The sequence below is a fragment of the Python bivittatus genome, unplaced genomic scaffold, assembly GCF_059951505.1.
Source record: "Python bivittatus isolate LINGU-HERP-01145 unplaced genomic scaffold, Pbiv_v1 ctg000850_np1212, whole genome shotgun sequence".
NCBI classification, from domain to species: domain Eukaryota; kingdom Metazoa; phylum Chordata; class Lepidosauria; order Squamata; family Pythonidae; genus Python; species Python bivittatus.
The window spans coordinates 36,103,599-36,391,956 of NW_028277112.1; the positions used below are offsets into that span (position 1 = coordinate 36,103,599).

A 288,358-nucleotide genomic window follows, 5' to 3' on the forward strand; every position below is an offset into this window, starting at 1 on the left:
TGTTAATGAGGTAATCTAATGTTAACAGGGAACCATTCAATGAAATAAGGAATAACTAGCAAACTGAATGACAACATTGATTAAGGATCACTCTGGACTCAACCAGCATTTTGGGTTCCATTGGAAGCATAGTTTCATGTGATTCAGTATTCAGAATTGGGATAGCCTAATAGGCAGAGAGAGCAGTAGGATGAGATGACACAGAGAAATGGGGAAAGAGAGCTACAGTATATCATCCTGCAGTCTTGCAAATCACACCTGCTTTTAGCTTTGATAGTTCCACTGTTCTATAATCCTGAAGTGAAAGCATAGCTTGACCTCTCTTGCAGCCCACTACTTTTTGAATGGGGTTTAAATACTTTCAGATCAGCCTTGGACCCTTTTGCCTGAGTAAAATCAGGTTCCAGTCTTGTCCAGGTGGGTCCACAAATTCTTCCTCCTTTGCTGACTAGACATTGCACTTCTAGGCTCGAGGGAGGCTCTGTGCAAGTGCTCTTTGAGGGATCCCCCCACCCAACACATTCCTTGGTGCTTCACTCCCAGTTCCTCTCTACTACCATTTTTTCTCTTTTTGTCTCTGCTCCCCAGTTCCCCATTTACCTGTAGTAAACAGTGACCCCTGTGAGATCATTTTGTCTAATTGAAAAGCCTGTAAAAGAGGGGAGTGGGCAGGTGGCAGGATCTGACTTACGTTCTGTGATGCTGAATTGGGGGAGGGATGTTTCCTGGCTCCAGGTTCCCTACTGTCTGTTTGCTTCTTAATCTTCCTTTGTTATTTGTACACTCATCTTTCTGCTCCCTTGTGGACAGATCCAGACAAGGATGCAAATCTAGTCATGGATCAATCTGACAGCTTCCACCATTCTGACCATCAAATATGCCAGTCCTGGCTTACTTTTTTTGTAATGTTATAGATATATGCAATGGGGAATTCCCATTTGTAAGCAAAAATCTTGCTGCAGAAGCAGTAGCATTTTCCCAGAATGAGATGCATTAGCAATTGGAAGAGATATCCTGTCTCACAGGTCCTATTTGTCTCTGCTTGGTGATTGGATATCAGGAGTGGGTAAAGAGGCCAAAATATAGCAGCATAATCAACTGGCTACAATCATAAGCACACAAAACACTTGTTTTTACTCTTTTTTTACAGCAGGACTTTTTTTCAGCACAAAACTAAGTAGATGGGAAGAAGAACTTCTTGCCAGCTGGCAGATGAGCATTGATTAGCTAAAATATCTTCATGCTCATCCATGATCAGGAAAGATAAGTTGCAATGGCTGTTGATTTCTTGCCAACACCAGACTCACAGATAAGGCAACATTCCCATTCCCATAACATCTTAGTATCCTAACATTGTCAAAACACTAGTGAAGCTCTCTTTCTTTCAATTCTGAATTCAAAAGAGTTGGGGGATGGAAAGGCTGCTCATATTTCAGTTCATTCAGACAAGCACTTCACCTTGAATCCTGATTTCTAATTATATGACATTTATATATGATGGTTTCTGAATTCTAATCCGTACTCCATTATAGAGTGATCTGTTCACTACATCCCAATTCTACTTGGATGAGATGTCCACCCAAACTACCCAACAGTACTCATCTGCTTCTGGCCAAGCCCTGATGGTAGGCTGGAGTGTGCAAAATTGGTTAACAGAATGGCTGGAAGAGTTTTATCCTCTTTGGAAAGGTGTTCACTGTTACTGTAATCAATGGCAGAGAATTGGTTCAGATTTCTGATTAGCTGAAGCTTTATGTTTCATCTCATGCCTAATAATAATTTGATGGATTATAAATCAAGAATATTGCTTTATAAAATGAGCTGGCTTTCATGCATTAAGCATTCATGCATGCAAACTCTTAGTTGCCATGCTGTTCTGCTTTGCTGCAAATAGTTCTAGTTCAGTAGGCATCCAGCAGGAATCTGAGGACATGATCCAAACATATGACCCAAATCAGATTCTTGCTAATTTCATGTTTTAAACCTCTGTCGCTGAAGTCAGTGAATCTTTAAATGTTCAGCTGGCATCATGACCTTAGATGCTGTTTTAAAGAATCATGTGAATATGGTTTTTCAACACTCTGTCTCTGATGAATTCTGCGTCATGTCTGAAACTAGCTCTGCTTCAATAGGAGTGAAATATTCAGGATGAATAACATGGAGTGCTCAGATCACGTGACTCCTTACATGTTTCACCATGGGAGAAAAGCACACATTACCTTCATCTTCATTGTAAGTTTATTTATTAATTTATCAAATTTGTAAAGCCGCCTGACTCTGGGTGTCACACACAAATAAAATCAGATTATAACTAGGAAAAGAAATAGAACCCCCCCCCCCCCCAACGTGTCGAGGAGAAGAAAAGCAGCACATTCTTTTACATAAAACTCCCCCAAGGAGCCTGCCACCCATCTGGACATATCCCGAGTTGGTCGTAACCCGAAGCAAATTTTCCCATAAGGTTCAGTGTAAATACGGTTAATCCGCTCCGCCCTCCGCCCGAATTTGGTCGCAACCCAAGGCAAATTTCCCCATAAGGTTCAATGTAAATATGGTTAATCCGCTCCGCCCTCCACCCGAATTTGGTCGCAACCTGAGGCAATTTCCCCATAAGGTTCAATGTAAAGTACAATCCGTTCTGAAACATATGCATTTTATTTTTACACCACAAAAACATGAAAAACAGTGCAACTGGCACAGCATGAAGAGGGAGAATGGGGTGGGGAGGCAGTTATTGGTTGGAGGGAGAGTCCCCTTCAGGGGTTTCCTCTCTTCTTTGCCTCTTAGCTGCTGGCTCAGTTCTGGGGAAAAACCTGTCTAAAGTCTGTTGTTTTTTCCTGCGCTGCATAACCCTCTGGAAATGAGAGAACACGTTATCGTTCATAAGATTCAGCACTCTGCTTGTCACAGTTCTGTTGGGGTGGTGCTTCTCAATGAAATCCTGGCACTCATTCCATTTCTCCATGATGGACTTTATCGCATCACAGCTCACCTCTTCCCCCTCCTCCTCTTCCTCAGTGGAATGCTCCTCGCCCAGCTCCTTCTGTTGCTCACTGTGGAGCTCAGCAAGTTCTTCTGTGGTCAGCTCCTCCTTATGGTCCTCAACAAGCTCCTCTATGTCCGCATCATCCACAACCAGACCCATGCTCTTGCCCATGGACACAATCTCCTCCACTGCCTCTGCATCAGACCCTTCACACTCATGTCCAGCAACACATTCTGGCCACAGTTTCCTCCAGGCTGAGTTTAAGGTCCGGCAGGTGACATCTTCCCAGGCTTTGTCAATGAGGCTGATGCAGTGGAGGACATTGAAATGTTTTTTCCAAAACTCTTTGAGAGTCAAGGATGTTTCTTCGGTGATATTGAAACACCTGGTGAAGAGCGCCTTTGTGTATAACTTCTTGAAGTTGCAGATCACTTGCTGATCCATGGGCTGCAGAAGAAGTGTCGTGTTGAGGGGGAGGAACCTGACCTTTATGAAGTCGTACTCAGCGTCCATGTCATCCACCAAGGCTGGAGGGTGTGCTGGGGCATTGTCCATTAGGAGAAGGCACCTTTCAGGCAGCTGGTTCTCAGACAGGTATTTTTTAACGCTGGGTGCGAACACCTCGTGCAGCCATTCCATGAACAACTGCCTTGTGACCCACACTCTCACATTGGCCCTCCACATGACAGGCAGTCTGGCCTTGTTCACATTGTGCTCCCTGAATGCACGAGGGGTCTGGGAATGGTACACGAGTAGCGGCTTAATCTTCAGGTCGCCGCTTGCGTTCGCACACAGCAAAAGGGTCAATCTGTCCTTCATGGGCTTGTGCCCTGGCAGTGCCTTTTCCTCCTGCGTGATGTAGGTTCTCTTTGGCATCTTCTTCCAGAAGATCCCTGTCTCGTCGCAGTTGAACACTTGCTCAGCGACATACTCTTCCGCCTTCATGAAGTCCTCAAATTCTTTCTTGTAGGCTTCTGGAGCAGCCTTGTCAGAACTGGAAGCCTCACCATGTCTTGCCACACTGTGGATGCCACTTCTTTTTCAGAATTTCTCAAACCAGCCTCTGCTGGCTTTAAATTCCTCACTTGCTGCGCTGGTAGAGGGGTTTGTCTGCAGCAAATCACTGTGCAGCTTCCTGGCTTTCTCGCAGATCATAGCCTCATTCACGCTATCACCTGCCAGCTGTTTCTCATTCAGCCACACCAACAACAGCTTTTCCACCTCTTCCAGCACTGGTGTCCTCTGCCTCATTAAGATCGACACTCCTTTTGCCACATCAGCTCCTCTGATGGCATCTTTATTCTTGAGAATAGTCGAGATGGTCGACTTTGCCATCTTGTACTCCGAGGCCAGATCAGTCACACAAATGCCACGATCGTGCTTTTCTATAATTTCCTTCTTCAGCTCGATCGTCACTTTTCTCTTCAGAGCCTTACTCCCGCCAAGCCTGCTCTGCATTTTCTTTGGAGCCATGCTAACACGCACACCAAAAACCTTCGCAAAACACCGCAAAACATACCACAAGCCTCACCGAACGTCTCCTTGCTATCGCGACCTCGCCCACAGGAAGCCGCGGCCACGTGGCAGCAGGGAAAATGGCTGCAGATCCGGTTCGTAACCCGAGGCAAATGTTTCCTGCCGAAGCTGGTTGTAACCCGAAATGCTCGTTAGTAGAGGTGTTCGTATCCCGAGGTACCACTGTAGATTGCTAGGGGGATGCTAACCCATATGGCAGGCACTGTGACAGAGAAGTCCTGCTTGGTGGATTCCATCCGATGACACTGTTTAATCAAAGGAACATGAGCATGCCAATTCTGTCTGATCAAACAGAATGGGCAGAAATTACAGGAGACAGACAGTTCTTCAGGTGGCCAGACCCTATGCCATGAAGAGCTTTGTAGGTGATAACCTGCATCTTGAATTGCATCTGGAAACCTACTGGCAACTAGTGCAGCTCATAAAAGCAGAGCTGCAACATAGGCATACCATAATTGCTGAGACAGCTACATTCTGGAACAGGTGTAGCTTCCGAGTGGTCTTCAAGGGAAGCCCCTACAGAGCTTGTTGTAATAGTCAGCACTTGAGGTGACTAAAACATGAATGACTGTCTGGAGGACTTCTTGGTCTAGAAATGGGTGCAATTGGTACACAAGATGAATATGGGTGAAAGTCTTCCCAAATTGCACAGATGGAAAGTCTCTAGTTTTGTGTGTACCAAACACCTACAGCTACTCAGTCTTACTAGGGTTCAGTCTGAGCCTGTTTCTCACATCCTCCAAACATTGGGACAAGGCCTGATCAGCTAGCATGGGGTCAAATGTTCAGGCATGGATATTGCCACATAGCAGGGAAGCTAGTACAGCAGCAACAAATATTTTGTTGATATTTCTTATTTATTTAGGTCTATTTTATACTGTATTTTTAACTGATTTTAGCTTCTCTGTAAACCACACAGAGTCTTTTTTTTTTTTTAATGAGATGGGCGGTGACAAATCTGATATATAAGTAAATGTAAATAAATAAAATACAACTTGCATGAGATATTCAGTGGCATCCAGAAAACAGAGGGAAATGGGTTGCCAGTGATCAAATATGGCCATATTAGGCTGGTATGACCAAATAAAAGGGTAGATAATTCAAATTAACTGCTTGTATAAGCAAGCCTTGGTAAAATCCAATATTTCATTGCATTCTCTAAACCTCCATGTTTTCAAATAGTATTCATTTTAATAATAATAATGTTCAAACTAAAGCAGGAAAAACCAAGAGGTCTTGGGTTACATTGACTGAAAATGCTCCAGTTTAGCCTGTTTGCGAGGCATTAAACTGTACTTTGGTGAGGCTGACCTGTGTTTTGTTGAATGTATTATATTAAGCTGCCATAAACTGATTTTAAGTAGATATTATGATATCATCATCATCATCATCATCATCATCATCAATCATGGTGTTCCACATCAGGTCAAGTTCAAGTACTGAATTGTTTTGAGAGAAATGGTCAAAAAGGTTATTAAAATAAAAAGTTTCAGCTATGTAACTTTAGGGGCAGAGTTGAATGATGTCACGGGGTGGGTAAGCTGTGAATGGAGTTTGAATGCTTAAAAATTCTTCAGTTGTACTTCTTTCCAGATTAATCATGATTACTTTATTAAATATTGCTCTCTGGTTTATTTATTTATTCATATATTCATGTTTTGCTTGCATTTTAGGGAAGACTGATTTCAATAAAGCTCTAAGTGATTTTTATAGCTCTCAGTTTGTTGTCAGTGTTCAGGACTACATTCAATTAAGCTGCTCAGCAGTATTTTTCAGTTGTCCCAAAGATATTGAGGAAATTCTCTTGGGTCTTTCCTTGGAACTATTTATTTTCTGCTAAGATAAGTTAGAGTGGAAAGGGACACAAAACCAGAGGTACTGGAAAATAAAGAACTATGTCTCCTGATAGACAACCTATTAGTGCTACTATAGACTTTTGTTTAGAGTTGGTAATGTCACTTATATTAAAAATGTTCAAGATGCTATACTTTTTTCACTTGCCTGTGAAACCTAATGTTTTTCCTGGTAAAGAGCCAACACTAGTGAGTTGAGAACGTTTTTTATTTTTTGTTTAAGATAGGAGGTATCATGATCAGTAGCACTATGGATGAAAAGGACTATGTTAAAGGAGTTTGACTGATTATGTGCCATCAAGTTTTTGTCGACTCTTGGTGACTACATAGATAGATTTTCCCCATGACGATCTGTCTCTAACCTGGTCTTTCAAGTCTCCCAACAGTGCATGTATTGCCACTGTAACTGAGTCCATCCACCTTCCTGCTGGTCATCCTCTTCTCCTCTTTCCTTCCACCTTTCTCAGCATTAGAGCCTTCTCCAGAGAGCTAGGTCTTCACATAATGTGTCTGAAACAGGATAATTTGAGCCTGGTCATATCTGCCTCAAATGAGAATTCTGGGTTGATTCGTTTGATGACCCATTCATTTGTTTTCTTGGCTGTCCACGGTATTCTCCAACACCAAAGTTCAGAAGTGTCAATACTCTTCCTATCCTGGTTCTTCAAAGTCCAATCAAGCATTAAATATGTTTGTTTATATCTGTGGGATAATTAGTATTGAACCTAACATATTTACTTTATTCCTACACATCTTTGCAAGTTACTTCTACCCTATTCTACTTAATTAACATGTTCATCCATCTGTTCTCCAACTTTCAGTGGTGAATTCTGCTGCAACCCTATATTGGTTCTTCTAAAATAGTCTTGATGGGAAGTAGTGAGCATGAAGTATTACAGGATACTTGCATTGTTAGCCTTGAAGGGACAATAACTGAATAAGTTCATATCAGCATAAGTAATCCTAATTAATTACTTTGTTAAAAGTGGGAGAAACATGAGAAGAAGAGGGCCTGCTTCTATATTCATTCTCTGTTCTCCAACATTGAAAACATACCATATGAGAAAACCAACATGATTACAGCTGTGTGTGGAGATCAGTACTGGCCTTGGAACAGTAATATACCTAAAGACAGGGAAGAGGTAAGCCATTCTCAGCAGGACATGGAAGAAAATGTTGTGCAGGATTAGAGTAAATCAATCTCCTCTGCATCCAGTGCTATTTGTCTAGTCCAAACCCCAACAAATCTTTGGAAGGGAAAATTCAGCAACCTTTGTGCTGGGTGATGGTGATGTGGTGTGTAGAAAAGATAAGCTAATGATAGATTTTCCTAAGAGTTCTGTTATTTTCATGAAATTCCATTAACACATGTTTAGAAAGCACCTTTGTTCATCTATGATAGAATTCAACAAGCAAAAAATTGTTATAGCCCAGTGCTATAATCCTGTACAGTGTAGAACACAGCAGCTTTCAACTATGAAGCTGCTATAAAATCAAAGGCCAGGAAAGCTATATTCAGGCATTAGGAAAATCTGGTGACAGCTTACATGGAAAGAGGAGACAAGCTCACTAGTCCTGTTTCTTGCCTTGCAAAGAGCCCATAGGCAATTATCATCTAGAGTAGAAGGCCTCTTTTATTTATGGAAATCCTTCATAGAACTCAGCACAATGGAAAATCAAATGCCCAATTGTATGGAGAGCCTCTATAGCCAGAGGAAGTTCTCTACTAAGATTGCTTGCCTTCTATGCATTGTCAGAGAAGCAAGAGAGAAGAACTACTGCATTCATCTTCATTCCTCTAAATGTGATTTCCTTAAAGCCTGAATAAGGTCTACAAAGGAGTATCTGAGGAGGCTAAGAGGGGAACAGATATTGAAGACAGTTGTTTAGCAAGGAGTCTCCTGAAGAAATGAAGCAAAGTAAAAGATAAAATGTAACCCTCAATAACTACTTGGGTTTACCCTGAAAAAGTGGTGTGTTTATTCAGGGGACATTAGGAAGCGAAGGATTGGTTTATTCTGTCAGCAACAAAATATGAATCATTATGGGTTCTTGTTACATTGTTCATACTTTAATTGCAATGGGGAACCAATTTTAGCATTTTTTTTAAGTTGTTATACTTGCACTGTTATTAAACAATAATGACTTTCAAGCAGTAGCTTATTAGTTGCCAGTTAAGGTGTTTTTCCTTTTGTTTATATCTAGAGTTGTCTGTAGAAGAATAATGGAATGACCACCATCTAATGAACCAAAGCAGCATGGCAAGTTGCATGTTTCTTTCTGGACAAAGAACAACCATTGGTTTGCATTGATTTGGATTCTGTTAGACAGTTAGTTTATTTAGGTCTATATTTGCTGTTATTGTTCTGTATTACATACTATGGTTCTCTACTAAACAACTTTTTTTTTCATTTTTCAGTAATTTTCTGAGTTTTTGTTCAACCTAGCTGCCTAAGATCCACTCACAGCAGGCAGAACTTAGTCAGACAAGAAGAAAGCAACAGTAGCCTTCTGCCATCCTAGCTAACAACATGCAGTTGTTCTGCCAGTCAATGACAGAGGCCTAATTGCTTCTAAACATAAGACTGCATTGCCAGAGACAGGTTTTAAGATATGGAGCCCATCTAATAATTGGATCTCATTGTCCTCTGTTAATTGTTTTCAGATTTATCTTAAATTGTGTATTCACACCCTCCCAAGTTTTATCAACATGGTTGATAATGGTTCTTCTTTTCTTCTTCTTTTTTTAATCCCAATTAATTTCTCACTAGTTTTTCCTCAACCTCTCTTTCAGACACTAGGAGCTATAATGAGCTGAACACCCTGAATATTAGTTTGGGTGGACCATTTCTTCCCTTTCTATCTCACTATTGTGACAAGGCAGCTTCTCACCATCACAAGGAGTTGCTGATAGGAAATGAGGCTACCGTTGCTTAAGGTCTGAGTTGTATAATGTAGCATTTTATAGATGGATAATTGTTCCCAACCATTGCAAGTTTGAAATTCTAATTTCCCTTTCATTATTCCACTGTGACAATGTTCTACCTGAAATCCCACAGTTACTGATACTTGTAATGGATAATTTCAGTTTTGTAATAGTAAACTGAGAATGCATAGTTTTTTCCAATTAATATTGCATCAATAAAAAATAGCTTAATTGCAATTACAGAATACATTATCCTTATAAAAGCAAAGTATTATATGATAGCATTTCATACCATTAAATAAAATTATAAAGATGTGTTTGCATATGGATACACACACCTGCTCATAAATATCCATACATTTGCCACCTTCAATTAACAGTTTTAAAATGGAAACATCACTATAGATCACTACTCCAAAGCGATTACACTATTCTGAGACAGCCATGCCTATTTCAAATAAGCAATATTTTGTGCAAAAAAGAAAACAAAAAATGTAGGGAGATTACTAATGCCATAAAATTCTAGAGTGCCTCTTACAGTACCTTCTATCTAGCTAAAGTTACTGCTTGATATTCATTGTGTTACTCTGCAATCAGGTACTTGTATATATGGCAGTGTACAATCTCTGCCTTCTAAATAGGAATATATCTAGTAATCAGAAATCAGATGAATAGATCTTAGAATTACATTGGCTATATATGCACTAGCTATTGCCAGCTTATAGTCTGAAGATCTGGTATAGCCCAGGAGCCCTTCCCAAGTCCTGCAATGCTGCCTCATTGTGTGTGTGGGAGGGGTCCTAGGGATGATGAGTGAAGAATACCAGGAGTATATGCCAGAAGTAGATACTCCCAGCAGGGTCACCTAAGGCATGAAAGTCATCTCTCTCAACTGTTCAAGGCAGGCCATATCAAGAAACAGACACTATATGTATTCTAGGAATGCTGCTTTATTGTTGTAGGGTATATTAACTCAATCTGGAAAGCCTCTCCAAGTTTCTCTGTATTTCATCTTATACTAAACAAAATCAAGATGTAGTTAATATGAGTTTCTTTCTCATACTTCTTTCTATCTCTCGATTTTATAATCTCTTCTCCAAGTCCCTCCTTAATGGCTTGCTTATTATTTCCCCAAGGTCAGCTCTAAATTCTTTTATATTGCTTAGTTAAGCCAAGGAGGCACATACATTGGGCAGCAATGCTATAAGAAGATGCTGGAGGTGAATAATCAGTGGCAGAGGCATCATTTCATACTGCACAGGAGAAGACAATGGTGAACCACTCCTGTATTTTACTAAGAAAACCACATGGATAGACAATATAAAGTTATTGATGAAATGCTGTCAGGCGACAGGCCCTTCAGGTCAGATGCTACTTAATATGCTAATGAAAGGATATTTCAGAGTACTGTTTATCATGTGACTAAACTAAAGCCTTTAGCATATTTAGCTGCTAATGTTTCAGGAAAATAAAATGTGAAGCTGCAAAGACAGAATTGCAGTGGGAACATGGAACATAAGAAGCATGAACATGAGAAAACTCAACACAGTAAAAGATGAATTGAATCAACTATGCATTGACATCTTAGGCATCAGCAAATTGAAGTGGACTAGAATTGGACACTTTAAATGAGAGGACCATACAGTACCATTTACTGTTCAGGACATGAAAGACAAAGAAGGAATGTAGCATTCAGAAAGGATGTAACAAAGACAGTACTTGGGTACAGTGCAGTCAATGACTGAATAATATCAATTCAACTTTGTGGACAAATCTTTAATATGATGGTTATCCAAGTTTATGCTCCAACCAATGAAGCAGAAGAGGAGGTTGATGAATTTCATGGTCAAGTTCAATCTGAAATCAACAGAACACGCAAGCAAGATGTGTTGCTTGTGGTTGGACATTAGAAAGACAAATTTGAAAATAGTAAAGAGGAAAATATAGTTGGAGTGTTTGGCCTAGGAAGCAGAAATGAAGCAGGATAATTACCTACTAGTTTCTGCCAATCCAATGATTCCTTTATTACTGACATTTTCTTCAAACAACCAAAACAATGCCTGTATATATGGACATCTCCAGACGGAGCACGTGGATATCAAATTAACTATATTATTGGAACAAGGAGGTGGAAGAGCTCTGTTATAACAGCAAAGATGTGGCCAGGGACTGACTGTGGAACAGATCATGAACTGCTCATATGCAAGTACCAAGATAAGCTAAAGTGGGAAAACAGAGGCAGGCAGTTTCTACATTATAAACTTCAGAATATGCCCACCATTTTCAAGGAGAACATCAGGAATTGCTTTGAAGTCCTGAACCTCATTGATAAGTAACTATATTTTTCCCCTTTCTCTTTCTTGAAAAATAACATTCTACAGGGATTTAGCATAAAAAGTTAGTTCAGGCTGCTCACATACCTAATTTGGATCTCAGGAAGAAACCTAAAACACTTTTTGAATAATGTTCTATCCAAAGATAGAATAAACATTACTTATATTAGGATTAGATAGAAATGTAGTTTCCTCCTAGTTTGCATTGGGATATACCATCATTCTTGTAACAGCAAACTCGGTTAAGTGATGAATAGAAATGGAGCTCCTGAGAAATAAGAGACATCAGTATTTTCATCAAATCATGAGTTTTGCCGTGGTATATTAAAAACAAAAACAAAAAAACCCTTAAAGAAGCAATCCCCTCCCCCACTGCAATAAAATAAAATTAAAATTAAAAGCGACTTTGGGCAGTGTACAATAAAATTATTATTAAAATAAAAGTAAAAACCCCAAACGACTAGAAGAAGAAACAGTCATTCTAAACTGTTACAATGCACAGGGTCTGCCACTCTATCCAACCCAAGGCCTGGGGGAAGAGCCATGTTTTCAGGGCTCTTTTAAGCATAGGAAGCGGGCCACACAATCTCAGGGGGAATGATGTTCTGAGAGCAAGTACTACAAGAGAGAAGGCATGCTTGCTATGTCTCATCAGATAACATTGTTTAATGTGGGGAGAACGTGAGGCTGCCGATCGGCCTGATCATAAAACAAACGAAAACAAAACTTGAAAAATCCTATGGAAACTCAGCATGTTCAGTAGCCTTAGAGTGGCTCTGCAAGTTGTAAAAGGGGGGGGGGGGTTGACTCAGAAAACTGGGATGTGTAGACAGAAGTGGAGTACGGTAAAGGAAGGTATGGCTGGCTAGCAACCTGAATAAGAGTTTGAGAGTGAGATATGTTATAACCCTTGCATGTGTTATTTCTGAATGAGCAAAGTTTTAAAAGTATCAGCTTTAAAATGCTATACCTTAAGAATGGTGGTCTTGTTAGAATAACAATGCTGTTCTTATCTCAAAAGAAAAATGCTTTGGGGCTCAATTCTTCCATTTTTTCTGGTATTTCTATTATCAGTAGTACACCAGGATGGTATCCTAATAGAATTCTGCCTCGCCATGACTTCCTAGATTCTATCAAATTAGATTAAAAGAGGATGGACTGCCCTAATCAACTGCATACCAATCATATCGCTATTTTTAAGGACCTACCTCATCCTCTTTTCTCCCCAGCTAAATTACAGTCTTGGCTTTTAAGGTTGTTCTTGAGAAGGAATACCTCCAGTCAAGCATGCCTTATGTTAACTACCAATCTCTCCAGTGATACTGTGCATTCCTTGTATATTTTGTCCATTGTATAGTAGCACAAAAGGGCTCTTATCCACATGCATATCACAAACAGAAAGATGATTTTCTTTGGTGTGGCAGGGAGCTGCCACTCAACGTGAAATGAAAAGTTCTCTGAAAAGCCTTAAAAAGAAAAAAACAATTGGGGACCCTGTCAGTGGACTTTCTTCTTTCAAACACAGACACACACACAAACCTGACACCCTACTGAAACACATTCTTATGATTCAGACTGTAACAACTATCCAGTCCGGCATTGTTGCCTCTGACTACAGTGGGTCTCCAAAGTCTCCGTTTTCTTGCTTTGCTATTAAAAATGGGATTGTTTTAGCTGAGGACTAAAGATGGGTCATTCCATGCAAAGTTCTTCCACTGAGCTACAGGTCTTTTCATTGGCATTTCGTGCTGCTGCATGGGTACCCCATCTGGATACTTTGCCCTCCGACATAAAGCAAATTGGGTGGCCTTGGGGGAAAAAAGCTTTTCATTCCAATCTGCTTCTTAGCAATTTGGAGATGACAAATAGTGTAAGAAGAATAGAGATATGTTATGGGCTGAAAAAATGTGAAGGAAATTAAAAATAATACAGTCTTGTAATGTTAATGTCATTTTGGCAATAATCTACCAGATTGCCATATGTTGCCAGTAAATAAAACTTCAGTGGATAGCCACTGTCCCGTACAATACATACAAACATTTATTAAATTATCTAATTAAGTCAGTAGTACACATATTGGGAAACATACTGGCCAATTAGCTAAGCAAAGTTGCCTTGGCCAAGTTGTCAGTATTTGGCAGGTTGTTGACATCTCAATCAACACATGCATCAGAAGAGGAGTAAAATGACAAGAAAAAACCCTCATACTTTTTATAAACAAAATGTGAATCACTGAAGCCTTGGGGGTTGCAGAATTAAGCCCTGATGTTACATTCCTTCAGCACTGGCAAAAGAGAAAGTTTCATTTGAGTCGAGCTCAATTCTTGCTAACTTCATGGCCTCATCTTTAGGTTTTCCTGCCAACAATATTGAAAAAGTTTGCCATTACCTTATTCTGGGATGTTTTTCCAACTTTTCAGTTTAGCTTATAGTGCCAGGATTTCCTGATGCTCACCATACAAGTACTACCCAATCTGACCCTAATTAGCTTTTTAAGGTAGCCAGGGTTATTTAGTACTGCCATCTGGGATGGGACTGGGATAAGTCCACCTTGCATTACCTTATTCCAGCATATTTGTCCAAATCACAATGAAGATAACTAGAAGTTCCTCCAATTGTCCTATGCTGCTGCCTTTTTAAAAAGTCATTGGTAAAGAATGCAGAATTGAGTACAAAATATCCCAAGTATGGTGATCATAGAGAAAAAAAGAGAGTCCCAGTTGCCAGTATAAATATGTAAAGTATAGAATAGTGTACCCTTTCCCATTCTGGGTGTCCTTCACATGTGTGGACTTCTAACTTCCAGAATACCTTAGCCAGCATGGCCATTACTGAGTCCAAAAATCTGGACAGTGCCCGAGTTGGAGAAGGCTGAAATAGAGATAATTAACCTGGTTCCTCTGGACATCATTGTGCTAGTAGTCACTTCCTTGTTTTTACATAATCAGAGATTCAGGCTACACAGAAATTTATGCAGTACCTGAACCAAAAGCTTTAAATCCCTTAATTTATGTATGCATCCATACACACCCAACTCAAAGTCTAGCTGGCAAAATGAAGTTTAAATTCTAGAAGAATTAAGATATGAAATCCACCATGCTGACTACCTCAGTGTATACGATGACTCATACTAGTATTCCCATCCATTTTTTTTTTTTAACTTCCAACAAAGTTTGACTAGTCCTCGCTTAGTACTTTTCTCATCCCTCTTGGTATTTTGTCATTGCCATACCCAATTCACTTGAGAACAATCTCTTGTTTTAAGAATCTTCTCTTGAGTCTTCTTAAACATCATCTTTATATACTACAGAAGCTGAGAACTGCCTGAACAAACTTTTCTGCCTCTATGGCCTGTTCTGTGTAGGTTTTGCCTACATCTTTTATCCATGTCCATTTGTATCTTTGCACAAATACATTTCACAAGGTATGCAACATTACACAAGGAAACAAGCAAATACAAATCAAATAATATTGGTAACCATATGATGATACTATCTGCCAGATGATAAAAACCCAGAAAAGGCACCATTTCTTTAACAAGCAGCTGACAGGTAGAAAGTTGTCTGTTTTGGTCCCAAATATTGCACACTTCTATAACTGTCGTGTATAATTTCTATGTTTTAGGAAGTAAATCTTGTAAAGTATCATGAAACTATCATGAAGCCTGCCATGAATATTATTTATCAAGTAGTAATTTTAAAAGTAATGATAAAATACTGTGATTTTTTTCAGTGTGGGAAAAAAATCTGGCTGAATTATACTCTTCTAGATGGATTTGGTCTTCCTAGACCCTGAAGAAAACTAATCAAAAGAACTGAAAACCAGGTGGCACATTTCCTGTTGCTAATATCATCACTGGCATTTTTTATGCTGTTGAAGTATAGTACAAAAAATCCTGTGCTGTTTTTATCCTAGCTCTTGAGACTTAAGAAATGCCCATCAGCAATTCATTTCTCCCCCTGTTACTAAGGAATCTGTGTCACTTCTGCCTCATTCAGCAGTCACATCTCAATACTTTGGTTGACCATGATATCCCTGTGTCCATCTAAAATTGTCCCCTGAAGCTTCTGTATCTTTGGATACAATCTTACCCAAATTGAAAAGAAAAGAATATTGTGCTATGGTTTCTAGCTCCAAGCAGAACTATTGGCAGAAAGTATAGTTTTCTATTTTTGTACCATCAGCTCTTCTACTATATACAAGTGCTGAATCATCTGACTGGATTTCTATTGTGAAGATATCACATTTAGTTTATTTGATCCCAGTTGAACTTCTGTCTGAGAAACAATTGTTAAATTAAACTGTCCCGCCATTAGAAAAAATTGGCATCTCAAGAGCAAATGAAGGTTTTGGAGAAAGATTGTGGAAACCTCATTAAAGGAAAGAATCATTCTTGTTTCCATATGCTGCAGGTACATAAGCTTTCATGGTTTCCATATAAAAATGAAAATATGATCAATTTTTTGGTCTTGAAAAAGAATAGCAGTAAATTTTTACCCAATGGTTGAGTTCACATCTCATGTAAGGCCACAGTGTAGTTTCTCTGACTTTCTTTTAGCTTATTGTGCGGACTTGGCTATTGAGGCTTGTAAATCATGGTTTATGACTTAGCTTATTTTGCAAACAATCCAGCCAACTTGATTGATTCAATATACTGCAGTTAATATAATATGCATGCAAGTCAGGGCAACATTTAGGACAACATCTGATTTTTATATTATTCATATGGACAATGTAATCTGTGAGCCAATCCTAAATACAATATGCTATAATTGCCAATCAGTAAATACACATCATGAATGCCAGTCAGTAAATACACAGTGCATACATTTTCATATTTAAATGCCCAGAAAACCACTAGTCTCCATGCGTTGCAATTCCCCACGCAGTCTAACTGAAACTTTTAAAACAGAATGGGGAATGACGAATGGCTAATAATGGTTATCAGTCTGCTGGCATGATTGTGTGTGTGAATAATTCTTTAACAGCACCTCCAGGATATGTTAACCTTTTCATAAATAAAGCAACAATTACACTCCATTGCTACGATCACAAAGCACACCTTAATGAGAGCATCTGCGGCCTGGCTTTCAAATAATACCGGGAATTTAATGAGGTGACCGCAAGCTGAACAAAAAAGGAACAAGGGACCTTTCTACTGACTTAGAAACATGTCATGTTAAGCTGAAAGTTGCTATAATGCAAATATAGTGCTCATAATTTAGAAACAATGTGCTCTGACACTAGGTCTGTAGCACTCTGCTGCACATTTGTACAATTACCTTCAGAAATCTGGGGAAAAATTGTGTTTTCCCTTACAATACTGACTGTGGAGACATTCTTCTATAGGCCATTCTTTTTTTCTTCCAAAAAAAAAAAAAGACATTCAACACACATCCTCAGACTGAGAAAGACTAGTTAACTTGTCAATGTTCACATTAGCAGTGGTTGAGGGCAACATTGGCAGCAGGCTAGACTATAAAAAAAAAGTCCCAGCACTGACATCTGTAGCTAGTAGAGGAGAACCTGGAAGAAGAATTGAGTGATAGCAGGGAGACCTGGAAGGACCTAGATGGTGGTGATAGAAGCCTTGCTGGCAATGGTAGCAGTGTCTCTGATGGGAAAGGAGGTCTCTCGGGTTCTAGGAGGCCATGTCAGCAGAGGAAGAAGAGGGCCCAGAGAGCTATAAAGGTGATAGTGAGGGATGGTATTCTGAGAAGGCCATCTGCACCATCAGCACAGCAGCAGCTAGCAAGTACAAGCACCAAGGCTAGTGGAGACCTCAACAGCAGCATAGGGATGGCCAGACAGTGCCAACAGCAGCCCTCCAGTGCCCAAAGCAGCAGTACCAGTGGTAGCACACCCTCCATCCTCCCCACCCCCAGCAGCCCATAGCACTACCAGCCATGGGAGGGAGAGGTGGCAGAAAGCTAAATCAGGATGGTGAGGAGATACCTGAATTATTAATATTAAATTGGTATAACAAGAGTATAAAACATACATACTTCAGTAATGATACTGCATAATTATCAAGGATAGCCATATATCATCATCATATAAGAACTATGTATATTCAGTCTTGAGTGCTACCACACCCGTAATATCTTGAGGCCATCTAACAGAAGAAGCCAATGGTTCAAGAACGAAACTGAAGACTAAAGGAGATAGGGGGCATCCTTGGTAAGTGCCACAATATGACTGGATAGAATGAAAGACAAATCCATTCATGATAACTCTAGCCACCGGGTGAAGATACCAAATTGTAATCAGTGAATAAAAGATGATGGAAACCCATATCTTCTTAGAACACACTTTATATATTCAGTTGAACTATATCAAATGCCTTTTCAATGTCCAACAAAATTAGAACAGCCAATTACAGTTTATCTGCCACAATATCCAAAGTATCAAACATCAGGTGGCCGTTGTCAGATGTTTGTCTGTTTTTATAAATCCATGCTGAGATGGGTTGATGATAGATGAAATAACTTTCTGGCTAGTGTTGCAATTAACACTTTAACATCCATATTAAGGTCTATAGTTTGCTTATGCAGTATGATCATTCTCAGGCTTTAATATTATTAGAATATAAGCCTCATAAAATGAGAAAGGAAATACAGAAAGATAAAATTATTGATTATGGATATCTAACAATACAGATGCCAATAAGTCTATGAAGGTGTCTCTGTAATTTCTTGTAATGTCAATAGTTGTGCCAATTTATTTTTATCTTCTGATCTCTTCCATTTCAATATTTCCCAGAAAACTGATAATTTGCTGTTTAGTTACAGAAGTCCCTAGCTGATTTAACTGAATATAAAAACCATAAACTGATAATTGATAGATTTTGTCTCAGTAAATAACTTCCATTTATTATTACATAATTATTATATTTCACAGTGATTTCAGAATCACTGGAACATGATCTGAGATTGAAATGGGGTCTCTTGGAACATACATAACTTGATCCAACAAGGCAGATGAACAAAAAGAATAATTTAGTTTAAAACGATGTTGATGTGCATGAATGGGAAAAAAGGATATTCTCTACATTTTAGATTTTAAAATGGCAAATATCTATTAACATACATTCCAATATATATGTTTAAAATACCTTTGAATTTTGAGAAAAAGTATTTTTTAAGTACTTCTGAGAATTTTTAATTAAATTAAAATCTTCAGCACAAATTATATATTGATGGTTTGCAAAATATAGTTTAGGGAAACAGCTATGAAATATTTCAGGAGTGTTCTGAATGAGGCCATAAAAATAATCAGAACAATAGTGACAGTAGCATAAGTATAGTAAGTATATAATAGTATAAGTAATTAAGTATTAATATGTATAGAGTAATAATGGGTATAGAAATAGGAATAAGAATAAATATAGGGAAGGATACTTTTGTAAAGCAAGCAATATTCTTGTAATACCTATGGGAAAGTCAGACTAACAGTTCTTTCACAAGATAAGCCTCACATCTGGCCTGTGATTTGTATCATCTTCCTGCAGACACTTCATTACTAGGCTAGGAAGCATCATCGGTGCATGCTTCCTAGCCTAGTAATGAAATATCTGTAGGAAGAGAAGCAAGCTTAGAGAACACCGAAACCCCAACAACTCAACCCTGAGCCACACATATTCTCCTTTATGACAACCTTTAGCTAGTAGTCTGTAGACCTGACATTTTATTACCACTACTTTGGGTGGAATCTACATTCCTTGGATGCTTGCTCAAGAAGGACCTCAACTTACACTTTGAGCAAAAAAGTGGCTGGGAATAATCATTTCATTAAAATATGCCACAGGAGATTGATTGATTGATTGATTGATTGATTGAGTAGAAGTGAGAGTTCAAGTAAGTTCAACATTTATCAGACTTGCCTGATGACACAGCTCAGCATTTATTTCACATTTCACTTTAGGCAGACTTTCAGTGGCAGTTGTAGCAGAAACCAAATGTCTATCCAGACCATAATCAAATTACAGCCACAGTAATAATTAAAAGTCTAACTGGAATAGTACTGATTATACTGGACTACATGCATGCATACATACATAGATATATACAGTACCCATTATAGGATTTGGGGATAAATAGTATTATACAAAGTGCAGAAAGTGTATAAAAATAGTAAGCCAAAGAAATTAAATGCAGGAGATAAGAAAGAAAAAGGAATATAGGTAATATAGTTTACATCAACAAGATTCCATATAGCTTTCTACTTTTCTAAATCAACCTTGTTTCCACCATACCCATAATCCACTTCATATATTGCAATTGCCTGTGTAAGCTCACTTTTCTCATTTTGAGGATCTCATTAACTTCAACCATGACTTTCTTGATCCCCCTCCTTTCAACCTATTTACTGTTCATATATTTGTTTTGCAAGTCATTCCTCATTCAGCCTTGCTGTACAACCAAACCACCACAGTGTACTTTTTTCATGCTGGTCACTTCTGTGTTCAATCTACATTCATTCAGCACTGATTCATTCATTCTTTACTCTATGTCTTCTTGTTGCCGCTGCTACTGCTACTGCTACTGCTACACACACACACACACACGTTTCTTAAGTACCCCATTCCAATTGAGGTCAATTTATTCTTATACTTTTCCTGATATATCTTAATCCCACCTTAAAAGTGATTTGTTTTGAGAAACATTCATTTCTCACAACAGACCACATTTCTATCCAATGTCTTTATACAGTATTTGCATGTCTTTCAGTGCAAATATTAAACTTGCATCTCTGTGTGTCAAATGTGGCTATTCTTTAATAAGCATGGTGCTTCCAAAAACATATTGACACAGATTTTAACAGTTGCTCTTCTAAGACTTTTTCCCTTCTACCTACACTATTGTTTCCTTTCTCTTACTTATTTTAGACAACATTTCAAGCTATCACCACAGATTTAAAAACAAAAAACAAAACCCTGTAAATCGGGGCAAAAGCTGTATCTGTCAGCCTTGATACTGCATAACAGTGCAATAAATTTCAAAGAAAACATTTTGCTTACTAATTGTAATATTTAAAAACCATCCTTAATTTTGTCCATTTTCAGTAACTTATTGATAAATGTTTCACAGTAAAGGTAGTAAAGGGCAGGAAGCCATGAATAAACAATGAACATTCTTAAGATGCTCTTTTAAGTTGACGGAACGATCCATCAACCCATTCAAAACCATCAGCCCATAAGAAACTGCAACCAGGAGCAATTCAGCGCTGATGTTAGCATTCTGCTTATGTATAGAAGAATAGCATTGCCAGTCTGCCCAGCTATAAAGAAAAATCTGGAGACACACATCTAGGTGTCCTTTCCATTCTGCTTATTCACCTCCACTTTTAAATTGGTTTTCAACTGGTAGAAGTAAAGAAAAAAAACTTCAGCTGAAATAGCAGAGGGCATGGTGTAATCACATATTTGTATTGCCTGTTTTGCTCCAGTTGTACTACATCCTGCAAGAGGGGAAAAAACACCCAAAACATCTGGACTGGAGTGCCAGAGGCCAATGACATCAGGGCAAGTGATACCAAGTAGCCAGAAAGTCAGAGCACCTCCACAGGAGTCTCAGGAATAGAGTGTGTCCCCTACTGTCTCCAGATTGATGTATCAAGGAGGGGAGGTCGGGCCAGCAAGCATTTAAGATATAGCTGGGCACAAGGAGCCAAACAGCATGCTCTGACATTTGGGTGGGTGTTCAAAGGTGTAGAGTTTTAAAACACTGGCTTGGTAGCCTAGACTTGTGATTTCAAGCCATTAACACTAGCTTAGTTGAAAGAGTTATAACTGGAAAAACACTGCTTTTAAGAGGAAGCCATAAATATTAGGTTAGAAGCTGAAGCTTGTGAGTTCACACTGGCCAACCCTTATTTAAATTGTGTAGACCTTTAGGTTCACACAGCAAACACTGGTTTAGCTCATGGGGACTTATGATTTCATATCACAAACACATGTTAACCCACAGGAGTGGAAATTTTGTAGAAGAGACATTGGTTAGTGGCAGTGTTCTGATTTCATACCATAAACATTGGTTTAGCTTACAGAGACTTTTGATTTCACATAGCTAAAATAGATGTAGTGGCAGAGATCTGTGATGTAATACCACAAATACTGTCTTAATTTATGTTTCATATATCAAGCACTGGTTTAGAACCAGAGGAATGTGATTTCTATTGAAAATGTCACTTCAGTTGTATTGTTTCTCAGAAACTCATAATCTACTGACAAGGGTCAATGAGGTATGTATGGTTAGGAATTCCCTCTGTGTTTCTCTTTATCTCTTAGTCTGCCTACTCTTTGTTTATGTGATTGCTAATCTCAGGATCTTTCTTCCTGTCTCTGTTCTCTAGACAGGCAGAAATGCAAAGGCGCACTGGTAGGATGTAGGATGTAGCTAGCTAGGGGCTAAACTTGCCTGGATACCTCAGATATTTCCTGTCAATAAATCTTCTTTCTATTAAAGTTATAAAACCTGCTTCAGTAGGCTTTGCATAGGTTGGAGTCTACTCTCCAATAACACAAAATGCTTCCTCCTCCTGTTTCATACCACAAACATTGCTTTAGCTTATAGTGACTAAACACTGGAAGAGTAACGGAGAGTTGTGATTTCAGACCACAGCGCCAGTTTAGTAATAGAGTTTCATGATTTCATGCAACAAGTACAGATTTAGGTGTCAAAGATTTAGGTTGTGAAAGAATACTTGAAGCATTTCAGCTGACTGAATGATTAATCTGTAGTTTTGCTATGATAAAGAAATAAAAATAAACAAATGATGTTTGTGTTGAACATAAGCTATGCCCTCCCTTCCAGATTTAAAATATAGTAACACTAGTGAGAAATCCCTAGGGTTTTTTTCCCTCAAGGAACAATCTTGTCTGGATTTACTGTAAAAGTCAACACAATGCCATTCTTAGCATTTTGAACTTTGGGATTCACAAGAAGGATTTACTGTAATCTCAAGTGGGTGTACCTGTGTTGATCCAACATGATTTTGTTTGGGCAACACTGGTTTATAGTCTACCAGACTTCAAGAAGTCATTGCCAACTCTTAAGACAATCACACAGAGGTCAAATACTTTGTTTGGAAGTACAGTTTGTCAAAAGAAGCACAGTTCATAAGTTCCCTAACTTTAGGCGTTTTCTTGCATCAAACATATTTTATATAAAAATGTACTCATAAAAGAAGTTGCTGAAAGTTATGGATGTACTATTGTTCATAAGGCACAGGATAAATTACTACCTTGTTGCCAAATGAGTATACATTTTGTACAAACTGTAAAAACAGAATAATATGTGGGGTGAAGTCCAAAAGTGGAATGATAAAAACATTATAGTGTTGTTTTTACAGCAGATTTAGGAAAGCATGTGACAGCAGAGCTGAGTGTTAGTATAAGACCTATAAAATATAATAATGTTTATAATGTATAAAGAGAAAATTTGAGGATTAAGAAGCATTACAGCACACCTGTCAACACAGGATTCCATCAGTACCAGCAAAAAGGAAGGAAGGAAGGAAGGAAGGAAGGAAGGAAGGAAGGAAGGAAGGAAGGAAGGAAGGAAGGAAGGAAGGAAGGAAGGAAGGAAGGAAGGAAGGGAGGTCTAAAGTTACCAGTGAATGCTATGGCATCTGTGAATACTACAAATAATTCTCATAATCCCCACAGTAATGCACAATTTTGAAAGGTCAAAATATCAAGAGAGGGTCAAGATATTCTAAGAGATCTCGTAAGATATGACATTTTATTTTTTAAAAAATTAAAAACTTTAAACAAATTTAAAATAATTTTTATTTGTAACCACGGCGTTGCACAAAATCATATAATGATGTCTGCATCTGAAAAGTTTTTTTTAAAATCCCAGATTTATGTATTATGATTAAAACCACAAATAGGGCAAAGCACAGAAGAGTTCTATCTCCTCCATTATTATTCCTATCTCTCTCAGGATAGGGAGGGTGGTTATTTGCTGGGAAGAAGTCTGTACTCCTTGAGAAAGCTCTCAGCATGGTTCAGAATAGTAGAATTAGTGTATAAAGATTTCCATGAGAGAAAGTCACCTTCAACTTGTATGGCAGTGATGGACAGCTGAAGTTAGTACACTTGCTCCCTTATTCCGTCACCTGAGAGACTTAGAATGCATGATTAGGTTTAAAATTAAGAGTGGAACTAGGTGCTGTTTCAGCAGATTTGTGGTCCATACATGGAGTGCTATGCAAGAGACCAGCAGAGGAAAGTTAACAGGCAGGCCAAGATTTTACAATCCTCACCTTACAAATTCCTCCTCATCTCCACATCAGCATTAGGGGGGTTGTGCAAGGTCAGGAACACAATACATCCTTTACATATAATTTACCAGTAAGAGACAGGGGGATGTTGACATTATTAAAATAGGATGATAATAATTGAACTCTCAAAAAAGAAGAGATTCTAGATTGGAGAGTTTATCTATGTCATTGCCTACCAACCCACAGTGTATTCATTTGATTGATACCTGTATATCTATCTATATAAAATCAGCCTGAATCAATTACAGCAGGATGAACACCTTTTCATTAAAGTTAGGGTTCATAATGTACCATATTGATCCAGTGCAGATTGTTAAATAGAAGTTTTTCAACTTCCCAGTCAAGAGCTGAGAGACAGATTGGCTGGCCCAAGTCATCCAGCTGACCTCTGTGCCAAAAAGAGGGCTGTTTAATCAGGAAATTGTTTAATCAGTATACTACCTGTGCTAACATATGGTTGGAAAATTTGGATGTTAAACACAAAAACATATCAAAGCAATTGGAAGCAGCTGAAGAGGCCTTCATCCTGCAATGGATTGATTTAGGCTAATGTTTCCCAAACCTATGCAACTTTAAGATGTGTGGACTTCAACTCCCAGAATTCCCTAGCCAGCATGGCCATTGCTCAGAATTCTAGAAGTTGAAGTCCACACATCTCAAAGTTGCTGAGGTTTGGGAACTACTTAGGCTGATAATGAATGAATGAACAAATTATCTATCTGTCATTATACATACTGTATATGAGGGGGGACCCAAAAAAACTGGAATTATCTTCTGGAGAGTGGGCCCCTTGTAGTACAGGCTTCCCCCGCTAGGTGAGTGTTCAAGGAACCCACCTGCATCAGAGTACCAGCTGGGTTGTTGTGAGAGGCTGCATTCGGCTTCAGTGAGTTTTTTTTTTTTTAGAGACTCTTTCAATGCATTTGCCTATTTTGTGATGGGTGATTCATGCCTTGCTTGCTCACGCCTGAACAAAGAGACAATCGCTTGACTGCATGCCATGCTTTGAAGGAGCAGTTGGAGGCTGACCCTGATTTTTCCCGAAAATCATAACCGGAGATGAATCTTGGTGCTACGCCTACGACCCCAAAATGAAACAGCAATCCAGCCAATGGAAAACTGCCACATCCCCATGACCCAAAAAAGCACAAGTGAAGTCGAACATGAAAACAATGATCATCTGCTTCTTTGATGTGAGAGGGATTGTGCACTCGGAATTTGTTCCTCCAGGTGAGACGGTCAACCAAAGTTTTTATCTGGAAGTTTTGAGAAGGTTGTGTCATGGTTTGCGGAAGAAGCGTCCCAAGTTGTGGCAAACAGGTGACTGGTTCTTCCACCATGACAACGCACCTGCACACACCGCACTGAGTGTTCAGCAGTTTTTGACCAAAAACGGCCTGACCCTTGTGCCCCACCCTCCCTATTCACCCGATCTTGCCCTGTGTGCTTTTCCTTGTTTCCCCGGATGAAAAAAGTCCTCAAAGGGAAATGTTTTGCTGATGTGGAGGAGGTGAAACAAAAAACGGCAGAAGCACTAAAAGGCATCAAAATCAATGAGTTCAAAACCTGTTTTGAGCAGCGGCAAAAATGTCTCAATAGCTGTATTGCATCAAACAGAGAGTACTTTGAAGGTGACTGAAGTTTGAACATGTAAAAATAAATACATGATTTTTTATAAATAAATTCTGGGGGTTTTTTTGGGTTCCCCCTCATATATTGATGCAGTGTAGCATACAGAATAAGTAACAGTAAATATACAGTGTAAAAAATATAAAAACATTTATGTGAGCTATAATTTATAATAGTGAAGATACATTACTTATATTTATATGTTTTGAACAGGCATTTGTATTTCAAACTAAGCATTATTAATAACCATCAGCTGTCGGTTAACTGGGGATATCTGGACCACTTTTAAGTTGGGAGAGCAGAACTTGGTGTCTCACTGAACAAGGGTCTGTGTGTGAGAGAGAGAATCTGAGAGTTGGCAGTTCTTAGGGCAGAGTTGCCAGTTAAGTCAACAACCAACAACAGCTCAGCTTCAAAGACAATAAATTCAGGCAAGAGTCCATTAAAGTATAGGAAAGGGGGAAAGAAGAAGCAAGGATTAGAACTTGCGTGGATATAAGAGGGGAATTCCCCTCTCAAGCTAATAGAGGGCAATCAACTGCTCTGTCTAGTTTCATTCTAATTAAGTCACACTGTGTCATGTGTCTGAGAGACTTCAGGTGAGTCCAAGCCTAGCAGCCAAGTTAGGTTGCATGAAGTCAGAAGACTAGGATTTACTGCCAAGTCCAGGCAATGGAAGCTTGACACTGTAGCAAGATAACAGAGTGCCACAGTTGTCTGTCTCCAGTTGGCTCATGGCAACAGAAAAGATTGGCACCTGTTGGCCTTCATTGAGAGACATAATTGTTTCTTGTTGGCTGGCAAGAAGTATCTGCCCTACCTTCTCCAGGAGTTCATTGTTAACTAATGAAAAGTCTAATGTCCACATCCAGTGGATTTTAAAAATGGCAAAATCCCAGACATATTTAGATATATTAAAACTCTGGCAAAATGGAAATTAAAGAGGATTTGTCCAGAAAAGAGGGAGGGAGGGAGAGAGACATGGTAAAATAAAGGTTTTGTATCATTTTCCACACAAAAGTGAAGTATACATTCTATATAAATAAATATGTCTCAATAGATACATTCTTCTGGAATTTTTTTCCTGTGGTACATGTACCTATAAAACTCAGGCCAAGTTCTACTATGAAATAAGATGAAGCAACCAATGATAGCCAAGAGATTAAGGCGAGATCTGCTGTTTGAATAGCACACCAAAGTCTCTCTCTCTCTCTCTCTCTCTCTCTCTCTCTCTCTCTCTCTCTCAGTATAATGACCTTATGGACATTAGAGTATCATTTCAGTTCTGTGTCAGGTAACAGAACATTTGGCATCAGCTCTGTGTATATAACCATAAGAATATCCAAATGAATCATAGTGATAGCAATAATCAACACTTCTCAGAATCCATATCATTAATTCGGATTCTAAGCAAGTTCTAGGAGAATAAGACAAAGCTAGCGGGCCTCAACCATCTCTTCCCTTCTCTTAAATTATGTAGCAGCCCACCTGCCGATTTTCCCTGCTCTTCCCACCTGCTTCTTTTCCATTCTTTCCAGAGCTTCCTTATCCTTATCCTTATCCTTATCCTTATCCTTATCCTTATCCTTATCCTTATCCTTATCCTTATCCTTATCCTTATCCTTATCCTTATCCTTACCCTTACCCTTACCCTTACCCTTACCCTTACCCTTACCCTTACCTTTATCCTTGTTGATTAAAGGTAATATATTTGTAATTAAAATAATTTCAATAAGCAGTAATAAACAAATCAGATGGTACAAAACAGGGTGCAAGAGTACCAATAGCAAAAAGTGAATTTGGAAAAAATAAAGTATTTCAAATATCTGAGAGAAACAAACAAAAATTTTATTGATAATGCACTGAGCACAGTCCTACCACAATAAAAACAAGTAAAACCTAATAACAATTAAAATTACATAAAAGCAATAAAATCAAAATACACTATGTATATTTACATTTACAGTAAAAATAATATAGATACAATTATAAAATCCTAAACCTTTAAACCTGACACTCCTGCTCTCTAACTTTCTTAAAAGATTTACAACAAACAGCCCTACCATTTAACTTTCATAACCACCATTCTCATTATATGCTCACATCTATTTCCACCGATCAGTCTACCTATTAAATAAGCTTTCAAATATTTCTTAAATGCATCTAAAGATGTGTGGAACTGCAGTAGGGGGGAAGAGAGTTTCATAACTGGAGGCCTAGGTCTGGAAATGCATGCAAGTAGAATGGAGTAACATGTGAAAGGGACTGAAAAGAAGTCCCTGTCCTGTTGATCAGGTTGTATAAACAAGATTATATCATGGCACATGAGGAACTTGGACAGGTCACAGAAAATGGCTAACCACAGAGCCTAAACATTAGCACTAAGAGATTAAATTGGGCTCTGACCAACATGGGGAAAATTGCACTGTGTATTGTTTTAGTCAGAGAAATGACAAAGGAAGACCCACACATAGACTGATTCAGTAGTCCAGGTGAGAGACTACCAGGGCCTGACCAAATCAATGCATAGGGTCAGTAGCCAGGAACCACTGAATTTGGTGGCTGTTCAGTAAGTGAAGACAACATGATCTTTATTTTGGCTATAAATGGCCAAAGGGGAGTGCATCACCTAGCAGAACTCCAAGCTTCCTGGTCCCTGGCACCACAACTAGTTCATAGTCCTGAAGGACGGTGGGAGGAAAGCTTTGGGGATGAAGGGGTGGTACAACTGAAATATTAGGATCTCAGTCTTATTCATATCCATATGCTCATTTATTTCCTATGAGAGAATAAAGAAACCTTCCCAGGTTATTAAATGGTAGTGCCAGTTAAGCTTTCTTGGAAAAGAAGGGTTACAAGTGAAAAGGCCATATTTCTGGTTTCCTATGGAAGCAAAAGAAAGCAACTGCAGTTGACCTCCTTATACTGAAATGACTGTGTAGGTTCTGATGTTCTTTTTAGTTGGTTGCACTTAACTTGGTCAGAGATGTTCCATATAGGCACTTGGAATTCTAGCTATAGTACCATCTTCTTAAAGGCTTCTGGGTTGCCTTTCAGGGCAGCTTCTTATACAGCCCACTTGTTACCAGAGTATGGAACACAATAGCTAAACCATGAGTGCCGATATGCGGTGAGATAAAGGGAAAAAATCCATTGAGTTGAGTTCAACTCCTGACGATTACATGGATACATCCATGTAGTTTTACTGGCAACAATATAAAAGTGGTTTGTCACTGCCTTCTGGAATGCTTTTTCTGACTTCCCAGTCCAGGCTATAGCCCTCAGATTTCCCGGTAGTCTCCTTTTTCGAATGCAGCTAAGGATAGCTAGGTGATTTCGATCCAGTTTGTTCAATCAACTCAGCACACACAGTGCACTCTGTTAGACACTAAAAGGGTCATGAGAAAAGGCTTTGACCATAAAGAAAAAACATGCACACAAATATTTTATCTCACTATGTTAAACAAGCTTTGAAGTTTTTCTTCTTTATTCAAGGATTTCCCCAAATTACATACAAATTTGCAAAACTCTATAAAATTATAATTAAAAATCAAAGGGTTAAGCCATGTGAGATAATCTTGAAATGGGTTGGAGCGTATAGTATATGTGGATTTCTTAAGAATTTTCCATGCCATTCAGTCTAATCTGAGACATGTTAGCTTTTTAAAACATTGCCCCTTCAATCAGCCTCATATAGTCTGTAACAATTCCACAGAATTAGAAAGAAAAAAAATGTGTTTTCTATTCTATTTTTCATCATCACATATTTATTAATTTTTTAAAAAATTCCAAAGCCTCAGAAAGAGGTTATTACAAAGTATATTATAACCAAATTATAAACTTGGTTTTCATATTCTTAGCTATTTAAAATATATTTTTGAAAATATATTTTAAAAACAGTATTCTATAGCTTGTATTATCTCATAGCAAAATCACATAAACTTACTTAGGGCACTTCCTGATGGTCAAGTTAAATTACTATCCTCCAATCCTTGCACTACCAGATTATTCTACTAGCAAATGCGTTGCTCCCATTTGTGATCCCTATCCTGCTATGGCATGAGGCTGGCAAATGGTATTATAATTAGTTATGGTACAAAGAGCATGATAAGGACATGGCTTTATTTATTTAATTTATAGTCACAGACCAAAAAACCAGTATAAACTTGGATAAATGTAATAAAGCTAATAGCAGTAGGTTAGTAAAGAGAAAATAAAAAAGATGATGACAATGATGATGATGATGATTACCTGACAATAGGAGGACACAACAGTGACATGGTGGTGGCCCAATAATTACACATTCTCACTCAGATAATTTTTTACAAGATGGAGAGATGGACTCCAAAAATATTTTGGTCCCAACTGGAACTCCATAGCAAAAGGCCAAATAAAATATAACTATTTGTTGAAGTTGTAGCTTTTGATATCAACACTGTGAGAATGAGTATGATGGGAAAGAGAAGAAGAAGAAGAAGAAGAAGAAGAAGAAGAAGAAGAAGAAGAAGAAGAAGAAGAAGAAGAAGAAGAAGAAGAAGAAGAAGAAGAAGAAGAAGAAGAAGAAGAAGATGATGATGATGAAAATTATGGACCCATCTAGTCAGACACAACAATTTCTGACTATGATTGCTGTGGCAAACATTTTGTAAGCTTCATAAAAATGACTCTAGACTAATCACTTAAAAGCACAACTTCTGATTGAGGCCAGCCTGAGCATCTGCCCATAACTGGGAAGATTGACACCAGGCATGAGGTGTGATCCAGAGGACACCTCAAAAGAACATCTGTGAATGACCCAACCTCTGTGTCTAAACATATGCAGAAGTGTGCTTGATTATGAATGTTGTGAAATCTCCTCTCCATCACCTTCAAGGACAGGCTATCAAATTTTGACAAAGTAAATGCCGTTTGGTGTGTGACTGAGAGAGTATTGTAAAAATATTTGGTAATAACATAAGGAGCACTGATAAGGACATGACAGTGATGAAATGATGGTTTGGCCCTAGCATTTTGTAGAACTAAATCAAATAACTCTGTTTATCTCAGCTGTAGGTTTTCTAAACCCAGCATGAGTAAGTCACGGGTTAAGAGTCTACAGAGTCTTTGTTTTTTTCCAGTCAGGGTAAGCTGACTAGGGACTCACCTTCAAATATTTGTTTAAGCCAATATTTCAGCCAGCTGCCTTATTCAGATCTCTAGCAAAAGGTTTGCCATGGGGAGGGAGGCATGCTGAATGGACCTCAGAAATTTAGACTATTCTAATGCAGATGGGTCCTTATAAGAGCAAAACCGTGTGCTGTACAAGAAAAACTCATCACTTTGGCTTTGAATAAATTACAGGGACTGATGGATTCTCCAAGCATTATTTCCTTCCCCTGCTTCCAAATATCAACCAGCAATCCTCTCTTTAAGGTAGATTGGCACTGAGACTGGGGGAGGAGGTGAGTTTTGGCAGATGGTTAGATCAGCAGGTTCAGCTATGTCAAAACTTGCTTTGGTTTAACACAGGTATTTAGCATAGCTTCATTGAAAAGGAGACTGATTGTCAGCTGATAACTGAACTGCTTTGTGACACGGGTTTAGTATTATTCCAAAAGAGCACTAGACCCACATGCAGCACCCTGTGAAGAAGCAAAAGAGAGGGCCTTCTCTCTCCTGCTTTGCTGTGTAGACCCATCCATTCTTCCCTGCTGAGATATGGCTAATGGTAAGGGGTGAGTGCACACAGCTAATCGTCTCACATTCTTTTCAATTAGTACATCCAGCATCAGTCCTGCTTAAGTTCCCCAGGCCAAAAAAAAAAAAAAAAATGCTTCCATTGCTTCTATCAGAGTTTCCTTTAAAGTTTTTTTTTAAGTTATTCTCTTTTCCAGCTGAAAAGTATGAGTGGTAAATAGCAGCCAGTATGGACTCCTCCCTCCCTGCTACTTTAATGACCCTGAGGTATAAAATATGTGACTAGGGAGCCATTGTTCCCTATGGCTGGAACACTTGAACTATTTTAAGTTTTATTCTACTAGAATGTTCCAGATTAAGCTTAACACAAAATATGTTTTCATTTTTTGTATACCTATTCTGTCAGACTGAAGGTACTTCAGCTAAAAAAAAAAAAATGTTTACCTCAATTCCTTCCTTTTCCTTCATAGAAAGAAAATCATTTCCTAACAGGGGCAAATTACAGGAAAAGAACTGCTTAGCCTCCTCTGTAGGTTTTTCAGGTATGAATTCTAATCTGTTCATTTTATCAAAGCACACCCCTTTCTAAATTCATAGACTGTTTAAAATGCAAATAAAAATGAGCTAGTATTTATTTTTCAAAGCACAAACAAAAAAAAGTTTAAAGTTTTATTTTTAAAATACATGTGTTTATAACTATGTTCCACTAGGCAATGTAAAAATCCTATATCTGTATTCCTAAGGTCCAGTTCTGACCTAAGGTCCAGTATTTCAAATGCAAGTATAGGAAACAATTACGGAAACATGTGATGTGCTTTTTCTGGTAGTCATAAAATACAAATAGCAGTGACATCTAAGGATGCATGAAATGTTCCATGCACAAAACATCCAATGGTCCAGGTCTGAGATATCTTTGTCCATACACAGAACAAAATGGGGATGTTCTGTGCTGAAATGGTGGTGGTTGTGGAAGAATAGGAAAAAGCCAATGACATTGGCAGCTGTGGGGAGGAAGAGGAGGAATGGGGGGAAGAAAAAGTCATGGGAAGATTGGGGGGCAAGCAAGACAGTGGAATGAACCATGCTGTAAGTTTGTTCCTTACTGGTGCATTGGGGGTAGGTGTGGGGGAGGTAGAATGGTATTTATACCATGCTGGAGTATCAGCAGCAGGGGCTATAGAAGGGCAGGGAAGGCAAAAAAAAAAAAAAGATTGAGGGCAGGCTGGCTAGTGAAATATGCTGTGCTGGGAATTGAGAAGGGGAGAAACATGCAGTGGGCTAGTTCTACATCTAGGCTTTCTTCCAACTGAAACCTCGGTTTTGTTTCTGCTGAACCATAGCTGATCCAAAATAGTCTGGCAGAACTTCCAGAATGTGATGGTTTGTTCTAGGTTCAAAAAAAAAAAAAAAGCTTTCTGCTTTGTGGAAACCCTTGGTAAACTCCTATGCAAAAATAGATTTTATGGTGCCTAGTGGATCTTACTCTAGAGTCTGTGTACTTTGAATTATAGTCTGAGCCTAATACAATTTTCAGAAGTGGTCTTTTTATTGAGAATATGTGAGATTACCAGCAAGAAACCCTTCCAATAGCCTTTGGTCATGCATAGCACACAGGCTCATAGATTTATCGATAAAAAACCAGCAACTCCTCATACTTACATTTCACACTCTTCCTATGCAGCTGAAAATTTAAATTAGACAATCCACAGAAGGCTTGCATATCTTTGATGTATTTCTAGTATTGCTGGGACAAAAGTGAGCATCTAACGCAGTTTAGTAACACAACATATACTTTTTCTATGCTCTTTCTACGACGTCTCCACTTAAAAAAAAAAGCAGGTAAATGATGGCAATCTAGGAAGCCACTGCCAGTATGAGTCAACGGGCTACACAAGGCCAGATGGATGCCTTACACTGGGAAGACAGTTTCCTATGTTCTAGGATAATGGTGGTTCTTCAATACACAAACAACATTTTTTTAAAAAATTATCTTTCCCATAACCTTAACCCCTTTGATCTCTAGACCTACCTGGTGGCTGAATTGTGATTCATTTTCCAAATTTGCTTCATAAAAGATGTGTGCTGACATCTGCAATGAGGGCAGTAAATGAACATTTCATCTTGTTTTGATCTGTACTATTCAGATTCTTGTACCACACCCATGGTAATTATATGTTGAGCGCTCATCAGCAGCATATTAAAATGTGACAACTTCTCCTCCATAAAGTAAATAGGTATGTAGGTATTTTTAAACATTATTGTTAATTTTGTTTGTATATAAAAGCATTACACTAATATACCCAGGGTGGAAGACACCAAGATATGCCAAATGAAGATGGTAATTGCCTTCTTCATTATTAAAGGCAGCAACAATAACCCTGGGCTGTAATATCTCAAGGTTTCTACACCATGAAAAAATGCAGAGCAGCTCAGGAATGTGAGAAGAAGAAAAGAAATTAAGTTCTGTTCAGACTTGGAGAACTGTACCTTATGTGGCTGATGGACTATAAGGAGAAGGTTAGGGACAAGGGAGGGGATCCTTTGCCACATTTAACTTTCAAATGACAAACAGAATGTACCAACTTAGGATGATGAGGCACAAAGTGTTCTTTTCCTTCAGTGTTTCACAAGGACCAAGTATGTCCACCCAGGCCATTAGGCAAGCTAGAGGGGTCTTGTGCCAACTGCCTCCAATCTGAAGCTAGCCTTTGTAGCTCTAAATAAATAAAATAAGCATAAGCATAACATTATATTTTGTCTCATCATTTATTCCTGATGGGCATGATGTAACAGAATGTTCAAAGGGCTGAAGCTTTTGTTATTAGTTGATTAGTATATACATCAGTGTCATTTTATGAATTAAATGTTTTGTTTTAAACTATTCAGTTGTATGTCTCTCAGAAAATTTGGGTTATTGGGCAACTAATAAATATATAAATAATGTTGCATAAACTGCTGGAAGTTCTAGAAAAACAGTTGTTTATTATATTTATATCTTCTCATCATGGCTAATATCTACAACTGAGAGCCAGTTTGGTAAAATAACATGATTAAAATGGATAACTTTTTGAAAAGGGAGTATTTTAAAGTTTGTTTTTTTTCTACCAGACTAAGCCACTATATATTTCATCCTTCAAAAAAAAATTACAAAAGAAATTTTGCAGTAGTATAGTACCATACCAGCTTTTTAAAGAACTGTTTTCTCTGTTATCATATAGCCATATTTGTAAAGTCCTCTGTATTGTTGAATGAGTCTTTGTTGGATGAATATTTGTACATATTATGTACTGAGTGGTCTGATGCCATCTTGTTTGTTTATATTATAGTGTGTTTTCATTTTGTTATCTGTTTGATACTGTGAACTGCTCAGTGTCATTTTGGAGTCAGGTAAAGCTAATAAAATATGTTTTTCATGTTACTTTGTGTCACATTGCTTTACAACCAGGAAACAATAATACTAACTTACCCCACAAACATGGTGTAAAGATTAATGGTAGCTTATATATATATATATATATGTATGTATGTATGTATGTATGTATGTATGTATAAATTGACATGTTTCAGTATACTTATTTTTAAGATGGCATTGAACAGTAACCTATTTCTGGGAGCAACAATTTGGCTGTGGTTGAGGTTAGAAAAACACGAGAGTAAAAATGTGATGTGGATGGTTGGAGGGAATTGTAGAATGGCTTTGTTGGAACAGGATCCAGTATGTTTTAGACTGGATGAAGCCAGGTAGAAGTCTGAGGAATGGATGGTGGCTGGGACCGTGATGGATTTAAGGAAGTGAAAGAGAACATTTTAAAGAGCTGGGCAGTGCAGGATTGCTGAGCTGAGGCATCAGTGAGGCATCCTGGTCTGATGGAGTGGACTTCATGATGCAGTAGCCCTACTGGGCAAACTGTTCCAGTAGCGATGGGGTGAGCAGCCAATAACTGTGAATCAGTGGAATCAGGGATGCAGGAGGGTACCAGAAAACATGACAGCTACCACTGTTACTAAAGACTGGAGCAGGTGGAGAATATGGCATGGAGACTCCTGCCAGGCTTATTCCTCAGATGAAGTGTTGGAGAAGTTGGAAAATTTTTGAAACCTACTGGGTTGCAGCAGCCTCAGCTGGACTAAACAATATCAGAAGAGCCAACACTGACAGTGATGTGTATCTGTCGGGCCTGGTGGAAGGCCAGGAGAGAGCTAGAAGTAGAGGTTGGTGGCATCTTTCTTGCCCAGGTAGTCTGGGAGGAATAAGACTGGACACTGGCATGCTGGATGTATGTTTTATGCTGGCTAAGCATGCTGGGAGATAGTCCATATTGTTGGTCCATGGCGCTCAGCATAGAGTAGGTTGGAGTGTTGAAGGCCTGCTATGTGATAGACTGGGGAGCCTGACAACATAGGATACCCCAAGTGCAGCTCTTCTAAAGGTATTTGCATGTCTGATGGAGCTTATAGGGAAGAATGGCAGGGAAAACCTGTGTGTTTTGTTGGACATAAACCACATGTGGGTGGTAGGTGTATCTCAATTATGACATACAACAGGAAGCACTGGGTTTACTCTTCCAGAGGAAGGAAGATTGATAATTTAGTTCCAGTCTCCACTTGTGGAGTCTTGTGACCTCAAATCATGGTCATGATGGTTTTGTCACTGGGGATCTTGGATCTGACATTTACCATCCATAACTTAAGACCATTTGTTATACCTCATTTATTCATGAGATGGATGAACCTGCATGTATTAACAAATTCTGATTGGGCAACTGTGAGGATGTCACTCTCTCAGAGATCTATCTTGCTAGGTTTGGGGTCCTTCAGCAGCTTGACCCCAAGGCCAGAGAAGGAGAGGAGGTTGCATTGATCCTGAAAGACACCTAATCTGTGATCAAGAAGATTGCTCCAGAGGTGGTGGGGAGTGAATGCTTGAGTGTTAAGTTGAGCCATAAGGACAAGCTAGCGATCCTGTGTATGTAATAGCCACCCTGATGCAAGACAGGATCTCTCCATGAGCTGCTAGATTTAGTCTCTGGGCTAGTGTTGAAATCCTTTGCCTGTTGGTGTTGTGTGACTCCTGAAGGCTAGATCAAGAAGAGTCTAGGAATTCATAGCCTCAACAGAGACCATGGGCTTATCCCAAGTTAACTCTGGTCCAACACACTCAAGTGGCCACATGTTGGACCTTGTTGAGTAGTAATCTGGATATGGAGGACATTTTTATCAGCTCTTTACCATGGTCACTTCCTTGTCCAGAGGAGATTGGCTGCCACTTGAGACCTCTGTGAAGCAAAAAAGCCCATTAGGATGATCCATCCAGACATCTCAGGGATCTGGATGGATTGCAGTGGAGATGCCACCAACCTTGGCACTGAGTTCCATTGAGTGGCTAGTTAGTTGCATTGAGTGTCTGGTTAGCAGGTCATGTTGAGTTTGTCAAGGCACAGCCTTGTCTTGTTACCCAGGAACTGTTTGATCCTGTGACTCCTGAGAAAGTGGGCAGGATTCTCTTGACCATCAGTCTAGCCACATATTAGTTTGAAGTTCCTTCTGGTTGGTTATGGCCACCTGAAAAGTGACATCTGGTTGGATCCTCATGATAGTAAATTCATCCAGGGGAAGGGGGTAGTTCTACGTGCTCAAGAAGCCATCACTGAATCCAATGGTTCTGGACAAATTTCAACCAATCTCTAACCTTCCCTTTTTGGGTAAGGTTATAGAGAAGGTAGTCTAGAGAAACCTGGAGGAAATGGATTATCTAGACCCATTTTAGTCAGGTTTCAGGCTGAGGCATAGTATGAAGACAGCATTGATCATATTTGTGGATGACTCTGGTAAGAGCCAGGAGGGTGTGGTGTGACTGTTCTAGTTCTTGATCTCTCAGCAGATTTGATATAATTGATCTTGGTATTTTTCTGGACCGTGGGAAACATGGTATTCTCCTTTCTCCATGGCCGGTTCCAATCAGTGTTGACAGGTGGTAGGCAGTCCAAGCCAAAGCTCCTGGTTTGCAAAGTGCTTCAGAACTTGATCTGCTTATCTCTCCTGTTTAAAATCTACTGAAACCACTAGATGAGGTCATCCTTTGACATGGGATCAGGTACAATAATGAAACTCAGCTGCATTTCTCAATTTCTGGTTAACAAGTGATAATGTTTGAGGTGATGTCCCACTGCCTGGAGGCTGTTCAGGTCTGGATGGAAAGGAACAAGCTTAACCCTGACAAGACTGAGTGGCTAGGGGTGCATAGTTCTGGCACTGGTGATTTTCCATCATTGGTTCTGAATGAGATAGCACTCCTCTAGACAGAACTGGTAAATGATTTGGGGTAATCCTGGTCTCATAGGCCCTGTAAGATAAGGAGGCAGCAACTGGGCCAGGAAGGTCTTTGCAGAGATTCATCTGATGTGCTAAATGAGCCCTTTCCTGGATCCAGTCCTTTCTCATAGTCATTTTACACATGTACTATTGCAATGGACCCAATGTGGAGTTGTCCCTAAAGATCATTTGGAAGCTACAGCAGTCCAGAAAGCAGTGATGCAGTTTTGGGCACAGGTCAGTACCTCTGCTACCCAAACTGCACTGGTTATCTGTAAGCTTCCTGGCTTAAGGCACTGGTTATCACCAATAAAAGCCTCTGTGGTACAAGGCCTGCCCATAAGATCAGAAAAAGCAAGCATGTTTTGTGTCTTGTGAACTGGATGGAGATACTGCTCCCCTTCTAGTCCTTTTAGATCTCTCAGAAGTCTTTGATACACCTGGCCATGATATAGTTTTGGACCACTTATGAGGATTGGAGACTGGAGTGACTGTTTTGCAATGGTTCTGCCCTTTCCTTAGTGGTTGTAGGGGAGTGGTTGTAGGGGAAGACAGATCTCTCCTGTGATTGTTCCCTCAGCATTTGATTCTCTCCCCAATGTTAAACTTTTTGATGAAGCCATTGTGGGAGACAGTCTTTTGATTTTGGATATAATGCTATCAGTATTTTGATGATACCCAGTTCTACCCTGGATCATACAAGATGTCTACTGTCGTTAATGGTCTTGATTAAATGAAACTGGCTGAAGTTGAATCCAAGCATGATTGTGGTACTGCACAAACTGGATAATTTGTTTTTCAAGAAAATTTGGGGCCATAATGTTAAGTATCACATGCTTTCTTCCCCCTCATGGAAAAACAGCTGTCTGTGGGTTTATATTTTTAGGTGGCAAGTGCATGATTTAGGACCTATGCTAACCTCAGGATTTGATATCACAAGTATAGACCCTAGAGCTTCTATAAGTTAGCCACCAAATTGTAACTGTGTGCATGTGCATCTGTGTGTGTGTGTGTGTGTGTGTGTGAAAGAGAGAGAGAGAGATTGGGGGGGTAGGATAATTAAATACATGGAAAGTAACCATAATCAATTCAAATGTACTCAGACTCAATGTTTGATCTAGTCCTGCCCACTTTTTAGCTGGTCCCATTACATACTATTCAAAGGCCAAGTGATGCCCTCAGTTCAAAAGAAGAATATTAGGAGGCTGGCCCCCCACATCTCCATGTATGTTCAAAAAAAACAGGCAAACAAAGAAAAGAGAAAGAACAGACTTCAGCAGGAGAGCATCAGCTGGTGAGATCTGGCAAATGCTCACTCATGTTCACCCTGATGCTGGGCCTGGATGGAATTATGGTCACTGGTTGTTCCTCATGAGCCTTCTGATGACTACATGAATCATAATATCCTAGAGTTGAAAGAGACAATTTAGATTATCAAGTCCAATTTCCTTGTGCAGAAAGCCAAATTAAACCACCCCAGAAGGTTGTCATCCTACATTTAAACACATTCAATGGTAACTGGTTCCAATGACAAACCACTCTTACTATCAGGAAGAGCATCATCATCACCTTTATGTATTATTTGGTGTTCCACACTCCAGTGAGTTAAAGAACAGGTGTTGACTTTCTTCTCCTATTTGATTTTTTCCCCCATGTATTTGAAAAATGCTATTGTAAGCCCCTCAGTCTTCTCTACTCAAGGCTAAACATTCCCCAAATCCTTCATTTTCAACTTCATGGAAATTAATTTCAAGGCCAGTGATCATCCTCAGGGTTCTTCTCTGAAACTGTTCCAGCTTCTTTGAATTTTACTTAAAGTGTGGTGCCCTAAAGTGGACATAGTACTTGAAATGGAGACTAATAAAGTGGAACTGAAGAAAGCTGAACTATTGTTTCCACATCACACTGTTGGATCCTCTCCATTCCATTATATATATATTTTGGAGCGGCTGGATAGTGTAGTGGTTAGAGCACTGCCCTTTGATGTGGGAGACCAGGGTTTGCATCCCGGCTGGTACCTATCTTACCAGTAGAGGTCCTTGGGTATTGAATCCCTAATACTTCAACTGCCTACCTCAAATAAGACAGTGACATAAATTAAGAGAGTCATGCTGGCTCAGACATTGCCCTAATTAACAAGGTCTGCGCCAGATGTTGGGGAACCAGGACAACCTGATGATAAGTGGACTACTGAAACAAACCATGAATGGACAAGACAAGAGAACCTGGAATTGATGGAATGCTACTACAACAGTAGACCTAATGAGAAGGGATATATGAAACATACGAGGGAACTATGGATGGACAGAAGACCTACATCCACACTAACTAGAAACAGCTAGTTACCCAATGCTTCAACATAGTGAAGAGGAAGCTGCTCTCACAATTTGAGATAGACCAGCTCCACATTACATCCTGGACTCAAGAAGACCTGGAAGAACAATTGGATGTGCAGCCAACACCTGAAGCTGGAATGTCACTGCACCCCCTCTATTACAGAGCACATCAGCTGATATGAGGCATAAGATCATGGATAAACTAGCTACAGTCAACCCTTGAGGCTGATTACCAAGGGTCAGTGAAGAAGTACCATCAGATTGTATGCTAGAAGATGCCAATAGAGCCATCATGACAATCTCTACTACCACCATAACTCAAACCAGTGAACTGGTATACGCTATAGCCACTGTAATCCTGGAAATGCTTGGCTACATGATCAAGAAGAACAGCCAGAAAATGAGACTGGAGATTAAGATCAAAGCAGAGAAGTTGGTCAGCTGGTGGAACTACAGAAGGGTATGGAGATTAAGGATAAGACTCGGCTATTAAAAAAATACAAGAGCATGACTCCATCTGAAGCCCTAGAGACTGCTAAACAAAGGTTCACAGCTTAGCTACCAGGCTAAGGAGATACACTAGAGAAGCAGAGGCCAAGAAGATAAATGCCCTATTCTCCAAAGAACCATCCAAGGTATTCTTCTAACTGCAGTGCAACAACACAGTAACAGCAGAGCCACCGACAGCAGAAACTGAACAGTACTGGAAGAACATATGGGAGACAGAGAAGATATATTACACCAGTGCAAAGTGGTTGCAGGATCTGACAGCAGACCACAGTAATCTCCCAGAACAGGGACCAGTCACCATCACAGTAACAGACATCCAACAGTGGGTCAACAACATGAAGACTTGGACAGCACCTGGCCCAGACATGATCCACACCTACTGGGTAAAGAAACTAACAGCAGTGCATGAAAGCCTAGCAGCACAGATGAACCAGCTGGTAGTGGCAGGCTCCCATCTAGACTGGCTAACACAACAAAGGACAGTGCTGATCATGAAAGACCCCCACAAGGGAACACACTGACCAATTACTGGCTAATAATCTGCCTCCACACAACATGGAAAGTCCTATCAGGCATCATAGCCACCAAGCTACAGGACCACATAGCAGACATAAAGACCAGCTACAAGTACCTTGGTATTTCACAGTCACATGGGAATCACGATGAGGAGGCAAGAAAGAAAGCAACATCCAAGTACCACCAACGGATAAGGCAGGTCCTGAAGAGCCAGCTCAATGGGAAGAACAAGATCCATGCCATCAACATGTATGCCCTGCCAGTCATCAGATACCCTGCCAGTGAGGTGAGATAGTGAGGTGGCCAAAGGAGGGCATGAAGGCTGCTGATGTGAAGACCTGGAAGCTCCTCACAATGTATGGGCGGTTCTACCCCAAGTCCAACACCCAGAGATTACAGCAGCCAGAAAGAGGGTGGGTGGGGTCTGGTGAGTGTCAAAGCCACTGTCCTGGATAAAACCCAGAGCACCCAGGAGTACATCAGTAAGATGACATCCAAAGATGAGCTGCTGAGAGAATGCCTGAGGCAGCAACAGGCATGGGAGGAAGTTCAAGCAGAGGAAGTGTCATGGCAAGACAAGACCCTGCATAGGATGACAGATTGACAGATAGCTGAGGTGGCTGATATTGGGAAATCCTACCACTGGCTGGAAAGGACTAGACTAAAAGACAGCACTGAGGCAATCATCATAGCAGCACAAGAACAGGCACTAAGCACCAGTTCCATAGAAGCAGGAGTCTACCACACTAGACAGGAACTAAGGTACAGACTGTGCAGAGAGGCCTCGGAGACAATCCAACACATAGTGCAGGGTGTAAGATGCAGGCAGGAACAGCATACACTGAACAGCACAACCGAGTAGCTGGCATTGTGTATAGGAATACACAGTGTATGGGCTAGACCTTCCCAAGTTCAGATGGGAGATGGAGGTCATGGAGAATAACAGGGCTGAGATCCTGTTAGACATCCAGATCCAGATGGGCGGGGAGGTATTGGCCAATCAGCCAGACACTGTGGCAATAGACAAGGACCAGAAGACAGCGGTGGTGATAGATGTAATGGTACCAAGTGACAGCAACGTCAGGAAGAAGTATGAGAAGTTGGAGAAGTACCAGGGTCTGAAGCAGGAACTAGAGAGGATGTGGCAAGTAAAGGCCAAAGTGGTCCCAGTGTGGTAGGAGCACTCAGGTCTGTGACTCCTAAGCTGGGAGAGTGGCTCCAACAGATCCCAACAACAACATAAGAGCTCTGTCCAGAAGAGTGCAGTGCTAGGAACAGCTAAGATACTGCACAGAACCCTCAAACAAAAGCAAGGTTCCATGACATTTTTCCAACTGTGTTTCCATCAATCGCAGAAGAAAAACCTCTGGTCTCAATTGTATATTAATCTTTAAAATCCTCTGAATCAATGTGTGCATTTGAATCCAAAACTTTCTAGGTTTTTTTACACATCCACCAAACACGATACAATGTCCCTTCTTGTTGTTCACATTTCCAACATAAGTTTGGAAATATAGCAACCTATTGTTGCTATATGTCACCAGAGAAATTGTCTAGAATGTGTAATTCCAGACAATTTCTCTGGTGACATATAGCGACAGTACACCATTTTATAAAAATTCCCTTTAAGATTATAACATAGTGTAAATTTCAGTCCTTTCAATCACATGTTTTCCCATTGTTCCATCTGTGCATTATAACCAACATTTTTAACTCACTTTATCATAGCCTCACTTCTTCTTCTTCAAATTTCAATAAAAGTTTATACATTCTAGCAATTACATGTTCATCATTTCTACACAATTTTATTTCAAACTCAGTCTTACAACATTCAAAACCTTAAACCCTTTTGTCTACTTTAAACCTTTCTAGTAACTATAAATAAGAAAACCATTGACAACTATATCCCTCTGCACCAGTTCCTCTCTTGGTTTTATTTTATATTTCCCTTGACAAAGTTCTAATATCTCATGATAAGTTAGCCATTTGTGTTTGCCTATTATTTCTCATTTATAAAATGTTTCTTGTGCTGAAAGCTACAAAGGTGTTTTCAGGCACAACCTGGGTTTGTATCTATTCCATATTTTCAATATGGCACATCTAACAATGATTTTTAAAATCCACATTAACTTTGACTTTATTGTACCACAAATATCCATGCCACCCAAATCTCAGGTCATGTCCTTCTAACTCCAAGAGCCTTCTATTTCTCAGCAGCATCCACTCTTTCATCCAAACCGAACAGCAAACTGCAAAATACAATTTCAAGTCAGGTAGACCCAATCGTCCTGTTTCCTTTGCATGTTGTAACACCTTATATTTAACTTGTGATTTTTTCCCCTGCCACACAAATTTAGATATATCCTTCTGCCACTGTTTAAATGGTGTATCAGTTGTCAGAACAGGTATTGTCTGAAACAAACAAACAAAAAAATCATTCTAAGCCAAATTCATTTTTATCACAGAAATTCTTCCCAGCAATGACAGTTGTAATTTCTCCCATCTTAACATGTCTTTTAAACTTCATTTCATGTCTTAACATAGTTATTTTGAAATAACATACAGTTCATATTTGTCATAGTGATACCCAGATATTTTACCTTTTTCTCAATCTTAAAATTCATTTTATTCATCAATTCTATTTGATCATCTATTTTCATATTTTTTGTTAACATCTTCATTTTCTGTTTATTAATCTTGAAACCTGCTAGTGCACCAAATTCTTCTAATTTGCCATTAATGTTTCAATTCCCTTTAAGGATCTTCCAAAAACCAACACCAAATAATCTGCAAAAGCCCTTAACTTGTAAGTTTCTTTTTTAATCTTTACTCCCACAATCCTCTTATCTTGTCTTACATCTCTATTCAGTACTTCCAGAACCAAAATAAACAAGGGAGGAGACAGTGGGCACCCCTGTCATATTCCTTTTTGTATCTCACAGGGGTTTTGTTAGATCTCCATTAACAATTATTTGTGCTTTCTGTGAAGTATGAATCGATCTTACCCATTTTATAAAGTTCTCTCCAAAATTAATATCTTCCAAAAGCTTGAACAAGAAAGCCCAGTTCAAATTTTCAAAGGCCTTCTCTGCATCTAAGAAAATCAATGCGGCTTGTTTTTCATTATGTTGCTCCAAATATTCCAAAATTTCCAAACATTTCTAACCTTGTCCTTTAACTGTCTTTTAGGGAAAAACCCACATTGGTCCTCATGAATAAATCCTTGCAAAATTATTTTCAGTCTATCATCTAAAATCATTATGAACAACTTGTAGTCATTAGTCAGTAATGATATTGGTCTATAGTTTCTTGTCAAAGTAAAATCTTGTCCCTCTTTAGATATTAGTGCTATATTGGCTTCTTTCCAACTCCCTGTAAGATAGAGTTCATCATGTTGGAAAGGCTGTAATAGTTCATCCTGAAAAAAAATAATAATAAAAACTTGATAATCCCTCTGATTCAGGCACCTTTCCTGGTTTAATCTTTTTTATAGCTTCAGAAACTTCCCTTATTGTTATAGATCCAGTCATAAACTGTTTCTGTTCCTCTGTAATATTCGGTAAATTTTGTTTCTTTAGATATTCATCTATTTTCTCTACAGAGATGTCACTTCTTTCATACAAGTTGGAATTATATTGATGAAATGCTTCTTGTATTGTCATACAATATGTTATCCATTAATACAGCATCTCCCTCTTGTAATTTCAATATCACTTTCTTTTTTCTTTTCGTAATTTATATGCCAGCCACCTCCCTGGTTTGTTTGCAAACTCAAAATTTTTTTGCTTTACATAATTCATTTTTATTTCCATTTCTCTTACTGTTAACATAGATAAGCATTGTTGTAAAAGCTTAATCTGTTAAGAAAAACTTACCTTCTCTGGAAATTTCTTTAATTCTTCTTCTTTTCTCTTTATCTCATCCAAAATAGCTTGTGCTTTCTCTTGACTCTTCTTTTTGAGCTCATTATTATGTTGTATAAAATAACCTCTAATAAAAACTTTACTTGCATCACAAACAATTCTTAAATCAGTGCCTTCACCTAAATTATTTAAAAAAAAAAAAATTCTTTTTACAATCCTCTACTATTGCTTCTTTCTGTAGCAACATTTCATTTAGTCTCCATCTAAAAGAACTAGATTTTCTTTTATAAACCAAACTCACAGGATCATGATACAAAAAAGTCTTTGGTAATATCTGTACTTTAGAAACCTTAGTAGCCAAGTACTTTGAAATCTAAGTCATATCTATTCTTGAAAAAGATCTATGTCTTTCAGAAAAGTAGGTGTACTCTCTTGAATTGCCATTTTTATGTCTCCCAATATCAACCAGCCCTAAATTGTCCATCAAATCAAAGAAAACTTTTGGTAATTTGCTTTGAGTAATTTTAATATTTTTCTCAGAAGTTCTGTCCAGTTTGGGGAGATCACTCCATTCCAATCCCCCATCAAACATCAATTTTCATAAGAGAAACCTATTAGTCTCTCCATAAGTCCCTTATAGAACAGTACTTTATCCTCAGTTGGGGCATAAATTCCCAATATCAAAGTCTTAGTCCCATGCAAATTAACTTCCACCCCAACAAATCTACCATGCTTATCAGTCAGTATAAGTTCTGGTTTTAGTTGGAGATTTATGTACAAAACAACTCCATTTCTTTTTTTCTTTTTTCTTTTGTTCCTCCTGAAATAAAGTCTTCACCCAAATTTTTATAAATCAAATATTTTATTTCCTTTTTTCTAATATGTGTCTCTTGTAGGCAAATTATATCTTGTTTTAATTTTTTAACATAATGAAATATTTTTTTTCTCATTTGAGGAGCATTTGCTCCATTTATATTCTATATTAAACATTTGTAATCCATAATCATGCAATTTTTTTTAAAAAAATTGATACCTGTAGCATGTAGTTCAGTATCATCCATTTAAGCTTCCTGTTGCACCTATTGAAGTTTTTATGTAGTCTCATCTTACACCTCCATTTGAATCTCCAATTCCTCTTTAAATCTTTTCTAGAAATTCCCTCACCTTCTAGACAGAATTTGTGACGGGATGTATCTATGAGGAGGAGAGTGATGTGGGAGATCAAGGCTATCAGGAAGGAGGCGGTGCATTCCTGCAGGGGAAAGGAGACAAAAGACAACACAGTTTGGTAAGAGTAAGAGGTTCAGGATAGTGACTCCCTAGAATCTCCAAGGGTATATCCACTAGTTGCTGTAGTATAGATTTAGTTTGGCAAGATTCTGTCTTTGAGGTGTAAGCAAATAAAGGAACTATACTCGACTGGACCATTTCATCATTGTTCTTTGGCTAGGCCTGACAGAATTCAATTGAAACCTCTGCTGTTTAAAAGTAAAAATCACACCTATCATACCTTCCAATTTGTCCTATCAAAATGGAATCTTTTTCTGCTTAAATATCTGTCAAAAGAGAATACTCGTTTCTCTTATGCAAGATTCTAATAGGGATTTCTTTAAAAACAATTACATCTGTACTATCAGTCTTCAGTCTTGTATTAAAATGCTGCTGCAAAACTGATCCCTCATCTTCTTCCTAACAAAGTGCACCAAAATATCCCTTGGAACATTTCTTATTCTCATATATCTTGTATTTATTCTATAAACTTTATTAATTTCTGCCTCTGTATCCTCCTCATCCCAATCCAAAAAATTTGCTAAAGTTTTAATAACACTTTCTCTAATATCTTCACCAAAACAATCTGGGATTGCTCTAAATCTCAATAAAATTCCTTCTCTCTCAATTCCAATACAGCCAGATTACCTAGTTCTCTTTCCAACTCTCTGTCTATAATGTCTGTCTTATTCTCCACTTTGTCATTAATTTGTTTTACATCTCCAGACACTTGTTTTACACAACTTTCCATTTTCTTAATTTATTCTTTCATCTCCTTTTTCATCTTTACAAATCTTTCATCCATTCTTTTTTCAAAAGCTATCAATTAACAAGTGATTTAGTCAATTTAGTATTAAGTGATTCATTTGACTTACTGCCCAGTTGCTCAAATATTCTCTGAAGCAAATCTGGTATAATTCCTCTCTCTGCATATTGCTCTAATGATTCTCTCCTCTCCTATGCTAATTTTGCCCCTTTTCTGGTGGTTGCCATTATGATATTATAATCCAAAAATGGAAGTGTCTCAAACAAACAAGGGAAAGAAAAAAGGCAAACTTTCCTCTACCTTTTTTTTCCTATTTTTTTCTTCTTGTGGCCTTAATACTTTCATCTCCATAGTTACAGTCAGTATCTTTATAGCTACAGTCAGCATCAGTCTAGCTCATATTACCTTTATCTTTTGTTTTATAAAATCCACCAATCGTCTGCACTTGCACAAAGGTCCAGTTCATTTGTTTATTTTATTCAAAAGCACTTTCATCAAAAAATAATCTTCCAAAATAACTATTCCCTTTATCCGTTTTAAACTTTCTTACATCCACTTCTTGTTAAGTGTTTTACCAAAAGTTTTTAAATCTTTAAAACATTTTTTTCCTTTGTAATCCAGAAAGAATGTTAACTCACCAAGTGGAATTTTCTTATCCTGCCCCTCAGAAAATCTCTCTTCAGCTGTAAATTAGTTACATGCAAGTGTTTAAGAAAATGAGGCTCATGTGAACCTTATGTTCATATAGTCTGCATTACAGCTGTGAGCTTGATTGAAATCCCTCAACTCACGAGCTGACCACAAAAACCTCAGTTCCTGTAGTCTACTCACAAGGAGCAGTTGTCCAGAGTGCAAGTGAGTAATCTCACAATCTCTTTTTCCAGAGAGAATGCACCAGTCAGAAATCACCATCTGGCTGCCAATCTCCACCGCAATGCCATCCCCGCTCCTTCGGGGACATCTAGTTCACCATGAATCCTCACCGGAAGCCTGGTTCTTCTCCAGTCAGTAATCAATTACTACTAGTACTACTACTACTGCTACTGCTACAAGCTCTATTGCCAAACCAAGTATTCTTGACTCTCTTCATTCTGATATTTTCAGACCATGTTTCTTCAAGAGGACAACATAAACCTCAAGTGTGAGGTTTGGGTTGGAGAGGCTCTTTGACTGCTTTGTGAAGATCCTTTCCAAATAGTTTACACAGCCCTATTAAACAATAGTAAAGAATGTGCCTGTTAAACATATTGCAAAATAATGAGCAAACTTTCCAATTGTGCAGATGTTTCTCCAGGCTAGATGTTAAGCAAAAAATCAGAATAAAAAAGGGAAGAGGATAAAAATGGGCACCATAGGAAAGTAAATGTTGTATGTTTGGTGTGAATAGGCAACCACTGAAAAAAGAAACCTGTATTGACAGGTGTCCTTTATTATACAAGTGATTTGTCAAGTCAAGCAGCCTAGAAAAGACACAATAAACCTAAAAGGTTATCAAGTTGGAGCCATGAAGTCTAAAATAATCTCTTTTATAAAACTATTATGTCTGTCAGCTTTCCCAATTTATTTTTATTTTCAAACACTGTATCTTGTTTTATTACAGCAAAAGTTTGTGTGGTATAATGCACTCTGAAAATAGTAACATTGATTTTATTTCTAGATTTTCTCTGTAAATCTCAGTTCTGCTTTTCTTTTACTTCTTCCATCTACAGTATAAAATCACTTCGAATAATAAATGTTTTTCTCTCTTCTAGGTACTCTGCAAAGGTACTAAAGTTTTAAAGGAGCTGGTTTAATTATAAGCACTACTGTAATGAAGTCAAGTGCACTAATTTATCTTAAATGACTTCCCCATCTGTCTCTAAAGTATGCTCCAAAAATTATGAGAGTGTGATAATATTATGGTTCAAAGTTTACCATATTTGCCACAATTTCTTTGCCAGGCACAGAGTATGTTAGCTTTTTATATTATTGCAGAACAGGTTGCCTTTCTCTCTCTCATCCTGTCTCTCTGTATGTGTGGTCTAATTTATTTGCACTTCAACCTATTAGGATCAAATATTAATCCCTGTAGGCAAAGGAAGACTGGAAAATATTTCCCTAGTCACAGAAAGGAAAGCAACTTCTCAAGCATTACAACTTCTTCCTTTAGTCCAGTGTATAACTTGTTCACTAGCATGGAGGGCTTACACATGCCTAATTAGCAACTCCTTGCAAACATTTTTTGTATTAGCTAACGATCCAGCTACACTTGTAAGTAAACAACAGCAACATACCTAATCAATGCAGAAGGAAAAGGGGGAAGGGAGGGAGTTAGGGAGGGAGAAAAAAGAAATAACCCCCCAACAGAATGCCTATTAAACATCTGGATGCAATTTTCCAGTTTGGCTTAGAACAAAATGAAAACATATGCAGGTTCTTTTGATCTATGCCTCAACAAAGAAATTATTGGCCTTAAAAAAAAAAAAATAGCACACTGGCCAGTGAATGTGTCATCTTCCTAAAACCTAGTCATTTTTCTTCAGTTGCTCCCAGTTTAATTCAGTTGGTTTCCTGCAATCTCTAATTTGACCATATTGTGTGAAACCATAAGACGTTCCTTGGAACTGATATTATTTATGTTTTAAGTACTCACAATTTCTGCTACTGATTTTTGTTTTTCTTTTCAGATTAAAACATTAGGTTGTATTTAGAAAGCATTTACCCCAGTGGATGACTTAACACAGTACTTTGTACTGTAATAAGAATGGAGAAAGAATCTTAAGAGAATGCTAGCATGTGGCTTTCCATAACAGTCATTCCTATGGACTGTGTTGCATTGCTTTATTCCTGCTTCATCCTGGTCCACTCTTCAGAATAGCCAAGATCATAAAAGAATCTAGAACCATTGTATATGGTTAAAACAAACAGTCAAGCAGGTAAGTAATAGTCACTACCACCACCAGTGGTCTGCTGGAACTGACTTGCACTGACTTGCCACAGCAGATTGTTAAATTTTCTAGAATTTTGCAAGCTGTGGCAATGGAGCCAGCACAGCTGGTTCTTAAACATTTAGCAGCACACTGCTGACCACTACCAATATCATAAAGAAAGACTGAACAAATGTCCTAGGGTTAGTCACACATTCCTGCGAGCAAGGCCAGCCTAATTTATAAAGCTGTTTGGTTCAGCGGATTATCTATCCACTCAACCTTGGTACACCAGATGATATTAGTGGGCGGGAACTTCAAAGACGAGGGGCCTTTCCATTCCTAAAGACGAGGGGCCTTTCCATTCCAACTTCTGAACTATATTATATCATACTCCATGGACTGCCATCTAGTCCAGATTAAGTGATGCAGGACCCTCATACCTAGAATGGTATTGGGATTTTGCATACGAACCTACAGAGGAGGACGTACAGGCCTTAAAATTGTTGTATGACCCTGGGCAGGCTAATCTACTTTACAGATTTGTGTAAGGATAAAATGGAAGGGAAATAATATGGATGAATGGGAGAGGGAGTGAAAGGGCCTGAGGAAAACCATCAAAAGTACCACTAGATCTGCAGGCACAATGATGTAAAGCATAATATTAAACCCTGTAACTTTTCACATTATGTTCTTTATTAGCTTACATCCAAGCACCACATACTCCTCAGGAGCAAGATGCAACCTTTGTGAAGCAACTTTGTATACAGTAGTACTAGCAACTTTTAATTTATGCCTAAAATGTCACTCTAGATGGAAGCAGAACAGTTGACCAATCATCAAAGAGCAAGCAATTTTAGATTAAGGGTGTTTTTGCTTATCTATGAATGCAGGATTTTTTTAATAAAAGAAACTGCATGTGAGGCCCTAGAAATGTAACTTTATTCATAATAAAGTAATGGATGCATATTTTGCTGTTGCTGGAAACAAATAATAGCCTAAAGATTCTTGAAGAAACTCAGAACTAAGATCAATAATCAAATATTTCTACAATAAGGAACTATATATAAGTTATATGAAATGCATGTTGCCTTAAAAAGTTGGTGCTATCTTTGCACTCTCAGAAGGTTTCAAGCACTTTTTCTGAAATATTTTCAAAGAATACATAACTCTGTTGTCCATATGTCAAAGCAACATGTTTGCTATTGGTCAAATAGTATATACTTTAAAGTTTAAATTACATTATTTAAATATGAAATTTTCATTGTCATTTTAATTAATAAGAAAGCTTAGTAACAATTAAGCACTAAGTGCATTTTAAGTGGAAAAGAGTGATGAAAATATGTTAATTAAATTAAATTACACACTAAATAAGCTGCTGCCTATAGAAATGTAGCTATAAATTTCAGCATGTGGGAAACAGATACAAACCTCATATAGTGTTATAATATAGTTAACATATATTGCTGTTCTTTGAAGATGCACCTATGAATAACTTTTGTTTAACTTCATGGAGCCTACTTCTCACTAGAACTACTTTGGATTATTAATACTGCAATATAAATAGGCAAGTTAATGAATTATGTTATGGTGGAATGGCAATCTTCAGTGGTAAAGCCTTGTTTCCATAATATTAAAGACAATATTAATTTAAGCTTTAATATTAGTATCATAATTGTTTAACCAACACAGCAGTGTTTGTGGGGGGATGGGAGTACAAATATGCAAGATGACAGGCATAGTGTCATTATGAAAGCCTCACTCCTTTTGTGCACAAAAAGACGTGTGGCTTTGATCATGACATTGTACCCCCACCTTGAAGATACTGCACACACATACATACCTTGTGGACATCCTAGAACCTGCAAAACACATGTAACTCCTATACTGTTGACCACACTTCAGTTGTTCTCCTATCCCCACCCCACCCAAGTTAGAAAGCAATAGAATTCTTTTAAAAGTGGGATGTTGAATGGACTTAGTTTGAAATAGACTCCATGGCCAGATGTGTGTTGAATAATATGAACAGTCTAGTTCCACAAGTTGTTCCATATTTGTGTGTAGGAAAATTGCATGCCACACAGAAAATTATTTAAATCCTCTCATAAAGAATATTTTTTAAAAGTCTCCAATATATGTATCTAAGCAATTGCATAGGCTACAATGATGCTGTCTTTAATTTAATTTGTAAATCTGCATACCAAAGAACAGATTTTTATCAACCAACCATCAAATGAACAAAAATAATTGTTAAATATGTAAACAAGCCAGCATTTATTTCCTTAAATAGCATTTACCAGCATCATTTCAACAGCAGAGATTAGGGGGAAAATGTTCCCTGGTATCAAAAGCAAAAACTAGGTGGCTTAAAGATAATTACTTCTTCAGCAAAATATAAATAACAGAATGTACCTTCAGCATATGTCAAAATATGCCTTCCAAAAATTAAGTTTGATCAATGTTCTGAGTAAGTGTCTATAGCAGGAAAGCAACAAGGCTCTTGCTCATTTTACAGAATATGTTGTTTCAGTTGGGTTGAGCTATATTACCAACTTGTATCAATGTGTTAATAATAAACTCTAATCTGGGGTTTCATAACTCCAGTGGTTCTAGTATCATGAATATATACTTATGCATGTCCTCTTAGAAGGAAGACCCATTGACTTCTATGATCTCAGGTAACCATAGAGAAACCTTCCCTAACCTAATGCCATGCTGATGTATTTGGACTGCAGCTCTTACAATCCTCAGGCAGAATGGAAATCATACTGCTACTCAAAGCTGTGGGATGAAGTGCAATAGAGACAAATTCTACAGGTTGTAGAGCTCTAGCCAAAATGTATCTCCCACAAAAAAAGATCACCAGCTGCTTCTACTTTGGCTAGAATATGACTGATAAGTTACTTAGCATGATCACCTTCTAATAATCTTATTCTTCATAGCTTTTACTGTAACAAAGGGTGAAAATAGTTTTTTTTTAAGGGGAAAGAGATCAAACCCAAGATACACTGGGTAAAGGATATTTAAAAGAAAAGGAAAGGCTTTCATGTGTTGGGTTATCCAAATTGGCATTTATAAAACAACATTGCATCTTACCACAAGTATTATTATAAAAAAAATAATGAAGAGGCACATCACTGAAGATTACAGAAATGTAATGTGTTCTGACATAGATACATATATGGTATGTATGGGCCATTAGCTTGGTTCTGGATATTTGGAATTCTTATAACCATTAGAAGCAGGTTGGAATAGCTGAAACGGAATTCCAACAAAATAGTTGAATTTGCCAGATGTTCCAAAGGACAATTGCTTGTCAAGATTTTATGGAACTGATATTAACACTGAGCTTCTTGTGTGCTTTAACATGGTATGGCACAACCATTGGATCCTTATGGCTGCTCTGGAGAAAGCAAGTTCCAAATTCACCTTGTTGCTTTTACAGCAAATATTAACCCACAGAGCTTTCTCTCTAGCACTGTCACTAACAAGATGTTTAGCCACAAGTTTTTGAAAGGGAAATGGATACCTCTATGAAAAATGAACAGAAAGAGGTTACCATTTCCATACCTACTCCCCACATGTTGCAACTGGGAGTCAACATCTAAGCAAAAAAATGTATATAAAGATTTAATATCAAGAAAGATTTTTGTATACACTATTCAGAGTGTCTAATTTCAGAACACAGCCCATTTCAAAGTAAATAGTAGTTGCATGTCAAAGCAATAAAGCTTTGGGTTCCAAAAATATATTGTCCAAAATGCCTGAAAAAGAGTAAAGGATTGCTAAAATTCCATTGCCAAACACTATCCCTAAATGTTTTTTTTCCCATATTAAATGAGATTCAGGAGTTGAGTCCAGCATATTTTGTGCTCCTAGAAAGAACAATCTTTGCAAACGTGATATTTCACTACTGTTCTTACCCATACTTCTGGAGGAAGAGTCTACAAATTCATTATGCTAATTCTTGACTCTAAGTGTGCAGAATCAGAAGAGACTAACTGGGATAAATCAGTACCTTCAGCTGAAGGATGAACTTGTTGGACTCTGGTCTTACTCAGCGGTCCTATTAGGGGTGCAATGGATTTTACTGAGAAGGCTCCATCTCACTTTTTCCTTCTCAGAGACTGGTATTGACTATCTACTGTTAGAGAATGAGGTTGAGCTTTTGTGACTGGGGGTTCTTGCCACTCTGGGTTAAAGGGAGTCAATGGAATGGCATCTGTAGGCATATCCTCTATGTGGATGAGGGTTAGCTAGAGGTTCAATTACATTTTTTTATCCCTGTTTCTGCTAGTATTTCTCCCTGGATACCAACTTGTTTCTTTAACTCCTGAATGCACATGGCTTCCTGATAACTTGACAGATTTGTGCTGACCTGCCAAAAATATAGCTGCCATTTGAGTCATCTAAACACATCCTCAGAGTAGCAAGCTCATTTTTTGCAGATTCGGCAGTTTGCCTAGTTTGATCTTTGGCTATTTAGGTTTCTTCTAACAAAGCTGTCCACCTGTGCTTTTCTGAAATAAGATCATCACTCTCTTGCTTCTACCATGCTTCTACTTCTGACATATGCAAATGTATTTTTTCCTATTCCTGCATTAATTGTTATATTTCTCTCATTTTCTTTAAGTTTGTTCACATACTCTTCCCTTCTAATTCTTTGTCCTTGACATGTAATAAATCTCTAGAGTCTACTAAAGCACACAGAGGTATCTATGAGGCACAATTTATTTTTTTATTCTTACCAAACTTAAACTTTTCAGAGTTTTGGATGTAGTGTTCCTTTGCAGTGGTTATACCATCTGAGTAATCCAGCCAGCCAGGGACAGTCTCCTTGTTTTCTTACAAATTTCTCAAGTTTGGGAAGTTTATCCTTTGGTTTTGAAGCAGATTCAGTTTAAACAATTTCAGAGAATGTTTGTATTCTTTTGAAATAAGGAAGTTAAATAAATCAACTTAAAGTGAAGCCTTGTTTTATAGTGGACCTTGATGCCATAGACTTTGTCTAAAATGGATCCAATTTCCATTGCAATTTACATCATCTGAGAAATATTATCATGAAAAATGTAATTTACTTCAATTTATGTCATTTCCAGTGATATTATTATGCACATAATATAAATTCCCTCCCCAATGCTCTATTCTATGATTCAATGGACTTTTGTCAATAATAGACATCCCCAATTAGCCTGTTAAAATCTGGTTTCACTGTGCTTAGCATTACTATCTTATCACAAGTAGAGTAGAAGTGCTAGATTTACTTAAAACAAATATGAGGGATGGTGCAGAAAATCTTTTAAGAGAAATCTTTTGCCTCTTACCAGATTTATTTGGGGAGGTGGAGAGATAGACAGTGAAAGCGATAACAAAAGTTCTCTCTTCAAAAAACGAAGTATAAATTCACATGAAACTCACATGCAAAAACAAAATAAATGTTGGCTCCCTGAAGGAACACCAACAAAGGAACAATATCAACAACTGAAAATACACTGTGAAGAATGAGATTACTTTAGTATATTAGTACTGTTTTTCCTATGCAACACCCAAATACCACTTATTCCAAAATATGCCCTGCTGGTCTGCTTTAAAGCAACCAAAACTGACCAGCAAAGCAGAAAAATCCTAAAGATGCTCTCTCAGTTTGCCTCCTTCAAAAACAAACTAAGCATAAATTCCTCTCCAAACAGGAAAGGGGAAGAGTGCTGCCCAGGAGGCCTATCACCAATCTGAGAACACCAAAGCCTATATGCAGCCACAATGTTCCAGATTCTTAACACTCAGAGCTGTCCAATATGGTTTAGCATTAAAGCCAGAACTTTGGAAGCCATCTGTGGGGGACAAAGAAGAGATTGCACTCTAGTTCTTTCCAGCTAAAATCTGGGGATACTAAACCAACCGTAGATCCAGATTCATGCCCTGGAATAACCTTTTAATGCTACCCAGTGCAGTTAAATTAGATTTCAGAACAACAGAAAGGGAGGAAGTGAGCAATACTCTCAGAAGGGAATAGCTTACAAAATTTCCCAAAGTCCAAAACAATGAGGAAGGGGAAGGTATGTTGCTTAAGGCGGCCTGCCGTGTTTCCAGATAAAGAGCACCTAACCCCTTTGCAGCTCCTCAATCTCTATCCCCCACATAATTAACCCACTTTTGGAGCTTCTGGCAATATAGGGGCACTTAAGCTCAGATTTCAAAATTCACAAAGGACTAAGATAAAAGACCTTCCCCCTCTCCCTGTCTAACCAATGCAAGACCAAGGGGTACTCTGCCCAATTGTTAATCCAACACAACTATGCTAAATTTGTCTCGTGCAGTTTAAATGAACCTCAGGAAAGTTAGAGGTAAGGTAAAAGGAGGGCATCATGTTCAGGGAATGCTGACAATATTTTCCGTCAAGCAAGTAGCAAGCAATGGAGCATTCTCTGTCAAACAAATACAATTCCCCAAATGCCCTGTCAGCCTCAAATACAAAATCACGTTCAGTAATATTTTCAATTATTAACATTTCAACCTCTCCTAACATAGAGCACAAACAACAAGACAAGAGCACCACAAAACATACAAAGCAAACATGCAAAGAACAAAAGAAAATGTAAGATATTGATTTTCCAGAGCTACTCAGGATTAATTACTCAGGTTTACCTTAATTTTTGAGTCATGTCTGCCTGGCATTCTCTATCAGTCTGTAAGTACTTTCATTTACATGCATGGATGCTTACTACGTATATGTAAATTGAACCCACAAATACAGGATCTTGTGACTTGTTGAACCTTGGTAAAAACTAAATGCATGGAAAAAAAAAACCATGAAGTTCAGAAAAAGTAAAATAAATTCAGGGGGATTAGAATTGAACATAAACTGAGAATGTTACTAAATCAGGGGATTTAGAATTATACAGTAAGTATAAAGAGTAGGATTTGTAAGTTTGATTAGGAAATATAGGAAAAAGGAAGCCTAGCACTGATCTAAACTCAGAAATGGAAATGACTCATACAGGAAGGAGTTAAGACATGTCAGTTGCAAACTTTAAAGAGAAAGTAAAGGTTAGGGTCATAGTGAAGATTTAAGAAAAGATTTAAGAAAAAGTGAAAGCAATTAGAACTTAATTGGCTCATGGAGCAAGGTGAAGAATGTATGAAAGTAAATTTACCCTTATCTGTTGATCTGGTTGAAATGGAGAGTTGGCTTGGCTGAGCTTCTTCTGAAGAAAGTAGGTGATTAAGAGAAAAGGGAGGGGGTTGTTCAGTAAATCTGATTTCTCCTGGATGGTAGAAGTCCTTGTTCTGCTCCTAATCTGGAACCAGTGAGGGCCTTTTCAACTCTTCAGTGGGGAATTTAGCAAATTAAAAGAAAACAAAATCAAATTCTCACTTCAGGATGTCCCATCTAGATTTGAGGAATCATCAGTTAGATATCAGAAGGAACATTCTGCTTCTTCCTTCTTCCCCAGCTGAGGGGAGAGGAATGAATAAGGAGATTCTTTAGCATAATAATCATGGGGTGAAGCATTAAAAGAAGACAACAGAGCCCACCAAAGATGTTTGCAAAAGCTCAAGTACTTTGCTGGAGACCTGTCTTGGCCTGAGTTTCAATAATGGAGGGACTTCTTTGCCATAATGGAATAGAGCCTCAGCCTCTTGTTACAGGCTATCTTTAACAAAATACATTGGAGTTTTCTAAGAGGAGTTATCACAATAGCTGTCACTTGGAAACTTTCAAAGAACTGGGCATCAGCCTGAACTGAAATAATAGTTTAAAATCACCTGATAAGCAGACCTCCAGCAGGCCCCTTGACCAGTTAAGAAACAAACCGACCACTTCACATCTGTGATATTCGCTGAATATATTTAAATCTATGGATACCAACGGTGCCTCTTAGTCTTTATGGGTACCTTGGGTACTTCAGCCAACACTTTCCCCGATCTGACAAATTAAAGAGAAAACTGTTGTGAGAAGAGGCTACATTTCCGGAAGCCCTAGAGAAGACTTGTTCCGAGGAAACTTTGATACAGATCGCTATGAACACTTCATCCTCCAAGGCGACACCATGCCCCTCGTTCCTCCATTAGCTTAAACAGGGAAGCATCCATCTGACTGTAGGTACTGCTTGTCCTGAACGAGGGATGCATTATTTATCTCTCTACATTATTTTCACAGATTTCTGGAGAGAGTGGGGCAAGGTAAAGGAAGAATAATAAAAGAGAGAGAGAGAGAGAGAGAGAAATGACTGCTAGGCGCTCGCTTTCTCTCTCTCTCTCTCGCATATTCTACCCCACGTTACTTTGATTGACAGCCCAGCCTCTCCACTCTCCTTCTCCCCGACCTTCCTATTCTCCCTGCCTGCCTGAACGTTCCACTGCCTCCCATTGGCTCGCTCGGAGGGGTCCTGCAGCTCAGCTAGAAAGGCTTCCTAGCAAAGGGGGAGGGAGAAGGGGAGGTGACGCTCACCAGAATCAGCTTCCATTGGCCTGATGTCACTGCCCCACGTTGGTTCTGAAGCAGACGATTGGCCACATGCCCTCCTCCCTATCTCTCGGGGCGGAGTCGAGAGGCTGGTTAGCTCGAGGAGTGTGAAACCGCGTGTTAATGTAACCAGCGCGGGCGGATACATTGTGTCCCGTTTATTGAGATCCTGCCGCCGCCGAGCTGGGTTGTGTGTCCTGCGGAGTTTTCTTATTACGTGCTGGTCTTGTCTCCATGGAAGAAAAATCCTTGTGATAATTTTGGAGAGGGGAAGGAGAAGGTGTCGCCTTCTCCCACCTCCGCCTGGATGTTTCCTCGAGAGATCCGGGAAAGAACTTTGGCCCGGGGTTGAGCAAGAGAGAAGAAAGGCAGCGGAAGGGAGACCAGAGGCCGCGAGATTGTCCGGGATGCTTCTGCTCGAAATGGGTGTTTTCGTTTCGGGTTTCTGACGTGGGGGTCCCGGTCGATGCGCTGCAGGCCTAGGAAGGCAGCCCCGGCACTACTCCGAGGGGGAACCGTCTCTTGATTTGGGTACCGACTGCGGTGGGGAGGGGTGGGTACCAGGAGGGAGAAGAGAGGCCGAAGGGGGGTGGGTGGTTTTCCTGTGTAACTCTCAGGACTCTATTTCTTAAGTCTGGCTGCTGCCTTGCTCGCCGAGCCAACCCTCCCTCTTCCCCCTCTGTTTCCTTCCTCGCGTCCCGTGCCTGACCTGGCCTTGAATCTTCTTCCCGACGCGGGGAGCAGCTCGGCCTTTCGCACTGGGACTCCTCGGCTCTAGCACCGAACCCGGTCGTCGGAAAGGGCGCTTGACTTGTTTGGATTTTCTCCTCCGATCGAGTTGAAAGCCACCGATTTTTCTAGGGGTTTTTTTGTTTGTTTGGTCTTTCATAAGTGCATTTTGCGTTCGAAAGCGGTCGAGGAAGGGAAGGTTATTTACTGCAAAAAAAAGGAAAAAAAGAAAGAAAACATTAGGAAGCCAAACGAGCGGCACCGGCGGCAACAACAACGGCGGCAAGGAAGGACCCATCCCGGACTGGACATCTCTTGCGCTTGCTCGGGCAGATCCCCGGTGACTTTTTCTTTCCTCCCTCTCTCAAGCTAGCAACAAAGGAAGCGGCTGGGCTCGGGCTGGAGGGAAGCTGTGTGGGGGGGAGGATGAGCCTGCAGCTGAGCCAAGAAGCGGAGTAGCACCCTCCCCACTTTTCGCCCACCTGGCGTTTGGTCTTTGGCTTTCTCGGAATCTAAAGTTCAGGGGTCGAGGCGAGGATAGAGCTGCGAAGGAGTAAAACAGCGGCCAGAGCCATGTTTCCTCAGAGCCGGCATCCTGTAAGTGGCCCTTTCCTTCCTTCTCTCCCCCCCCCCGCCCCCCTGCCCCCCCTCCCGCCGCACGGGCAAAAAGTATGTGCGGTCTCTTGGCTAATACAGGCACCGGGAAGTGGAACCGACTGCTTCTGTTTGCTTCTGCAAACTCTTCTTGGGCCGAAAACAGCATTTGGAACCGAGGTGTGGGCGGCCGAGGAAAGGCCTGGGAAACTTCTTGTTCGTCTGCTGGCGTGGCTGGGGCTGTTTGAAAAGCCTCGGTTGCCTGGGGGGGGGGGAGGGCGCGTGCGTCTACCCCTTTTGTTTACCCGCGGACGTGTTTGTCTGTCCGCTAGTCCCGATGGGGGAGGGCGCTTCGGTTCCTTTTCCCGGTGCAAGAGTGGAGGGTGCTTCCCCGCAGACGTCTCCTAGCTGAAAGTAAGGTACCGCTGCCATTTCCTGGAAGGACAAGGACGTTTGAGGGAGCGATCTCCTGACCATTCCTGGAGAGTGGCGTTATTGTTGTTTATAATTAATAATAACAGCAGCAGCAAGTCATGGATGGGGCATAACTGCAAAGGCTATTTCATGTGGATTCTGCCTTTTCCATGCCACGTGCTCTTGGCCAGGTTGTATTGTTCCCTCGGTAGGTGTAGATACAACTTTGCCTCTTGTCTCAACAGTTTCCTCACAACTCCCCTCCCTTTTCTTACTGTTCTCCCTCCCCCCCCTCCCCCCGTTTCCTTCCCTTCAGACGCCACACCAAGCTGCAGGACAGCCCTTTAAGTTCACAATCCCAGAGTCTCTAGACAGAATCAAAGAGGAGTTCCAGTTTCTCCAAGCTCAGTATCACAGGTGAGAGCAGCTCAGGTCAGCTTCTAATGCACTGCTTTTTCCTTGCTTGGGAAGATTTTTTCTGTGCTGAGATTTTCAAGGGACTCCATAATGTGCTTGTTCAATAGGGTGTGTTTTGCTTCTTCCAAATGTACTTAGTATTTATGCCCAGGTGGTGGCGTGAGGAGTCAGTTAAAGGCCTGTCACTCACTGAAGGTGAGTGTGCAGCAGGCTGGTGGATAGGCTATTGTTTTTATTTGTATAACTTAATACAGTTTAGGTGATAGTCTCTTCTCTCTCTTTCCCTCCCTCCTTCTCCCTATGTGCTTTCAGAGCTTTACAGGAACTGTCAATATTTGCTCTGGAAATTTTTAAGAGTCTGAGTTGACATTTGGTCAACCAGGGTTCCTGTCCTCATATTCCAGCATTCCATCATTAAATAAATAAATTTTAAAAAACCCCTTTTTAACTGTGTTCTGAAACCAGAGCTCCTGAGAGAGTAGAAATTATTTGCATGCTAAGTAAAAGGATTTTTTTTTTACATTTTTATAAAGAAAAGAAAAAGAAAAAAAAGTGTTTACATGCTTATTTTGGCCATTGTTTGATCCTGTGTGTGTCTAGTTAGAATTATGTCTAATTAAGTTCAGTGAAATATATTCCCAAGACAGTGTGCATAAAAGTTTAGCTAAGTTGTCAAATGCATAATTTGCAAACATAAAAAATGGGGTTATAGTTATTTACTGAAATACAAACCTGTATTTACATGTAAGTAAAATATATGTCTAATGAAAATCTGAGGAACACATCTTTAAAGTAAACATGTTTCAGGGCCAGATGGCTAATATATTATCTTGATTTGGTTTGTAGAAACAAACATACATATATAAAATTGAGCTCAACTGTTATTTAGCTCAAGCACACTGTGTACACAGTCTTAACTGCAAAGATCAAGCCTGTTCAGATAAGTAGTATTCAAACAGCAAAGTTTTTACGATAGTGTGAGAGTCTCAGGCATTATAGTACACACCTACAAATACCCTTTAATCATAGCAGCAAAACTGAAAGGCTTTAATTATCTAAAAGATTTGGCTTGATGACCTTCAGGCTTTTATTTTGAGTTAATACACTTATAATCCCAATCCTAGAAGTAAATTTCCATTGGACATGCAATTTGTAAATGAGTTTGAAGCTTGGCAGCCTGATTTAAGTTTTTTTTTTTTTTTTACTTCAGCTGAAAGGCATAAATTGTGTTTGAGTCTAATTAAAAGTATACGTGCTTTTAATAGTGTTGTTGCAGTAGCACTGAGTAGTCTGCATAATGGGCAAAAATTGTTTAGTTGGGTTATATCTGAAATTGATTTTGGGGAAAGACAAACTGAGGTGTTATTGTCTGCTTATAATTCAACATGGATTTGTATGGAAATATACTTTCTGAATCTTGCATTGGAATGCTGGAATTGTATGTTAATGCTTCTTTAACAACATATTTTCCCACTATATTAAATTATTTCTATATTTCATAGGAATGCTTTTGTCTGTTTTGATCTTATCTCCTCTGCATATTCAAATGTCATCTATATTAAAGCAAGTTGCTAAAGCATCTCTGTATTTCTACTCTGATATCCCAGGACAGTTTCCAAAACTACATATTTTCAGAATGTAAATAGAAGCATATCTTAAATTCATACATTAAAAAAAAACTACACAATTTTATTTTTGTAGCCTTAAGTTGGAATGTGAGAAGCTTGCAAGTGAAAAGACAGAAATGCAAAGGCACTATGTTATGGTAAGTACAATCTTTTTATCTATTTGCTTTGTTAAAATGTAAAATCAGAATTAGAAGAAACCAGGGAGATAGTCTGATCTAGTTCCCTGTTCGGTGCAGGATGTACCTGTAGTATCCCTGACAGATGGTGGTCCAGCTTCTGCTTAACTGCCTCCAGTAGAAGAAAACTCAACATCTCCCTTAGCAGCTTACTCTCTTGCTGAATACATTTTAGGACATTTTCTGGTATTCGTTAAAATCTGCTTGACCACAGTTTTAATATATTGGTTTACTTCTGCTTGTTTGGAACAACAGAAAATGAAATTCTGGGCTTGATAGAACTGCTATTTGTGTATTTGTATCTGTATTTTAAACAGACTTTTCTCCGCTTTGTTCACAGTACTATGAAATGTCATACGGATTAAATATTGAAATGCACAAACAGGTAAGATATTGTTATTCTGGAATTCTGTGTTATACAAAATAGAACATAATGCAAGAAATGTTATTTTACAACAGATGAGCATCAAAACAAAGGTTAGAGAAATGTAGGAAATAGTTTTCCTATAAATCTTCATTTAGTTTTATAAATACTACCCTGGTCCTCACCATTGTATGTCAGATGCTTAAAATTAAATGCTTTCAAGGAAATAGATTTCTAGAAGGAAATTTGGGGCTGGCACAACCTTGAATCTGCCTAACCAGTATTTTATGTTCAGGCAGCATATGTTGATGGTTGCTCAAATCCAAGCAATTTAAAAGCATGAAAAGATTAGTGACTTGGAAAGCATTCCTTATGACTGAGTTTGCAAGTTCCCATAAAATTCACACTTATGGCTACTATAATGGTGAATAAAAAGAGTATTGAACTGGAACAAGGCACTAAGGACCTCATAAGAGAAAGAAAGCTAAATGATTGCTCAGCCCAAAGGACCTTCAATTGAGTAGTTATTGTCTGCCAAAGAAAGCATTAATGGCAGGGTGTAAATATTCTGTAGATATGCTGACATCCACTTTTTCATCAAGATGCTGGTACAATAAGTCTTTCAGAAATCGATGGCCTCTTAAAAAAATTATCATTAGATGAAGTTGCACAGTTGGATACATTTCAAAGTGCAACAATACAATTCTTTCTTGATGTATATGTGCTATTTCATCTGAAACTCTTGTTTCATTAAATTAAAGAGCATGGCTGACCAGCTAAGGCAAAGCGAAGAAATTGATTAGTTCAGGTTTCACATCTTCAGTGTATTCAAAGGCTCCCATTAAGCAAGTGTGTTTGAATGGTGAATTATGCTTTTGTAATTCTGAACTCTTTGATTTTGGGGGAGTATGTGTAAAATCCATCAGATTCAAGAATATTTGGTAATTCAGAATTATGATTCTGTCAAAAGTTGATGCTTTTTAGTTATGGGTAGCACATTTGGTGTTTACATATTAAACATTTGGTCACATAAGTAATGGCAGCTTTCAGTCTTTAAATTGTTGAAATTTAGGTATTAAGAATTCTACTTTTTCCTTTCATAATTTTCTCTATTTGTTTTGAAAATCTGACCATTATATTGAAACAAATACTAATGTTTCTCTCAAGAAAAACAAAAATGTCTAGGCTGCTATTTGCTCACACCTTATTCAACTGAGATCTAAATGCAACAGCTTGTTACAGATCACAGGTTTTATGAGCTTAATTGGTCGTACTTTTGTCTAACATTGTGACTGGCTTTAAAATTTCTTCTTGTACAGCTAAAGTAAATCTGTAAATTGGAAACATGAATTGAGAATTGGATTTATTTATAAAGATTGAAGAAACAAAACTGAAAGAGCTTTGGAACTGAGAGTGTTATTTTAGCATTGCTGTACCAATTTTTATTTAGCCTGAGTATGAAACTTATAAATAACATATTTTAAGATACAATATGCATTGTCTATATTTCTATTGTCTATATAGAAGAAAATTGCCAAAATAATATTTATACCTGGTAGGAGCTTGCCATTTCTTTATATATAGTATACAACAGAGGATAGCATTGATTTTACCCTATACATTTCATTTGTACAACACAGAATTAACTATCTCTCTACCTTACCAATGTTGTTTCAAAAATGAAATGAAACCATCTTGAAAAAAAGTGTGTGTGTGTGTGTGTGAGAATTTCATGATTTAAACATGAACAGTATGTTCTTAGGCATTTGGTAGAGAGTAATCATAATTCTTATTAAAACTGTTGATGTGTATCCCCTAGGGAGTAGCTAGGCTCCAATTGATGCTTTTTGCTGGCTGATCACCAGCCTGGCCTAAGTGCTCATTATGTTGTAGAGAGGGTCTTCAGAGCTCTCATTACATTTGACAGGAATTCTCTCTGGGGGAAACTGGGCATTAGCTAGACTCCTGACAGGCTGAAATTATTCCTGTTTTATGGCTTATAACCAAATGCTTAGCAAGGCACCATCAGGAGACATAAAAGTTGTCATAACTGACAATATTTTTTTTACACAAAATGTAGTGTTGGGGATTTTTTTTTCATCAATGGCAATGTTACTGATGCCTGCATCTAATGTTATATATGTGTATAAATGCCTTCAGAGTTCTATACCCCTTAACTCTCCAAACTTGAACAAAGGAAACTGCAGTAGCATGGCAAAAAAAAAAAAAAAAGTCATGTTAATCTGGGAGATTATTTAGTACTTGTTTCCATAGCTGTTATTTCGTGTTGGCAGTATGTTCCTAAAGTGAAAATCAACGTTGCTTGAACAGGCTTCTACTTGCATGGTAGGGACTCAATTTAATGCAGGCAAGCTCTTTCTATTCCCACTTTGCATGTCTTTTGCCTTTAAGCAAAGTGGATGGCATCCAGGAAATTCTGTTTCAGGTTCTGGCCATCTTTTGTAAAATTAAGTTGATTCTCCATTCATATTACTTTGTTTAATATGCCATTAGTTATTTGCATTTATGTAGTGTAATGGACTGGGCAAGACCCCACTCAACCACAGAGTTACTGGATGACTTTGAATCAATCATTGTCTCTCATACCACCTCTCCAAGGATTGTTGTAGGAATAAAATTAGGTGCAATCCCCATGTTAGCAGCCTTTAATTTCCAGAGACATTGTGAATTTTTGTATTTAGAACTGTTATATAATGAGAAAGATGGTTTACATAGCTAAGGGCAAACCAACATCTCTGACAAAAAGCCACTACTTGTAAATGGGTTTCTACTGATCACAGTTATTTATTGGGTTGGCTAATGCACAGTTTTCTTTGGCCCTTGATACAGTAGAAATTCTGCTCGGAGAATCCATCAAGAAGAAGAGCAAAATTTACTGATCTTTCATGTAGTTACTCTATTATGTGTGGAAAAGTTCCTCCCCAATGTTTTGGAATGGATTATTAGGATATGAGACAAATGTGCCTGAACAGGTGGCATCATGTAACTAACCTTATCTGATCTCAAGCTAAACAGGGTCAGCCCTGGTTAGTACTTGGATGGGAGGGTGCTGTAATTCCAGAGCTGTTGGATAGATTGGGAAGTTAAAAAAGCATCCTACTGGCAAACCTCTTCTGTTGTGCTTCCAAGAGTACTGCATGAATATAGCCATCAAGAGCTGAGTGCCATGCAAGGGTATCTTTGCTTTGCTAAGAGTATGGGAGTAGGCAAAAATTGCCTCTGTACTTTGCAGTAATGGATTTGTCCTGGGAATGCTTCACTACTTGTGGGATCTCTGGACCCAATCACTTTTTTCCAGGACAAAAGTAGAGAAAATGGGGAAAGTGCAGGAAAGAAAATCTTGCTTTCACTTAACCAGCAGTAAGCTTAGTCCTTGATCTGACACACAGTTGAAGCAATAGTGTTTTTTCCCCTTTAGATTGCATATTTTGCTTATGTATACATGCTTTTAGATTAAACCATTTGCCAGGTTATGATCTTTCTTTCTTTCTTTCTTTCTTTCTTTCTTTCTTTCTTTCTTTCTTTCTTTCTTTCTTTCTTTCTTTCTTTCTTTCTTTCTTTCTTTCTTTCTTTCTTTCCTCTATTAGCATTTCAAAAGCTATGCTGGTACTCAATCTAGGGCTGATATAGATCTTTCTAGGGAATTGCTGTAAAGGTTATGAGTTTCATTTTTAAAAATACTTACTCATTGTGGCAGTTAGGGTTAGCAATGGTTACTGTGGTAAATTTGCTGCCAAGATACAGGGTTTCTTGGATATTAGTAGCTGCATGGGAAATGTTTTCTGTGTGTCATTCTCACCATTCTTGTTTGATGGCCTTCAGAGTAAACCAGAAGGTAAACCTTCTTGTGTGTTAAACCCCGAATTGTTTAGGGGTAAGATTAGCCTTAGTTCAGTGGCAGTCAGCCAAAGAAAGATTGATCACTGCTGAACCCACAGACAGACTATATAAACTACTACAGTGTTTTGAGTTCCTGCCATTCTAAAACTGACAGGTGGGCCTTTGTCTTCTCTGAGGGGACGGCTATGATCTTTCTGACCTGCCTTCAGGCAAGCTTGTCACTCTGCCCTGCTGTGTTTTTCTGTTTGGCTTGCTGCCTTCTCGCTTCCAAATAATTACAACTTCAAAAATGGAGCATGGTGCTAACAGTGCTAATCTTGTCTTTTAAGGAGCCACTCACAAAGCTGTCTGTGTTCAACAGCCGTATCTCCTGATGGTTGTTCATGACATCATCAGTAGTGGACGGCTGCAGACAATTCAGAGATTTTCTTGATTTCTCACAGTTCTTTAAAATAGAATGGTCATGCTTTTGGCCTAGTTTTCATCAATGTACCTTTGAATCTGGCTTCATTAATTTAGGTTGCAAGTGGGAATTCAAATGAGTTTGAGAAACTAGTAACTTCTTCATAGCAAGTTAATGTCAGACACATAGATTAAAATATTACATTTCTTAATGCAAGGAAATAGTTTTATGTGGAGTAGCATAAATTAAGAGTATCTTTCTGAATTTGTGATGCAGTATACCCTCAAACCCAGAATTACCTCCTCAGCAAAAGATTGGCTTTTTTTATAGATTTCCTTTTGCTTGGCTGCTTGCATTTTGCTTATTGACATAACTTGCTTTCTGACTTTCTTGGCATCTTGATTTTCTGTCATCAAGACATTAGATGAACATATTTTTAACATTTGAGTACTAATGAATTTTGTCTTTGTCCCACACCTCAAAGGTCATATCTAAGAAGCCTGGTGCTGGAGAAGAGGTTACAATAGATACGATCCTACCCCTTCAGTTTTCATTTTTCTTTCTATTTTGATCTTAACTCCTGTCTTTTAGATGTTTAATTCTTTACGGAATTTTCTACGAAGTTTTAGTACACAAGGAGATCCTAATAAGTGAATCTTTCCCACTATTAATCCATCATAGGCATTTGAAGTGTTATATTCATAGCAGAGGATTCTGTCAGTGCCCCTTGCAAAAGTTTAAATAAACTCTTGAACAAAATGAACTACATCTTTGTTTGAAAAGAGGAAATTGTTGTAGTTGGATATGCTTCTTGAAACCACAGGTCGAAGTATAGTGATCACATACTGCTCGGCATGTCTGTGGCATAGTTATCTCAGTCTTACCTTGGTTAATCAGAGTAGCCCCAAAATTAAGCTAATTAGAAGTGATTCCAGTTAGGATATGCCTGATCTATTGTGTGCCATGCTCCTTTTGGACTGGTGACCGAAATTATTGGATAGAAAATTAAGGAATGTCCCCTCCCTTGTTTTCAGCCTTTTGATATCTTGTGTAAACAGTTGGTCAAAGTAGCTTATGGAATAAGGTGACCAGTCAGTGTATTGACAAGAACAGACACAATAGAAAACTGCATTAAGAAGCAAGCCATTGGGATTTGCAGTAAATATATTACTGAACACAAGTGAATTGCCAATACTGCTTGTTTAGCAGTTTGCAAGGGCAATGGCAGTATGGATTTTTGAATTAGAAGGGAAGGGCTGTTCTTTCTCTGTGCTGGAACATCTAGTGGGTGGTTAAGAAGAGAATTGATTTAGGGAACAAACTGCTGCAACCTCTGTTTTGTGCTGTGTGAAAGGCTTCTTTGGATTAGTGAGTGAAAACAAAAGGTAGCTTTCCATCTTGTGAAGAACAAGGCAAAAAGGATTTTGTGTGCTGTCTGGTCAAGATGTTGGGCCTAAAAAATATGGAACCCCCCTCCCCATCCCAATCTCTTATAAGGGCTTCTTTGGTTTATTCTGCTTAGATTAAATAGAGGTAGCCTAAATAAACTGGGTTTGTTAATGTGCAGTGATGAGCACTATCAACAATTTATGTTTGCTTTGACAAATTCATTTTCACTTTGACAAAAAACCCCGCAAAGCTGCACATGATGCTGCTCCATCCATCCATAACATGCAGCTTGGTCCTCCGTGTATTCACTCAAAATTAAGTTCCCCTTAATTGAGTAGAGCTTACTATTTAACTCATTCATTCTGAAGGCATTTTCACAGATCTATATTTAATCTCCCATTGTGGAGAGATGGGCGGGGACAAGTCCATTAAATAAATAAATAAATAAATAAATAAATAAATAAATAAATAAATGACATCTTACAACATAAAAGATGTGGTTCATGTGTAGCCATAAAATGACCTGGCAATAAATGTGCTTTATTAGAACTGTAAATACAACAATTACCACCTCTGTGCAGCCAAAGTAACATGACCTAAAAACATAACATGGTTTTCAAACTTGTTTACACATGCAGGAAATGGATGTCCAAAAGCAGAATGATGATGATGATGATGATTTATTTGATTTTGATTCTCCAACCAACTCTGTAACTAATGCTACAGTTGGCTTAATTGAAAATCACAGTGTGTATCCATGGTTGTGACAGATCAGTTTAGGGTTAAGCTGTAATATACTTTATGTAGTGTCATCCTAAATTTGGATTCCCCACTTAACTGGTTTTCAAACCATAGTGATAACTTTTGAGCTACTCCGCTCTTGCTGTTAATGGGAGAAGACAGAAGTTGTGTGTGGGACTCTATAGTGGTGAGTTTACCATTTAACCATTTCATACTTAAGTGGATCTGCAAACACAATCAAAGAGATAGCCTGCTTTTATTGGTCTCAAGTGCTGCACCCTTCAGGGGGGGCAGTTCACACATTCTGCTATAAAAATGGATGATAAACTATTTTATATTTGTATATGAACATATCACCATTTAGATCATGCATAAAACAAGTGTTTATTTGTTTAGGCAGTTTTATATATTAGTCTACTTTCAAGAATGATATCAATAGAACAAAATATTTTAGCAATTTAGGGTTTTCTTTCCTTTTTTTGTTTTAATTCTTGTATAGCTTCTTTTATATACCCCAGAAGACAGCAGTGGCAAACCACTTCCATATATTTCCATGGATTTGCCCATGTAGACACCTGGAGTTGAGCTCAACTGAAGGGTATCTTTTATTACTTTTAATTATGCACATAATACTGAAATAGATGGATTCATAGAGTGGATCTGGGTAGAAATCCCAGCTTAGTTGTCTTTAACAGCAATAGCACTGTCTCATGGTAAAATACATAGCAACTTGCTTAGGGAAAAGATACCATTTACAATGTACTAAGAATAGAAAACCCAAATTTGTTCTCTTCATTATTCCATATGTTTGTCAAGATAAGAAACTCTATTTGGCCAGCATATATGCAGTTATTTATGATAAATGCAGAAATGTATGTGATCAAAACCAAAAATCTCATGTTCCTCTTACCATAGGGATTTGGAGGGTCTTGGCATTTATTATATGTGACTTGATCCACAATGTACTGAATCTGTGAAGCTGCTCTGACAAAGAGCAGAATGCAGCAGAGCTCCTAATATGGCATGAAATAAAAAGGTATCAATTAACAGTCTTATCCACTAACCAGTTAAGAGAATGAAATCTGCTACAGCCAAATTATATGTCAACTACTTGTGAATCAAAAATATGAATGAATTACTTAGAGGGGTAGAGAGAAAAATGTTTGATATGGCATTTTGAATTTAGCACCCACTTGCATCAGTGCTGCTCAAACCATGTAGGTTTTGTTTTTGACACATCAAGATCAGTAATGTCTGCATATCTGATTTTTTAATTTGGGGTCATGACAGATAATTATAATGTAGCAATCTTTTTTAAAGTGCATGCACAATTATATCAGATATATAAGGTTGCTAGAACTGAAGTGATGCACTGTTTTGCTAATATTTTTAGACAGTCACTGATCAAAGCTCATTTAGTGTATGTGTATGTGTACACACCCACCCACCTCTTTATCAATCTGAATTTAATCTATTTGATTATGGCTTCACATCCCTTTCTGTTGATTGCAATATTAATGGTGACAACACTGATAACTTGAAATATACTGGAGGCCACCTTCATGACTTCTTTGTGTAATGGTTAATATGGCTGTAAATAGGAGATGAATGTGGCTACTTTTCTAAGTCTATTACTCAGGAGGCCTGTAAACGTGATTGGCTGTTACAATTCTAGCAGAATCATTCGATTTGAGAGCAATAGAGAGATAAGGTATCCAATTACCCAAATGATTTGCAGGGCTAGTTGGTGTTGTCATGGAGATGTGAGTTGGAACAAATTAAATTTTAAGCAATAAAAATAATCTTAAAGCACGTCTGGGAACAAGAACATTTGGCAATGGCACTTACCTGAATTGAATCTTAGTTTGACATGCTGTTGTTTGACATTGATATACTGTGGGGGCTTAAACCTCCTGATATGGCACAGAGCCTCTTAATATGTTGCTGTCACTGCCAAAATAAGAAAATAGCATTGCCTTTCTCAAACTGGCACCTTCCAGATGTGATGGATTTCAGTTCCCATCATCTCTAGCCAACATATCTAGCTTTAAACAAATGGTGGTTAATAACGCATACTATTGTGAAGTAGGTGGCATTATATCTGAGTACAGTAACAGTTGTGTATCTCTGAATAATTGTAGTTGTAGTGACTTCATATGTCTGACTATTTAACATCTCCATTTTAAATGTATGACAACTTTTCTTACAGCTGTTTAAAGGCAAACAAGTTATGAGGGCCATTACCCTGACTACATCCTTTGCACTGTGTGTATGTTGACTTTTTCAGGTTGTCCTGAAGACATTTCTTTCTGAGCAAATAAAACCTTTTAAAAATGAAGGTATGCTGCGCAAAGTAAGGTGTTTCCACTTCCACTGTCAGTTCCACTTACTGTCTTTGTGGAAGACTCTTTTGTCCTGTGAGTCAGTCTTGTGGAAGGCTGCAAATTGGATGCCTTCTGCCCTTCCCAGCAAAGGGAAAGTATCTCTAAGCCATTTTGTTAACAATTTACAGATGTAAGGAAAGTAACTTCTGAGAGGAGGACATACTTCAGGTGATAAAGAATAACAATCTAAATGTGTTTCTGTGTCAGAAAAGCCTACTTCCCCCTTATTAACGCTATATCAAACCGATTCATGCCTTACAACATGGATTTAAAAAGAACCCTGTAAAAAGCTTTCATCCTCATATCTGTTAGACAGATGGAGACAAAAATTGGTCTGAGGTCAAGCCATTTGCAGCATACTCACAGCCTTCGATTTTCCTTACCACAGATCATCTCAAATGATTCGGTAATGACCAAAAGGGCAGCCTTGACCTTTACTCCCTGGTGGATTACTGTTACACAGTATAAATGGCAAGAACATTTTGCTCATTCAGATGGAGTTTTCAGCTCTATTTTGTTGAAACTTCTATAGCACAAATGCAGGGATTTGAACACAGTTGGTTGCTTGTTTTGTGGCAAAGCTAAATATATAGTTTCAGGCGATCATACTGTCATTTTTAAAGGTTTTTTTCCCTCCTCCTTGAGGAGCCATCTTGCTTTTTAAAAAAAAACTTTTAAAAAAAATACTGATAGAGAATGAACTTGGCAGAAGTTTGGATTTTAATTGCCACTATTAATGCTTAAATATTTCCTTTCTCATGTCTGCCTCATTTAATTTTTCCATAATAGTTTTTCTTCCCTTATTTTGGCAAAAGGTTTGCTTAGCATATGGATTTTTTTTTTAAAAAAAATATCATGACATATCATAGTGCCTGATTATAATATATAGGTTTCTAGAAGTTAAAAGACTTCATTTATTTTGTAAGTGTCTAGACTTCAGGGTGATTTTTAAATAAGATCTTCTGAAGTCCACAATGAGTAATAGCTGGATAACATCTTTAGTTAAGCGGGAGAGCTCCATAGATTGTTTTAGCCAATTTATATAATAAATAAGAGCTAATAGTTGCTCATCATAAATAATAATATATTAAGAACAATAACAGGGCCAGAATAGATTACAGCTGTGTCTACAGTTGAAATACTATTGCTCTGATAGTCAGAAGAAAGAGTGTAAAAAAAAAATCTAGGTTTGCTTTGAATTTGTACGAGACAGGAAGTGGAAGTAACAGATATGATTTGTGTGTTCCTTTTTGTGGTTGCTTCTTTGCAGCTCCAGTACCATGCAAAAGTCCACTCAAATATAGCAGCATATTAAGTAGGAATGTATTGAACTTACAGGCGTTTAGTACAAAATGTGTATTTTTTTTAGAACCTCAGTTAAAACAGTCTGTTGAAACATTGCAAGTTGGCTGTTGTTCCATTTGAACAAAATTATTAAATGTTCTGAGTGTTCCACCATAGGAACCAACTGAAAATTGTTGTTGCCTTGCTCTTTATCCCAGTTGTAGAATGGACATGGGTGCTTATCCATGATAAACACTATCTACCATTTGGATTGCTGGAAACTAAGGATATTATATTTAAAATAGTTTTGAAAACATAAAAATGAATTCTTCAGGAAAAGTGGGAACAACACTGTTGAAATACAAAAGTATATTTGAAAAATATATTCAAGTTAGTTGTTATAAAAAAGCTGCTCCCACAAAACTTTTCCCAGTTTCTTTAAATAAGCTTCTTCTGTCCTTTAGGCATGGGAGGTTGAGATCAACTAATTTCTGATGTTCTTTAAATTATCATCTCCTCGGACAATTTTCTTTAGGCACTGTTACTTGTTTTTATACAGCCTACCTGCCAGCTCTCAACCCAGCAAAAGCAACTTTATTGTTCTTTCCTGAATTTTTTGCTTGCACATAGGATGGATGCTAGCTGGGAGAAAAAAAGTTTACTGATACTGCTTAATTGTATGAATAACATTAACATTGCTGTAAGACATGAGGACATGTACAGAGTGAACACATACATCAAAGTTCAATGATCCAACCAAACCCACTTTGCACTAACAATCTTTACATTTATACAACCTCAGCATTATAAGCAACACTTGTATGTGAAGCAAATTAGTGCACAAAATGCACATAATGTATTACATTACTTGGTTGCAAAAACAAACCAACAAACCCACAGCACAACACTTGGAGAACCCATCCAACCATCCACATGAACTCTTAACTTCTCCATAGCATTAAAAAAAAAAAAAAAGCAATAACTTACTAGGCAGTCAAGCAGCTACAAGCAGTTTCCTCCTGTCTGACCATGTGTTTAATTGCTTTTCTCCACTCAACACTTCACTCCCACATCACCTTATTCAATCTAAAGCAATAGCAGCAAAGATATGACTGGTACCTGCTGTGGTATTGGCTATGCTGGAAGAAAGAAAGCAGTCATAAGTCACAAAACAACAGTCCAATTAAGGTGCTATGAGCAACTGGAACATTCAAAACTATGAATCTTGAAACAGTCAGGCTTATTATTATGTAAAAACTACTATTTGCATAAAATAGTATGGGAAAAAAAGAGCATGTTTTGTTTCATGCTTAGTGCCTGCTTTCCTACCCATAGAACACCCAAAGTGACAAATAGTTAAAAAAAAGTGGGAGTGCTGTTGTTGCTTTTAATCTTAGGCAGACTTGAATTTTCCGCTGGGGTTTCATGTCTAGGATACACAGTTCATGCCACTTCTAGACTGGATCTTCTGGAAGTGGCATAATAATGACAAGCATGTCATAAGGCTGTCAGGATTTTTCAGAGCTCCATAATCCAAATAGCTACAGGAACCACTTCAACTTAAGAGGACCCTGTCCTGTAGCTACATTAATCATAAGAAGGATGGTGTCAGTTTCAACCAAGTACGTGTTCTAACAATGGACATATTATTGCTGCATTGAATTTTCATGAGATTCATTATTTTTCTGTGAAAACCATCATTTTAGTAAATGCAACAAAGTTTACAATCTTGCCTTTCCTTCCACACTGTCCCCTACCTGTGTGTGGGATGTGGTGATGTTCTTGTTTCCTCAATTTGCTGCCACCTGGAGATGGTGGAGGACAGTTCTTGACAGCAGAAATATATATTCCCTTCTTGTGAGAGCTGCCTTCTATTTACAAAGTGAGGTAATGTTGAGGAATGACATCTGTAGCTGACTGACTTCAGTATGGATTCTTTGAACAGCATCATTGTCAGTGGGAGGCACCTTCTAGCACCTAGGAACATCTGCCTTGTTTGTCTCAACAGTGAGGATATATTCTCACTTTCCTGATAGTAGTTGTGCTGCAAGCAGTTTTGTGTCATTTTGCCAAAGGTTGTGGAAAGAAATCCTATCAAATGTTTACAGAATAACCCTACTGTATATACATGCCCTAATTCAACAGTAGTATATACATTTGTTAATTATTTGTACTCCACAAATTCAGTAGCTGTATATATTCTCTTTTCAAACTGGGGAAACAAAAGCATGAAGTATTTGGTTTACTGTACAGTAAGAGAAGGGGATGGTGGAAGTTACACATAATTAATAGTAAAAATAATTATTTATTAAATGTATTTGCCACCTGACTCCTAGCAACTCTACACATCTTTAGTTTAGTGGAGTTACAAATGTCATTTGTAATTACACAATGGAGAAATGTTTTTAATTTATTCTGAGATGTGTTAGAAATTAATATTCCAGACTACCACAGAAAGATTTCTTAAATAAGAACTAATTGGTGAGATTAACTTTTGAGGATTTGAATGGAATATTTAGTTTAATTTCTCCTGTCTAACAAAGGACGATGATGATGATGCCTTTTGAAGTCAGGAAACTGGATTGTCTTTCAAATAACAAAGTATTGCTTCTCAGAAAAACTAGCTGAAAGTAAAAGCTTTCAATGATATCCTGTTTAATTAACATGATGAAATTGCATTTTCTAAGGCATCTAGCTTTTTATACATCTCTACTTTGTATTTGGATTGTGGGAAACACTTGTTCCTTCTCCCTCACCCCAATATATATATATATCTCAATCAATCAATCAATCCAATCAGTCAATCAATCAATCATATCGGGGTGACCTCTGAAAAGGGTTGGTTGTGCTTCTGGACAAAAGATATTTAAAAATAGGAGTTTATAAACAAACTTGAAAATATCCTTTCAAATATTTTATCCTGGATTTATTGTTTTTGTTACTATGCTAAGGTAAAGGGATTTTTGATGAATACAAGTAGCTGTAATCCCTTTTTCAGTCATTTTTTAAAGTCAATTGAAGTCAGATGGGAATTGCAACTTTCCAGTTCTACATAGACTAAAGCCAATTGTTTTATTATAACCAGAATGAGGCTATAGAATGGAATTCTGAATATTCTTATGTAGAAATCTGGGAAAAAGTTGCCTAACTCTACCCACAAATAGTTAAAAAATGACTTTGAAAACTAAACTTCCTCATCCTCCTGATGCTGGCTCAGTCCTTTTGTTGTTAAGCCAGGGGATGAATAAGTATATACGCATGCTGCAATTTAGCAGCAATAGCAAAAGGGCAAGTTTATTCTTCCTCTTTGGTGATTTCTTACCACTGCCACTTGTCAGGCCAGGAACTAGATGGCATAGCGACAGGCACTGTGCATGCATTAAAAAAACAAAATAAAATGCAGGTGCAAAATAATACATTCTTAGAACGACAGTCCTCATGCTTGGAAAAATTTGGCCTAATTTGTGGATTTTTTTTACTTCTTCTTTAGTCCCTCTTTTTTATAACATTTTTGCTAATGGAGAACTCAGAAGCATTCACACTTTTTTTGGTCATTCTGACAAAGGCATCACTCAAATACGGGCTTGGAAACTTGTTAAAATTTCTGTGTTAAAAGACTGAGCAAACATTTCCTGCCATAGGTCATGGTGCATGGTGTTTATTGGTACACGGGCTCTCAATAGTGTGATTATTTACCTAAGCTTCCAGTTTGTACAAGGAAATACCTTAACTTTAATGTTATTTTTAAATTTGGAATGAGAATTTACTTTTAATGGGAAAAAATGACCCACGGAAATTGATATATTAGGAAACAATGTATTACATTCTTTCGGGGAAAAAAAGCTTGAGTATCATATATTTTAATCTCAGTTAAACATGTCTTGTTTCCTTCTGTAGAAAGCACAGAAAAAAAAAAGAAAAAATCTCTGAACAAACATTTACAGAATTTGAAGCAGGCATTTTTGAAACTGTTCAAGTATCTGCTTTTTTTCCCCTTAATCACTCAGTTCAATATGAAATGTTGACAAAATGACAAATAACAACGCTTGAAGGTACTATGTTTCAGATCAAAACACTTTAAGTTAATAAAAAGATACACATACCTCCCACAGAATGCAAACCATTTCACTCTCAACTTTATCTTGTGGAATTCCCCCATAGTGTTTATGATGCTTTAGAAAGGAGGGCACTGTTTGAGTCTGGAGCCCTAGCAAGCTTGTCATTTACAAATAAATCAAAAGGTCATCATTGAGATAGCAAAGGACTAATGACTGGGGTTGCTGTGTGCTGTTTGATAGGCCCCACACTCAAGCCTGCTATTAAAAATGAATGCGTTCAAGAGGCCTTACATTAAGAACATAAACAATTAAGGGTACTTGAGGGGCTTTCACATGAGGCACCAGCCCTGCAAATCTGCTTTCGTAGTGAGCAAAGAGAATATGGGCCATTAGTGTTGATGTATCTGCTGTCTGCAAGGGATGGTTTCTTTTATCCCACATTGTTTTAACTGTCCTCTATATTTGCAGATCAGAAATCTAACGATAAGCTGTGTCAAGCTAGTGACAGCTCAAAAATCATGAATATTACATGAACTGGAGGGGCTGTGTCAGGCATTTCAGAGATTTAATGCCATCTATATTGCATATTCCTAAAGCATAGCTTACAGTTTTGATTGATTGACTGGTTTGGGGCTGTTCATTCCCCCTCCCCCCCTTTTTAAGGTTGGATTCTGGCCTCATGAGTATTTCTGAGGCCTTTTTTTTTATGCTGTAAGCTTGTCTTCATTCTGTATCTGGAGCTCTCATTACTAGTTGTGGAATGTTTCGAAGTAGATTGAGTTCTTACCCCAAAAAGGATAGGATGGCTTGAATTAAAGTTGGGTGTAGATTTTTGTGGCTCGCAGGTGGTTTGATTGACAGACATGGTGTCATTGCTATACAACCATATATAGTACAACATTGACAAATAAATTCTGGTACAGTTTAAGAGACTAGTTAGGAGGTGTCAATTTTTTAAATTAATTTTTTTTGCTGAATTGTACTTTTTAACTAATGTCATGTCTGATACTGATGTGTAGGACAATGATGGGCCAGGTAATGACAGAAAAATAGGTTTTCACCCAACTGATATATAACCATGGCTTTCATTGAAGTAGTATTTATGGCATGGATGCAGGGTGCCCTTATCACCTTGTATTAGCACAAGAGCTAAGCATAGATTGTTATAAAGGTACCTACTTGGATATCAACTTGTGAGGATATCTAATACCTACTTGTGATTTATTTTTCCTTTTTCAGCACCAGAAAGGCCTCAAATCAAATAAAAATATGACCTAGATTATCTTAAGGTTACATAATATGTTACAAGGCCATTGGCATACTACACTATTACTCTGTTGGCATGCCTTCATAGGTGCTCTGAGTGGATTGCAGAATTCTGGTTTCACAAAACGGAATCTACTCTTTGAAGTAGGAATTTACTGGCTGTACTATTGCCCAAGTTTGCTTTGTCTTCTGTTTCTGTTCCTATCTATTAATGTTTATCAGAATGCAGCAAAGTAAGATTAACTCAGTGGATAAAGATTTAGTCTAAAAGCAGCCACTGAAAATGTGTGCCATTCCTTTTAATTGTGTTTGTTACTTAACTTTTTGTTTAATCAGTTGCAGTGTTACAAAGATGCTATTGTGCCAAATATTTTCATAAAATGATCTAGTAAAAAGGGGGCAAAACCCAATAGATTTAACAATCTCATGCTAGCTTTGAATCAATGCTTTATTTGCTAATGACCTATGTAATACAGAATACATTTGTTCAAATATATGTGGAGCTATAGCAGATGTTCTTCAGCAAGCTGAACTCTGCCTGCTTAACCACATATTTTAGATACTTGATGTAATATTGGGGTACTTCACATTTTTATAACATTTGTCTTTCACATGATCTTGTAAAGTAAAATATAATGTGTGTGTTTAATCCAAATATTTACTTTTCTGTTTAGACCGAAATTGCCAAGAGATTGAATACAATCTGTGCACAAGTCATCCCATTTTTGTCTCAAGAAGTAAGTACAAATGTTCAGCTGTTTAAAGTGAAATTATGTTGCATCTTTGTTTGTAAATTAGCTAGTTTTTAAGATGTTAATTTTATCAAAATTCAGAAGAATGAGGAACATCTGTTGTAGTTGAAGTATGCAGACCCCCTGTTAATTTGGTCTAGCAGATGAGATGATATGAAATACACCAAATGTATAACTGGTGAAATAGCTCAACCACAAAATTATTCTTTCCAACACAGGGGGAGGCAGACTAAAAAGATTATCAAGATTTTTTTTTAATGCCAGCATTAGCTTAGCAGCTGCTAGTCTACCCATTTGTTAAATCCTTTGTAAATAAAAATGATAGTGTTTAATAGCACACTAAACTTTTTGAGTGGCGCTTGCAACAGAGTTTTTTAAAAACTTCTAAGAACTGGCTGAAATTCTGAAATCATTGTTTTCTATGATTTGGGAGTCTAAGAAAAAGGACTGAGTTACAATGTGTGTTGTTTCCTGACAAACATTTATTAGCATTTACATACTCTAGGATTGTGCCATGAAACACTGTAAAGCGCAGGTGGGGATTTTGAGAGATAGGAGAACCTGGTTACTGGCATAGATGGAAATTGTATTGTGTGTGTGTGTGTGTGTGTGTGTGTGTGAGAGAGAGAGAGAGAGAGAACCTGGTGACTAAACTGATACCAGGAAATTAGAGAGTGCCTGTTTTAGTAGGTGTGATGATACAACATGAATGGGCCCATCATGCTGCCCAAGTGGCTTGTCACACACATTCCCCTAGCTCACAGTTGGCACCCAGGGATGCCTTGAATGATGACTCCCCAATGAGATAGTGTTAAGGCAAGGGCTGAGGTTGTGTACAACCTCAGCCAACAGTATGGTTTAGCGCAGTGTGTACAATCACAGTGTGTAAATGGAGGACTTACTTGGGAAGAAGGTTAACTTGTGAATAAACTGTAATAAAAGCTACGTATTTGTGCATGTTGAAAGGAAGTTGCATCTCAGTTTGCTAGTTTGAAATATTCCTACTTCTTGATTTAAAAAATGCCCTTCTCCCCCTGCTTAAATCTGAGGTAGTGGTTGTTCTGATAACAGAAATTTATTAAACCCTTCCAGCATCAACAACAAGTGGCTCAAGCAGTGGAACGTGCCAAACAAGTGACCATGGCTGAGCTGAATGCCATCATCGGGGTACGTGGCCTTCCAGGTCTACCTCCTACAGTGTGTATAACCAGCTTTCCTTTCTTATTGCTTTTGGCAGCTTTAATGTTTTAATGTTTGACATGTAATAATATCTTTGATAGTTAATGCTACCCTTTAAGCATTTATTTTCTTGGCACCTGTGCAATTTTAAACTGGTAGCATTGCTGAAAGCTTAATTTATCAAATGAAATTACTTTATCCTATGTATCATAAGAGATATCTTATGTGTGGTGTAAGTTCTGAATTGTAAGTTAATATTTGGAGTTGGTAGGTCATAGGTCAAAAAACGAAGCCAAACTGATTAGAACAGCAATATAGTGTTGGGATTAACAGAGTTTTTGTGATATCTGAGTCCTTTGATTACCTGAATGTCTACATTTGAAAAAAATAACCATGGCATGTTATGTAAGTAAATATATATTTTTTCACATATATAAGTGAAAAAAAATGACTGGGAGAAAAAGTTTAAAAACTTTCATTTCTGCTTTTGCTTAACCATGGTGTAGTGTATTGTCCCAATTAAGATACCATGGTAAGTTCAATACTAATGTCATGGTTGTGTCCCAAATCAACATGACAAGCTGTATTTAAACAAAAATAGAAATGAGTATATAATCTCTTCCTCCTGACCTCATAGAAAGAAATGGGTGGCAGACAATCTTTAGGTTTGCCAGAACTTCTGTATCTGTCACATGAATACAAAGTTGAGCATCATGTGCAAACTATCTGCTAATAAGTGAAAACAAGTAGCTAACTTGCTTTGCATTATAAGCATCATGCACCAGACATTTTACTTGTAATATAATTAGTTTTCAGTCCTTTTACCATGCTTAGAAATATCACTTGTATTTTTATCCTATTGCTTCTGTAGTAGGCAAAAGATCCTGAATCAAGAAATCCTCCTCCTTCTGATTTTTATTCATATGCAAGTACTATGAGAGATTCCAATTATTCATTTACTAGTTTATGTTAATTGCTTGTGAGAAGATGCCCTGCTGGTCTTTATAGTTCCCTCAGACACTTTGTAATGATAATTAGACATGCTGCTGTATGGATTAACAGTGCAATAGTCCAGTGAAGTTTTCAAACAATGGCACCAGTTAATCCATCTGCGCTTAAAATTACATCCCAACTGGAGATGGGGGGCGGGGGGGAAACAACCACCACAAGATGGAGGGAGGATTAAAAGAATGATCCTCTGCTTGAAAACTATCCTTTTATCAATTTCTGAATTGTAGATCTGTGATAGCGTTGCCTGTGGTAAACTATTGTTAGTCAATTAGGTGAAATAAACTGGGAGAGTGACCTTCATTTCCTTTTAATAGCTATTCCTCCCTGCAAGTGTCAGTAGATTTTCAGCTTAAATTTTATTCAAGCAGCTTTATTACACTCCACAGATTAGCTTTGCATAAACATACCTCCCCTTTTAAAGTAGGTCCTTGTTTCTCCCCCTTCTCCCATCCAGTCAACTATCTTTTTTTCTAAAGTCTTTATTTGTCTTCATGACCCCTAACTTGTCCCTATGATGTCTTAACTTAGAACTTAGTTCAGAAGTTGAACTGGGTATTTTCTATGTGTGTAAGTTTGTTTAGTTGACATAGCTAAAAATAGCTTTTAAAATAAATTGGAAATGTTGATATTGGACAATGAATATTTTGTGGAGTATCTGGCTTATATCTTTCTACAGAGTGCTACCTTTTCCTTAAGAGCACAGAACAGCCACAAGAACAGTACGGGTTTTTTTGCAGACTACTTCCAGATGAATGCGTATTGCACACTCAGCTGTAACCCAGCTTTTTTATTCTTCTTGTGTATTTTTAAAAGAACAAAACTATCATCCATTCATTTAATGTGCTGATTTCATTGTAAGTGAAACATCAGCATTTTTTAAAAAAAGACTCTGCAAATGGAGGTTTGCCTCATATACAGTGAACTCCTCCTGAGAAGTGACTACATACTCCCTAACAAGAACATAAAATTAGTCCTGTCAGATTGGGCCATAGCCCATTTTAGTCCCGAATTTTGTTGATCAGAGTAGGGCAATCACAGGCAGAAGACTGAAGTTTGCCCCTTTCTTGCAGTTGTTCCCCTGCAAATGATGTTTGGAGGCATGCTGCCTTAAATCCTAAGGTAACATTCAGTCTTCAAGCCTAATAGTTTTTGGTGAATCACTCCTCTGTGGATGTATTCCAACCCTCCCCCTGCTTTTTTTAAAGCATCACAACGTCTTGTGGAATGAATTCCATGGGTTAATTATGAGCTTGTGAAGATGGACTTTTCTTTAGTCTGTTCTAAATCTCTCATGATTTTATTTATTTATTTATTTATTTATTTATTTATTTACATGTGCGCCATGTTCCTCTCAATTGCAAGTATGCATAGGACACCAGCCCATAATAACTGAGGCATTAACGTGTCACCGCCAGCTAAAATGTTTCTTATTTTTCACTGCTTCTAAATGTTATGTTTTTTACCACAGCCCAACCTTTTCCTCCAATATAAGTATCTTGCACAGCTGATCCAACAATTTTATTATACTCCAAGAAGAGTTGTGCAACTGCAGCCTCACTATACACATAGATATTTCCCCAGATTGGTCCAGCAAGGGATCATCTCTTCCACTGCACATTTGTATACACAAATAATTATCCTGTGCTGCACAATAAGTTTCATGCTCTGACATATGCTTGATTTGTTTGAAAGGGATTGGGTGCACTCTGGAAAATTGGAGTAGCATAAAATTGGGCTGACAATTCACTGGACCTTTGCTCCTCTTCATTGAACATTCACTGTGTTGGCCTGTGTCCCTAGAGGGGAGGAAGCATCAGGAGTCGGTCTGTTCTTACAAGCAGCAGCTGCACTAAAGTAAACGCCAGCTCAGTTTGATAGCAGCTGTCAGTATTGTTCAGAGACCCAACTTAGTATAAAGAACAATAGTGGAGGCCATGCTCTTAAACTGCAGTGTCTTTCAGGCTAATAAAAGAAATAGTAATTTAACGGTTTAGACATCTATCGTGAGCCTGAAAAATCATGAGTGAGTCTTTTCAAAATGCAAATAGGCTGCTGAATTCTCCAACATTAGAAGCACAAATCAAGTAGCCAGTGGCTAAGAAGGGCCCAAGATATTTGAGTTGCATGAAAGTAGAAGCAGCTGAGAGGCAAAGAAATGACCACTTTGAAGGGAAAGTTAAGGATGTATTGAAATAGTTAAGATCTGTGTTTTTAGTAATGCTTAGTGAGATTTAGTTGTTTTTTTAAAGGACTTGGGAGATAATTGCTTCTAAATTATGCCCTTGCCTCTTCATTGAGAATGACCTACTAGTGGAAATCTAGATCCATATTCTCATTTGGCACAAGAATTAAGGCACAGGATGTGTGAGATGGGGTGCTTGAGAAACTTGCAGTTAGCAGAAATGGGGAAAAAAGATAAACTAGATCTGGAGCTATGCCTTTTTTAATCCAGGTAGAACAAATTCTAGCAACACTCTGCCAATGTAATGCTCATGAGAAGTGTCAAGGTTCCTGTTCCAAGACTCCTATCCAGTATGGACACCCATCTGGAAGGTTATGTAATTAGGTGAGGTTGTGTATTGTTTATTAAAACATATGGCAAAAGGCCAATGAGGCAGCATATGTTCACATACGTCACACACATTTATTTTTGAAGGATAATGGAATTGAAAAGTCTAATTTTAAATGTTACTAAGTGAATTAGTGAACTGGCAAGTGAAGCAATCCTCTTCCTTTTAAAAACTTCAACAGGGACGTTACATCTCAGAGTTCAAGTGTATGGTAAATATTTTCTTGGAATGGACATTTAAATGGATTTTTTTGCAAAATTTGAAGAGATTGGAGGAAGAGGAAGAAGGTAGTCAGCAGTCTGGAAAATTAAGGAAGTTTGAACTAGAATCATAATTAGGTCACACTGATAATAGCGTCACTTTAGAAGATTGATACAGATTGCAGATTTTTTTTAATGAACTGTAGAAATATATCTTAAGAGTATTTTTTGTGTTCATAAGACATAGGCAGATATTGTGGGTATTTTAGTTTAAGTGAGAAAGAATGTAATACTTTAATGATAGTAGGGTTTCCTCTTAGCCTTTTAAGGTGTGCTGCTCATGCTTCTCTGAAATGTATCAGTTGGATTGATGGTATTGGTGAGACAGATTGAGTTGTTGGCGTCTAAAGGGCTTTCTGTCATTGTATGAGGTGATTGACTAGAGGATTAGCAAACCACTGGATTATTTTTCCATTCCTTGGCTGTGGTATCTCTGAGACGGTAGTGTGTGAAGCTTAAGAGGATGAGGTTAACCTCTTGAAGGTTTATTATGAGTCCATAGTTAATCTTCAGAGGGCCTATAAATTACTAGAATGTATCTTTTCCTGTAAAATAGAAATATGGTTGCAAAAATTTGCTGCTTCAGCTTCTTATTGCAGAAGTTTTGGAATCATCATCTGCAATTCTGACTTTAGTGTCAAATATTTTGGGGTACATGGGGAGAAGGTATCACTGCAGTGATCAAATATTAAAAGCCTTTTAAAGGAGGTTGGAAAAAGGCTTAATAGTGTCTTCCCCAGCATTATGATGTCCAAATGTTTTAGGTTACATAATCCACAGCCAACCAAACCCCTAGCTGTTAAAATTAGAGCTGTCCAGGGGTGAAGTGATGGGAAAAAAATCAGCAGGATGGTGGATGGAGTATTGGAATGCATAGTCCATCCCTTTTATACATGTGTGACACATTCCAGCTGCCATCTTGCCATTTTCTATCCACCCCCCGGTGCTGCTGGTTAATACTGATTGAAAATTACAGGAATTGTTTACTCATCTGAGGAATATACTGCAGATTTAAACTCAAAACAAGATACTTAACAAATAGAGGGATTTATTTATCTATTTAGAGAGATCTACAATGCATTTGAAAGTATTCAGAACCCCTTCACTTTTTTCAATTTTGTTATGTTGCAGCCTGATACTACAATTGTTCAAATTCATTTTTTTTCTCATTAATCTACACTCAGTACCCCATAATGACAAAGTGAAAACAGAATTTTAGAAATGTCTGTAAATTTATTAAAAAGGAAAAACTGAAATATCACATTGGCATAAGTATTCAGACTCTTTGCAACAACACTTGAAATTTAGCTCAGGTGCCTCCCATTTCTCTTGATCATTGCTGAGCTGTTTCTACACCTTGATTGGAGTCCACCTCTGGTAAATTAAATTGATTGGACATGATTTGGAAAGGCACACACCTCTCTATAGAAGGCCTCACAGCTGACGGTGCATACTGAGCAAAAGCTATGAGGTTAAAGGAACTGCCTGCAGAGCTCAGAGACAGGATTATTACAAGGCACAGATCTGGGGAAGGCTACAAAAAAATGTCTGCTGCCCTGAAGGTCCCCAAGAGCACAGTGGCCTCCATAATTCTCAAATGGAAGAAGTTTGGCACAACCAGGACTCTTCCAAGAGCTGGTCGCCCGGCCAAACTGAGCAATTGGGGGAGAAAAGCCTTAGTAAGAGAGGTGACCAAGAACCCGATGATCACTCTGACTGAGCTCCAAAGATCCTGTGTGGAGATGGGACAAAGTTCCAGAAGGACAACCATCACTGCAGTCCTCCACCGATCTGGGCTTTCTGGCAGAGTGGCTAGACGGAAGCCTCTCCTCAGTGCAAAACACACGAAAGCCCGCTTGGAGTTTGTAGAAAAGCACCTGAAGGACTCTCAGACTGTGAGGAACAAGATTCTCTGATGAAACCAAGATTGAACTGTTTGGCCTCAATTCTAAATGTTATGTCTGGAGGAAACCAGGCACCGCTCATCACCTGCCCAATACCATCCCAACAGTGAAGCATGGTGGTGGCGGAATCATGCTGTGGGGGTGTTTTTCAGCAGCAGGGACTGGGAGACTAGTCAGGGTTGAGGGAAAGCTGAATGGAGCAAAGTACAGAGATATCAATGAAAACCTGTTCCACAGCGCTCAGGAACTCAGATTGGGCTGAAGGTTCACCTTCCAACATGACAACGATCCTAAGCACACAGCCAAGACAACACAGGAATGGCTTAGGGACAACTCTGTGAATGTCCTAGAGTGGCCCAGCCAGAGCCCTGACTTGAACCCTATTGAACATCTCTGGAGAGTCCTGAAAATGGCTGTCCACCGACGGTCCCCATCCAACCTGATTGAGTTTGAGAGGATTTGCGAAGAAGAATGGCAGGAAATCCCCCAATCCAGGTGTGCAAACTTGTCGCGTCATACCGAAAAAGACTCGAGGCTGTAATTGTTGCCAAAGGTGCTTCAACAAAGTACTGAGTAAAAGGTCTGAATACTTATGCCAATGTGATATTTCAGGGTTTTTTTTCCTTTCTAATAAATTTACAGACATTTCTAAAGTTCTGTTTTCACTTTGTCCTTATGGGGTACTGAGTGTAGATTAATGAGGAAAAAAAGATGAATTTGAACGATTGTAGTATCAGGCTGCAATGTAACAAAATTGAAAAAAGTAAAGGGGGTCTGAATACTTTCCGAATGCACTGTAAATTACAAAGTATGCAGAAGGCCAGAGTCTGGTATGTATTTGTTAAAACTCTGCTTTTTTTCCATGTACTTCACAGATTACATTTTAAATATGAAGCTGTGCTTGTGGAATAAGACATAAATCATAATCTCAGGTTTGCTGCTTGATGATGGGTGGTATGAATTAGAAATAAAAACTTGGCCGGATTATTTTAAAAAGTGCTGAAGTGCCATAACAGTCAGATATAGCAGATATAGTTGGAGAGACATAAAATAAATTTATTCAGACAACTATTAAATCTGCCACACACCAATTGCAGAATTCCCAGTCTTTATTTCCAAGATTTTCTGTTTTTTTTAAACACATGGTGCTGTGTTTTTATTTCCTATGCTAATAATTATTCCAGAAATGCAAGTTGAAATATATTACATATGATAAATTTTGATTTTCTATACATACTTTATTGTATGTAGGAAGGGCAGATTACCATCTTGAGTTTCCCATTTTTTTATTGTCTCTTTTCCATTGAATAAAAATCTCTGGAAAATCAAGATCTGATTTAAACTAGAAAATATTCTAAAGCATAAAAACAAACATCAAATTACTCAATTATAGTTATGTAACTGTGTTACAATTTTTAAATTCCTGTCCAAAGAACCAAACCTCTTTAGACAGCATATTTTTCTCCTTGACTACATCAGGTTTTGACCAATGTTGCTGCATTTCACCAGTCATCCTGGCTAAAAGTACAGTTGGTTAATAGTGATGTTTCTCTGAAGTGGGATTTAAAGGTCACCTAGCTGAATTAAATTTCCAGGCATAAAAATAAAGGAATATCTTAATTGAATTGTCTAACTTACTTTAAATATTATTTTTCTTCTTCTTTTACAGAAAATATCCTGCTTTCTTGGTCTAGGACATGCTTTTAAGTTCATTAATTAGTTACATTAAAGTTTTTGGGTACCAATATCATGATGTCCTTAAACTAGTTAAAAGTTATTCAAGGAAGCAAGTAATATAATAACTTGAGAAGTTTCCTAGTTGCATCCAATTTCCTGGTTTTCACACTAAAAAAACCTTTGTTGTAAGCATTGATTGGCCCCCTTTTTATTGGCATCCTTTTGTTTTATTCTAACTGTAAATACAGCATATTGCCAGAGGCACAGCATTTTGAATTCTAAATGGGGAAAACGTATTGCCTATTAACATCTTCCTTAAGGAGAAAAATTATACATGCACTTTACTAGGAGCAAGAAAGATACAGTTCATTGATCCACATGCTTTGTATACAGTAGGTTACAACTTCAATGTTAGTGATCTCAAAGTAAAAAGAATAATTGAATAGGTGATGGGGAGAAACAACTCCTCCACTTAAGTTATCACTTAACAGGAACTGCCAGCAGCAACAAACAATACTGCAGTGAGTGGGAAAAATAAATACTGAACTAGTATAAAACAACTTATATAGATTCCTGCATCATCTTCATGAAGATTTAAAAAAAACAAAAACAAAATTCTATAAATAGACATTTCTGTAATGCTCCTTGCTGAAGGTAGGGCTTAGAAATGTTTCTGACATTCATTGCAGTAACAGTTTAAATATTTGAAACTGATTTTAAGTTAGTTTGATTACTTCACATTCCTTGTGCATGGGGCAGAGAACACAAGTGCTTAGTATACATTTAGTTGTTGTAAACACAGTGGTCTGTTTCACATGATTAAAACTAAAGAACTCCTTTAACCACTTAAGCAACTGTACAAGATTTTGTGTACCATGTTAATCATTTAATGGGACACACGATTGATCTCACATCCTTTTCTTCATATCTGAATTAAAGATGCTATTGTGATTCTATCACCCCCAAATAAATGCTACTAGTTGCATGTAATGTTTTCATACTGAATCATTGCCCAATTTGACTTGTGAATATGAAGTTTAGAAGCCTGAAAAAAGGAAGTAACTCTTATTCTGTCTGATTTATAAAAAGATAACAAATCTCCTGCCTATGCATCCAACTCTCAGACATGTACTGTTTCTGGCAAAGACATCAGGAAGTCTTCCAATTAACTATACTTTTACATTTTTTTCTGAATTGGGAAACTATGCTTGACAGTGTTGGAATAAGCTAGGGTTAGAAACTATATTCAAGACATGGTCTAATATACTGGGTTGTTCTGATTCTGCTAAATATAGTTTCCTGGTTCATATGAAATTGCAACTCTAGTTGACTGGAAGACTTTTGGTTTGTCTGTTGCAGTATTCAAAGTGACTTCATATGCAACCAAAAGATGAATAAATATATAAGTTCAGTCTGATCATCTAAATGCAACCTCTCCGGCTGAGATGGGATCATCTAAATTCATCCACTATATCAATAAGTAAAACCTATTTACTGTAATACTGTTTCATTCTGTATATGCACAAATGTCCAAGCACCAGAATGCCAATTCTATTGACACTGCAGTTCATAGCAAGAGGGAGGGGAAAAAAAGTCACTTCTTTTTTTTAAAAAAGCTTCTCCAATATACAATAATGTTTTACTACCATGTTGTAATGTTGAATTCCTGTGTGTACGGTAATATTGAACTCCTGTTTGAATGCAGACTCCTATTCAATCTTTTTATAACACAAATTAAGAACCAAGGCTGGACTTTTCTGATGGCAAAATATTTTTTATTTTATAAATATAATTTTAATTTTAATATTTGAGTTCATTTCTGTGTGTTGAAAGTTGGATGCTCTTTTACAAATAACACTGTAAACACTAATGAACACACTTAAAATCATGTTACATTTCCGACATATTTTTTGTACAATATTTAAAGCACCTACCTTCAAGTTTGTAGTCTAAAAATTATGAATGATACAAAAAGAAAAAGAGAAAAGGAGGGAATAAAATTATTAATTATTGTAAGCTGGCTTGAGAATTCATACAGACCAAAAGATAGAATATAAACTCAGGAGAACCAGTTGGAATGGAAGCTATTGAGAGAAAGAAGACAAATATCCTAGTTCCTCAATAGAGCTGAGACAGTTTTCTTGTTTCCTTTTAAGTATGATATATTATGCAATTGCTCCCTTGGAATCTGCATGCTGGTTCAGTTTGCACAATAATATCTCAAGTTTACTAAATGAAGACAAAATGAGTCTTTTACATGTGCATTACTCCTTCGATGAGTTAGACTGTTTCCAGTTGATTGTAGTTTTTCGAAACCACAGATGTTTCATATTAGGTCCTGGCTTGTTCTGAAACTGGTAATGATAGTTTCTCACTTTTGAGAAAAATGAGAAATTATGGCTAGCTCACAGCCACCTGATGAAATATGCAGCCTTTTGTGCCACAATGAATTGGATTCTCAGCACTCTTTCATCCTTCAGCCATATCTTTTTGTTTGTTTGAGTCCACAAAAAGATTCAACTGGAAATTCCTTTTAAAAAGTAGAAAACAAAAGAGTGTTTTCAGCCTTGCTCACTAATAAATGAGATGGATGTGTGGAGCCATTGCAACCTATTTTCCATACTGCATAGTAAGTGAGGGTTACTGTATGTGTCCTGATCAGCAGAAAGCTCCTTTACACATTAATATGTGCACAGAATCCCCTCACATATTGTTCAAATGTCATGCGGGTGACAGACAGGAAGTGGAACCTGTGCATACTGTGGGAAATCCTTTCATATGCTCTTTCAACATATGTATTTGTGAGCTGCTTAGAGGTGAAATAATTGAAGTGACATAAAAGTATTCATAGTAAAAGTATTTCTTTGAGTTCTCACTTGCACGCAGAACGTTTCAAATAGGTAGCCCCTACATAAAAGAGGTCTATTATACGTGGTAAATGCTCCACATTAAATGCTAGATAGCCCTGCCCTGATGCTTATATCTATTAATTATAAGTCTACACTGATGCATCATAAAAAAGAGCAAAAAAAAAAAAAGCTGGCTCATGGGTAACCCCAGACACTCAGACTCTTTTTTGATTCTTTGTCTGCATAACCAGAAGGTCCATGTCTTATTTCCATGTTGCTCCTGTGTTTGTAAACTTTTTCTATAGAATGGTGCCCCTCTGCTTTTTGGGCATGTTCCTGGGGAGAAGCCCTAAATGCATCTTGGAGCCTTAAACAGCAGTTGTGTAAAACCATGTCTGAGATCTTTTGACTTTGAACTGAGGGTGACCTGGCAGAGCCCATAGACATGTTCGTTTTAAAATCTATTTTAATTATGGAAAAATAGAATTCCTGTACTTTATTTGCTAGATGCTAATTTGTTTATAAACTACATCATACCTATAGTTTGAAGAGCTGCTTCTGTTGAGAAAAGAGTATAAATTGTGCTGTCCTTTGTTTTGCATGGTACAGCTGTTACCTGTTGCTATCATTAAGAAGGGGAAAGTACAGAAGGGGTAGCAAGACAGTAGCTGACACGAAAAGCAGAAAAAAAAGCCTATATCTGAAGTCCTTTATTAGAATGTACAGAGTACATCTAGACATTGTAGAAATGTTGATGTAAATATAAATATATTTTTTAAAGTATGTATAATGTGAAAGTGTTTAATAATACATGTTCTCACAATGACTGCATGGATTGAGTTAGCTTTATGGTGATAGGAAGCACTGCTGAAATGATTAAATAGCCCAAAGCTTTCTAATGAATGTGGTTGACACAGATTTTAAATGTGTCTTCCCTGATTGCTACAGAAAATTTAACTGAATCCAATTTTAATAACTCAGAAAAGCAGGTGTTTCACCTAAAATGCTTGATCTAAGGTACACGCAGAGGAAACATGCACTTTCTTTTAAGTGCCTGTAACATTCTGTTAAATGTTATGCTGTTATTTATAAGGACAGTACTAATGATTTTCTTTTTCTTTTTTTAAAAAATCAGTAAGTACTAACCTATAGAGGTGATCAATGTAATTGATATGATTGTACCATGTGTCAAACACAGGACCTGGTAATGCTATCAGCTCTTGAGAGTTGCAGCTTGGCTGAAGTCATACTGCAGAGACCCATGCTTACAAATGTAAGCACTTTGAACAATTCTTTCAAAATTGGAAAGGGTTAAGTAGACCTTCTGGCTGCTAAGATACAAGGTGTGGGCTGCAATTCTGTGTACCAATCTTGTCTAACTTGGCACTAACTAGATATATTGGGAGTTCTAGAAACCCAGTCTCAGTCTATCTGGAAGGAGTGCCAGGTTAGGGAAGGGTGTAATATATGCTTATCTCGAAGTACATGTCATTGTTCACAGAAGGGCTTATTTCTGAGAAGATAAATAATAACTTGAAGCCTTGCAGCTTAAGTCAATCTTTTGCCTTCTGTTTGGAGCTCAGTCAAATTGGTTATATTATCCCTGGGGTTAACATTCAAACTGGGGGTAGACTGGAAGGGGAAAATGTAAATATTCTCTATGTATGTATAACTGCGAATACTAGCCTTCTCCAAACAAGGCACCTTCCAGATATGTGAGCTTCAGTCCCAGAATTCTCAGCAGTGATCATACTGGCTGGGGAATTCTGAGACATAAAGTCTGCACATCTGGAGGTCATCCAGGCTGGAAAAGGCTAGCATATATTGTGATCTGGCAGAGATCATTCTGATCTTCTGCTGAATTTGGGGATAGGTACATAGATTTGAAACTGTTGAAGTAAATCTCAAATATAGTGCCCTGAGGGTAAGACTAATCACATCAACACTCTGTTTGTATTCTGTCAGTCTTAATGTCCAGCATACACTGAAGATGAGAAAGAGGTGAAAAGAACACTTGTTTGGTCACTTTTCCAGCTGGTGATTCAGTATTGGAAATGTTCCCAGTAGAAGCTGCAACAGAGGCTTACTTCAGATAGGGCCCTTTTAAGTTGTTGGTTTTCATCTTTATTTGAAGCAGTTGTGAAAACAAGCTTTTGGGAACAGGAAGGTGAGAGCCAATGATATCTCTGTCTGCACTAATTCTTTTAATACAGAGATGGATTTTAAGAGGTGCCAGCTGTCTTCCAGACTAGACTACACAAATCTGTTAGTTGGGCTATAGATTAAATTGCATGGCTTAGTTCTGTAATACGAAAGAGAATAAATAGCCAGGGCAATATTCTCACAGTTATGAAACTTAGCACAGGGTGATTATCTAAACCAGGTTGAAGTAGGAGTAGGCTTTGTGACAAGAAGTAGTGTTGTGTTTAGCTGGCTAACCAGTCCTCCTTTTCTTTCCTTCCTTCCTTCCTTCAAATTGCCTGCTGTGTGTGCTGCTCCTGTCTGGAAATACCACAATAAATAACAGCAACAGCAGTTGCAGGCTCAGCATCTCTCTCACGGCCATGGACCTCCAGTGCCTCTTACTCCACACCCATCAGGACTTCAGCCTCCTGGGATCCCTCCGCTTGGAAGCAGTGCTGGCCTTCTTGCCCTCTCAAGTGCTCTGGGTGGGCAGTCTCACTTGGCAATAAAAGATGACAAGAAGCATCATGATGCAGACCACCACAGAGGTGAGAGGCATGGAAAGCCTGATTAGGACATTGTCAAATGAGTGTTCACACATTGCTGAAAATTGTGGGCATCTCTAAAGAAACTGAGCTATCTAGAATGAAAGCCAAGAACAATTATAATGCCAAACTTTAAATGTTCTGCATTTATACCACTGAAACAAAATTTAGCTTGAGGTTCTTAGCTTTTGAACCTGGAGTTCACTAGGGATCTCCTGCTTTGATGAGATGCAGGGCATTTTGACATACCTGCAGATGCTTAGTTGTGACCTCAGTGGCCAGCACAATATTGTGGATGATTATTAAACAGAATAAGTGGACAATATTTTTGTTTCTTTTTTTATTAAAGAAAGTAATCTTTAATGGAAAGGGGGCAAGGGGTGAAAGGGTGGGCAAATGAAGAGTAAAAATTTGAGCTGAATGAGTTGAAATGAAAGGTTTAAGCATTGCGCCTTTTTTGTAGTTTTGTTTAGGACACCTTTAAATATTGGGCAAATTGCACTTGAATAATTTTTGAAGAATAAAAATTAATTTATTCTGTCATGGAAAGAACTAGGCCTTGTGTATGGTTAAACTGTAAATCATGTTTACAAAATGTAATTTTCAGGAAATCACTGTATTAGGAATGTGCAATGACTTATATAAATAAAAGCCATTTTAAAACTGTTTGCGGCTTGTGTTCTAATTTCTCCCCCCTTTTTTATTTCTGTTCTTGCCTCTGTGTCTGAACGGGCATGTCTGTGCATTTCTTGGTTACTACGGGAACAGACAGAGATCCAGGCACAGTAAGTACCAATATTCCTGCTAATGTTAACGTTTTCATTATTACAGTAGTTGATAGCCTAGATATTCACATTTTCTTCCCTGTAGACTTACCTGCTGCTTCTCTCCTAGTTTAGATAATAGGTACAGTTTCTCCTATTTGGACACTTCAGTGCTTTGTTGGAAGAATTAAAATTTAATATTTATTTTGAATAGCCTTTGTGGCTATGGTGATAAAATCCCTGCAAATTAGTCTGGTTTCAGATAGCAGCTTTGCTAATTCCATAAGTTACATATAGCATGTGCTTGGAAAACAAGGTGAGCTATTATATGGTAGTCACCAGGAATGAGAAATTTTTATAATTTTATCTTCACAAACCTGGCACATAAGTATGTGATCGGATATTACACATCTAATTGGAGTTACCTTTTAAATTCAAAATGTATCATTAATTAAAAAATGTCTTGTTATGCATAATTTGTAATATCCTTTTGAAGAATCCTACTGATTCAAAATGTGTTTAAAACAATAATATATGCCGAGTTACTCACATGCTGTTTTGTAAAATTCATTAGCAACCTAGAACGATGCTATTTAAGGGATATTAGAAGTCATCCTTTTTTATATTTGACCTCATATAGATAACATATGTATGGTAGTTACACTGCCTGGGCAATTATTATATTGAATAGCATTTTATATAGTTTTTTAAAATTTGATTTTCTTATACCCCTTGCAATGGGATTCCTCAGAGCCTTTGCTCTGGCTTGAAAGTGGTTTGTGAGAGACAAAATTAATCTGTTTCTCTGCCTTCACATACTTTTTTCAGAGTAGAAACTGAATGCTGAATTCTAAAGTGTGGGATTTTAAAAAGCAAATCAAGGTTTTATGAGTACACATCCTATTAAAGCTGCTCTATAAGGTTTTTCTCCATCGTTGTCGTCATCGTCATCAATCAGACTAGGCCACTCTGATTCCATAGTGACTCTGGGCAGCTTACAAATAAAAATTAAAGCAAAAGATATAATAAGAAAAATAAGGTATCTATAAATGTTAGGAAATACTGTTTATGCTTCCTAAAGAAGTAACTGATTGGATGAGGCAGGAGAAAAAGGGAGGCAGTTTTGCATAACATCTTGCATGAGTAGGTAGGCTTCTCAAGTCTAGCCATATAGCCTGGATTCTGAGTTTGTTCCTGAAAGAGAAGTGAAGGTGGTAAGTTCTACTGATTGTCCCTTTCTTTTGCACCCTCCTGTATCTCAGAAAACCTGTTCAAGGTTTGAATAGATAGTGGGCCATTGCAGGGAAAGGGATTTCCAACCTTCTGGCAGTCTTGCCTTCCAAGCCAGTTGTTCCCATCCTGGGGGCCAGGTGACTGGATTATTGGATCTCTTGGTCTCAATTTAATGATGGTTAATGAAGTAAGATCATATGGGTGAAACGTTCATTACTGAAAGTTGGCAGGACAAGGGTGGCAGTGTTGCTCTGTCAGAAATTAGTCCAGCTGGGTTGCAGGTACTTCCATACCCTTAATGCCAAGACAGAGGTGAACAGGTTGGCATTTATACTTAGATATCTTACCTATGATAAGGGACTCTGATCCTGAGATATTCAGTGGTGAGTGCTTATCGGGCTGACAGACAAGCATGGGATGATGATGGGTGTACCAGCCACCCTGCTGCCCTGCAGAATTCCTCCCTAGGCTGCTGGAACTGGTCTCTGGGCTGGCGATAGAGATCCCCTGCCTTCTGGTGTTGAGAGACTTCATCATCCATGCCCTGGGGGCCAGCTCTGCTAAGGCTCAGGAGTTCACATAGGCAGTCATAATTAGGAGTTGGTCTTTGAGCAGATGTTTTGTGAACTGGATATGGAGAATTCCATCATCCCATTGCTGTAGTCAGGTAAAGCCTGATCCAGATGCAACTGATAGCTACCTATGATTTTTGTAGGTTGAGGTGACCTATTCAGATGATCTGCCCCAGGCATATAATGGGTACAAGTGGCTTCCAGAGGACTCATGGGGAGTTTTCCAGCTCTCTAGCAGGCAAATCAGTTTAGTGCTTGGTGAGCCACTGGTGATGGGATGCAAGCTGAGCACTACACCCATGGCCAAAAGTTTTGAGAATGACACAAAGATTAATTCTCACAAGGTCTGCTGCTCCAGTATGGAAGATGGCAATGTGCATATACTCCAGGATGTTATGAAGAGTGGTCAGATCAATTGCAATTAATTGCAAAGTCCCTCTTTGCCATGAAAATGAACTTAATCCCCAAAAAACATTTCCACTGCATTTCAGCCCTGCCACAACAGGAGGAGCTGACATCTTGTCAGTGATTCCCTCGTTAACACAGTTGTTGACCAGGACAAGGTTGGAGACCACTCTGTCATGCTGATTGAGTTAGAATAACAGCCTGGAAGCTTTAAAAGGAGGGTGGTGCTTGAAATCATTGTTCTTCCTCTGTTCACCATGGTTACCTGCAAGGAAACACATGCAGCCATCATTGCTTTGCACAAAAAGGGATTCACAGGCAAGGATATTGCTGCTACTAAGATTGCACCTACATCAGCCGTTTATCGGATCATCAAGAACGTCAAGGAGAGAGGTTCAACTGTTGTGAAGAAGGCTTCAGGGCGTCCAAGAAAGTCCAGTAAGTGCCAGGACCGTCTCCTAAAGGTGATTCAGCTCTGGGATCGGGGCACCACCAGCTTGCTCAAGAATGGCAGCAGGCAGGTGTGAGTGCATCTGCACGCACAGTGAGGTGAAGACTTTTTGGTTGCCTGTTGTCAAGAAGGGCAACAAAGAAGCCACTTCTCTCCAGGAAAACATCAGGGACAGACTGACATTCTGCAAAAGGTACAGGGCTTGGACTGCCGAGGATTGGGGTAAAGTCATTTTCTCTGATGAATCCCCTTTCCAATTGTTTGGGGCATCCTGAACAAACCTTGTCCATAGAAGAAAAGGTGAGCGCTACCATCGGTCCTGTGTCACGCCAACAGTAAAGCATCCTGAAACCATTCATGTGTGGGGTTGCTTCTCAGCCAAAGGAGTGGGCTCAGTCACAATTTTGCCTAGGAACACAGCCATGAATAAAGAATGGTACCAAGAGCACCTTCTCCCAACCATCGAAGAACAGTGTGGTGACGAACAATGCCTTTTCCAGCATGATGGAGCACCTTGCCATAAAGCAAAAGTGATAACTAAGTGGCTTAGGGATCACAACATCGAGATTTTGGGTCCATGGCCAGGAAATTCCCCAGACCTTAATCCCATTGAGAACTTGTGGTCAATCCTCAAGAGGCGGGTGAGCAAACAAAAGCCCACGAATTCTGACAAACTCCAAGCATTGATTATGCAAGAATGGGCTGCGAGTCAGGATGTGGCCAAGAAGTTGATTGACAGCATACCAGGGTGAATTGCAGAGGTCTTGAAAAAGAAGGGTCAACACTGCAAATATTGACTCTTTGCATAAACGTAATGTAACTGTCAATAAAAGCCTTTGACACTTATGCAAATGCTTGTACTTATACTTCAGTATACCATCGTAATATCTGCACAAAGATCTTTCAGCACTGGAGCAGCAGACCTTGTGAGAATTAATCTTGGTGTCATTCTCAAAACTTTTGGCCATGGGTGTAGACATGATTGCCCCCCAAGTGGCCTCTTTCTGATCCTGGGGGCCTCCTTGGTTTACTGAAGCCCTCTGGGAAATAAAGCACCAGAAATGATGCCTGGAACACTAGTGGAGAAGAACAAAAAGTGAATCCAACTGAGCATAGGTACATGCCCATGTTCAGCTTACATCATGGTGATAAGGGAAGTGAAGCTTCTTCTCTTCCCTCATTGTGTTAGCAGGTAGTCATCCAGTAGCCTTGTTTAGAGTGACAGCTCCTTTTGGAGAGGAGCTTATATCAAGCTTTCCTGACTAGCCCTTGTGACTAACTTGCATAGCACTTTGCTAATAATATCACTTAGCTTCACCAGGATCTTGATTGCTCATGGGCTGTTTATGGTGTGAGAAGGGCAGTACTTGCTTTATAATCTGGGACTCATTTTGGCCCGTGAACTCTGAGGAAGGGCCCTCTATGGCTTGGGTCCCTGCAAGTCTTGGCTCTTGTGAAGCATGTATGTGTGTTATATCACTTAGATTTGGGGGATTGTCAGTGCCTCTTTACAGAAGGGGAAACTACCAATAGCCTTGAAGGAGGCTGTGGTGAACCCTCTGATCACAAGGCCATCTCTGGATCTAGTGTTTTTAGATAATTAACACCCAGTCTCTAACCCCCCTTTCAATTAAATGGCACCCTAGAACAAACAGGCAATCTAGATCTTTTTCACTCAGGGTTTAGGCTGGGTACAGGATTGAGATGGCATTGCTTGCTCTCCTGGAAGTCCTTTGGGATCTGGAGTAGAATAATGTACTTCTTCCTGTCCTCTTAGACCTTTTGGCAGTTGTTTTATACTTTAGAACATAATGTCCTGCTGGACTGTCTGCAAAAATTGGGAATTGAAATACAGTTTCACAGTGGTTGTGCTCCTACCTCAGGGGGTGGTTTCACTCAGTGGGAAAGGAGAGGTGATCCCTATCTTATTGGGCATTACAGGAGTCAGTCCTTTCTCCCCTGCTCTTTAACATCTAATGAAACTGCTGGGAGATGTTATTTGATAGTGTAGGGTGCAGTATCTGTATTGCCATCCAAGGCTATAGGGAGGATGTTGATGTCTTATCCCAGAGCCTGGAAGTTGTAAGGGTGTGGGTGGGAGACCAGTGGCTGAAATTGAACCCAAGCAAGATGGTGGTGCTGTTTGTGTGTCAAGGTTCTCTCTCAGCATCAGCGGTTAGTTATCTCTGGATGAGTCAGTACTACCTTGGAAGGAACAAGTTTATGATTTGGGCATCCTTCTGGACTCATGGGTCCTGCTTGAGCAGCAGATGGAAGCCATGGGTAGAGGGGCCTCTGCCCAGCTTGGCTGGTGTGCCAATTGCAGCCATACTTGGTACAGAGGGACCTGGCTAAATTAACTGGTGCCCTCATTACCAACCAGGTAGACTATAGCAATATACATAGGGCTGCCTTTGGAGACTACTCAGAAATTATAGTTGGTCCAGAATGCAGGGGCCTATGTGGCAATTGGCATCAAATGCTGGGAGGATGTGATACCTGTATTATGGGCTCTGCACTAGCTACCAGTTGGTTTCCAGATGCAATTTAAAGTGCTTGGTTTGACTCATAGAGCCTTTTATGGCTTAGCATCTGAGTGCCTGCAAAACCACCTACTCCAACCTGAATTGGCCCAACCTGTTAGATCATGCAAAGGAAAACTCCTTGTAGTTCTCCAATTCCAAGAAATGAAGGGAGTTGCTTTTCAGTAGTCATGCTGATGCTTTGGGACAGCTTCCTGATAGAGATCAGAGCAACTTCCTTCCTAATGACTTTCAGGAGGATGTTAAAGACCAAACTGTTTCAAACACCTTTCTAGTGTGTAAACCAAACACTGACTTTATTTTTTATTTTTCTGTTAGTAGTTATTTTGGTTGGTTATATGATATACAGGTAGTCCTCAGCTTACAACGGCAATTGGAACCAGAATTGCCATCGCTAAGCATGATGTCATCTGAACACACCAAATTACAGGAGCAGTTCTGGCAGTCCCCAGTTACCATAATTAAGGACTGCGCAGGTAGTTAAGCAAGGGACTCACATGACCGTGACTTCTGACTTCCTGCTGGTTTCCCCATTGATTTTGCTTGTGGGAAGCCAGCAGGGAACTTCAGAAATTGTGATCACATGACCACAACTCGCTGTGATGTCATAATTGAGAGCCAGGTGCCAATCACCTGGGTCATGATCATGTGGCCATGGGGACACTGTGACAGCTGGAACTCCAAGGACTAGTTGTAACTACCCCTCGTTCAGCGCCATCATAAGTTTGAATGGTCACTGAACGAGTGTTCATAACCCGAGGTCAGTCTGCCTGCCTGCCTGGCTGCTTGCCTGCCTGCCTGCCTGCCTGCCTGCCTGCCTGCCTGCCTGCCTGCCTCATTGTGGTTGTTTTAATGCCTTCTGTCATATTAACAGGAACCAGTTTGGTGTAGTGTTTAAGGCATTAGGCTAGTAACTAGGAGACCGTGAGTTCTAGTTCCGCCTTGGGCACAAAGCCAGTTGGGTGACCTTGAGCCAGTCACTCTATCTCAACCCTAGGAAGCAGGCAGTGGCAAACCACTTCTGAAATCTTGCCAAGAAAACTACAGGGACTTGTCCAGGCAGTCTCCAGGAGTCAAGACTGACTTGAAGGCACAAAAAACAAAAACAAAAAAATACATGTTAGCTGCTTAGAGGCACCAGATTGCAGCAGGAGATAGGCAGTGCAGCTTTCCAAAGGCAGCGCAGCTTTCCGAAGGCTCAGGGAGCTGCATGTAGGAAACATTCACCAGAGAAGCTGGGTCCGAGAAGGAGACAGCAAAGGCAGTGAGGTGCTTTGGCTATGGTGGCTGGGCACAAAAAGCAAAGGTCAGTGTGGGGAACTGGGAGAGAAGGCAGTTGGGCAAATGAATGCTTGCTGGGGCTTCCCAGGAGCTGTGGCTTGCTGGGGCTTCCCAGGCGCTGTGGCTTGCTCGGACAGGCTGGGGAACCTGAGGCTTCCAGGGGCAGCTTTGGCTTTGCACTGTGCTGCAGCTCAGGGGCTTCTTGCAGCCCCAGAGCTTCAGCATGGCAAGCAACCCCAGAGCCGTGTGGTTCTGGGGCTGCTTGGTGCCCCACAGGACAGGGTAACCAAAAGGGCAGAGATGTGGGGGAAATAGGCAGGTGAGGGGAGTTGGAGATAGGCCCTTACCTTACTGAGGCTCGGGGCTGGGAGGGACCAAGCCTGGAATGGCTTGAATTGGGGTGGGTCCTCGGCTAATGACCGGTGAAATCCGCTTAATGATCACTTAGTGACAGAAACTCCAGTCCCAGTTGTAGTCATAAGTGAAGGACTACCTGTATGTTATTTTGATAGCTTTTGTAAAAGCTTCCTATCAATCTTTTTTCCCCTTAACTACCACCTTAGCATGAAAAAATTGTTTAGGCTAATGCTGTGCATAAGAATGATAGTTCCTTCTTAGATCAGATGTTTTTATCAGTGAAATAAAATCAAGTGAATTAAAATAAATAAATACAAATCACTGAGTTATCTTAAGAGATTCTCCATACTTACATATTGTGTTCATTTGTTCATTGCTTTTCAAGATCATGACTTACAATTAAATAGCTAACTATTCAAAGCATTCTAAGTCACTGCAGCAATTTTAAAATAAACATATTACTGGAAAAATTCAGTTTCCAATTTCTAAGGTATATGACCTTTTCAGTTAAAAGCAACAGAGGACAAGTATTTTTTAAAGACATTTTTATGAAGATCAAAATTGGAGACAGGTACCTTTCTCTTTCTCTCCAAGGGTTATTCATACATTGGGAGCCATTGCTAAGGCTACCACTTAAATATTTCCTATTTGGGATGACTTCTGTAAGTCTACAGACTGATCTTGAAAAGCTAAGCAAAGTAGGATGTACAGTAGTTAATATTTGGATAGGAGACCTCCAGAAATTCTAGGTTGTAGACTAGAATGGGAAATCAAAAAATATCTTGGAAGAAGTCTATATAGCTAGCTGACTGCCCGGTCCGTCCGTCTGTCTGTCTGTCTTTCTTTCTTTCTTTCTTTCTTTCTTTCTTTCTTTCTTTCTTTCTTTCTTTCTTTCTTTCTTTCTTTCTTTCTTTCTTTCTTCTTCTCTGGTGAGCACTCAAGGCAGCTGACCAATTTTTTAAAAAAAATGATATCAAAATATTGATTAAAATGAATAATAAATATTAAAATCATCAATTGGTCAAAAACTTTGGTGAAAGAGGTGCTTCTTTACACCCTTCCAAGAGAATGCATTCATAACCTGGGAAAGCCGCCTTCTGGGTTTCAGAAAGATGAAATTTTAATAGCAGGAACATCTGGTGGCTGCTCCCATTGATTTAAACTACAAGACAGATTTATAACAGGAGAGGTGGTCCATTAGGTAACCAGGCCTTAAGCCATTAAAGGTCAATACCAACACCATAAATAGTACATAGTTGACAACCAGTGCAGATCATTCAGTACAGGAGCCATATGATCCTGTTTCTAGTTATTACATTTTCACCAGCTGCACTACTAGACTCTTTTTAATGGTAGCTCCATGAAGAGCACATTGTAGCAGCCAAGACAGAATGTATCTAGGGCAAGGATAATCAGCATCAAATCTGATCAGCTCAGGAAGGATGGCTGGAACACTAGATGTAGTTCAAGGTATGCTTTGCCACACCTGTCTTCTCTGGATTTAAATTTCAAATTGTTCTTTCATATCCAATTATATGGTGAATCCATATAGTTGCCAGGTATCAAGCTTGACTCAAGGGAAACTTTCTCATAAACAAAGCTTCTCTCCCTTTTTCTTTTCTTATCTAGTTATTTCTTTCTCTTGCCTCAACCCCATCCCTAATCTTGATCCTTCTCCTCCTCCTCTTTTGCTGGAAGGTAGGACAGCAATATTTGTGTGTGTTGTGTATATGTGAGAATGGTTAGTATATGTAACCATGACTTTCATAAAGTTGCTTCCTTATATATAGGCAATTAATGTTAATTAGTTATTAATTCATTTAATACAGTGTTGTCCAAACTTGGCCACTTTAAGATGAGTGGACTTCAACTCCCAGAATTCCCCAGCCAGCATGGCTGGCTGGGGAATTCTGGGAGTTGAAGTCCACTCATCTTAAAGTGGCCAAGTTGGACAACACTGATTTAATATGTGCATGTTTGTAGGTATATACCTGCAAACGTGCAAATATATAAAGGTGTCACATGGACACATTCATTTAAGTGTGAGGTGAATCACAAGGATTGGTTTTAGGTGGAGATGGCAACCTAGACTAATAAGATGGGGAAGATGGGCACTGCACAGGAGCTAAGGTATTTCATTGGTTTTGTTTTGCTGTGTCATCTTAAATTCACAGTCATCTTCTTTTTGGATAAATATGCTATAAACTAACAAAATTAAGACTACCACCCCTGTTATAAGAATTTTAAAACTGCCTAGAAGGATTAAAATCAAGTTGACTAGTAAGTCAGCCTATGAAATTTTCTAGAGACTGTGAGTTCAGGCACTGGAAAGTCAGTTGAGACAAAAGTTTCCCCAAATAGAGAAAACTGACCGCCCTCAAGCCCAATGGAGCACTAGTGTCAGAAATTTTGCAAGTTGAACTGTACTGTAGCTAAGCTAGAAAGAAAATTGGCTCAGGTGTGCAAAGAAATTTCTTATTTCCAAGAGGATTTTTCCCCCAAAGGACAATATTCATTTTAATTTTAAAAAGCACTTTTTAGATTTTAAGTATACCAGTGTTGCTTTATTGCATATGTCATAACCATTGATATGAATCAGTTTCACACAACTTGATGATTTCCAGGTATTTGCGTTATAGAATTTTACCATATCTGGAGGACACAAATTAGGCAAGGTTTATATAGTTAGGCTTAAGCAGCTATATGGAATCAGTGGGTTCAAAGTTTGCCTGTCTTGATGTTAAAAGATCAGCTGCAGGAAGTAGATTGCATACTGGAGAATATTATCAATATTATGTCTTTATATTTGGACTTTCCATTTTTCCCAGGATGTCTGCCAAGGCATTAGTCATTATGGTTTCTTCACTAAGAAAACTGCATTTATATCTACTAGCATTTAAAGATCTTATCAGAGCTGTGTCCTTAAGGAAAATACATGTGGCTGTTATAAAAATGATGGAATTGTTCTAACACATAATTTCCTCTTCAGCTGGGGAAAATGATAATTAAACTGAAATAAAGCCTACAACTTCTGTGTATGATTTTGAGTGTAGGACACAATTTCTGATGCATAAGTAGAAAAAATAGGTTCCTGTCTCCCATAGATGAAGTCAGGACAGACAATCTGCCCGAATGAAGACATTGCTTAATCTACTAGGATGCAGTAGATTAATGCATTAAGTCATCCCATGGGAACCTGTGTATCCCTCAAATCTCTCTTTCAGTTCCTCACTGACAGAACATAATAGACAACATAACATGGAAAATGTATCTTTCTTAGAGCATGGAGTCTAGTCTGGTAGGAGGAGGCATTTGAGGACAAAATAAGATCATCTGAACTGTGGATTTTAATCTGAACTCAACAAACTAATTGGGTTTGGGGCAGGTTTTCACTAATTGCATATGTGTGTATAAGTGTGCATGGAAACCAATATCCCAGTACATTTGTTTAACATGACTACCATCACATCCATAAGCAAACAAATAGAAATAGATCACGGAACCCTAGCAATAATATGAGAATGCCAGTTCTGCCTATCTGAATGTTGTGATTCTCCAGGAACAAAGGCATAATGCTGAGAGAGAGCTAAATGAGATTGAGTTGCAGTGTTGTTACTCCTGGTGCCTGATCTTTTAGTGGAATTTTTAAAAAATTCAGCTGCAGATCTTCATTCCTGAAAATAATTTGTGATGCTACTGAATTAAAATGTGAAGCCAATGAATGGACATAAAGTTTGTGTGTGTGTGTGTGTGTGTGTGTGTGTGTGTATTGGAGGCGGGGATTTAGATGCATGAAATGAGGCAAATGAGCTCTTTTCATAATGAATAGTGAACAGCAGGGTAGTAGACCTAAAGTGTAATGCCATATGCAAATTCATGCTAGTATATTGCGGTGATAGCTTATATGCAACTTCAAATGGACATTACATATGGAGTGACTGTTTTTATGATAAGCAGATTGCACATTTAGGAAATGTTAAATGCTATCCATAGTGAAATATCAAACTTCTCCCTTCTGTCCTCTGCAAAAAAATCAAAATATCTAGTTAAAAAAAAAATTAGCACAGTCACTTAAAATAGGTGTAGCTTTTAACATCTTCCTGGCATACTTTTAGTATGGGTCATGGGCCATGCAGTGCCATGGAACAGGATGATTAGTGAAATAGGGTTTTTTTTTAGCATCCTGAAGATCTTTGTACCCTGATAAAGGAAGAGAACTTTCTGAAGTGACCTCTGATGTGAGCCTCTCAAGTGCCATTATAATTCTGATTTTGGGGGGAAAAGCAGTTTTATCTTGAATGTAGGCATGTTTAATCTGATGAAATTCTTGATGTATGATATTCTGCTGATATTTGTAAAAATGATCTGTAAAAATTGTTTAGACAAATAAAAAATGTATGTTTTTAAAGGATAACAGGAGCTTTTCTAAATTTATTACAGATTCATAGAGGTTCTAGGTGAAAACTACTTTTTACAAGATTGCTATTTGTGACATTAGAGAGAAACAGTCATTGTTTTAGTGTCCCATGTTAGAAGATTTAAGAATCTATCCAGCCAAGTAAATGTTTTTCTTTAACATTAGCAATAAAGATCTGCCTTAGCATATTATTGCTAATGATCAGCATTGTTGTTTATAGAATAAAGACTTGATTATAAAAAGGCTTGTCTGCTAATGGCATGTAATATTTTATAATTCTAGTTCAACTATATATTTCCATCTTTGGAAGAAGTGCCTAAAAATGATACATTTTTATATACTATGCAAAAATTATACTTTTTACATTACATATGGTTTGCAGTAGGTGGGGAGGCAGTTAAAAGTATTTGATAATATGTACAGTTTGCAAAGCAGTGTATATTTTGGCTTAAGTATAAAATAATCCCTTGTCGTTACTGACAAATTAACTGGCACTAATATAAAAGTATGCTAGATATATTAAAGCTATTTACTGTGATATCACTTTGGGCACTGACAAAAATGCATTACATGGTAATAGCAACCATGCAGGTAATTAAATAAATCCGCTAGTTATAATATAATGTAGTGGAAACACTTGCTCTTCAGTAGATTTTCTTTTTGAATTTTGCCACTATTCAGATTTTTGTATTATTGGAAGAGTGGCCCTGGCTTTCTGGTACCACAATCACTGTGGTGGGCCTTGGTACAAAATATTCATATTAAATTCTCATTCAGTTACAGAACTCATGGGAAACTTTGGGCAAGTATCAGTGGTGTATGGGTGGGGTGGGGTGGGGTTTCAAAATGGACAAGTTGATAGGCATGGCATAGTAATACCAGCCCTGCCCCTTTTGTACACATGTCAACGTAGCATGCATATACATAAGGGACAGAGCTCTGTCTGCAATCCTGCCCATTGTGACTCCCCCACCACTTGCCTGGACACCACTGGCTAGTATCATGCACGCATTCTCATCCTAGCATATCAAATATTTAAATACATTTTTGGAGGGATGAAGGATGTTACAGTAATTAAATTATGCATCCATTCAGTACAATGGGACAATTAAAGAAAAAAGTGATGCTGGAATATCTTGAATGACAGCAAAAGGAGATGCTTGAATAACAACAACAAAAATCTGGAGGGATATTTTTTGTAGCAAGAAATAACCAAATTATTTCAGAGGAATACAATCAAATTAACTTACAGTATTCAATGAATATTGTACTATTCAAAATATAGCATCCTATATTTGAAAATCAGTAATTCTAACCAACATCCCAAACCTGTTTATTGGGTGGCATTTACTTTAATTGACGTAAATGGATTACATTACTTTAATCTTTAACCCATACTTAAGAACGGAGCCTATTGTAGCAAAATTCGAGTTAAATACACAATGGTTCAAGTTAAACACACAATGGTTTGAGTTAATTACACAATACTACTTATACAATATTATACAATAATACTGTTCCAGTTTACATACAAATTTGACTTAAAGACAGACCTTGGGAACAGAACTCGTTCTTAAACTAGGGACTGCCTGTACAGTAAAGCAGGAGCATGCACCTTTTCAGATCAGTGGGTGGACTGAAATTTTGAGCGCATTTTGAACTGCTCTTGCACGTTGACTACCATTGTGTTATGGCCAGACACAATACACCCATTTATTAGAAGACAAACAGGTGTTTGTAAAAGAGCAGTGGGCAGCTGTGGCCACAGGACCTTTGCACAACTCCATTTGATGTGTCAGTTGCCCCGCTTCCTGAATTGGGAGACCCTTCAGACAGCCACTCCTGTCCTAATCATCTCACAGCTTGACTACTACAATGCACTCTACACAGGGCTGCTCTTGAAAACCACTTGGAAGCTTCAACTGATCCAGAATGCAGGCAGTGATAGGCATGCCTTGGTATACTCATGTGACACCTTTGCTTCATGAGCTGCACTGGTTGCCAGTGTGCTTCTGGCTGAGATTCAAGGTGCTGGTTATCAGCTATACAGCCCTACATGGTATAAGACCGGGTTATTTGAGGAACTGCCTATCTCCTATGATTTCTGCCCAAATGGTGTGTGCTGGCAGAGTTGGCACACTCCAGGTTTCCTTTGAATTAACAGTGCCATCTATCAGGACCCAGGAAGTGTGCCTTCTCTGTTGCTATAGAGAGTAATGAAGATGACCTTAACAGACATAGGCAAGATCCATTACCAAAGCAACAAGGGGGGAAAAAAAATATTAAATCACAACAAGCAGAAAATACATGGAAGAGGCTCAGACAGACACCTTCCTAATTCACATGAGTGTAAGAAGGGGAGAAAGTACAGCACAATCAATCTTGTGAAATTCTGTTATAACTATTCTCAGTAAAAATAATTTTAGCTTTCCTATGGAGTTGATTCCTGGTGGGGCTGACAGTTCCTGCCCTGCCTTCTGGAGCGAGATGCCTCCAGAGATCCATATGACAGTATTCTGGAAGGCCTTAAAGACCTGGCTGCTTTCCCAGGTTGGATGTCCCTCCTTGTTAATTGTGTTTTTATCTATATCGTTGTATAGAGGCACTGGATCCAATCTTGCTTCAACACTGTACTTTTATTGCTTATTCTATTGTAAGGCACCCAGAGCCAGTTTGGAATCAGACAGCACCTAAACTTACGTAAATAAATAGATAAACAAATCCCCGTGTGTATCATTCTTCTCTCCCCTTTGTTGTATTGGTATATTTGTGCATTGTGCACTGAGAAATGCAGGACAGACTCCATATGCTCCATACTAGGTCATGTGACCTGGATAGAAGAGGAAGAGGGGCTTAAAATGGAGGTCTCTGCAACATTCTGAGCAGCTGCCCAACTGCTTCTCCCTTAGAGATAGATTAGTGAAAAAAATCAGGATTTTTTTTTTCCTCTGCAATCTCTGGCTTTATCTGGCCCAATTTTGAACAGTCTTTCTTTTGCAGGCTTTTCCCCATACACCAGATTTGGTTCAATTCAGTTTACCTTTTGAAGCATTAAACTGCTGACAGAGAGGAACACCTTTACACAATTTCTTTCCAAGATTTCATTGGTTGGAGATCAAAACAACATCTAAAAAGTTCTGAAAGGCTCAAGATCTTTCAACCCTAGAGGAAGAGGAAGATTGGGCTTTTTAAAATGCAGATAAAACATACTGCTAATGATTCTGGCCAGAAAAAGGCAACAGCATCAACTTCTGTACTGTTGCCAAGAATTGACATTTCCATGTACTTACCAGGAGTTGAGCTCAATTTCTTCATTACGTAAGGACCCCAGGGTCATAGCACTGGATCAGTCTCAGCAGAAGGTCACAGAAACCCAAGTCTATAGCCTAGAGGGATATTAATTTTAATTCCAGATTGGGCAAAGGGCAACTTTCCTGACTATTCTTTGTTCTAAAATGGCAGTGAACAGTATCCAAGCATATGGGTGATTTAAATTCAAACAATGCCTTGACAAATCAACCCACACTTTTTTATGCCAGACTTGATGAAACAACTCTACCAAGGCTAATACTATGAATATAAATATTTATTCTGTTGTTATTTGTATGTTGAAGCAATTAAAATTGGTAAAAACATCCCTGTTCCCAGATACAGTTGATATACTTCAATTTCACCCTTCCCTTGAGGTCACTAATATGATTAGCTATGCATCTGATATACTGTAGTTTCACTACTATAAGAACAAAAAAAAGATGTTTGCATCTGAACTGCTCTTAGGTTTCAGCTTTCTTCCAGAATTATAATACTGGCTGGATATGCGTGTTTGTATAATAAGCATATTTTATGCTTATTATTTATAATTATAAATCTAAATTATAATTAATTAATTGTATAATAATGGTTGGTATAATAAACCATATACCATGGTTTGTAGAATGAGCTACAGTGACTCAGTTAGCACATCCTGCTAAACCAAAATCAAATATTTTATAGATTAGTGCAATATGACCACTCAACCCCCTTTTCATATACTGCTAACTTCCTGTAAAGTATCTGTATGTTTATGTTAGCACTGAAACCCATTTTCAAATCTGAAATGAGTATTTCTTTTCAAATTCTCTCCTGACGCCTTTGATTTTTCTTAGCCCATCAAGAGATTTAAAGTGGGGGGGGGGAAATCTAAACTCACATCTCAGACTAATGAGTTCAGTGATCCAGCAAACCCACCTTTTCAGCCAAGAAACACTGCAGTTAAAGAGATGAGCTGCTTTTTCAGCTAGTTTCATGAGGCCCTTCCCTGAACTTTGAAGAAGCCCTATGTATGTTGAGGTTGAGAAAGCAGAAATAAAAGAGTTTGGAGTTTGCCTTCAAAATGTAATATGTGGTGCCATGACAAACCATTCACGTTACTTTAGGCGGTACGGGTCCATGATTTCCTTTCTTTCATTACAGGATATAGCTAAGATGTCTATAATTCCTAGTGTAGTGACCCTTATTTTTTGGTTGGGGAGGGCAGCTCTTTAGCTGAATACTGCTTTGGATTTTGCTTCTTAATTATTTGAAAATACATAAATATATTCCATGAAATACAGTTGTGATGTGTATAGCAGATCTTTTGGTAAATTTCAGAAAGTGTGTTGGCATGATGCTTTCTTGTATGTATGACTTTTAGAAAGGAGGTTTGTAAGGCCTTTGTGAAAGGAGCTGTCTCCTACTCTACCCCACCCCCAGCCCTTCATTCAGCATTGTTCATGGCATTAACACACCACTGAACAAATTGCCCTTCTTGCATATGCTAATCCTGAACTTAAAAGAACCCATTGTGACATGTTTAATGCTTTAGCTGGAGGGAAGATGAGAATTGGAGGCATGTCAAATTATCATGTGACCCAGAAATATCTAAAATGCCTTTCTTCCCCTTTGGGTCAACAGTTTGTACTTAACATTATCTGAAGAAAGTAGCCTGGAGATTGTGGACAAGATTAGTCCTTGCTCTTGTTTTTTGGCCTTTCTTTCAGATTAAGAGTTTGATGTTGGAATTTAGAAGAAAAAAAAAGTGTTAGCAGTAAATTAGGTGAAATCAACAAACTAGTTAAAGCCATAGAGGATGCTTTGTATTTATTTAGGCTTCTTCATTTTATTCTAGATATATACATGCAAATGAATGCTTCAGTTTATTCCCTTATGAATCAATATACAGACCAATTTCTGACACTAAGAAATGTTACTCTTTGGTAATAAGAAATTCAAACAAGTTAAACTTTTATTGACCACTCCAGTAGTTCAATAGATGCGTAAACAGAGAAAAACAATGTAGAACTCAGCAACATGAGAAATCATTTTCCTTGCACAAATATGGGCCACTGATCTTTTATAACTGGCATGTCCTCAAGATCTTACTTTTGTCTCAACCCCAGCCACAGTGGATTCAGCTTCCAAGACACCTGGAGCTGTTTGAGTTTTAAAAGGATATTTTCCCAACACATTGTTTGTCATGGACATGATCTGGAGCATTTCATTGGCAATGTGCTGTCAATGGGAACAGGGACTAGGATCTGCCCAGCTCCTCTTAGCCACTTTAGGTTCCAGTAGATACCTCTTTGGATTTTGGGCAATGCCCTTCTTACCAATATTGGTTTGCACTGCAGGAGAGACTGGACACCTGGCTTCTGCAAAAGCACCTGCCGACATAATGCCTGATTGGCAGGCCTTGAAGTACATGTCAGATATTATGTGAACTCTTCATATGCATGGATTACTTTGAAAGAGCTTCAGATATACATCTTTTAAAAACATCAGAATTGGTGCTCTCTTGAGAGAACATAATCCTGTGATACACAGAATGTTGATTTAAAAAGGGAGCTGTCTTCTGTCACCTGTGAATGCACTACAGATTTTCTATTTCTTCTGCTGACATGACGTTCTGCATAGCCATATTTTTTAAAAATTATTTTTAGTACTCAAGGGGGCATACATTACTGATGACTCAAGAACTGACGACACCATGTTTATGTAGCTAAGAGGAAAAGCCCTCAAAGTCTTTTCTCCCTTTACTTTACATTTAAAATGAGTATTGTAAACATATTAATAGAGAGTCAGTTAGATGTAATGGTTAAGGCACTAGGTTAGAAACTAGGAGACTGTGAGTTCTAGTCCCACCTTGGGCACAAAGCCAGCTACGTGACCTTGGGCAAGTCACTCTCTCTCTCAACCCCAGGAAGCAGGCAATGGCAAACTACTTCTGAAATCTTGCCAAGAAAACTGGAGGGACTTGTCCAGGCAGTTATGAGGAGTCAGGAATGACTTGAAGGTGCACACACACTCACACACATTCACACATACAAAAAAGGATATTAATAATAAGACAAGACGTAGGGTAAACTGTGATATGCTTTCAGCAATTACTTTTCATAAATTCAGACATAAACATTTTTCATGAATAAATGACTCTGTTCTCACCATTACTTTGTTCCATAGAAGCTGTATGAAAAACACTATATAGAGTAGGTTGATTTACACAATCCTCTATACAGCAGATGTCTAAAACAAGTTTCTTGCAAGGCAAGCCGTGCATTCTGTTTTTAGTCTGTGTTGTGAATAAAAACATTGTGCTTGTTGGAAATATCCATTTCTGTCACAGGTTATGTCTACAAAGGGATTCTAAAGGTAAATTTGATGATCTTTATGTATTTGCAGAGTAATTCACTCTTGGTCCCAGACAGTCTGCGGAACACAGATAAACGCAGGAATGGACCAGAGTATTCCAATGACATGAAGAAAAGAAAAGTGGATGATAAGGACTCAAGCCACTATGTAAGAGACTTCATCTAAAATGTTGCCAGATTGCCAGTTTGACAACAGCCATCATCACTTTCAGGGCACTTCCATTGGGTTGCTATATATTTAATCTTTCTCCTCGATGCCTGATTTGCCATATTACCATATAACATAGCCATTGATTTCCTAGCTTTTTTTCACAAGAAGCTGAGAAATGGGGAGAAGGTGATGAAAGATATAGTATTTATATGTGAATTAATTTGCCATCTGCTGGTGGTAGAATAGAAACAGTTATTTATAAATCAGCTAATAGGATCATGTTTTGCCAAACTGGCATTTGGAGTTACATATATTTGCATGTATTGCATCATGTCTCACAGTCTTGTCTTTAATATAAATATTCTGAAATAGGAAGCATTCTTGCATAGAACAGGCAAGGAAAGCAATTTTCACTGGAAAAGGTCAACAGTATTGATCTTTATGTCCCTTTAACAGCAGCAGAAACTTGCCCTGGTAACAATTTTTAAATCATATGTCCTCATGACATTACCTTCGTCTCATTCTCAGCCCCTGAGTCATCTTTAGCTGTCCTAGTTTTGAAGCAATATTTTCTTCCACTTCCTCCCAACACAATTGTGGCTATGGACACAATTTAGGATGCTTTAATAATAGGGTGGGCGATGTGGTCAGAGGCTAAGTTCTGCCCAGCTCCTATTGGCCACTTTAGGCTGCAGTGGACGTGTCCTCCTCTGTGGTTGCTGGGCACTGTTCTCCATGGGATTTTGGCTTGGTCTACAGGAGAGAGTGGACCTTGTTTTCACAGAGACATCTTAACATACAGTACCTGATTGGTGCTTGTCAGATCTTATGCTTATATACTCTTTGTATTCGCAGGTTTAGCACTCTTTTAAAAGCACACTAGACTTGTATTCCAAAAGTAAGGCTAGCACTCTCTTGAGATATATAAGCAAGCAAGCAAGAATGTGAGAGAGAGACAGCGACAAAGGGCATGTGAACAAGAAACTGGTAGAGTGAGTATATGAGACAGATAGCAAGAGACAGAGTGAGAGTGAGTGAGAGAACAAGCATAAGAATGTGCAAGAGAGACAGACAGACCAATCCCCAGGAGGGCTTTCTCCCACTATATACTGTATCCCTTCTCTGTACCCATGACCTGGCTATTTTTAGACATGGGATTAGTGCTGTTTCAAAGAAAGAACATCTGACAGGTCCCAGGCATGGAGAACCTCCTGACCTACAACTTGTCATCCACAAAAAGTTGGTGAAGCCCTCTTGGGCACCCACCTACATTTACTCTGCCAACTTGTGAAGGTAGTATGTTAAAGCAGTTGTGAGGGGGTGCCCTTTATTTTTGTTTTGTTGTTAGTTATAGTAAGTAGACTGCTTAAGTCCAAAATGCTGACTGAACTAAGCATTGTTTTTAAATCTAGGACAGCGATGGAGACAAAAGTGATGACAACTTAGTTGTGGATGTATCTAATGAGGTAACTTGCTTAGTGTTTCTTTTATTGTAGCTGAAGCTGAAAGGAATATAAATATTTTAGATTATAGGTTGTACATCCCTTGGTAAAAGTCTGCATGAATCCATAACATGCTATTAGTAATATCTCTTCATTGGAGAAGCCAAACAGTAGGGAAGAGTTATAATATTACTAAATTCCTATTTGCCACAGACCCTAGAAACCAATGCGTCTGTCCCATGGCATATGGATGTTTTGGGAGTCCTTGATCTCTGTGTTTATTTTGTCAATATTGATTTGAGAGTAGGACTGAGCAGACTAAACACAAGGGAAGGAAAAAAATATCATAGAAACTATCACCATTGTTTTTGTGAGTCTGCAAATGGTGCAATGATGGTGTTTGCTTATTCAAATTTCTTATTGTGCATATGATCATAGATAAATGAACAGTGTTTATTCTGGATATATTAAGGGAGGGTGGGTATGCAGGAAATATGGTGGAAAGTAAGCCATTTAAAGAACAATTCTAGTAGCATCACAAGCTTTCATGGTGTGGTGCAATGTGGAAGCATATAAACATGTTTATTTATGAACAGTAGAAAGCTAAATACATAACTATATTACTTTTGCTTTTTTCCTCACAGTTCTTAGAAGATATCTTTTTAGAATTTTGTCTCTAACAATATGTAAAATTATCTATCCTGCTTATTGCCCCCTTTTATTTCTGGGAAATTGGTTTGAAATGCACCAAACATTTTTCTTTGTGGTTTGAAATAGTCCTGTTTTCCATTTAAAGCATAGATTATTTTTCCATGTGGTAGATGTATGTAACTGGTGTAAAGAGCTAAATTATAATACATTCATACATTTAACATAAGATACTACAAATTTCAAAGCTTTCCAACTTCTCAATTTACTGCACATTAGTTAATAATAACATATGCCTTTGTTACTACCCTCACCCATGAAGGACCCTTCATCTCCCCGAGCAAGTCCTGCTCATTCCCCACGAGAGAACGGCATAGACAAAGCCCGCATCTTGAAGAAAGATGCCTCTAGCAGCCCAGCATCCACTGCCTCATCAGGAAGTTCTGCTTCCATGAAATCCAAAGAAATAGGTTTGGTAAGTATTTTTCTCAATTGTATTATATTTTGACAACTGATCATTATTTATTACTGCACTGTGCACAAGCTTCATGACTTAAGTGCAGTTCTTGTGGTGAGATAGATCAAAACTGTAGTAGCAGTTAATTATTAATGGAAAAACTACCTGTTCATTCATTATATGATGATTTTCCTCTTTTTTTATTTTTGTTGGAGTAAGTACTGTCCACACCATGAAATCTGATCACAAAACCAGTGTTGGGATTTCAGCTTTGATTTGATTTGTGATTGTCTTTCGTGAACCCTATATTTTAAGTTCTCCTCATTCTCTTACTTATTGTGGAATTACCCATCAGTCAGAGGCTAAACAAGACATGATATCAGGTTCCTGAAACACAACTGTATAAAGCTCACTTAACGCCCAGAGTAATTTTACTTCAAAATCTGCTTTGGCTAAGAGTGCATTGCTTTGTATGTGGTTTATTTACAATTGTATTTATGTGGTATATTTATATCAAAGTAGGTTGATGTCATCACTACATGCAGAGAAAGTCCAAATTTGTCAGCATGGTCCCTGAACATTTTCTGTTGGAGTAATTACAGTTGTATATGCAGCTGTGGGTATTCCACTAAAAGATAAATATCAAATTCACTGAAGATACTACACTCAGAGAAAACTAGTACAAGATGTTTTTATTGCTATATTACTGCAGTGATGATTGCCAAAACTCATATTTAAAAAAAAAAAATTGCTGGAAATGCAATAATTAGGTTGGATCATTTTTGTACACTTGGTGGCAATGTCATAAAACTCAACAATTCTGGAAGATGATTCACTATAGAATGAATCTTAAATATAAACTTTTATTTCCTGCAAGCTGTTTTTCTGCTAAATGTATAGGTAGTTGGCTCCATATATTATATCAGCTGTCAGGATACTTTGTTTCTTACTGGAAATTACATGGAATTCCTTCCTTAGAAGAATGGGAGAGTAAGCTGTGGGAGTACGCAATAATGTCAAAAAATACTTTGCATTTAAAAAACAAGTCTGATACAGAAATTAATTTAATGTGGAAGCCATTTATGGAGTATAATTCTACCCATGTACTTGTGGCACATGCAAAGTTTGGATTTCTTTTTAAAATATTAGACTTTGCTGGATTCATTATAATAAGGATAGACTTTTTAAAATTAGTTGGAAAACTCTATTAATCATTTATACTGGCTGATCATTTTTATCATAGTGGTTGCCTTTGTTAATTATTTATTATTGATTTCCTTTTAATAATAGTCAAAATTGATAAAAGATTAACCTTACATGTAGTATTAATCTAGTGTTCCATTGAACACTCTTATTCAATTTTACACAGCTTGCAAATCTCTTTTTAATCTCTTTTTTGTTCTTTTTCTTTTTTTTTCCTGGTTGTATATCTGTTAAAATAAAAAATAAAATAAAAGGGTAAAAAATGCTCAGTCTCTATCCATTCTACAGGCTGGGCATGAGTATAATTTATTTTCTTGTAATCTGTAACAATTTCTTGAATCCTCTTCTTTATGAAGTTTCTGGCAGGGAAAACAACTCTTTTCTAGTAAATCACCATCACTTTGAGGTCTAGTTGGAACATAACATGTGCCTTTTGTCTCTTTTTTTTCCAACTGGCTTGTAAAATATATCTTCATAATCTGAATAACTCTGTCATTTGCTTCCTTCAAAGTCCTATATTTGAATTAGAATAGCTGAAATTTTTAAAATTGCAATTAACTAATCAGTTTCACTTCTTGCCAATAAAATACACAACTAAAGAATGTTGCATATCATTCTTTTTTTTTTTTTTTTTAGCGGAAATAAGGAGGGCAGACTCCATTAATATTGAATTTTAGGAAATTGTCCAGGGAAATTTAATTGTAAAAGTTCACAATTCCACATGCTGTTATGATAATTGGTGTAAGAATACTCAGTAATATCCTGGATTAATAACAGTACTTATTTGATTTGTTTAATGATACTAGCATGAAAAGGCTAGCACACCAGTCCTGAAATCCAGTACACCAACTCCACGAAGTGATGTACCAACCCCAGGAACTAGTGCTACACCAGGTCTTCGCCCAGGCCTTGCGAAACCTCCCACAATGGACCCTTTGGTCAACCAAGCTGGTAAAATAAAAAGCTTCTGTTGTGCACTGAATTATTACTACTCATATAATTTGATGTGGTCATCTGTTGACTTATAAGACTCTGGTGGGTTGAAAACTCCCATTCTTAGCAGATTTTTTGAGTATCTATTTTTTGTGATGCTTTTGCTACCTGAATAGCTTTTTATCTTCCGAAATAATAACAATAGTGGAAAGTCTCTAAATTTCTGTTCATTATATTTAAGGTTGTGACATGTAATATAGTATAAATATAGAATGACACCTTGGGCTATTGTCTGCTAAATTGCAATTACTAGGACATCAAACATACAAATCATCATAAGGGGAAGAAATGCAAAGGAAAAAATATACAGGTAGTCCTCAAGTTACGACCATTAGTTCAGCGACTGTTCGAAGTTATGGCAGTGCTGAATGAATGGTACTTATGCCTGGTCCCTGAAGTTATGGCCATTGCAGGGCCCCCATGGTCATGTGATCAAAATGTGGGCACTTGGCAGCCTACACACACTTATGATCGCAGGGCATTTCATCCCCACCCACCCACCTATCTCACTCTTATCTCTGCCCTTTTGGCCACCCTGCACAGCGGCACTCCTTGGCGGTGGTGGAGACACTGACACTGAACAAGAGGCCCAGGGCCTTCAGCAGTCTCAGCTGGCTGTCACTGCCCTGGGCCTCTAGTTCAGCTCTGGTGCTGCTGCTGCCAAGGAATGCTGCCTCAAGCAGGGCAAGCAGAGCTCAGGGTGACAGAGATGGCAGAGTGCAAGGCAGTGAAAAGGGCACAGATGGGGGAGAGGTAGGTGGGCATGGGGAGTTCAAGAGGAGGCAGTCTCTTACCGAGGCTCAGGGCTGGGAGGGACCAAGCTGGGAATGGCTTGGATTGGGTCCTCACCTAATGACCGGTGGGGTTCAGTTAACAATGGCAATGGGGAGTGCCGGGATTCCTGTCACTATGCGATGCAGTCACGTGTTGTTGTGCTTTACGGCCGCATTGCTTAGCAATGGAAATTCCGGTCCCAATTACAGTTGTAACTTGAGGTCTATCTGTACAGAGATTCTGAAAAGAGTTTTTAAGGGAGGAAAGATTGTGTTCAAGGCAGACAGGGCATGATGAATATTACTTTTCATTTGCATTTTGACCATGTTTATTTATGTAATAGTAACAATTAAACGTTAAAAATTATTACATTCCAGACTATTAAAAATGAGTTTATTATAGTCATTTGTATACTTTTATAATAACAAACTCTAAATAATAATTGATCAGAATAAAAAAAAATAGAAGAGTTATGGAGTTCAAATCTGGAAACATTTCTGTTAGAAATGCTTGTCCATGCTGTTTTCTTCAGAGAAAGAAGGGCTGCATTTCTAGAAGCTGCTAGAGTGAAAAATGGTGGCTGAGTTTATGGTAGGTAGGCCACTTCTTTAATCTTCATCTTTGGGAAGCCATGAACCTTTGAATAACAAAGGTTATTCTACTTCACACAGAGTTGCAATCAAATATAGTGTTAAGCAGAGTCTGCACTGCAGCTACAAGTTGTACTGATTGGTTAATATGAAAAAAATACAAAATAACTTGCATCAAGTATAAATATGTTGTCTCATTTTCTGCAGCAGCTGGCTTGAGAACACCTCTCGCTGTACCAGGTCCCTACCCTGCTCCGTTTGGAATGGTACCACATGCTGGCATGAATGGAGAGCTGACCAGCCCAGGAGCTGCCTATGCTAGTCTACACAACATGTCCCCCCAAATGAGTGCAGCTGCAGCTGCAGCCGCTGTAGTTGCCTATGGACGATCCCCTATGGTAGGCTTGCAGTCTGATTGGAATGGGGATGTAAGACACTGAAATACTTACAGGTAGTCCTTGACTTATGACCACAATAGGGACTGGAAAATTCATCGTTAAGTGGGACGGTTGTTAAGTGAAACATCACGTGACCGCACCCAATTTTACGACATTTTTTGTAGCAGTCGTTAAGAAAATCACCACAGCTGTTAAGTGAATCATGCAGTTCCCCATTGATCTTGCTTGCTGGAAGCTGGCTGGGAAGGTCGCAAATGGCAATCATGTGAACCTGGGATGCTGAAACTGTTGTAAGTGCGAGCTGGTTGCCAAATGCCTGGATCGCGATCACATGACCACAAAGATGCTGCAGTGGTTATAAATGTGAGGAATGATCGTAAGTCACTATTAGTGCCATCATAACTTCAAATGGTCACTAAACAAATGGTCGTTAAGTGAGGACTACCTGTACATACTTCTTTAAACATTAAAGAACATTAGGGATATAGCAGTTTTAGAGATTTGATTTTTTTTTTCCACCATGTGTACCTGTTCCTACATAAGAAATATATACATTTCCCCTTATTTGGAAAATAAGGTTCAGTTCCTTCATTTTGAAAATGTTACCCATTAGTAACATACAAAAACTCATTGCTTTATTGAATATTTGTTTTCTTAAGTGAACAGACTTTCTCCCTCCATTTAAAGATTAGGCAGGAAGTATATATTATGATGAGGGACATTGTTAGCAAATGAGAACACATGTATCCATCAAATTGATGGATATCTAATTTTTGTAGACCTGTATTTCCTGAAACCTTAGTATGGGGAAAGTTTAGTAGTCTTGTACTTTTTCTAACTGATCAGCATATTTTGATATTTATTTGTTCATTATCAGGTTGGGTTTGATCCTCCCCCTCATATGAGAGTCCCTGGAATCCCTCCCAATCTGGCTGGAATCCCTGGAGGAAAACCGTGAGTAATTTCTGATATCATAATGAATATTTAAATTAGCCAGAGCACACTGTTTTTTTATGGCAAAAGATGAGCATCCTAAAGGTGTAGGTATGTTAAATTTTCCCAGAAAGGCTACAATCTTACACTACTTTTTTTTTTTAAAGTATATTTGCCATTCTTGTAGAGAGCACTTCATACTATTTTTATTACTGGTACAAGCGATTTAGCTGGCAGAAGTTCTTGGCAAGATATGGTCTCTCTGTCCTAGAATTTTGGACCCCCAGAAGGCTGAAGGAAAGTGGATTTTAATATTATATTTAAATAAAATACATTCTTGTTTTAATTTGCATTTAAACTAAAAACTTCTCTGATTAAAAAAACTTGGAGATTCCTACTTCTAATTTTAGTATGACTTAAAGATCATTTCATTTTTAAGTTTCAGATAATTTCAGAATATTTGGATACATTATTACTTACTCATTTGTTCCTATGCTGTAAGATAATGGAATGGAACTGCAAGGCAAACATTCTGTTTCAGAGTTCAGAAATAAAGCTTGTCAGTCACATTTCAGTTCTCTACAAAATGTTTGCTCTGCATGTTTCATTCCTAGTGTTGTACATATTCGGTACCAAAATTCAAATGTCGCATTTGAAAAATGTAGTTCTGCAACCTCAGTAAATCTCTGCAAATAAAGTGTATTTATTAGAGCTGTGCCAAGCTTCACAAATGTTCAGTGTGAAAGAGGTTTGATAAAATCACATTACTAAAGCTAATTCACAAATCAAAGAAGGTACCTGCTTCAAATCTTTGGTTTTGAAATGCTTTGTAGTCTTTCAAAGCATTTTTCAGATTTGATGGCTTTTCTGCTGCTTCTGGGCTATTATGGACAACATAAAATGTTGCAACTTGATAGAAAGGGAGGCTGGGTGGATTGAGTGGCTGGCCTATGAGTTTTATTACCACGCTGTACTCCTTGTCAGAACTTGTAAGACAAGGCTAATATTAACTTGGGTGTCATTCATTTTCTCAACTCTCAGCTTCTTTGCTCAGGTTTATGAGAACAGAAGACTGATCAGTCCAATAAGCAATCTTGGGTCAAACTATACTTTTAAATTCTGCATGAGATGGTTTAAATCTCTCAACAATGAATAAATGAATGAGTGCTAGGCTAACACAAACACAAGGGGTGGCCTAAATGTTTACTATTTAAGAACAGGTTGTGGCAGGGCCATAACATGTGGATTAACCTCTTTATCTATGCTCTGCCTATCTCTGTGACATTGTACCTGATTGTGCTAGCTTGGTTTTTGCTGCTCTCTATTTAATATAAAGTAATGCCAGCAAGCATAATCCAGACACAGCTGAGTCCTGCCTCTAAAAAGTTCCTATGCCTCCAGTCTTGGGAAGAGCAGGCTGCTTGACAAAACTGCAGGCACCTGTGCTGCCTTCCTCCCCTCCCATCTGAGCTTTTCCCTGGCATCAGCCTATAAAGCTGTAACCTTGATACTGGTGAGGGAGGAGAGGTGTGTTTTTGGAGCTCTGCAGCCACCAGTAAACTGGGAAGGGCAGCAGCCAAAAGAAAGAAGGTGTTTTTCCTTCAGAGGGAGTGGATGGTCCAGAGAAAAAGAAGTATAGAAGCCCAGCCAGGGAAAGCACAGCTGGGAAAGGTGTAAGAGCTCTACATGCTGGCCATTAAAAAGCAACAGTAGAGAAGAAAGAAAAATAGAAGAAATTCCAGAGAATTAAGAAAGAACAAGGTCTGTAAGGAGAAACTAGAGCTATTTAATAGTAATAGTATAGGAGATAGTATAGAGGAAATGTTGTAATAGTAATAGAACAGAGTATAGGATAGAGGTAATAGGAAATATATATGTATATTATATACTGTAAACACATACATACTGCATATAACTTTTGTAGAATACCTTTGTTTTGCAAAATAAAAAATCTCCCCATTCCTTACAGGGGGATATAATGAAAGCCCCTGGTCCAGGGTCCAGTGCTTTTGTGTCTCTCCTGGGTCTGGGTCAGTCTAATTGGGTGTGGTTTAAAAAAGAACCTGTGACACTGTCACCACACACCAAAACAGTGAACATAGGCAGCAAAGCTATACTATCCCAGTCAATATCATTCTTCTGCTCTCTGCCCAGAAGAGGTCAAGTTTTTCCAGAGTTTGCTGCCCAGAGTGGCAACCCCCTGACGTCAGTGATGAGGGAGCTCTTCCCTTGAGAGGCCAAGCTTGCCAACCAGTTATACCAATCTTCCTGGTACTCCCAAAAGGAAGATGGAAAAGTGAGAGGCCACCATATTTGAAAATACTTACTTTAGAATTGACATATGATAGGGAGAGGACTGTGAGTTCTAGTTCTGCCTTAGGTACAAAGCCAGCTGGGTGACCTTGTGCCAGTTTACCTCTCTCAGTCCTAGGAAGGAGGCCATGGCAAACCATTTCTGAAAAATCTTGCCAAGAAAACTGCGGGGCCTAGTCCAGGTAGTCACCAGGAGTCAACACTGACTCAAAGGCACATGTGTCCAAGTATACACACACAGAGAATATAGGAGAGTTACCCCATTGGTTCTGTAACCTAGGCTCTGACATATATTTGAGGGCTAGTTTGCTAAATTTTCTTCCTCCTGGTGGTCAGTACCTTAGAAGAGATGCAGAGGGACTGTTTAAAAAAAAAATCTGTGAAACCCTGTAAAATACTCAACAAAAATTAGGCAGGATTAATGTTCTCTAGAGAATCTTATCATCCCTACCTTCTTACCCCATTTTGCCAAAAATAAAACAGCTGCAGGCTTTAAATGTTTTCCCTTTATAGCCTATGAATGATTTTTTTTCCCCAAATCAAATCTCAAAGTGTCTTGAATCAAAATCACTTTGCCATTAAATCTCAAATGTCCAAATCAAGCCAGAGCTGATCTGCAAAGGTCTCTTATTTATATCTTGTTAGTTATTTGATTCAGTTTGGTTCTAGTATCCCTGGAGAGCCCCCAGATATCTAGGCACTGAAGTTCTATTTTCTAGGATCCCTGAGATTTGATTGGGTGTAAATTCTAAAAATGCTGAGTATATGCATCTTATCAGTTCTGTTAGCTACAATAAACAAACAAACCTGAATCATTAAAACACAATTCTGTTTTGTTTTCTTTCCCCACTTGCACTGTATATCTCATCAGAAGGGAAGTTTCTATGTACCATGTACAGTTGCAAGAAAAAGTATGTGAACCTTTTGGAATTTCATGGTGTTCTGCATTAATTTGTCATAAAATGTGATCTGACTGTCACCTAAATCAAGAGTATCGACAAATATAATGTGCCTAAAATAATAACACAAACACAATTCTGATCCTTCATGTCTTCATTGAGAACAACCATAAAAACCTCACAGTGCTAGTGGAAAAAGTATGTGAACCCTTGAGTTGACCTCAAAAAAGCTAACTGGAGTCAGGTGTTAGCATACCTGGAGTCTTGTTAAGAAAATGAGTTTGGAGGTGTGGACTAGAGCTACGTTGACTGATAAAAACCACTCAAACGTTTTGAGTTTTCTCCGCACAAGAAGAATACACTTATGTGAGCCATGCCTCGCCAAAAAGAGCTTTCAGAGGATCTACAATCAAGAATTGTTGATTTACATAAAGCTGGAAAGGGTTACAAAGTGATTTCAAAGACCTTAGAAATTCACCAGTCTACAGTTAGGCAGACAATCTACAAATGGAGACACTTTGGGACTGTGGCTACTGTACCGAGAAGTGGGCACCCAGGCAAAATGACCCCAAGAGCACAACGAAGACTCATCAATGAGGTAAAAAAACAACCCCGAGTGACAGCCAAAGATTTGAAGGTATCATTGGAACTGGCTAACATCTGTGTTCATGAGTCTACCATACATAAAATGTTGAACAAGCAGGGTGCCTATGGCAGGACACCATGAAGGAAGCTGCTGCTTACTACAAAGAACATTGCTGCATGCCTGAAGTTTGCGAAAGAGCACATTGACATTCCACAGCGGTATTGGCAACATGTTTTGTGGACTGATGAAACAAAGACTGAACTATTTGGAAAGAACACGCAGCACTACATCTGGCGTAAAAAGGGCACTGCATATCATCATGAAAACATCATCCCAACCGTAAAGTATGGTGGAGGAAATATCATGATTTGGGGCTGCTTTGCTGCATCAGGGCCTGGCCAGCTTGCATTGAGGGGAAGATGAATTCCCAAGTGTATCAAAAAATGCTTCAGGATAATGTGAGAATGTCTGTATGTCAGCTGAAACTCTGTAGAAGTTGGGTGATGCAACAGGACAATGACCCAAAACACCAGAGCAAGTCCACAACAGAATGGCTTCAGGAAAACAAAATCCGCCTTTTGGAGTGGCCAAGTCAGAGCCCAGTCCTCAACCCAATAGAGGTGCTATGGAATGACTTGAAGAGAGCCATACACATGAGATGTCCAAAGAATATGACAGAGCTAAAGCAGTTCTGCCAGGAAGAATGAGCTAAAATCCCTCCTGAACGATGTGCAGGTCTGATCCACAGCTACAGGAAGTGCCCGGTTGAGGTTATTGCTCAAGGGGGGGGGGGTCAACCAGTTATTGATCCAAGGGTTCACTTACTTTTTCCACTAGCATTTTGAATGTTGAATGAGTGTGTTCAATAAAGACATGAAGGATCAGAATTGTTTTTGTGTTATTATTTTAGGCACATTATATTTGTCAATACTCTTGACTTAGGTGACGGTCAGATCACATTTTATGACAAATTAATGCAGAACACCATGAATGCAGAACTTTACGGTTGGGATGATGTTTTCATGATGATATGCAGTGCCCTTTTTACGCCAGATGTAGTGCTGCGTGTTCTTTCCAAATAGTTCAATCTTTGTTTCATCAGTCCACAAAAATGAAATTCCAAAAGGTTCACATACTTTTTCTTGCAACTGTATCAAGTACATATTGTGGATTTTGATGACATTTTGTACTTTTCTATTATTTTAAAATACTGATCTTCAGACAATTGATGGAGGATTTCTGTTTTTAATAGTGTGATTACAAAACACTCAGTTAAGTTAAAAAGTAGAATCTTCATGAATCAGGAGCTGGAAACTTCAGGGTCATAAAAGGCCCAGGTCCTTTCCCCTGGCTATTATTCCCCAGCCTTTGTTTCTTTGATTGAACTTAAAAAAAATACTACCTGGTTCCTTTTTCTGTCTCCTACACAACATATATCCACTGTATCTGCCTTAAAGAAGCTGCTTCTTTCATAGCCTATGTGTACTATATAAATAGACAAGATAAACTTTGAAAATCCCAGGTGCTCAGTTGATCTCATTTCATTATTTGCTTTTGAAACTAGATTGACGCTATGCCTGATCACCCCAAGGCACCAGGATGCCTTCAGTTACCCATAGCAACTTTCTGATGGTATATCCTTATCTGCAATAGATAAGTCTATTGAAAATTTCTGGTGTAGAAGTTCAAATAATGCCCTGTCTACTGCAAATTTATATTGACAGCAGGAGAGTTTTCAGCTCAGATTTGAAAGCTAGGTCCTTTCAGGCACACAAATCAGGATGTCACATTGAATTTATTTTGCAAATGAAATGCAGTATCCTTGCTATGCCTCTTCTTGACTGGAGGAGCTTCCTTCCCTTTCCTTCTCAACCAAATAATTGAAACTTCATTTCTTAATTGGCTACTGTTGTGTTATTTCATAGTTTAAGTAATCAATAGGTTGAAGTGTGTGTGTGTGAATTTGTATATACAGTGGTACCTCGGGTTACGAACGCCTCTGTTAACGAACTTTTTGGGTTACGACCAGCTCCGGCCGCAAAAATTTACCTCAGGTTGCGACCAAATTTGGAGGGCGGAACGGATTAACCGTATTTACATTGAACCTTATGGGGAAATTTGCCTAGGGTTGCGACCAACTCGAGTTGCGACCAGAGTCACGGAATGGATTAAGCTCGTAACCCGAGGTACCACTGTAATGTGTTTATTCTATATATACTAGTTCTTTTCTTTCTGGCAAAATGGATTTCCGAACTAACACATGACATTTAGGATAGAAGTAGGTGCTGGTTGCTCAAAACAACAGTAATGAAAACAATAATGCTTTTAGGAACACACTTTTTCCCATTCTGTTGCTCTGAAAGAACTCCCTCTGGACAACCTGTTCCAGTATCTTTACCAAAGCCTGACAAGATGCTAAGAGAAACTGAGGCACGTGACTTCTTTTTTAAAATCTAGCTCTTGTTAAATGTTTTCTATCTTTAAAATCCTGAATGTGTATTTGTATGTTAATGATACCATGCAAGTTACAAAAGCATGGAGAATGGGCTTCTGAATTTATTTATATAATTAATATTAAAAGTTTTTGGAAGCTATTCTTTATAGCATTCCAAAAATACACCTTGGTAATCACACACCCCCCACCGCCATTATTGCTTGTTTTTTACACAAGCTGTCTTGTGTATTTGGTATACACACCCTGCAATTTTGTATACATGGTATTTGTGGTAATTTCTGAATTTATTGAGAATTATAAGCAAACCTACCTGGGATCATATTTGTGATAGTAGCCTGGCCAAACTGATTAGGATCCCTCTTGCGTTCTTTCATATTCAACTTCCAGATTAGATGCTATTTATGTTTTTTTTCACAAAAGCCCCAAATTTCTTTTACTACTACTATTGCTACTACTAGTAGTATTTTCCTTTCCATATTTCCTTCTAAAATTTCATATTTATTTTCATCTTTCTGCTCTACTCAGAGATAAGACATTAATTTCAACTATCATTATCCCTGACCACTGAGTATGCTAGGGCAGGAGCTGGTGAAAGTTGGAGTCCAGCTGCATCTACAGAAGCAAAAATCTCATCCCCCTATAGCTTGTAGCTACTAGCGTATTCTAACATAGTCTTTTGTAATCTATTCCATATAGACTATGATCTCAAAATTTTCTAGTATGTACTTCATTGGATGAAGGAAATGGCATGCGGTGGTCATTGTTTTAGGATGAAGGACAGACATAACATCTTTATCTAATATATTTTTATGTTCTTGGATTGAGAATATGCTTTATGGATCTTTGCTCCATTACTGTCCTTTCCTTGTTCATGTCACATTTTGATATTTCAATTAAGATTAATTAAACTTTTCATCTGCATGGAGAAGGTGATTTAATTTATGCTTATAAACGAGAATGTGGAATCAGGATCAGATCCTGGTTACTAAGAAGATATAAGATAACAATTTCCCATTTGCTTTAATGGTAAATTTTGATTATACTAGCCCTGAAAAAATGGAATTATAGTATGCAAAATGAGGAGTCTTGTGTGGTAAGATCATGGATAATATTCAGATTTTATAGACAGGGCCAATGTGTCATGCTTGATCAGCTAATTAAAAATCTGCAAAATTTTTAGGCATATGTTTGGAAAGGAAATTTACTTTTATTTATATGTTGAAGTTGATAGTGATATGACTCTGTTATGATTTTTAAACTCAACAGAGGATCTAACAGATTAAAAACTAATGGTAAATGAAAATGTAATGTGGATGGAAAAGGCAAAGAGCTCTTTGTTTCCCATTTCTTTCTTTGGTTCATATCTGACATATCTGACAATCTGGCTTCTGATTGAATGACTGAATTAATTTCATCATCCTTTCTGCTGACTATCTTGGCCTTGAGATATGTCAGAAAGGACAGCCAAGGATAAGGAATGGGCAAGGGGAATATATGGGGCATGATAATTAATCTTTTAAGAACTTACTTTAGTAGCAGAATGTTTCATTAGGATATGATCAAATGTTATATTCCAGTGATCTTCATTGGAGAATAGGCAGACATTCCCTGAATAAATACAGGCATGCTTATACTCTATATATTTAGCATTTAGGAACTGGTTGATGAAACTCTGGAAAATTGGGGACAGGGGAAGAAAAGTATTTGAACTGAAAAGGCACATTAATTCAGAATTCACTTCATATAGTTATTCTTCATTAGTGTCATTTATGGAAAATAACTATGCTACTGATTATCTTGTTCAGATGGAAACAGCTATTCCATAGCATATCCCAGATTGTTGCAGATAGACTTACATTCACAGCTTGAAATGTGTCAGTTATCTGACCTTTGTTTTTCTTCCCCTATCCCTCTGCCCCTTTCTTCTCTTCCCCACCAGAGCATACTCATTTCATGTTACTGCAGATGGTCAGATGCAACCAGTTCCTTTTCCTCCAGATGCTCTCATTGGACCAGGAATACCTCGGCATGCTCGCCAGATCAATACCTTGAACCATGGGGAAGTGGTGTGTGCTGTTACTATAAGCAATCCAACAAGACATGTGTATACTGGTGGAAAAGGGTGTGTCAAAGTCTGGGATATCAGCCAACCTGGCAATAAGAGTCCTGTTTCTCAGCTGGACTGCCTGGTAAGTGAAATGATAATTCTGAATAAAGATGGTTTCATTGGTGTTCAGTACTGAAACCTAGATTCAGATGAGTTTAGTTTACTCTTGAGGTTATTTCTGGATCAATCACTCCTCTATGTATATATATAAAAAAAATCTAATAGCAAATGAATGACTCAGCAACAAATGAACACAATTTAAGAGCAAGAAGCATCTAGTCAGAAGAAATAATTCTGCTCTGTTAACCAACTTTACTGAGCAATAAATGGGATACATCAGACAAGCTTCTTGAGAGTACAGAATTTCAGAAGCTATTAAAAATGTTGATCTGCACCAATGGGCAAAAGAAGGGCCAGCTTTTTGCTCTCATTCCTTACAAGAGATTCTGCTCCTATCTCTTTTTTATTTTGCAAAACCTATGATAGGCATTTCTAGAGCCTTCAGTTTTCCCCTGAAGTAAAGGAGCAAAAGTATATTTACTGCAGAATACTGCAGTGGGCAATGTGGGGTTTAAATTTAGTTCTCTGAATAAACATGAAGATTGTACTTTAGATTTTTCTTTTTTAATCTTGTTTAACTATAGCTAGCATGAATTGTCATTTTTTAGTCTAATATGTATTGAGACATCTGTTTCCAATACCTAATCATATTATACCTAGATGAGACACAATTGAAAAATGGGAAAGCAAATCCAAGTTTTGATTTGTGTTAGGAACAGTTCATTTTTATTCTAATTATTTGAACTTAAATTTTTGGAAAACAGTTGTATAAAACTTGAGGAACTTTCATAATGAATTAGATACATTGCAGCAAGTTGTTATTTGCAAGACGCTTTATGGCATACTATTTTTTCAGTTTAAACAATCTATAGACTTGTGAGATAGAGACATACCATATTTTTCCGACAATAAGACGCCCCCATGTACAAGACGACCCCCACTTTTCCAGCCCAAAATTAAAAAATCAATATTTTAAAGAGAGTGCAGAACACATTTTTATTTAGTAATTAGTTAACATTGACCTGATACACTCGGTGGGAGGAGGTCCAAACCGTCTCTCTGCAGCTCTATTTCCAGGCTCTTTTGCATAACTGATTACATTCAAGCACGAGTGAAACTGCCGATAGCTTGTCTCTGCAATCAGCCTTCCTCTAATTGGTTTGTTCAGCATCAGCTGATGTCAGTTACATCAGGCTCGTGATTGGAGGAAGTCTGTTTGGGAGTCAAGCTATTTCACTCGGGATTGGAGGCTAGCAATAGGAGGAAGCCTCTCTGCAGAAACAAAGTATGGGCAGTTTGGAACCGTGTGATTCTCGGCTGACTTCCTTGAATAAGACGCCCTTCAGTTTTTAGGGTAAGGATTTTAGAAAAAACTATCGTCTTATAGTCGGAAAAATATGGTAACTAGTTGTTGCTTAAAAGTAAAAAGCTATATAAAAACAATAATCTTAATGAAATGTAGTTAGAAGCCAAGCTATACATTATCTCTGCTGCTGTATCTTTCTTTACTTCCACCATATTACAAGATACCAGTATTGCCAAAAATGTACTTTTTCAAGCTGCAGTGCTTCAAGTGACTTAACTTAAAATACAGTGCATCCACTCCAGAGAAGAAAAATCTTATTGCAGCTTGTAAGAAAATGGAATAATTGGTTGGTACATATTTTTTACTAGCATTGCATTTCTTAGCTGCTATAGAGGTTTTTTTATTCTAATGTGTTTATTAAAAGTGAAAAATTTGACAATTGTTTCATTTTATGGACTGAAAACTATAATAACCCCTTATTTTTCTTCTCTCTTGTTTTTTGAATTTTTGAATTATTGAACTGTAAGGGAGAGTTCCTATAACCTCTTGACAACTGCCATCTTTCTTGAAGTGTATTGCAATATGAAATGTGTCATTGCCCGTTATTGCAGAATATATATATATTTGAGGTGATGTGTTTTTCTCCAGAATAGAGATAACTACATTCGGTCTTGTAAGTTACTCCCCGATGGATGCACTCTGATCGTTGGTGGGGAAGCCAGCACGTTATCCATTTGGGATCTGGCAGCTCCAACTCCACGTATTAAAGCAGAGTTGACATCCTCAGCTCCTGCCTGCTATGCTCTAGCAATCAGCCCAGATTCCAAGGTGTGCTTCTCTTGCTGTAGTGATGGGAACATTGCAGTATGGGATCTGCACAATCAGACCTTGGTCAGGTGAGTTGCTGTATTTTATTCATTTTTGGCCAGATGAAACTACTCTGGAAGCTACTTTTAGGCGAACATCTTCCATCTTCCATTGATCTTTCAGAATTAAAAGTCTAAGTACAAAAAAGTTGAGTCTGAATACCTCTATTTTCAAATCTGCCTTTTCAGGATTGTGTGTATGTTTCAGTTGTACAAGAAAATCTGTAGCATTCAGTTGCCTGAATGTTTTTATTTGTTTGGAAAACAAAACCTTATGATTGGTAAGTTGTATTTTTGTGGATAATGCCTTCCAAAATCTCAGAAACCAGAGAGATGACTGAAAGAAGATTTCCAGCAATCAGGAATGGGGTTGATGTTTTCTAATGCTATCAAAATAAGCATTTGAAACAGAACAGAAAAATGAGTTGTGTCTTGCCTTTAGTTGGCATGATTTTATTAGAAGCTTAGATTTTCTTTGGGTAAAATCTGATTGTTGTAGCTTCAAATTGTACTGTGAAGCTGGAAGCACTATGCCCTATGTTTCTTTTTCCAAAACAGTGGTTTGAACATTTTGGAGGGTTCATGACAAGCTTCTTGTATTTAGTTGTCTATATTTACAACCTTTGTTATCTTGCATAGAATGAAAACTAATACCAGTTCTCAAATTCTGCAGTTGCTTTGAGCAAAGGTGCATTTGGTAGTGTTTGTTGTACATGACTGGCCAAGGCAGGGAGCAGGTTTTATTTTAGAGAATATTTATTTGTGACTACTTGTAAATAAATGACATTCCTGTTTAAAAAAAAGAAAGTTGGCTGTTAGCCATCTTGTCTTCCAGAAAACACCACAGGTGTCCTCTGCAAACACCTGAAAATGCTGAGTAGTAAGAATATTAATAGCTTATTTTCAGGTTATCTGATTGTCTTCAGTTGTACATGGCATACCTTGTATCAAGGAAAAGTATAAAACATAACAAAAATCTATTGGTACATAAGTGCAAATAGTAACTGACTGAAGAATTTCCCATTCAATTAGCTTCCACCAGGGATAGCTGATAACATTAAGAGTGAAATGATGGTAAACTTGTTACATAATTAACCTCTTTCATAATGTGCCCAATCAAGAGAAGATCCTCTATTGACATTCTTCATCCATTTTTCTATCATACTTTAATAGCTTTTCATTCTCTAGTGGGCTCTTTTAATTTGAGTTCCTACTCCACCTGACCTCTTAATTCCTCAATCATCTATCTTAATGTGGGCCTTCTGCTTATTTTGAAATGTTACTCTACTGATGCTTGCATCAGTCTCTTTCTTGGCTTTGTTTGTTGACATATGCCACTCCTGATTCCATATCCTTAAGAACAACGCATATTCTATTTGATTGATTGAGCCATATTTTTGCCCCAACATGTTGTGCTGTGTACAAAGTCAGTATAGGATTAAAATCAATACAGCATTCAAACACATCAAAAAACAGAAGAAAAAATTCCTCATTAAGGGCTAAAGACCAACTGGTTTTCAGTGTCCTTCAAAATGACAGAAGAGAAGGGGCCAGGCATACCTTTGAAGGCAGTAGACCTCTACTTCTTATGAAGTGAGGCCTTATGAAGACCCCCTTTAGTTGTCTGGACAGGATGAGCAGAGTCCTCTTTTTTAAAGTAGTCTGTAGCCTGGTGTCATGCCATGAAGGGCTTGATTGGCAATAATCAGCATTTTGAATTGGGCTCAGAAGCTTACTGGCAGCTAATCCAGAGACCACAGAATGGGAGTGACTCTACTGTAATGAGTCCTCCTTCACAAAATGCAGCTCCTGGGTCATTTACAGAGGCAGGCCCAAATAGACTGTGTTGGAGTAATAAAAATGTGTGGTGATGAGGTGGTGATTGCCAGACTTCCCTGGTCCAGGTGGAGCCATAACTGGCATATCCACAAAAGATGGGCACAGGACCCCTTGGCCACAGAGCTTCTACCTGCTGTCCAAACAGGAACCATGAATCTAAGTGGACCACCAAGTTATGGACCTGCTCTCTTATGGAAAGTATGACCCTTGGTGGGTAGATATTTCTAGATAGCCAAGATACTTATGAATGAGAAGCACCTCCATCTAGTTACAGACACTTTTTTGCTATCCAGTCCCTTACAGCTAATGATTCAAGACTTCCATAGCACCTCTGACTTAGCTAGCTGTGGCTTTGTATAACTGAGTATCAACATGTTGCTTTTTAAAAAACATTTGTAACAAATTAAAAAAAAATACACAAAAAGAGAAAGAGAAAAAGAAAAAGAAAAAAAAATGCTGCCTCCAAGGATTGGGGACTGAGAACAATATTTTAGAGTGGTTCTCCTACCTAAGTAGACAGTTCCAGTATAATTATAATGAAACAGCTACTGAGCCTGTAGTTATTCCAGTGTGAAAGGCTTGGTCCTTTCCCCCATGATATTTAACATCCATGCCACTAGGGGAGGAACGCATCAGTTTGGGGTAAAATATCAATATGCAATGAAATATTATCAATATCATTAAAAAAAAGCTGGGTTTTATAATTTCTACAGAATATATTATGTATCTAGGAGTTGTATTCCTAAAACCTTTTCTCAATATGTGGAAATAAACATGTTAAAAGGTTTTAAAGAAGTCCCCTGCTACACCTTCCTCTGCCCTTCACTGTTGCAATAAACTCCTAGCGTCCCTGCCCAGTCCTCTTCTCCAGCATCTCATTTAGCACTTACCACCCAGATATCCCATCTGGCCACAATATGCAAGGAACTTCTACAGACCTCACCAAACTCCACTCAGTCCTCCCCATTCAAACCATTGATTACCATCTACACACACTGTCTTCTGCCATACACTACCAATTTTAGGCACATCTCCCCCCCAACTGTCTCTGCCTACTTACAGCAATGCCAATTAAACCTTCCTCATAGTTCCCAGTGATGCCCATGCACTTCTGCCATCAGTGTCCTACAGGACAAGGGTTTCTACCCTACCCTGTTCTCTCTTTCCAGAGCATGGCCCTCTTCATTTCTCCCTGCCTCTCACCTAGGGACTGAATTCCAAAGTCCACAGCCAGTTTAGCCTGCTTTCCACCAGGCTTCCTGGCCATTTGAGGCTATTTCCATTCGCTGATTTTCAGCCAGTGTCAGCTCAGCTTGGGCTCTTGGCTTGGGCTTTCCACTGCTCCCACCACTTTTCTAGCCTCTGACCCTGGTCTGGGTCTCTCAGTGCCAGCTGTCCAATCCTCATCACAGCCTCCACCTCTTTTACCAACTTCCCAAAGCCAGGACATTGTTCACTTGGGGTGGGGGACTTATCTTCTATTGATTGGGACTCCTTGGTCTCTTTAGCAGCTGCTGAAATAATAATGGCAACTGCTGCATTTTCCGTTCATGACCTTAGTGGCTGAGGCCATCAGAAAACTGCTAACTTGAATTACTTCTAATTTCCTCACCACTGTCTGGGGACAAGAGCTCTCAAAATCTTATGCCCAAGTCTTATGCTTCAAGTCTTGTGTCTGTTTATCTCCAACACATCCTCTATTCATCACCTTTTGGCCTGACCTTCTGTCAGCAACATCTCATAACATTTAACATTTTCTCACTCTTCTACTCAAAATGCAATCTGTTCCATTGCTCATTCTCTCATATGCCCCCCCGCCCACCACTATCATCCTACAAATCCTCCTTGAAAATTAGATTGGATATCTAATTCTACCTAAACTCTTGCTGGCCAAAACAGTATTTAACTGATGCTATTTAACAAAAATTTTGTTTTTTGTTTTTATCTGCACTGTATTCCGGCATCACTCCCATTCTTTTGCAACGAAAGGCCCTGTTTCATGGAGATTACTGAAAATTTTAAAATTATACCTTATAGGACTTTCCAGAACTCTCTTCCTGTTGCTTTAGTGTGAAGTCAACAATATAACCTTTTTGTCATGATGCTTTGAATATTCCTGTTACAAATAAAAAGCAACTAATCTAATCTTGGTGGTCTGGGAGCTTTGGTCTCTTGGCATTAAATACTTTGTGTTGTGACAGGCTGTCTCTTTTTTTCGTGCTCTTCAGTTAGTTATAGTAACCATAAGACTATTCCAAAATAATTGGCAGCTTAAGTATAAATGAATGAAACAACTCTTAAACCGTTCACTTACCTAAAGAATAAATAAAAGTTGAAATTAGCTCACATAATGTTCTGCTTTTCTTAGTGCCTCTGTTGGCTGCTGGTCAGGGTTTCTTCCTTCTCCCCCTTCTAGGTGGTTAGGCGACTTTTCTTTTTGCAGACAACCTCTAATACTTCCACATTTGCAAGGCAGGGTGTGTAATTAGCATAATGCTCACATAAGTAATTTCCTTTCAAGCCTTCAAGATTAAAGAAAGAAGGTTTTGGTACACCTTGGTGGGAATGCTTTGGCAAGACAGCAACTTTCTAACAGCCCAAAATAGATTTGTAATATGATAGTGTTTGGTGGACCACAAAACCAACTTTTCATATATCACAACAAAACTGGCAGCGATGCACAATAAATTTCAGCAAGCACAGCTGACATTTGCACCTGCCTTCATAATGAGAGGCTATTTAAAGCATCGGCATTTGGCCATTTAAGCATTTCTGGACACTTGCAGACTGAATGAGTCATCTTAATTACAAGCAGGACTATGAACTCTACACTGATAGGCCAAAAAATCAAATTACTTGTGTTGTTTTTATAGAAAATGGACAGCTCTGTATTTAATTTATTCTTTTTTCTGCCCATAAAGCAGAAGAGCAAAAAATTAAGACATTGAAAACCCAGTCTCTAACTTATATTTATATTGAATTATATATTGAACTTATCCTTTGGTTACTTGCTGATACCCATATTCACAAAATTACTTGATATTATAGTATTGATGCTGTCAATTGATGCTATACATTTCTACTTTTGCAATGCCAAATTTTGCAAACACATGGGTGATACTTTGGTGCATGCTTATTTATAAGCTACAGCATCAATAGTTGTCTTTGGGAGTCCAAAACCTTTAGGTGTTTGGCTTGCCCAAGCACTATTGAAATCAGGTTAACTTGAAATGGTTGTCCAATTACCACCTTTAAGTATAATCTGTATGGCATGGTGCTTCATACAAGAAAGTTTTGGCCAGTATTTCAAGCAGAAATGATTATTTGTATCTGCCTTTACCTTCTGTATCATTTTTTCCCTTCATCTTTAATTACAAATGGGTTTGGGCTACTACACAATTAGCTGTGCAAGTGCTAATTGTGTAGTAGATCAGATCCCTTGAAAAGGAAGTGTTGTACTCAAAAATAAGATCTGTATATGGGAAGAAAGACAAAACAGCAATAAGCAGACATTTTTCAAATTCTTCCATGGCATTTCTTTTTGAATAATTGCTACTCTCCTTCAATAGTTCCTTGGAACTTTTTCACTACCTTAGAAAAACAACCTGCTTTAGCATTGACATCCTTAATTTGATCAGGCATGTGGCACTTGCTGTTTTTATTTTTAAAATGCAACTAAAAATAATATCTGAAATGGCTTCAAGTGATGGCTTTGTTATTTCCTCTGCTTGGAGCCCCTATTTTCAGTGGATTTTTAACCAAGCTCTTAATGAAACAATACATGTGCTCTCTCACATTGTGTGTAGGATCAGGGAAACTAACACTTACATAATACTAGCACAAAACATATGGAGCTTTCTTCTTGTTGGTGTTTACTACAAATAGGTGTTAATTGCATGACCAAGCCAATTAAGTGAATTAGTACAAAAGGAATGAACTTAGAAAAAATAATTCTGTCATGGAGTTTTCTCAAAACATGACCTGAAAAGTACAAGCAAGTAATAGTTGGATAAGGCTCTATTTAAATGACCATATATTAGACATATATGAAGTTTTGAAAAAATATTGCCTCCATTTTATTTATCTGGCCAATAGGAAAAACAAAATTAAATCCCCATGGCAAGCTTCTAGAAACAAAGGTCTCTGCTCAGTCTCATGCAACATATTTGAGTTGTGCTTTGGAAATAATTTGGGTAATATATTTTGAAATACAAACATAGTATTGTCTTCAACTCTTTAAAGCAACTGCATCTTTTCCAGAATTATAGAGCTGCACCTTTTCCAAATTATTTCTGAAGTGCTATCCAGCCCTACTGTTGAGCACCTGAGTTCTTGCCCATTTTTCTGAGCAATGAGTATTGGTTGACTTTGTTGTGGTTTATACAGCCTTATGTGTGTCAGTATAAGTTGTAGAAAATGAAAGGAATATATTGACTGATAACCCCTTTCACTTTCAGAGATATGACTCTAGGGCCTATCAAGCTGATTCATAACTTGTCCCAAGGTAGTGGTTCTTCCCCAGCTGCTGTCACGGCATGGAACTAAAGCTAATTGCTAATAGAAAAAAGGCAAGCCCTTCTGAACGTTCAAGTTTAGGGTTTAATTGTAGGGGAGATGGGTGGGAGAGAAATCCAATAAATCCAATAAATAATAATAATAATAATAATAATTCATACTTGAGCTAACTCTTTATTACTGAGAACAGGGGTTTCCCATGTAAAATGTAAAATTTATATTAAAAATGTAAAGTTAAAATGTAAAATGTTGAATAATGATGACAGACCTGTTTGCTATTAGGTCAGAGTTTTGCATGCTTAGCCAGGCAGTATTTTTGGATATCTTCCTTCATGCGTTTATGTAGCCAAATCTTTAAGCATTTAAAAAAATGTCCTTGATTCACAGCTCAACAAAGCCTATAAATACCTGGCTCCCTCTGTGAGCCAATTTGCCTTTTGTCTATTGAGTTTAGACAATCTGTTGGTAATCTGTTAATTTTTATTTCCAGGTGTTGCTGTAGTGAATTACAGCTTTTCAAAGAGTCTTCTACTTTTTACAGATCAATGCACACATATGTTTGGTTCTCATTACCTAAATTTGCGGTTCATTCCATGTGCTTTGGCACCTGCAAAAAAGCTTGCACACAGTGAGCACATTTCACAGTAGGGAAGGGGGCAAGATTGCTGCTTCATGCACATTAGCTAATGCAGAGAAGATGATACTCATACAGAATCCAAAACTAACAACACAACAGTGTTTACCTTGAGTTCTGGCAGGAAATCATTATTCAATCTGGTTTGTTTTATCAGGCAATTCCAAGGCCACACAGATGGAGCCAGCTGTATTGACATTTCTAATGATGGTACCAAGCTCTGGACGGGAGGCCTGGACAACACTGTAAGATCTTGGGACTTGAGAGAAGGGAGGCAGCTACAGCAGCATGACTTCACATCCCAGGTGTCTTTTATTTTCTTAAAGCATTTCTAAGACAGTGAATAATACAGCATTTAAAATCCATCTTGTACTGGGTACATTTAGTAACTCTGGGAGAAGACAAAACATTTGTAAGAGTAGTACTGCTGGTGTTAACAGTTTAATCTTATTATCTATATAAGTTGTTATAGCCTCAAGCTACTATCAGGTAAGCCATTTATTATGGGACAAAATCACTTGTAACAAGGATATATTTAGGAATTTATACCACCTGTTTGTGACAATTTCTTTTAAAAATAGAGTATTTTCTATGAATCGCTTAAAACTGTGAGTGCACCTGCAAATCTTATTTGGCATTTTCACTTAGGCTAGAGAGGTGAAAGCAAAGGAGGATGAAATGTGGCAACACATTGTCAGGGGACAAGCCTGTTTACCACTAGTCCACATATTCTGGAATTAATACATGCACATTATAAAAACTTATTGGTCCTGATTTCCAACTCTGAATCATCATCCTATGTTTCAGAAAATATGCAAAACATTTTATCTTATCTCCCTCTCTCTCTTTTTCATTGCTTGCTCTTCTGCTGGAATTGTAAATACCTTTCTCTTTTTATTTTAAAGATATTTTCCCTTGGCTATTGTCCCACTGGTGAATGGCTGGCTGTGGGAATGGAAAGCAGTAATGTGGAAGTACTGCATGTAAATAAGCCAGACAAATACCAGCTTCATCTGCATGAAAGCTGTGTGCTATCACTCAAGTTTGCATACTGTGGTAAGTTAGAAGAAGAGTATGTGCCATCCACATTTCTATAAATCAGCTTCAGCTGCCCTAAGAAGAAGGCAAGGCACTTGAATATTTTCATTCCACTTTGCTTTAACAACTGGAAAATAAAAGTTGCTCTTTTGGGGCTCTCCCTGCAAGGTTGTGAGAAAAGGACTCACAAAATAATAATATGGTGAATAGGATCTCTCTATGGTATCCTTAACCAACTGCAGGCAGGTCTGCAACTTTGGAGTCCTATCCAAAGACCTCCACCTAGATCAGCGGGTGGAGCCTGCGGTCCAGGGGACCTTTTCCAATTTCGGCTGGTGTGCCATTGCAGCCTTAAGGAGAGGGCCTTACTACAGTGGTTCATGCCCTCAACCAGTTAGACTATCTCAAATGCTCCACATGGGGCCACATTTTTTTTTCAGTGATGGGGCTGGCCATCTAGAATGACCTCTTGTGGAGATTTGTCTGTTTTTAACATTGCCTTTTTCTGAAGGACTTTTGGGGCCTTGATGTGTTTTGGTTTTACTGTCAAATTCCTACATTTCTATATTTTATTGTATTTTCTGACCTTTTGAGCCATTGAGAGTCCTCTGATTGTGGCAGGATACAAAGTTTATAATATATGATATGACATGATATAATACGTAATAATATAATATGATATAATATATAATAATATAATGTATAATATAATGAAAGCAGCATTCTAAAATAGCTGGTAGCGTATAGTTTTCTTTGCTTGTTAGGCTAAAACATGTTGAAGCTCCAAAATTTTAATACTTACTGGACCAGTTAGTTATGACATTTGAGTTAAGTCATATATTTCAATCACTTCATCAGGATGCATTTGGCCTGTATTAGAAAAGCCTGAGGTTGATTTCAGACACTGCATGGGTTACTCATGCCAGCAAGCATTTGTCAAAATGAAAAGTTATTAAATAACATGAACAACTATATTGGCTTTCGTGGAGTGTTCTTTGACACTTTTTCACACTTTCTGTTCCCCTTGTCCTCTTCTCTCCCCTTGTGATCTTTGAGTCACAAAATTCCCAATGTTAAGTAAACCTGGAAACAATTTAGTTGTAAAATAAAAGCTCCTGAAGAGAGCTTTTATGAATACGATGTATGTCTATGTAGTATGTTTAACTGTTCTCATTAATGGTCATTTTGCAGGCAAATGGTTTGTAAGTACTGGGAAAGATAATCTCCTAAATGCCTGGCGGACCCCATATGGTGCCAGTATATTCCAGGTAAGAATTATAGTTTGCACATAAAGTAAGTTTGAAAATCGGGGCTCTTTGAGATGGGAGGTATGGTACTGTATGTACCTCTTCTGTTGTGCCAGGAAGTTCAAGGAAGTGAGCATGGGATGGTCCTATCTTAAGAAATGATGTGTTACCCTCACATTATTAGAATTTAAACCCAAACCTTTATACATTGTGAGGAAGAGTAAGGAAAGGTTTGTCCATAGGTGTGCATATACACATAGACGCTTATACTTCTGTTCCTTCTCTCCTAGTCCAAAGAGTCATCTTCTGTTCTCAGCTGTGATATCTCCGTTGATGATAAATACATAGTTACTGGCTCTGGAGACAAGAAGGCTACTGTCTATGAAGTTATCTACTGAGAAATTGTGTTGGAAACTTAAAAGAGTTGAACTGGGCCAAAATGATTTTAAATTGTAGATGTAGAAAGACTCTACTTTTTTAAGAAGAAGAACTTGGTTCCCACATCTTCCCATGATGCTATTCAACATCTAGCAAGAAGGACTAATGTAGCATAGCTTTAATGGATTTTAAAAGCAGAGTCTGCTGAAGATTATTGCAGCCTTTTGGGCCCCTCCCTTATGACATCATAAAATCATGCTCATTGCCTGACAATGTGGGATTACGTTTCAGCACTTGCGATTCCACCTGCATTCTGTCTTGTGTAGAACAGTGGTATCTTGGATAAACTTGGTTCCTGGTTTTGCCTCTTGGGATATGGGTTTTTGTATTTTTTGTTGAAGATCAAACATTTGTATAAATTGTAAATATATTTGGTTTATTACAGTAAAGGCTTTAGTATCAATAAATGGTCTCCTTTTTTCCCCTGATGCCCCTTAAATAATAATTTTAAAAAATCAACTGTATGACTTAAAACTTGCAATAAGCTAGCCTAAAACTGGGAAGTATTTGCTAAGGTTTTCTATTTTGAGCACCTGTAAAGCTTATTTAGGGATGTTGCATTAAAATCCATAGTTTGAAACTATTTGTTCATGTTGACAAAAAAAATGAAAGTAATACAAATCTGTTCAGAAATATATACCTACATATTTATGGGGTGTGATACTCCTATTACTGACAGAGAACAGTTGTTCATCATGCTGCATCAGAAAATGAGTAGTTGAGAGCCTTCTTGCTTTTGAGCCATTCCACTGGTATATGAGTTTTGCTACATTCAAAGGACATAAATACCGCTAAAGGTTTTAAGAAGAATTTGGGGATAAAATTAACTATAGATGTACTGTGCTTCAGATCTGAAGCTGAGAAGGTGCTTTGCAGTGGACATGGACATGCATGTGGCACTTGTTATTACCTCCTGAACCAAAATGCATATTTGCTGGGACTGCATGGGGAGCTCAGGAAAAGACACAGCTCCTCTAAAGGAGTGCTGAGAGAGTATGTGCCTGTACCCACTTTGAACGACTTTTTTGAATCCAAAGTGCATCGTTTCCCTAATGTTAATGCACATTACTGTGTATTTTGTACAGGTAGTACACGGGATAAATTTGATCATGTTAGAATAAAAAGAAAAGCTTTGGGTTTTTACATTAATTTTATTTCTCAAGTATATTTGCCACAACTTGTGATAAGTAACCAGCTTATCTACACTGATTCAAAAGAATCAGTGTCATCTGAAAACTAAATTTAAGGGGGATCTGAGAGCAACTTTGGCTTAACTACAGACAAAATTTTCCATTTGGGAGCAAATTTTCTTTCTTGCATCTAGTGCCTGAAAAGACATTAGTTTTCTTTTCAATTTACATGCTCATTCTACTGAATCCATTTTATAGCAGCATGGAATGATAATAGTCCTAATATATATAACTTTGCATTTGGAATATAAAATATTAAGTATTCTTGATGGCCTAGTTTCATTGTCTTTAAAATGAGCACAGTTATCTATCTACATATCAACAGACACATATCTGATGTGCATCTATATGAAAATGGGTGACTGAGTTTTTCATTTGGTATGTCATTTCTGATGCATGGGGTTCCCACATTGTAGCCACTTTCAAATCCTGCCCTCTATCAGACTATAAAGAGCTAAATATTTCAAACTAGTCTTTTTTCCCCCTCAGCCCTACTGCTCCTGAATTGATGGTCTTCGAATCATTTATTTCTTTTTCAATGTGTTTTTACACAGCAGGATACTTAAAAGCTTGAAAAGAGTTTATGGTTTTTATTTTTTAAGTGTCGGTAGTTTTGGTTTTCTGGATAAACAAATATGAATATGATATCCACTAACTTAGGCAGTTTAAGTCAGCATGTAAGTGTTCAGCTTGCAGAAATTTTTCAGTTGCAGAAGTGGAGTTGCAGATTTGTTTGTTTTTACAGTAGCTTTTCTCTAGTGGACTGAGCTCCTAAATATACAAAAGCTTAGCATAATATGCAGCAATGGGGCAATCAGTCATCTGAAACTAATGTTACAAAATATGGCCCAATTTGGACAGCAGAGGGATAAATGGAAACAAAACAAAGGTGAGAGATGATACCCAAATTCCTTCTGAAATTCAGGGCTCAAGGCTCTTATTGGAGCACTGTTATGTGATCATCAAATCATGCGACAATACAACTCCAGTAAACAGAAGGAAAGAGATAGGTACTGGCCAGCAGTCCGTGTACATGCTAGCTTAGCAATGCAATGGCTCCCATTCATATCTTCTTTCTAACAACTTCAGTAATGACAACTATTCCTGCTGCTATTGAACAGCCACAAGGACTGCTTTTGTTTTTGAAATCAATGCAGCCAACAGGCACTCACTAGCAGCAGGAAGGGTCCCATTGTTTCTGCCACTACCAGTTTCTGCTACCAGAAAATAGCAGAACAGCAGCAGGAGACCTTATCCCACTATAAAGCATACACATAACTGGGTTGACTTCAAATGCTCATGTACTTCTGCTGATGATGCTATGAAGATGGTTACCAAAGGGTAAAGCAATGCCTTTCTCCCACCCACCCATACTCAAACTTCTAATGAACATTCTTTACTTTGGGGAGACCAACAACTGACCTTTCTGAAGCAAATAAAGCTCATTTGAATGTGAATTCTTCAGTACAGCTAAGTTTTATCTCTATAACCCATGTGAGCTTTTATACCTGTATAGTTCCAAGAAGCATTTCTGTACATGCCATCTGACTTTCTTGAAGCAGATTAAAGTTGACTCCAGGAGGCAGATCTTCCTCTCTAATTTTCAGGGTAAGCTTCAAACTTTTCCCATTTTTCTTTTCTGTAAAGGCTATAAAGTCTTTCATGTACTGAGGTCTGCTTAAATCAGATGCTGGTCTTGTGCTGTAAAGCTCTGAGTGACTTAGAACCAGATTGCAAGTGAGAAAGTCCTTTTTCTGGACCAATCTGCCTAGGTATTATGATCCATCACAGTTTCTTGATGATGATTTGCAGGTATGGATACATGAGGACATTTAATGTGGCAATGTCTAGAGTTTGGAAGAGACTTCTGTGATCACAGCATTTAATTTGCTACTCTTTCTCCTTTCTTGTGGTTTGTAGTTTAAATTTATTATTCTTTAATAGACACTTGCAGGTAATGAGAAAAGAGTGGAGTAGAAAGTCTAAAGATCAATAAAGTTGCTAAATAAAGCATTTTCTGATATCTGCCACTTCTTAAATAAACTCTGTTCCATGGGCATTCTTTTAACACATGATCATTATGGAATCTTCGAAGATACCTGTAGAAGTTGTATTCCCTAAATTGTAAGGAGCATCACATAGCACTACACATGGTCTATGTTTAGATGATCCAGTCTTGATCCAACTTTATATGAGGATTTGATAGGCATAAACCCATTGCCCTTGCTAGAGTCTGGTGTGATCATAGTTAGCTCTATGTTTTTGTCTAGAATACATGAAGATGAAAACCAATTCCACAATGTAATGGTTGAATTCGCTGCCTGTTTGAGCTTTCAGGGTGCTCTAGGGGCCAGTTCACACAAGATGGATTATCTACTCACAAATCAAATCCCATGCAGGAAATTATGCAATTTAGCATATGAGAACCAGCTCAGGCACATTCATTTTGCTGTAGGTAAAGTTTATCTTGTATGAAGTAGTCCTTATAGACCTGAAAGCTGAAGATGAGAGTTTTAGAACTGAACATAATAAGCCCTCATCTTCTTTCAATGATTGTGCTTAATGACAAGAAAAAAAAAAATTACCAAGCAGCATGAGAAGGTCACAGTGGGAAGTTAACCCATAACATGGAAAACTACAAAATCACTTGTTACATCCCAGGGAGTGGGCTTAATTTGTTTAAAATCAAATCCATCTGTTCATTTCACACGCTTTGTTCCACTTCCTTGCAGCAATCCACAGTGGAGTACTCTGTTACTTTAAAATTGGCTGCAATTATGATAAGCTAATAACTCTTTATTTTGTGGTTAACTGCATCAAGATATTTGGATCACTTCCAAGCTCTCAGTTCATTCTTCAGAATTATCCAAATCATCTATTGGGCCAAGTATTCGCTGAAAAACTAGGTTTAAAATTAATGTGCAATTTTAATATTTATAAATTCTATATTAACGCTGTCATTCAGTTACTTGCTCCTAATGAATCAACCATGTATTTCCACTTAATATGACAGTAACCTTAATGTCAGATTGGTGTTTGGAAATGTAGTTCATGTATTACTGGAGAAAATTGCACATTAAGATTTTACTCATCCATTTCAAATACATATTTCTCTTTAACATCACTTTCTTCTATTGTGCCCCTTCCTCCTGCAAAGTTAGTTCTTGCCAATGTAGTGCCTGTGGAAATGTTAGTTAGTTAAATGTATTAACTGAGAGCTAAACAATTCCTTCTCCTCTTACTCAATATTTAGTGGACTTGATCAGGAACCTAGCATGGCAGGTAGGAAGATTTAACTCTGGGCCACAGTGCTCCTAATTTGGTTCTTAAGATTTTTACTTGGAATGTACAAAAGTGAGAGTAGAGTTAGTTGTCATAATTCTGCCACTACCTTAGCTGAGGGGCATTGGTGTGCTCCTTGGAAGTCACAGCCATATCAGATCCACCCTATGAATGTTGCTGTATTCTGCATAGTAGTTAACAGGGATGCTTCAAGACTTGCTAATGTGAAGGACTTTCAGCTGCAGGTGGGCCAAAATGCAAATTAATCCAGATGTTTATTCCATTAACCCTGATCATTTAATTTCATTTCAGCTTCCAACTCAGGTTTCCTATAAGCTTCCCTGCAAGTGCAGCTGCTTGTGTGTTTTTTAATAATTCCATTTATTACAGATTGCCTCTTATTGATGTCTGAGTGCAAGTTACTAACTTTTCCATGCTTTGAAGGAACAGCACTTCATTAAAAAACAAAACAAAACAAAAACCCACACCCAAATACAAAACTGGTAATTAAGTGATATATGATTTAAAACAGAAGAACTGGAATGAAAAACTGTTTTGATGTCTTCATTATAACTTTATATTTTTTGCTCCCAATAGGAAATATTTATTTCATGGAAAAAAACTTACTTTGGCTCATTTACCCTTGTCTGAAGATCTGAGTAGTAGATTCTCATGTTTCTACTCACTTAGTTTACAACTACTGTTTTCTGCCAAAAAGGAGTAAGCTCTACTATATGCTTCTTTCCTTTTAAGCATGCATAGAATTGAACTTTAAAACTATAAATGTTTCTTTTGCAGACATTTACTGAACAGATTTAATGCATATAAATGCTGAAAACTGATATTCTTGTTAATGGCATAAGCTTTTATACAGTAGAGTCCACTGTGAGATACACAGAATGTTATTTTAAATTATCAGGTGTATTCACCTGAATAGAGGGAGGAAATAATGTTAGCAGTAAAACCAGAAAGTTTTCAACCCCATCCAATAAATGTTTCCAGTGTGGAACCTGGAATCCAGGTAGGCTCAGTGAATGGTGTTGAATGCTGTGCAAGAATTTCTTGATAAAACTGATCGATGTTCAGCCATTTCATACCAAAGTCTCCCCAGCCCACCCAGCATCACTTGTTCCTGAGCATCATCAATACTAATTATATAACTGGCTTCAATTTTGTTTTGTTTTTTTTAATTTGGGGACTTTTTTGATATTTTATGTAGCTCATAAAACAGAGTTAAACTTAAGAATTAATGCCATCCAGATTCTGAAGAACACAGATCCTTTGAAAAGTGTCAGATACTCCGCTCTTCTGTGCTCCTATGCAACTCTGTTTTATATAGCTCCCTGTCTTTTTGTCTGTGCCATAAGTTTTTAAAAATTCAGCGTTTACCATTAAATGGCAGTACAATTAATTTCTTCGTGGTTGCAAATCCCCCCAGGAGATGACTTGATGCCTCTTCTGAAAACTGATACCAAAGGACAATATGACTGACTGTGATATCTAGATGCCCAAACTATGCATTTCCCTATTTTGAATCTGAACAATGTCTAGGAAGCTATTTGAAAGGCCGTTAAACCACTAATCGCATGCAATCTATTTTGTAACTGTGGGTGATATGTGGTGATGGCAAATTCAGATGGAAGGAGAATATGAAATTCAGATAGCAGCTTGAGTGATTTGGTGTTAGCATGGGGCCCAATAACACTACAAAGCTATAAACTCTGTCGATCTAGATTGCCCAGTTAGGTGGCAGAGATGCAATTTGTCTTTTCTGAAGCCGCCTGCTGCTTGCTAGCTCCATCTCCTGTCACAGCCTATTAGCTCCCCAAGAAAATTGGTGGGAAATTGCCTGCAGATTGTAGGAAATTGCATCTCCAGGCCCTGGAAAAAAAATGTAGGATAGCAGAACAGTGACCCTCCCAGAGCAGCTATTAATACAGCAAAAGCTGACCTTTGGCTTGGTGTGAAACGGCTTTGCTATTTATTGAATAAAGGCTGTATTATGTGTGGTTTCAGGAAGGTACAAATTATTATCCCCACTACACGGGTAGCCATTCTGCTTTGGTGAGCTTTTAAGTGTTCCTCTTCTTTGGATCTTGGAAGTTGCAGAGAAGAACTGTTTAGGGCCTGGAGCATAAAACCTCTTGAAAGGAAAGCTAGAAGAATCCTTGGGTCTGTTCTAACTTTTAAAATTCAAAGTTGTACATATCAGGGCATAGTGAAGAGACTGATCCTTCTCTTTGCTTTCCCTCCTTCCTCCTGTGATCTGAATGATAAATGCTGCTGCTTCCTCCTTCTCCACCATCACCATCACCAGTATCATGCTCAGGATGGCACTGGCTGGTTGATACTAGTAGAACTAGGACATTCTTGAAGACAGATTTTATGGGATTTTTTTTTAAGTTTATATCAAATATCATTCCTTCTTTGAAAAAAAAAATTAGCAAGGAATCCTCTTCCATTTAACTGAAAATAAGCTGAAGCATCCTAAACCTAACTTAATTTCTAAATAAATCAGGATAACCACCATCTACCTATCTCTGCAGATAGAAAATGCCTGCTAACTTTCTGCCTTTTGTGGATCTCCTCAGTGTCTTAACATATACTGAGCTGAGTTCACCTGCTCCATCTTTATTTTCTCTATACCAAGAAACTGACTAGTAATATTCAGACTAGACTGGCACATAGGAAGAGACATCTGTCAAGAGCAGTGACATGTAGAATATAGAATGGAGTATTTTATAATGCATTCCTCTCATTTCCCTCTGTTGGATGGATAATTACTTCCTAGATGCCTAGCCGCTCAATACATAGGAAATAAAATAATACTTTAGTTGACTGACAGATTATACTTTTAATTTACCATTTTCCTTCTCCCCTCACCCCAACCTCAGGACCTCAAATGATGTCCAAGAACAATTTCTTTGTACTGAATATACACTTGTAATACAACTGACCATCCTGAAACTTGATCTGTTTGGGAGGGAAAAATGAGTATTGATTGTTGTCTGTAGGTTTTACAGTTCTTACTACTAAGCAAAGCATGCTTAAGGGCCATTTATAAAATTACACATGAGTGCCCTCAATTTGAGATGTATAGGGTTACCCATTTTTATCTTCAAATACTCCTGAGACAGGTTGGGTTCATACCTCTTTGGTATCCCATTGGCCTCTGGTTAGAACCAGAAAATTTTGATGCATATAGCTTGGCATTTTGTATGTTTTACCTAAAAGAACATCTGCTTCAAGGTCAATAGTTGGTTCCATATAAAAGTCTACTTGGATTTATTTATTTCACATTGTCACATTGGCTAAGTTAACCCAATAATCTCAAATATGTTAACTGTGGTTTGTTAAATAAGCCATAGTGGCCAAGTTCTCATATCATGCTAACCAAAAACCATGTTTTAAAAAACACAATGGCTAAGTTCACATAGAACACAAAGTGAGAACCAAACAAAAGGTGATATGGCTTCATGTTGAATATCCACAGAGTAGCTGTATGGACATCCATATGTCATCAGTGGTCTCTTCTTGACCAAGTGTCTTGTCTTCAGAGAATTAAGTTCAGAACAAACAGCCTTCCTAGTCTGAGCAGAAAAATACTGGGTCTTGTGATACTCAACACTCCTTCTTTTTTTTTTCTTGTAGAAAGGAGAAAACGATTTAAATCTCAATAAATTAGAACCCATGCCAATCCATGAAGAATAGAAGGAAACGTACTGATTTCAAAGCCTAGATACAGAACAGAAAACTAAAATAATGAAAAATAATTTTAAAAATGTACAAAGGCCCCTGTAGGGATATATAATTTGTGACCAGTCTAATTTTCTGCAATTCTGTGAACATATGGAGTTCACATCAATTCAATCATGTGGAGTTTCCAGATAATTACGTGCTGTGAATATTCATAGTGGCTTAGGTGGGCATGTTCCTTAATGATCCCAGACTTCCTAGAGCAACAAGGCTGGAGAAGAATGGAGAAAGGACCAGGTTTCCTTTTCTGGCAGGACCAGGGCAGTTATAGGGAGAAGTCACTGGGATCAGTCAGCAAATCTTCTTAGTTAGTAGTTATTGAACAAGAGAATGAATTATTATCAGATGCCCCTGAAGTGTCAGTGCAAGCTACATTAGGAAGATGGAAACAATATCAATGGAAGAAAAATAAATGCTTCTGGTATCCCGGTGCAGCAAAATTTAACCGGATATGTATTAATGAGATTTTAGTTTTATCAGAAACATACCTCTTTGAATAAACAATTGCAGAAATGTTTCTTTATGTTCAGTTTACATTGACTACTGTATATTCTCTCTTCTCACCTCCTAAATTGGTGCTCAGGATGATTAACTATATTCAGAGCACAATAAAAGAATTAACAAGTGAAGGCTAAAAGCAGAAACAGAAGAACAGGTAATGAAGAGTCATTTTAAACCAGGGCTCCTCAACCTCAGCAACCTTAAGATGGGTGGACTTCAACTCCCAGAATTCCCCAACCAGCCATGCTGGCTGGGGAATTCTGGGAGTTGAAGTCCACCCATCTTAAAGTTGCTAAGGTTGAGGAACCCTGGTTTAAAATACCAAATTTTACAGTGAGACCATTAGAAGAATAGTATCTGGCACTGGAAGCAAAAACAACATCCCATGAACATCTCAAGGAAGAATATTGGGCATCATAGTAAAACCTTCCTTGACAATGCCCATCAGGTTTTAATAAGCAGGCAGGTTGGTGTAGAGAAAATAGACCTTTAACTATCTTGGTTGAAAGTCATATGTTGGTGCTGGGTTCACAGGTTCATCTCAGTTAAGTGATATTTAAAAACTCATGGGTGTTAAACTGCAATTCCAGAGAGAGAGAGTTTGGTGTGGTAGTTATAATGCCAGTATATAATTAATAATAATAATTTAGACTTTAATGTAGCCATGAAACTCACTGAATAATCTTGACCCTCATTCAGCCAAATTTGCTCATAGGGCTGTTGTGAAGACAGAACTGGAGACAGTCATGTCTATCAACCTGGAGGAAAGGTAGACATGAATGAAAAAAATAATAGATCCTGATAGGATTGCATATTCAAATAAATAATAAATCCTGAAAATGTAGGATTGCAATGTCACAATTATTCTGTTGCAGAAATCTAAAAGTATTACAGGAATACTTTTAGATTTCTATATTTAATAACCATGAACCAGAATTTTGGTATGTGAAAATAACTGCAAATGTTTCATTACTTTCATTCCAGATAAATCCTTTGGACCCCAAGTGACTCATTACAAGGAGATGGTTGTTATGGCTATGACTACTAAGTATGGTTTGCATTCACAGCCAATAGATCCTTCTCTGTTTAACTTTATACAACCCTTGGTCAGGATATTTTCCTATTCTGCAGGCCATTTTCAAATACTTGCTATATCTCTGTGGCTTTCCAGATGAGAAAAGCAGATGTTTCTGGTTCTCCTACCTTCTCCTACAGCTATTCTGCTGATAGAACAATTGCCCCTTTTCATGGAATGCCCCTTTTCATGGAAAAGCAATGCAGTTTGAACGTCGGGGTTATTTGCGCTGCCTGGTTGCCCCATCACCAGAACAGGCTGGCAACTGTTTTTGGAGGGCAGAAATGAACAATGTGGTTCTTTATTAATTCCCCACTCACCTTCAAAGTGACTTCAGGGCAGGTTTCTCTGCTCTGCTTATGAAAAACACTTTCTGTCCATTTGGGATAGGGTTCCTAAGTCTGTTACAGGCTATCCACAGCAATCCCTTGACTGTTCTGCAGAAGAAGTGCCACCCTTTCAACTGAGCCATTGGTTACCATTAGATCTAGTTCATTTAAGAGCTTTTCTTTATCCTTATTGTTGCAGTAGTTCAGTCAGTATAACTCTTGCCTCATAAGTTAAACATTACTGGTTTGAAACCCAGAAGAAATTGTTTTGTTCTCATTGTTTCTGAGCCTAATCATTCTCTGTTTGCTTTATTTATTTTAAAAAGAAAAAAAAATCACTGATTTTTCAGCTCCCAAATAACTTATGGGCCATTTGGGGACTGGCAATGAAATCTTTCTATCTCAGGTGACTAAAAAACAATGAAATGTGGATGTGTACTTTAAAAAAAAAAAAAAAAAGCAAAGGGAGGAGGAGGAAGCTTGAAAATAAGAATAATTAAAAATGAAAGTAATTTCTGCTGGGTTTTAAACCAGCAACCTTTCACTTATGAGACAAGCATTACAGTGACTGTGCTGTTGTAACTATCAGGCTAAAAGATAGGTCAAAACCCTTAGAATGAAATATAGAGGTAAGAAAACTATTTTTTGAATAGTTTTTTGTGTGTGTGTGTCCCCACATATATGTATCTTTTGATCCTTTAGCTTTGTATGCATAAATTTAATTTAACTGTGTATTTATGTATCTAGTGACCAACCTACCTATATGCCACCTCAATCACCAAAGTAATTCTACATATAGAAAAGAATGTATCTCCAGGAAGACCCATGGGAAGGGAAGTGACTAGCGATGCCTTCCTGGAAGTGAAAGTTGGGAGCACAGCAGCAGAGCAATTGTCCAATGGAAAGACACAATAGCTTCAGTCCGAACTGAATACCTTGCAAGCTATTGCCTAAGGGTCTGAACCCAAACAGGATTTTTTTAAAAGCTGGCTTAGAATCAAGTCCTGTATTTCCCGTAGGAGCAATGGTTCATTATTCGCTAATTCAGCGTTCATAGTGATTTCATAGAACATAACTACCACGAATAACAAGAATCGGCTATTATCAGTCATTTTGACAATTTAAAGATCATGCAACTCCTAGTGACTCACAGTTATAATTGGAATATTGGGCTGAGTAAAGAACCCATTTACTTCGTGATTTTTAGCAAAGCCAGCAAAATTTCCTCTAGCCACAATCAGAAACTAACTCTATGAGTTCTAAAACAGGTGGGCCTTTGAATCCCTGGAATTCTTCTCTAATTCAGATAAAAAAACCAGAAGCTGCCATTATCACTGTGCCCTGCCTGTCACAGTTGCTATCCCTTACTTATATCAGACATCAGAGCACATTCTCACTTCCATTCTTTATGGTTTATTCGGGGATATTGCTTCAATGACTCAAAAGAGAACAGTTCTTTTCCTTTTCCTTTTTTATCTATTTATGGAAAGATTTATTAAATAATCTGATGATGCCTGTTTCAAAGACTTTGCCCATCTCTGGTGGTTTTTAAAGCATCTCAGGTGTCCATCTACAACAGAAGGACCCAACCTGAAGACCAAAGGCCAGGTGCAGGTTCAAAAACCTTGGCTGCAGCTATGAAACCGCTGGCACAGAACAGTACTTTTTAATATGATAGACCAGGGAAATCATGAAATCCATAAGCGCGAGGGCTAGATCTCCTACCAGAACAAGGCCCTAGTGGCAATCATGCCTCCTGCCCAAACTTCAAAAACGTCAACATTTTCCCCTGCAGGCAAGGAAAAGAAGCACAAAACCTGAACCTTGTTTTTACCCTAAGTAGAAATATTGCATTTTAAAGCTGTTAGTTGCAGATTTCTTTAACAGCTTTTGTAGTTTGGGTAATATGGCCTTAGCCTTGAACACTACCTGCAGGGATTCTGGTCTACTATTAGTCTACTATCATTCTAGAGAAGCCAGAAAATAAGCCTATTGACTATTTCAATTCATATGAAATCGGGTATTTTTGCCCTGGCCCCACTCACAACTTTTTGGAGTAGACCCTCCTCAGAGGTCAAGTGCAGCCCTCAGTGTAGAAGAAGTGATGAATCTTGATTTATGGTACATGGAAACAAGCCTATTCTGGGAGAGAGAGTGCACTCAGCAAGAAATGGTAGCCAGTCACAGACCTCTGAAAGTATCACAGGATATCTACATTTGTCACATTGCACCCTGTATTAGTTTAAGGCATACATTTCAAAGATCATTGCCATTCACTGCAAATGTAATGTGTGCAGTCCTCTGTGATCAACCGCAGGAGCATTTACTTTTGCATAGAATGTGCAGTCATATAGGACCAAACAAGAAATGACCTAATTGGGACAGGGGAAGTAAAAGAGGCTTTGAACTTTTAAGGTTTTTTTTTTTTTTTTTTAATATTGCTGTGGGAGGCCCAGACAAAGCTGCTGGCTTTAATTTCTGCTTTCTTTCATTTTGCTTCTCATAACATAGGTTTCTTCAGACTAGTGTAGCCGTAAGCTGCCCCCTAAGGAGATGGAGACACAGTCAATAACTGGCATGTTTTATTTTTGATTGCATGTCTTGCTTGAGGCATCTTTTCAAGGCTTTGCACCAAAAACGTGGGAAATTGCTATGGATAAACCTCAGGATTTTAAAGTAGTAGCACAGTGAGAAATACTTGTTATAAACACAGACTGTAGAAACAAAATAGCAGAAAACAATTTTCTTTGTGGCAGGAGACTGCCACATGCCCGTTTAGGCAGTCAAATATTCACAGTGTTAAAAAAAAAAACTCCTCCAACGAATGCATCAGGGGCAGCCAAACTACCACTAATTTTTATGTTTCCTATGTGCTTTTTTTTTTTTTTTTAAATGCTATCCTCCAAGTACTTATTGCTTACACAAGCAAAATGTTAAAATCAAGCAGGCTCAGTTGCTTAGGTCTTCATCCTGTTGAGTGGACAGTTCTGGAATTCCCAGTAATTATTGTCTTGGCAGTCATTCCGAACTAGCAACCTTTCCCCAGTGTTCCTGCTATAGTCAGGCAACTGAGAACCTTATTTCCACAACTGGTGCTTGAGGATATTTGGCAGGACAGATACCTGGAGGCCTAAATTGTTCTCTCTTGATTTTCTACTGTACTCCAAATTAATTACTCAGTGACTTGGTTAAACCTGAGAATACATGAATACATGAATGAATAAACATGAAACCCAGCATAAATAAGGCATGGATCTACAACTCAAATCACTCTGAATACCCTTTTATATTATTTTAATTCAATTCCTAATGATTTCAGAAGCGCCATATTACATGAAAGACAGGGGGAAAAAAACCCCAAGTTCTTACTACACCATCTTTTCAGCTTAAGATGCACAAAGCACTTCCATATCAGCCAGGTACACACATAACCCAAATTTACTTAAATTGTATTACTTCTACCACATTTGAACCCAGCACTAAGTGTTGTTGCTCTTGCATTGCTTAATAAGTTATGTTTTTCCCCCCCTTTGGGATGCTATGCCTCACTAAAGAACGTTTCTAAGTTTTTATGATTACCTATGAATCTCTAGATGGCCTTATGTCAAGATTCTCCAAAACAGGCTTCTCCCATATATCCCATACAGCACTGCCTTTATAACCTGAAATAGGAATAAAGGCTGAAATTACACATTCAGTTCCTTAACTTATATAGAGAAGTAGAGACACTGAGGCTAGGCACAATGCAAAACACAACCATGCTGTGGCTAAGTCCTGATTTCAGCAAAGCATTTGACAAAGTACTTCCTGATATTATGAGCAAGCTGGTATAGAATGGATGGCTTATTAAGTAGGTATATTATAAGACTGCTCATAAACAGAACATCATCAAAGTTGAGCATCAGTGTAATTGTTCAAGGCTGGCACTGTCGGATAAACTGGTGGATGGAATGCTTAACAGATCTGCAGGTGATACAAAATTGGATAGGCAGCTAATATTCTAGAAGACAAAAATCCAATATTTACTTATTTTTTAAAAAAGCAAAACTATTCTTATATGGAAGGCCTAGGTAAAAAGATGGGTCTTCAGAAGGTAGCTAAGGAATGTTATATTAGGCACCCCTCAAATATGTTCTTGACAAATTGGAGAGGGGGTTGAAGAGAACAGAATGAAATTTAAAAGAATCAGATACAAATTTCTTCACATAGGAAAGAGAAGTCAAGTGTCCAGATTTAGGATGGGTATGCCATGTCTGCCCTAGACGTTTTGCAGGAGATGTTAAGAAATGACAATAAGCCTAGTTTTGAAGGGATTTCATACAGAAGAAAGCCAAACAGTAAGTTTTCTGTTGTACAAGAATGCAGGTTACAGAACGGCAAATTCCAATTTAAGTTAGGATGTTAAGTTACTATCAGACCAGCTTCAACATTTGATTAGCACTCATATTTTCCCAATCAAAAATCTACCTGACCTATCCCCAAGTGAAAAAGTACACATGTATAGAAGCTGTATGCATAGAGATGTAGCTGTGTTTTTAAAGGGCTTTTATTGGGGACAATCTGCATTTTTAAAATCTGCATTGTGGAAATTTACAAATCAGAGACCAAAGTGGGGTGCCTTTCGTGATAAAGTCAAAAGTCTCCTTCATATCAAGCTCAACTCCTGAGAATTTCATGGATGTATCTATATAGTTTGGACTACATGTAGTCCATGTAATATAATTTGTCATTGCCTTCAGGGGCTTCTTTTTTCAACTTTCCAGTATAGCCTACAGTCCTACGATACTGTGGTGTCCTGGCCCTACTTAGATCAGCCAAAGCTGGGTAGGCAAATTAGGAGAAGACACAAAGGAAGCCACAGTACAGTACTAGACTAAAATTTTGTCCTATTAATACAGACAGTATAATGGACAGGGTTTCATTCCTAGTTGGAGGCTTCAAAAGATACCAAGTTGTGTCAGCAAAGTAGAGCAGGAAGTAAGATAGGGTGGTGTCATTCTCTCCTTTCTGCTTTTCTTTCTTTCTTAAACTCTTCCCCTTTTACTGATCCCAGTGGGATGGAAATGAATCACTCTAGTTTTCTCTAGCTCTGTGGAACAGAGGCCATTTTGAGGGTAGATGGCCTTTCCCTCAAGCTTAGATGAGCTTCAAATTTAGATAAACTCTTGCTATGTTTTAAATTTTAAAATCCTTCCTTCCTTCCTTCCTTCCTTCCTTCCTTCCTTCCTTCCTTCCTTCCTTCCTTCCTCTTCCTCTCTCCCCCCCCCCTTCTCTCTGCCTTCTTTTGTTCTCAGGTACCATCATTTTTTATTTTTTATTAAGGGTCACATTCTCTCTGGATTTCTGAGAGGCCCTGGTTAGAAGTATGAAACCCTATAAGATTTTCCTGGCATACCCATGGGGTATCCCCTTTTGAGGCTTTTCCAGATGGGAGTCACACTGGTGAGTCCTAGGAGAGACTGCTGAGAAGCAACCCATACATTACATTTGTAGGCAAACAGCCAAGATTTTTTAAAAGTATATCTTAAAACAGGAAGATGCAAAATTGGCAAACTTGGAAATCTTGTTGGTATATAATGAGAGCTGTCCCTGGCTACGGCTTTTTGCTGAGTGTGCATTCAATGGCAAACCATGAGTAGGAACTATGTTTTGCTACAGATGGGCAAAAGAAGAGAAAAACTCAACTTTGTTTTAGGGGCATCTGATTTTTCACTTTTCCTGTGATAGTGCTGGAATCCTGCCTTCTTTATTCACAAAAATTATTGGATTTACCAAAGAGGCTTGCTAATGTTTTGAAGAGTTTTGTGAAAAGAGACAAAGAAAAAATGAAAAGAAATAAAGTTTTAGAACATTATTTGAAGGGACTAAAGATCAAGACTGTTAAAAGTAAAAGGAAGGAATAAAAAGTTGGATTATATGATCAAGGTTAAAATAGATATGTTATCTCTGGTAACCCTTAATGGACTTTTGCTGACATCAGGACTGAAATGACGAGGTTTTATGCATTTGTTTATAGATAGGAGATAGGATATGGGAAGAAGAGATCATTTGTTGTATTTTAAGAGAAGGTGATAAGTTACTAAAATTGTTTATATTTGTTGAGATGAAGGGGGAAGTAATCTCTTTATATATTTCTTTTCTTTATCTTTACTATATTTTTATTTGTTCTTTCTCTTCTATCTTTTCTATTTTCTTTTTTTTCCTGCAGCTTGTAGTTTTTAAATTTTTTTTAGCAAGTATTAATTTTTTATCATTGTAGTTGTAATTTTTAATAAAATTACTATTTAAAAAAAGTTTACTTAAATCAAATGACAGCCTTTTCTAATAAAGCTGCTTTCACATATTATGCATTAATCACATCATTTATCCATCTAGGCTAATAATCTGCTTCTTCTCTTGGTGCTCAGTGTAACAATTACAGACTTAATACAATAAGGTAAAGTGCTTTTATCCTTTATTTGCCACATTTGTATTCAACTCTTCTGTCGTGTAACTCAAAGCAGAATTTTAGCCTTACAACTTCTCTCTAAAGTAAGCTAAGCTGCAGGAATAAGGAATTTGTCCAAGGCCACCCAGTAGGCTTCTAGTTAAGCGAGGATTTGGTTCCCCACCTCCAAGCTCATTTTAGTGTCTACTCTGTAATGATGTAAACCGTAGATGTAATGAAAATCCACAGTGAGGTCTGAATTGCCATTAAGAAATCCCTGGGCTTGGCAAAGCAGGAGGGCAACCAGCAAGAGCCTGTCTCTGTGCTGACTGTGCCTTGGGCATTATGTAGAAGATCCATTAATATGCTCAGTTATAATGGATTGCAGAGATTGTGCAGGGCCATTCAAATGAAGTGGTTTAGGACCCATGCTGCTGAGGACTTCATAAGTAGTGTATTCATCTACAAAGAATGAACTATGTGTTCCTGACTCTGTACTTGGATGTAGAAGTGACTTTTGTAAGCATTCTATTGTTGTCTAACTCAGTTAAACTGCAGGAGATAGCTCCTTTTCTGAAGCTGTGTGTGTGTGAGAGAGAGAGACAGAGAGAGAGAGACTAAGCTATAATGAAAAGTAGGGCTATTCTCCAAAAGTTGAAAATATGGCCAAAGAGGAAATATAGCACATCATCTTTTTTGTAGATACAGCTGGACAAACTGCTCCAAAAGTGTCAAGGGCCACTATAATATAAACAAAAAGAAGCAATGACCTGCCATGTACACTTGAGACACAATAGATAAATTTTTCCTGCTGTTGTTTGCTTTCTGCTGAATCAGGTCTCCATAAAGCACCAGAGGGATTTTTGCTGAAGCTGCCCCCACCCCACCAAATCAACCTTTTATGTTTATTTTGTATTTATATTTTCCAGAGTAATGTTTAAAATGTTTTGACTGCAGCTGTCAAAAAACAACACCCAACCACTATCTGTTGTACATTATGGTAGGAATCCCAACATTTTAGGAGAAGTGGTGGCACATTTGGAATTTTGAAAAGTTGTTGTAGGTCCTTTCCAAAATGGCTATGGGGAAACTCCATTCACAAAATAGTTGTGATGAGAGACAGAATCAGTTACAAAGCATTAATTTAGCAGCATAGAGTCTGCCATCTTCCTCTGCCATCCCTTTCAACTATTCTTCGTAGTCTTGCTTTCTTCTGTTCTTCCTCCAGACAAACAGGCATGTTTCCAAACAAGGTGTTGCCCATCATATTGATTTTCTAAGAGAAGACTCTCTTATGTACTCGCTCAGAAAAAGCTGGATGTTCAAAACCCTTCTGCTACACTCACTGTATGTTCCACAGTAATCATCTTCCCCCATCTCATTCCACTTTCATTCTGGTGCCAACTGTGTATAAAGCAAACCATAAAGAAAAAAAGCAACTTGAATTGCTTTGCGTTCATCACATTTCCCTAACCCCAGCACTTATTGTGAAGTGTTGCAAGTTTCTTGCAAGCATGATACTTATGATATATGCCATTTTCATACAAATTGCTAATAAATAAATAACTACAACCCAGGGAGAGATGGTGAGAACGTTAGCTGTTTTCCTTCAGTCCCAAATAATCTGGAGATTTCCTCTTTAAAGAAAAAAAAATCTGCTATTCATCTGAAATTTTGCAGGAATCTTTGTAAAAGTCATGTCCATGCTGCTGGACAGTCTCATAGCAATTGCTCACAAAAGGATAGAGGAAAAACACTTAAAAAAACAACGCTCCATTTGTAGTGACTACTCTGAAATTTTCAGACTTGATCTTAGAAGGAGAAAAAAAGTCTGCCGTTTCACTTATTTTTTTGAACTGAAATGCAAGTCTCCTAGAGCACTAAAGCAAAACCAAACCAAAGCCTTTTTCAACTATTTATCTGAATTTGGTCATTGCACCTGCAAACTGTCTCCCATTCTATCAGGCAGAAATCACTTGTTGATTTTCAGTGCTAAACAATGGGAAGGAATAAGATTTCAGATATAGCACCTGAAGACTTCCAGATCATATTAAATTATTTCTGAAGCATGAAATCAGGGTCTAATCACATCCTACAGTCCATGTACACATTGAGTAATCATGACTTAGCTGGAAGGTGCCGTAGATCACTAATCTATATTAATAACCTAGCGCACTCACTTTATGATGTTGTACTTTGCTCATTTAACACGTCAACTCTACATATCTGATTTTTGTGATAAGGTGTTACATCTACATGCTTTTATTTTGCTGATCATTGATGGTTCAGTTTATGGCCTATGTTGAGACCATAATTCCACATAGGTTGAGAAATCTGTCTAGAGGCTGCACTTTAGAACATTTTTCCCCTGATGCCTTTATTGCTATAGGTCATAATGCGGAGGAACAACTCTTGAATAGTTTATTTAAATTTTATATGATGCAGATCGTAGGGAATAGGTACTGGTAGCATGCAGGCAGGGGTGTAAAATATCCTGTAATTAAGTGAATCCCTTTATAAGAAGGGAGCAACTGAAATACTTTTTTTGTTGATCTGATCTGATGTAAAGATTTTATCAGTTTAATATTTATTTGTGCTCTCCACACAAATCAATCAACTTGGGTTTTTTGTGTGTGTGTGCTATAAAGAGGGAAAATGCTAATTTGCCTTAGCTGGGCTAAGCATTACAAGTATTCTGAAGTAGGCTATCCTAGGTTATTGCTGTGTTAAATATGCTGAAATTAATTCATCCTTACTCAGACTGGTAAGTTCCACATTTCTGGAGGGACTGATACTCCCATAAATCCAAGCCACTATGAGACATTTCAGTCCTAAAACATCTAGAGGGAACAGATTGAGGAAGGCCATTTTAAATGCATGGGAGTTCTGAATGATGGACAGGAGCAAAATATCTTGCAATCTGTTAAAACCTAACACATATGGTCCCATTTTATGTGTACTTCAAAATGCAAATGGTTTCCAGTAAATTCATTTGAGCCACATTATGGCTTTTTTCTCTAATACAATGTTAATGTATAGCTCAAACTCTTAAATGTCAACCTATATCCTTTATATAAAAAATCAGATGCTTAAAATTAAGCAGTTCAAAGACACCAATTTTTTAAAGATTATTTTTTCTACATTAAATCCAGATCTGGGCATCTATGGAAGAACCTTAAGCAACTTCTGACAGTAAAATACTAGTGTATAATAAGTGCAATATGGCTACTGATAGGGATAATTATAGTCTTGACTAGTAGGAAGATAATACAGTCATTTCCCTCTGAATAGTACCTTTCCATAAGAAGCAAATAGGATTCATGTGGATTTATTAACCACAAAAGGAAGTAATATTGAATTTAAAGCATTCTTTCTAACAGATGAGGGTAATAAGTATGAAATGATAATATTGGATGTTGAGTTTGTCAGTCTCCATAGCAAACATCCCTTGGGGCTGATCCAAGATTGCAGTACTCTTATTTTATAATTCACTGAATATATCTGTGCTTACTATAAAATAAGCAAATTCCCAAAAAGAATGGAAAGGAATTCCCACAGCAGTCTTTCTCAGCAGCAAGAGGTCGACACTTTATGGAAGACAATCTAATTGAGTGAATACATGCTGATTGGCTAGGATCATTAATGTCACCAGTATAAGCAATGCTATTTTCAGCTTGGATTTTCTTTTCCTAATGCTAATGGCTTTGAGGCTATTTGTGCTACATTATCTCTGATTGTCTAAACTCAGTTGATAAGGAAAGGAAAACAATGGGATGTGGAAGTTTTGGTGAACTGTAAAAAGGTTAAGAAAAGTGTTTAGGGGTTAGGTCAAGACTAATGCAAATAAAATCAATATTAGCCTAGCTAAACTAGTTACTTATTGCCTCCTTGAATAAGCTCCTTTATTTCAGCACACGTTTGGGGTTCATTGTAGTGGTCCCTCTCTCCATCTCTCTTGAGTACTATCCTATCAAATCTGGAGGGAATTAAAACCCAGCTTCTGTTACTTTGCCCAATTAAACAAAAATCTTCCATCTCTGATATCATGGATTTATCAGAAAATCAGAAAATTACCTATTGGCTGAACTCAACTTGCTAATGACTTCGTGGTTGAATGATAAAGATGCTTACTGGTTTTCACCAGCTGTGCCATTATATAAAAGGGAAAGGCTTGAGCTGTTGGGGGGGGGGGGCAGAACAAAAGGTGATTTCTGTCTATTCAGACCTCTCTGCTTGGGGTCAACCAATGAGATGCTTTAGAGGGCTTTCTTTTACTATATCAGAAATAAGGCAGTTGTCAAAATGGGGGGGGGGGATTCTACGGCATCCAGACAATTTAGCAAATGGATAACGGCAGTACATAAAATATAAAATATTCCTGAAAGTAACAATATTTAAAAAGTCTCAGTGATTAAAAATGTTTTTATTGGATGGTGGTGGTAATATTGCCCTCTGGAGACCAAGCATTGTTTATGGCCTTTGGGGATATAGCCAAGCTTCTGCCCCAGGAAAGAAGAATTATGATTTTCTGTGCATAAAGGTCATCCTATAGAGAATGTTGGTTTTTAGAGACAGAGGATATCACCAAGCATGGCCTCAAACTTATGCAGAAAGCAAACTAAGCCCCTCCAAATAATTCAGTGGCATTACTGGATGCTCTATCACATAAAGTCCTAGCTTCTTCCTGCTGTGATGGCAAGGTTTTATGCAAACAAGGAGCTTCCATTTGCAGAAAACCATTATAGCAGGAGGAAGCTGTCATGTGATAGAAATTGTCTGGTGATGTCACTGATTGATTAGGAGAAGGTTCAATTCTCTCCTAAGGCGGATTTGAATCCATGTCTGGTGATCCCTGGAATTGTGACCCAGTGTTGTTCCCCAGTGTGACCCAATGGATTCACAGAGAGAAACCATTATAAAATACATGGGGAATCCATGCTAATTCATCTAAATTCCAAAGCCTTGCTGAATGAGATTATTAGTTCTTGGGGCAGTATGTCACTTCGATTCCTGATGCAGTGCCATGATTTGTAAAGCTTGTTTGAGATAATTGATTGGAAAGCTTTATTTTTCTTGATTCACAATGTTTTAAGTGTGAAGTATTATTTGCACTGCTCAAAAGGACTAAATTATCAGTAGGGGAGAGCTGCTGTGTGAACATGTATAAGCTGGTTGCCAGGTGAACAGTTCGCAATATTTGGATACAGTTGAAGTCAGTGACAATTATTCAGGGATAAGCAAAGAAAGGACAATGGTCTGAGAAAGGAGCTGCTTTTTCATGATTGTCAACATTCGTTGACATCAAGTTGTTGGTTATACTCTTTGTGTAGTACAAGAGCATGCTAGGCCAAGCAGGTTCCTCTTGCTTGAGTCCATGAGCTGCTCTATACTTATGCAAGCAGACAAACTCAAGTGAAGCTAGGTCGGGATGGTATAATTCAACAAATACATCTCGCCTGTCATGGCCTTTGACTTTTTAAGTGTTGTTTTGACAGCAGACAGACAGAAACCAAATACAAAAGTTGAACCCTACACTGGAAGGCATATGGTCAGCATCTTAATGATAGATGAAACAATGAGTGAAGGCAAAGTTCAGTGATGTTTAGAAATAAGAGCAACCAGTCATAGATGGAAGGATTTGTTAATGGGAGACCACAGGCTTTCACAGACAGCTGGAATGATGGAGGATAGATCTCTGTCATTCTCTCCCTGACTCTGCCTAATCCTTTTCACATCACACAGTACAGATATTCTGCAGGCACCACTGTAGATCACTGAGGAGAATGTTCTCTTTTGATAGGAAGTGAATACAGTCACTGTGACAAGGGTACTGCAAGGAACACACAATTCTGGGGAGTAGATCACTACACACCAAACCAACCATAGAGTGTTCCTTATTCCTACTAATGTCTATGAGCATGCAGAGCTTCAAAGGGGCCATTTGATTTGATGGAGCTTGACCCTAGCACATCCTTTGAAACAGAGCACCAAGTGGATATGTTGTTGCCACATGCCACCTCACTTCAGCCTGAATGCTTAAAAAGGGCTTTCTGCATAGAGACAGGAGTTCCCTTTCATTGGAATAAAGCCACCAGACCAACCTAGTGGATACCCTTTGAAATTTCTGTTCACAGCATTGAGGTGGAATGACTCCGTTTGCAGAACTGAGGAGCTGATCATGGTTTGAATTAAGGCAAATCCTTCAGCATAACAAATAGATCATTAGTTCGTCCTGCCCAAACATCTTTTTTCACTTCAAATCCTCCTAGGCCACATTTGTTCCCAGGTAAAGTGTTCCTTAGGTTATATCAGAAAAATTAAGCTCACGCCTTTCAGTAAAATGATATCATTGCTACAATTATACAGGAGCAACACTTTTAAAAACAAGCTGTTTTTAAATGTATTTATGTTTGTCCACCCATTCTATGACTGTGAATTCACTGAACCCTGCTTGAACCTGCTATCAGATCCCAATATTTTCCAAGTGATCTAAAATCCAATGTTGTGATCACAAATCAAGGATCTGACCTGACCTAATAGTGTCTCCAAGTGATGTAAGACAAACTAGTCAAATGATAACCATAATATCCATAATAGTCTAGGGCTTCTATCTTGATTTTTGTGTGTGTGTGTCTTTCAAGTCAGTGTTAACTCCTAGTGACTGCCTGAACTAGTCCCTGCAGTTTTCTTGGGAAAATGTTGGTGATGGTTTGTCACTGCCTCCTTCTTAGGGTTGAGAGAGAGTGACTGGCCCAAGGTCACCCAGCAGGCTTTGTGCCTAAGGCAGGACTAGAACTCACAGATTCCCAGTTTCTAGCCTGGTGCTTTAACACTATGGGTAGTCCTTATTTAACGACAGTAATTGGGATTGGAATTTCTGTTGCTAAGTGATGCTGTCGTAAAGCACAAGGTCAAGTGACCACATCACTTAGCGACAACAATCTCAACAGTCCTCCATTGCTGTTAAGGGAGGATTGCAGGTTGTTAAGCGAGGACCTCATGTGACTGCAATGCCTGCCCACAGCATCCCCCTACCTGCACTCAATAGTGCATGCCTGGCCATGCCGATGCTGGGCTGAAGCACTACCTGCCCAACCCCACTCATGCTGCACCGCAGCACTCCCCTGCCCATCCACACTTGTGTCACACTGCAGCACCCCACCCACATTCCATAATGCTCACCCACCTGCCAGTCAGCTTGCAAACCGCCTAAGGAAAGGCTTGTCACGATTGGGACTTGCAACTTCCTGCTGGCTTCTCCATTGACTTTGCTTGTGGGAAGCCAGCATGGAAGGTAGCAGATGGCATTCATGTGACTGCAGGACACTGCAACTGTTGTATGTGCAAGTCAGTTGCCAAGCACCCAAATCCCAATGATGCGACCATGGAGATTCTGCAACAGCTGCAACTTTGAGGACTGGTCGTAAGTACCACTCGTTCAGCACTGTTGTAACTTCGAATGGTCACTGAATGGGTGGTCATTAACTGAGGACTACCTGTACACCAAACTGACTCTCTCCTATCTTGATGCTGAGAAAAAAATAAATTGTACCTGCCAACATCTTTCTCCCCCTTCCCCGCAAACTCAAAGATGCACTTTTAGATGTCCCAGTCTAAAATATTCACCTTTCAAAGATTGTCCAATACTCAACTTTTATTTGTGGGAGCCTCTCTTGAGGAAATTTTACTGCAACCCCTTGTCTATTTTCAGTCAATGAAATCAGATGCAGATAAAGCTCCACAAAAGTTCTAGCTTTAAATCCAACTCCATAATTATTTGAACTCATTGCCAGCTTCACTAACCTAAATAATAGCTCAAAGATCAGTGTAAGTGTTGCAACATACAGCAAGTCCTTTTCGTAATTAGCCAAGCAAAGTTCTTCTCCTTCCCTCCTTTCCCCACACAGCAGTCTCGTCAGAGACTTAGCAGAAACTTGGCAAGTGGTCACTGACAACTCAGGATGGTTTCTGAAGGAAAAGCTACAGTGTACAAAGTAGCAAGATTTACTTCTAACTATTCCTGCTAACTCAATATACAGAAACATGGCTGGATCAAGAATTTGCTTAAAATGCAAGGCTGATTGTTTTACAGTAGAAAAGCAATCCCATCAAAAGCAAGATGGAACTCTCAGCCAACATTATCCTGTTCCATTTTCTTTTCTGTTCTTTGCTGTTTTTAATATTGGCTACCTCTGTTAAGAGAGATCAAATGTATTCAGCGTTTGCTCTGTACACAATACACATATTTAGGAAATATTCTATTATTTCCAAACCACAGGATGAATCTCTTTCTAACCCAGTAACCCATAAAAATCTAAGATGTCACCCAAATCGTTTTAGATACTCCTTTCTTATGCTGGGTGCATAATTTTTTTACAATTTTAAAAAGGAAAAGCTAACAGAATTGCATGCTTTATTTCAGCCTTTCCCAATCTAGATGTGTAAACTTCAGCTCCCAGTATTCTCAGCAATGACTCTCTAGGCTGGGGAATTTTGGGAGCTGAAGTCCAGACATCTGGAAAGCACCAAGGCTGGAGAAGGATGTCTTTATTTATTTTATAAATCTCAAAATACATTTATATCTTACTTTTCCTCTAGGTGCTTAAGGTAGCATTCATGGGTCTTTCCCCTTTTTTCATTCTCACAACAACAAACCTACCTGGTAGGTTGAGATGAGATGTAGTGATTGGTTCAAAGTTACCTCTTCCAAATGAAAACATCTAGCTGAGGACCCAAGCTAGAATAACTGTATCTGCATTGCAAGCAAACAGTGAAGAGTCTCTTGCCAAGCTCATGTTTCAAATAATCGTGGCATTAAATGTTCACTTCTTCAGCTGGCCTGAGCAGACAGGAATATTTGTAGAAAGCTGTAGAAGGTGTCAACAAGCAGCAGCTGAGCAAAGGTTAAGCATGCTACATGCTAAAAGGTTGGCAATGGCCACTACAACTGGTGTTTTCCACTTAAAGACCTTCATTGCTTCTCATTCAAGCTCTCTTGTCTGCAAATACTGGGGGAAGTGGCAGCTATGTAAAAGTGAGGCTTTATGACAGTTGAACCATTCTTTGTTATTGAAATCCAACCTCCACAATCTAAAATTTTTTATTTCCAATCTCTCTGCTATTTCAAACAACAAATAAAGGGGGTCCATCAACATCTGGATAGTACCTCTTCATATTACAGATGAGGGCTCCCATTTGAAAATTCCCTCTGTATATATAGGAAATATATATGTATATAAAATAATCTCACTCCAAAAATCTTGGTGACTGGAATTCCCCACACTACCTGCTTTCCTCACTTTTAGTACCAATCCTTAAAGGTTAAGTGAGGCAGAAAATGAGTCTTCTCTACATTTGTCTTCCTGAATGGCAGCCAACTCCTGCCTAATCTTTCAACATGTATATGTTGAATGAATAAATAGATCCCATAAGCTCTGTGGTAGGTGGGCGTAGGAAGGCGGCTGCTTGTATTTCATTTTTGTTGAACCATCGGCAATTTTATTTGTGGTTACAGGATACATTATATCTTTGGATTGTTTGTTTGGGTTGAAAGCCTGCACCCACTGCCCTGAATTAATGTGAAGATTCCTCTTTTGAGTGTTTAATAATCACAAGCATTTCAAAAAAATTCTGCTTTGTTTTCTTTTAAATAAGATTTTGGTTAATCCCAGCTATTATTAAAATTGAAGATGTTTTACTAGTGATAATTAAGTGATAGGGAAGTTTGAAAGATACTGGCTTCCATTTGTTGCATAAGTGACAGGGTCTAGAAAATATGCTTTATGTAACCTGTGTGTCAAAAGCCTTTGCCAACAGAACACCACAGGGAAGATATCTGCTGATATGATGAGATGTTAATGTCATCGACATCTCATGTCATTTGCTGATCAAAGGGGACAGCAAATACAAGTAAATATAAGTAAAAGGGGGTCAAAAAAACCCATCAGCTATGGGGAAGTGGAACAAGATATTGCAAAAGGAAAAAGATCATAAAATATTGCTTAAAATCTAAATATAAGGGCAGTCACAAGATACCCTGTGAACATTTATGAGTTTTGTTGGCTACCATCCCTATGACTTGCACAAACTCAGGATTGCAAACCTGTGAGGAAGCGTGCTCGTATGTTTTAATATTTGCCTTGCAAGAACAATGTGGAGGGATACATCTACTACTTAATACAACAAATTAGAGTTGTGTTAACACAACATTAACACAGGAATGGTTAATTTTAAGTGGCTGGGGAGACACTTTGTATTTAGGCAAAGCATAGTTCTAAGAGGGCAGGGTTGTACCATGTGCTATACATTAGTAAGGGCAGGATTTGGGATTTCCCCCACTTTTTACTGGATATGGGGTTTTTTTAGTTTTTTTTTTTTTTTTAGCCTCTTTTAGCCTTATACTACAGATGTATGTGTTTCCTGAACCCAGCAGACAGAAAATAGAAATTAGATTTTTAGTGATGGAGACAGAGGAAGTGTTAGAGGCCAGAAAAAGAGATCTGGGGGCTATAGCAGAAGACTTTTCAACCCTAATTTAAGGCAAAAAGCACACAACTTTCCATTTCTACTCCCCAGTCCCTCACAAAGTAATTTGAAGCTACAGTATTGCATTTCTGCTGACCTAGAACCACTGAGAATCCCCAGGGATCACCATGAGCCAATCAGTGCTCACTTACAGCTGACCAATGGTAGGATGTTAAAAAAAAAGTCACCCAATCAGAGTCCTGCTCCCATAATGATTACACATATTGGAGCAGCAAAAGCCCTCTCACCCTCCCCCCCAAACAATAAGGAAATATATAAAAAAATAGTTGGTATTGCATGGATTTGCTTAATCGTTTGGGGAAGAAAAAAGCCTGCGGTTGTTATGAGGGAAAAAATTCTGGTTGTGAAGACAGCACACCTCTGCTATATTTGAGAGTGCCTTGCAAGCTACAATAGTGAAATGACATATCTCTAGACATGTTTGCATCCTGCTGCAGTGGCTGGTGTGAGGGACAAGGGGGGAAAAGGAGCATTTGTATAGACTTCCTATTGAGAGGCACTAGGAATATGACACTGAAACCCGGTAGGTGGGCAGGGAGAACCAATAGCTGCTCCAGGACAGGAGCCAGGAGGCAGGGAGAGGCAAGAGGTGCCACCAATAAGAGAATGGCCCACTCACAAACCCAGCAGAGTTTCATGGCTGTAAATGGAAAAACGGCTTTTTCTGCCATTCTAAATGCATTGCAGCAGAGCAAGAAATAAATTAACTCTGAAGCCAAATACAGATGATGGTATGAGATTACCCAGTGCAGAACTGCTTCTGGCGCTGGGCAAAGAGCCCGTGCAGACGTGTTCAGAGTGATGTTGAGATTTTAAAGAATTCCCTAGATGACTGACAGTTCTATCAGTGAAACCGTGCCCTGAACTTTCACTTGAAGTACTTACTATCCTGTTTGGCTGAAGATGTCAAGTCAGACTGAAGCGTGCAATCATTGTGTAGTAATTCTAACCCCATGATGGTTGGGAGCCTTGTGGACAAAAGCGTTACGTATAGTAAACTTCTGGATCCTTGCGTTGCACTGTAGCTTTGGGGGCTAATGAATTAGAGCTGAATTAGACTTCTTGTGTTTTGTATTCCTGCTCATATGGTCTGCATGAAGCCATCAGTATGGTCAGTACTTGGCTTTAAAACTACAAGTGTGCAGCTACAAGTATTTGGTTTTTAAAAAATCACACTGTGCGGATTTGGTTAGAGAGGTCTGAAACTGTGTGTTGCTAATAATTGATTATTACAATGTGTTATATGTGAGGCTGCCTTTGAAAACAGTCTGGAAACTTCAGTTAATTTAAAACATAGCAACTGAATTGCTCACTGGACTGCCCGATATGATGATATTATGCCACTACTTCACCATCTACGCGGCCTGCCAGTCCGTTTTCAGGCCTAATTCAAAGTGCTGGTTTGATCTTCAAAGCCCTTGAAGGCTTAGGACCAGATTACCTGAAGGAATATCTTTTTCCAGATGTTCCTACCCAAACCTTAAGATCTTCCAATGAGACCTTCCTCAGGTCTTCCCACCAAAGCTTAACCCTAATCCTAACCCTAACCCTAACCCTAGTTTTGGCATGCCCCCTCCTCTGAGGCTCAATTTGTGCCCACGTAAGCATCATTTCAGCACCAGGTGAAGACCTTTTCCCAGGCTCTTCAAGTGTATTTTAATCATATTCTACCCCTATTTTAATTTATATTATGTTAGATTTTGATAATTGCCCTGCCGCTGCCAAGTTTGTACGGTGTCTTTATTGTGTGCCTGATTTTAGTTTATTGTATATGTTTTAACCTGAATTGCATTTTCCTTTGCTTTTCTTTCTTGGTGTGTTTTATTGAAGCATTCAGACAAATTTGGCTATTAGGCATTTTAAAAATTATAAACCAGCAAAGAAACAATAAGACTGTATTAAAGCAAATGCATATTCCCGCCTCATTATAAGTGAAAATTGCCTCCATTTAATAATGAGGCTAAACTTCAAGAGCCAGAATTATTAGACTTTCTCTGAGAATCAACATAAATACATTTATCACTTACAACAATGGCAGCTGTTCTTTTAACTCTTTGCAACTATGGCCAATGTTCCTTTTTTGTTTTGTTTTGTTTTTTAGATTTTTTATCCCGCCTTTATTATTTTTATAAATAACTGAAGGTGGTGAACATACCTAATACTCCTTCTTCCTCCTATTTTCCCCACAACAACAACCCTGTGAGATGAGTTGGGCTGAGAGAGAGTGACTGGCCCAAAGTCACCCAGTAGGCTTTCATACCTTGGGGAGGGGGGGACTAGAACTCACAGTGTCCTGCTTTCTAGCCTGGGACCTTAACCACTAGACTAAACTGGCTTTTTCTAGTATATTTGCTCCCCCAACTTCTCCTTCCAGATAAGCAGTACCAGTAGCAACTACCCATGTTCCTCCTTGCTTCCTCTATTCACTCATCACCAACTTGCTCAGTCATTCAAGCAAGGGTGCTTGAGCAACCTTCTCTCCATCAGTTGTGAGACCTTTCTCCTCCTCATCTGTTTTTGATGGGTTAGGAGTTTTTCCTTTATTCTCCATTATCCAAATAATGTAAAATAACTATTTGCTTACATGATCCTTCATTCGAAGTGGAGCTGTCAAAGCACTGTTTTACCCCATAACCAGCTCTTTGTTTTGGCCATTTTTGAACTAGAGTACAGGTAAAGATAATACCCACTGAAGGATCATATGATGTGGGAAATATCTAAATATTTTGAAATGGGAGAAGAAAATTTATTCATAGAAATATCAGACTTATGTCAAATTCAGTATGGCAAAAGCAACACAAGCATGGTAGGCTTTGACTGTGAAATGTTATACTGGGGAGTGGAAATTTGGAGCTTGGCTATTCATATAATTCCAGAAATTGCATGCATACTTGCACAGATGCATACGTACACTACTACTACTACCAATATCCCTCTTAAAAGAGTTGAGATTGTGAGTTTTGAAACAAGTCTTTGAAAGCTTTGGTGTGCTGCACTTTTAAAATGTTATTTATTCAGTTATTACTATGACCTTTCTGTCACTCCTTCCAGACTGGCTCTGAGCAGCTTACAAGAAAAGGTGATGCATTAAAAACAGTAGAAAAACCAAAAGAGAAAAGTAATACTGTAATAAAGGTGCCATTCACCAGGATGAGGCCCAGATTAACATTTCCTGAAGGTCTTACCAAATAGCCAAGTTTTTATAGGCCTGCAAAAATGCAGCAGGGAGATTGGTCTCGATGTGAGGGCAAAAGTGAGGCCACCACTGAGAAGGCTCTGAGAAGTCTCGCACAGAAAGAATCCTTGGTGATGGAACCTTCAAGAGGCCTTCTCTCCCTGACCTCACTGGAAAGGCAGATTCATTTTGCTTTAAGGTAATAACTAATACCTTGAATTATATCTGGATACTGACTAGTAGCCAATGCAGCTACTGTGGCAGAAGTGTTACATGGGTGAATTTAGATGTGTCCAGGCAGCCACATGCTGTTTCAGTTTCAGCTTCTAGAGGTCCTTCAAGGGCAGCTCATCTAGAGCAAGTTGCAGTAGTTCAGCCATAAGGTGAAAAGGGCATGACTGATTGTGCACAAGGGCAGGACATAACTGGCTTAATAAATGTAACTTTGCAAAGGCTCTTATGGGCATAGTTTCCACTTCTTGTTCCACTGGTTATATCTTAACACTGCGTTTAACAATGTCACCTCAAATGATGGATCTTCCTTCCTCATTTGTACTTAATTCAGGAGGGGAACTGATCTTGTTGATCTTTATTTCTGAGATATAATATTTTCCAAATGTTATGGAATTTTTATTTTTTATTTCAAATATTTAGAGTTTAAGCCTCAGTTATCAGCAGATTATCTGTTGTATGAAACAAGAGTCCTTTAAATACCCAGCCTTCTCTCTTGTCTTTAATGGGTTTTTTTCCCCCTAATCTTTTTTTTTTTTTAATTGTGGTTCTAGAAGTTTGTGGATGAATTAATTAATTCTTTTAAAAGAAAAGTCTATGATTTGCATGAAGCCCTGCATAACACTGCAGATGCATAAAGAGCAAGTGTCCAAACAGCAGCAGGCATTTGAAAAAGGAAATGTGACGCAGACATGCCATTGCCATATTAAGTTAGGGTAAATATTTTCTTTGCTTTTCTTGTGCTTGATATCTCTTAAAGACAGCAAGTAATAAACAAAGATTTACACCATAACTCAGAGGATCTTTCTTTCCATACAAAATATGCAGAGGGCAGTGAAAAGAAGATAAAAAATCTGGCATATTATTTGAGACATACAGGTTTCATTTTATCCATGTTTCATTTGTTAAATTAACATTGATTGTTCTAGTAAAGAGAGTTAATTGCTACTCATTGCAGTCAGTGCTTAAAATACAGTAGGATTATGACATAATCCATTTAAGAACATGGATTGGATAAAATTAGTTAAACCACTTTCCCATTCACATGTTTACTTTGCAGTTAGAACACATAACTTACAGACCATAGGCTGAACTACAGGGCATATATCCAAGGACCTGCAGCCAGGGAAAGTCCCAAGTACCTCCCCCTCCGTGCCCCCCCCCCCAGAAATGAGCATGCTGGTTAATCACAGAATCCTCTTTATATTTTCTTTCTTTTTTAGAATTAGTTTTATGGGGTAACTGGATGAGCATGTGCATACAGTAATTACAAGTGTTTACTTTGGCCATGGAGACTAACAGGAAATATGTACTGCAGGAGGTCATTGTGAGTACTATAATGTGAGTTACTATCCTACCAGAAGTCCAGCATGAGATACTATCTGGGAATTAGTATAAGTCAGCATGAGTACAAATACAATTGGATTTTCCAAATTGTCACATCTAATGTCTTCCTTTAAATTGGGCAGAAAGTTATTTTTTGTAAGTTTTGTCTGGAAGAACCTTCTAATGTTTCTTCTTTGCTCTAGCCTCATGGCAATGATTATTTCAATTAATTGCAACCTTTCTGGCTAGATTGTTGAGAAAAAAGTCTAACCTTTCATTATCCTTAACCTTGCTTGGCACTTGCTAAATTGTTATTGTTACAATTATGATTTCCCAACTCCCAAGTGCCAGTTCCCAAGAATTCACATTTGCTGAAGCTGCAAACTGTTCAGATTGGAGTCTTCCAAGGATGACTGAAGTCAAGAGTTACATTCTTTTTACAGGAAGAATTGGAAGGCAATCCAATATCGGAGGTGAAAGATTCTTCATCTCTTGCTAATAATCACAAGAAAGAAGTCAAAGGAGTGCTAATCATATGGATTTGAACATCAATTACTTGATTTTTTTTTCATGCTCATAACAAAAAACATTATGGTCAAGTTTGAAATTCTCTTCATCTCCAAAGCTATGACCTGTAATATTAAATGTGATATAGTTACTTACTGGTGAAGAAAATACAATGACTGTGCACGAAGTTATCTGTGGTGATGCTCAGGTAACACACTGAGCTATAATATGTTTATTTATATTAATTAATAATTAAATGTATATGGCTGCCCAACTCATACACGATGACTCCAGGTGGTTTACAGAATTAAAATCCACAATACAAAAAGCCCAACAAGCTCCCAACCCCTGCGGCGGCTACAAACAGAATCAAAACAACCCCTTGATTGGCTCCGTAATAGGCTAAATGAATCCAATCTCTATTGCTATTGTTAATCCAGAGTTCTGCATGTGTAGCAGAACTTAAGGAAGCTGTTCATGATTATAATTACATTTGCCCTCAATAATGCAAACAGTAGCTCTTCCACCCTGCTAAAGCTAAGAACATGCCAAGGCAACTTTGAAAACAAAAATGGAAATTTCAGAGTCAAAATGCATTTGGATATCTCACAAACACAAGGGCAGCCTGGCTTTTTGGTAACAAAGAGTAAAGAGAGACAGAAATGAGGACTACAAGGCATAACTTGGCAACAAAATGTGGTATGTGTTTAGATGTATAGTTCCCTTCTCTATTTAAAGGCAAAGACCAATATTCAACACAGCTTTGGCCCAATATAATTGGAAAGTTGTTTGAAAAGTTCAGGCTGAAAGACTGAACGTAATTTATGTCACATACTCTGAAGACAATCAGAATGATAACAATAAATGTGACAGAAATTTTCCAATCTGTCTGAAAAGTTATAATTTAAATAATACAGTGGATAATTTAAACCTCCATCAATAACTATTTATTTATTTATTTTCAAGTTTATGTATGCCACCCATCTCACTGTACAAGTGACTCTAGATGGCATAACTATACATATGGTCCATTATAAAATATATATTTATGTATAATCTGCTCTAGCAATTAGTTCTGGCTGAAGCTGCTAGAAGTAATATTACTTTTTTCCTTTTCTTTTTTCATATATCAATTAATTTATTTTATTTTATTTATTATTAAATTTGTATGCTGCCCATCTCCCCCAATGGGTGACTCTGGTGGCTCACAATTAAAAATCAAAAGCCTATAAACAATTAAAATACCCCATAAATAATTAAATACTCAATCCATTAAAATCCTATAAAACAAACCCTATACATAAATACTACCCCTTCATGGATCACTGCCTTGTCGTGTCGAAGGAGCTTGCGTAACTCAGTGAAGCCATGAGCTATACCGTGCAGGGCCACCCAAGACGGACAGGTCATGACAGAGAGTTCTGACAAAATGTGGTCCACTGGAGAAGGAAATGGCAACCCACTCCAGTATCCTTGCCAAGAAAACCCCATGGACAATGTTAAAAGGCTAAAAGATATGACGCCGGAAGATGAGCCCCTCAGGTCAGAAGGTGTCCAATATGCTACTGGGGAATAGTGGAGGGCAATTCCAAGTAGCTCCAGAAACAGTGAAGCGGCTGGGCCAAAGCCGAAAGGACGTTCAGCTGTGGATGTATCTGGAAGCGAAAAGAAGGTCCAGTGCTGTAAAGAACAATATTGTATAGGTACCTGAAATGTAAGATCTATGAACCAAGGCAAGCTGGATGTGGTCAAACATGAGATGACAAGACTGAACATCGACATCTTGGGAATCAGCGAACTGAAATGGACGGGAATGGGTGAATTTAATTCGGGTGACCATTATATCTACTACCGTGGGCAAGAAACCCTTAGAAGAAATGGAGTTGCACTCATAGTCAATAAGAGAGTGGGAAAGGCAGTAATGGGGTACAACCTCAAAAACGACAGAATGATCTCAGTGAGTATCCAAGGCAAACCATTCAACATCACAGTAATCCAAGTCTATGCCCCAACCACTGATGCCGAAGAAGCTGAAGTTGACCGGTTCTATGAATACCTACAACACCTTCTCAAACTAGCACCAAAAACAGATGTCCTTTTCATCATAGGGGATTGGAATGCTAAAGTAGGAAGTCAAGGAGTAATCGGAATAACAGGCAAGTTTGGCCTTGGAATACAAAATGAAGCAGGGCAAAGGCTAATAGAGTTCTGTCAAGAGAACAAGCTAGTCATAGCAAACACTCTTTTCCAACAACACAAGAGACGACTCTACACATGGACATCACCAGATGGTCAATACCGAAACCAGATTGATTACATACTTTGCAGCCAAAGATGGAGAAGCTCTATACAGACAGCAAAAACAAGACCAGGAGCTGACTGTGGCTCAGATCATGAGCTTCTTACTGCAAAATTTAGGCTTAAATTGAAGAATGTAGGGAAAACCACTAGACCACTCAGGTATGACTTAGATCATATTCCTTGTGAGTACACAGTGAAGGTGATGAATAGATTTAGAGGATTAGATTTGGTAGACAGAGTGCCTGAAGAACTATGGACGGAGGTCTGTAACATTGTACAGGAGGCAGCAACTAAAACCATCCCAAAGAAAAAGAAATGCAAGAAAGCAAAATGGCTGTCTGATGAGGCTTTACAAATAGCTGTGGAAAGAAGGAATGCGAAAAGCAAGGGTGAAAGGGAAAGATATAAGCAACTGAATGCAGATTTCCAGAGAATAGCAAGAAGAGATAAGAAGACCTTCTTAAATGAACAATGCAAAGAAATCGAGGAAAACAATAGAATGGGGAAGACTAGAGATCTCTACAAGAAAATTGGAGATATGAAAGGAACATTTAGTGCAAAGATGGGCATGATAAAGGACAAAAAAGGCAGGGACCTAACAGAAGCAGAAGAGATTAAGAAGAGGTGGCAAGAATACACAGAAGAACTATACAAGAAAGATCTTAATGTCCCTGATGTCCACGCTGGTGTGATCACTGACCTTGAGCCAGACATCCTAGAGAGTGAAGTCAAGTGGGCCTTAGGAAGCATTGCTAACAACAAAGCTAGTGGAGATGACAGTATTCCAGCTGAGTTATTTAAAATACTAAAAGACGATGGTGTTAAAGTGCTGCACTCAATATGCCAGCAAGTTTGGAAAATGCAACAGTGGCCATGGGATTGGAAAAGGTCAGTTTACGTTCCAATTCCAAAGAAGGGAAATGCCAAAGAATGCTCAAACTATCGCACAATTGCACTCATTTCACATGCTAGCAAGGTTATGCTCAAAATCCTACAAGCTAGGCTTCAGCAATACATGAACCGAGAACTACCGGATGTACAAGGTGTAAGGTTTGCCCCGTTCGACAGAGAAACTCCCATGACACGTGTGGTTCACAAAAGAGGTTTACTCATGCATAACATAGCGGTTACAAGCAAAGCCAGGACTGGCTTGGTACATTTACATTACTCCTTTATAGTTGTCTCAATCCCCCCGCGGGCCCCGTTGCTAGGTTACATATTACAAATTAGATTGCAGATTGCCCCCTGTAATACCCCCCTTCTACTGGAATGGCAGGTTCAGCCTAGTCCTCTTGTTTCTTTGATTGTTGTTGCCTATGGCGTGGTCGTTGCCTTCGTTGGGGCTTCTGTCACGCGCACAGCCGGGGGCATCCTCTCGCGCACTGATCTCTTCCTCAATTCCGTGGCTGTCTCCTTTGTCTATAGCGCCCGAGGCCCTCTGGCATTAACACAAGGCATCCGCTCCAGATTAGTGAAGTGGCGCCAGGTGGCCCATTCATTAGCTTGCGGTTTCGCATTTCCTCTTTCTGCGCTAGCGCTCGACCGGTGAAATTGACTAAAGCGCGGCTGGGCAAGTTCCTAGGCGTGCAGTGCCGGCTGAACCTGACACAAGCTGGGTTTCGAAGAGGCAGAGGAACTAGAGATCAAATTGCCAACATTCGCTGGATCATGGAGAAAGCACGAGAGTTCCAGAAAAATATCTACTTCTGCTTCATTGACTATGCAAAAGCCTTTGATTATGTGGATCACAACAAACTGTGGCAAATTCTTAAAGAGATGGGAGTACCAGACCACCTTACCTGTCTCCTGAGAAATCTGTATTCAGGCCAAGAAGCAACAGTTAGAACCAGTCATGGAACAACCAATTGGTTCAAAGTAGGGAAAGGAGTACGACAAGGCTGTATACTGTCACCCTGCTTATTTAACCTATATGCAGAGCACATCATGAAAAATGCCAGGCTGGAAGAATCACAAGCCGGAATTAAGATTGCAGGGAGAATCATCAACAACCTCAGATATGCAGACGATACCACCCTAATGGCAGAAAGTGAAGAAGAACTAAAGAGCCTCTTGATGAGGGTGAACGAGGAGAGTGCGAAAGCTGGCTTGAAACTCAACATTAAAAAAACTAAGATCATGGCATCTGTACCCATCAATTCCTGGCAAATAGAAGGGGTAGAAATGGAAGCAGTAACAGACTTCATTTATTTGGGCTCCAAGATCACCGCAGACGGAGACTGCAGCCATGAAATTAAAAGATGCTTGCTCCTTGGGAGGAAAGCCATGGCAAGCCTAGATAGCATATTAAAAAGCAGAGATGTCACCTTGCTGACAAAGATCCGCATAGTCAAAGCTATGGTTTTTCCAGGAGTAATGTATGGCTGTGAGAGCTGGACCATAAAGAAGGCTGAGCGCCGAAGAATTGATGCCTTTGAACTATGGTGCTGGAGAAGACTCCTGAGAGTCCCCTGGACTGCTAGGAGGTCAAACCAGTCAATCTTAAAGGAAATCAACCCTGATTGCTCATTGGAAGGATCGATAATGAAGCTCAAGCTCAGATACTTTGGTCACCTAATGCGAAGAGAGATCTCTTTGGAGAAGACCCTGATGCTGAGAAAGATTGAAGGCAAAAGGAGAAGAGGACAGTAGAGGATGAGATGGTTAGATAGCATCACTGAAGCAATGAGCATGAAACTGAGCAAACTCAGGGAGGCAGTGAAGGACAGGAAGGCCTGGCGCAATATGGTTCATGGGGTCACGAAGAGTCGGACACGACTTAACGACTAAACAAATACATAAATACTAAAGACATTCAAGATGACTGGGGGAGGGGCGTAAATTCAATTACCCACAAGCCACTTCCACTTATGCAAGCCCCCATCCGGCCCCCAGGCCTTCTGGCCTAGCCAGGATTTCACACCTTTCCTAAAGGCCATGAGAGGAGGAAGATTGTTCCATAGAGCGGGGACCACAGCAGAAAAGGCCCTCTGCCTAGATCCCACCAGTCGAAATTCCTTGACCAGTGGGGTCTGCAACATGCCCCTTCTGCTGGACCGAGTGGGGTGGGCTGAAGTAACTGGGGCGAGACAGCTCCTTAGATAACCTGGTCCTGTGCCATGAAGGACTTTAAAGGTGATGAATTGGACCTGGAAGCAAACTGGCAACCAATGCATCCCGTGTAACAGCGGTGTTATATGTGCCCTCCTAGAGGCATTCAGAACTGTCTGCACCACTGCATTCTGCACCAGCTGTAGTTTCCGGATACCCTTCAAGATTAGCCCCATGTAGAGCGTGTTACAGTATTCCAACTGGGAGGTGACCAGGGCATGAGTGACCATGCGGAGGGCCTCCTGATCAAGGAAGGGGCATAACTGCTGCACAACATGAAGTTGTGCAAAGGCCCTCCTAGCCATGACTGCCACCTGCTCTTTGAACAGGAGTCGTGAATCCAGGAGGACCCCCAGATTAATTAAAATATTTTGTAAGTGTAATTTCAGGTTTGTGAGATCTAAAAAAAAAAAAGAATTAGGACACAGCATCAGTATACTGCTAGGGAATAAAAGCAGTTTGATTCAGGATTCTTTCCTTATTTTTTGTTCTGTAAAAAGTGATTGCTAATTGTTATTAGAGAGCAATGTGCTCACATTTAATAATGCATCTGCTTAATTTCATAGCTGTTGTGGGGGGAAAGCTCAATATAAGAGAGGAAGAATAGTTGGCTAGATTAAACATAGCTACATGGCTTTTTTCAATTTGTTGTGTTCTAGTAATGCATATTAGACTTTGGGTCAGCCAATTCAAACAGTAGCAAAAATGAGGTCAGAATACCAACTGGAGTCATTCTGAGTGTTGATTTTGAAGAATGTTGCAAGTAAGGAAAGTTATTTCTAGCTTGTTCATTTTTGATGTACTTTCGAGGCTCATGTTCCTATCTCAAATGGAAGTCCTGAGTAGTATTACAGTAAATCTACAGAGCCATGTATTGTTAATAACGTATCCTCAGAGAATGTTATCATGAAAGAAAATTACTATTCCTCAGAGATTTGTGTTTTCCTAAGTTGACTGGTGTATTAGAAAATAATACAGATAGTAAAATCCAGATGAAGTATGGACGTACTGTAGATGATAAGTAATTGTTGATTTAGAAATCATGACACACCCAGTGTGCATAAATACAAACACACACCACACACATATCTTATATATGGCATTAATTATATCTGTCTGATATTGTGCGCATCACATTTGAAATTCATATAGATATTAAAATTTTCCAAACTGAATGTTTTTATACAATGACACATAGGACAAAACTGCTACTACTTTGCGTATATTCTTCATTATAATTAACCTCACTGAACAATGAGGGTTTTTTAAAATCCATGCAGCAATATTTTAAAAATTGATTTCTGTGTAACTTTAAATTTTCTATAGTTCTGTTACCTCTTTCATGCGGTGTTCTGTAAAAATATTGGGCATTATCCAATCAAATGTAAATTTCTAAGAAAGTACTTAGCTCTATCCCACTGACTGCAGTAACATCTAAATCATAAGTATGTAATCCTGTGGTTTCTAGGACAGTACCTCAAGGACCATAGGATTTGTCAGATTCTCTTTTTCAGGGTTAGAAAGAGAGATAAATTTGACATCAAAAACCTTTCCATGACCTCTTAACAGCTCCAAAGCCAATTCTTTTTGAAGAAAGAAGTGTGCTAGGAGTTGGCCAGACAATGTATTGAGAGGGCCAAGAATCTGTGGTAGTAACTGATTCAAAAAAGAGGAAACAAAGATGGAAGGAGTATATTGAAATTCTGTAGAATAGAAATGACAATGCTGAAGATATTTGAGAAGATATTCTCTATTTTTAAGTACATCTAGTATAAAAGACAAAATTCGATCCGCACTCCAGTCATTAACAAGTTGGAAAGCTGCAGGAATTAATAGAATACAGTATCTACACAGATATGGCAAGCAACAGAAGAAGAATGAGTAAAGGTTCTAACCAAACCATGTCAACAAATCTGGAGGATGACACAATGACTAAAAGATTGGAAAAGGTTAGTTTAGATACTGTAATGTCAAAGAAAGGAGACTTAACAGAATGGGAAAACTGTCATACAATATCTTCAATTTCATATGCTAGTAAAATAATGCTTAGGATCATTCAGTGAAGATTAGAACCATATATGGAAAGTGAAATGCCAGATTTCAAGCTGGTTTTTGAAAAGGCTGAGGAGCAAAAAATATTATTGCTGATGCACACTGAATAATTGAGAAAAACTGAAGACCAAAGAGAAATCACTATGTGCTTCATTGATTATAGAAAGTCCTTTGCTTGTGTTGACCGTGTCAAGATGTAGAATGTCCTTAAAAAAAATAGGAATCCCAGATCATCTCATTATTCTTATGTGAAACATATACACAATCTTGACATAACATGGTGAAACAAACTGGCTCCAAATCAGCAAAGGAGTGAGACAAGGCTGTATACTGTTCCCTTATTTATTCAAACTATATGGTGAATATACACTGAGGGAGTCTGGATTGCAAGAAGATGAGTGTGGTTTTAAAATTGGAGGAAAAAACAAAATAATCTGTGCTATGCCAATGACACTACTCTGATACACTGAAAATACAAATGATCTGTAAGCTCTAGTACTGTAATGAAAGTTGAGGATCACAGTGAAAAAATGGGACTAAGATTAAATATAAAGACCAAACTAATGACAACAGATCCAGCCTTCAGTGTTAGAACAGACAATGAAGATGTTGAAGAGGTTGACAGCTTCTGCTTTTTAGAATGGACTATCAAAAGTAAAAGAATCAACAGTCAAAATATATACACCACAGACTAGCACCTGTAGAGAAGCCATGAAGGCCTTGGAAAAGATCTTTATATGCCATGATAGGTCTGTGTCTGCAAAGGTCAGAATTTTGCAGGCAATGGCTTTCCCTCTATGGAAGCAAACACTGGACTCTAAAGAAGCAGGATAAAAAGAGCACTGACATTCTTGAACTTTGGTGTTGGAGAAGACTCCTGAGCATAACATTGATAGTCAAGAAAACAAACCAATGAAGTATAGAACAAATCAATCCAGTGTTCTTACTTGAGGCACAAATGACCAGGCTCAAATTATCATATTTTGAATATATTATACAAAGATTTAGCTCTCTTGAGAAGTCTATGATGCTGAGAAAGATGGAAGGAAAGAAAAGAAGAGGATGACTAGCAGCAAAATGGGTGGACTTGATTACAGCAGCAATGGGTGCACTGTTGGAGGACCTGAAAGGCAAAACTGCATACAGATCATCCTGGAGAAGGTCTACATACGTATGTAATTGCTAACAGTTGACCCCTTAATGGCACATACTCAATTTCTGTGTGAGGCTTGATAGAGAATAAATTCCATGGTGACAGATGCTTTTTGGCTCAGAAGTTTGTTCATCTGACCATGTATGTTTTATACTTTAGGTATATATGTGTATGTATATTCCATACGTATATGTTGTGCACATATATTTTAGGCTCACATTTTCTGCCTCTGTATCTACTATGAGACAAGTGAGTGAGCAAAATATAGAATTTTGCTACTGTAGTCTTCAGAGTAATGCAGAGTATTGGAAACACAGTATGCTCTGAAAACTTCTGTAGACAGATTCTGAAATTAGAGTTTATCAGCTTTGTATCAGTCTTGAAGCACACTACAACTACATGGGCATTTCCCTGATTTGGCAGAGTCATCAAGGCATACAAATGATCTGAAGAAGAAGTACCGTTAAGTATCTACTGTAGACATCTTCAGGGTAGGGGGCCAATGCTGAGACATGTGTTTTGACATCATGATGCAAACCATGTGTCTGATATCAAGATCTTGCTGTTTACAACTTCTCTCACTTCTCAGGTATAACAAATGGCTATATATATATATTTTTTAATCTGCGCTCAGTCGTTACCGACTCTGCAGTGACTGCTTGGACGAGTCCTTGCAGTTTTCAAGGCAAGGTGTTTCGGAAGTGGTTTGCCAGAGCCTCCTTCCTAGAGCAGAGCCCAGCTGGCGAGCGCAGGAGGCGGAGTTTCCGTTGCTTTGCGCCCTTTTCGGGCGAGCACGGTTTTGCGCTTACCGGCAACTGCTCCTGACTCCTTTTGCAAGGCGCCGCCAGCATTTTTCCTCCCACCGGAGTGAGAGTACCCATTTATCTACTCACGTGAATTTTCGAACTGCTGGGTTGACAGGAACTGGGGAGGAAACAGGAGCTCACCCTGTTAACGCGAAGGCTGGACTCGAACTGCTGACGCGTCGACCATTTCTGGCCGGCAACTTTCAGTGTCATTAAGCCGCTGCACCACCATGTCCCCCCTATAACAAATGGCTATAAACTTACTCATTTCCTTACATATATGACATTGGGCAATTGTAGCAGGACTCAATGCAAGACATTTCCCATAGAAAGTACCTCTAAAACCTCATGGTATAACTGAAGGCAGATACTTGGATTTTTCTTTTGTGTGCATTCAGTTTGGAAGCAAATCTATAGAGGGAGAACCTCTGTTTCATCAGGCCATGCAACAGGACTTGCAAAATTAAAAGGTGAGGAAAATGGTGATCCTTGCCTTCAGAATTGTAGGATTTCAGGCTTCAGTTGAGACCCTTACTTGTATTCAAGAACCTTCAAGACTGAAAAATGGTTCAGACTTCTTATACTTCATTTTGGTTCTTTATAAAATGGTTTGTGAAAGAACAATAAGTAAATGTAGTTCAACTGTTTACCAGTGTTATTCTGCTTTCCCTTTAGAAACCTCATTCCCTAGCTAATTCTTGTTTCATTGCTTCCTGCGGTCTTCCTTGCTATTTGAGGCATTGTCTCATCCTGTTTACTGATTACAATCAGATTTCACTGCAATGGGTATGGATTGGAACATCTGTTCATTTTTTCTTTAGATAGTTCACAATCTATATAAATGTTATCAGATGATTGCTAGCTTGGTTTCTTCCTACACGGAGCTAACAGTGGCTTAATTCACTGCTCATACAAAGAAAATATCCATAGCAGGGCAACTCTTCCGTGGGAGACAATGGTCATCCCATGTAATCTGTTTGGAATGTATTACATTAATTGTTGAAATGCTTTAGGTGTGAGAAGTCATGGGGAACTGTTTTGCCAAGGACTGGCCATGTGCTAGACGATTGCTTCTTTGGGGATCCAGAGGCAATCAACACACAGGTAAATAAGGAGATTTTAAGCTTTATTGTTAACTATAGCAGACAGGTTTAAACAGAAACACAGTTTAAGGAAACAGAAATATAAAAGCATATAACATATAAAAGCATAGCATACCAAGCAAGATGATACCCAATCTTCCTTCAGCTGTCAGGAGCCCCAGTGGATCAACAGCAGAGATACCCCAAGGCAACCAATTCACACAACACCCAGTATCAAAGTCTGTATTGAAGCTGCAAGCTCAAGAGGCAATCTTAATGTTTTTATCAAAGTCTAGCACTAAAACCTCATGACCCTGTTTCCATGGTACTGAGACTGCATGACCTGATCTTGGATAGATGGTGCACCTGTTCATCATGTGCCCTATGAGCCTGGGAACTGTACAGATAACCTTGAGGTCCTCCTACACTGTGTGAAGATTCTTCCTTTCTCTTTACTCCCAAGCAAGAGTGAAAAACAAGTCAGCTAAATATTATTATGACTCAGAGTGAACTCTAAGCTCCTTAATATGAAGGAGAAATTAAAATATTTTGCAGTCTCCTTGAAATACAATGGTCTTCCTCATTGCCACTACAGGAAGCAACAACCCTGTTGTTCCAGTGGAATATATGTGTGCTCCCGGTGGAATATATGTGTGCTCCCAGTGGGTCCTCTATCCAGGCATTGATTAAGTTGATATTTAGCTTCAACAATGGTACAGTTTCAGGAACTTAAAAGATTATTTACCTATTATGTACTGGTATAGCATTGGCTATAGGAAGCCTAAAGAGGTGTATCCAACTCCTCAAATGAGTATCTAACTTCTTTGACAGTTACTATGACGATCGTTCACGTTCCTCAACCATGCCAAAATGTCATTCATACAGTTGTATGACATCCAAAATTCTGAAGGCCTAATAAGATTTAGCTTTCCCTCAATATAAATAATTTAATCAGATTAATGACATTGTTCTACCTGAGGGATTCTGTAATTAGTAGATTAGTGGAGCAGCAAGCCAAGCTATCTACCATTAGCACCTGGAGGAATTCCTGTTGTCTTTGTTGGTGAATATGAATATTCCTGTCATGAAAACTGTAAAGATAATAACCCACTGGCATTTTGTAAGCTATATAAATCCATGATTTCACATTAAATATTTAAAGTGCAGGAGGTGTTATTTGTTAAATGGGAAATGATTAAAAAAGAAAAAAAGATCAAGCATTACTGGTTTCTATTTTTTTTAATCTCACTTGGCAAATCCCTCTTTGTGTGAAGATGCCATTTTGTATTTATGTTTTATTTTTTAAATTTTTCTTCCCTTCAAGCTGTATATTAATTCAATTTCCTTGGAGGTGGATTTCAGACCTTGCAGGCAAAACACTCAAAATATTTTTACAGAACGTTTATCCTTTTGATATAAAAAAGAAGCTCAGACTATGAACATAAACAGATGCAATGCCATCTAAGTGCTTCAACACTTAGCAGATCTCTGAGATGTTTGAAAGTAGGACTGTCTAATAGGGATGCTGTTTGAAAAATCAGTTCTACCTATATACTATATTCACCTGAAAGGAAGACTGAACTTAGACTCAAAATAATTACCTTTAGAATGGGAGGGTCATCTTATATTTTCAGAAAATTCAGCAACAGAAATAGTCAAATACTTTCTGTGTAATCTTTCTTTGGGTTGAGGAGGTGGAGGGCATCATCTTAAATTTAGGTTATCTTTCTTTAACATTCATATGTTATCTTATTTGCTCAAAACTTATATTAATGTATTAATGTATGGGATAATTTGGCAAAATATTAAAATGTCATACAGGACAGGGGTCCCCAACCTTTTTGGCACCGGGACCAGTTTCGTGGAAGTCAATTTTTCCATGGACCGGGGAGGGGGGGATGGTTTCGGGATGATTCAAGTGCATTACATTTATTGTGCACTTTATTTCTATTATTATTCCATTGTAATATATAATGAAATAATTATACAACTCACCATAATGCAGAGTCAGTGGGAGCCCTGAGCTTGTTTTCTTGCAACTAGCGCTAGCACCACTGCCTCAGCTCCACCTCAGATCATCAGGCATTAGATTCTCATAAGGAGCGCGCAACCTAGACCCCTCGCATGCGCAGTTCACAGTAGGGTTCGTGCTCCTATGTGAATCTAATGCTGCCGCTGATCTGACAGGAGGCGGAGCTCAGGCTATAATGTGAGTGATGGGGGGGTGGCTGTAAATACAGATGAGGCTTCGCTCACTCACCCACTGCTCACGTCCTGCTGTGCGGCCCGGTTCCTAACAGGCCACGGACCAGTACCGGTCTGCGGCCCAGGGGTTGGGGACCTCTGATATAGGAGATATTGAAAACTAGACACTGTAGGGCAGGCATGAATGACCTGTGACTGTGGGCCATAAGTGACCACAAACCTTTTTTGGTGGTACAATTACCAAATTGTACAGTTTTATGAGGAACTTTTAGATAAAAAGCACAATACAATTGTTACTGTATGTCCTAGATTCTAGAATACATTGAACCAATTTAGAAACCAAGGAAACTGGCAAAATAACTTTCTTCAGTTCTCACACATGCATACACACACACATAACAGAAAATTTCATATGACTAACACATTTTGTGTCATCACACTGTGGCTTAGTTTCCCCATCCCACATTTCCCAAGTGAAACTTCTGTCTGTAGGAGGTTGGTAGCTAATGCTATACTAAACTGTGAGGAACAGAAGTTGCTTAGTTTTTTTAAAAAATGTGAATTTTTCACTCGAAAGAGAGTGGTTATAAATTTTTTAGGTGAAAACTGTGAAGTAAAACTCTCAGCTGGATAAAGGCCTCTGTTTTCAATAATTGCCACATCAGGCTAGAGTGAAACTGAGATAACTTATGACCTTTTGAAGTCGTCAGAATAAATTATGGTTTGTGTGCAAGAGGAGATAACACTGTTTAAAAGATTTATGTAACAGTTCTTCAAAGAGCCTGAGACATTAGCACACTATAACAAATGAACTGGAATTTCATGTAGGGAATTATTTACATGGGAGAATCCTGGAATCTTATCCACAGGGTCATCCTATCACCTCTACATTCTCTGTTCAAACAAGAATGGAAGTTTTTGAATCTGCAACTGCTGATCAATTTTCTAAGCAACTATGAAAATGATAATGATGGAGTAGGTGGTGAATTAAGAAAGCTCGGTAGTAATCAAGGGACTTGGCAAGAACTTCTTTCTTAAGGAAGATTGGATAGGATTGCAGCTTAAACCTCAGTCTGCAGGACATATGTTAGAAAAGCAGGTCTTCCTCTTTCAGAAAATCACAAGCCACAGCTCTCTACAAACTTTTAGGCCTCCTTGGTGGTCTTACTATGCAACTGCCACCCAAATGCATCTGAGAACCTTCCACCATATTAGAAAAAAATTGGCTGACTAAATAAATCCTTATCATAGCAGGTGCCATGGACACATCTGTTGCAGAAGCTCTATTTTTTTACTGGGTTGTACATTTTGGTAGCTCAGTACAAAATAGTTCTCATGACTGAGTAAGCATTATTTATGAAAGGTAGCACACTAGTAACACTTTCTAGAATTATATTCTATATATATTCTATATATATTCTAGAAAGTCTATAATTAGCAATCACTAAGGGATAAAGAGGCCATTTTGTTTGCATAAGCCAAGAGGACTTTTCTCTAGGAAAAACAATATACAAATAGGTAGAAAAAATACAAACTTTATATATATGTTGGGTAGTAATGTCAACACTTTTTCCTTTTTTGCTTTCAGACAAAAAGAAAAGGAAGAAGAGGCAAAGTCTCATCATATGGGTTTTTATAAGGAGTCCTGTCAAAATTGTCTTTATAGAACAGAAATATTTGGAAGGAAGTTCATTTCTATGATTCATACATAATTAAAATTGCATGGACTGTGACAGAGTGCTCAGCAAAGCTTGATGAGCCAGAAATAATTCACATGGGTTCTTAGAATTAGACAACAAACATTCCATCCATCACTGGGTGGGGTATCACAAGCCTATGGCTTATCCACTGGGGGCCAGATGAACTTTCTTCAATTGATAGGCACCATATTGACATGCCACTGGGAGGGCATGTGGACTTGTGACTTCCACCCATCTAGAAGAGAGGGAAAGCTAAAGCAGGAAGTGTTCTGTTGCCCTTTTTAGACATTTCTTGAATGCACAAAACTTGAACTGGATAAAGGATGGGGCTATCCATATAATTCTGTGCTTTATTCTCTCCAACTACCACATGATCCTCCAGGCAGCCTCAACAGTCGTATTCTCACTTACTTGAATGAAAGTAGATTTGCTTATGTGATCTGAAACCCTAATAAAGCAGGTTCAGCTGGACTTACATGCAGCTTCCTTTCAGATCTGAAACTGATTGGAGGAAACAGAGGTGGAATTATTAATGTAATTTATATTTATGTGAAATCAAAATTATAAATTGTGCAGGGAGCTTCAATGCATGAAGCAATTTCCCTCTTTCATAATTCCACCTTTGAATGAATGGAAATGAGCAGCTTTTGATGATGATGAGTACATGACAGAGGAGATGAGGAGACACTACACATATCTCCTTCAATGAAGCATCATCTGACATTCTTCTTCAATCAGACTCTTTTAGTTGTTCTTTCACTTTTAAAAGACATTTGCACAGTTTTCCCATAGTTAATAATGGAGCCTAAGTGGCCTCCAGCTGCACTTTCCCTAATGTCCATTTAGGCATTATCAGCCGGATGTTGGAGAACTGTTTGTTTCTTGTTTCAGCAGGATTGCTGGAATGAGGGAATGAGGTTTCTCTCCTTCTCAAAGACCCTGCTCAGGAGAGTTGTTTCCTTTCTGCCATTAGTTATTTTATATTGGGAGTGGGGAGAAATATTGCTTCTTCCTCTTTCCAAATGTTCTTGCTTCAAGTCATTTGTTTCCCATTGCTAATAGCACTTAAACACTAGCAATCTTGAGCAGTGGTTATTACAAGGGTAAAATACTGCTTGGAGTGAAGGAGATGAAGGTACTGTATGTGTATATGTCTTCATACATGCACACAATTGTTCATGTTATGCCTGAACCTTGAACTGGCACCAGATATGGTCTTGGGAATGGAAATATTGGTCATCCATGCTTTACTGGCATAGCCTTTGAAGTATTTTAGATGCATCTTTTCCAAATATGGCCAATGACTGCCCATTGTCTTTCCTTTAGTCACAACTTTTGTTCCTCTGTCTTTTACCAGCTTCTGGACAAATGGCTGAACACACTGGAACAGAGGAATTCACTTTTGCCTTGAATGACAGCCAACCTTCTTGTGACTGTGAACACTACTTCTTCTTCAATAGAACATGTGGCTTATTTCGTTACAAGAGCAAATTTTGAATAATTTAAAGCCATGGCATATGCTGCTCTAAATCTAATAGAATTTATAAGATGTAACTTCTTTTTGTTTTCACCTGGGCATGTAATTAATGTGGGAGTAATTCAAGATAACAATCCTGCTCAGTATAATCTTGCATAATGATTTGGATTAGGTAATAACCTTATAATTTATATATTAAACGATTTGAAATTCTGAGTCTGACAGTGTCACAATTCTCCTTTCCACAACCTTTGAAAAGTCAGTAAAGAGCCCAAGTTTCTCAGGCCAGAGTCAGTAGTTCTGTAAACACCCAACAACCACTCTTCTTCAAGGCCACCAAGTGTTATACAAAGATCTCATTAATTAATGGAAGGGACAGGAAGAAAGGGCTATGAGTTTGAAGAACCACAGTTATAAATGGCACTTAGATCTTCACACTGGAAGTGGATAATCAACAGTTTTGTTTGGCTGTATTCTTGTTTTCAATAAAGATGTTTTCTTGAGCTGAAATATCTGTGAAGCTTTTGTGTCCTAGTCCAGAAGATGAGTTTAGCAATGTAAAGCCAGGAGGTTTGGGATTCATTTCTAAGACTTGGTCAGGAAATCTGGCACCACTCACTTATTTACCTCCCAACAAGCAGGAAATACAATAATGCATAGCAGTTGCCTAGAAAATGCATTTGTGCAACTGAAAATACATATGCCTGTAATTAATTTGTATACAACTTTGATGAGCATTTATTACCTTGGTTTGCAAATCTATTTATGTATTTCTCTTCTATTGGTAAATATATTTAAGTCAGAATGCAGAACTGGAGCAAATTCTGCCTTTTTCTCGGTGTCTGAGTTTTCCTTTCATCAAGTCTAAGGCACAGAATGAGCTGAGGCTTGCAATGTATATTAAAAATAAAAGAAAAGTGTTCTTTAGGTATGTGTGTAGCAAGAGAAAAATCAAGGAAATGGTCATTTGGCTGATTGGGGAAGATGGTGAGAGGGTGATGTGCAACAGGGAGAAGGCTGAACTGCTTAATTCCTATTTTGCATCTGTCATTTTGCAAAAGGAAAATGTGTTCCAATCAGTCAGAAGCTCTATTGTTAGGGGTATAAGAGAAATGCAGGTCAAAATAGGTAAGGAATTATTAAGAGAACACCTAGCTGCTTTGAATGAATTCAAGGCTCCAGGACCAGATGAATTATCAGGACCAGATGAATTACCAAAGTGCTAAAGGAATTGGTGGATGTGATTTCAGAACCACTGACTGTAATCTCTGAGAACTCCTGGAGTACAGGGTAAGTGCCAGGAGATTGGAGAAGAGCTAACATTTCAGTCTTTTAAAAAGAGAAAAAAGTGAACCTTGGAAACTACAGAACAATCAGCTTTATCTCAGTACCAGGGAAAATCCTAGAAAAGACAATCAAATGGTGGGTTTATAAGCACTTAGAAAGGAACAAGGTGATTACTAGAAGCCCACATGAGTTTGGCTGGTGTGGGTCTTCCGGGCTATGTAGCCGTGGTCTTGAAGTTTTGTTTCCTAACGTTTCGCCAGCACCTGTGACCGGCATCTTCAGAGTGCAGGAGCACAGACAGGAGCAGTTCTCTCTGTGCCCAGGGTGAAGTGACCCTTCTGTGGGTATTTATAGAGATCTGGGGGAGGGGGGATGGGTGTGTGTGGGTGGGGTTGGGTTACTGAGTGGCTGCTTGTTTTGGTGTCAGCATCTGTGTGTATCTTCCTGGGGATTAGGCAGGGTTTTTTCTTCTACTGAATTGTTAACGAGGGGCTGCTGGGGGTGATTAGCAAGTTCATTGTGTGAACTGTTCACACATCCTGGTGGTTGAGCTGAGTTCGTTGACCTTTTGCAGGCTGTATTTTTCAGGATTGGTAGCCAGGTTTTGTTGATTTTTAGACTCTCCTCTTTTTTATTGAAACTGTGCTGGTGTTTGTGAATCTCAATGGCTTCCCGGTATAGCCTGGTATAGTGACTGTTGGTGTTGTCCAGTATCTCTGTGTTTTCAAATAGGATTTTGTGTCCAGTGTGCTTGAGAGCATGTTCAGCTACTGCAGATTTTTCTGGTTGCTGTAGTCTGCAGTGTCTTTCGTGTTCTTTTATCCTGGTATGGATGCTGCGTTTTGTGGTCCCGATGTATACTTGCCCGCAACTGCATGGTATGCGGTATACTCCTGCGGCGGTGAGGGGATCCCTTTTGTCTTTTGCTGATTTTAGCACTTCTTGTACTTTTCTGATGGGTCTGAAGATTGTTTGGAAATTGTGTTTTTCCATCAGTTTTCCCATGCGGTCTGTGACCCCTTTGATATAGGGCAGAAATACTTTGTTGGTGGGTGGCTATTTTTCTTCTTCAGTCGCATGTTGCTTTCTTGGTTTGATGGCTCTTTTTATTTCATTCTTGGAGTAGCCATTCGCTTGTAGGACCCAGTTGAGGTGGTTAAGTTCAGAGTTTAGGAATTGGGTTTCGCAGATCCGATTGGCACGATCCATGAGGGTTTTGATAATGCCTCTTTTCTGACGTGGGTCAGAAGCCATTGAGATTCACAAACACCAGCATAGTTTCAATAAAAAAGAGGAGAGTCTAAAAATCAACAAAACCTGGCTACCAATCCTGAAAAATACAGCCTGCAAAAGGTGACTAGACTAGTAGACCAAGGAAATGCTGTGGATGTGTGTACTTAGACTTCAGTAAAGTTAACCATGGTCTCCTTCTTGATAAAATGGAACAGTGTGGGATGGATAATCCCATTACCAAATGGATTAATAATTGGTTGAACAACCAGAACCAAGGTGTGGTTCTTAATGCATTTATGTCTACATGGAAGGAGGTATGAAGTGGTTCTCTCCCATCCCCACTGCTCTTCAGCATATCATAAATTACTTAGATGAGGAAATATAAGGGCTGCTCATCAAATTTTCAGATGACACAAAGCTGGGGAGAGAAATTTATCAAGGCTCAAAAGGATCTTGATATTGGGTCCTATTCAACAAGTACTTCAATGGTGAGAAATGTAAGGTTCTATACTTAGGCAGGAAAAAACAAACAATCAACAGATGCACAAGTACAAAATAGGTGGTAGTTTACTTGACAGTAATACTTCTAAGGAGGATCTGAGTCTCCTGGTAGATCACAGATTGGCTATGAGCCAGCAGTGTGCTGCAGCTGCCAAAAGTGCCAATGCAGTCTTGGGCTGCATCAACAGAGGTACGGTATCAAGAGCATAGGAAGTGATAGTTCTGCTTTATGTTGCACTGGTTAGACTGCAACCAGACACTCTATCCAGTTCTGGACACAAGAAGGATGCTGAGAAACTAGAAAGGATACAGAGAAGAGTGACAAAGATGGTAAGGGATTTGGATGGTAAATTCAGTGCAGAATGGTTGAAGGAACAGGGAATGTTTACCCCAAGGAACAGAAGCCTAAGGAGAGACAGGATAGCAGTCTTGCAATACTTGAGGAGTATCACAGGGAACAGGGTGTGGATTTATTCTTGTCCCAAGGGTAGGACAAGAACCAATGGATGGAAGCTTTACAGAGAGAGATCCCAACTCAAAATGAGGAAGAACTTCCTGACTGTGAGAGCTGTTAAGCAGTGGAACGGTAGAAGCTTTGGAGTCATGGGTGCTCTACCACTAGAGGTTTTCAAGCAAAGGTTAAAAAGCCATTTGTCTGGGATGGTATGAAGATACTTACCCTGGGTAGGGGATGGACCAGTAGACTTCCAAGGACTCTTCCAACCCTATGATTCCAGAAAGAAGCAGCAGCAGCAACAACAGCAGAAGCTGCACTATTATCAACATTCTATTGCCTCAGGATCTCATACTCACTAAAAGCAAAATACTCTAATTATCTGTTTAAGTTCATTCTCCATCTGGTGACTTTTTTTCTTTTTGTTATCTTAACCATGAGATAAGAATTTGGATTATATTATATCTAAAGTTCAGTGTAATTAATGGCTGGTATTTTCCCTCTTCTTTCAGAGTTCTCCTCAGCCTGAGACTGAGATTAAATCTTTTGTCATAATATGAAACCTTTTCTTTTCTCTTATCAGTTTTCCTCCTTGCTTTCAAAGCTACTTTTCTGTCCTTTTCCTTCTGGACTTCATAAGGTGTGGCCACCATTTAATAACATCTTTAGGAAATGTTCCTGCGGCAATTTATACGAAGATGTACTTGCAAATAGGTCCTCCTCTTTAGATTCACATTAGCCAAGGTCTGTGCCATAAATAAAGAGAGAAGATGGTCTGGTTTTGGCCCTTTCCTTTCCCAGCCATACTCTTCATGATGGCAACCTCATTTGGCTGAGTCTCTCCCTCCGTTTTAATGTCAGGTTGCGCAGCCAACCTCAAGCCACTTCAGTGAGACTACTTCAAGTTAAGCAGCTTGAAAAGTGCGGCTTCCTTCCCTGCCTTGTCACTTCTTGTTTTTCAGGTTCACCGGGTATGTAACTGTGATCCCACAATTAAGGAGGAAACCATTCCCAACAAACAAGCTGGCTGGACAGCAAGAATTATCTCTAAGTGGTGATATGACACTGGTTCAAAGAAACCAAAAACAAGGCCCCTTATCTCTTGCCACAGGGGTGATAGTTAGCATTCCCACCCTTGCTAATCTGCCTGTTTATCTGTGAGGCATTATGAAGTAAATATTATCACAATCTCTTTGAAGTAGAGAGATTGGGTGCCTTGAGCCAAGCTACTGAGGTAATGATCTTTCATGCTTACAGGAAGCCGGCTGCTTGCCTGCTTGCAATGATCTGGGAGCGAGGGGGGTAATGGTGGAGGGGGGAGGCCAGCCTCATAATCACCTTCAGACAAGTGTGGAAGCCCAAGGGGGCAGTTGGATCAACCCCTCCACCCCTTGTAAAGAAGAGAGCCAAAGTTCAGATCCTAATTCCAGGAATGCCAGACAGCTCTCTCTATATCCTCTCCAACCTCAAGAAACTCCACAAATATGCCAGAATCTAGCTCAGCCAAACAGTGCAAGGCAAATGTTAATAGTTCTGGTATAGTTTTGACTTCAACTGCTTGTTAACCACTACAATTAAACTCAAATGTCTTTCAGCAAAGAAATGGGCTCCTGCTTCATCTGCTTAGCCAGTTTGCTGGGCAGACATTATTTTTTTTTTAATTATCCTGTGATTGGTACTACATCGTATATGCTAATGATGCTATATAATAGTGGTAATAATAATAATAATAATAATAATAATAATAATAATAATAGATGTTAATAATAACATATTGAAAATGATTTCTACATAGAAAATCAATTTGCTTAATTTACACTCAGCTTTTGATCTAGAAGGGTACCAAAGATGATTTGCATAAGTATCATTATTGCATACACTTAAATGGGGGAGGGAGGTACTTCTATCCCCTTAAATGGATAGAAATCTATTTTGTCCCTTTTAAAATAATGCTCTTCAAATCTTAATACATAGTTGTGACTGCTTCTTATTCCCCAATTTCTTAACCCATTCGCTGGCAACTGGGTAATCATCTCTCTGTTACCTTGCACCATATTCTCATTCACATCTCCAGCTGGGCCATTTTGTCACTGAGCACTTAAAAATGAATGCCAGATTGTTTGCCTGGGGAATGGCCTATCCTTGCCATTATTAAGTTCCTTTTTTGAAATCTAAATTGGCACTGCACTGAATTATGCCATCCATGACCTGGAGCACAAGGCTGTTAAGCTTTCTTCTTCATCTAGAGCCAAAACCCAGTTCAGAATTAATATTACAACCAGGGTTATTGCACCCATGATCTGTAGGGTGCCTGGCAATTGATTCAGATAGCTTCTTCTGATATAATAATGTGGGCAATGCAAGATGTTCAAGTTAAGTGCCTCACATTTTCAGCTTATGTCTTTGTCATATTATCACAGAACAACTGCTTATAGGAAGAGATGCACAAGTTGTCCCTGTGGCTAGTATCTATAATCCTTAGATCACCCTTAATGTAAGAATTCCAAATGTTATGTTTGGGATTAGACAGAAAAGCATGGAGACAGGAAGCGTGATGTACTGTACTTCCTGTTCTGCTTGATGGCATCTGTGTCATGTCCAAAGCTGCTCTTAATGAAAACAAGTGCATTCTCCAGGATCATAAAGTAAACAGTTTGGATTTGACTCCCAAATTATACCACATTATCTTAACAAAGCCAGGGAAAGAAAACTAAAACTAAAAAAAAAAAAACCCTAAAAAAATTTAAACACTAAGACTTTGCTTTGAGCTCTCTAGAAGTTGATTTATATTAGCCCCATTTCCCCGTGTCTGTTTACTTACATAACAGCACCAGCTGCCCTTTACATCTTAACTGTCTGGATTAGTCAGGCAACCACCTGATTAGCAATGAAGCTTCAAATTAGCAAATGAATACTGAAATATTTTTAAGAAGACACAGAATGTGAGACTTTGGAGAAATATTATATCTGCCCTTTGGCAGTTATATTCACCAATATTTTTTGTTGTGAAAAGGGAAGCTTTAAAAATGACTAAACTGAGATGGGAGGAGGAGTATCATCACTGAATTTTCTTCTTAGAAATGCCACTCACTTGCCTAATGTCATTTTTTTTTAATTAGAAGATACACATATGACTTAATCAAGCCCATCTCAGGGAATTGCACATGTATTAATGATTTTAGCACTCAAAACACATTATTAATGGATTTGTGCTAAGTACCCAAAACAAAACAGAATAATATTGCTTGCTATGTTTAACTTACTGAGAAACAGCTCATGGGTTGTTTTTCTACTTAGCACATTTAAGAATGCAACAACTTAGCATTCTATATCAATTTTTACATGTACACAGTCCCAAAGCAGTACTGGAGTAATTCAGCCACAGGGCTATTAACACTGTCACAAATCTTTAAGAAAAGATAATTTAGATATGATTAAAACCAGCTCAAAAACAAGATGTCTATTATCTTCTATTGGTACATGATGACTATTCAGACAATCAGGGAAGCATGTGAATAGACTAAATAGAACAACAACAATAATAATAAATGTTGCCCGATTCCCAGCAACTCTGAGTGGTTTACAAATTGTTAAAAACATTTAAAAACTAGTTTAAAAATTAAAATGTTTAAAAATTGTTGGTATAACTAGTAAAGTGTACAGATTGGGCCTTAGTAGGGAAACATTTTTATATTTTAGACAGTAGCACATACAGATTGAACAGCAAACCTTTTATTCAGACATTTCAATACACTGATTTCTAGCAAAGTCTAAAAATGGAATTATTGTGGATGTAGCTAGTTTGCCAGATTGCAGCCTCCATGTCTGGACATTCAGTACACATCCCCAATAATATAGTTGGCTGTCTGTCATATGCACGAAGCCCTTCACTCTGGGGAGATAGAAAAGGCTGGGTTCTTTTAAAAACAAAAGGCAGAAATCCATGGAGAGGCTGGAAAAGAGCAAAATTGCCATGATTCCCCACAGCCTCCAAGCAAAGTTTGGAATACCCCAAAAATCTGGAGAAATTCAAGAAATTAGAATATGTCAGCCTTACCAGAATATAAGAACATTTGCTTTGGGTAACTAGAGAAGTAACTTCTCTAGCCAGGAATTTGTACTAGATTTTTATTTTTGTTTTGTTTTGTTTTCTTATAGGGTTAGGTTTAATTGTCTCTTACTGTCTAATCAAGTTAAAATTGGGGGTAACCTCAGTTCCCCCCCCCCCCAAGTCTCAAGTGTGTTCATTAAGTTAGATTTTTTTCTGTAGAAATATTTTGTAATCTTTAGCAATATTTGGAACTTTATCCCCTCAGTATCACTTCTGAGATTTATCAAAAAACATCAATTTGTAGCAGACCAGCACCATCTTGTGGTCTTTATGGAGCACTGTATTTTCTTTTAGTTTCTAAATTTTAGTATCTAAATTATCAGCTTTTTTCTTCCTTATGAGCTGGAAAATTGTTTAATGTATCTTTTTTCAACACTGAATGTTTGTATTTTCATTAAGAAAAAAGGGCTTCATATACCTTTTCCTTTTTTATAATGAAATTCTATTTTGTTTAACTCTTGTGAGACTGGATTTACCATATTTTTCCATCAATAAGACGCCCCCATGTACAAGATGACCCCCACTTTTCCAACCCCAAATTAAGAAATCAATATTTTAAAGATAGTGCAGAACACATTTTTATTTAGTAATTAGTTAACATTTACTTGGTGGGAGGAGGTCCAAACCGTCTCTCTGCAGCTCTATTTCCATGTTCTTTTGCATAACTGATTACATTCAATCATGAGTGAAACTGCCGATAGCTTGTCTCTGCAAACAGACTTCCTCTAATTGGCTTGTTCAGCATCAGCTGACATCAGTTACATAAGGCTCGTGATTGGAGGAAGTCTGTTTGCAGACTCAAGCTATTTCACTCGTGATTGGAGGCTAGAAATAGGAGGAAGCCTGTTTGCAGAGACAAAGTATGGGCAGTTTTGCTACCGCGCGGTTCTCTCCTTGGCTGACTTCCTTGAATAAGACGCCCTTCAATTTTTAGCGTAAGGATTTTAGAAAAAAGTATCATCTTATAGTCGGAAAAATACGGTATTTCCCATAAGGAGGGAGGAAGGCTTAATCCCACCACAGCTCTACATATACAATTCAAGATGGCAGTAGGGAGCAGACACCTGGCATGAGGCTCCCAGCCATAAACAGCACTGGGTTATGGGGTGAATAGTGTGCAGGTGAACAGGACCCCCAGCTTTGCCTCTGTCCTGTGCTGGCTGTCATGGGGGTGAGAGTTGTGGTGGTGGCTGAAAGAGAGCTGGGCTGAGAACAGCTGAGGGAGTCTGTGGGTGACTGAGGGTGAGTGTGGGAGTGGTATTCAGACCTGGGGGATGATGACAGCGGTGCCTGCGGCTGTGGGAGGGCACTGGAGGTGGCGCTGAGGCTGAGGCCACACCTTTCAGGCTGGGAGCACTTGGACTGAGGATGTACCATTTGGGGCCTGGAATGATGCCCGGTCCTGAGGGTGATGACGGCGGTAGCAGCGATGAGAGCCGGACCTGCAGCTGAGCCAAGGACATCATCGGAGATGACACCAGCTGGGCTGAGAGGGACTGTGGAGCTGATGCTGATGCCTGGCACTGTAGGTTTCAGTGGCGGTGGCGGCGAGAGTGCTGGCAGCGAGGCTGAGGCTGGGCCAGTTGCGACAGCCGAGCTGAAGGCCAGAGCCTGAAGGCCCGAAGACCCACAGAGACATTGGGACCTGGGGGATCTGGGTTTTTAGCCCCTTAAGGTGATTGGGGGTGGAGACCCCCAGGGTAGGGCCCGGGTGACTAGTGTTGTTGTGGTATGGGTCTGTAGGTGGTTGTTGTATGAATGTGCTACCTCTTTCCGGGTATGAGGTGGGGGGGGGTAAGAGTGGATGTCACCCCTCTTCTCAATGTCTAGTGAGAAGGGCCAGTTGAGGAGGTATAGTAAGAGTAGTGGGAGTTGGGGGGACTAAGCCCCTGTTGGTGCTGATAGCAAGTAGCTGAAATGCCATGGGAGCCCATTTCCCTCCCAATAATCCCCTCAGGCTGATTGGTGGCCAGTTCAGTTTTCTGAATGGCTGAGGCGATGCTGAACCCCCTAGGCTGGAGGGCAGGACGCGGGGTGGAAGAGCACCTTGGGGCTAGTAGGGCAGGTAAGGGTATTCTAGTGGTGACAGGAATGGGATGTTATGACAGGAGCTGGAGGGCAGGCTGTTTCAGGGGAAGGCGCCCCCAATGTGTGATACCAGTGCTGTGTTCCGGCCCTCTGTGCTTACCCAGACCCTGGTAAGTGGACCTACAGAGGCCCTGGCTTTTGGCTGCTGCTGATGAATGCCAGGTTGGTCAATAATAGGGCCCTCCCTTGTTCATGATCTTATTGGGCACGAGCAGGCTGACCTGGCATGCATTACCGAGACCTGGCTGATACCAGAAAGGAGTGTTGTCCTTTCAGAAATGTGTCCAGCTGGGTTTAAGATTTGGCACCAGCTGAGACCCCAGGTTAGGGGAGGGGGTATGGCAGTGATCATCCGGGAATCTCTGCTGGCCTTCAGGGGCTCTGCTCAACAAGTTGCTGGATGTGGGACCCTGTTGGATGGGCTCGTGGGATCAGTTGGAAGTTTTGCTTCTGTACCAGCCTTCCTGCTGCATAGCAACCTCTCTGCCTAAGCTGCTGGAGGCCATCTTGGGGGTGGCAGTGGAGTTCCCCAGGCTTATGGTCTTGGGGGCTTTAATCTGTCATCCCTGGGGTTGGCCTCAGAGGTGGCTCAGGAGTTCATGGCTACCACAGTGGTCTATCCAGATCATCCATGGCCCAACTCAGGACAGTGGTCATACTCCAGACATGGTTTTCTTGTTGGAGCAGTGGCAATGTGATCTGGTGAAGGATTTGGTATTGTCCCTTTTGTCATGGTCAGACTGTTCCCTGGTGGCCTTGAAATTCTCCTATGCTCCCCCTCTGCAGGGAGGTGGGACCTATTTGAATGGTCCACTCCCAGGAACTGATGGACCCATAAGGGTTCCAAAGGGAGCTGGGGGTTGTTCCTGAGGCTTTGCTGCATGATCTGATGGAGGCCCTGGCTGCAGCCTGGAATAAGGAGGTGGCTGAGGCCTTGGACAGGATCGCGCCTGTGCATCCTCTCTTGGTCCATCACCCTTGGCACTCCCCTTGGTTTACGGAGGAGTTAAGGGTGCTGAAAAGGTCCAAGAGATGTCTAGAGTGCCACTGGTGGAAACTAAGGACAAGTCTGTCTGAACATGGGTTAGGGCTGCTGTTAAGGCCTACCTCATGACAGTAAGGGCAGTGAAATACCATTATTTCTCTGCTCTTATTGTATCTGCAGAGTGTTACCTGGTGGCCCTGTTCCGGGTCATCCAGTCCCTCCTGGGTAAAAATCGTTCAGATCCATTCCCAGTTGGAGGCTAAGCATGATGCAGATCCAGTGGAGATGCCTGGGAAGTTGACTTACCCAGTTATCTGGGAATGGTTTGATCCTGTTGGTCCTAAGGAAGTGGTGTGGCCACCTGTGCATTAAATCCTTGTCTGTCCTGGTTGGTTAAAGCCACCAGGGAGGTGACATTGGGGTGGGTATTAGCAGTGGTCAATTCATCCTTGCAGGAGGGGGTGTTCCTGCTCCTTTTAACAAGACTCTGGCCTGCCCCCTCCTCAAGAAACCAGCACTGGATCCCATCCTTTTGGACAGTTTTTGTCCAGTTTCCCACCTTCCTTTTTTGGGTAAGGTTGTGGGAATGGTGGTTGTGCAACAGCTTCAGAGAATCTTGGAGGAAATGGATTATTTGGACCCCTTTCAGTCAGGTTTCAGGCCTGGTTATGGGACAGAAACAGCATTGGTCACACTTTTAGATGATCTCTGGCAAGAGTGAGATGGGAGTAGTGTGTCCGTCCTCTTCTTGACCTCTTGGTGGCTTTTGATACCATCAACCATGATATCCTTTTGGGTCAGCTGCAGGAGTTGGGGTTGGGCTGCACAGTTTTGTGCTGGTTCAGCTCTTTCCTCCAAGGCCGACACCAATTGGTGCTGATAGAGAGCGAGAGATCCAGCCGCGGCCCCTACTTTGTGGGGTGCTGCAGGGTTCAGTGCTCTTGCTGCTCCTATTTAACATCTACTGGGTGAAACTGCTGGGTGAGATCATCTAGCACCATGGGATGAGATATCATCAGTATGTTGATGATACTCAACTATATACCTCTATCCCAGGTGACCTCAGTGATGCTGTGGCTGCCTTTTTGTGGTGTGTGGAAGCTTTAGGGGCCTAGATGGGGGACAACAGGCTTCAACTGAACCCTGGTAAGATGTAGTGGCTGTGGATATGGGGTACCTCAAGATCTAGGAGCTTATCATCTTTGGTTCTAGGTGGGGTTGCACTTCCCCAGATTGTACCCCAGATACCCTAGCCCTGATTGCCACCTCTTACGATGCGTAAGAGCAGGTGGCAATCAGGGCTAGGAGGACCTTCATGGAACTTTGTGTTGTGTGTCAGTTATGCCCCTTCCTGGATCAGAAAACATGGCTATGCCAGATGGCCTGGGGGCCTGATGAGGGCTCACATTGCTGGAACTGACTGGTGGGATGATTGTTACTGCTCCCCGCATCATCTTGAATTGTATACTGGCTTTTATAGAATTGTCACTTGTAATTTTAATTGGGGGATATTTATCCTTTTATTGTTTTTATTGTCTTGGTTTTGAATTGTAAGCCACCCAGAGTCACCCTTTGGGGGAGATGGGTGGCATATAAATTTAATAATAAATATAAATAAATAAATAAAATATACACCAAGACAGTTGTCTTATATACATCATTTCATTGAGTGAGATGGGAGGTGACTAAACTTGCAATACAAACAAACAAACAAACAAACAAACAAACAAACAAATAAATAAATAAATAAATAAATTCACTTTTGCATTTTGACATATTAATAACCAGAAAAACGATATAGGTTATGAAAGCCCTCTCTCTCTCACATAGCAGGACTATGTTGTAGACACCAGATAAGGCATCCCCTGGAAGCAGCAGAAACCACCAAGCCACTAGTCCAAAGCAGGGGATAGGGTAAGATGTCATGACTCAGAGGGCTTCTGGGAGAGAAGATCTGAGACTCCATACTTCCATCCTATAGGCTATAAGTTCACCTGAGGAATATTTTATCAGGTGAATTCCGTCACATGGAATTACAAGTTGAATATGGCCACAGTTTTATTATAGAGCTGAAAGATTATCCCCTTCTCACAATTTGACCATTAGTAACTGAAGCAACACATCCTTCCAATCTTAAAATAGCACATTTATTCTTCCCTATATTATAGTTTACTATACATTAATAATTAAAGCATATTATAGCCACATTTTGCAGTCATTAAAATTTTCATTTTCAGCTGGTAACTTCTAATTTAAAATTTATTTTAAATACATTTGTATTATTTAATATTTCATTTTATACCATTTTATTTTTAAATACTATTTAAACAAATTTATGTAAATATAAATGCAAGATTAATTTCATAATTTAAATTTTACTTTAACCTTCAGATTCCATCTAGATAGTTTGTTTGATTTAGAGATTCAGTTAAATTGTTTTCAGATCAAATCTGTAAATCAAATTTGTGCGGAGGCTCATCAACAAAGTAATTTATGTTTCTTATTTTAAATTTGGGGGCACATCCTATTTCTACTCCATCAACCAAAGAACATTTCATGTGTTACAGTTGTATGCATGTTTACTCAAGTGCAGCCTTATTGTACAATCATAAATGTGCTTACTTAAAGGAAAATCTCAGGGTCCACTGGAGTTTATTTCCAGTCTTAGTGTAGGAAAAAGGAAGTTGTGATTAACAATAGTGTTTTGCCTTCATGTGAAATAGGAACTAGAAGGCAACACTGGGATTATGGAGAAGTTAATAGGAGACTTTTTTCCCTCTGCCATGGTCCTAAGGAAAAAACAGTGGTCTCAAATCTGCTACTTGGCTTTGAAAGAACCATCTGTTGGTACTAAGCTTTCATTGGCATGTTGTTTCCTTCAAAACGTAGACTACATAGAAGCTTTAGTGACAGTGAATCCTCACTACGTCTTCCCAAGGCTACTTAGACCTATCTGTGCTTCCTAGTCACATAATTAAAAATATGTATGTTAATTGCATTAACACAGTCTCTATTTAGACATTTATGGAAGTGTTTTAATTGACAGTTTTTCACTTTTACTAAACACCATGGCTGTAATGTATACCTTCTGTTCTTCCTTTCCCTTTCTCATTCTTTCATTTATAATTCTAATTAGACTCTTAATCATCATAATTCTAACATACATGAATGAAGGGAACGGCCAGATGAGAAGGAATGCATTCCACAGTTGTGACATTAAAGATGCACAAATGGGCTTTTAAAAATCTAGTTTATCTCTGCCTTTATACTGTCCATTTATTATCTTTCTGCCAACTCCTTTCAATGCGTATTTCTCTTACTGACTCTGTATAACTGCTGAGAAAGAGGTGAATGCACATCTAATGATGCCATTCAAATTCTAGTATGCTGCATCATTTTTATGGCTTTTCTTAGTTATGAAATTTTCTATGACATGTAAAACGACTTAGCAGGAATGAAAGCAATTTTTACCTCTCCAAATCTCCATGGACGTTCTCTGCATATCTAAGAGTAGGAAACCCACAGGACAGCCTACAAAACTGCTCACCAGACCACCACTGACAGAAACAGAAAAAATAGGACCACTCCATAATTTTATAAATATTATTTCTATGTCCATCTGATAGCTTTTTAGCCAATATTAAAAACACTGATAACCAGACATTAAACATGCATACAAGGTTTGGTCATTTGCATACAAAATGCATTTGATTAGGGATCATTATCAAGTATTCTTCCTTGAAAAAAATGTTGGCAGGATCTGAATTAAGTATACATTATCTTACATGGTTTTACCTGCAAATGTCACCTTCTCCTTGAATCTAATAAACAAGATTCAGTTTTAAGAAATGCCGTGCCAAAATTTGTCTCACAATTTCTCAGAAAGCTTTCTTTCTCTTTCAAAGAAGCTGCTGCTTCTTTTTTCTTTTTTACCTTATTCTTAGGACATTTGAGAATTTCTTTGGAATTTCTTTGGTGGTTATTTAAGTGAACTTTATTATTAGAGGTAACAGAGGGTGCTTACACATTTTTCTGTTATTCTGAAGCCTCCCTGGCCACTTACAGATCCCAAACTAATGGGAGCATTTCTGCATGATGCTTTCTCTTGAGATTTAACTGAAACCACAGACTTCATGAAAGAGGACAGAATGAAAGACACACCTTTTGGCCATGTTTTAATATAAGGGCAAGGGCCATGCATTCCACTTACCAAGAATTTTATCAATTTTCATCAAATTGAATTAAGTGTTCTACACACAACTATTTCTGAAGCCACCTGTTCCACTATCAAGCAACTCATACCATCAGGTGGCCTTTCACAAACTTAATTTAGTCAAAATCTCCATTCTTGTACATTTGAATCCATTCATTCAGATTTTACCCCTCGAGAAACTAAAAGCAATTTTCCTCCATTGCCTATACTCCCTTAAATATTTAAAGATGTCTATCATACCACCTGAGAGCCAATGTGGGGTAGTGGTTAAGGGACTAGAAACAGGAAGGTTTAGAAACCTTTAGAAACAGGTTCTAGTTCATCCTCAGCTAGGGAAGCTCATTGGGTGATTGGGCCAGTCATTCTTTCTCAGCCCTACTTACCTCACAGGATTGTTGTTCTTGTGGGAAAAAGAGTGGGAGGGAACAATATGTGTGTTGACTTTTTTCCCCAAATAAAAGGTGAATATAAACCAAAGGAATAAAGAAATAATTTCTTTTCCAGATAAAAATACCCAACTTCTTCAAGGACATAGTCTCCTGAAGTCATATATTCTTACACCACATCTTGGATCTATGTAACAGTTTTGTTTCATCTCAGCTTTGCAGGTCTCAGTTTTCTGGTCTCTTTCTAGCATTACTTATTCAGTGACTAAAGTTTCTTTTCTCCATAGTTCAATAAAATCATCAGGCATATTCACATGCAGCCTAATCCCATGCATGCTTGCTCAAAAGTAATATCACTTGGATAAGCACCATTGAACACAGCTAAAATAATTCTAAGAATAATGTGGTATTGGATTGGTACTGGACTATGTTTTTTTTTCTTTTTCAGAATCTGCCCCTACCAGAAAACAAAGACTACTTAAACAAGAAGGCATTGCAGGAGGAGAGCAATGTAAGTTTATGGTAGCCCCAGATCACAGAGAATCTGGTAGCACCTTTTATGACTAACACATTTTATTATAAAGCAGAAACTGCAGCTCAGAAAAGCTTATGCTTTATATAAAAAAAGCATCTGATTTTAAACAAGAAGGATGTATCAGTGATTGGTTGGATATGCAGATCCATCTGTCAGTAAATAGGTTGTAAGTATATATGCACACATATGCAATTTGTGTTTGTACAGTATGTGTGCAATGTAAGAAAAAAAATAAAAGTAAAATAATTTCGAACTGTATCTAAGAGAGTAATTAAATTTACATGAGGATGACCCAGTGTATTTAATCAAGCAGTGGGAAAGAAAGTACATTTTACTGTTTCAACATAGCAAATATTTTGAGAAAAACGATACTGACATATTTGTCCAGTGTGTCCTGGCAGTAGATGGCCAGTCTGAATGGTAGATAAGCCAGGGACATCTGTTCTCTTCCAACATGCCCGTTTTTCCCACCAGCTCCTTACCTTCAATGGAGCACTTTTGAAGTAACTCAGGAAGCCTGGTAAGATGATTTCATGAGGTAAATTTTGATAGTCACCAATCAGAATAGCTTCACAAGCGATTAGACAAATTAATGAAGGATAACATATTCAAAACTATATGCTATCATCTGTATCAGATACAAAGCATCTCTAAAAATGAGTTATTGAAAAAGAAGAGCAGGTGTTATCCTCATGTCCTGCTTATGAGTTTCCTAGAGGCATTTGGTCTCACCCAGCAGGACTGTTCTTCTGTTCTTACCCTATATAGAGGAATATAAAAATAAACAACAAGGGTGTGTCATGCTTCAGAATCTATCTGATGGTAGAGCAATGCCTAATAAAATGATATTGCTACTCGTATCTTAGCTTGCAGCTAAGATAGGATTGATTGGAGAACAGAACAACGATAGTGGGATCTTTCTTCATCCCTTTGTAGTCACCTATATTTCATTTTCAACATCATACCTTTGCTTTGGTTTCAGCTACTCTTCCATTCAGTAACCTTTATTTGTGTATAGATATTTAAAGACATTTCTCCATAGCTGGCAAGAAAAATCCCTGTGGGGGATTTTGAGGCTCATGTTTGAGAAGAGTGAAATGGCTGTAAGGGAATATATTAAAAAAATAACCTTGGAAGCGGGGGTAAAAAATCTAACACATCCTTTGTAGCAGCTGGCTTGTTATTTAAGTTCTGGAACATAGCTAACATATCCTTTAAAAAAATGTAGCAGTGTTCATCCCAAAGTGCATTACAAACTTTACATTTATCTCTAGTTTCCTCCATTTTGCCTCAGAGGAAACTAGATTTGGGGATTTTCTTGGGTTTCCTTGACAACATAACAGATTTGCTCCCCTTTTACTTTTAATTGCAGACATACCCCTTTCTTTTTAGCCTTCTTCATGTGTTCATATATGTATAAAGAATGAAAGCAGGGCATGGTATCATGAGTGGCTCATCCAACCTACTGACCTACCTGTTTCATTATAATGTACAGTACATTTATGAAACTCCTCTGCTCAAGGCTGTTCTTGAAATCTTGGTATATTAGACAAGTTGACTGCTTGAAGTATCATTACTGTTTCATAGTGCAACCTTCTGACATTTCAGCCACTAGGTCTCTTTCCAGCATGGTTCCTCAGATGAAAGGGTTGCTCATGGTGGAAAATCTGTTCCCTTTGCCACAAAACTCAATTACCAACTCTCAGATTACCATTCTAATTCATCTAACATTTACCAACTGTCTGACCTTTTCTTAACTAAATTCCCTCCTTCCTTCCTTCCCTTTACCCAATCTAGATTATGCCTCACTAATCCTAATCATGATTTCCTAAACTGAAATTGTCAGTTTGAAATTTCCTTGCCATAGCTTCTGTGACTAAGGTAGCCATTCTATATCATGCCCAATTTAGAGTAGCAAAGCTAGGCCTTTGGCCCAGTCATTTTATTAGAAACTTCTTCATAACTCTTAGAACACAACATTAGAATGTACAAGGCAACAAATAAAATACAGGTAGTCCTCGACTTACAACCATTCATTCAGAGACCGTCCAAAGTTACAATGGTGCTGAACGAAGAGACTTATGACATGTGCCCAAAGTTATGGCCATTATAGCACCCCCACAGTCATGTGATCAAAATTTGGGCACTTGGCAGCCCCCCTGCATTTACGACCACAGGGGTGCTTCAACTCCCTCCACCTGCCTTTCTCCCCCCAGTCTATGTCATTTTGGCCCCCTGCTGCCCTACGCTTCACCGCCCCAGCTGACCTTTGCCATCTTCTTAGTCTTGCTGCTGATGAGGCATGCCCAGCCTGGCTGCTGGGCTGGGTTGGGGCTGGGCTTTGTGGTGTGAAAAGAAAAAGAAAAAAAAAAAGCCAAAAGCAGCCCTTTTGCAAAGAGCTCCTGGGTGGGGCGGGGCTTTGCATTCCAAAAAGAAAAAAAAAAGCCAAAAGCAGGAAAGGCAAAGGGGCTTTTTGGTGCCCTGCAGCTTAGGGCTTTTGGCTTCTTCTTTTTTTGAAGCATGAAACTGAGCCCTGGCCTGGAGCTCTTTTTCTTTCTCAGTGAGAAGCTCAACCCCAGTCTGGCCCAGCAGCCAGGCCAGACACACCTCATCAGCAGTGGGAGCAAGAAGACAGCGAATGCTAGCTGGGGCAGCAGAGCGCAGGGCAGCAGGGGTCTCGGAATGCAAGGTGGCAAGGGCAACTGCAGCTGAGACTGGGCTGGAGTGGCTGTGGCTTCCTGGAGTGTGACATATAGTCCCAGAGCCACACGATTCTGGGGCTGCTTCCCACCCTGCAAGGCAGGGTACAGGATGGCCAGAAGGGAAGAGATGGAGGCAGAGATACATGGGTGGGGGAGTTGGAGGCAGTCCCTTACCTTCCTGAGGCTTAGGGCTGGGAGGAACCAAGCCTTAGACTTGGTGTAGGTATTTAACGGCCCATGATTCTCAGTTAACAATGGCAACTGGTATTGCTGGGACTGTGGTCACTAAGCAAAGCAGTCAAGTGACATCTCACTTTACTACCGCATTGGTTAGCGATGGAAATTCTGGTTCCTATTGTGGTTGTAAGTTGAGGACTACCTATATATGAAATAGTAATTTCCAGCGTTAACTGGCTCACCAGTTGTATGGCTGAAATGCTGGTGTTTGATAGACAGTTGTTCTACTTAGTGGGGTCCTTTCAGTCCAAGGAATGAAATAGAACTTTTGCTACATATGATATGGTAGCATCCAATTCCAATTACAGCAAGATAGAAGGGTCTATAATCAAAGTGTCAATGTTAGGAGGCATAGCTCTTGCATCTATCATTTTATAATTTGGCTATTTTCTTACCAAGAATCCCTGAATTCTTCAAAGAAATCATCTACCAAACAATAGAGGGGATTAGCAAGGTTTTAAAAAATTCAGATGTTTTAAACAAATTTTAAAATAGGCCTTTGTGTCTGAATTTCAGCAGACTTTTTCCTTCACAGAAGTGATAACTGTAACTGTCATATTGTCTAATTTTGTCAAAATATAACATTTTTCTACTTTTTTTCAAAAAATAAAAATGAAAGACCATTACAACCCATACACCTGTATTTATTTTTCTGAAACTTGGCAAGCAACAGTCCCTCAAAAGAATAAGCTCTACTTTAAATTTCATCCAGTTCAGTAGCAAATGAAAAAGAAATACAGATTGCTAATGATAATCAATGAGAGGCATGACCATTCAGCCCTTGTTTTTGTTTTCTTGGTGCATTTTAAATTAAAAGTCTTCAACAGACTACCTTCTAAATCAGTATTTCTCAAACTTGGCAAAGTTGCCAAATTTGAAAAACACTGTTTTGAATCAAAGATGAACAATCCTTTCCCATTCCCTTAGGCCTTCTCCAGCTGTGCAATACTTTTGTAGGGTAGAATGAACCTTTAAAGCAGTCACTTGAAGTACATTTCATGAACTTTAATGCTCAGAAATGGGAACAAAAGAACAAATGTATACTATACTCTGCAAACCTTCTTCATGAACTCCCCTCAGAATGGTTCATTCTGTCAATCAGATAAATAATTACTATTCTATAGCACACGTTTGTTGTTGGAAAAGTGGTTTGTTTGTGAAATATCTTACCTACCACTATGAACTGAAAAACATCAACCTCCAACTCCCTTGATTTCCAACTCATCCTAAACACTGCGTTTATTTTTTTTAAAGTGTAATATAACTGTAATCATGCCCAAAGTGACATAACTTGGATTTGATTTGAAATAAATCTCAGGCAGTCAGCTGATGATGGGGCAAGAAGAGAAGTAGAGCCTAGTTTAAACTGGACATAGGGCATCCATTTATAAATGCGTTTGCAGTTCAGTTGATTTCTTCATATCTAATTTATGTTTAGGATTTTAAAAAGAAAATTCCCAGAAAGCCATATCCCAGAAGAATTTGGAAATTGAATCTGTGTATCAAAAAGATATTTTATTGGCTGAATAATTTTCTTTTCTTTTCATGCCTTCATCTTAAAATCAGGACTTTCCCCCCCTGTTATACTCTTTATCTCAGATCACAAATACCCAGCTTTTTTGACATTGCTACCAACTGCCCTGTTTCTTTCTTCTGTTCAGAAACACCACAGTAATTAAAAACTCAAACTCTCAGGTGTTCAAAAGTGTTTACCTGCAGACAACAGAGCTGTCCTACCCTGCCAAGTCTCTGAGGATGTAGGACTCACTAGGTAAATACATCTCCATCTGTCAACTCCAATCACATTCATCTATAAATGTCTTCTGCAGTCTTTTCGTTCTCCCTCTTAACTATTTCCAGTGGATAAAGATGTAACCCCTTTCAGTAAATTGAATAATTCTGAAATGCCAGAGTGGTTCAAGTCAGCCTGGCTATTGTATTGATTGTATAAAATAAAAACCAAATTTCCAGAACGTATTAAAGACATGAAAGCCTGGCCTACTTTTACAAGGTGATCATTTATTTTCTCTCCAGCTCCTCCCCTCTCCTTGCTTTCTGCAAGGGGTTCTATCCTAGAGATGAAACAAGTGAGGGCTAAACTAATTAACTAAGCAGCAGTGATCTACAGCCCAAGAACCTTGCATTCCTGAAGATTTATTCCATTTAGAATTCATTGCCATTTCCCTCCAGGGAAATAAAGATTGCTGCCTATTAAAGATGGGGACAGAAAAAGGCACCTTCACTGTAGACAGCCTGTACAAGAAAATAATACTGTAATCATTCCCTCCAATCAGCTGAAAAGGATTAAATCTTCTGCTTCTAAAGTAATGTTCCAATTGAGCCTTGGGGAAGAATAATTCATGATTAGGGAGAAGGCTGGTCTAGCAAATGTGAACATTATGTCCATTACTTAAACACACTTCCTGGGCTGACTGCTAATGTACCCAAGGGACCTGCAGCAGCAGCAACTGATAGGAGCAGTGAAATAGGGCCGACAAGGACAAGAAGTATGATCATCTGCATTCAACAGCACGATGTAGTCTTTGCCACGGCTACATCACTGCCTTTGGTAAATAGCCCAGATAACTCATTTTAATAGAAGAATTCTTCTCTACTTTATGTGTATTAAACAACAGACTCTTATGAGCTGTGGCAGTGTATTGATTCCAAGGAAAGGCAGAGTGCATACCAATTCTGTAATTTATGCTGTTTTGTGGTGGTGGCGGTATTTGTTATGCATAGTGTATTAAACATTCAATAGCTCAATTTAATCTTTGCAGCCAAATTGTGCAGCACATCATGCCAGATAGTGGTTGTTTCATATACACAGTCCATCTGCTTCCTGTTCTATAATTCATTCAACAGGCAAAGTTTCTGGAAGCCTCAGGCAGAATATATATATATATATATATATATATATATATATATATATAGAGAGAGAGAGAGAGAGAGAGAGAGAGAGAGAGAGAGAGAGAGAGAACTTTGTCTCGCTATCTGATATGACTTGGAGATGGGAGAGTATGTTCCTACATTCTTAGCTGGATGAGTTCAGCAATTCTATCTGTCAGGTGTATTAACAATTGAGAGCAAACAAAAAGGCAGTTTTAATACACAGAGGAATGTTTCACACAGGTATATAAAATGCTAGGTCTTTTATTTCTTGATGATTCAAAAGTTGACAGTGTGCACTAGCTAATGTGAATCTAAACAGGTTTTAAAAAGCAGGCATGGTGGAATCGCGCTCCTCCTTGCCGCCCTACTGCATTATTTAATTGTGTAGCTGCCAATCCATGAATCTGCATCCATGAATCATCCACCAGCCTTTTGAGAGAAAGGATGGTTAAGCAGAGATGGCTTTGGGAGCCAGGGAGAATTTCTAACAACTGTTCATGTTTTTAGGTATCTTGTTGATCCCTTCTACTGTGACCATGCTCCCATCTTAATCAACTTCCTCATATCCAATTAGTTTCAGTATTAACCTGTATTTCTCCAGGTGCTAGAGGCTGTTACACAACAACCATATGATGATATGGATCTGGCAATGTTTGCCCCAAAACTCAATACAAATTTTTAGCACAGTGCAAATGAGCCAAGCTATATAGTTAACGGCAGTACTCTAACAGTATTCCAGACAATATTAGCCACCCTGTGGAGTAATTGAAAATAGTCTCCTATAACATATGTACAGTATACAAGGCCCATGCATCTATGTGGAATATGTATATATTCATCTACCAGCCTCTGTGTTTACCCTCTATCATTCTCCCTTTGATATATCCACAGAGAGTTGAAGCAGGGGACTTCTTAATTCCAGCTGGATTAATTCTAGACCTACTGGTTTACAACGTCCTATTTATTTCCCAGGGGAATGAGGATATTGTTGTTGCCTGCTTTATTGAGAGCCTCAGAAATGAGAGGGTGTTTGCTTAATGGGCCCAAACACGGCACTTCAATGCAGTTGCTCTCAGCACAAAACCAAATAACTGCCAGGCATTTCCCCAGAACTCTGTTTCCAGGCTTTATGAAGTTTAGATTCTAATTAGTCAAGATGGACAGTGGGAAAACAGACACACATGGCCAGGGGCTCAGTTGTGATCTTGAGATCAATATTTAACGTATTAAGGCTGAACTATGAGTCTATCATGAGCCATCACCTCCGTCTTACTGGGGAAACTTCTTTGTTATTTCCTCTACCATAGACTATGATCAGCACTTTCTTATTTTAATCTAACCTCATTTCTCTTTACTTTCTCAAAATGAGACCTGGGAAGGAAAAAGGAAGCTATAGCACATAGACAGTAGTCTATGCACAAAGACCTATTGAATGGACCATATTTATTTCTGAGTGCTGTCAATCTCAGATTGTGATATTTATGATAGCATCTTTAGTGCTATACTGGCATTACACTTCATACTGATTCAAGGGGAATCATACTTATACTGATTCAAGGGGAAATTTAGCTCCTGAATCTTTCTCTTGCACCGCATCTCCCGTCACCAACTTCTTTGCCTTTCATGCATTGAAGAGGAAATCTGGGTGGGGAAGCTACTCTACACATGTAGTTTTCCTCTCTGGGATTTAGAATATAGGATTCCAGATGAGATAAAGAACTTGCTTGCATTCTTGTTTCAGAACTTCCCATCAACTAAGATGGCTATAGAATTCTGGTAGTTATGTATGGCCTCACTCTCTTCTCACACACGGAAAAGCTGAAAGCCAGATAGGACTTTCAAGAAACCCTATTGCCCAATTCCCCCCCACCCTCCAATCTCTCTGAAATGTGTCTGTTGATTTCAAAGGAACCTATCCTGCATTATAAGCCTGTTCTGTTGCTCTTAGATAGATAGATAGATAGATAGATAGATAGATAGATAGATAGATAGATAGATAGATAGATAGATAGATAGACAGACAGACAGACAGACAGACAGACAGACAGACAGACAGACAGACAGACATGCATTACACATATCTTTAAGCCCTTCATGAAGAAAGAGTTTGGTGTTACTGATGTCAGGAAAGATGACTATGTTTACCCATAGATGTCCATAAGAAAACTATTTGCATGAGCAGTTACTTGCATATAGTCCAAACAGGAATGTGGGGAAGAACTTTCTATCTGGCAAAACCAGGAAATGGATGCTTCCAGGGAGGGGTTGGTGTTCAAGCCCTGAGAGGACAATCAGACAGAAGGCAAGGGAGCTTATTCCTTCATTCAAGGATAGAAAGAAGAAGATATTTAACAAAGTCCACTCCAGTGTTTCTCAAACTTGGCAACTTTAAGACCTGTGGATTTCAACTCCCAGAATTCCTGGGAATTCTGGGAGTTGAAGTCCACAGGTCTTAAAGTTGTCAAGTTTGAGAAACACTGGTCTATACTTTTTCCAATATTGAAATGTAATTCCCAGTTCACAAATGCACACAAAACTGTATAAAAATGTGTATTATGGAAGTAAGTACAAAAATTTATTGTTTTAAAGAAAAATCAAAATGTGCTCAGAAGCATGTACATAAAAAATTAGAAAATTATTTTAAAAATTTAGGAAAAGGAAAACATTGAGAAAATCAAACCTGTCAGATTTGCCCTATTTTATGAGGTCGCCCTGTAATATGTAGCAAATTTTCTGGATGGTTCAGCTAGCATTCTGGGAAAAATTGGAGAAATTAAAGTTCTGAAACTGATTTTAGAAATAATAGGTGGATTCTGGACAATTGTACCCTACATTTGTGTGATACCAGCTTATATGGAATTGAAGGATATGTCAGTCTGTCTCACCAGCAGAAAGTGATAGAAATGCAGCATTATGTTGCAGTTATTGACAACACTAAAAAATTGTTTGTCATGCTTATATTGCTTATTATTTATTTATTTAATTCAACTTCAGAGCTGCCCAACTGAAGACTGACTGAGTACTCAGAATAAAAAAACCAAATACAATAAGATAAATAAAAAAAATACAGTAAGGGAAATATACAAAATGGCAAATCTAGACAACATCAAAAGTGTGACAAACATATCTAAGTGTATGTAACATATGGCAAACACATTTAGCAAGGTGTTCCATCCACCCTACTCCAAGGCCTGGGAGAACAGCCTGGTCTAAGGCATTCTGGAGTGCCATCAGGGTCGGAGCCATCTGGATCTCAGGGGGTCATCATTCTTGAGGGTAAGTGCCATGGCAGAGAAGATGCGCTTCCTGGATCCCAAAAGATGACACTGTTTAATCAAGAGGACCTGGACTACACCTACTCTGTCAGCCTTCTCCTTCTGGCAAAGGAGATCATTTCAATGACATATGGCAAGCCATATGTCATTGTTTTTTTTAAAATTATTATTATTACTATTTATTTTTATTATTACTATTACTACCTTTGTAATAATTGTAGCTTGATTGGTTGACCCAAGCCACAACTTTTCTTTATACAGCCAGCTAAATTATCTTTGGAGATCCTTGTATGGCAAAAATCCCAATTTCTTTCTATGACAAACCCCTAATTTTTGATATAAAACAAAAAGACTAACCCCTTGAGCTTCAGGATTGGCACCAAGTTTGTTAAGTTTTATATTCCAGGCTTTGGGCAGGAAGATACAAAACTTCTTCCTTTTCCTGAAGGGCAAATTTCTGGGTAGAAGGGGTAAGAACTCTCCAGCTAGACAAACAGTCTAAGGAAGTTCAGCTTGATCAGTGCCACCCCATCATAATTATCTTTTACTGGGGATCCTAATGGAAGAGATCTACCAATGACATTTCAAATAATTTCCCCTTCCATTTTTCACATGTCTCTATTTGTTTTATGCTTCTGATAGCAGCCATAAATTCATGTTATCATAAGACTTACTGTAGAAATTCCTGTCCCTAGGTTCAAGCACTGTCCTAAGCCATAACATGACTTGTTTGCTTTGGGTTAGCACAGTGGATTAGCATTGTGTGAAATAAGCTAATATGACTTATTCAACCATTAAGGCTAAAAATCCTGGATTAGTGTGAAAGATGAAGATGTAATCAAGTCAGGTGGAACTCCTGGTAACTACATGGATATGTTCATGCAAGTTTTCTTTTGTTTTGTTTTTTGGCAGCCTTATGGAAATGGCTTGCCATTGCCTTCTTAAGGGATTTTTTGTTTGTTTTACTTCTCAGTCTAACCCACAGCTTGGGATTCCATGGTAGCCCAGGTTCTGAAGCCCAGGTGCTGAGACAGCGACTACTGTATACCCAAATGCTTCTTTCTCGTCACAAAAACTTAGAACAGCAGTGATCACCTATGTTAAATCTTATCTGCAATGGATTTCAAAAGTTTGTAAAGACACATAATCAAAATAATAATAGAGGATCACAAAATGTCATCTTTTTTGGTCCATAATGATGTAGACTTTGCAGTTATACAGAACTCAGAATCTAACTGCTGTTTGCTTATTCTTAGCATACAGAATGACTGAAATATTTCCATTTTCAATCCTTTTTTATTCATCTGAAAATAAGCAAGCATCTCCTTCTGACAAGTAGGGAGAACTTCTAACCATGAAGTCTACAAGAGTGCAGGAAATGCATCCTTTAGACAAGTATCCTGCACTGTCTGTTATCTCCCCTGTTATCTCCCCATAACAAATCCCAGAAGTTACTTGAACAGCAGACCCTTTTTAAATATGGATTTAACTAAATCATAAACTGGACATTAAAACCATGTCATATTTTTAACTTAGAAAATATTGAAGTTACACTCAGGCTAAAATTATAGAATGTACTTTTGCCAATGTAAGATTAGGACAGAGCTTCAATAAGAAATATATCATGATTTCTCTTTCAGAAATCTAACACTCCTCTCCATGTAATGAACTTTGTTCCTTTTAGATCCCAATCCCCTCTCCTCACCAACAATATTGTTTTCTCCTGGTTCTACCACATCTTCATCTGTCAATGTCACCCTATCTTTTTATTCTGAAGAGAGCATGGTTTTATATAAAGGAGCATCAGTAAGTTGGAATAAACTGGTCTACTTTAGAAGCTAAATAGGGTATACACTGGTGTCCCAGGACTGTTGGATAGGCTGGGAAGTACAGTGACTGAAAGAAGGGAGGGATAAACATGCTGCCAGGTAGTGTATGGATGTCATCATAAGGAGCTGAGCTCAACTTAAGGGGGTCTTCACTCATTTTTAACATTAAGAATGCACGTCGGCCTGCAGGCTTGAATGCAATGCAATTTAGCACTACATAGGATTGCGATCCAAATCTGCATGGAAGCTGTAACTCTCTTGAAGCTGGGAGTGAATCACAAAAGCAAAAGCCATTTTAAAAAAAATCAGTTAAAGGATTTAGTGATGAATGATAATTGATTATTTCTTGCTGGCATATTTGTCACAGTTGAGCTGTGGTGATGTAGGCCCAGCTGTGCTTAATTAGCACCTGTGACTTAGAAAACAATATTACAAAGATGTTTGTGATGGAGCTAAGACTTTGCAGTTAAGTACTCTTCTGGGAATGTTCAAGTAGTGGGATTTAGCAAGGGTTTACATCCGTTTCAGAGATATGCTGCTACATCACAGAAAAGAAAGAGAGAGAGAGAGAGAGGTTCACAGATAAACCATGCTTTACAACAGTAGGTAGGAAGAGGATGAGCCCATTAATTACGGATGGAATGAGTGGAATTTCGGATCTCCCTCATTCTCATATATCCACCAACAGGATTAAAATATGAGTTTCTGCTGAGGATTACCTCCTAGCGAACCGTAGGAAGAAGATCCTGTGGCTTTAGTATTCTCTCTGGTTGTTGGTACTGCCAGCCTTTCTCGGCGTAGCTATGTCAACTTGAAAATCAATATCTGGCTGAATCTTTCCCATGGAAATTAAAATATCCATCAAAACACAAACCAGTAAACTAGCAAGATGTAAAATGTTTGTATAGTTCAGCTCAGTTGTGTAACTGTTTCAAGTTGGTGGGAACCTCAATCCAAGGGCTTATCTGCACTGCTCTGTTTCCCCATCTCTGGACCATGCTGGCAACCATTTTTAGAGGGCAGGGACAGACAACATTGTTTCTGTGCTCATCCTGTTCCCATTGCAAATGTGACCTCTGGGTGCTTTTTCCTGCTGCAATTTTAAAATACGCTTTTCATCTTATGACTCTGGGGATGATTTTAGTTATGACTGCTGATACTCAAAGTCATGATTTTAACATAATTAACTTTAATTTTACTTACAGTCTTCTGTCTGGTATTGTTGACTTTTATTTTTTATTCAAAACTACCCAAGCCCTCAGAAATGGTGCTGGGCATCTAAGCAGCAAAAAAGGGAAGAAAGTTTTCTAGAAGTGAGATGTCTATTTTATACAGGACTGTCAGTTACCTAAATCATTGTAATACACTTACCCTGGTGAGTGGGAAAATTTCTTGTCACATTTCTTTCTGTATACTTATTTTATTTTATTGAATAATGTGGCTTTAAAGCTTGCTTTTAACTCTGCTGAAAGCTAAGCCAGCTATAGGGTAATGTGGCCTGTTTGATCTTTGCTTTGTGGTATTGCTTGGCTTTCACTTGGTTTAATAAACTACAGTTTATTGTAGGATATCTGTATATCCTGGAAAATAAATATAATCAACTTGTAAAAATAGAGTTTCATGAATGATCACAAAGCAAATTATTTTACCTATTATCTATCTATCTATCTATCTATCTATCTATCTATCTATCTATCTATCTATCTATCCATCCATCCATCCATCCATCCATCCATCCATCCATCCATCCATCCTCCAAGATTTGTGGTTTCAATTTCAAAATGCTTAATCAAGGTCAAGAATAAAACATCACTTTATCCGTTATTACTTTATTCATTTCCAGCTTTTCGGATACCCAATGTTTTTCTCTTCAAGCATAATCTCTTTAAAATAAACAGTCATTTATCTGAGAAGTGTTCCTTTGTGACTTCCAGGAAAAGCTGAAATGTATGTGCCCTCTTGAATTACCTCCAGGGTCAAATGCATAATATAGCAGCTTACCTTCTGCTTGATTTCCAGCTTGAGGTCCACTGAGGATATATCTTTATTGTTGCGGTGTTGCCTTCTAGCACTACAGGCTAACAGATCAATTCAGCCTTCAAAGCGTTCTATTGCCTGTCAGTATGAAATTCTAGCAATTGCTCTAGAGGCTAGCTGCAAAGCAAGGGAAAAACAGCCCTTATTGATTGGCTCACAGCTCTGGAGTATGATGAACTTGTTCAAGAAAAATTAATCTGACAAATTGATTTTATTATTTGGGGTAGCTTCTGAATACAATTAAAGTGCCACTTTCCCCTTCCCCTTGTGGAGATAGTTAGATGACAGACAGACAGACAGACAGATCTCCCACATACATACATATACACACACATTTTTTTTTTTTTTAAGGACTCCTTAAGAGTCCTTAAAGACTTCTTTAAAAGTCTTTTAAGGACTCCAACTAGCAAAGCACACATAAACATATGTGGAATGATTTACAAGTAATTTTCCTTGAGATTTAAAAGATCAGTTGGAAAGTCTTTAGTTGTTTTGATTTTTTCTTTAATTAAGGCTAATGCTGGGTATGTAATGCCCTGTTTCACACATTGGGTTAAAGCCATAATGTGGCCTGTTTGATCTTTGCTTTGTGGTATTGCTTGGCTTTCACTTGGTTCAATAAACTACAGTTAAGAAAAACAGATCATTTTATAGCACCCAGGTTCTTAAATCAGTTGGGCAACTGCAATTCTGACTTTTAGTCTTCATTGAATGCCTATCTCTCATTTTCATTTCAGTTTCCTATAACCGACAGAATGGAGGCAGCTAAATGTTGTAAGCTTCATGTATGAAGTAGCAGTGTGCTCTGGGTAATAATATGCTGTACAGGGTTGAAGCAGCTCTTTCTGTTCAAGAGATAGATGGCTCTGTCCATGTGGTTTCTCTTAATTTCTGTTTTTTCAGTTACACCTTGCTCAAGATGACCCAGTGAGCTCTCACATTTAAATGGGAAGTTGAACTATTTCTCACATCTAGCAGTCTATCTATATCTATGGCTTTCATTAAGCTGAGACAAGATCAGCCATTCTGACTTAAATAGATGATCTTGGGAAGGCCAATTAATCATGTGGGAATACTATATTTAAATTTCAAGAAAATCTTCCAATAGCTTAAGTAGGTGGTAAAAGAAAGGAATATGATTTTATCCTACACTTATAGTAGCAGCAAAGCTTGAGAACAATTACTTTGACATTCCTTTCTATCATGGGCCTCTGCAGGAATAAACAAAATCAAGATGGCAGCAGCAACCAAAACCCCACACCCTTTTTAGGTGTGTTGAAAAAGGGATGGGGCTTTGATGGTTTGTCACAGCTGCCATCTTGACTTTTTTGAACCTAAGCCTCCAGAGATAACCCTGCTTGCTATCACTTTACAGAAAAGTAAAAGTGAATGCAATGCAGGTAGTCCTCGCTTAACAACCACAATTGGGACTGGAAGCTCTGTTGCTACCTGATGCTGCCATTAAGCAAGACATCATGTGACTGTGACAGACTTACAACTTCACTTCCACTGTGGTTGTTAAATGAATCACTTGCAGTCATTAAGTGAAACATCAAATGACTGCAACTTGTGATTTTACTGCCAGCTTCTCCATTGACTCTGCCAACTGTGAAGCCTTGTACAAATGGAAACCACATGACTGTGGGACGCTGCAATGGTTGTAAATGCCCGCCAGTTGCAAAGCACCTGCCAGTTGTAAAGCAGCTGAATCTCAATCATGTGACCATGGGGATGCTGCAACAGTCATAAGTGTGAGGACTGGTCATACAGTTACTTTTTCAACACCGTTGTAACTTTGAATGGTTGCTAAACAGAGCAGTTGTTAAGCAATTACTACCTGTATAACAGACTGAAATCATCAAACAAAATTCTAAACAATTAAAATACACAGTAAAACACAGCAATTGAAATACATGACACTAAAATGGTAAACAATAAGACAATATAAGCTGCAGTTTTATGAGTAGCAAATATGTTTCTAGCAGCAAATACATTTAAAATCAATACATCAATGGATTGAAATGCCCAAGGAAATAAAAACAAAATCTGTGTCTGGCATTAGAAAAACAAAAAAGGCAGCAGGTATACATCACCAAAAAAAAGCAGTTCAGAGATAAGGGACCCTGCTATAAAGGCTGGCACCTGGGTATCTATTTGCCATATATTAGTGGGGAAGGGCATTCCAGATGATCTTAGGGTACAAACAGGAACATACAAGAAGAAGTATTCCTTCAAATACTGCAGTTCAAAGCCATACAGAGCTTTATGGGTTAATGCCAGCACCTTGAACTGGGGCCAGAAATGAACCTGGAACCAGTGAAGATTATATAAGACTGGCATAATAACTTCATAATTATTCATTATTATTCATAATGCCCAGCTCCAGTCAATATTGCTGCATGATTACCATGGTCAAGCATGATTCAACACTTCCACTGTCTCATCTGGTTACGATGAACAGGAAAGATGGCACTGCATATGATCGGCAAAGGAATAACACTTCACTCTAAATCTCTAAACAATGTAACCCAGCAGCTGCATAAAATTGTCAAACAGCATGAGGATTACAGAACTTCACAGAGTATAATTGTGGGGCTGCACAGAAATCTCCCAGCACCACCTTCTGAAGCTGTCCATCCAGGTACAAACAGAATCAAGATAAAGCTGTCCATCCACAGATAGATAATAAATTATGGTCTTGAAAGTCACTAAAAATTCCAGGAAGTAATCACTATGCCTTGACTTTCTCCTAACAAAGATGTTTTGTTAGGAACTAGCTAACAAAGGTATTTTAGTGCCAAAACTGGGCCTAAAACCCGATTGAGACAGATTTAGAAAATCTAATTCATCCAAAACTGTCTATATTTGATCAGCCACTATTTGCTCATGATTTTGTCCTGGAAGGGAAAGTTCACCAGAGACCGTAGCTTTTCAGATATTCTAGGCACAGTGGGTTGTTGTTCCCTGCCCCCTCAAGGAGTGGTCTTATTATGGTTACTTTAATGAAGCTAGAACCATTTTTCACATAAGGAGAATTTATAACCTCCTGGACCCAGCTGAACATCCTTGTTTTATCAGATATAACAAACCATGAGGGGCAAGCAAGTTGGCTGATTCTACCAACTGGACACTGTTCCAAAACTGAACATTCTCTAATGAATTTGACCAGAAAGTGCTCTTAAGGCTGAATAGTCCAAAACAGCAGAGTCCATGTCATGACAGATTTGATTGATTTTATTAATATGTTGATAGCACATATTCATTGTTTCACACAGCATTATCCAGAAGTTATCAGGATCTGTCCTGTTGGATCAGATCTCAGAAAGTCTCTCAAATCTTCTGGAAAAGTTTGGATGGATGCAGTGATGGAGAAGAGGAGATTCAATAATGAGTTAGTAGTGTTTGATCAAATGCAGGACACATTTTCTTCCATCTGAGTTCTAGACATTTCTCAACTTCTTTTATTGTCCTCAGAAGGGCATATACCAAGAATCTCAATAGGCTATGCACAGTGGAAGAAGAGGTGGAAGAGTGATTGTGTCTTTTTTATTTACTATAAGTTGGATAGTAAAAAAGAATTTGTTTGCTAACTGCTCCTGCTTATTTGGTATAAGTTAATAAAATAAAATACATTGTATTGCTATTAGAAATCTGCAATTAAGAAGGTTGCATAAAGAGCCATAACGTGAACAACAACCAACTCATATCTCACACTGACTCTTCAAATGTTCCTCTTCAAATGAACCAGAAGAAAGCAAAGTACAGCAAAGCATCATATGAATCAACATCCTTCCCCCAAAACACTGGATTTGGAGAGCAAATTGTAGACCTCTTCTTCTCTGACCTATCCTAGGAATTGTTTTTAAATGCAGACCTCTAAAGAATATACATGTGGCTTTAAAAGAGTCCAGTTTCAGTTCTGGTCAGTTAGGAGCAGATTTTGCCAACCTTTGCCCCCATGTCCCCCCAATGTGTGGACTTCAGCTCCCAGAATTTCCCTATTCCTCACACTGGCTCTTGATGTTTGTTTGCTGTTTTCTTTTATACCACCTGGAGAGCGCTCAAGCTGAGCTAGAGGTGATAAGATCCTAAGCAGGTCCTCAGGAGTGACTTCCTAAATATTTGCATAGAGGGTTTTGTGCAAATATTGTCCCTCCTGGTCTTTAACTAGCACATCCCCAGAGGGCATGTAAATCAAGAAGAAGAGATAGGCAAATGTTTCTCTGAACCATCCTATGGTTGCTAAGTTCTGACTATTCCAATCTCTTTGCTCATGACCTGCTGTCTTGGCAAAAGTTCAGTTCACATGGAGGCAACTAGCCATATAATTGATGGGTAGGAGTATCAGTGACTTCAGGAACATGTCTCCAGACTGGGTCTTTAGGAAATTGATCCCTTGGTCTGTCCAAAAGGGACACAGTGAATCCCCCCTCTCTTTCCTACAAATATAGCATCCTTCCTTTCACTGATAGTTCAGATAGTTATTCTTAAACCTGTTGAATTGCTGACTGGGATGGCAAAGCAAGGATGTTCTCACTACCTTCTCAACTGTCAGTTTTGTTAAAGCAGAGGCCTTCTGTTCTGAGGGCTTCCCAGCAAACCATGTGGTCTCTCTTCAATGCAAAGCTCGGCTTTCAGCAAAATGGTTAATTATAGATCATAATAAGCTGTTAGGAGTGAAACACACACATAATTTGAAAGTGAAATGAGGCACAGTACATAGATAAAGCAATTGTTTGTTTAAGAGGTGATTAGCAGTAGCAAAACAAGCAAACTGATACTTGAACCTGAAAGAAATTACACCCATTTGGAGTCATTAAATTGTTTGCTTTTGCGTGTGTGTGTACTGAAAACTAATGCAAAGGTAAAACCATTGTAATGTCATCTCTGAATCAACATGATATTAAGAGACTAGTCCATCAAAGGGAAGTGTGCAAGGGGAGGGGGGAATATTTCAGTAGCACAGCTGAACACAACTGGGATTTAAATTGTTCTATACCATGATAAATTATAAGTCTTTAAAGCCACTGTAATCACTGAATGAACAAAACAGTTTGCCTTGGGTAATTATGCCTTTTGGTCTCTTTTCCCTTTCAAGTTTATTCCCTTAAATAAGCATGGTGTGCTTGTTTGCTGTGTCAAAGAGAGTTAATCTCAGTGCAAAACACTGTGATTTTTGGTGACGGGTAAGTGAGCCTAGAAACATTTAAGCCTGGATCAAGCTGGATGCCATCAAGTTAATCTAAGCCACTTTCACTGCAAATCATCACTTAGCTGAGCATTTAATTTGACTCTCTGAGGACAATGATTGCAGTGGCAATGCAAAAGGGTGCTTGGATAGCACCAGGCTGGCGGTCCTCCAACAGTCGTTAGCAGCTCAGTGGCTGAGCCACAACAATACTGTCAAATCGATCTCTCTGAAAGCAAGCTATTTTCCACTTCTAGGATAGGGAAAGAGGGCAAACCTGATCCCGCCTCTCACCTCATTTTCTCTGTCTCCTAAATCCAGATGCAGGACCCTGGGAGCTGGCAGCAAATCAGTGTGAATTGCCTGTCATTAAACTTAGATGAATTGCGACTACTTCAGCAGTGTAATCATTGTTGTGCATCAGAGCAATGAACAGTTACCGTGGGAGGCAGCAAGGGAGAACTTAAGAAGGGACAGCCCGTCCTTTCTCTCACTTTGTGCTAATGCTTGACAAATCTGTAATGGAGCGTTATCAAAACCTCACCATTTATTTCTTTTTTCAAATTTAAAAGGATGAGTAAAATGTTTTCCTGTGGAACACTGCACACACATGTGATCCTGTCTTTGCAGGTATGTCTAACAATGACTTATGGGACCCTGCACAACTATAACCATTAACTATGCTGCCATTGATGTTCCACTCATAGGAGAAAGACAACCTTACTTAGCCATGGAAGCTCACTGAATTACTTTGAGATAGTGACTATCACACAGTCTAACCTACCTTGCAGGAATGTTTGGAGGAGTTATCTATATGCTAACTGTAGGAAGGAAGGAAGTGGACCATAAATTCAACAAATAATGAAGTACTTCAGTTATGTGGGGCCCAGCCATATAGGCAGTATAGACAACTTTCAGGAAAATGCATACAGAGACATTGAACAAAAATCTTATTGCTTTACTCTTTATGGAAAAGGAGTCCCAATGGAGAGAATACTGTTTTCTTTTCCAGTTATTAAATTTGGGCTATATAAATGGTCTTTTGTATATCTGTATGAATGCTCAGATTCCAGAAGTTTGAAATTTCCTTAACTGAGGGCTTAATCTAAGTCAGTCCTTGCTTTTTGAATATAATGTCTTGCTAGAATTATGATATGCTGTCCTGATTCTTATAGTTTGTTGTCAGGCTAGTGAAACACATTGTCTTCATGGGAAAAATGGGGAAGATAACTTTTTTAAGATACTGGCTGGCTGATGGGCAGCCAATAAAATGTATTTCTGGTAGTTCCCTGGTCTTCAATATACAGCATAACCTGGGAGTCTACCAATGATCAATCAAAGTTCATAAGTATGTTAAAGTCTACGTATATTGGCTCTGTGTCAGACTAAGCAGGGAAAATGTTACTTTCTGACCTTATCATAAGACTCTTTAATATATGGGCTATTGTCATGTGGATTCTAGTGCCAATGTAAGTTGCCACTTGTCACCAGCATCATCATCTTTTTGTCAAATCTGTGAAGATTACTGTTAGGATATCCAAAAACCAGCCAGCTAGCCTTTTACATGGTAGACCAACAGGTTAAATTAACAATTTGGTGGTTATAGTGGTTGTCCAGTATTGCCGGTGTGAAATATCCTAATTCTTTTCAGAACATTTCTGAAATATGCATTCATACTAGTTGGGTTCAGAAGCAAATTCTATTGCTAAAATAAACTAATGTAATAATATAATAGACCAACAATGTTTCAACTTAAAATAATCAGATCCATCAAACAAATTTATATCTATCTATCTATCTATCTATCTATCTATCTATCTATCTATCTATCTATCTATCTATTCCTCAGCTGTTGACTGAATGTGGTCCATTTGGTATAGTTTTCCATTCATTTCAGAATGAGTTAAATACCAAATGCCCACTCTTAATCTAGATTGGAGTCAGTGATATCAGATATTCTTCCTTGCACAATACTCAGCTCTTGATTGTTTAAATCTTAGAAAAGCCAAACAGGAATGGCAAATGGCTCTTTTCATCCATGGGATATTTCAAGATAGCTGTGAGATTAGAGAAACAGAAATCAAATATTGTCTTCTAGCCCTGTTGTGATAAATACAGAAGGAACTGATGTGGAGCTGATCACTCCTTATTATGTTTTTGCTATTGAGTCAATTTCATAGTTGGAAACTATTGTCATAGACTTTTCCATTTTGCCTTCCTGTAATGTCTCTACATTGCTTTATTGGATGGGGGAAAATAGATTGTCATGGCCTTGTGTTCTGGCCATGTATTCAAGCAGATGTGTACTCTTCACTTCAGATTATTTGGTAATGGAAAGTGTAAGATAAGGGAAAGTATATGATATTCTGAGCCAGGACTCAAAATTTTATTGATTTATTTTTCCCTCTCTCCTTATTATGTTATTACATGGCTAGGTTAGATGTTGAGAAGTGCCACTTCTAACATCTGCTACAGTTGCATTCTCAGGTTTTGGTTTCATGTATCACCAATGGGCAGCAGCTGTAGCTGTCTGAGATGAAGAGTAATCTTAGATGATGCTGAAAAAAAAAAAAAATTGGAGAAGACTTTTCTAAATCAGAGACATACTATGATGTGCTGGCCCATCATTAGGAAAAGGTGACAGTAATGCTGTTAATTGCTGACAGTAACGGTAAACAAAGCATGTGTGGATAGAGGCTGCAGAGCAGTTAGAGGCTTTTAAAACACTCTCTTCATTTAGTCTTCTCAGACAACACCATTTTATCTATTCTTGTCTCCTTGTTTTTCTCTTCATTTTACTCCTCTGTTTGTTAACAAGGCTTCCCAGGGTGAAGGTTTCAGGGACATCCAAGATCCATTTGAGGCCACAGGATCATTATAAAGTTGCCCACAGAAGCATCGGATGGCTTTGGCCATTTATCTAGTGACCTCGACTGCCTGATAAACAATGCAAGGCTAACTAAATTCCCTCCCTGGGTGGGTTTTGCCTCTCTCCCAAGACAGTTGCACAGAGACATGATAACCTGTCTTCATTAGAGCTCTGACTCATAACCCAATTAATGGTGTCAAGAAATGAAACACTGTCTTTGAGTGCAGCTGGCTTTTGAAAGCAAGCCCCAACATGTGCTGAGCGCTATAATAAATGAGGTACTGGAGGAGATGCACTGAATGCACTCCTCATGCAAATGAAAATGTGTTCCAGAGGATGACAAGCTGTTGTCATTGTCAGTCTGTATTGTTCTGTTTTGAGGGAGAACTCTGACATTTGGGACAGGAAAGGAGAGCAACATGTGGATGATTCAGATTTGCACAATGATTTGCACTACTCTGCCCCCACTGAATTCCCCGACTCCTGCAGCATTGGACAATCATTTACTGTTGTGTAAATACAGCCAACCAAACTGTTACAAACTGGGAGGGGAGACACTTTCAAACCTCCCTGGCAGGCCTCTTCTTCCAAGGGATCCTCCCTAAAAGATCATTATGATAGGCTGCTACCAGCTTGTCTGAATGTCTTGTTTTGCTTGTTCAGCTCAGCCTTAAGGAAATAGAGATGAAAGTGCTTTGGATCTTCCTGCCCAAAGCCTGGAATTTAACAAACCATGTGCAAATCCTGAAACACAAGGGGTAGCTATGTACTTGTGCAGTCTTGCACATGAGGTTTTAATAAGATATCTCCCTATAAATCCAGTGAGGCAAATATAGACTGTAGATATTGAAAGAAATGCATTGGGAAAAGGGAATTTTTGGAAAACTAAGTTACACAGAATGCCAAATAAAATCAATACAGTTAACCTAGCTAAGCTACTTGTTACTTTCTTGGGTTGTAGCACATGTTAATTGCAGAAAGGATGGTTGGAGAAAGATCTTTGGACAGGGGTGTCTATGGGGGAGGGTGAAAGGAGTCAAGATGATGGGCACAACCAAGCAATTGAAACCCCATCCCTTTTAAACATTTGTCATAAAAAGGGGCAGGGTGCCTGCCACCTTGCTTTTTTAACCATTGCCCCCCCCCCCCCCGATTCTCATGCCTTGGAGCTTCTTGATGTTCATAGGTAAAATCCTTTTTGTCCCTTCTTGTTTTGTTCTTCTCCTAAGCACTTATCTGCAGTTTATAGAATGTGGAGGACATGTGAAAACCAGCCTCTTAGGGAGACTGACTGTCCAATCAAGGACAAGGCTCTATGTATGGGGTCCTGGATCCAACCAGCAAATAAAAGATTATTTAGGGGCTAAGCCCAACTTCCTAAAGACCCTTGGTGGAATTATAAAGGCACAACATAGTTTTCACCAGCATTGCCTTTGTATTAATGGGATTACATGGGAGAGGCAAATAGCAACACATTCAGAAGATGTCATTATTTACATACAAATGCCATGATTTACATACTTGTGTTTGCATGATTACATCATTGTGCATGTATCATCATTTGGCATTTATGTGGTTTGCTGCAGATGCCAAGGTCCATGTTGAAAGGTCCAATTAGATTGAATTCAAATTCTGTTTCCCAGCTTTTGTTGTCAGCCTAGAGTCCCTCTGGATAGAAGCAGAGATCAATTGTATAAGAAGTACCGTATTTTTCTGACTATAAGATGATACTTTTTTCTAAAATCCTTACCCTAAAAACTGAAGGGCGTCTTATTCAAGGAAGTCAGCAGAGAATCGCTGTTGCAAAACTGCCAAACTTTGTTTCTGCAGAGAGGCTTCCTCCTATTGCTAGCCTCCAATCATGAGTGAAATAGCTTGTCTCCCAAACAGACTTCCTCCAATCACGAGCCTGATGTAACTGACGTCAGCTGATGCTGAACAAACCAATTAGAGGAAGGCTGATTGCAGAGACAAGCTATCTGCAGTTTCACTCGTGCTTGAATGTAATCAGTTAAGCAAAAGAGCCTGGAAATAGAGCTGCAGAGAGACGGTTTGGACCTCCTCCCACCGAGTGTATCAGGTCAATGTTAACTAATTACTAAATAAAAATGTGTTCTGCTCTGCACTATCTTTAAAATATTGATTTTTTAATTTTGGGCTGGAAAAGTGGGGGTCGTCTTGTACATGGGGGCGTCTTATTGTCGGAAAAATACGGTACCTCTGAAGAGACGTAGAATTCTTATAATGATTCTTGATTGAGGTCCTTTCTTATAGTGCTCTTAAGTGGATCAATGGTGTGTGTGTGTGTGTGGGGGGGGAGCTTAGCATATTGTGGGAATACCAAAAACAAACAAACAAACAAAGAAGTCCCCAGAGGATTACATTTAACCCCAAATGTATACAATCTTGGATTGGATTAAACTAACTCCCACTAGGACAACACCTAAACCCCATCAATTAGCTTGTCTTGAATACCATATAGCTACCAAATATTGGCTGCAAAAATCTGGACAACTAGTCGGCAGCAAAGAGTCAGGTTTGCCAGTGTTCATCTGGATTTTTGCAGCCCAGATCTGGTAGTTCCAGCTATCTAGTTCTTCAAGAAATATAACTGTAGAAAAAAAGCAGCTGAAAAAGCAAGCTTCTTCAGTACAAAATTCACTGCCAAAGCCAAGCATCCCAGAAAACCCCTCCCCACACTGATTGACTATGGTGTCCAAATCACTCCTACTGCTGTCTGCCTGGCCAACAGGGAAGGGGCTGATGATGTCATGAAGCTTTACCAATATTGTCCTTGTGTAAAGGCTCATGGGACACTAAGCATTTCATAGAGAAAGTGGATAGAGACTTTGTATTCCCGAAATAGTTAGTGATGACTGGGTTAAAAATATAGTAACAAACTATGCTGGTGAGTCTTTTCTATGTACACCATCTCTGTAAAAGGCCACAGACTGATTTCTATCCATTTATGAATTAGAAAATGAATGTTCTTTGACATTACAATAGTTTATCCTACTTTCTGATCTCAAGCATTAATAGTCTGACCTATCCATAGCAAAAATGTAGAAAATGAAGATTTTGTAAGGTTTCTTTTTTCCCCCATTGAATTTGTTTGCTATATTACTGAAGCAGTATTGACTGGTTTCCTCTTAAGTAAAAATTGCCAGGAATGACTTTCCAATAAGAATGTATATTTGAAGCATGACTCAACTATTCCATTTTAGGTAGAATGCTTCCATAAGCCTCTTTTATCCCTCTTCTTTATACAGTCCTCTGTTTCTCCTGTCCAATGGAAAAAAAAAATCCATATTTAGTCATCATCATCGGGGTTGGCAACCTGTGGTCCTTGAGCCCTCTCTCCCCCATTTTTTGCAGGCACTGCTGCCATCTTGACCCCTCTGTAGATGTTCCTGGGATGTGGGTTTGGCATAGTAAACATGAAAACTAATCCTGAATTAGGCTAAATAGTTTAATAAAACAGCAGCAGCAAGAACAATAATAACAATATAGCTTTAAAAAAAAACAAAGGATGGATTCAAGATTCCCTCTTAAAACCAAGGAGAACAAAAATCAGAAGTTGTGGGCCTACCCATTGTGGCTTTTAGGTGCCCTCCAAATACTACATGTAGCTTTTAGGTTGCCCATTTCTGATTACAGTAACCCTTTATTTTATATTATATAAATAGTACAGTGACCGGCTACTTTGACTTGCCCTTTCAAGGATTACGCCTATTCAGACTTATTAAGGACTACAGATCAAATACACATGAATGATCTTCTGTGCATTATTGGTTCTCTTCTTTTTTTGGTGGGGAGGGGGTGAGTTCTGTTTGAATTATTAGAGGAACAGTCTGTATTCCACTGACACGGAGCTGAAGATAACCCCCTCCCCAAATCATGTGACACATTTCATAAGTCAGCATTTCAGCTTGGACACACACCATCCATTTTATACAATGAACATCCTATCCAAGTGAAGCTAGAAAAATCCAAGCCTGCCAGATGGGTAATTGTCTAGAGTATTCAGGGAAATGGTAGTTATTATGGTTCACTGACTCTCCAAGGTGGTTTGGCTCATTTATCATTTTAAGCCATCCAGAATTATAGTAACCAAAACACAGTGGCTTGATCTTGTCAGTTTCATTTTGTTCAATGTGCTCAAATTTTCAGGTCTGAGCATTTTATAGTACATCACTTTCATGAATGACCATTTTCTGCCGAAAGGTTCTATACTGAGTGAGTAGGGTAACTGCAGGTATAATAATATAGAGAAGGCTTCTGCTTCATATTATTTCAGCTCATGAACTTACTATGGGATAAACTTAAGATACCCACAGTCTTAAATTTTGATTGTTCTTCATTTCTTATTTGATTTGAGATGTAAGAAAAGAAGTTGATTTAAATGCCATTTGTGGATCTGTAAAATAGCTATGGTAGTCAACAAACTGTTTTATTTTGGAGAGCTGCCGTAATCCTAGGGATGGAGTGTTTAATGTGCATTTTGAAATCTGAGTTAAAATTTCAGCTCTTGAATGTAGGTATTTGATGTTGAAGCCTCAATTTTTCTCTATAAGAAACCATGCTTAATACAGAACTATGAACTATGTATAAACGTTTGGAAGTTGTACTGGTTGTCTACACAAAGTACCACAACTTTTCAAGGCGAGTAGGATAGGACTAGTGCTATATGTGGAGTCCTTGGTGCTCTCTGAGCTTGGCTGGCAAACAACCAAGCTCAGAGAGCACCAAGGACTCCACAGTTCAGCCCTAAGCTGCATATATTCTCCTCTATTGGAATGCTATATATTAATGCTGGTTGTATGTATTATGTCTCCATATATTAATCACAACAATTGGGTGGTAGGAGGCTACAGAGATTTTCTCCATAAATCTTCAATGTGAACTAATTTAGAACAACTTGATGTCCATCAACTGAGTCAATATTGTTGATCAAATTATTTGATCCAGCAATTTCAAACTAGGACAGGTCCTGAAACTGAGGCACAAAAGAATATTGGTTACAACAAATGTGGTCAAATCATGCCTCTGATTCTTTGTCACCATGCTTGGGGCTCAGGAGCAGAGACCCTGAAGAGCCTGAGAAGTCCAGGTTTGAAGGCCTAATGCATCTCTGGCAACACATGGCTACCTGCTTCTAGGAAAGAAAGGACATATGGACCAGTTCAGAGTGTTACTGATGCTGTAGAAAGGGGAGGAGGCAATACTTCTTTTCAGTTATTCCTAATTCAGTCAGATTCCTTGTCCTGCTGATATCACTGTTGAGATGGAAGAACTCAAACTCACATTGCAGTGGTTGCAGGTATGGGGCAAACAAGTCCTGTGCTGGATCATAGGACCAGAGACAATAAATATGTGTCCTATATATGTAGCTCACTTGACTTAGTCAGTTGTTCCTGAGATGAATAAAAAAGGAACAAACAAAAACAGGTGGATTGTGCACAAAGTCCCATGTACATCAAAAACATCCCAGATTATTTCTTTTCTGTCTTGATGGCAGCCTGAGACTTATGTTCTCTATCTCCATATTAACTCAGTTCTTAGATTCATATGCACATCCTTCCCACATTTAACGGGGGCGTATTTAATGGAAACTTGAGCCCATATCTGAATTTCTGCTCGGCTATGCACCACAATGAACAATACAAAAGAGAACACATTCAATGATGATTTTCCCACCTCCATATCTGAGAAATTTTATAAGAAAATCAAGCAAAAGGACAGCTTCTGGAAATTCTGGGCAACTCTCATTTTAAAAAATAAGCTCTGATAATTGTAAATCTAAAAGTGATTTGAAGTGTTTATACGACTCACTTCAAATAGCAGTACCTTTTCAGTATCAGTGGAGCAGAATGAGATGTAAAGAGGATGGCACAACATTACTTGCAATGTTGCCAAGGATGCTGGGATGCAAGTCTCAGATCACATTTGGCTATTTCAATCTGAGACATCTTAATCTTATTAAATACTTACAAAGTGCCTAAAATGTTCTGTATGTTGTGCAGATCTAAAGGATTCTACTGGGCAGGGCCTGTCTACTAAGTTAAAGACAGGCCCTACCCAGCAGCTCACAAACCGCTTGACATGATAAAGAAATATCAGAAGGAGCAATTCCTTCTGTGGCCATATGTTGGGGCCAGTTGGTTCCCCCACCCCCCGATTACACTCAAAAGTCTCCTACTGATGACACCGTACAGATGGATCTGAGTCACAGTTTTTGGATTGTGGGATGGAAAAATAGCTAGCCTCATTATTACAAAAAAAGTTTAATAAAACTACTTACTGGAGTAACTTCAATTCCTAACATGTACACCACAGCCCATGCTATATGATTCTAAAATTGATTCAAATATATTTTATAGGCTTTCTTTCAAGTTTGTGGTTCATACTTCATACAATAAAACCATGGGGGAACCCTCTTTAAATGAACCACTTGTGAGTTCTTTCAAAGGCTGAATATAGAGTGGGCCACAATACTCTGTTTCTGACACTGCACACTCAAACTTGCAGTATTCTCCAAGTCTCCCTTCCTGCACATGTGTATGCAGATCTTGGAATGTAAGGCTATTTAGAGTAAGGCTGAAAGGCAGACTATTCAGCAGAGACCCATTCCCACTTCTGGGCTTTGAGAGACATCTGAGAATGGCTAGAATTTGGATATGTCTATGTCAACAAATATGGTAGCTGTGTATTTAGATCCCTGTTCCCTTTCTACAGTGTCTTGTTGAACTTACCTCCTACTGCATTTGATACAGATGGCATTTTTTTGATTTCTGCCCCACATCACTAGCTGTTGTTTGCAGGAGTGATAAAACATGATTTTTATGGAATTGTGAACTCAGGTGGGAGAATGGGCCTGGACAAATGGCTAATGACAGCCAAACATTTATTATAATATTTAGTTTGAGCAGTGGAATTAATTAAAACAATTAAAATATGCATTATGAAATAGGGTTAAGTATCACATTTAGCTAGCTCTTTCTGGTTATTGGAGATCACCAGCTTCTATCAGTATTCTTTAAAAATGAGAAACAGTCCTGCAAAACTAAAAAAAAACCTTATTTTTTTTACTTATTAAGATTTCTTCTATTCGTTTCCTCAATGCATTTGACTAGAATGCCTTTCTGTATTTCACCCATGTAACATCTCAATCCTTTCCTAGGAAATTGGGACTCTCAGCGCTGATACAGCAAGAAGGTAGAAAAATAAAAAGATGCTACAATTATATTTTCTTACTAGTGGTGACCTCTAGTGTGAAACAATGGCATTTTAGAATCTATGGGATTTTAAACGATAGTCTTTTGCCAATTATTTCACAAAGAGATCTCATGTATTCAGACTCCAGAAGAAAAAAGCTAATTTCCCTTTTTAATTTTTTTAAAATAGACATTTCTCCATGTGGTAATTTTGTCCTCTCAGGCATGCCATCTGGTCCAAGTTTGCATTTTTCCCCCTTTTTCTTTACATGCAAGGAAAGGAAAGGAAAGGAAAGGAAAGGAAAGGAAAGGAAAGGAAAGGAAAGGAAAGGAAAGGAAAGGAAAGGAAAGGAAAGGAAAGGAAAGGAAAGGAAAGACTGTTCTGGCTTATTTGACCTGATATTTATGACTTCATTATACACCAATCAGTATTATAAAAGATAATTAGGTTTTTATAGTCAATTATTCTTTTGTTCTTTGGAGTTGTCGTGTTTGCAAGATTTTGTAGCACAGAAAAACAATTGTGTAGTTAAAGAAAAAGGTTATTAAGATAAATGCACACAACATGTGGAGACTCATTAATGATGATGATACTGTTATTGTTACTACTTTGCTTTTCAAGTGAGAACATAATTATTGTTAATGGAGAATGTTCAATTTATTTTTATTTAGTTTGTTAATTTAAAAATAGAACTGTGCTGCCATTCAGGGTGAAGCCCAAACTAAGGAGCACTCAGGACAATTTGAGTTTTTTTTTTTTTTTAAATCTACTTAAGATGGGATGGCTGGCTCCAAATTCCTCTGTTCAAAAGACCTTCATGAAACGTTGGCTCTGAATTGTTTATCTGGATGTGCCACAACAATCATGACAAAAAAAATGGGGAGAAATTAATTTAGATTTTTTTTTTTTTTGCTTACTTACATAAACTATCTTAAAGGGAAGAGAAGGGAATATTGAATTTGGAATATCCAACATTGGAATCAGACCATCATCAAGTATCCCACTTTAGCATTCAGATGCAGAACAAAGTCATGGAGCATGAAAACAAATATTTCTTTCTTGCCAACCAGAGAGATTAAGAAAGGGTTGGGGGATCTCAATCAATTTGCAAAGAATTAATGAGAACTTGGGAATGCTGCAGAAGAAATTTAAGTACTGTATTGGGAGGTATGGACAAGTCATACTAGGCTAAAGTAAAGATTGTGGTCTTGCTTAGGAGATGCTAGAGATGTTGTTGCCTAAATATATAAATCAAATAGATAGATAGATAGATAGATAGATAGATAGATAGATAGATAGATAGATAGATAGATAGATAGATAGATGAAAGTGTGTCAAGACGTGACCTGGGAAAGGAATGTCATCTTTCAGCCTAACCCTAGCCCTCCAGAGACTTGGAGTCAGCCTGTTGAGATTGTCTGTACAAGGTCCCTCTTGTTAATAAAGAATAATGAATAAAGGAAGAAACATACATCCCCAGAGAGGAATTCTCTCATGAAGAATGAACTTTTGTGTTTTCCTGAATAGTGCTCTGGAATGCTTAATGGTTGGGATAATGGCCTGGGCCATCACAGAACATTAGATATGACTGATTCAAGTGGTTTCTGCATAACTTTATGTAAAATATTTTTGCACTTTCTACCATGTGTTTTGCAGAATGATTTACAAATGGAATTGAGAACAATGCAAATTCAATTCCTGTTGAAATAGAGGGAGAAAGAGAGACAATGATAATCAACACAGATGTTGCAGCAAGGAACTGACATGTTCTGTATAAGTCTAGTCTAGAGAAGGGTCTAGAGTCTCACTGAAAAACTCTGGTTCAGCTTCTACCTCCAAATTGTTTTTCAGAAGGAGCACTACCTGTAACAACAATACTCTAAATGGGATCTAAGGAATGTGTAATTGACCAGATGTGACATCTTCAAGAATCTTGAAGCCAGTCATGCACTTAGCTGATTATCACTAAAAAGTGGACATAGAAGACTGAAGCCAAAAGTACACCTGAACTGTGAACTTGAGACTTCTAAGGGCATGCTAACACCACCCAACACAGGATAAAACTCTACATATTAGAGAAGATGGCTGATTTCTGGCACCATCCAGTGCTATCCCCGAGGGAAGGAATCCTTATGGTAGTACACCTGTAAATTCAGTAGTCGGCCCTGAATACTAACCTTCCAATACATACAAAACTAGATTATTGTAGCCATGCCTGGAAAGACAGAATCAGATACAGCCAAATAAACTCTGCTGTCCCTGCCCTTCCCCTTATCTTGCTCATTTGTCAATTTAAATAGGGATTTATTGGGTAGGGATTCCTTGGACGCCTTGCCTAATTTGCTAGATTCTTACCTGCTGCTTCTAGGGATGACATGGAACATTTTGAAATATGAATCATATGAGAAAAGACTCCCCAACAACACTACTTATGTTCTTCATTAACTGCAGACTCAGTGTAAGAAATTAGCATTTTACATCGGAAGTGGCATCCAGGGATGCAGAGCACACACAGGTCCAGTTATTTAATTACTTGGAGAAGTTGTAGCATGGAATCAAGATTGTGTGTGTGTATGTGTCAGTGTGTGCATGTGCACACGTTTAATTTTTGTTTATTTGTGTTTTGTATATAAGCAAACATATAGAGTTTTCATACACACAAATGCTATTATTTGTTTCAGTAGAGGGGAAGTAATTGCTGTTAACAATTCCAGTTCATTAAGAGGGGCAATTTTACCACGAAGACTATTAAGCAATAGTTTTTATAAAACTGACTTCATATTTTATTCACCAATAAGAGGATTAACTTGTTGACTTGATAGGAAAGCTGCTTTATTAAAAGAAGAAATAAGAATACAGTTAACATACAAACAAGAAAAGGATAATGATAATTTGAATCCAGTAGCAGAGGCTTCTTTAAAACAACAATAACAGGAACAACAACAGGGGAGTTTCTACAAATCATTCATTTTATTTATTTCACTGTTAAGACTGGGTATTATCAACTCCAGAGGCTGGAGCTATTCAGAAAGTTGACACTGAAATCTAATTTGTAATGCGACTGAAGGAAAAGTTGGTTTTCAGTCATATGGAAATAGCCCTATTGGTGGAATGCAATTAATTTTAATTAAACTTACGTTAAATTGAACCAAATTTAATGTTTGCTTTAGTTCCACCTAATTCTTTATCCTAATGCCAACTTCTTCAAAGGGCAACTGTGACCCATGGTCAAAAAAAGATTGTGTCTTGCTGCATATGTTGGACCCAATGCAGCATATTCCATTATAATCAATCAGATGATGTCCTCACATGAGTCATCTAAAAATCCAAATGATAATCCAAATTGTTCATCCATCCCTTAATAAAAACAAATAATGGCAACATTTCTTAGCCAAGTCTAGGTTCTGATATACCTACCTCTCATTTCTGCATAGGTACAATTTTTCTTCCTCAAATGAAATTATCTATCAGAATAGATCAGACCTATCCAAATGAATATTGCCAAGGGGAAAAAAGCTTTCATGGCACTGACAAGTGTGGGATTCATTGGTTTCATATGCTGGGGACAGAATGCAACATTTTAAGTTTTAGTGCTCCCATTCCTGCACATGTTGTACATAGTACAATTCATTAGTTTAAATTTTATGAAAAATACATGCTGTTTAAAGCTAGCATTTTGGCTTCTAATGGGCTTGATTGCATTTTAAGATCCTTTCCAGAGACATTTTATTGACCTGGCAGCCCAATTAGGTCTGTAAAATAATGTCAGGATGAACTGTCTTTATAGGTGCTCTGCGTTAATAGCTCTCAGTACTCCATTAAAGTTGTTTGGATTCAGTAATGCAAGCGGGAGAACAGGAAATTATTATATCAAACACACATAGTAAATATCACTTTCAGACACCATGTTTTTCATAATGCTTCAGTGTTTAAAACTCATCATGGAAGTGTTTCTCTGGAGTTCTCCTCTCTTAATTCCCCCCTTCCCTTAACAACACACGTACATTTCTTTATGTCACTTGGAAAAGATGTCCCTGTGTTGGCTGTCTCCAGATTCATCTGCTGGGAAAGGCCTGGACTGCAAATATGCTTCAAGCCTTTCTCTGATGCAAATAGGAGCTTGTGAAACATGAAGACTCTCCAAATTTAAATTGCCCATCTACAAGGAGCACTGGCTAGGAAAGTAGACTCCCTTGAATAATGGATAAGGTGTTAAAAGAATTACTGGGGTAATGAATGCAATGCATTAAAGTACAGTCATTATCATGGTTCAGCTGTCTGATTCCGGTGCTCTTCATTTCATCTGCCCCACCTTGCTCGCCTCATTCCTGCACACTTTGATATTTTCCCCGCCTTTCCCTAGTTTTTATCTGGCAGGCCTTTATGCAAGGGCTTCAACAATTACCCTGCCACTCTTAAAGTGTCAGTTCTGCAACTGTCTTTCCCGGTTCTGTCCTGTCATCATCAGGGATCCTGCTCATAGAGCTGTGACCAGGCGGGTTCCCTTCCCTGTCCCTCCTGCTACTGTTCCAATTGTTTCAGAAGCCCCGTCAGCCTTAGTCAGGTAAGTATCTGTCAACAATGATTGCTCAGGGCTTTCCAAACTAGTTAAGCTGCTTCTTTTTTAGTGATACAAGTAGTCCTTGTTTAGTGACTGCTTTGTTTAGCAACCATTCACAGTTATGATGGTGATGAAAAAGTAACTGTGACCAATCCTCTCATTTACAACCTTCGCAGGTCTGTAAATCAAAGGAAAGCTGAAGTAAGATTATAAGTACAGTCGTGGTTTCACTTAGTGACCGCTTCACTTAACAACCAAGTTTCCGGTCCCAGTTGTGGTCACTAAATGAGGACTACCTGTATGAACTACTGTATTTGCTTTTAACATTTGGGATCTTTTTTTTTTATTGTTATTTGGCGCTGGCTTTCATCTGCATGCCTAAAATGATAACATTAAGTAAACTTAATGAAATGGTTAATTAATTAACACCTAGCTTTTATTATAACTGAATAGTTTTCTGGGCACCAATTTAAATAATAAATCAACTAATAAGTAAATAACAGGATCAGAAAAAATCAGATGAAAACCAACCAATGAAAGCACCAGTCCAGTAAAGATGAAAAAGGCCTTGGAGAAATGCACATGGGTATTTGAAGGATCTTGAGGTTTTTGTCAAAGCAAGAAATACATTCTTGTGCTGCAGACTCCACCCCCTCATCCATGTATATGACGTAATGATGGATAGATAAAAGGGGCGGGGCTTGTGCCACAAAGCCATCATTCTGCTTTCATCATTCCACTGAATGCTGCTGCTAATATAACAGATTTAAAGCCATTTAGAAATAAAACATGACAGCAGAAATATCTTTTGTTTTTTTTTAAAAAAAGGGTATTGATGTTTGAAAAGATGGCAAGGTGGGCACCGGGCAGGCCTCTCTGGAAGAGGATGTTATAGGTAGGGAGAGGCTCTTATTGAAAGGACTCTGCCCTTCTGAGGGCCCCTGAAGCAGGGCTCTTGTAGGAGAATAGGAGAAGAGAATGCCCTTCGAGATGCTTCTGCCCCAAGCTGTGAAGGATTTTATACCAGAACAGCAGCATTTTGAATGGGTCCAGAAATGAATTAATTGCTAGCGAACAATAAAATCATAACACTCAAGTTTCAATCAGTAGCCTTGCTGCAATTATTATTATTATTATTATTATTATTATTATTATTATTATTTTGGTCCTAAAGAAATTTCTGGACAAAGTTCACGGGCCAATTCATGTATAACACCTTGCAGTAATTTATATAATTGGCAATGGCATTTATTTGGCACATTTTAAAGATCAAAGAGCTTCACATCAGGGCTGTGTAAACCCTTTGAAAGTCATGCAGGAACAGGTACAAAGCATCTCTTTCTGAATCACTAAAGCAGCTCATCGTTCTCCAGGCTTGTAGAACTGCTTTGTAAGCTGCTCTCAGCTGCCTTCTCAGGGGGAGAACTTGAAATTAAGTATATATAAGAAGCTGCTTATGCTCACTCAGCCCATTGGTGCATCTGGTGGTGCTTCTCTGTGGTTGGCAGAAGTCTTTCTCCATTTTATTTGGAGATGCTGTAGACTGAACTTGGGATCTTTCAAGACAGGCCTGCCTCCTCACAACTGTTGTTGCTTTGTTGTTCTTATTGTACTCACTGTGACTAGGAGTATTTGTAATCTGGCTAGTAACTGATATTTTCTGGGTAGGTTACAAGGTTAGTAAAAATATTCAAAGAACAGAATTTTTTTTAAAAAGAATTAATACAGTAAAATGCAACTAACAAATGAAAGTAATAATATTGCAGGAAAATCCTTGCCACCCCACTCTCTACCCCACCTGAGAGTATTACATGTGAGATCTCAGAAGAGAATCTGAAGTTCTTATCTAGCTTGGCAGCAAGCCAACATCTCATCAGCCAGGTGTGGTTGTTTACTTTTGTGGTATTGCAGAACTACTGGAAAGGCATTTACTAGTATATCTTGGGATAACTGTTATTGCTGATTTTTATTTTTATTTTTCTGGGGGCTTCTATGTAATGTTTTTGACAACTCACTTGTAAATGATTAGCGAACTTTTGATGCCAGGTAGTTCTTGGAACTCTTATGTCATAATGGCACTGAACTGTTGATTAATTATGTATTTCTCTAATGTTCCAGGAATGTTTGCTCTGCTCTCCCTTGCTGATAAAAAGTAAATGTCAGGTTTCTGCCCAGCATTTGAGCAAATCTCATCAGCAAAAAATATCTTCCGTTGTTTTGATCCTTCTCTATATAACATGGCGACCCCAACCTGGTATGGAAATCTCCTTTAATAATGTTCTCTGTAGTCTGATTACTTTATGAGGAGTGCACTTACTGTCCAGGCTGAAAAATGAATTGGCCTCAGATATAATGGCAATATGAACTGACTTCCTGTGCACAAATGATGTGCCTATTGTAAGTGGAAGAAAAGAAAAATGCATTAATTTATAAAAACTACTTCTGGAAGAAAAAGTGCTGAAAACTATGACACAGTTTAATGGAAGAATTAGCATTAAGAAGAAAAGTTCTTATAACTTTCCTGTTAACCTATACTGCAAACTAATGAAATATACAGTCCGATTATAATTTGCAAGATTTCCATGTCTAAGCTTGGAAACTGGAAAAAATAAAAATAATATGTGTTGTGTTGTGTTGAAGATGATATTAGTGTCTCAATTTATTCATCTTTTTAAGAAAACCAATGTACAAGCTTCTTCAAAAGTACTGCTATAGCAAAAGTGTATCTGCATTTTTTCTTTTTATATTGTTTTATTATATTATTATAAAGCACAAATAGTACAGTATATTATTTGGGTACCGTGGTATTTATACAATGTTAATTGGAGATTATTAACACTCTGATGATTTAGATAACTTAAACCTTTAAAGATAAAGAAAAAAAAGAAAGTGTATGTCAATATTAACTATGATTTCTAAAATGTTAATGCTGATAAATATAAATTGGCTTAAATTTTACTTCTAGAGCTGTGTGTGGCATTGATAAACAACTACAAAATACCCAAAAGATGAATAGAAAAACAGAAACCTCTTTTGCTGGTGAAGAAAATTTTTAGGAACCTAGAAGATTGGCTTTGGCAATTGGCTTTTCTTATTTAGGAAGAAGAAAAAAATGCCTTCGACCCCATCTGATCCAGTTGGTTCCTAAGTTGCTTTTTGTATTTTTGTTATTCACACAACCCATACAGCCATGAGTCCCCTAAGCAACCAGCCAGTATGTCACAAGACATTAAAATGCTGAGCTGGAACAGATTTCTTGAACAGGGCAGCCTGTGGCTAAAGGCTTGTCTTTACAAGCTGGCATAGTTCTTCTTTCCAAAATGGAATCAGGCATAGTCAGCTTTACTCAGACGAATTGAAGGTGTCAGAACTGATAAACTAAATTATACTGGTCTGAATTTTTGTTAACTTCATAGTCAAGGAAGACAAGCAGACACAGTGGTAATTCAAGGGAACTACTAATAAAAATGTCTATCTTATTTTAAGCTTTTCAGCAGCTAGTTATCAAACAAACATGTTAAACTAAATATTTCATTCTTGAGTATGTTTATACTTTACCTTTATGTTCCCTTTGTTGTTATGAATGTTTTGTGTTTAGAATACTGACTCTCTCTGCACCTACAAACAGCTGTAAGTGTTGTTGTTGAAATCATTCATTGTATGAATTAAGGTTTTGTGCTCCTGTTTGAATTATTTTGGATTAACATAGTTTTCAGCACTTTTTTGGAGCATGGAGGAACATTGCTTTGGGATCACATCAAGGCCTTGAAAAATTTTTATTTTTGACTGGAAGCAGTTTGCTCTGGGAAAAAGTTTCTGAACCTGTGTTGTTGCAGGATGCACACCATCAATAAAGCTTGAATCTGGTGTCCTGTGGTGCAAAATTAGCTTTAAACATCTTTGAATTTAGAAGTGAACAAAAGTAAAACATTTGAAGAGGATAATAGGCAGAGCAGAAGGAAAATGTAAAATTCAGAAGGGGGGAAAAGTTGAAAATATAAAAGTATGCAATTTCATTTGAGATAATTAAAGGAAGATTGAAATTCTGCTGGAAGTGCAGTGGAAAAACACATTATTTTCAATCTAAAGTGTTTTAAAGCCTCTCGGTTGCAAGGTGTAGCATTTTCCGCCTTTCTTTCTTCTTCTTCTTCTTTTTCTTTTAAACTAGCTTGACAGCAAAACTGTCAAAACGCTTTAGGTCTCTGCTTCTTGGAAGGAAAGGTCACCCTGCTGCCTCTCCAAAATGCAAACACTAATCTTTCGTAAGCAGCAGAGTACTTCTATTATCAGCTGAGCAAGATCCCATTGTCAGTGATTGACAAGGTTTCCTCGTCCAGATTTCTCCCATAACTATGCTTAACAACTCAAGGCTTTCAGGCTGTTGCTTGTAATGAAAATTCATCAGGGAAGAAGGAGAGAGAGGGTGATGGAAAATTCAGTGGTGGGGTTCATGCCATGTGCGTTAGTTAACATTGTGCTGGGCGACAGACTGTTCTGCTCAGCAGTGCAAAACCCTGGAGGAGAGAATGCAAACCTCCTTGTTATGTCACATGTCAGTTAAAAGCCTATTAACTCACCTGGCACAGGATGTAAGTTTTAAGAAAAAATGGAGGCACTTAAAAAAAAAAAATCCCAGGATAATCAGTTATAAAGAACCCGCTTTGCAAATTATGAAAAAAATACCAGTTGACAAAGACCATATATCATCATCCATTTATGCTGCATGAAGTTGGATAATAATTAAATTAGGTAATTGGGAATGTTGCTACGATAAAGTTATGACAATCAGGGAAATAGCAAAGGAAATAATCACTTGGAAAGTAAGATATTGCTTTCTGCTGTTCCCATCTTAGTGTTTCATTGTTACTGCTGTAATTTCATTCATCCTTTTATTTTTCTTACAACTTCCCTTGAAAACCATACTGAAAAGTAGGCAGTAAATTTGTCTTTACCACTGCTTATTGTTTCCTCTTGGAGTTGCTATCTCCCTCACTCAATGTGAACATTTGGACGATAAACTTGCACAGTATACCTCGGCCATTGTACTTTCTGATACATCCTTTGTTGCCTGCTAAGCTTCTTGACCTGCTTTTTTTACTTTAAAAAAAATCAAGGCATCAATCTCAAGCATCATCTCCACTTTAAGATTTTGGAAAATGTGTGAAACCCAGAGACAGACAATTTTAGAAAATAAAAAATGGTGGACGGCTGCAGCTTTGCGCTTTCTTTGAAAATGTGCCTATCTGCTAAGAAAAGAGAGAGAAATAAAAGTAAGCTGTGAAAATAAAAAAGCACCCTAGAGGCTAGAAGAATGATTGGGAGCAACTTTCAGGTAAATAAATTGACTTTTTGGCAGACAAGAGATTTCTGATTGGCTATACTAGCCAAGGCAGACATTTGGTACATTTACAAGCTTTTCCTGGCAGCCTTTGTTCTGAAAATGCCCACACCATACTCTCAAAATTCCTTATATTTCCACTGCACCCCACAATTTCCCACCCCTGTTCTTAATCAGTATATATATTATCTTCTATAAATTTTAAAATAATATATCTAGGGCACATGCAAGGGATAATTGAAAAGATTAGGTAACAGAGATTGCACTAGTAATAAATCTAGCCCTATATTTTATTCCTGATGTTGTAATTCAGCCTTTCTCAACCAGATGCCCTCCATGTGTGTTACAGCTCCCTTTGTCTGCAAGAAGCATGGCTATAATCAAATCATTTAGGGAGCACCAACTTAGGGAGTGCTGGTAAGGCTTCTGTCTGAAAAGATCTGCCGTAATCTGAAAGTCCACTCTTATTCATAAAGCCAAAGTCTTCCATTAGTGGCTTGCTTTGCATCTAGAAGGGATTCTAAGTTGGCATAGAAAACATGATGCTCTCAATAAATTCAGAAAGGCAAACTAGTTAATGGAAATAAGTAGCTGTGCTATAAAGCTGTTGAGACAGTCACTAGTGTGACCATGTTTCCATTTCCCTTTCCGAAGTCCCTTAACCCCAGTGAACAGACCAGGGTAGTCTGGTATTATTCAGTGGAAGAATCAGAATGCCAATAGTTATTCACTTTAGCCTACTTGAAAGCAGTGGCAAATGCTGAACTGCATTTAGTTATGCTGTTGAACAGAAGGTTCTTAGGTATATTTTTCAGACTTCAGGCATAGCTTCTATTGATAACCCCCACATTCATTACTGAACATCCATTCCAAGAATAGTAGTGATTACCTTAATTTTGGGGTAGGGGGGTAGGGGTAGAGTGGGAGTGGGAATTGCTCTCTTAATGGTCCTAAATTTGTTCCAAGCCTGCTCATGACAAAAAGCATAGAAGCATAGAAGAATACCAGTAGTAGGTTCTCTACTAATTGGGGACATCAAGAAGCTAATTATGATGATGGATAAATCATTATTCTTCTGGTAGCAGAGAACAATCAGATACTCATAAATAGGGTTAACTAGGCAGCCTATTCATGAGAACAAGCAATCTGAACTTCTGGTTATTGCCCATTTCCCCCTGATGTTTTAATATATCAGAATAAAGTACACTTCTATAGTCTATCTATTTATCTAGATATTCACATATCTAGATAAATGCACATATACAAACGTATGCATATTGCATGGATTACTACTATTGCCACTTCTCTGATATAACAAGACTTCCACTGTGGCATTATATATATTGCAAAACAAAACATTAATGCAATCTAATTATCTTAAGGGACAATTTACCCTGATGTTAGTTTTATTTATCCATTGCTATTTATTTTACAGCAATCATAAATAGAACTTTTTTTCATGTGTATGACTCTACCTGAAAAATCACTTGGAAAGTGTAATAAATTAAAGATACATCCATAAAATAGGTTTCTGTATCTTTGGTGAATTCTTGATTCTATCCAGGAAACGTATATATTTTCACATGATACTTCAGGGCAGTGTCAAGATATTTTGCTGCTTGAGGTGACTGACAATATGGTAGCTCCTTCCCTCATCCGTTCTACATATAGTAGTCAATTAAACTGGTAGCATCATCTACCACGTCTATGGGCATTGGATAGACTAAGGAGTGCCTAATAGATTGAAGGGAAAATGTCAGTTCTGTCATTCAAGAGAGAGAAATATCTAAGGTAGTTCAGGAAGAACAGCTAGGAGGACTCTTGGAGCTACCTCCAAACTCACTCAGCAGTTGTCTCCTTCTGCTTAATAGTGGGGGTGGGTCTGGAATAGTTCCATAAGGCCTTTACTGATTTTTTTTTTAAAATCCATATGTAAGTACAAAATATGTCTCTGTGTTTTACTTAAGAAACAAAAGAAAAATTATCTGTACCAAGATTGTATTATAGATAGTTAACTATTATAAATGGGAAAGGAAAACCAGCTGGGAACAATTTATCCATTCTCCCCTGCTGCTGTGTGTAAGCTTCCCCAAAGGTTGTTCAAAAATACGGAAGGAAAGAGAAAATAAAAGATCAGTGTTGGGAAAGCATGGAAAAAGCCTCAAGGGACAAGCTTGAGTAACTAGAATCTGACCTTGGCAAGTTAAAGAACAAAAACATGGTAGCAGTGTTAAGGCTTAAGTCTCAGAAGCCCTGCTGAGATACTTTGATGTCTGATATTTTTGTGATCTTCCAGGGTCTGACCAAGAGGAATGGCTTATAGGAGTCAAAGAATAAAGTCCAATAGTCTTATATCAACTCAGGAATACATCCTAAAAATAACAACAAAAAAGGAAAAGTCTGTAAGTACAATATTTTTCCCATACAAAGACTTCAGGGCTCCTTTGATTTACCACATGTATGGGACATCTTTCATCCAGCCTTCTTAAGCTTCTGCTGTGTGATAATTTTATAAGGGAATTTAAATTGAAGGGATTTGGAAAGAAGAAAAAGTACTGAGAAAGTGATAACCTAAAATGTCATATCATCTCAGATCTTTATCTACTGAAATAAAATATCCACCCAAATAAATGAGGGCACACTTTCAAAATCATCCTAAGTAGTCTTGCTTTGTACTTGCAAGTTGCAATGTAATGATTCTTTTAGCATGTTAAAAGAGTATTGAGCTGCCAAGAAGGAAAAATAGCTGATTAAAACATATTTAGGGTCACCTTTCAGGAGAACCTTTTGCTAAAAGGAATTAAATAGTAGACATAATTCATTGCTATACAAAAAAGAAGATTAATACAGTAGTTCATTGTTGAGGAATATGTTATTCTGTCTAATATTTCCTTATATAACAAACATTAACAAAGTTATTTCATACATTATACTTCATTTTGCAACTGTATGAAAGATTTAACTACTATCATGCCGTAACATTTATAAATTACAAACAGTGATGTTTAAGTAACAAAAGGTTTCAGAGGTTCCTATCCTTTGGTCTCACAAATGGCAGATGACTGAAAAATTCATATCTCAGTGGTAACTCCTCAGAGAGAAACTGTGGGCTCAGCATGAAATATTCTTCCATAAGATTCCTATAAGCAGAAAACTAATATGTCCCTATGCAAGAACCAATCTCCAATCATGATGGATATTATCTTACATGCCACATTCTGATCAAGCATTCCAGAAGGATATCATGGTTGTATCAGTATCACACCTGAATAGTGGTCCAGCAGAACTAACAAAGATTGAAAACTTGGCAAACTTCCTCTCCCAAGATAACCAAGATTCATTCATCTGAAAACTAGGCTTGAGTCCATATTAAACAAAATGGCCGAGATGTACTGGTAGACAGAGTTAGTATATAAAGAAGGATCCTGGCCTATAAGATTCCTACATCAGCTATATGACTTCTTGAGCATGTTTGCTTTCCAGTGAAATCAGATTGGCATTTGTTAGTTAAATCCACATGCTATAATGACATTGGTTGGGCAAATCCTCATGATCACCTCAGCCTATGTATGCATACTGATTGTGCATGTTCTCCTATCCTTTCAAAATGATGAGGGCTTTTTTAGTTTTTGAAATGAGATCTAGAATGGTTTGGGTTTTTTGCTTGTTTTGTTTATTTTTCCACCAGCCTCCCACTTGAGCAACTCCTTCCTTTGACTATGGGAGGTGTGTTGCTTTGCATTATACATTGTGCTTGCAACAAATTACCTTAAGAGCAGTTTAAGTTGGGATGGAGAACTTTTGTTGAGTGAAAGCCACACCAGGGTCTGAACAGCATGTGAGGGACTGAACTGTATTTGGGTGAGTACACCTAGAGTTTTTAAATAAGGGTGAGAGTAGAAAACAAATTAATAAAACATATTATTTCTTATAAGTAATTTAAATATTTATATTTTAACTCACATCTCTGTCCTGTCACATCCCAGTTGATTCCCAGGTTTAAGAAATTATTCTTGAAGCAATATGATTATTCCAGCATATGAAATAAGTGCTGACTACCAGTAAAGGAGTTAAAGAGATGATGATGACAATGCATCTTTATCAAGGTATGAAATAATACAAAAACAATAATTATAAATCAATCCAATAAAATTATTTCATAACCCAATAAACAGATATTAACAGTAGAACTATGCTACAGAAATGCATTTAAAACAATGCCTTGGGATAGGTCCAAATGTATGTATATCCATCATAAGCGAAAATAGGTACTAACATAAGCTAAATCAGAATGGAGTGGGAAAACTAGACCCTCCAGTTACCCTTCCATCGAATCAGAAGATCTTTAAACTCCTTTTAAAGGGCATCAAATTTTCACTGTGACAAAGGGAGGAAGATGATTCCAGAGTCACAGGACCAGGTCCTTAAAGACCCAGAACCTGGAGACTATAAACCTGGAGTGAGAACCCAAAAGAAGGCCCTTCTGCAAGGAATGTAAAGAATGAATAGGGTTGTAGGGAGAAATAAGGGCAGAGAGACCTTGGGCAGTTTGTGACTGGAGAGTTCTGAACACAAGCACCTGTAGTTTAAGCTGGCCCATGGCTCAGATAGTGACTCAGTGAAGGGCCCTGGGCTATATTGAGGCATAATAATGTAGAAGGTTCGGAACAGCCCAGATGACACTTCTCTTGATTAAGATCAGGAGACAGAGAGAAGAATCAGAAACACTTGAGGCTTTTACAGTAATCTAGGAGTGAAACAACTGAGGCATGGACCAATAATGCTAAAGTCAAGTCCATCTACCCCCACCCTCGATTGTATGAATATTTGTCAGGTGAAAATTAGCCACCCCTTTGTGGAATGTTTTCTTCCTGGGACAAGTTATTCTGTGTCTCTTGTCTTTAGGGCTCTTGACATTCCTTTCCTTAAAGAAGATTTCCCTAACAGATGTGTTGGGAAAAGCCAGTATTCAGAGAAAACTGTCACCATTTTTTTTTTAATAAAAACCCTCATTTCCTTTGTAAGCAAGAAACATATATTTTTTAAATTACTGTTTTATTTCCCACAGCTCACTAAGTTTTCCTAGCTAATTGAAGGCGTACAACATGAAATATTCCACCATTTCATTGTTTTTAAACTCACTTGAAATAAAAGGGTAGGACATGGTAGCCCGCAGTCAGGACTGAATACCTTGCAAGCTGTTGCCAAAGTGTCTAAATCTGTAGAGGATTTTTAAAAGCTGGTTTACAGTCAAGCTGGCGTGAGCGCAGGACAGGAGCAGCTTAAATGGTAAGTGTGGATATGCCCTGAATATCTTACAAGCTGTCTCCAAAATGTCTCAGTCCAGACAGGATTTCCTTAAGCTGGTTTAGACTTAAGCTGCCCTAAGTACAAAACATGGCCTTTGTCTCACAACCTTACATTACACCAGAGAAGAAATTGGTCTCTTCTCTGATAAAGGGGAAATCTGCAGCAGTGAGTTGCTTATACAATAGCTGCTTTAATCTTTATCAGTCTGAGAGCCAACTCTTACAGGGAGTCAGTTTCCTAAGGAAAGAAGCTGAATAGCGATGGGATCAGAAAAGAGAAAATTCTGCCTTAGGCTTTGGCCCTTAAGCATGTACTGTATACTATATTCAGGTATGTATGTTCCATTACAGAATGTAAGATGAACATAATCCATAAAGGAGCTGCATAGATCCATAAAAATATTGCTACACTGTATCATTTGGTGCATGAAATCTCTTTTGCGTTATGGCCATGTCAGCATATCATGAGAAGCCATCAATCCTAGCCTGATATACAGTGCATGTACCCCAATTATGTCGATTTGTTCCTTCCCTTTCCGCATACTGGAATGTAGAATAACATATTTTCTAACAGGGCTTGGCTGTTTTGAGAGCTAAAGGGGTCAGTTGGTGGACTGCTCCAGAATGACAAATCTGACTGTGGGTCGGGACAAACCCCATTGGAGGACCAGCTGGGCAGACTCTTTTCAAACACTAATTTGACCTTTCTAATTCTAAATAGAACTTGCTAAGATTTGTGTCTGTCACATGGCAATTCTATCTCTCTGGGTCTAAAATGCTGAGAAAGGAACGCAGCCCCTATTTTCCATCCACCTGCCCAACCCTAGCAATTTTCTATGTTATAAGTGTGTCATGGCTCTCTCGCTTTTTTTTCCAGCTCATCTTTCAACGCGGCTTCAGAAATCCATTTTGTCCCTGTTTTGTGGTCGACCAATCAGCCAACAGACTGGGAGTTTTGTGAAAGCAGCAGGTAAATTAATAGAGGAGTCTGTGCCTCAGGACCATGCCTGGCTGCTCTCGAAAATCCTCCTGCCGCCTGAATTATTTGTATTAAGATAGGCCAACACTCTGGCCTCTTGGAGTCAATTCTTTGTAACAGTTGCCAATATTTTTATACCTGGGAGAACGGCTTCATTCTTTATTATTGCTCAGGAATCAATACTCCCATTGCCCTCACAAAATGCTATACAAGCATTATTGGCATTTCACTTGGCAGTGAAGGGTATCAACATCAATCTCTCCAACTGCACACTTCGCTAACTCGGTTCCACTTCTTGGTATTCTGCCTGCGCTGTCCTCTTCTGCTCAATTTGAATAGGGGACTTTAATAGAGCCTTGACACCTTCTCAGATTAGGCAATGGAAAGACATCATTTAGCCATCGAATGAAGCTTGGCCCGGCCCAGTGAGTTATTTTCTTCCTCCCTCCAAGTTCCCAGAGATCAAAGTTTATTATCACATTTATATCTGTACTGACAGAATGGCCCGTTTTGACTTTGCCCTGCTTTTCTTTCTTCCTTAATAACAATCATCATCATCATAAAAGAAGCAAAATCCCTTGCGAATACTGAAGCATAAACATGGGAGAGGAGTGACAGCCCGCAAAATCAAATGCGTTGCAGATTCAGATTCACAAGAAGCCCTCTGGAATGTCGACCGTTCTTTTCCCCTCTAATTATATGCAGCTGCACTGGTTTGATATGCTAGCTCAGTCACAAAGATTTGCATTCAGCATGTAAATTCAGCTTTAAACATGCAATTTCTTGACGCAATCTAAAATGAAAATTGTTCAAGGCATCCTCTTTCCTGCAGGGCCGTGTAACGCTCTATATGACAGTTGCAGGCATTAATTTGTTTGAATAACATCAGAACCATGGCAGCTAGAATACTATTAAATAAAATAATAATCCCCTCAGCCTATCTGCATTAAAAAGAAAGAAAAAAAAACCAGGTTCTGCTTTCTTGCTATTTTTCAGTACTGGCTCTCTCTCTCTCTCTCTCTCTCTCTCTCTCTCTCTGTGTGTGTGTGTGTGTGTGTGTGTTTGTGGGCGTGTGTATGTTTTCCTCTTTCCTTTTTATGTGATTATGTTTCAGGTTCCCTCAAGCTAAGACTGAATAAAGAAATAGTAAAGTGAATTAAAGTTTTTTTGTCTAAAAATATAGGAACAGGAAGCTCTGGTGCCAATGAAGCATTGTATGTGGTAGACTTGGGTTAAGAGACAGTTTTAAGCATATGCTCATCCTAGGAAAGTTACATCTGTTAATTCCTCCTTTGGGGTGGTGTGTGGGAGAAGAATCTTATGTTTGTTCAATTAATTTTAATTTAATTTATTAAATTTGTTATAGCCTCCCACTGCATTAGATTCTGGGTAGCTTACAAGATCCAGAAAACAATTAAAACAATTAAACACACATAAACAGGCAGCCTGGACTAAAGCAACCATAACAATAAACTGTACACATGCAACAAGGAGCCCACAAGGATATCGATCAACACATTAACTCCAGGCTTGGGAACAGAACTAGGTCTTAAGGGCCTTCTGCAAGCCCAGAAGAAAAGGTGACATATATCTCTCTGGGAGGATGCTGTTCCAGAAGCCAGAGCAGTGACAGAGAAGGCACCTTTCCTCAGTCCCAGGGGACCTTGAGTGAACACACTCTGTCTGACCACACTGGGCAGGTAGAAACAATTAGAGATAGGTGTGCCATGAAGGGCTTTATAAGTGACACCTAACAACTTGAATTGAACCTGGAAGTCTACTGGCAACCATTGCAGCTTGTGTACATGGGCATAACGTGAAGTGCTCATGCCACTGCATTTTCTATTAGTTGTAGCTTCCAGATTGTCTTCAAGGGCAGCCTCATGTACAGCATATTGCAGTAGTCCAATTGTGAGGTGACCAGAGTGTGAGTGACTGTCTGAAGGGCCTCCTGGTTGAGGAAAAGACACAACAGGTACACAAGGTGAACCTGTGCAAAGGGCCTCCTGGCCTTAGCTGCCACCTGCTCTTTGAGCAGGAGCTGAAAGTCCAAGAGGACACCCAAGTTACTCACCAGTCTTGAACAATGAAGACATCCCCAACCCAGAGGAGGCCAAACAGCCATAGCCACTCAGTCTTGTCAAGCTTGAGCTGAAGTCTGCTCTGTCCATTCAGACCCAAACTCTGGGTAAGCGCATTGACAGCATCACCTGCACAGCCTGATGGGCTTGAGATGATGTACTGATGATACTTTTTTAGCTTTTTTTTGTTTTGGTTTACTTTGATTAGCAGCCATGCTCATCCTGTTCTATGGAAAGGCAGGACTTAAACAAGCAAGCACACTTCCAAGGACTTGGCTCTGCCCTGTAATATATGAATTTGTTTCTTCCTCCCCAACAAAAAGCTTTTGTTAATTTTTAAGTGAATGAATTTATTTATTTTTGAGAGAAGATTCTACAATTCACTAAGGTTCTCTCCAATGGAAAGAGAGCTTGTGTAGGCCAGGCTGACTGCCACAAAGCTTGAAAAAGTGTTGTATTGAGAATTGCTTCATTCTCAATACAATCTTAGTTTTTTAAATATGAATAGTAAATCAACCCACTGTTTTACTCCATGCTATGCAGTTAAACAGGGTTTAATATCCCACATATCCAATCTTACAGAGGTCACAGTTACAGTTTATAAACAGATAGCAATAGGCAGTAGATAATCTAATGAGTAGGTTGGAATCTTGGCCCCATGGCTAAAGAAGATGCTTTGACATGTAGGGAGATATTTTCTGAACCGCAAAAATATTGCTGTCAGTTTTTAATCCTTTGTGAAATTTAATTGTCTATTATTTAATTGTCCTTTATACTTATAAGGTAGATGAAGATAGTGTTGATGGAAAAGGAATGGCTTTGAGGTTGTTGTTGTTTTAACTGGAGAAGAAATATTCAGTTATGTTCTCATGGAAAACTGTGGGGTTCTGTTCTCTTCCTTTAACTATGCCCATTGTATGTATCTATTAGTTGTAGCTTCCAGATTGTCTTCAAGGGCAGCCTCATGTACAGCATATTGCAGTAGTCCAATTGTGAGGTGACCAGAGTGTGAGTGACTGTCTGAAGGGCCTCCTGGTTGAGGAAAAGACACAACAGGTACACAAGGTGAACCTGTGCAAAGGGCCTCCTTTGAGGCCCTTTGCACAGGTTGAAGGCAGCTTACATGGGGTTCTCCCTCTATTTTATCCCCATAGCACCAACCCCGTGAAGTACGTTGGGCTGCAAGAGACTGGCTGATCCAAAGTCCCTTGGGATGATGGCTGAAGCTGACAAGTCAGGAAAAGCCCGCATGACCCCCTAGCGACCACTGCTGCTCACATAGTGTAATATATATATCACTGTAGGTTTGTAATTGTGAAAATTGTTAGTCACCATTAGGATTATATACTTTGTGAGCTGCCCAGAGTTCCCCATTGGGGGAAATGGGCAGAGAATAAATTGAATGTATGTATGAATGAATGAATGAATGAATGAATGAATGAATGAATGAATGAATGAATGAATGACCAGGCAAGAATGTTATCAAACCACAGAGCAGATGCCTTCAACTTCCAAAGCTGAGAGATGTTTGGTGGAAATTTATTATTGTGTAAGGTTAGGAGAAAGACATGTGGGGTTTAAACTCTGGAGCTCTCATACAAATACAGTTAGATACCTAGATTCTGCAGTATTTGATCTTTTCATTATAGGAGCTTCCTTTGTATATTCAATAAAAACAACTTATCTAAGCTTTATCCTTGAAACATCCACTATTAAGCTCATGAGTATATGTTTATGTTGCTAAAGAAAGATTTATTAACATGAACTGGGTAAATTTGTGACATTCAGTGAGTTTCAGCAGCTAAGGATAGATTTGAAACTGAGTCTTCCTGGTCATAGTTCAACACCTTAACCACTACATCACACTGGCTTTTTGTATGCAAGGTACATTCAGAAGTACCAAACTTAATGTGAGAGAAATTTGAAAGAAACCTGGGAATGAGACAGAAAAATATAACCCCATGTTGCAGGGGGAAAAAGCATTTAGGAAACTACAGGATATATTTTAGTGTCCTATATATTTAAGAGTTTTAGTATCCTATATTCAGTTACTTATATTTTTGTTGAATTTTACCTGTACTGAAATGTTGTATGCCTAAGCTTAGTTTTTTGCCAATTTTCAAACTACAACTCTTTGGGATTTGGAAGAGAGTAGATGCTGCTTTGCGTATGGTGAAAAGTTTTGTCAGATGCTTTCTCCATAAGCACCCAGCTAAACCTCTAAGCCAGTTTGGTGGAGTAGTTATAGGCACCAGGCTGAAAACCATGAGTTCTAGTCCTGCCCTACACACAAAGCCAGATGGCTGACTTTGGGCCAGTCACTCTCTCTCTCAGCCCTAGGAAGAAGGCAATGGCAAACCACTTGGAAAAAGGTTGTCACAAAAACAGCAGGGATTTGCCCAGGTACTTGTCAGGAGTCAGGACTGACTTGAAGGCACAACATTATTACTATTAATCCTCTGAACATATTCCTGGGAGCCTTGGGCTTTCTCCTAGGCTTGGAAGTAGCTATAATGAAAGCTAATTCTTTAATCGGTGCTGATGAGCAAGAAATGATGCTTAATTAATAAGGTGTACTGCTAGCTGGTTCACCTTGCTGCCTGACATGAAACACAACACAATTCCCCTTCCATCTTCAAAAGCCAAATGGATTCCTACGCTGATGTGGTCACCACCCCAACTTGCAGATACTAGCTTAAGGTGCACAGGACAATCTGTGTCATGGACAGCCCTCTCCTCCAGCATTTTGTTGCTACCTTCAAGAATCTGCCACTTGGGAAAACTGCCTCAATAGTGAAGAATATATGTAATTCAGGATTGAATTGCTGGGTTCTTGGAGTTTTCTGACCTTGGTCGACACTGATGATGTTCTCTACCTTGGTAATGAAACTTCTGCAGGAAATCAACCAAGCTCAGAGAACACCAAAGAACCCAATAAAATTGCCTCAATATGCCTAATGGTAGTACCATCCCTGGCTTTATTTTCAAGTAATAAGCAGTTACTGTACCACAATATGAAAATATACATTTATAGTTATTTTCTTCCAAAAAAAAAAATGGTTCTGAAAGTTGTGACTCAAACTTCCTGTTTCTCAGGGAAAAACCGTACTATATATAATTTCTGAGAGCTGTAACTAAAGTGTATGAGGACATAATATTTTTCTACATGATCTAATATCTGATTTAATGTAAGCTACATTTTAAAAATACCAGAAATCACTAAATTTTCAGGTGGTAATGATCCCAAATCAGATAGAAAGTTGAAACAAAGTTGGAGCCATTTTTCACAAGTGGTATTCTAATATTGTCCCCATTTTCTTACATCTTGAAACCACACATATAAATTACATTGAATATGATTTATATTCAGTTTAAACTTGATTGCCTTCTGCTTTCTATTTAGTAGCAACTGTTTTCTAGATTATGTATCTTTTCATGAATTTGTTCCAATTGGATGTTGCTCCTTTGTTGTCCTGGGTCACAGCTAATTTCGGGTTTTATCCTTAAAACCTGCATACTTTTCTATCTACAGAATAGTAAAGAATAGCTAAAGTATGTTATGTGCTAATTATAAGATTCTGAAAACTAGAATTAATGTAAAAAGACTCAAAATGCACCAATAAAAGGACATGTCTTACTTATCTCAATCTTACTTATTTTTTTACAGGACTAATATAGGAATCCCTAATTTTGGAACTACAGAAATACAACTGAATCTGAAAAAAGATCCCTTTTCTGGACTAGCACCAGTTCATAATATCTCCAAAAATCAAATATGAAGGAGGAAAAAGATGCAAGTGCATTTTCAACAAGCCAAGGATTTGATTTCAGATGATTATGCACTCAGGACATTTAAGGAATATGATGTGGGCAATAACCGGACATTGTTTTTCAGATGCCTCTTAGCGTTATTGTGGAATTTAATTAAAATACCTTTTTATTGCCGTTTTACTGTCTCTGTCTGGTCCCCCCACTGCTGTAATTTACTGAGAAGAAGATGTATGACGTCCTGTGGGCATCCATGGTAGCTTTTCAAATATTGATTTATATTCACTGAAATTATTTCAGTTTCATGAAAGGGAAGTTTTCTCTTTCCTTTTGGTCACAGAGAGTGAGTAGCCTGATTATCTGATGCAGAATGAGGAAGAAACACTTTTTTTTTTTTCCTGGGCATGTTGAATGCATGCTAATACCCCAAGAGGAAGAGAAAGTAGGACCATATCACACATACAAATTGTCTCTCTTGGAAGGATTTGAACTGCAAATTAGATGCCAGTTTACATACCTAATGCAATTTATAGGATTGTGTATGCATTCCTGTGGTGCTGAAGATTATAGAACCAATGTAGTTAAGGTACAAGATGAGGAGCAAGGAGACCCAGGTTCTAATCCTCTCACTGACTGGGTGTCTTTGGGCCAGTCATTCTCTCTCTCAGCCTACAAAAAACATTTATCTACCAATTCTCAATAGATCAGCATGAGAGATTTCAATCTATAACTTTCAGTGAAGGGCCTTCATCTTGTAGTGAATGGATGGATAGAGGGATGGATGGATGGATGGATGGATGGATGGATGGATGGATGGATGATAGACAGAAAGAAAGATGGATGGATAGATAGATAGATAGATAGATATTGAGAAGTAGAACTAGAATCAAATTCATGATGCAGGTCAAGAATTGCAAAAAATAAAATAGAATAAAATAAAATAAAATAGTGGGAGTTGTTTACTTGGGTATAAATGCTTGAATGCAAAAATGCTTGGATGCAAAATAAAAACAATAATGCCTTATTGAGGAATGGTACACAGTTGTATTGTTCACCTCCCTTGTTGCTGAAAAATCTTCCACAATACCAGAAGCTCTCACAGATCCAAGCATAACATACAGGTGTTCTTAGAAATAAAATGAGAGATGGCTACGGCCTAATACTTTGTTTTTTAGTACATAGGTATTTTGTGGTTAGCCACACCTAACTTGGTGCTCATGTTATAAGAGTGCAGATAGGGTTAGAGTTACTCCCAAAATTCCTGTGGCTCAAAAAGGTTGGATTTTGGACATGGCAGGTAGAAACCTTGCTCTGAACAATGCTGCTTCTCAGCCAGGCTTTTATCAGCAAGATGCAGTCAACCTGGGGGTTTAAATCTGTATCTGCTCTCTGTGAAAACATACTTCGATTTGAGAAATTGATGAGACAAGCCCAGAGACAGTGTGATCCCTTCCCTCTAGAATAGCCTCAGTGCCCCACTGTGGTTCAAGCTGGCAACCATTTTCCCATCATTCAGAAAGATGGTTAAAATAGTGCTTTTGGAGTATGACCACCAGTGCTTTTGGAGATGGTCACCAGTGAGAATGGCATACCATTTGTTGGTTCTAATTGCTTTATTGCTGTATGATCCTATGGGGAAACCACTATGAGTTGTCCTGGAATGCAGAAGAATACAGAAATTGTAATATACATGAGTAGTTGCATTTAGGTGTTATGAAATGTAGTAAGCTTCACCCTACAAACAGTGGTGAGTGGGAGGTACGACATATGACATTGCAGGTTTGATAACCATTAAAAGTAAGGTATACCTGGGACAACACAGGATTCAGGATCATGTGGAAGCCAACACACATACAGCTATAAGTGGGAAGACCTCCAAATGAAGACATTCACATGGTAAATGTGGACAACTTCCTTTAGGGAATTTCACAAGCGCGACTGCTCAGTACTGCTTGTTTGGTGAGTTTTACTACTTTCATAATACCTAAATAGGAGTACTATTTGGAACTAAACCTAGAGTCAGATATGGGGGAGAGGGGACTGTTGCCACCATGTTTCACTGATCCAAAGGACTTGCAAGCTTAGAGGAGCAGGGCTTTTTTTGGTTCTGGATACACTTACCTTTCCCTGCTCATAACAATCGGCAGTAGAAACCTTTTGCTTCAAAACTACATCTGCTTTCCAGATCCTAAGTCTGCCACTTAATCCCATTATTTTTGATGTAATAAATTCCATACTTGAAGAACACCTGTCTTCTCTGTTGCAGGGCCTGCCCTCTGGAAAACAGTTTCAACCCTGATGATGTTCAGAAAGACAGTGAAAACGTGGCTGTTCTCCCAGCCCTTGGGATAAGGTGGTTTTGAGACCTGTAGAATTAGGTATCTTCTTTTGGACACATAATAGTCTTTGTTCTTGTTGTTTTATTGTTTCCTTACTTTTAATGTTGTAAGCCACCTTGAATTGGGTGGCCTCTAAAACAAACAAATAAATAAGCACAGAAAACAGGTTTCCATTTATCAGTCTTTCCATATAACTTTAATGGATCATCTTGAATTCTTTATGTGTGTTTGAGAGAGAGAGAGAGAGAGAGAGAGAGATCTGTATCTGCATCTACTGTACATTTGCCAAATTATTTGTATTTCTATTATAGTAATTAAAATAAGCTCTTCATTTGCCTCACCAAGTACTGTGTGTAACATTACCACCCAATAGCATGAAGTGGGGAGTCATCTGTTTCTTCCCAATACGCTGTTGTATTACCCCATAAATCATGGAGGAAAAATGCATACTAGTAATACTAGGGTATCCTGGGAAGAACATTTGTAAGCATTTTTCCTGCTTGATTATTGCTTAAATAAAGCACTGTTTCATTGTTTATAATATTCAAATACAAGCATGTCCTCTTCAATTTGCAAACTTCAATTTGCACAGAAACCTAACTGCATTTTCAGGCATATTTTCAGAAGCATGGGAATCTCTATACAAGTTTCCCCTAAAATAAACAGTTTTGTTTTGCAGTCATTTTCCTCATTCCCATTCATTTATTCTATTCCGTTTATATCCCATATTTTTGTTCAACTGAACTCTCAAAGAGGCTTACATAAAACAAACAAAAACATAAGGGGTAAAAATAGAATTCTTACTAAAAAGATTAAAAAGCAAAGGCCTGAATAAAGATATGTATATTGCTTTCTTCCATATACCGTATGCTAAGGCTGTGCAGATTTTTAAAGGGTCATTTCATTTTGTCAAGGCCTGAACTGAAGTGCTCCTGCAAAATGAAGGTATGAAGCAAAGCAGGACTATCTCCTTTTTAGGGATGCAGAGGTTGTGTACTTAATAACAACGGCTGGATAGCAAAGCAGAGTATCCAATTGTTGCTGACCAGCCCACCTCAGCAGAGAGATGTGCCTTCATGAGGCAAGGCAACACATCAAGGCAGGATGCTGTGCCATTGCATGGGGAAGAACATTTCTGAGGGGATGGAGCGTGATCTATCCAACCCCATAGACATTTCTGTACTCTATTTGCCCTAATATAGGCATCTTTGTACACAATTGTCAACGTATGTATTGTTCCAACATATTTTGGTCAAAGAATTGTCACCACTTTGGAGTAGTGTGAAAGCTAAAGGAAAACTGCTTTTCCTACCAATTCAGGAATGAGACTTAGAAAGCAAACAAAACCAAATTTCATCCCCTTCATCTATGTAGGTTTTCTTTGGGATTTGTAACATTTTGTTCAGTCAAAAAGGCTATAGTTTCAGTAAATAATGTTATGGGATTGCTGATTTACAGTTCTCAGGACAAAACCTTTGTTTTGGGGGAGGGGAAGCTGAAACCAAAGATTCCTGCTGTAATGAGAGAAAGATAAATTTTAAAAAGTGGGGGGGGGGGGGAGAGAGAGAGAGAAATGACAAAACAAACATAAACCAGCCAAGGACATCATATGAATAGCAAGCTGGGGAAGATTGGGTCTTCTATTTCTGCAAAACTAGTCAAAAACTCAATCTCATCAGCTTCACTTTATATAGAAAGATTCTTCCTTGGCTTGCATCTAATGCTAAACTGTTAAATTCATAGTAGCAGGCTGAGTGTCACAGATAGTAATGTTCATGCAGCAACAACTCCTGCTGAGATGCCAAGTAAAAGCAGTTGAAGAGTGTGTCTATCTCTCACGAGACAGACTCCAGGTGTATAATGAGAACTGGAATAAGCCAGTCCCTAGGGGAATGAAGTATCTTCCTCCATGGGGGGAAATTTTTTTTTACATAATATATAGCCATCAGCTTGAAGGTGATGCCCGAATTTAGTTTACGCTAAACAGCTAGTGGAACAGAGATTTGCAACATTCAGTTAACAACATGTTTTCCAGTGGTGCAAGACCAGTCTTGTAAGAGGTTAATTTAGGAACCCAGAAAGCCCTTGAACCATCATGTCCCCCACCCATAAATGGTGAGCTTTCTTAAAATATGCATCTTTGGCTGTCAGAAAGCTTAGACGGTGGCCCCAGTGCCAATTGATTGTAGAACAAGTGGGTTTTGTTTGCTCTTTTTAAAGAGGATTTATTCTTTCTAGTTTCTTTAAAAGGCCTTTTGGAAAAACACACACATGCTGTGCATGATGCATTCTTAGTCTCTCATAAAGGAATATAAATGGGTGGTGAGATCAAATGTATGCAGAACTAATTTACCAATATTCTGAGATAGTGTTATCTTTTTTAAAAAATGACTTTGATAAACCAATCAAAGGTATTCAGTACTACATTATCTGTCCTATTTAACTGATTTTTCTATATTTTGGTTTCAGAAAAATAAATTTCTTAATCTATGGAACACATGGAGTTTGGGTAAGAGTTTTCATCAGGACATGTTAGGATAAAAAAACAGTGATTAATTTGTTAATTCATTCTGGCATACAATCTAAACTCATCTTCCACTCAGAGCCTTTCCTCACTTAAACCTAACCACACATGATATCAGCATGCAACTGCTACAAGTTATCAGATGTTGTGATCCATAACGGTGGCATTTGTGATATGTATCAGATGATATGATCATATGCTTGTCAGTTTTGCATCATGGCAGTATGTTGCAGACACTACTCTCTCCAAAGTGTGATGGAACCTCTCATGTATTGCTTTGAAATCAGTTCCTGCTTCCATTTGTGAGTCTGCTTCACTTCAATCAATAACACTGAATCACCCATTCAAAATGCTGCACAATCCTAGTATCTATAATATGCCATGCTTCTACAGGAACAGGGCTGAGATATATTTTAATGGTTGAGCCACAGCACTTTGATTATAAAATGCTTTACAAAATGCTTGACTTGTCCCAAAGAAGAGAGATTGAAAATGAGGGGGATATACATTTGGATTTTCTCCCTAGCTTGCCTGTAAATTTTCATGTATATTAGACAGTGATAGAACTTCACAAGATTTGATTTGTGTGCTACCTTCTCCCTTTTAACGGTTTTGGATAATAAAATATATTTGAATAAATCAAACATGGTCAAGAATAGATCACACTAGAAATCAGAAGGCAGGACTAGAGGATGCTGAGCAAATCTCTGGGCTTTTAACAAGTACTGAAATGGGGGAAGAAGAAATGAATCATTTTTTCCTATTACTGAACTTACTATATAAATTATGAGAAGAGAATATATGACTTTTCCTCTGGGAGAAATGGTTACACTTTTCTTACATCAGAAATACACTCATGGGGAGTGTGGCTAGCCACTGATGAAGATGATGGGCTGAGCTCTCTGCTCTGCCCCCAATCTAGCTATTTTCTCTAATATAGTCAGTTTACTTTATTAAATATATTATCAAAGTTAAGCAGGATGTTTAGGAAGGAAACTCTGTGCAAAGGAAAGGGGATTAAAGCTTATTTGGAAGACCTGAAGGAGTTTGAGGACATACCCCTTTCCAGCAACAAGGAAGAAATAATGGAGGAAGAAATCACTGTCCACAGACACGGAGAGACATCTGTATGGAGGTCATTGGACAATTAATAAAACAACTTAAAAAAGAAATGAAGGCAGAATGGGATGGGAGTAATGCTGTGGGAGTAACTAAAGACTTGGCAGGTATGTCTGAGCAAATGAATAAACAATTTAAGGAAATGTCACTGCAAATAGCAGATATCACTGAGGTAGCCAGCAAAGCTTATGATGTGGCCACAAACAATACTGTAGAGATAGGCAAGGCTCAAAAGAGTATTGCTGAAATAAAGATTGAGGTGACAGATTTACAGAATTGTAGCAGGAGAAATAACTTAAGGATCAAAGAAGTGTCAGAGAAAATTGGAACAACCAATTTGACTACTTATCTCATCTCTGAAATTAATGACCTGAGCTTTGATTTGAATTTAACAGATAAAGACATTGAATGTGCTCCCCGGGATTACTCTCCTAGGAACACACAGAAACCCAGAGACATTTTGGTCAGATTTGTAAATTCAAATATAAAAGATAAAATTATAAGAAAATCACGTGAACTGGAGGAGATTAAATGGGATGGTGAGAGAATATTCTTCTTCCAAGATATCAGCATAGCTACATACAGTGAAGAAAGGAATTCAAAGCACTGACAGAAAAACTTATGCAGAATGAGATTCAGTACTGGTGGGGATTCTCTTTCAAGTTAATTGTTTTATGTCACAAGGAGGAAAAGTTATTGTGCTTTGTCTGAGATGCACAACTTCTTGGCAGAGTTCTCTGACAAGGGATGAAGGAAGCAATCTATGACTTGTCCTTGGAACTGTGGAAAGCAGGCTCAACCACAAGCTGAAGATTAGATAAGAATGCTGAACCAAGCTGTGGAGTAAAGGAAATTATATTGACTATATTCCTTTTTTTGAATTTTTAGGTTTAAAGAAAGGAGGGAAAGGAGGGAGTTAAATAAATAAGACTAAAGAACTATATAAAATAATAATGTAGGTAAAACTATAGCTAAGGAACTATTGTAATGAGATTTATTGGCTGGTGAGGGGGAGAAGGAATCTCAGTAGGTCACCCCCCCCACACACACTTTGACTGTGATTATGCAATTTTTTTCTCTATCAATTTAAGTGGGATTGGAGGGTACGGAGGTTGGATATGGAGGCATGGTACAGTGTGGGGGATGGGGTGGGGGAGAGACAAGGGAGGAGGTTGATTTTTAAAGTGGGAAGGGAGAAGGGGAGGAGGGTATTAATGCAGGGAAAAGAACACTAATGTTATACATGCTCATTATAATATCAGGCAACTTATTGATAAATTTTGTGAACCTTAAGCTTTCAATAATTTTCTGGGTGTGAGATAATCTTAACTGCATAGAGAAATTAGAGATATAATGTAGGTAATGGGAGAACAGTGTAAAATTATTTCTTTAAATATTAGAGGTTTGGGAGATCCTATTAAGAGGAAAATTCCAAGATAGCAACTGGGAGCAGACACTGAAGGGGGATGGTTACTGGGCGCCCTGAGGATTCTTTCCTTACCGGACTATGGACTATGGACTTGGGGGGTGCCTTGGCTCTGTGTGCCCAGTGTGTCCAATGGAATTTGGTGGAGGCTAGTGGAGCCCAGCAGAGCTCCATGGATGTGGCAAAATGGCACAGCATGGCAAGTGGCCTGAGGAGAGGCCAAGTGAGGAGAGAGGCCTGAGCAAGGCCTGAACACGGTGGGCAGGGCTCAAGCAGGGCCTGAGGAGAGGCTTGGGCTGTGGCAGCCTGGAAGGTGGTGGAATTGGTGCCGGGACAACCAAACAACCTGAAAATTGGCTGGATTGGCACCTGTGGCTGCCTGGAAGGCAGTGGCTCGAGTGGGACCAGCAGTGATAGCCAAAGATCTGGTGGTTATAGCCCGAGGCTGAGGTCTGGAAATTGGCCTGGCAATTCGCTCGAAACTGGCACCTGGGCAGTGGTGGTGGCTTGAGTGGACTTGAATGGCCTGAAAACCAGCTGGCTTGGTACCTGGATGGTGGCACCAGCCTGAGGATCACTGGTACTATCCAAAGAACTGGCCGCACCAGTGGCCTGCACAAATAGCGGCCCCAGTGACCAGAGCCAAGTGGTCTGAAGAGCGGTGCTGATCTGATCAATCCTTCTAGCCTGTTTAGATAGGGCAGAGGTGTGCTGGGGTCTCTTCAGTGTGTGAGAGTCGGGCGTTCCCTCCCTAGTGTGAGAGATGGGGAGGGGAGTCCAAGGGTGGATGTCTAGAGTGTGTGTGAGTGAGGACACTCGCTCCCTGAGTGAGAGTCAGGGAGGAAGAAGTGGGTTGGGCGTACCGACTACTGAGAGAGGCCGGTGAAGGGAACACAATGGGTGAAGTGGGTGATGATTAGGGTTCCAACGGCGCTGAGAATGGGTGGTGAAGTGCCGTGGAACCCACCACCACCCCTGATTGATTGGGAGTGATTGATTGGGAGTGTTGTTGATGCTTGGTTGGATGGAGGGACCCCTGACCAGGGAAACCGGAAGGCTGGGATTAGGGGGGAATAGAAGCTCTGGGGAAGTTAGGAGGGGTTATACTATTCAGGTGGTGACAGGGAGGGGATGTAATGATGGGAGTCAGAGGGTGGGCCACTGTTGGGGAAAGTGCCCCTGGTGTTTGTTACCAGTGGTGTATTCTGGCCCTCTGCACTCAGACCCAGGCCCTGGGTCAGCAGACCCATGGAGGCCCTGGCTTTTGGCTGCTCCTTCTGTGTTGGCCAGGTGAGTTAACAACAAGGCCCCCCTTATATGTGATTTGATCACTGAGGAGTGGGCTGACCTGGTGTGTATTACCAAGACCTAGCTGGGCCCTGAAGGGGAGATACCCCTTTCAGAAATGTGCCCAGCCAGGTTTATGGTTTGGCACCAGCTGAGACCTGAGGGCAGAGAAGGAAAGGTAGCAGTTGTCTTCCAGGAATCTTCAGGGGTGTGGTGCAGCTCCACAAGTGGCCAGTTGTGAGATCCTGTTCCTGAAGTTGGGCTTTCAAGAGCAGTTGGGATTGTTGCTACAGTACCAGCCTCTCTGCTATGTAACAACCTTCCTGGCTAAGTTGCTAGAGGCTGTCTTGGGGTTGCAGTGGACTTCCCCAGACTTATGGTTCTGGGGGACTTCAATCTGCCATTTGTGACCCGACTCGGCCTCACACCAGTTTTCTTGTAGGAGCAATGGCAATGTGATATGAAGTGGGAGTTAAATCTGTCTCCCTTGTCATGTTCAGATCATGCCCTGGTGGCCTTGAGATTCTCCTATGCTGCCCCGCTCCACAGGGAGGTGAGACTCATTTGATTGGTTTGCCCCCAGCAACTGATGGATCCAGTGGGGTTCCAAAGGGAGCTGGGGGTTATACCTGAGGACCTGCTGCATGGTCCAGTGGAGGCCCTGGCTGCCACCTGGAATAGGAAGGCAGCTGGGGCCTTGGACAAGATTATGATCTTGTCCAAGGCTTCTCTTGATCCATTGAGCTTGATACTCCCCATGGTTTATGGAGGAGTTGAGAGTCCTGAAAAGGACTAAGAGATATCTAGAGAACTGCTGGAGGAAAACAAGGACTGAACCCAACTGAACACAGGCTAGACCCACTATTAAGTGGCGGTAAGAGTGGCAAAACACCAATATTTCTCCATTCATTGCATCTGCAAAATGCCACCCAGCAGACCTGTTTAAGATCACTCGATCTCTTTTGGAAAAGGAGGGCACAGTGGCCCGCCTGCAGGGCCGTGCTGAGGAGTTTTCTGGGCATCTGGAGGATAAAATCGCTTGGACCCATACCCAGTTGGATATGAAGCTTGGGGCATGGCCTGTGGAGATGCCTGTGGATCGCGCTTACCCTGTTCTCTTGGAACAGTTTGATGCTTTTGGGCCTGAGGATGTGGACAGGGTCCTCCGGTCTGTAAATGCCAACCACTTGTCAATTAGATCCATGCCCCTCCTGGCTGGTTAAGGCAGTTCAGGAGGTGACTTGTGGGTGAGTCCAGGTGATGGTGAATTCATCCTTGAGAGAAGGATGAATTTAAAGAGGCACTGGTGCATACCATCCTCAAGAAACTGTCTCTGGATCCCACCATACTGGACAATTTTTTTTCAGTCTCCCACCTCCCCTGTTTAGGAAAGGTGGTGAGAAACAGCTCCAGAGGATCCTGGATGAAATGGATTACCTGGACCCTTTTCAGTTGGGCTTCAAGCCCGGATATGGTAGGGAAACAGCATTGGTCTCACTCTTGGATGTTCTCTGGTAGTAGTGCATCCATCCTTGCTCTTCTTGACCTCTCAGTGGCTTTCAATACCATCGACCATGGTATCCTTTTGGGTTGGCTTGGGGAATTGGGGGTGGGTGCCACTGGTTCACCTCCTTCCTTCAAGGCTGGTCCCAACTGGTATTGATAGGGAGCAAGAGGTCCGGCGCATGGCCCCTCCTTTGTTGGGCACCGCAGAGTTTGGTACTTTCTCTGCTCCTTTTTAATATCTACATGAAAACACTGGGTGAGATAATCTGCCATGGGATGAGGTATCATCAACATGCAGATGATACCCAATTGTACCTCTCCATCCCGGGTGATTTGAGAGACGCTGTGACCACCCTCTCAAGGTGCCTGGAGGCTGTGAGAGTCTGGATGGAGTGCAACAGGTTTCAGCTGAACCCTGGTAAGATGGAGTGGCTGTGAGTTGGGGGCTCCTCTGTATCTGGGAGTTTATCATCTGTGGCTCTGGATGAGGTGGCACTACCCAGACAGACCCAGTGGGGAATCTGGGAGTCCTCCTAGAGTGGCACCCAATGACTCCTGCATGAGTAGCAGGTGTCAGTCATGGCTAGGGGGGCCTGTTTTGTGCACCATTTACACCCTTTCCTAGATCAGGAGGCCCTCTGGTCAGTCACTCATGCCCTAATCATCTCCTGTATAGATTATTGCAATGCTCTGTATGTGGGGCTATCCTTGAAGAGTATCCAGAAGCTACAGCTGTTGCAAATTGTGGCTGTGCAGGCAATTTTGGGTGCCCCAAGGATGATACATGTAAAGCCTTTGCTGCAGGAGCTGCACTGGGTGCCAGTTTGCTTCCACGCCCAATTCAAGGTGTTGGTTATCACCTTTAAAGCCTTATAGGGCATGGGACCAGGTCACCCAAGGGACTGTTTCATCCCCATTACGTCAACCCGTCCCACCTGGTCAGGCAGAGGAGGCATGTTATGGACCCCGTCTACAAAAGTATGCCAACTGGCAGGGCCCAGGAGGAGAGCCTTCTCTGGCATTGCACCCACTCTATGGAACACTCTTTCCCCGGAGGTGAAGTGGGCCCCCACTCTCCCGGACTTCTGGAAAGGGGTAAAGACCTGGCTCTGCCAACTCACATGGGGCAAGAGGCGATATAAATAAGCCTGGGGGTGGCTAGTGCCTTGAAGATGCTCCCCAAGTCTAATAACTCCTTGGAAGATATTTATTATTTATATAGGAATTCTTCTTGTAATGTATTTTAATTCATATTTATTCTATTTTAATTCATATTTATTCTTTTTAGTGTAAACCAGAATTGCTCTGCAGTGAGATGGGTGGTGACAAATTCGAAATATAAATAAATAAATAAATAAATAAATAAATAAATAAATAAATAAATAAATGGATTATTAATTATGTCAAATTATTTAACATTCACGTGGTTATGTTACAAGAAATGTATGCACCAAATAGGTTGAATGATAGGTATTTTGATAACAATTTTTTGTACAAGGATCTAATAAATCAAGGAGAGTAGCTACTCTTTTCAAAGCTGGCATAAATTTCAAGGTTCAAAAGATTCTAGGATAGATTATATATGGATATTTTAGGATAGACTATACAGTGGTACCTCAGTTCACGAACTTAATTCGTTCCGCGGCTCTGGTCGCAACCCGAATTGGTTGCGACCCGAATCAAATTTTCCCATAAGGTTCAATGTAAATACAGTTAATCCGTTCTGAACCATATTTTTTTTTTAAACCACAAAAATATGAAACAAAATACAGTACAGTGCAGTACAAAGAGAAAGAACGCTAATCTTCCTCGATGCGACTTCTGGCGTGGAGGACAGGAAGGCGGGTGGGGAGGCAGTTATTGCTTGGAGGGAGAGTCCCCCTCCCTACAGGAAGCCGCAACCACATGTCACGGGAGGGAAAATGGCCACGGATCCTGTTCGTCACCCGATCCGGCGTTCGCGAACGGAAGCAAAATTTTGCGAAAGGAGCTGTTCATGACCTGAATTGGTCGCGAACAGAAGCGTTCGTGACCCGAGGTACCACTGTATATGGATATCTAAAACTTTTTCAAATTTTCTGCAAAAGTTAAAATTGCACCAATACTTATATCAGACCATGCTCCAGTGATTATTACTGTCAGATTAGAAGAGATCATTCCATTTACTTATCACTGGCATTTTAATCCTATAAAATTTTACAGTGTAGCAGCAAAGCAAAAACTAACTCAAACTTTGAGAAACTTTTTTCAAGAAAATCATACATATGAAGCATCAATTAGAATAAGATGGGATGCTATGAAGGCAGTATTAAGAGGAGAGTGTATAAACCAGATGAGCATGATTAAAAAACATCAGCACAAAAGGCAAGTAAGCTTTATTTAGAAATTAACAATTTATTACCAAATGATAATAGAACTGGATTAGATAGTACAGTGGTACCTCGGGTTATGAACGCCTCTGCTAACGAACTTTTCAGGTTATGACCAGCTCCGGCCGCAAAAATTTACCTCGGTTTGCAAACTCCGCCTCGGGGTACAAACAGGATACACGGCCATTTTCCCTCCTGTGACACGGTCCGCGGCCATCTTTCTGCCCCTGACACGTCCGCGGCCATTTTCTCGCCCTTGACACGTGGTACGTGGCCATTTTCCGCCCCTGACACGTGGTCCGTGGCCATTTTTCCGCCCCTGACACGTGGTCCGTGGCCGTTTTTCCGCCCCTGACACGTGGTCCGCGGCCATTTTTCCGCCCCTGATGCCTGGTCTGTGGCCATTTTTCTGCCCCTGACACCTGGTCCGCGGCCATTTTCCGCCCCTGACACGTGGTTGTAGGGAGGAGGACTCTCCCTCCAAGCAATAGCCGCCTCCCTGTCCTCCACGCCAGAACAGATTAACGGTAATTACATTGAACCTTATGGGGAAATTTGCTTCGGGGTGCGACCAATTCGGGGTGCGACCAGAGTCACGGAATGAATTAACTTCGTAAACCGAGGTTCCACTGTATTTACAAACAGATAGTAAATGAAAGGAGAGAATTGCATGATTTGGAGACAGATAAAATCTCATATTATTTTTGCCAAGCAAAGATACTCTGAACATGATAGTAAAAATTCTAGAATGCTGACAAATTGAAAAAAGCTAAGGAGAAAAAATGTATTAGCGCAATTAAAAATGGCAATGGTCAAATTGTGACCAAAACCAAAAGTATACGTGAACAATTCAAACTTTTTTTTCAACAATTATATTCCTCAAATAATCTATCACTAATAAAAATTAATATTTAAGTAGATTAACATTATCAGAATTGGCTCCAGAAGATATACAATTTATGGAATCTCCTTTTTCTATTTCAGAAATCACTGAAGTCTTTAATACTATTCAAAATGGAAAATCTCCTGATCCTGAGGGATTGTTAGGGGAATTTTATAAAGAATTTAAAGAGTTCTTAATACCTGAATTTCTATTATTATGCAATACTTTGCAATAGGGGGAACTTTTACCAGAATCTTGGAAATAGTCTAAAATAATCTTGATCCTTAAATCAGATAAAAATTCCCAGGATTTGGCATCTTATAGGCCCATTTCACCTCTCAATACTGTGCACTAAACTGTTAGTTAACCGATTAAAAATGATTATAGGTAAAATTATTCATATGGATCAATCTGGCTTTATTCCAAACCAAAATATATGTACCTCTACCAGGACATTATTAGATATTTTACAAATTAGTAACATTAATACAACTAAAAAACTAAATTAAAAAAACTAAGATCATGGCATCTGGACCCATCAATTCCTGGCAAATAGAAGGGGTAGAAATGGAAGCAGTAACAGACTTCATTATTTGGGCTCCAAGATCACCACAGACGGAGACTGCAGCCATGAAATTAAAAGATGCTTGCTCCTTGGGAGGAAAGCTATGGCGAACCTAGATAGCATATTAAAAAGCAGAGATGTCACCTTGCCGACAAAGATCCACATAGTCAAAGGTATGGTTTTTCCAGTAGTAATGTATGGCTGTGAGAGCTGGACCATAAAGAAGGCTGAGCGCCAAAGAATTGATGCCTTTGAACTGTGGTGCTGGAGAAGACTCTTAAGAGTCCCCTGGACTGCTAGGTCAAACCAGTCAATCTTAAAGGAAATCAACCCTGACTGCTCATTGGAAGGATTGATAATGAAGCTCAAGCTCAGATACTTTGGTCACCTAATGCGAAGAGAGGACTCCTTGGAAAAGACCCTGATGCTGGGAAAGATTGAAGGCAAAAGGAGAAAAGAGGATGGCAGAGGATGAGATGGTTAGACAGCATCACTGAAGCAATGAGCATGAAACTGAGCAAACTCCGGGAGGCAGTGAAGGACAGGAAGGCCTGGCGCGATATGGTTCATGGGGTCACGAAGAGTCGGACACGACTTAACGACTGAACAACAACAACAACAACATTAATACATTTGCATTAGCCATATGTTCTTTAGATACATTTAAAGCCTTTGATTTGCTGGAAATACAATTTTTAAAACAAAGATTAAATTTAAATTTGGTGCTGGCTTTTGTAAGATAATTGAACATATTTATGGGCCAACTAAAGCTCAGATAAGACTTAACAGTTATGATACAGATCCCATCATGATTTTAAGAGGTACCAAGCAGGGTTGTCCTTTATCACCTTTACTATTCAATCAAGTTATAGAACTGCTGGCAGTAACACTTAGAAAAATGGGAGATAAGACATATCTTTTAAATCTATTTGCAGATGATATGATCTTGACTTTCTCAAATGCTTCTCATTCAGCTAGCTATGTTAAGAAGGAGTTAGAGGAATTTGGAGAGATGTCAGGACTATGAGGTAATTTTCATAAATCACATTTGATGTTTTTTCATACACCCCCAAAAACTCAAAAGGAAATTTCCACAGTTTTAGGGATGGATTCCAATAGTATATAAATCTTTAAAATATTTAGGCATCACTATTACTAAAAATATTAATAAAATATATACAAATAATAATGTGCCAACATGGAAGAAATTAAACAAGGAAATGAAAAATTGAGCTTCAAAACATTTCAATATTTTAGGGTGAATTGCAGCAGTAAAAATGAAAATTCTTGCATGGCCTAACTTTTTATTTCAATGCCTCCCAGTGGTAATTCCAGAACAGGCTTTAAGACACTGGCCAAAAAAAAAAAATAGAAAGCTTCTGCTTTCAAGCACAAAAATTGAGAGTGAATAAAAGGATTTTTTATAGACCTCAGAAACAAGGAGGCTGGAGCATACCCAATTTAATATATTATCAAGTGGCACAGTTAGGGCATATGATTCCATTTATTTTGGAAGACTCTTCTAAACAATGGATTCAAATTGAAACTATATTAGAGACAGATAAGTTTATAAATCAATGGATTTTTCACCCAAAATATTTTTCTAGAATAAAACAGATTGAAAATGTTTTTACTAAAACAATGCTTCAAATTTGGAAGAGTAAATACACAATTTTGATAAAGATACTTCCCCTCTAACTCCTCTGATAACATTTTAACAATCAGGATAATTATTATGGTTTGGCTAAAATGAAATCTTTGAGAGAATATAATCTTTGTAGACTAAAAGATTTTTATAGTAATAGCAAACCTTTCAATAAAGATCAGATTGAGGAACGAATAGGTGATAAGCCACCATGGTTCTTCTGGTATCAACTCAAATCTCTTTTGGGCAATAGAAATAGTAGAGCTTTAGTAACACAGCCCTATACCAATTTCCAGAATTTAATACTTCATTATTTAGAACAACCAAAAGGAACAATTTCAAAAAGTTATAGGTTATTATTGCAATCAGAAATAGGAGATCCACCATATGGTTTAAAGGAAACTTGGGATGCTGATCTTGGTGTGGAATCAAAACACAGGACTCAAAGGCAAAATAATGTAGGCTTCACTGCAGTGTTTATTAGGCAGTACATACTGGAGGGGGACCCCACCAAAGGTTAGTGAGAGACGCTCCCCTGTAGGCAAAATGGATGCCCTGACATTTATACAGTTCTACAAGAAAGGGGAAGGGAAAAGAGCACATATGTATACATATTCATATGATGATGCAGGCATATTTTAATGAGCAATACTTCTCAAGTTACTTTCTGTCCCTGTTCTTGGCCACTGTCTATAAGGACGGAACAACTGCTATCTATAAGGAAAGCAATAGTGTTAGAGGGGAAGAAACAAATTGTTCAAGGTGCCAATTGCCAGGACGAAGATATCCTCTTGTGATAAGGGCTTTACAATCAGCCTAGTTCATGTCAGTTTCAAGGGTTCTGCACATTCCTTTATGTTTCAATTTTATTAAGGCGATCCCATTCATCTGAGGCCTCTAAAAACTTGCTTCTTTCACCCAAAGATTCACCCAAAGATATATTTTCCTCATTTTCTTCACACTGGTAAGGAGACAAATTGGCAGAAGTTATGGAAACTGGGTGGATTCAACGCAGCTTCAATGCAAGAACTGCAGTGGAAGATTATACAACATTGGCACTTGACTCCTGTTAGATTGGCACATATATATCAAAATTATTCTTCCAAATGTTGGAGAGGTGATTTAAAAAAAAGGGGGGGGCAATTTTTTTCATTTGTGGTGGTCATGCGAGAAAGTTATACCCTTTTGGTGTAAAATCTTTGGAGAGATAAGTACAACCACTTATCAAAGAACTGAATTCTGCCCTGAGCTAGGCTTACTGCATTTATTTACAGGACCAAACCATAAGCTTAAAAATAAAGAATTTATTATTTATTGAATCTTAACAGCCAAAATAATAATTGTGCAACATTGGAAAACTCTAGATAACGTAACAATTGAGTTGTGGATCTAATGTAGGAATTGAAGGCCTCTTCAATTGCTACGTTAGAAAAAATCACAAAATTAAATCAGTGAGAAGCAGGAACAACAATTCTATCAGATTTGGATGGATTTAATGGTTTATCACAATAGCAATAGATTATAATCTGGTATACTTTATATATATAAGGCAAATTTCATATGCTGTCTCTTTTTTTCACATTGCAGTAGATCTCTTGTATTTTCTATACTTTTTCTCTTTTTTAATTTTTTTTCTCTAGATGTATCTTGGATTTAGGTTAATGTAGTTACCTGATACTGTTTGTTAAAAACTAATAACAATATACTACCAAAAAAAAAAAAAAGTCAGAGATAGACTAATCTCCCCACCAAGAGTTTTTTGTCCTGCACACAACTTTTGACAGGTGGGGGCTGCATTCCCCAAAATGAGTGGGACTAAGATAAACAAACAAACAAGTAAACCATATGGACCAGAAGAAAAACTGAATTTCACTTAATTTAATTGCAGACAAACAGGTTCAAGGAGTTGCTATGGTTATTCCTCACCTGTTCTGCCATGTTTCCCTTTGGTTTCCTTAAAAATGATAAGAGTGATGGAAACTTTTGGAGGGACTCTGGGCCTCACCCAAGACTTTGGTGGGTTGCATGAAACTCTTCTGTGCTTAGGGCAGGGCTGGCCCTACCATTAGACAAAAGGAGGCTGTCCCCTCAAAGTACAGCTGCTGAGAGCCAGCAGCCAAATACAGTAATAGAAGCAGAGTTTGCTGTGCCACATGACTGTCTCTGGGCCCCAGGACTAGCTTGCAGCCCTGAGGTTCAATTGCCAGTCTGTCAGCTTTTGTGCCTAGAAAAGGAAGAAATTGCCATTCTCCTTCACCACAAGAAATGAAATATCTTAGTCCAGCCACGATATCGGGAGATCAACATTGCTTATTTTAAAATTTTATTACTGGAAATCCTTCTTACGCTATAAATCATGCCCTTGAAATGCTATAGTGTAATATCTTTTGTGAATGGGCTGGGAGTAATCATTATTCTTTTTTTTTTTTTTTCAAGTATCTGCATTGCTGTAAATCAGGGATAGGCAACTTAAGGCTCCAAGTCTTTCAGATGACTCTTTGTTTCTTTTTTGCATCCTTTGGAGTCCCCTCTGACTAAAATTGTTGAAAAAAACAACAAAAGCAGTTTCCTACTATTTTGAACCCCTGAGAACTCAAGTGTTGGCCCTAAAATAGGCATTCCATAATAAATAAGAGAAAGAGGAAACCCCAAGACTGAGCACCTCCCTTAGATGTGATCAGGCCATTTATTTTATGGACCTTAGCACCCCAACCATGATGTACTGCCCTTCTTCCTAAAAGGGAGCCTAATCTTGCTTTGTATGATGTACATTAGAGAATACTATAAGGCCTTTTGTCCAAAAGTCAAAGGAAGTACAACCAGGTTGGTTCAGCGCATTCTCTCTTTTTTGAGCTGTGCTTAGAGTATTTCAGAGATTTTCCCTGAATTTGCTTCCGAAAGGATCTAGCTTGCCAGCCTACTCAGGGTACAGAGGATGTTTGCAAACTTGAAGGTCACCTGAATCCCAACCCCCTTCCTGCTAGAGGCCATCATTCCAGTGAACTAATGTTTATCAAAGTGATGACTAGAAGGCAATGAGAATGGATAAATGTTGACCTTTCGACATACAGGAGTAAAACATCCCCTGGGCTTTGGGAATTCAGGCTAATAATTACTTGAGATCACTGTCTAAGATGCAGTTCCCCCTCCCTTTGATGTTGCTATGGAAGGAGAAGTTCTAGTGTACCGGTTGTGTAGTAGCGGATAATTCCTGATCTTCATAACATTTCTACTATAATTAAATGGCTTCCATCCAGAGACAGATTTCTTTGCCGCTAATTTAAAGTGTCAAGTAGATGCTCCTAGGGAACACTTCAGAAATGATAAATGTGTTATAGTTTCTAATGAAGTTTCAGGTCAGATCTAGAGGCATATTGGAAGGAGGGGTTGATACTCCTTTAATATGCTGTGCTTCAGATTTTTTTCTGCCACATTCTTCATCTGAATATTTCTTGAATTGGGGAAAACATTACACTATCCTTTTAGATCTTGGAAGGGTGTGCATGTGTGTTGGCTAAACAGACTTTGATGACTTCTTGCAAAATAGAAATTTGAAAGATCTATGAATAGGAATTTCATAACTAGAGTTTAACTTGGCTGCTTGGGTCAATGTAGCTACATAAATGAAACTGCTTCATCCCCTATATTGTGCTTTATCACCCTTTCATTAAAGCTTTTTGTCAGCAGGGTAAGGCTTCATCAAGTTCTTTAAAATTGGACTTAAATTATTACATAGGTTTCATGGTTATCACTGATAACATTTTCCAATGCAAAACAAGAAGTTCTATTGGTTATGATATTCCCCCATAGGTGAGTCAGGCACAACACTTTCTCCATCTTACAACTGTTTTGTATAATGCTGTGGCAAAATCTGTGGACTCCATTTAGGACACTTATTTGTTGGATCATAGATTTAAGAATTGTTAGGCAGCACAGGAAGCAAGGGGTTAATTTGGTCCATCTGTACTGACAACTGACAAGGAGACCAGAGTTCTCTTCCCTGTGCTTCCAAAAGGACTTTTATTATACAAAATGGCTAAATAAACTTAATGGTTCTTCCTCATTTCTTAACTTTTCATTTAATTCTTTTCACTAAACCATATGCTATATTACACCTAGGTCTATGAGTCTATTCCTACATGCATTCAATCCTAAAAATATTTTTTTAAAAATACAGTTTTTTCCTCCTTTGTCATACAAGTATGCTTGCTTGAGCTATAACTCATTCCTTAGCCACTATTTAGCCACCTTGGAGTTAGTTGGCTTCTGTTGCTGCTGTTCTGCACTGCTGCTGAAGTGTTGGCTTTGCACAGTCTTTCAGTCTGTACCTGAGGACATGGTGGAGGGGGAAGATGCATTACCAGCTGCTGGCTGGCCATCAACGTTTCTGGTGGAGGTGGATGGCTGCTAGGTCCCCTTCCCCTTTCAGCTTGTCTCCTCCTTTGTTGGAATTTACGCCTGCTCTTTCCTTTGCGGTCAGTTGCCTACTACGCTGCACTTTCTCCTCGTGTCTGCTTCCCCTCTCCCCCCTGCAACGTTTCCCTTTCCAACTGTCCCACACAACAAAAGTCTTCTTCCAATGCACATTCACTCAGGTGCAGAAGGCGATTCTCTTTTATAGTTGGAGCTCCAGGGTAGTCTGCTGCTCCTCATGCTGCCTTAAAGTCCCAGGAGGGGGGAAAAACAAAAAAACAAACCAAAGGAAGAAATGGCTCATGCTGACTGCTGCAAAGCTGCATAGGAATTTTTGAAAAAAACCTCTAATGGTAGTTTTCTCACTCAGCTAGACCCCCTCCCCCTTCCCAGACTACGCAAGGATATAGGATAGATCTGTAAGAAGTCCTAATGTACTATCCAAATGGTGTTTATTAAATTGTGATTATGACATTGGTCAGGTTTATTATTATTTTCTTTTCATAGTGGGTGGAATATCTTTGGAATCAGTTTTATTTAGACTATGCAGCTTGAATGTTTAGCTGGGAAGTATATTCAACAGAATTGACATTCGATTATCTATCATTTGAATAGCAACTTTACATGAAAAGACTGATTGAAGTAAAAATGAAAAATATATGTTTAAGTTGGGAGAAGGTGTAGTTTAAGAAAATTGTCAGATTAAGACAGAACATTTTAAATAACAGCAGCGGATATGCAATTAATGGATGATACATACAAGCTGAATATTAATAATTATAATTTAGATAATGTAAAATGATGGTGATTTTTGTATGAATGTTGTTTATATGTTAATATCACCCATAGAAATTTCAGTGGCCTTTATATTAATTTAAAGGACTATATCAGACTAGAGAATTCTGGAACTATTTTAGATACTGTCAACTTTATGTCTTCAGATGTTGTTGGACTCTAGCCCCCAACACCTACAGCCACAAAACCATAGTCCCCCAAAATCTGGAGGCTTATAGTTCTTTACCATCTTAATTTATAATAAATTAATTATAATGACTTTATGATACAAAAAAGCCAATAATATATTGTTGGACATTGTATATTTAGCTTTGTAGTGCAATGGGTCTGTTGCATGTATCTCAATTGCATATCTGGACTAAATGTTCTACATATTTAAACAAGTAGTCCAACATATCTGGAGGATTCCAGACAGGAAAGCATCCTGGATTATTATCAAACACATCTGGAAAATGCTGAGTTGGGAAGTTTAAATAAAATATTGGTGGTGGTCATGATGATGATGATGATGATGATGACTATGATTGTAGCCTTGGATTTTTTTTTTCCCCTAGATGATAGTAGTGTCACCTGGGAGACATACATCTATTCATGATTTAGAAGTCTTAGAAGTTTGACACATACACCTACAGAAAAACAACAACAACAAAACCTATTTAATGACAGAAGTCAAAGAGTTATTATTTTAATTATGCTTTATTCTATGGAAGAAAATAAAGCTAGGACCAATATACTTACCACGATTTCCAAGCAGGAGCTATGAAAAGTAGATTGACTTTTCCAAAAGAGATATTAAAAAGAAGGGAATGAAAGATGCAGCTTGATCAGATGGGAGGTATCTTAAGAGACCAAAGAATGAACAGTACGGGTTCTCTTACACAGATCAAATGTTAATCCTCCATTCAAAAACAATAGACATCCTTATTTATTTTAAGGGACTTAAACATTCTACCATTTTTGTCTAAAAGATTTTTTTTTTTTTTTTACTGCAAGATGTGAGGAATCAAGAGGGTGCCTAAGAGCACTGCTTCAGATTGCCTCTGTGATCAGCATTTTGGAAATCAAATTACAAGGAAAGCAAGGTTTTGCAAAAAGCAGATGGCAAGAAGACAAGCACATTGCCTGCAAGCACATCACACACACACACAAAGCAGGGGGTGGGGTGGGGGGATATTCCACTATATAAAAGATCCAGACTTGTGCCTGAGGCATTAACATTAACAGGCAGAGAAGATACTATACCCACTTGAAATTGTTTCGCCTGGAGCTTGCAGAAATAACTTGATGGCCATGCATTACTTTATGGTGGAGACATAAAGAAATGCAAAATGGAATCTTTGCTCTCTTCTGACCATTCAGACAAAAATGGGCAATTTAAGAGGGCATGAGAGACTCTGTTGGAAAACTACAATGTGAAGATGCACTATTTGGATGTACATACTCTGAAACATTTTCATACCCATTTTTTAATAAGCTGGGAAGATACCAACCTAAAAAGTAGTAAATATGCTATATTTAATATCATTGTGAATATCTAATCTACAACATCTAAAAGCTGACTTAGATATTGAAAAATGTTGATCTACAAAGAAGACCAAATCAACTCAGCCCATAGCTCCTTGGCATGATCTTTAATACTTGGGCTTTGGAGAGTTCTATCAGAGACTAAGAGGAGGAATTTTTTTTTCAGTTTGATATGTATTCAGTTTTATGTTCAGCATTGTCTGATTTACAGGATGAACCCTGAACAGAATGAACTTGCAGAATCTTGAGATAGCATAACCATCTGGGCCAAAGCCAATCCACAGAGAGTGGAATTGATCTTGACTACACAAATGAGGCTTCAGTTGGCTTTAGGGAGATATGGTTAAACTGTTGGAGAGGAACCAAGATTGTCTTAAATCAAATTCTTTGGAACCAGCCTAAGGAGTGACGGAGTTTGTGAAGATGTATTTTCACTGTTTCAGAAAGCAAACGTCATCTAGTTATCAATAGCTATGAAAAATGAAATGATAATCTTTGACAGGTTAAATTCAGTCATACTTATTTAAGTATACTTTGTTCTGTGTTAGGGATGAAGAAAAGTTCTAAAAAGGTTAACTGAGTGCCATTATCTGAGATCAGTTCCTTCAGATCTACTATACTAAAAACTGAAGAGACAAATTTGATAACCGTTACAAAATTAGTAACAGAAGTAAAACCAGTTCAGGCCATTTATTATACTAATCTAGTAAGACAAATAACATAACAGCAATTAGCATGGCACTTATCAAATGGCTCGGTGGTATCTGTGGTCAACTTTCCCCCAGCTCAATCAGGCATATATAAAGGTGACCCATGTAGACTTAATGCTTTATCACAAAATTGACGTCATACATGATTTGATAGCAGCTTCAACTCAGGCTATCAGTAAAAATATTGTTATGTTTAGTTTGCATAAGCTCTTCATGTGAATGATGAGTTAAATGAGTTATTTTGCTTGCAACTCCATTGGAACAACAAGATGGCAAGTATTTCAAATAAAAAGGCCATTATATATGGATATTTCTTTGTATACCTTAAACTAAGACAGCAGTGTCCAGTCCACACTGTACACATTGTGTAATCATGTTCTTGTGAGATAACCTTGTAACTTGCATTGTACTAGGCAAGACAAGGACATAGCTTTAAATTCTTCTTTGGAAATGGCTATCAAAGCAAATGTGATGGAAGTATCTGCCTCCATATTCTCATCAAGCTTACTTTCTGAGAATGGCAAAGGTAACTGAAATAAACAATCTACAGTAACATTCTTAATGTAATGTTTATATGCTATTTGACATGTAAGACCCTGCAATTTAGCGAACTACCTGATAATCCTTGTTCCTATCCTTCCTTTTCTTTTTGTTGTAAGCAAGGTTGCCAGTGAATTGTGATTTGTCAATTCTCTGTGGCCCAAACACAGGCATTTGTCTCATTATCAGTAGTAGGAGTTATCTTCCTCCTGGGGTAGTTTTAATGCAGATACAATTTTCCTTTCCATCTTACCCATATGAAGTTGCAGAAGTTCTGCTACAAGTCCACAGTAGGAGAATCTGTTAGTTACAAATGTAGATAGTGTGTATTAAATTAAGACAATACTAAATTACATTCAGTCAATGACTTCACAGCCTCAATACACAGTTTTAGATGGCTGTCCATGTCCATGTTCTAAGACTTTGAAACAACTAATGTAGTGGACCTATTTCAGTTGCCCAAATGAACTACAATTGTTTATATTAAAAGGTGATAATACAGTGTAAATTTTTAGGTGAGTTGGCTTCCATAAGCACTCTTACTTTCTCTGGGTCAATCTTCAACCCATCCTGTGACACCAGTTGGTCAAGAAAATGCTATACCATTTGTCTAAACTCCTATTTAGAAAGATTCAGTTCCATTCCTGTTCTATAAACAAACACTGTTTAAAAGCATTTATTGCCTTATTTTGGAGTCCATCCAAAGATAAGTATGTCTTCAAGATAACACTGGACTCCTGACTGACTGTTAAAGATCAGAGGTGTTGTCTTTTGAAAGCCATTGGGAAACAAGGCTAAAGGATATGGGGCATGCCTAAGGTGAAATAAGCCATCCTGAGTAATGAACACTGTGAGAGAACTCTTCTGTCCTCCTGCAATAACAAGTGATGATTAGCACTTTGCAACACCAAACTAGAAAATGAGATGCCTCTCCACAATTCAATAAAAACATTTACTATGTGCAGGAATGGATGCCTGTCCATTACCATTGGCTCATATCTATGCAAAGACAAATATTGCCTGCTTTTCTCTGCATCATAACAATTGGGGAGGCCCGCTGAGAACAATCAATAGCCCCAATATTGTTAATTTGCACCTTTTCTTAGTTATTGAGCTTCAACTTCCCTCTCAAAAAATAGTAGGTAACATAACAGAGAGCACTTCCTAATGGAAATCAGTCTTCTCTGCAGCTGATCCTGAATAATTTCCTCTGTCTCCCAAATTACAAATAGCAACAATTTTCCTTAAAGTAGCCACATATTGCTCTGTAGTCTCTCCTTGCTTCTGTCCCCACTGATAGAATTTATAATATTGTGCTACAATGTTAACCTTAGGCATAAAAAGATATTTTATGTAGACAAAACCATCTTACATTTATCATCTTCAACTGGCTTGGGGAGAGAAGTTCTCTGAACTTCTTTCCCCAAGCAATGGATAACTAACACATACTTTCTTGCCTCTGGAAGTTCCTTTTCCTAAATAGCCAGCACTCAGCATCAAACGTAGATGGAATTACAGGCTTATCCAGGCTTTGGAGGAAGATTTAAATATAGAAAAGCCATCCCATCTTCTTCATATAAACTGCAACACACCAAAGGCAAGATTATAAATCTTCTTTATTGTAGGTAGCCGGTCAAAATTGTAAGTAACCATACAGCTCACGTTGAACTCTTCCTGGGGTTCTTCCCTCTGTTTCTTCTTTGGTTCTTTTCAATTACACTGCTGCATTTCTTGTTATGCCACAGTATTCTACTACTTCAGTTGGGTTCAGTATTAACATTTAGAAATACTAGTAGATATCTGTAGGCTTTTGAAGTTAAAACATCAGATTACTGAATCCCTTTTTAAAACTTCTCTGTTAACTTGATATGTCTTGGAGAAAATCTGTGTGATTGTTAAGAGTTGACACTGACTTGATGGCACATAATCAATCAATTAACTAATGCTATATCACTATACATAATTTAAATGCAGTGAATTGGGATAAATCCTACAAAGCACAACAGGTTCTCCTCCTGAATAAAGTAGGATTATACTGAAAATGTCCCTATTCATTAACATGACTAATGTTCTAGCAGTGTAAATACTATCTTTAATTAGTCAAGTAGGGCTGTACAGTACTGATTCTACTTGGCAGTCAGAGTGTCTATATGGCACAATAGTGAACATTTGGATCTATATATCAGCTCTAATTCCATATTACTTCCATCCATATAGAACTAGAGGCATGGAATGTTCCCAAATGCTTGTGGCCTCAGTTTCAAATCACCTTGGAAAGATATGGCCAGGTGTTAGTACAAGTCTGTTTTTTTTGTTTTTGTTTTGACAAGGCCCTGTAATATCTGCCCAGAAGATTACCACTACTGGTGGACTTAAAATGCAATAAATCAAAGGTAGCATGCACATCTGCTTGGGCATCTCTTCCTCTTGCCAGCATCATTGAGCAAGTGATCCACATAGTGTGTATTCTTAAGTAAATGAAGGTGTCATGCAAATATGTTTTCTTCATGGATGGAGGCACAGGTGTAATAAACCATATCCAATGAATTACTATTAAATTACATAAATTATAGAGTGCTATATTTATGTTTAAATACATACTTTCCACAGCTAAAGGTGAAGATGAATGAAGCCTGTAGACAGAGCAATCAAAAAGTTGAGTTGGAGTGTTCACCAAATCCAGATGACAATCTGCTGCCTCTTGCCGTCCTTTTCTAGGTGTATGTGTTTATGTTTTTGTATTTATGTATAGACACGTGCACACATGCATATATACATACATACACACACACACAGTAAGAGGTGGTATAGATATAGATGTTTAAAATGCAAACGAAGATAAATAATTTAAACTAATTTAGCAAAATTTAGTAAAAGAATTATAGTGACCATAATGTCCTATAATGATAAAAAATATAATTTATTAATGCTCAGAGAGAAGCTGGTTTACTTTTTTCTTGCAGATTGTTCAGGTAAAATTGGATGAGCAAACCTTATAGAAATGGGGTCTATGCCAATTTTCTCATGCGATGCAAGAGTCACAAGCAATCATAAACTGTGCATTAAATTCATCCTACAGCCAGCAACTTTGGGTGCTCTTCTGGCATATTTTTCTCACCTTGCTTTCTACCAGCATAGCAAACAGTGTTGTTGGATCCTGTCCTTCCTTTTTACAGAATTGGCAGCTGAGGGATGAGAAAAAGCTAGAGAAGGAAATCTTATGTCCTTTTCTATTATTGTTAATGTTAACATGCTGGGAATCTATAAAAACAAAGCTGCTGAATACTATGTATTTCTTTTTAATCCTCTGGTGGTATAGATAAGACCTGAAGAAATAAGATCATTTAGTGCAGTTCTGCTAGTCCTGTACTAACTGATCCCAGGTATGGAATTACTTGCTTGTCACAGGCTTCATCCAGGTAAGCTAAAACCATAAGTACACTCTTTCAGTCTTCCTTTGCTAGTGTGAATTTGGAATTATGTTGTCATGTGAACAGATAGATGTTAGGCCTAGTTAGCCTAATATAATCATTGATACGTCATCGTCGTCATCATCATCATCATCATCATCATCATCATCATCATCATCATCATGATCCAGAAACTGGTATACCATGAAAGCTTAGACTGAAGTCATGAAGATATCCTAGCTTATTAACCAGAAGAGGAAACGTGTTACAGGTTCTGTTTCTCACTCTCTGTTCATGACCCAAGCAATTCCACACAAAACTGACTAGCCAATTTGCTTTCATTTTTGTCACCATTAATCCATATTGATTTTTATTTATTTTATTAGTAGCTGTTTTGGAGGCTGGGCAGTTTTTCTGCTCTCCTTTTTTGAGCACTCATAATGTTGGTTTTTCACTGTTACTCCTGGGAATGCAGATAGACACTGCCAGAGAGAGAGAGGAAAGAAAAAGTGCTTCTATTGGAGGTTGTGACTATTCTCAAGCCCTCTTATTTATTTATTTATTTATTTATTTATTTATTTATTTATTTATTTATCAATCATCTTGAATAATGTGATGATTTCTTAAATTCTTTGATGGGCACCCTACCGTGGAATGAGAATGGAAGTAGTATGAACTTTCATACTATTTAAAGACTGGGGTGGGGGGGAAGGATCTTTCAAAACTGAAGAAATAACCCTATGGAGAAAATGCAATTTCATTTAATTCATCTGGGAGTTTTTTGTGAGTGTTTTGGCCTACATTTTTCCCCCTACAGAAGACAGTATGGATCTGTCTTTGGCATGATTTGGAAGTCTCCTCTCCTCTTCAAAAAAGGGAGTTGTCCATCTGTATCAAACCTAGCAGGAATCATGTCCTCTTCCCCCAAGTTTGCTTCTGTAGGTTTTATCCAATAAACCAACAAATATAGAAACAATTTCCATTGAAACAGGAAAAACACTTAGTGGAGCAAAATGAGAAAGTAGTGGCTGAGCTCCAATGATACCCAACAAGGTTCTGCCTGCTGAAGTAAACTGATCATTTCTGGAAATTGTGTTTGGTTGAAAGTGGCTCATTCTTGTGACTGCATTACTGAAACTGGCCACTTAATTAAATATGTATTCCATATGTATTCCATCCAGCCACAACTGCCCCTTCAATTACAGTTTGCTCTTGGATTTTTTTAAAAAAATAAGTGCTGTTAATGTAAATATAAAGTCCATCTGTTAAAATTGACAATATTGGGAATAACACTCTCCCTTGATAAATTTAGTCTCCTATTCAAAACTTTACTCCAAATAAAGGAAAATCTAGCTTCACCTAAAACTTATTTTATTATCTCTAAACTGTTAAAAACCTGGTTCTTGTCCCAGGCTTAGGATTGGATGGTTGTCAAGACCCTATGGTTGTTTTGTTTTGGGGTTTTTTTTGGTGATATGATCTTCTGGCTGGCTGCATTCTTTTTTTGATATATGTTGTTTCCTTTTAATTGTAAGCTTCCCAGAGCTGGGCAGCCTCAAAGTTGAATTAAATAAAGGAGTAACTGTAGATTAGCCTCTCCTAGTTTAAACATATGGCAGATATGTATATTTCAACTTCCAGAATTCTCAGCTATGGACATGCTGGCTGGAGAATTCTGGGAATTGGTCCATATATTTGAATGACACCAAAGTTGGATATCAGACTATTTCTTTAATATTGCATGCTGCCTTATCTCATGCCAGTCCAATCCATGTGAATGGGGTATGTATGTGAGAAGAAGTTTGTTTATTGCACTCATTCTTGACTTTGGTCCTTCTTCTCACTTACATGTAGCTCTAGAACACTGTCTTTGCTGGACTGTAGCTATATAACTGAAATATTCTTCATCCATTTATTAGAAATTTTCTCATTACTTCTGGAGGAAGATCCATCCCGTTGTCATTGTTATTCTCTGTTGCAGTATCTGGAAGGGTGCATAGCAAGCCTGTATATTGTTTGAATTAGAAAAACAGTTGTTACTATTGTTTATTACCACTTTTAATGCAGTATTGCAATAATAGTAATAGTAATAAATTAAACTTCTATGCTGCCCAACCCTCAGGAACTGTGGGTAGCTCACAACTTAAAATAGTGTAAAATACAAATGTCTAAGTTCATATATATGTCTATGCAAGTTTAACACAGTTTCTTATTATAGTGCCATGCTGAGTCCTGACTTGGTTATTAAGAGAAAGGAAATTATTTCATTTAGGGAATAACTTCAAAAAAAAAAAAATTGTAGCATCTATACAACACCAGTGCCTACCTAGGAGCTTTCTCTTCAGTTAGAAAGCACACACAGTTTCATGCTTTTAATCTCCTAATTACTCTTAGTCTCTCTTTGAAATCTCCTTGGGGATGCTCTGTGGTTTGGGGAAGAGTTGGATTAGTAAAGTCTGAAATGAAATAATAAACAAACAAACAAACAAGGCACAATATAATCCAAGTGGATGGGCCTATTTGCAAGGGTTGGCAAAGCTGATTTCATTACTGGCTGCTGCAGGTGATCATGGTAGACAAAAGACAGATCATTTGGGAGGGTCTAGAGGGAGTCAGATCTGTCTGCCTAAGAAAACAAATACAGCCAGGCCTGACATGGAAGGGTTTGAAAAGAAAAAAACAAAACAAAACAAAAAATCAGACTTACAAAGCCCATTGATGCATTCACTCTTCTTAGAGTGGATCTTGGCTGATGGCCATTGAGGCTACCCTGTTTCACATATCTTGCAGCCTGCAAGGCAAGTGAATGATTTGCTCCTGGTTATTTTTCTTTCTTCAATAGCATCTGGACACAAAATGGACAACAGACCACACAGGAAAAAGGGGGGGGGGGTTAGTGAGAGAAGAAGAAAGAATAAATGTTGGAAGGATGCCAACCAGAAAGGGCTCTCTTATCAAAAGATCTTCTAAAACAGCATGAATCTTTTGATACCTGATCTTGGAGAGCTCAGTCTCTTCATGAGTGGTTTGAATAAAATAAAAGTCATCAGGGCTACAAAATGCTCCAGCCTACTTTTCGATGGAACACACAGAAAATCATTCTCATTATTTAATAATAAAGCCCCTTGAAACTAGACTCTTTTCCTTCTTTCCAAAATAAAGGAAACAAAATGTGTGTGTGTGCGTGTGCGTGTGCGTTGTCTCAGAACATTTAATTTAACCTTTATCTTTTCTGGTCTTTTCTCAAAGGGAAGCTTAGCTGCTGCAATGGCTAGAATTAGCAGAAAAGGTCAAAAGAAAGGGCTAAGAAGGGCCATTCAGTTGCTAGGCATGCAGAAGAGGCTTATTGTACATGGGCTGTAAAAAACAGCTTCCATGGGGTGGATTCAGGACCTCCTGCACAGAAACTAAAGCAAAACTTCGGCAGTTAGGAAAAAAAATATGCAAAAGTTAGCATCAGCAGGTTTTTTTTTTTTTGGTTAGTGTGATTGCTTGCAACTTATTTGTATGTGATATTTCTCTGGTATTGTTTCTAGATCATGTGGCCTTCTACCCAGTGAAATAAACTGCCCGGAGAAACAGGTTAATGGAATTGTAAAAAAAAAGGTTAGAGTAATAGAAAGGGTAATGGTGAACAATTTCATCCTCCTGAATTCTAATAAAATCATATTTTGTGATTGGCCATTCCCAGCATTTTGTGCATTTACAACATATCCTCAGAAGCCAACACTACTGTATTCCAAAATGTTTGCCTATTTTTGGTCTATAGACAAGGGAGGAGCAACAAAATACCGGTTTCATTTTAAAAACTTTCTGAATCTAGATGCCTGTTGCCAAATCTTTGAACACTGTATTCTGTTCCTTATTAGTTCACAATTCCACTAAAAATTCTAAACACAGAAATCCTTTGGAGCAGATTTGGAAGGCGGGCAGGGCAGTGAAGTAAGAGCAGAGAAAGAGGCAATTCCATTGAGCAAAAGTTTACCTGTTGCTGAATGTGGCCGTTGTCTTCAGTGTACTTCAGAGGAAGAAGCATCTGAATCTGAGAAAAGCATTGAAAGAGATACCCTTGATGTATTTATTTTAGTAACAAATCAGGTGCTATTTAAGGGACCAAGTACTGGACAAACAGGAGAAGACAACTACCTCTTTATGACCTGTTGTTGGGCTTGGGCACAATTCAGAACCAATTGCTAGACACACATCAAAAATGAATGAGGCTTCAATGAGGCCATGGCCATCACTATGACAGTTTTGACCCCCCCCCCCCCCCCTTTGGCACCCTGGCTCATGTCAAACTGTTTATTCATGAAAGCTACACTGAAAGTCACTGTAGGCTTCTGAAAGTTATGATCAGGAAAAAGGTTTTATTAAGACTAGTGATTTTGTAAAAAAAAAAAAAAAAGAAGTAGTGTGCAAAAAACTGGAAGTTCTGAGTAGTTACATAAGCATTGATAGGTGCATACCACACTAAGTATATTGAGAAAACATGCATTCATACCCAGACTATTGAGAATTTGGAGGACTACTTTTAAACAATTGAATTTTTGGAAAAGATGACAAAGTGGATCAATGTGGAACTACATGCAGCACTGACTTAAGCTGCAAGAACTTTGATCTGTAAACCTCTAGTCCTTGCAGTGGTCAGCTATTGACTGATTATGTGCCATCAAGTAGTTTTTTACTCTTAGCGACCACATAGATAGATATCCTCCATGACAATTTGTCTCTAATATGATTCTTCAGGTCTTCTAATGGCACACCCATTGCCACTGTAATTGAGTCCATCCACCTTGCTGCTGGTCTTCCTCTTCTTCTCTTTTCTTCCACCTTTCCCAGCATTAGGGTCTTTACCAGGGAGCTGGGTCTTTGCCTAATGTGTCTGAAGTAGGATAATTTGAGCCTGGTCATTTGTGCCTTGAGTGAGAACTCTGAATTGATTTACTTGACTGTAACCTAAGAAACTTTATTGGCCTAGCACTGGGCTGATGCTGGCAGTATCTTTGCCAAACTTCTGCATGTATGATTTCCACATTTCTAGTTCAGTATTTAAATGTCAGGTCAGAAGCAGAGAAATTTCCTGTACAGATGCAACCTACTTTAGGAATAAACTCAGCTTCATGCAAGTCTAGGATAGATATCAACATTTTCAAAGGAAACAGCCTTTCACTCTGTGTATCACTCCTGTGTATGAAAACATAATATGACTGAATAGTATTTCTTTTATCTTGCCATGTATAATGTTGCTTTTTCATGATGTGAGAGGAAATTGAGATAGACTGGTATGCAGACTGACTGTAGAACATCTGTATGTGGAAGGAATATATATTTGATCTCCAAAACAACAATTCCATTGAAATAGTAAGCTTATGGCTATGTCGAGAGGCAGGTTGAAACATTTTTATTAGCATTTTGTTTTGTTTTGTTTTTAAAGCAAAGAACTTGCACATTAAAAAAATTGGACTGATTTTCCCACCACCCTTGAAAATCTTTACAAGCATACTTGGCTGGGGGGAGGGGTTCTGAATTTCTTCAAGATAGAGAAGAGTAGTTAGACTATCATTACAATAAATACAGGAAATTACAGGAAGGTTCTTAAAAACATACAGCAAATTAGTAGGTCCCTATACTTTTAGTACATTGCATTTTTCATTCCCCACCTAGCTTTACTTTTATGCATTTCATTAATTTGCCAAAGGTTTAGTGGAATTTTCTACTTAACCCTAACTATTGGAGGGGGGGCAGAAGGGGGCAGATGAAATATTATAGAATTGCATACATTTCCTTCTTTTTTTCCTGTCAGAAAAATCAGGAAAAAAAAATGCAGTTCATAGAATCATAGAATCATAGAGTTGGAAGGGACCTTGGAGGTGTTCTAGTCCAGCCACCTGCCCAAATATAGTGTGGAGTTGCTTACATCCACACTATATTTATTAGGAACATAGCTTTATACTAATTCAAATTTCTTAGCTGTGATTTGCCCCATTTTTAGGCTCAGCTCCACTTTATGCAAAGGATGTACTATGCCAGTGAGCTACAGCAAACAGCATAAAAACACCACAAAGCCTTGTGGCCATTTTAAAACAGATTGGCCACCAAAATGGCCGTCTCATGTGTGGTGTCACCCGTACCTCTCATAGCTGTGGAACAGAGATGTGAGTTTCTCCCACAGTTCTTAAGACCCAGGTAGGCTCATCTGGTAGAAGGAGATCTGAGAAATAAAGAACCCTTTTGTTGACTGCACATAGAGAGTGGATTTGATAAATGGTTAATTTGCCACAGTGTGAATATAATCACTTGGTGGATTGGTTCAGTTGTCTAAGTCAGCATGCCAAGTCTATGCAGGAAGCATATTAGATAGTGACTTCTGTTCCTACAGATGTGGTTTTAAGACTTACAATAGATGCTGCAAATGTGAGATGCTTTGAACACTTGAACCACTTTCAAAAGATGAGGTGTTGTTGTTCTTATCCTTTATTATTATAGCATTTAGAAAAATGTAATACGTAATCCCATATTAAATATAGCTGTTAAATATAAGTTGTTCAAGCAAGACCTAATCCACATTGCCACTTTCTTGTATACAGTAATCAACATTATTCTGAAGTGTAACAGGAAACTCAGTTTTCAAACCTGCACGCACTGGCACAACCTTTTTGAATTCAAGGATCTGCACCTCTGTATAAATGGCCTTTGAATGGCTTCATCAGTCTTCCATGGCAGAATACCACAGAAGCCATTGCAAAGACTTGGGGGAAGATGGATAATTTATATGTATAAAACCTGAGATAATTATAATGCATTTATAATTACAGGAAGGACAATAGCAATTTCACATATCAGTGTGTGGTATGTGAAATTACTGTTTTCTCATGGCACACTGTATCTACTATATGACCTCACATAATGACATATTTTCTTCACAGCATATGTGTGCATGTGTGTGTATAGTGCTTGTGCATATACACACAAATTCTAAATATATTTTCCCATCTTCAGTCATCCTGTCTGAGTAATTGCCATCTGCTCTTGCCATTTTGTAGATCTCCAATAATCTTCTTTATATCTGCAAGTTCTTAGCACTGTCAGAGACAGAGGCAGTTGTAGTCATGCCTGCCATCTTGATCTTTTTGTCCACCCTGTGGATATCCCTGGTCAGATACCAAACTGGGCCTGTACTAACATTCATTTCATGCTTAAAACATTTAGTAAACATATGTAAGCCCATTTGTTCAGTCTGAACACAGTAGAGGTATACACACTGAAAAAATAAGATAATGTTCCGTGGCTTTTTATATTGTGCCAACCCAGCCAACTGTGACTTATCAATAAAAAAGAGAAAAAGAAGGTAACCAAAATAGCTGTGATGGCACAACAAGAAAAAAACACCAAAACAGCTGTGGGTCTCCTTGTTTATTCATTTACAGGTTTGGGGTAGTTTCTTTTTCAAAGAGAGCTCAGCTGACCAAAAGTCTTGTTTCCTTGAATAAAGCATATAGGCAAATTAATATGGACAGCTAATATAACAAACAGCTGTTTGGGTTCACGCATGGTTCATTATATAAATCATAGCTTCTGGGCTCAAATATTGTGGAGAGATAATCTGGTTTG

At 38.6% G+C, this 288,358-nt stretch overlaps 1 protein-coding gene and 3 long non-coding RNA genes across 10 annotated transcripts; 2 read left to right on the forward strand and 2 right to left on the reverse strand.

The window, feature by feature from the left end:
- Positions 1–42,543: 42,543 nt before the first annotated feature.
- On the reverse strand, positions 42,544–57,018 carry LOC148213813 (uncharacterized). The gene is made up of 4 exons (XR_015793863.1): positions 56,860–57,018; positions 45,798–46,016; positions 44,777–44,943; positions 42,544–43,313 (listed from the first exon to the last, which is right to left on the reverse strand). It is a non-coding gene; the product is annotated as an uncharacterized LOC148213813 (long non-coding RNA).
- A 1,283-nt stretch (positions 57,019–58,301) lies between these two features.
- On the forward strand, positions 58,302–140,552 carry TLE1 (TLE family member 1, transcriptional corepressor). 7 transcript variants are annotated; one of them, XM_088130252.1, is made up of 21 exons: positions 58,302–59,498; positions 60,226–60,326; positions 62,028–62,091; positions 62,471–62,515; positions 78,555–78,617; positions 79,725–79,829; positions 91,281–91,355; positions 92,610–92,814; positions 93,580–93,596; positions 111,531–111,647; positions 113,063–113,116; positions 114,063–114,215; positions 116,207–116,351; positions 117,968–118,155; positions 119,033–119,109; positions 127,281–127,530; positions 129,463–129,710; positions 136,826–136,973; positions 137,574–137,724; positions 138,898–138,974; positions 139,244–140,552. In XM_088130252.1, exons 1-21 carry the CDS (start codon positions 59,475–59,477, stop codon positions 139,349–139,351), a joined length of 2,415 nt encoding a protein of 804 aa, XP_087986378.1. In that variant the 5' UTR covers positions 58,302–59,474; the 3' UTR covers positions 139,352–140,552. The 7 variants fall into 7 exon arrangements, with proteins under 7 accessions (XP_087986378.1, XP_007426391.1, XP_007426392.1 ...); XM_007426329.4 differs by having other exon boundaries at positions 58,303–59,498; positions 117,965–118,155; positions 139,244–140,542; XM_007426330.4 differs by having other exon boundaries at positions 58,303–59,498; positions 79,725–79,799; positions 117,965–118,155; positions 139,244–140,542.
- LOC148213814 (uncharacterized) lies at positions 107,891–133,872 on the reverse strand. The gene is made up of 3 exons (XR_015793864.1): positions 133,834–133,872; positions 108,125–108,220; positions 107,891–107,996 (listed from the first exon to the last, which is right to left on the reverse strand). It is a non-coding gene; the product is annotated as an uncharacterized LOC148213814 (long non-coding RNA).
- Positions 140,553–150,071: 9,519 nt separating the features above from the next.
- Positions 150,072–187,712, forward strand: LOC148213815 (uncharacterized). The gene is made up of 3 exons (XR_015793708.1): positions 150,072–150,153; positions 155,900–155,960; positions 187,500–187,712. It is a non-coding gene; the product is annotated as an uncharacterized LOC148213815 (long non-coding RNA).
- Positions 187,713–288,358: the final 100,646 nt, after the last annotated feature.

What these genes read in the sequence shown, in the direction of transcription:
- TLE1 (XM_007426329.4), top strand. Translation starts at nt 59,475, where the DNA reads ATGTTTCCTCAGAGCCGGCATCCT. An exon ending in TCCCATTTTTGTCTCAAGAA is followed by an intron (nt 78,618 to 79,724) that starts GTAAGTACAAAT and finishes AAACCCTTCCAG; the next exon opens with CATCAACAACAAGTGGCTCA. An exon ending in CCCTTTGGTCAACCAAGCTG is followed by an intron (nt 116,352 to 117,964) that starts GTAAAATAAAAA and finishes CATTTTCTGCAG; the next exon opens with CAGCTGGCTTGAGAACACCT.